General features: G+C 40.5%; 1 protein-coding gene across 2 annotated transcripts; it reads left to right on the top strand.

The window, feature by feature from the left end:
* Positions 1–91,916: 91,916 nt before the first annotated feature.
* St8sia6 (ST8 alpha-N-acetyl-neuraminide alpha-2,8-sialyltransferase 6) lies at positions 91,917–235,633 on the top strand. 2 transcript variants are annotated; one of them, NM_145838.1, is made up of 8 exons: positions 93,131–93,307; positions 93,799–93,897; positions 163,119–163,208; positions 189,737–189,823; positions 214,024–214,168; positions 217,754–217,866; positions 221,139–221,231; positions 229,361–231,717. In NM_145838.1, exons 1-8 carry the CDS (start codon positions 93,207–93,209, stop codon positions 229,827–229,829), a joined length of 1,197 nt encoding a protein of 398 aa, NP_665837.1. In that variant the 5' UTR covers positions 93,131–93,206; the 3' UTR covers positions 229,830–231,717. The 2 variants fall into 2 exon arrangements, with proteins under 2 accessions (XP_006497540.1, NP_665837.1); XM_006497477.2 differs by lacking the exon at positions 163,119–163,208 and having other exon boundaries at positions 91,917–93,307; positions 229,361–235,633.
* The last annotated feature ends 52,725 nt before the right edge of the window (positions 235,634–288,358 follow it).

The following is a 288,358-nucleotide window of genomic DNA, read 5'->3' as shown; positions in this document are numbered from 1 at the left end:
GTGTAAATGTACCACATTTTCTGTATCCATTCCTCTGTTAAGGGACATCTGGGTTCTTTCCAGCTTCTGGCTCTTATAAAGAAGGCTGCTATGAACATAGTAGAGCATGTGTCCTTATTACAAGTTGGAGCATCTTCTGGGTATATGCCCAGGAGAGGTATTTCTGGATCTTCTGGGAGTACTATGTCCAATTTTCTGAGGAACCACCAGACTGATTTCCATGATCTGTCCATTGATGAGCGTGGGGTGTTGAAGTCTCCCACTATTATTGTGTGCAGTGCAGTGTGTGCTTTGAGTTTAACTATAGTTTCTTTAATGAATGTGGCTGCCCTTGCATTTGGAGCATAGATATTCAGAATTGAGAGTTCATTTTGGAAGATTTTACCTTTGATGAGTATGAAGTGCTCCTCCTTGTCTTTTTTGATAACTTTGGGTTGGAAGTTGATTTTATTCGATATTAGAATGGCTACTCCAGCTTGTTTCTTTGGACCATTTGCTTAGAAAATTGTTTTGTAGCCTTTTACTTGGAGGTAGTGTCTTTCTTGTCCCTGAAGCAGATTTCCGGTAAGCAGCAAAATGTTGGGTTCTTTTTATGTAGCCAGTCTGTTAGCCTATGTCTTTTTATTTGGGAATTGAGTCCATTGATATTAAGAGATATTAAGGAAAAGTAATTCTTGCTTCCTCTTCTTTTTGTCGTTAGAGTTGGGATTCTGTTCTTGTGACTGTCTTCTTTTAGGTTTGTTGAAGGATTACTTTCTTTCTTTTTCTAGGGCATAATTTTCCTCCTTGTGTTGGAGTTTTCCCTTTGAAGGGCTAGATTCCTTTGAAGGCCTGGATTCATGGGAAGATACTGTGTGAATTTGGTTTTGTCATGGAATACGTTGATTTCTCCATCTATGGTAATTGAGAGTTTTGCTGGTTATAGTAGCCTGCTGGCGTTTGTGTTCTCTTAGTGTCTGTATAACATCTGTCCAGGATCTTCTGGCTTTCATAGTCTCTGGTTAGAAGTCTGGTGTAATTCTAACAGATCTGCCTTTGTATGTTACTCAAACTTTTTCCCTTGCTGCTTTTAATATTCTATCTTTATTTAGTGCATTTGTTGTTTTGATTATTATGTGTTGGGAGGAATTTCTTTTCTGGTCCAGTCTTTTTGGAGTCTGTAGTCTTCTTGTATGTTCATGGGCATCTCTTTCTTAAGGTTAGGGAAGTTTTCTTCTACAATCTTATTGAAGATATGTTCTGGCCCTTTAAGTTGGAAATCTTCACTCCCTTTTATGCCTATGCCTTAGGTTTGGTCTTTTCATTGCCTCCTCGATTTCCTGGATGTTTTGAGTTAGGATCTTTTTGCATTTTGCATTTCCTTTGATTGTTGTGTCCATGTTTGCTATGGAATCTTCTGCATCTGATATTCTCTCTTCCATCTCTTGTATTCTGTTGCTGATGCTCACATCTATGGTTCCTGATTTCTTTCCTAGGGTTTCTATCTCCAGTTGTCTCCCTTTGGGTTTTCTTTATTGTTTCCACTTCCATTTTTAGGTCTTGGATGGTTTTGTTCAATTCCATCACCTGTTTGGTTGTGTTTTCCTGTAATTCTTTAAGGGATTTTTGCCCTTCCTCTTTAAGGACTTCTGCCTGTTTAGCAGTGTTCTCCTTTATTTCTTTAAGTGAGTTATTAATGCCCATCTCTTTTTTTCTTCTTTTTTTAAAATATTTTTTATTACATATTTTCCTCAATTACATTTCCAATGCTATCCCAAAAGTCCCCCATACCCCCCCCCCACTTCCCTACCCACCCATTCCCATTTTATTGGCCCTGGCGTTCCCCTGTACTGGGGCATATACAGTTTGCGTGTCCAATGGGCCTCTCTTTCCAGTGGTGGCTGACTAGGCCATCTTTTGATACATATGCAGCTAGAGTCAAGAGCTCCGGGGTACTGGTTAGTTCATAATGTTGTTCCACCTATAGGGTTGCAGATCCCTTTAGCTCCTTGGGATTAATGCCCATCTTAAAAACCTCTACCAGCATCATGAGATATGATTTTATATCTTAATATTGCTCTTTGGGTGTTTTGGTCTATCCAGTACCTGCTGTGGTGGGAGTAAAGGGTTCTGATGATGCTGAGTGGTCTTGGTTTCTGTTAGTAAGATTCTTACATTTGCCTTTCAACATCTGGTAATCTCTGGTGTTAGATGCTCTAGGTGTCTCTGGCTGGCACATGTTCATCCTGTGATTCTGTTAGCCTCTGTCAGCACTCTAGGGAATCCAACTCTCTCCTAAGTCCCAGTGGTTAGAGCACTCTCTGCATGCAAGTTCTCCTCTTGCATGGAAGATGCACAGAGGTCTATAGCTCAGATCTGCCTCCTGGCTGAAGATGAAGGTTCGAAGGGATCCTGTCCAAGAAGCTATGTTGCTTTTGCAGACTGCATGCTCTCCTGTGCAGCGTGGTCTCTGAGATTCCCAGGATAGAGGATGGAGATCTCACCTGAGTCCTGGGGTGAGAGCCCTCCCCAGAGACTGACTCTCCTATGGCGGGGAAGGTGCCCAGAGGTCTGGGTCTCAGCTCTGCCTCCTCGCTGAGGATGAAGACCCAAAGGGACCCTGTCTAAGAAGTTCTGTTGCTTCTGTGGCCTGCATGCTCTCCTGCATGGGCTGGTCTCTGAGAGACCCAGGATATAAGATCATAATTCACCATTTTTATTGTTTCTGTGCAAAGTCTGTTGTTGCTCTTTAACTTTATTACTGATATCCTTAACAATTACAAATGGGCTGTCCACAATGTTACTTTCACAATGTGCTAAACTGCACATTATTCATATTTTTCTGTCCTCTTGCTACTAGTTATCACTACAAATGGTAACAAGTAGCAAACAGTAAGTACAAAGCAGTCCGATGTTGTGAAATCTCTACTACCTGATCTGTTACTTCCAAATTCAGTTTCACTTAAGTTTGAGGACACAGACAGAACTCAAGTGAGTGTTTTGCCAGAATATAACATGGATGGCTCCTAGTGTAAACCCTGATGGAGTCCTTGTTCCCCACTAAAATTTCATGAGCACAGCCTTTACTTACCATTTTCTTACAAGCATTTTGGTCTTCCAGAATGGCTTTACAGCATCCCAGGTTTTTCCAGTCCACAGCTTCTAGCTTCAATTCATTTCAGAGGACCTATGAACCAGATGATCAGATTCATTCCACATTCCAGACAAGACCTCAATTCTTGGTCCCCGTTGACTGTTTTATTTTTGTTGTTGTTTTTAATCATCACATCTTTATGACAAGTAATAGCTTAAATGGTGAAATGTTTATTCTGGCTCAGGGTGTGAGGTGATCCAGTCCTCTATTGAATGCAGTTGGAGGCTTGTTGGTGGCCAGATTATATGAGAGTTGATTACTAATAATTTAATAGACCAGGTAGCAGAGATGGGTCAGAAAGTGGGGCCAAGATATAAACATCAAGGTTTTCCCCCATGACAACACATTTCCTCCAGTTAGATACCTATTATCAAGAGTTCTACAACCTCTCTGTGATGGTTTATATATGCTTGGCCCAGGGAGTGGCACTATTAGAAGGTGTGGCCCTGTTGGAATTGTTGTGCCCCTGTTGGAGCAGGCGTGTCATAGTGGGTGTGGGCTTTAAGACCCTCATTCTAGCTGTCTGGAAGCCAGTATTCTGCTAGTAGCCTTCAGATGGAGATGAAGAACTCTCAGTTCTTCCTGTACTATGTCTTGGTGGATCCTACCATGCTTCAACATTGATGATACTGGATTGACCCTCTGAACCTGTAACCCAACTCCAGTTGAATATTGTCCTTTATAAGACTTGCCTTGGTCATTGTGTCTGTTCACAGCAGTACAACCCTAACTAAGACACTCCCAGAACAATAGTGTTAGCTGGAGAACAAGTGATCTAGCACATGAGCCTGTGCAGGGCATTTTTACATACAAGCCAAAGGAGTTTCCTATTCTTGTTTTTTCATGTGGTCTCATGGCCTTACAGTAGCTCAATTCCAAGACAGTAAGTGGGATCCACAAGGCATCTTCGAGTTGTCACTTTGACATTCTGGTGAAGGGCAGGCCTCTCACTACTTTTACTCTCAAAGTAAGGTCTTAGACAGCTCTGAGTTTAGAGAGAATGTGGTAGATTCTTCTGCTTGATGGGAGTAGCTGGGTGCATCTACAGGACAAGGGAAAGCTGATGAAAGTTATAGACTCTAAAAACTTATCACTTTCACTGGTGGTCAACAGTCTGTGTTTCCTATTATTTTAATGGTTCATCTTGCTTTTGCCAGAGGGTTTTCCCTTCATGTTCATGGAATGTTGATCTATCAGTGTTGCTCCTATGCCATAGACTTCTTCAATACAAACTCTCCAGGGCTTTGCAGAATTTGTGGGTACAGAGATGTCCTATATAAAGCATTGATTTTAATAGTACTTTTGTGCTTGACATTCTAATTAATTATTTAAATTATTAGTTGCAGAGATGCCAGGTAATATGTATTAAATCTACTAAATATTTATGTGTGACTGGAAACATAGCTATACATAGTAAAGTATTCTTGTCATCATAATCTACTCCTTGGCATTTAACAAGAACAACATAAGACCTGAAGTTAGAATTAGCTGCTTTCAAATTTTGCTTCATTTTCCTAGAATTTTAGTGGCTGAGAAAACAATTTGCCATTAGGTTTCTGCAGCAGCTGCTTAAAGGGCTTTTTGACTTTCTCCTTGGGGAGACCTGTCAAGCATTTCTGTCCCATTATCTCCAAGAGTTGGTCCCAATGGGAAAGGTCTATGGACTTTAACATTTATTCTCTCTTCCCTAACCCCCCTTTTCTGAGAGAATACATCTTGAATTCAAAATAAGTATAAAAGCCTATCTTTGGAGTGTTTTTCCCTTTTGTTATTTATTGGTTGTATTTAAAATCTCTCCCTAGAGCCAAGACAATTTTTGGATAGTGTTTTAGAAATAAATGTAAAAGTCCTGTTTTTTGTATCTCTAGTATTAAGTGAAAAGAAATTACTTGCTGTTTGCCCTTTCCTCAGCAGCAAAATTGTTATTCAGATGACCAGAAGCTATGTCCCCTGGCTTCAATTTATAGATATTTTTGGAATCTCATCTCCAAAGGACTGGTTCAAGGAGCAAAGGTATTTGCATATTTAATTTGTCATGTTGTGAGTAAGGAATGGAGCCTTCTAAGGAACTGACATTTTCTCTTCTCATCATGTTCATTTCATTTCACATGCTTTACGTAACCACAACAAAATGGGTCTCATCCTTTGGATGTGGAAAGAATTTTCTGTAGCAGCAGAAGTTTGCTCTGTGGGAATGTTGGCAGGCAAGCTCACATGGAAGCATCAAGAGTGTTTCGATGACTTCCCTGCCTTCGAAAGGGAGAAGGTTGGTATGAGTAACTTTTAAAGTCTTACTTGTGGACCCTTAGGAGCATTAAGGTCTGTCACTGCTAACACAGACTTCAGATACCACAAAAGATTTAAGTAGGCACTAACTTGAATCTTGACTATTCTCTCAAAGACCTGAGTGTTGAAGTTTTGCCATTACTGGGATGAGAGATGGACCCTTCGTAGATGGTATCTAGAAGAAGGAAACTGGGCCACTGGGAGAGTGCCCTTGGAGTAAATACCGAGATTCAAGCTTCTTGCTTTCCTGAATACAGCTTGCTGAACAGGCCTCCACTACTACATGGTCTCATCCTGAGGTACTGTGCACCATGATGGATTATACTCTCAAAGTATGAGCGAAAATAAACTTCCTTCCTAAGGCTTTCATCAAAGTACCTCTTTGATGATAGCAATGAAAAAGTACCCAATGCAATGCTCACCGACTTCAGTTCATAGTCATCTGGCTCTGCTGCTTTGGACTTTAGCTTGCGGGTATAGATTATTATCGTGGGAAAGGCAGGGTGATAAGGGATCCTCATGTGGCAGCAGCAGTGGGAGGTGGCTGGCCATAGTGTATTTAAAGTCAGGAAAAAGAAAGCAATGGATGCTGGTGTTAGTCAACTAAACCTCTGCAAATGCCCTCACCGATGTGTGTCTACTGCATGACTTTAAATCAGCCAAATGAACAATGGAAACTGACAAACCCAGATTCACCAACTGAGGGATGTGACTCACACTCAGCGTGGATTGTGCCTTCCACATTGTACCTTAGACAGGCATGAAAAGAAAGTGATGTGTGCCTGCCTGCTTTTGCCTCTGTTCCTCAGCTGTGCATCCTTTGGCCATTCCCCACTGACACCACACTCCGGCCTCTTCAGCTCTCCCAGTGCTGACTCAATAGAAGTAGCTGTGCAGGGAGCTCTGAGCCTTAGGTCGGGCTTGTGACTGTTGAGCATCTAACCCATGGATTGGGCAGCTCCTTGCTTTCTGATGTTGAGATAGCCATTTTTTGAGCCACCCATATCCTGTCTTATAAACCAATCTAATAAACACAATTTTATACCACATATATACTCTACCACTTTTGTTCCTCCTCAGAACCCTACCGCACAGACCTGTGAACCAAATTAACCTTCTCTCCTTTTAAACTGACGATCTCAGGCATTTTGCTAAAGTAATGGGAAACTGACAGTTACGGTCAAACTAAAATAACTCCTGAAGGTTTATGTTTTAAATACTTGCTTTCCAGTTCATGGGCCATTTGGGAGGCAGTGAAACCTTGAAGGAAAAATGGCCCAGGTGGAGAAGTAGGTAATTAGGGTTAGGCCTTTTAGGGCTATAGCCCAGATCCTGTTCAATTCTAGGTCTCCCTATCTCTTGGCCTATTGTCATGTAAACAGCATCACCAGAGAAGCCCTCCAGCATGCCTTTACCTTCCCCATCATTATGCACAGCAACCTTTTGAAACCAGGACCCAAAGTAAATTGTTCCTCTAATAGGGTATTTCTATAGGATGTTTTGCTATAATAATGGAAAAGTAAGTAAAATGTGAACTGACATAGAAGGACATTAAACATTCCCAAGTAGAGGAACAAAAGAACCAGAGCCAGACAGATCTTTGTCAGAGAACTAAGAGTTGGCAGTTTCCAAAATCAAAATGTAGTATTAACCATTTATCAGATGCAAACACAGACATGAGAATGTGTGCTTACTGGTTGATCTTAGACAATGCAAATAAATAACTCCTAAATAGAATGAGACTAGTAAATTCACCCTCCCCCACCATCCCCATGTGAAGTGATGATTTCATAGGTAGGAAATAGCAAGTTTCATTTACCTCTCCCTATGTTTCTTGAATAAACTGTGACCAAGCATGGGAAAACTTATGAAAGGGCTTTGTGATTTTCTGATCCAATGTACCTAGTAATTCAAAGTGTTTCTTTTTAAAAAAAATAATAAATGAATTTCTTTGTTTCTTAAGTATGTCCACCACTAAATTATAGGTTGAGGTTTGTTTGTTTTTTCCAGAAAAATACTAGATACCATAAAAACAACAAAAATTTTCCTCCCAGTATTGGCTTTACAAGTGGAGGCTTGGTGACAGTGATAAAGAATAACCAGGAATGCATTGGATTATAGAGTAGGCTGGAGGGTCAGGTTCAGTTCATACCCCAGCGCCAGTTCTGCTTAACAAAAGTGGCCCACTAGGCACTCAAACTCCATGCCCAGCTTCACACCAGCAAGCCAGGCTTCTTACCCATTTAAAGTTTGAGAATAGGTTGAGATCGTTTTTTTTTTTTTTTGTTTTTTTGTTTTTTTTTGGCCCTGGGTTTCAGTCTCTTGGAGAGCGCCAGCTATCCTGAGGGAAACTTCGGAGGGAACCAGCTACTAGATGGTTTGATTATACCCAGGTCAGATGACCTATTTGCACGTCAGGACCGCTATGGACCTCCACCAGAGTTTCCTCTGGCTTCACCCTGGTCAGGCATAGATGAAGGGAGAGCACAAAACAACCTCTCCAACAACTGTTGGAGATGCCTTGGAAGTTCAAACACATGTAGGCCCCTTTGTTTCCACTCCCTACAGTTGCTGGGCATGGTCTCTCATTTCCTAACTTCTGTCACTCAAGCCACACAAACATTTGTAATTTTGCTTCAAAGGCAGCTGAGAAGGTATGAACCAAATTAACAATACAATCTGATTTTCCCCACTTGCTGAATGTGATAGACCATAACAGAAGGCACTTCACTTCTTCACACTGAACACTTTCTCCCAACATGCAAGTGAGCTTGCCTTCTCTCTAGAATCACACCCTCTTCTTGCCTACCTCTGCCACCTTAAGTGGCACAAGTCTACAAGTTTAGACAGAGCATCTCATACAAACTCCTGTGCCATGACAGATATTTTGAGGAAAATAAACAAAAAGGCCCTAGATTTTGAACATTCATTTTGCTAATTGCCACACTCTCAGCTTCCCACACCCGTTTTATTTACTCCTCACAATAATCTCCTACGTGCCGACCCAACTACAGCTGTTATTTAACACAAAAACTCCTTTGTTCGGCAATTTACTATAACCAAGTCCACTCTGCTCACAACAGTGTGTGAACTTAGACCATAGAAAAGTGGTCTGTGTATGGCACACAAATTATGGCCTCAGCAGCAGTTACTTGAGAGCTCCAGGGCTCAAGTCACCTGGAACTGTCCTTATTCACATCTGTGAAGGGTGATATTGACTGGCATTTTATATCCAGCCACTTTGCTGAAGTTGTTTATCAGCTTTAGGAGTTCTGTAGTGGAATTTTTGGGGTCACTTAAGTATACTATCATATCATCTGCAAATAGTGATATTTTGATTTCTTCTTTTCCAATTTGTATCCCCTTGACCTCCTTTTGTTGTCTAATTGTTCTAGCTAGAACTTCAAGTACTATATTGAATAGATAGGGAGGGAGTAGGCAGCCTTTTCTAGTCCCTGATTTTAGTGGGATTGCTTCAAGTTTCTCTCCATTTAGTTTGATGTTGGCTACTGGTTTGCTGTATATTGTTTTTACTATGTTTAGGTATGGGCCTTGAATTCCTGATCTTTCCAAGACTTTTATCATGAATGGGTGTTGGCTTTTGTCAAGTGCTTTCTCAGCATCAATGTTCATAAGGAAGATTGGTCTGAATTTCTCTTTCTTTGTTGGGTCTTTTTGTGGTTACTTATAAGCATAAATGTGGCTTTATAGAACGAATTGGGTAGTGTTCCTTCTGTTTCTATTTTGTGAAATCATTTGGAGTATTGTTAGTAAGTCTTCTTTAAAGGTCTGATAGAATTCTCCACTAAATCCTGGGCTTTTGAGGTTGGGAGACTATTAATGACTGCTTCTATTTCTTTAGGGGTTATGGGTCTTTTTAGATGGTTTATCTGATCCTGTTTTAATTTTGGCACTTGGTGTGTATCTAGAAAATTGTCCATTTCATCCAGATTTTCCAATTTAGTTGAATATAAACTTTTGTATTAGGATCTGATGATTTTTTGGATTTCCACAGTTCCCATTGTTATGTCTCCCTTTTCATTTCTGCTTTTATTAATTTGGATACTGTCTCTGTATCCTTTGGTAAGTCTGACTAAGGGTTTATCTATCTTGTTGATTTTCTCAAAGAACAAGCCCCTTGTTTTGTTGATTCTTTGAATAGTTCTTTTTGTTTCTAGTTGGTTGATTTCAGCCCTGAGTTTGATTATTTCCTGCCATCTACTTCTCTTGGGTGTATTTGCTTCTTTTTGTTCTAGAGCATTCAGGTGTGCTGTTAAGATGCTAGGGTAACCTCTCTACAGTTTCTTTTTTGAGGCACTAAGAGCTATGACTTTTCCTTTTACCACTGCTTTCATTGTGTCCCATAGCTTGTGGTATGATGTGTCATCATTTTCATTAAATTTTAAAAAGTCTTTAATTTCTTTATTTCTTCCTTGACCAAGTTATCATTGAGTAGAGCATTGTTCAGCTTCCTTGATAATGTGTGTCTTCTGTTGTCTTTGTAGGAATTTAAGACCAGCCTTAGTCCATGGTGATCTGATAGGGTGCATGGGATTATTTCAATCTTGTATCTGTTGAGGCCTGTTTTGTGACCAAATTATATGGTCAATTTTGGAGAAGGTACCATGAGGTGCTGAGAAGAAGTTATATTCTTCTGATTTAGAATGAAATATTCTATAGTTATCTTCTAAGTCCATTTGGTCCAAAACTTCTGTTAGTTTCACTGTGTCTCTGTTTAGTTTCTGTTTCCATGATCTGTCCTTTGCTGAGAGTAGAGTGTTGAAGTCTCCCACTATTATTGTGTCAGGTGTAATGTGTGCTTTGAGCTTTAGGAAAGTTTCTTTTATGAATGTTGGATCCCTTGCATTTGGAGCGTAGATGTTCAGAACTGAGTGTTCATCTTGGTAGATTTTTCCTTTGACCTGTATGAAGTGCACTTCCTTATCCTTTTTGATAACTTTTGGTTGAAAATTGATTTTATTTGATATTAGAATGGCTACTCCAGCTTTTTCTTCAGACCATTTGCTTGGAAAAAAATTGTTTTCCAGCCTTTTACTCTGAGGTAGTGTCTGTCTTTGTTACTGAGGTGCATTTCCTGTATGCAGCAAAATGTTGGGTCCTATTTAAGTATCTAGTCTATTAGTCTATGTATTTTTATTGGGAAATTGAGTCCATTGATATTAAGAGATATTATGGAACAGTGATTGTTGCTTCTTGTGATTTTTGTTGTTAGGGGTGGGATTATGTTTATGTGGCTATCTTCTTTTAGGTTTGTTGAAAGATTACTTTCCTGCTTTTTTCTAGGGTGTAGTTGCCCTCCTTGTGTTGGTGTTTTCCATGTATTATCCTTTGTAGGGCTGATTTGTGGAAAGATATTGTATAAATTTGGTTTTGTCATGGGATACTTTGGTGTCTCTGTCTATGGAAATTGAGAATTTTGCTGGGTATAGTAACCTAGGCTGGTATTTGTGTTATCTTATGGTCTGTATGACATCTGTCCAGAATTTTCTGGCTTTTATAGTCTCTGGTAAGAAATCTAGTGTAATTCTAATAGGACTGCCTTTATATGTTACTTGCCTTTCCCCCTTACTGCTTCTAATATTTTTTCTTTGTTTTGTGCATTTGGTGTTTTGACTACTATGTGACGGGAGGAATTTCTCGTCCAAACTATTTGGAGATCTGTAGGCTTCTTGTATCTTCATGGGCATCTCTTTCTTTAGTATGTTAGGAAAATTTTCTTCTATAATTTTGTTGAAGAGATTTACTGGCCCTTTAAGTTGGGAATCTTCACTCTCTTCTATACCTATTATCCTTAGGTTTGGTCTTCTCATTGTATCCTGGATTTCCTGAATGTTTTGGGTTAGGAGCTTTTTGCATTTTGCATTTTCTCTGACTGTTGTTTCAATGCTTTTCTATGAATCTTTTGCCCCCAAGATTCTCTCTCCTATCTCTTGTATCCTGATGGTAATGCTTGCATTTATGACTCCTGATCTCTTTTCTAGATTTTCCAACTCCAGGGTAGTCTCCGTTTGTGATTTCTTTATTGTTTCTATTTCCATTTCTAGATCTTGGATCATTTTGTTCATTTCCTTCACCTCTTGATTGTGTTTTCCTGTAATTCTTTAAGGGATTTTTGTGTTTCCTCTTTACCTGTTTACCTATGTCCTCCTGTATTTCTTTAAGGGAGTTAATTATTTATGTCCTTCTTAAAGTCCTCTATCATTGTTGTAAGAAGTAATTTTAGATCAGAGTCTTGCTTTTCCTGTGTGATGGTGTACCCAGGACTTGTTATGGTGGGAGAATTGAGTTGTGATAATGCCTTGGTTTCTGTTGCTTATGTTCTTATGCTTGCCTCCTGCCATCTGAATATTCTGGTGTTAACTGCCCTGGCTATCTGACTAGAGCCTGTCCTTCCTGAAATCCTGGTTGTGTCTGAACTCCTCATAATCTAGCTGTCTCTGTGATTCTGGGATTCTTGGATTCTGGGATCCTGGGATCCTGAGATTCTATGTGTGTCAGAGTTCCTGGGAGTCAAATTGCATCTGGAACCCTGAGGTCCTGTTGTGACCAAGCTCCTGGGATCCTGGGATCCAGTGATCCTGGTTGTGTTAGAGCGCCTAGGAGTGGAGCCTCCTCTGGGTGATGTGGAACTGGCTGCAGAGTTTGTGCCCAAGGTAAACTGGCACAGATTGGAAGGGACCTGAGCCACTGGTTAGGTGGGGTTCCTGTGTCCCTGGATCCTGCTGGTCCCAGTTACTCCCCATGTTGGAGATGGGCATATCTTAATTGCTGTATATGTACCCAGGAGGCACACCACAATCACTGGTAGCTGTGGTTTGGACCTGCCCTGCCCCCACAGGCTCATGTTCTGAATGTTTGATCCTATCCTGTGATGCTGTTTTGAAGACTATGGAACTTTTACGAGGCAAGGCATGGGTGGTGGAAGTAGCCACCAAGGGAGAGCCTCTGAATATTATCACTCTCTTGGTCTGGCCCATGTTCTTTATTCCTGGTCTAATAAGATGTAAGGAGCCTCTTATGTGTTCCCATCATAAGAAGGCCTTTTCATCCAACATGCCTTCTTCAGTGTTATAAACTGACATCACAAGCCAAAAGACTTAAAGCTTTTCTGCTGTAAGTTCCTTCTGTACATTGTTCTGTGACAGCGACAAGAACAGTAACGAATAATGCAGTGATACAGTTCTCAGAAGCAGTGGGGCACAATTCTGCTACCCAGTAGAGCTCAGTTCTGTCCTGTGAGTTTGCATCTCCAGGTCCTGACTCGACCAACTGAGCTCTTTGACCCACCTTCAAGATAGCCTTTGTTTTCCACAAACTTGATCCATGTTTGCAAATGAGTTATGCTTCTTTCTGCTCATAGTAGTTGTGGTTCTAGGACAAAAGTTTCCCTTCATGAATTTTTTCTGTCCCTCTTAGGAGAAATTGACATGCTTTTGTCAATATGATTCCCTTACAACTTCATGGACTGGGGTCGGAGAGCTGGTTCAGCAGTTAAAGGCACTTGCTGCTTTTCCTGAGGACTAGAGTTCAGTGACCAGAGTTCAGTTTTCAGCAACCATATCAAGGTTCAGAACCACCTGTTAGTTCAGTTCCAGAGGGATCTGATGCTCTCTTCTGGACTCCATAGGTATACCTCCTACCTTTCTGCAAGCATGCACACACACATACACATTCACACACATATACACTCACACAAACTCACACATACCGACACATATGCATACATACATACACATACACACGTACACACTCACATATACACACTCATACACATACATATATACACACACACATACACACTCACACATATACATATAGATATATATACACACACACAGTCACACACATACACACATGTACACACACTCACATATACATACACATATGTGCACACACATATATATCCATACACATACACATGTAATTATTAAGCTAGAGTTGCACACAGGTGGTTGGTAGCTGTCTGATATGCTTTTAGGAAACAAACGCCGATCCTCTGGAAAAGTAGCAAACACCAAAACACAGAGGCAGCACTCTAGTCCCTGTGAAGTTCTTTTTTTTTTTTTTTTTTTTTTTTTTTTTACATATGTAAGATCCCAGTAGGCATTGCTTTATATCTTTTTTGAGGATGTAACAAATGCTCTTCTAACCCCCATTTCAGATGGGATATCATAGTTACACCATTTCTCTCTGCTTTGGATATATAAGGAATTGGAAGCAGTTTTATTTTGCATCCAGCAGTATCTCTTTTTTATTCCTAAGCTTTTGCTTGCAAATTAAACAGTTTGTATTTTAGCACAACTGCCTACTTATGTGTTTTTATCATAGGCAGCAAGAATGCAGGTGGCTCTTTTAATATTTTACAGGAAAATCTGTTGAAGTAGGTCATCAAATTTCTTAGGAATGCCTTTTAGGTTTTTTGCATTACCACATGTGAACTCTTGGCCCAACTCTCTACTACTAGGTTATAATGGTTTTGATTGTTTGTTATAATCTTCTAATTTCTTACAGCAGTTCCCTGGCTTCTCATTGGTTCCCCACCAAGTACCTCCCCTAGATTTCAGGGATCTATTAGCAGTCTCCTTAAGTCTGGTGGTTCTCAACCTTCCTAATGCTACAATACATTTCCTCATGTTCTGGTGACCCCCAAACATAAAATTATCTTCATTGCCAGTTCATAGCTGTCATTTTGCTACTTTTATGAATAATAATGTAAATATCCAATATGCAGCTCCCAAAGGGGTTGGGACCCACAGGTTGAGAACCCCTGCTTAAGGCCACCTTGCTGAGTGCCAAGCAGAGGCCTTTACACCATTGCCTCAACCTTTAGGTTCTCATTTCATTTTCTCTTTGTTGTGCTGGGGGTTGAACCAATGGCCTTCTGAGTGGGTGATGGCAGAGTTGTTTTTCTTATTGAAGTGACCAATGGACTGAGAACGAGCAATTGAAAGGAGGAACGATTTATTTTGGCTTGTGGTTCAAAGTAGAGACGGCATGACATGGATCAGCTCCTATTCACAATGGGAAGGGGGCTGCTTGCTCGTATCCCAGTGGGTTGGGAAGCAGAGAAAGAGGAACATGGGGCCCTCAGATGGCATGCTCCTTGTCTCTTTCCTCCAGTCCATGCATGAGCCATCCACATTCACTGTAGATACTCTCCTCTCAGTTGATACTCTCTGGAAAGTCCCTCCCAGGCACTGCTGTCATAAGAGCGTTTCAATCCAGTTAAAACTGACCAGCTCACCAGGAAACTACTCTCCAGTAAGCTGCATGTAACCCAGCTCTCTCTTTGCTTTTTCTTTTGAAACACAATCTGATTATGTTTTGGAGATGGGCCTTGAACTGTGATCCTCCTGCTTCAGACTCCTGGACAGCCAGCCTTCCAAGCCTTTTGCCAGCGGAAGGGGAAGGTTTCCAATATCGTATACTCTACTTGTAGATACTAAGAAGTTGCCTTACAATCAACTGAGGCTGGGAAGTATGCTGGCTTAGAGAAAGGATGTCAACAACGGTTATTTTGTATGTTTGAGAAAATGAGGGGAGGGAAAAGACACGAACTGGGGCTCAGGGCAGGGCACATTCAGGAAGTCTTGGTGGCAATTTTATAGGGTTTGAGTGGGATAATGGTTGGAGGTGGGAAAAGTGTTAAAGTCTGACTGGTAAGATGGCTTGTTCTGATGTCTTTGGATGTCAGGATCAGGAACTTGTACTTCATTCTGTAACAGTGGCTGCTATGGTTTCTGAGCAGAAAAACAAAATGATCTCATCTTTGTTTAAGACATAATTATATAGGCAATATGATTATGTAAATTAGGTAAGTAATTCGATCTAATCTGTGTTTAAGACAGATAATTAATTTCAGGAGTCTAGATAGATTACTGTGTGGTAAGGCTGCTGGCAGACTCCTAGTGGACAGTTATTAAGCATGATGCCATTTCACTTCCCATCTAATTTTCCTATTATTTTTCTGGTCTGAGTTTTACCCTTCTAGAAAAGCTCTACGCCAACTGCATTCTCTACCAGCTAGAATTATTTATAAGTTCTTACCATTATTATTTTATAAAGATCCATGTCCAACTTAAAAGCAATATATAATGTGGCCATAGTCTTAAACGTAAAGGTCAAGACCAGAACAAACACGTGTCCACTAGCAATGTAAGACCAGCTACAAGACACTTAAAAGCACACAAAATTAACTCTGATTGGCTTCCTTTCCATCCTAGTATGCTTTCCAGACTAGTTAATTTTAAGAAAGTTGACTCATTCGTGATCATGAGTATTGTATTTTATAACAACAAAATAAACTTCCCTTCTTTTTATTACTGCCACCAAGTCTTGCTTTACCACTTCCCACCCTGATCCTTTTCACTTTAAGGATTGTCTCCTTTAGCCTCAAAGCATGCTGTGATTAATCTTCACCTCCTAGCACTTTGGAGGTTAGACTGAAGAGATAATTGAGTTTAGCCTTAGCTCAGTTACTTAACATTGCCTTTCAGATGATATAATATTTGAGGTTTTTAAAAAAAGTCCCTAAGAGGACTCTTAGGATTCATGAAACTAAGCAGAAGATTGACACTGAGTATCCAGATAGCTAGTACACAAAGGGAAACACAAATTGCTCCAAAAGTTAATGTCTCATGGGACAAGAGACACGAGGAATCAAAGAACTGTGAGTCATGAATCATATATCACATATAAGTCAGAAATTGGCTACCTTGTCCTCCTGAGTGCTAGTGTTAAAGATTTGACCCACAACGCCCTGTACTATCAGTAGTTATGAAACATGTTAGGAGATACTTCAGGGAAGTTTATACATAGTTTCTTTTCTTTTATTTCATTTCATTTCCATTTTATTAGGTATTTACTTCATTTACATTTCAAATGCTATCCTGAAAGTCCCCTATAGGGTTGCAGACCCCTTCAGCTCCTTGGGTACTTTCTCTAGCTCCTCCACTAGAGGCCCTATGTTCTATCCAATAGCTGACTGAGCATTCACTTCTGTGTTTGCCAGGCACTGGCATAGCCTCACTCCAGACAGCTATATCAGGATCCTTTCAGCAAAATCTTGTTGGCTGATTTTGGAATTAGGTCTTCTTTGAAGGTCTGATAGAACTCTGCACTAAACCTATCTGGTCCTGGGCTTTTTTTAATTGGGAGACAATTAATGACTGCTTCTATTTCTTTAGGGGATATGGGACTGTTTAGGTCATTAATATGATCCTGATTTAATTTTGGTACCTGGTATCTGTCTAGAAATTTGTCCATTTCATCCAGATTTTTCAGTTTTGTTGAGTATAGCCTTTTGTAGAAGGATCTGATTGTGCTTTGGATTTCTTCAGGATCTGTTGTTATATCTCTCTTTTCATTTCTGATTTTGTTAATTAGGATGCTGTCCCTGTGCCCTCTAGTGAGTCTGGCTAAGGGTTTGTCTATCTTGTTGATTTTCTCAAAGAACCAGCTCCTGGTTGGTTGATTCGTTGAATGGTTCTTCTTGTTTCCACTTGGTTGATTTAGCCCCTGAGTTTGATTATTTCCTGCCAACTACTACTCTTGGGTGAATTAGCTTCCTTTTGTTCTAGAGCTTTTAGGTGTGCTGTCAAGCTGCTAGTATGTGCTCTCTCTAGTTTCTTTTTGGAGGCACTCAGAGTTATGAGTTTTCCTCTCAGGAATGCTTTCATTATGACCTATAAGTTTGGGTATGTTGTGGCTTCATTTTCTTTCTTTTTATATATTTTTTCATGATTTATTATAGTTTTTTTTCAGACTTGTGTGGAGATCTTTTTTAAAATTTTTTATTAGGAATTTTCCTCATTTACATTTCCAATGCTATCCCAAAAGTCCCCCATACCCCCCCCCCCGACTCCCCTACCCACCCACTCCATTTCTTGGCCCTGGCATTCCCCTGTACTGAGGTATATAAAGTTTGCACTACCAATGGACCTCTCTTTCCACTGATGGCCAACTAGGCCATCCTCTGATATATATGCAGCTAGAGACACGAGCTCCGGGGGGTACTGGTTAGTTCATATTGTTGTTCTACCTATAGGATTGCAGATCCCTTTAGCTCCTTGGGTGCTTTCTCTAGCTCCTCCATTGGGGGCCCTGTGATCCATCCAATAGCTGACTGTGAGCATCCACTTCTGTGTTTGCTAGGCCACGGCATAGTCTCACAAGAGACGCTCTATCAGGGTCCTTTCAGCAAAGTCTTGCTAGTGTATGCAATGGTGTCAGCGTTTGGAGGCTGATTATGGGATGGATCCCTGGATATGGCAGTCTCTAGATGGTCCATCCTTTCGTCTCAGCTCCAAACTTTGTCTCTGTAACTCCTTCCATGGGTGTTTTGTTCCCAATTCTAAGAAGAGGCAGTGTCCACACTTTGGTCTTCGTTCTTCTTGAGTTTTATGTGTTTCACAAATTGTATCTTATATCTTGGGTATTCTAAGTTTCTGGGCTAATATCCACTTATCAGTGAGTACATATCATGTGAGCTCTTTTGTGATTGGGTTACCTCACTCAGGATGATGCCCTCCAGGTCCAACCATTTTTGCCTAGGAATTTCATAAATTCATTCTTTTTAATAGCTGAGTAGTATTCCATTGTGTAAATGTACCACATTTTTTGTATCCATTCCTCTGTTGAGGGGCATCTCGGTTCTTCCCAGCTTCTGGCTATTATAAATAAGGCTGCTATGAACATAGAGGAGCATGTGTCTTTCTTACCAGTTGGAACATCTTCTGGATATATGCCCAGGAGAGGTATTGTGGGATCCTCCGGTAGTACTATGTCCAATTTTCTGAGGAACCACCAGAATGATTTTCAGAGTGGTTGTACAAGCTTGCAATCTCACCAACAATGGAGGCATGTTCCTCTTTCTCCACATCCTTGCCAGCATCTGCTGTCACCTGAATTTATGATCTTAGCCATTCTGACTGGTGTGAGATGAAATCTCAGGGTTGTTTTGATTTGCATTTCCATGATAATTAATGATGTTGAACATTTTTTCACGTGCTTCTCAGCCATTCAGTATTCCTCAGGTGAGACTTCTTTGTTTGGCTCTGAGCCCCATTTTTTAATGGGGTTATTTCATTTTCTGGAGTCCACCTTCTTGAGTTCTTTATATATATTGGATATTAGTTCCCTATCTGATTTAGGAAAGGTAAAGATCCTTTCCCAGTCTGTTGGTGGTCTTTTTGTCTTATTGTGTCTTCCCTTACAGAAGCTTTGCAATTTTATGAGGTCCCATTTGTCAATTCTCGATCTTACAGCACAAGCCATTGCTGTTCTATTCAGGAATTTTCCCCCCGTGCTCATATCTTCCAGGCTTTCCCCCACTTTCTCCTCTATAAGTTTCACTGCCACTGGTTTTATTTGGAGTTCCTTGATCCACTTAGATTTAACTTAGTACAAGGAGATAGGAATGGATCAATTCATATTCTTCTACATGATAAGTGCCATTTGTGCCAGCACCATTTGTTGAAAATGCTGTCTTTTTTCCACTGGATGGTTTTAGCTCCCTTGTCAAAGATCAAATGACCATAGGTGTGTGGGTTCATTTCTGGGTATTCAATTCTATCCCATTGGTCTACTTGTCTGTCACTATACCAGTACCATGCAGTTTTTATCACAATTTCTCTGTAGTACAGCTTTAGGTCAGGCATGCTGATTTCACCAGAGGTTCTTTTATCCTTGAGAAGAGTTTTTGCTATCCTAGGTTTTTTGTTATTCCAGATGAATTTGCAAATTGCTCTTTCTAATTTGTTGAAGAATTGAGTTGGAATTTTGATGGGGATTGCATTGAATCTATAGATTGTTTTTGGCAAGATAGCCATGTTTACTATATTGATCCTGCCAATCCATGAGGATGGAAGATCTTTCCATCTTCTGAGATCTTCTTTAATTTCTTTCTTCAGAGACTTGAAGTTCTTATCATACAGATCTTTTACTTCCTTAGTTAGAGTCACACCAAGGTATTTTATATTATTTGTCACTATTGAGAAGGGTGTTGTTTCCCTAATTTCTTTCTCAGCCTGGTTATTCTTTGTGTAGAGAAAAGCCATTGACTTGTTTGAGTTAATTTTATATCCAGCTACTTCACCGAAGCTGTTTATCAGGTTTAGGAGTTCTCTGGTGGAATATTTAGGGTCACTTATATATACTATCATATCATCTGCAAAGAGTGATATTTTGACTTCTTCATTTCCAATTTGTACCCCCTTGATCTCCTTTTGTTGTCTAATTGCTCTGTCTAGGACTTCAAGTACAATGTTGATTAGGTAGGGAAAAAGTGAGCAGCCTTGTCTAGTCCCTGATTTTAGTGGGATTGCTTCCAGCTTCTCACCATTTACTTTGATGTTAGCTACTGGTTTCCTGTAGATTGCTTTTATCATGTTTAGGTATGGGCCTTCAATTCCTGATCTTTCCAAGACTTTTATCATGAATGGGTATTGGATTTTGTCAAATGCTTTCTCCAAGTTCAATGAGATGATTATTGGTTTTTGTCTTTTAGTTTGTTTATATAATGGATTATGTTGATGGTTTTCCATATATTAAACCATCCCTGCATCCCTGGAATAAGACCTACTTGGTCACGATGGATGATTGTTTTGATGTGTTCTTGGATTCGGTTAGTGAGAATTTTATTGAGTATTTTTGCATTGTTATTCATAAGGGAAATTGGTCTGAAGTTCTCTATCTTTGTTGGATCTTTCTGTGGTTTAGGTATCAGAGTAATTGTGGCTTCATAGAATGAATTGGGTAGAGTGCCTTCTGCTTCTATTTTGTGGAATAGTTTGTGCAGAACTGGAATTAGATCTTCTTTGAAGATCTGATAGAACTCTGTACTAAACCCATCTGGTCCTGGGCTTATTTTTGGTTGGGAGACTATTAATGACTGCTTCTGTTTCTTAGGATATGTTAGGAGCAGGTGTGGCGGCAGTCCTAAAGGCGCCAGGGACTGTAGCTAAGTCGTATGACTTGCACCTGACTTCCTCATATAAGACACAAACATCTTGAGTGCTGCGCAGGTGTACCAGGATTCAGGTGAATCCAATTTGGTGGAGATTTGCCCCTGCTGCCCTGATTAGCTGAAGCCTCGTGACTGGCGAGGGGGTGTGGCCTGCGGTGCGTGGATGAGAGAGAGTATAAAAGGAGTGAGAGGCCCAGGGTTCGGGGGAGATATAAAAACAAGGGAGATATAAACAGGGGAGATATAAACAAGAGAGATATAAACAAGAAGAAACAGGACTGAATAAACGTGTGCAGAAGGATCCTGTTGCAGCATCGTTCTTCCTGACTAGTTGAGCGCGCACAAGAGTTGGTGCTGAAACCCGGGAAAAGAAACATCTTCAGGCATGAGCGAAGACCCCCTGCTACAGGGAGGATTCAGAACTGCATCACTGGGAAGGAGCGGTTAATAAAGTGTTCCCTTAAAACAGACTGTTGAGAAGGATCCGGCGTGGATTCAGAACTCTTCAGCTGGGGAACGGTACTGATGAAGAGAAAGAAGAAAGATGAAGACTGAATAAACTGCTGTTAGAAGGACTGGTGGTCGCGTCGTTCTTGCTGGTCGAGAGCGGGCGCGACAATTGGTGGCCCGTACGGGGAACCGACTCCCCCACCGAGTTCAGAACTTTCAGCAGTCAGTGGTTGCCGGCAGGGTAAGTTCGCAGTGAGTGAAACTTGCGACCCCAGGAGTTTGGGAAGGACCTTGGATAAAATAGAGGTGAGCATAAAGTTGCCAGGAAGTAGGCACAAAGTAACCCAGGAGTTTGGGAAGGACCTCGGATAAAATAGAGGCGAATATAAAGTTGCCAGGAAGCAGGCTTTGGGACAAGTTAAGGTTCCTGGTTTTGGGACAAGTTAAGGTTCCCGGTTTGGGGACAAGTTAAGGAACTATGATAACCTCAGTGTAGTGATCAATAGATCCTCGCTGTGTAGTTATGCTTTTTTCTCCCATTGACCCTTTGTGGGTAGGTCTGATAGTTTTGGTCTTGTTTGTTCTGATATATGGACTCTGTTACTGTTTGAAATTGTGTGTAAAGGTAGTCAAGACAGGTCAGAAAATCCTTATAGAGCAACAAGAAAGTATGTCGGAGGAAGAGAAGGGCTTAAAAAGAAAAAGGAAAAAGAAGACACAGTAAAATCAGGTGAACAGAAAGGACGAAATAAAAGAGCTGAGGCGGAGGAGGAAGGCGAATTAGCTTCTGCGTCCTCTCCCTATGCCTCCTCGTCAGCCGCCTATAGGTGGACCTTCTGTCCAGAGATTTGGCGTATTGACTCCCCAGATGGACACACAGGTGATTGAGGTTATGGTCTCATCACCACGAGGTATTGTGTCCATCTCCCCTGGGATCGACCAGATCAGGTGTTGACGTGGGCGAGAGGGTCTGTTTGTGTGTTTCCACAGGACCAGACAGAACCTCTTTGGGTGCCGGAGAGATTGGTGAGACGCTACAAGAATGAGGCTCCTGATCCAGTTGCCCCTGTGGATGTGGTGGATGATCCCACAAGCACAAAGGATGGAGCCGAGATGGGAGATCCTTTCGGTATTCCAGAAGCCGATACCAGCTCGACATGACATTCAAATTTTTCCACGCTTTTTGGTCCCTGAATTCCCCTTAAAGAGATAGCCCCGCTGGCTATCTATCCCTTGCTTCAGGGAAGATGAGTGGGGATGAGAGCCCTGGGATGTATGCTTGTTATAGTGTGTGTGTGTGTTTTGTGTTTGGCACATGTGTTAGGTGCAGAGTGTGCGGCCCGCACTTTCGCCATGGTAGCATAGGCTTTTGCTGCAGTGGAGGCGGGACAATCTCCTTAGATTTGGTTTGCCACTCTAAAAGAAATTATGCTGCGTTATGCCGTGGGGTGCGAGGCTAAGCACTGCACAGAGGATAGCTTGCTGTTGGCATCCTGTGGAAGGCATGTCTGATTGCATGAAGGTTCAGTGTCCTAGTTCCCTTCCCCCAGGAAAAACGACACGGGAGCTGGCCAAGACCTCTCTGGGTGATGAGCCTAAGGGATGGTTTTGTGTAGGGCCCCTATGCTTGCACACTGGGGATCAGACCTCTACCTTCACCCATGAGGCTTGCTTGCAGCAATTAAGATCTGGCCATAGATTAATCAACATCCTGGCCTTTTGATGCACCTGCCACAAGCAAAACACAATCTCCCCAGGTGTGGCTTGGCATAATAGAGAGGTAGTCAGTGATAAGACTCCCTGGGCATGTCACCAACCTAAGACAGGGATCAAACCAATGCTGTTTGTCACCCAAGGACGGGTAAGGGGCATGGCTGCGGGGGGCTATCTACAGACATTCTCTCTGCCAGAAAAGAAAAAAGGGGGAGATGTTAGGAGCAGGTGTGGCGGCAGTCCTAAAGGCGCCAGGGACTGTAGCTAAGTCGTATGACTTGCACCTGACTTCCTCATATAAGACACAAACATCTTGAGTGCTGCGCAGGTGTACCAGGATTCAGGTGAATCCAATTTGGTGGAGATTTGCCCCTGCTGCCCTGATTAGCTGAAGCCTCGTGACTGGCGAGGGGGTGTGGCCTGCGGTGCGTGGATGAGAGAGAGTATAAAAGGAGTGAGAGGCCCAGGGTTCGGGGGAGATATAAAAACAAGGGAGATATAAACAGGGGAGATATAAACAAGAGAGATATAAACAAGAAGAAACAGGACTGAATAAACGTGTGCAGAAGGATCCTGTTGCAGCATCGTTCTTCCTGACTAGTTGAGCGCGCGCAAGAAGGAGATATGGGACTGTTTAGATCATTAACTTGATCCTGATTTAACTTTGGTACCTGGTATCTGTCTAGGAATTTGTTCACTTAATCCAGGGTTTCCAGGTTTGTTGAGTATAGCCTTTTGTAGAAGGATCTGATGGTATTTTGGATTTCTTCAGGATCTGTTGTTATGTCAATTTCAGAGAAGGTACCACGAGGTGCTGAGAAGAGGGTATATACTTTTGTTTTAGGATAAAATGTTCTGTAGATATCTGTTAAATCCATTTGTTTCGTAACTTATGTAATTTTCCCTATGTCTCTGTTTAGTTTTTGTTTCCAGGATCTGTCCATTGATGAGCGTGAGGTGTTGAAGTCTCCCACTATTATTGTGTGAGGTGCAATGTGTACTTTGAGCTTTACTAAAGTCTCTTTAATGAATGTGGCTGCCCTTGCATTTGGAGCATAGATATTCAGAATTGAGAGTTCATTTTGGAAGATTTTACCTTTGATGTGTATGAAGTGCCCCTCCTTGTCTTTTTTGATAACTTTGGGTTGGAATTTGATTTTATTAGATATTAGAATGGCTACTCCAGCTTCTTTCTTCAGACTGTTTGCCGGGAAAAATGTTTCCCAGTCTTTCACTCTGAGGTAGTATCTGTCTTTTTCCCTGAGATTGGTTTCCTGTAAGCAGCAGAATGTTGGGTCCTGTTTGTGTAGCCAATCTATTAGTCTATGTCATTTTTGGGGGGGAATTGAATCCACTTACATTCAGAGATATTAAGGAGAAGTAATTGTTTCTTCCTGTTATTTTTGTTGTTAGAGTTGGGATTCTGTTCTTGTGGCTGTCTTCTTTTAGGTTTGTTGAAGGATTACTTTCTTGCTTTTTCTAAGGTGTAGTTTCTGTCCTTGTATTGGTGTTTTCCCTTTATTATCCTTTGAAGGGCTGAATTCGTGGAAAGATATTATGTGAATTTGGTTTTATCATGGAATACTCTGGTTTCTCCAAAAGTAATTGGTAATTGAGAGTTTGGCTGGGTATAGTATACTGGGCTGGCATTTGTCTTCTCTTAGTGTCTGTATAACATCTGTCCAGAATCTTCTGGCTTTCATAGTCTCTGGTGAGAAGTCTGGAGCAATTCTAGGAGGCCTGCCTTTATATGTTACTTGACCTTTTTCCCTTAGTGCATTTAATATGCAGTTTTTATTTAGTGCATTATTATGTGTCGGGAGGAATTTCTTTTCTGGTCCAGTCTATTTGGAGTTCTGTAGTCTTCTTGTATGTTCATGGGCATCTCCTTCTTTAGATATGGAAAGTTTTTTTTCTGTAATTTTGTTGAAGATATTTACTGGGCCTTTAAGTTGAAAATCTTCATTCTTCTCTATACCTATTCTCCTTAGGCTTGGTCTTCTCATTATGTCCTGTATTTCCTGGATGTTTTGGGTTAGGATCTTTTTGCATTTTGCATTTTCTTTGACTGTTGTGTCCATGTTCTCTCTGGAATCTTCTGCACCTGAGATTCTCTCTTGTATTCTATTTCTGCTGCTCTCATCTATGGTTCCTGATTTCTTTTCTAGGGTTTCTATCTCGAGAGTTGTCTCCCTTTGGGTTTTCTTCATTGTTTCTACTTCCATTTTTAGATCCTGAGGTCTTGTTCAATTCCATCACCTGTTTTTTAGTGTTTTCCTGTAACTCTCTAAGGGATTTTTGTGTTTCCTCTTTAAAGGCTTCTAGCTGTTTACCTGTGTTTTCCTGTATTTCCTTCTTAATGCCCTCCATCATCATCATGAGAAGTGACTTTAGATCCATGCCTTGCTTTTCTGGTGTGATGGTGTATCCAGGACTTGCTAAGGTGGGAGTGTTTGCTTCTGATGATGCCAAGTAACCTTGGTTTCTGTTGCTTCTGTTCTTATGCTTGCCTCCTGCCATCTGATTACCTCAAGTGCTTTCTGCCCTCAATATATCTGACTGGAGCTTGTCCTTCCTATAATCCCAATTTATTCAGGACTCCTCAGAGTCCAGCTTTCTCTGTGATCCTTTGATTGTGGGCTCCTGTGAACCTGAGATTCTGGTGTGTCAGAGTTTTTGGCAGATCTAGTAGAGAGTCCTCTAGGGACTGTGGGGGTGTCTGCTGACTCTGGGCCCTAGGTGACCGAGTGCTGGGGCTGACCGGAAGGGCTTATACATATTTTATTATGTGCCTATTTAACTTTCACTACTCATGTATTTAACTTATACTAATACTAATAGTAAAAAGCCTCTCAGAAGGAATGAGTCTTTACTTTGGATCACAGTTTCAGGAGTTTCAGCTCTTCGTTGCTTGGACACTGTCATGGTACAGTGTACCATGGTGAGAGTATTGTTTATCCCATGGCAATCAGGAACCAAAGAGAGACAGAGAAGGGGCTATGGTCTCAAGATCCCCTTCAAGGACACAATCCCAGTGACCTTACATCCTTATACTATGGCTCATCTTTTAATGATTATAGCGTCTCTCATGGTCTTTGATCCAAACCATAATGGTGTAAGGTTGTAAAGGACCACCTGGCTTAACTGATTGATTTCTAACAAAGAATCTAATGATGGCGATTTCCAACCTGCAATTTTATCTTTGTAGAATAAATCATTCCAAGGTCCCCAAAGAGTCAGGAAACCAACAAAGCCAAGCATTGTGTTCCTGTCTATTCTGGGAATCTCCTGTCAGTATTGATGTCTGGCATCAATATTCAGTTCTTTTTACTTTTGTCCTTTTTTTTTCAGCAAAGAACTTATTTTTGGTAAAAAAAAAAATTGTTCAAGAAAAATGGTCAGAGATAATTTTCAGGGAAACACACTTAAAGTGCGACCTCTCACAGCCTCGTGCTTGCTAAGCTGTAATGGCGCTGCTGCATGCAGCAGTCTGAATTCCATGATAGACAGGTTTCTCCCATCATAAAAACCACTCAAGCCATCAGCATATAATCCCCCTCCCATATCACTCTCTTTGCTTTTGTAGCAAGAGCAATTTGATGCCTACGTTTATGGCTTGAATTAAGAACTTAGGATTCTGAGATCCGTAATTTGAAGTGTACGGTCTCATTGTTAATAACGTTTTCCCCACCTCCTCTAAGGCTTCAAAGGAATGCATTATTCTTTTTAGCATCTTTTTGGTACACACAGTCCTTTGGGTTTGATATAGAAGAATTCTGTTTGATTTACATTTTCTTAGCTCCTGCCTACCATATGCAGGGAGCTATGCTAAGTACTTAAAGTGAGATGCTACTGGCATAGCTTAGGAAGGGAAATCAGAGCTCAAAGGAGGGCCACAGAGCCATGGGTACAGGCACAAGGCATGGGTTCCAGGCATTTTCCCAACCCAAGGATACAGAGGATTAAGAAAAAGACACTTTGTTGGAGTAGCAGGAGAATTTGGCACATACAAAGAGGAGAAGAATCTTTGGTAAGATTAAAGTGCATTTGCATTTCCTTAATAGAGTTATGGAACATCGTTGAGCATCACCTTCCAGTGGCTGTCAGAAAGGAGGCATCTTATTCCTCCTTCTGTATCACACAGGAACTGTCTGGGAGAGAATTAAGGTGGTGCTATACTCCCGGGTGCATGGCATCTAGAGCCAGCAAGCCTTGTCCTGACATTTTTAGCTAGCAGAGAGGTCAGCTCTAAAATGTTTACATGGAGGAGAGACTGTTGCACTGTGTGCCCGGGGAGCCATCACCCTCCTCTCATTCTCCTAAAGCCATGATAGATTCTTAGTTCTCTTTATTACCTGCAATTCAAGTAAAAAGTAAGCTAGGCATGGCTTTGAGTCTGAATTTTCAGGAGAGGATGAGCTTACAGACTAAGATGGAGTGACTTTTTATTTGAGATATGTTATCCCCATTGAGGCAATTTCTAGCAGAAGCTTTAAGAAACTCTTTGTAGAGAAAGCTTTATTTCAGAAAATCCAAAATAATGGAAGAAAGGCAGGAGAGAGACTTTAGCACACATAAAAATGATTAAAAACACTTACAGGTCTTCATTCAAACAGGTTGACTGGCAGGACATTCATAACCTTGAATCTCTGAAACACAAGGCTTAGCAGCAGAGAAAGTGCTTCTGTGTAAGATCGATCCTTTGGAAGAGTAGGAACAACCCAAAGGGGAGCCTGACATCTCACGGTGCGAGATGAACAAATCTGTACAAGTCCCCAGTAGGGGATGAAGTTCCTTGCCTTTTCAAATGGAAGCTAAAATAGAATACTGTGTGATCATCAAAGGTGGGCTGAATGAGAGGTCAGAGGGATTCTGCGGTCGTGTCAAATGTATCCTGTTTGAGTTTGAGTCTCCTTTTTTTGGTAAATACAAAAGTGATAAAGCCTGTTATAAATCGCCCAAGTCACTCTTAGGGCTTTTTTCTGGAATAAAGTAAGAACGCATACAGGAGATGTTTCGAGAAGGGAAATGCAAAAGCAAATATTAACTGTCACTATTTAGGTAGAGAATGCCAAGCAGACTTTGAGTGTGTAAACACCACTATTTGATGGATTAGGGCACAGAGGTTTAGAGAAGAAAAGAATCTACAAATAATCATGAAAATGGCAAATGGTGAAGCAAGATATTCTGATGCCACTGATACAGAATTATGTGTGTAGAAGGATCTAACAGGTCATCGAATTCAACCTCACCATTCTGTGGTGTGCTTCTCTACTTACTGTCTTTTATTTCTTCCTTATTCTAAACCCAGCTTCTGCACCGTACACTGGCTCTTTTCCTCAACACCACCGAATTTACCTTTGTTCCTAATACTTCTGCCTCCTGCCAACCCTTAAAGATTTCTCCCTCAGGTCCCTCTGTGAAGATTCAATGCTATGCTCACCTCTGTATTCCTAGACTCTGCCTGCATCTGCTCACTTAGGAAGCAAATAAATATTTAGTCAATGAAGGATTGAATGAAGTATACTGGAACCCAGAGAAATGAAAAAAGTGTACCAATACCACCAAGCAAAGGGAACCTCTAGACAGCCAAAGGCACTGGTCTTTCAACCAGTATCACTGGAGTCTAAGTCTAGTTTTTTTTTGTTGTTGTTGTTGTTGTTGTTGTTTAAAATAATGTACTAGAGTTGGAATATTTAAATTAAAAGCCATTAATTAAAATCTCAGTGCATTAAATTAGTCATGTACTAAAAAAATAGATTGATATATTATTTTGGTAATGAAACAAATCAGCTGGATGGAACACTAACATGAGTTAGGATCAATTAATGATACAAGAGTTAGAAGCTGAAAACAACATGCAGATATTAGAGAAAAGACTCATGGCTACTTCATATTAATTTTTGTAGCATTGGAATATGTTGTGTCAGTCTAGTTTGAAGAATACAAAATTATCCTTCCTACATAACTATGCAGAGTTCAATTTTATCTTTATTCTGCCAGAGTACAGTCATGTTATAGAATGTTGGGAAATGAACATATGCAAAAATAATTATTTTTATATATAGGCAAGTTTTAAAAAATAAGCTTAGGTAGTAATAAACAGGCAATGCTGTAATTTAAAAATGAATAAAGATGTTTTCATCTACAGCCATGTTGTAACATATTAGAAGATGAACAAATTCAAGAATAATTGTTACCATGGAAACAAAAGGTTAAAAGATTAAGTTTAGGTAAACTGTAATATATAGGCAACACTGTGATTGTAAAATGAAAAAAATGATACTTCTATTAAGAAATGACATAGTTTCAAAAGTGATGTCACCATGCCCCAATGTTGACAGATAGTTTTTCTCATGTTAGTGAGATAATCAGGTTTCTATTTTGCCCATTTAGTATAAAGTAATCACTATGCCACCTAGCGTTTATTAACATTCATTGACAAATGATATACAACACCGTCAAGGGAAATATGTCACAGTTACAGTATGATTTATCCTGCCAATGTGGGGCTCATTTTCAAATAGCTTGGTAACTCAGGCCATTAATCTAACATGCTCATTATAGGTGAACTGGCTGAGACAAACTATGAATAATAAAATGGGGACATGAGTGTGTGGGCTTAAAACTTTGTACTTAGTTTGCTTTCTGTTGCTGTGATAAACCACTCTGGGAGAAAATGGTTTTATTTGGCTTATACTTTCCAATCACAGTCTTTCATTGAGGCAAGCCAAAGTAGAAACTTAAGACAGGGAACTGGAGATGGGAACTGAAGCAGAGACCGAGATAGAATGTTGCTTCCTGGTTTGCTTCTAGGTTCAAATATTTATCATCATATGCAGCTTATGGCCACCTTCCTAGGGGTGATGCCACCCACAGTAGGCCAGGCTATTTCATCAATCATTGATCAAGATAATGCCCCACAGATATTTCCACAGGCCAATCTGATGGAGTCAGTTCTTCAGTTGATATTCTTGTTCCCAGGTGTCTCTAGTTGGTGTCAAATTGACACAAACCAAAAACCTAATCAGGACAGGCATCCTGATGTAAAAATTCAAGCAAAAATTTGAGCATAGAGGATAGTAAACATTTCATTGCTTGTTTGTAAACTCAAGAGCAAATTTGGCCCATTGCTTGTCTTTTTCAGGGGAGGGGGCAAGAAGGGCAACCTCCATTTGCAATAAATCAAATCTTTTATTTATGTTTTGGTCCAAAAGTGTATTACTATGCATCCTTAAAGCATAAGAACTGTTGCGTCCACCTCGTCTGGCAAGGAAGACACAACACGGTAGGATTCTTCTCAACCGCTTTATTGCAGGAACACCTCGATGCTGCTACGGGGATCCCGGGAACCCAGGGAGGACTGCTTATATACACCCCAGCACTGGGGAGGGCTATGTGTCCTCCTGGGATTGGTCAGCCTGTCGACACTTCATTATCATGCACCCGCTGGAGAGGGGTTGGCGCCAAATGGTGACTAGCGCAGGCGCAGTAAGGTTGTTTATGGCCACAGTGTACCAGAAATCGGCGCCATCTTTTAGGCATCTGCTGTCTACAAAGAACTCCCTGAAATATAACTGGAAAATCATTATTAAACCTAAACACACTAAAAATAATTTAATTTTTGTGTAATGTGTGTGTGTATGTGTGAGTAGTTGCATGTGCAAGCCAGAAGTCAACCTCAGATGTCATTTTTCAAGTTTCACCCACCCTGTCTTTTGAGGCAGTCTCACTGGATCCTGGGCTTTCCCCAGTTAGAGTAAGCAGGCAGGCAGGCTGGTGGGCCCCAAGGATCATCCTATATTTGCCTCCCAGTGCTGGCATTACTAGCACATGCATCATGCTCAGATGTTTATGTGAGCACTAGGGATCAAATCCAGGTCTGCATATTTGTATGACAAGCACTTTACAAACTAAGCTATCTCCTCAGTCTCAATTTCTTAATTTTAGACGCTATTTACATAGTGTTTAAATTTTTCTGGTTCTATTATAATTTTAAATAATTGACTTGCTAGAATTGAGATCCAAATAAGGTCTGTGGGATTTATTGACATTTCTCATATTCTTTTAATCTATTGATATTTCATTTTCCTCATGGCTGGCCTTCAATCACAGCTCTCCTGCCTCTGCCTTGTGAAAGCTCGGATTATAAGTATATCTCAACATGCCCACCTATAAGTTACTTATTAAAGGAACCGGATTTCTTGTTTGTTTAGCTTCCATACCTATAATGTTTTGATTGTATCGCCATAGTGTCTGCTGTAAAATCCTTTCTCTTTTTTGAATTTCCCATGAGCTGGACAGTAAGGAGTAAAGGGTTAATACTGACTTGAGGTTTTGATGGTAATACATTGCAAATGTCTTTGCATCTTGCCACCAGGAGGCGCTCTGTGACATCAGCAGACATTAATGATGATTGCCTGGATCCAGATTTATTTGTTATAGATTTATAAATGGCTACTTAACTAACACATGCTTTTGGTATCAAGGGGGAATAGTGTTGGCCATGTGCTGTACTGAGAACAGAGGTTTCTGTGAAAACAGGACTCAAGTAGCTCCTTTACCCAGGGATTACTTCCTGTCATGGATGATGGTTTTGAAGATTATGGAGCGTTGCTGAGCATTTGTGGTTCTGTGGCCTGTTTCCTACAAACTGTCCAGCTGGCAGTCACATGCTGTGCTGCTTTCTTAGTGTCTTGTTTTATTTATCCAAAGTATGAGAAAAAAAGGAAAAAAAAAGTGTATCCTCAATTAAAAACCAAGACTTGTCACTTACACAGTATTCTGATCTTACAATTTTTTCTTCATATATTAGCTGCATTAAAATTCCAAAATTTTCGTTACAGTCAAAACATGTAAGCCAAGATAAAGATAACACTTTGATTTTATAGTGTCTTCATGAGTTTTCAAAACAACTAGTTGGTGCTCAGCATCTTCTACATCAAGCCAATTCTTGGACCCCATTTTGGTCCTGGTTTGGGCTTTGAGGACAAACCCAAACCAGGCTTGAGTTTCTGTGACCTTGAGGGAGAGCCTAAGCCTGGCTCAAGTTTTGAGGCCTGTCTCAGTCACTTTCATATTGGGGTGACTCAACAAGACCTATTTGGCCTGCCTCTGCCCCATGGTTTCTGATGTAGAGCTTTGCCATTGGCCCTTTCAGTCATTCTACACCCTCCGTCCACCCTTCCCTACCTCCTATATCATTTTATTCCACCAAAAATCCCCTTCCCTATGTTCTGAACTTATATAAGCGAGAGGCTGCTGCCATAAAGTTGAGTCCTGCTTTGACAAGATTCTCTGCTTGATGTGTTTCTTTTGGGCCATCAACACTCACCATCCCTCTTAGTCCCAGAGAGAATCAGTGGGACAGGACCTCTTTCCTCTCGTCTGGACCTGCCCGCAAGGAGCTGGCAGTCAATGACTTTTTTTTTTAGAACGAACATTGACTAATGGCCTAACACGAGTTTGAAGTGTTTCAATTAATTATAGCTGTAATTTCTTTGATGTTTAAATTATCCATCATTGGCCAATTTGAAATTCTTCAACTTGGCTCTTGAAGTCCTTTTGGCATGGTCTCTTAGGTTTATTTTAAGTATCACACTATTTTAGGCTTACCTTGTATATTTCTTGTTCTAGACCCCAAGGAAGCCATATATATGAGCAGCTGTGGTTTCTTTCTTTCTTTTTTGTTGATATTCTTTTTGTTGTTGTTGATTTTCTTATATAGCTTTTATCTACAGTTTTCATTTTTTATAGACTACAATATGACTGTAATCAAGCAGTACGTAATCTTTCAGTATTACATTCTTTCTTTAAAAAATAAAATATAATAAGATAAAACAAAAAAGCCATCATATTAAAGTTGGACAAGCCAAGCAAACACAAAAATAAGTCCCAAGAGAAGGCACAAGAACCAAGAGACCCACTCATTTACACACTTAGAAGTCTCATAAAAGTGTTAAACTGAAAACTATACTATATATACAGAGGACCTGGAGCAGACCCATGTAAGCCCTGTGATTGCTGCTGCAGACTCTGAGTTCATATGAACTTTGCCCAGTTATTTTAAGAGGGACTTCTTATCCTGGTGTCCTCTATTCCTTTGGCCTTCCCCACTCCTTCTGCCTTCATTTTTGAGGGGTGTCCTGAGGTGTGAGAGGAGGGATTTGATGTAGATATCTCATTTAGAGCTATACATCCCTAATGTCTCTCTCTGTTTAATGTCTGGCTGTGGTTGTCCATTTTAGTTTTCATATGCTGAAGGAGGAAGCCTCTTTGACGATGGCTGAAAAGGGCACTGATCTATGAGTATAGCAAAATAAGATTAGAAGTCTTTTTTATTGTTACTTTTTTCTTTGTTTTTGTTTTTAGGCCAGTAGTATTTGGTTTTACCCTAGGTTTCTGGGCTATTTAGTCTCTAGTTCTTAGTCACCCAAGCAGCGCCAGATATGGGTTCCATGGAGTAGACCTTAAGTCAAATCAGATATTGGTTAGTTACTTGCATAGTTTATGCCACCATTGTCCTTACATATTTTGAACGCAGAACAGATTGTAGATCAAAAGTTTTGTGTTGAGTTGGTATTTACATTTCTCTTTTGGCAGTCAACAGAGTTCCTTTCTGTGTCATAGTCACTAGAATATGGAGATGAAGGTTCTATGCAGGCACCAGCTTGACCTCTCCATGATCAGTGAGTTGTGTGGTTGTTGTTTTCAGAAATGCAGAAATGGACCATATGTGGAGAGCAACCCATTGTCTTGGTGACAGCCTGGAGTGTTTTGTTTTTGGTTTTTTTTTTTTTTTTTTTTTTTTTGAGATTTCCATAGAAATCTGTTGGCCAACAACTTAGTTGGGTGAAACAGTCCCAGGGCTGGAAGCTAGGTTTAGTGAAAAGAGATGACCAATGGGGATTTAATCTCCCTCATTATTTGGAGACTTCATTAGGATCACCTTCATATCTTATAGGAACTTTCCACTTTATAAGGTTTCCATACCATCCCTCAAAGGTCCTTCAGTTATAGTCATTTCTACCTTCCTGTTCTCCCTTAATTCCACCCTGCCCCACTTCCCACCTGATTCTCCCATTTTCATCTCCCTTTACAGCTTCAGTCCACCAATAAAGTCTTGTTTATTTCCCTCTTCTAGTGGGGATTCAGGTGCCACCCTCCCAGTGCTTTTCTCTTTGCTAAACTTCTCTAGGTCTATGGATTGCAGTTTGGTTGTCATTTATTTAATGGCCAATATCCTGTTATAAGTAAATATATACTATATTTTTCTTTCTGGATCTGGGTTACCTCACTCAGGATGATTTTTTTTCTAGTTCCATCCATTAGCCTGCAAGTTTCATGATGTCATTTGAAAAAAAAATAGTTCTCCATTGTGTAAATGTACCATACATTCCTTATCCATTCTTCTGTGTTGTCTCCAAGTTCTGCCTATTATGAAAAGAGCAGCAGTGAACATAGTTGAGCAAATGTTCTTGTAGTAGGATGGAGCATCCTCTGTGTATATGCACAATAGTGGTATAACTGGATCTTGAAGTTGCTAAAATATCATCTGTGAGGAACTTTATTGATTTCCATAGTAGCTGTACAAGTTTGCACTCCCACCACCAATGGAGGAGTGTTCCCCTTGCTCCACATCCTCACCACATGAGCTGTCACTTGTGTTATTGATCTTAGATATTCTCTCGGGTGTAAGATGGAATCTCAAGGAAGTTTCAATTTCTATTTCCCTGATGGCTAAGAATGTTGAAATTTCTTTAAATGTTTCTCATCCATTTGTGTTTCCTTATTTTCTGTTTAGATCTGTACCTCCTTTTAAAATTGGTTATGTTTTTGGAAATCAAGTTTCTTGAGTTTTGTACATCTTTTAGTATTAGCCCTCTATTAGATGTGGAGTAGGTAAAATATTTACACATTTTGTAAGCTGCTGTGTTGTCTGATGGAAGGTGTCCTTTGCCATGCAAATACTTCTCCGTTTCCTGAGATCCCATTGATTAATACTGACTGTTCTATCTGACCTCTGTTCAGGAAGTTTTTTCCTGCACCAAGGACTACAAAGCTAGTCCCCAGGTTTCTTTTATCAGACTCAGTGTACCTAGTTTTATGCTGAGGTCTTCAATCCATTTGGTGTTGAGTTTTGTACAGGGTAACAGATATGGATCTATTTTCATTCTCCTACATGCAGTCTTTCAGTTTGACCAGCATCATTCATTGAAGATGTCTTTTTCTTTCTTTTCTTTTCTTTTCTTTTCTTTTCTTTTCTTTTCTTTTCTTTTCTTTTCTTTCTTTCTTTCTTTCCTTCCTTCTTTCTTTCTTTTTTTTGTATTTTTGACTTCTTCATAAGTCTTTCATTTAATTAATCAATGTCTATTCTTATGCCAATACCATGCTGTTTTTATTACTATAGCTTTGTAGTACCTCTTGAGATCAGAAATGGTGAGACTTCCCACAGTTTTTTTTTTAATTAGGTATTTTCTTCATTTACATTTCCAATACTACCCAGAAAGTCCCCCAAGCCCTCCCCCCCTCCCCTCCTTCCCTCACTCCCACTTCTTGACCCTGGCATTCCCCTGTACTGAGGCATATAAAGTTTGCAAGACCAATGGGCCTCTCTTTCCACTGATGGCCGACTAGGCCATCTTCTGATACATATGCAGCTAGAGACACGAGCTCCAGGGGGTACTGGTTAGTTCATATTGTTGTTCCACCTATTGGGTTGCAGACCCCTTTAGCTCCTTGGGTACTTTCTCTAGCTCCTCCATTGGGGGTCCTGTGATCCATCCAATAGCTGACTGTGAGCATCCACTTCTGTGTTTTCTAGGCTCCGGCATAGCCTTGCAAGAGACAGCCCAGATGGCCCTCAACAGAGGAATGGATACAGAAAATGTGGTACATTTACACAATGGAGTACTACTCAGCTATTGAAAAGAATGAATTTATGAAATTCCTAGGCAAATTGATGGACCTGGAGGGCATCATCCTGAGTGAGGTAACCCACTCACAAAAGAACTCACATGATATGTACTCACTGATAAGTGGATATTAGCCCAGAAACTTAGAATACCCAAGATACAAGATACAATTTGCAAAACACATGAAACTCAAGAAAAATGAAGACCAAAGTGTGGACACTTTGCTCCTTCTTAGAATTGGGAACAAAACACCCATGGAAGGAGTTACAGAGACAAAGATTGGAGCTGAGACGAAAGGATGGACCATCTAGAGACTATCATACCCAGGGATCCATCCCATAATCAGCCTCCAAACACTGACATCAATCCCACAGTTTTTTTATTGTTTGAGAAATTCTGGGTTTATTCTTTTTTCCATATGAAGTCGAGAATTTTTCTTTCTAAGTCTATGAAGAACTGTGTTGGAATTTTGACAGAGATAACAATGAATCTGTAGACTGTGTTTGATAGGAAGATCAGTTTTACTATGTTAATCCTACAAATCTCTGGGTATGGGAGATCTTTTCCATCTTCTGCTGTTTTCTTTAATTTCTTTCTTTAAAGACAAAACTCTAAATCTTGTCATTTACTTGCTTGGTTAGAGTTACTCCAATATTTTTTATATTGTTTCAGGTTATTGTGAGAGGTGTTATTTTTCCTATTTCTTTCTCAGTCCAGTTGTCACTTCTATATAGGAGGGCTGATTTTTGTGACTTAACTTTGTATCCAGATACTGGATAAAACTATGTGTTTATTGGCTGTAAGAGTTCCCTGGTGGAATTTTAAGACTCAGTTATTTATATTATCAGACCATCTTCAAATAAAAATCTATTGACATATTTCTTACCAATTTGTGTCTCCTTGATCTCCTTCAGTTGCCTTATCACTCTAGCTAAGAATTGAAGTATTATATTGAATAGGTATGGAGAGGGTGGACAGCCTTGTCCTGTTTCCCAATTTAGTGAAATTGCTTTGAGTTTCTTTCCATTTAATTTGATGTTGGCTATGGGCTTGGTGTAAATTGTCTTTATTTTGTTTGGATATTGTACTGGCTAGTTTTGTGTCAACTTGACACAGCTGGAGTTACCACAGAGAAAGGAGCTTCAGTTGAGGAAATGCCTCCATGAGATCCAGCTGTAAGGCATCTTCTCAATTAGTGATCAAAGGGGAAAGGCCCCTTGTGGGTGGGACCATCTCTGGACTGGCAGTCTTGGGTTCTATAAGAGAGGAAGCTGAGCAAGCCAGGGGAGGCAAACTAGTAAGGAACATCCCTCCATGGCCTCTGCATCAGCTCCTGCTTCCTGACCTGCTTGAGTTCCAGACCTGACTTCCTTTGGTGATGAACAGCAGCATGGAAGTGTAAGCCAAATAAACCCTTTCCTCCCCAACTTGCTTCTTGGTCATGATGTTTGTGCAGGAATAGAGACCCTGACTAAGACAAATTGGTACCAGCAGAGTGGGGTATTCCTGTGACAACCTGACCATGTTTTGGGGAGGACTGTGGAAGGACTTTGGAACTTTGGGCTTGAAGATCCATTCGTTGTTAAGAGCTCTGTCAGATGCTGTGTAGGATCTTGGAAGATAATGTGAGAACAGTGTAGAAGATGGAGGTCTGGTTTGTGAAAATTCAGAGGGAAAATTAAAGACTCTTTTCAGGACCATTGCTGTTTTGATTGTGAAGATTCTGTGGTTCTGGTTAGCTGGGGCTGAAGAATCAGCTGTGATTAACAAGATACCAGAACTACTAAAGCAAAAACTTGGCATTACTGGGACTATTGATGCTGGTTAGTTGGAGCTAAGAAATTAGCGGTGATTAAGAAGAGACCAGCATCATTGAGGTGACATCTTCTGGGAAGAGTCTTCTGAAAGCACAAAGAGGCTGTGTTCCAGAGATAGCCAAGGTTGTACTCCTGCTGCAGCGGGACTTGGTAATATGTAAGGGTCACCCAGGTGGTACTGGTTTTGAAGGCATGAAGGGGTCACGAAGAGCAGCTGAGGCTTGACACTGTGAGAGGCCATGAAAGGCCATTGGTGAAGGTACAGCCACAGTTGCAATTGAAGGCCCAGGACTGAAGGGGTCATGTAGTGTTTTGGAGATGCCAGAACCATGAGATGACCACCAAGAACAGCAGCAGCAGTGGAGTACAGGCATCTGGAGCCTAGAGCACGATGCATGTGCTACAAAGGGCATGGCTGGAGAAGTGAACCAAGCCCTTGGAGGAGCCCAGAAGATTGTGAGTTGGATCCCAGACATTGGAAGGTTGGACATTGATTTTTGCTTTTGATTGTGACTGTGCCCTGATATTTTCCCTCTTGAAGGAAGAAACTATTTTAGTGGAGCCCACAGTTAAGAGAGTTTTAATTGTAAAAAGACTTTGGATTTTAAAAAAGATGGATATTTTAAAGAGATTGAAATTTTAAGAATATGTAAAGACTGTGGGATGTTTAAAGTTATTTAGACCTTGGGGATGAATAAGAATATAAGGGTTGAGGCTTACTAGTGATGTGTTTGTATGTCAAGTTGACAAGGGGTCAATTGTACTGGCTAGTTTTGTGTCAACTTGACACAGCTGGAGTTACCACAGAGAAAGGAGCTTCAGTTGAGGAAATGCCTCCATGAGATCCAGCTGTAAGGCATCTTCTCAATTAGTGATCAAAGGGGAAAGGCCCCTTGTGGGTGGGACCATCTCTGGACTGGCAGTCTTGGGTTCTATAAGAGAGGAGGCTGAGCAAGCCAGGGGAGGCAAACTAGTAAGGAACATCCCTCCATGGCCTCTGCATCAGCTCCTGCTTCCTGACCTGCTTGAGTTCCAGACATGACTTCCTGTGGTGATGAACAGCAGCATGGAAGTGTAAGCCAAATAAACCCTTTCCTCCCCAACTTGCTTCTTGGTCATGATGTTTGTGCAGGAATAGAGACCCTGACTAAGACAGATATGTTCCTTGTAGTTTTAACCTTCCCAGGACTTTCATCAAAGTTCTTTTATGCTTTTAATAAGATAATCATGTGAGTTTTTTCTTTCAGTTTGTTTAAATGGTGGATTACATTTTTAACTTTTTGTGCATTGTATATATTGTATGTGTTCTTGGATTCTGTTTGTAAGTATTTTATTGAGTATATTTGCATCAATGTTCATAAGGATAATTGGTCTGTAATTTTCTTTCCTTGTTGGATCTTTGTGTGATTTGGTATCAGGATAACTGTGGTCTCATTAGAATGAACTGGGAATGGTCGCTTCTGTTTTATGTTTTGTGGAATAATTTGAGGAGTATTGGCATTAACTCTTATTTGAAAGTCTGGTAGAATTCTGCACTAAAACCATCTGCCTCTGGGCATTTTTTTTTTTTTGATTGGTAGACTTCTATTTCACTAGATTGCTTCTATTTCACTAGGGCTTATAGGTCTATTTAAATTGCTTCTCTGATTTTGATTTAATAAGGTCATGCACATGGTATTTATTGAGAAAATTATCCATTTCTTTTTCAATGTTTCAATCTTGTGGAGACAAGTTTTTAAGAAATGTCCTTATAATTTTCTGCATTTCCTCAGTGTCTGTTATGCCCCCTCTTTATTTCTGATTTTGTCCATTTGTATATTCACTCTCTACCTTTTAATTAATTTGGAAAGAGTTTATTAATCCTATTTGTTTTCTCAAAGAACCAACTCTTTGTTTCATTGATTTTTATTGTTCTCTTTGTTTCATTTTATTGATTTCAGTCCCCAGTTTTATTATTCCTTGACATTTACTCATTTTGGATTTTATTTTTTCTTTGTATCCTAGAGCTTTTGGATATGCTATTCAATTTCTAGTATAATATGTGTCCAGTTGTTTTTTAATGTACTCACTGAGCACTATGAAGTTGCCTCTTAGAACTGCTTTCATTGTGTCTTATATGTTTGAGTAGGGTGTATATTTGTTTTCATCTAAGTCTTGAAAGTCTTTCATTTCTTTCTTTATTTCTGTCTTTACCCATTTTTTTTCATTCAGTTGTTTGTAAACTTTCTGTTGTTTCTAATATTAAGCTTTAACCCATGGTCCTCAGATAGAATGTAGGCTGTTACTGCAATTCTCTTGCAATCTGTTGAGACTTGCCTTGTGTTTAAGTTATAGTCAATTTTGGAGAAAGTTCTATGAGGAATGGAGAAAAATGTGTGTTTGCACGCATGCATTGTGTGTGTGTGTTCATGTGTTTGAGTAAAATGTATAAATATTTGTTAGGTACATTTGGTTTTGTACATTGTTAGCCCTAGAATTTCTCTGTTTATTTTTGTCTAGATAACCCATCTGTTGGTGAGACTGGAGAATTAAAGTTCTCTACTAGTGTGCTAGGGTCAGCATGTGATTTAAGCTATAGTAGTGTTTCTTTTACTAATGTGTGTGCTCTTGTGTTTGGGGCATAGATGTTAAGAATTGAAATGTCATCTTGGTAGATTTTTCTTTTGATGAATATGTACTGTCCTCTCCCATTTCTTCTGATTAGTTTTGGTTTGAAGTACTTTGGTTTTTAGATGTTAACATGGCTACAGGACCTTGCTTCTTGGGTGCATTTTCTTAAAATCTTTTTCCATGCTTTTACCCTAAATTAATATATATCTTAAATGTTGAGATGTGTTTCTTGAATCCAAGAAAAGGAAAACAATCCTGTTTTTGCATCCATTCTGTTTGTCTGTGTCTTTTTAATGGGGAATTAAGACCATTGATATTGAGAGATATCAATCACTAACAATGGTTGATTCCTGTTATTTTGTTGGTGGTGGTCATAAAGGTGATAATGGTGATGGTGCCTGTGTGTGCATGTGAAACATTGTGTGTGTGTGTTATCATGTAGAAGAATACGAATTGATCCATTCTTATCTCCTTGAACAAAGTTCAAGTCTAGTCTAAGTGGATCAGAGACCTCCACATAAAACTAGAGACACCGAATTTTATAGAGGAGAAAGTGGGGAAAAACCTTGAAGATATGGGTACAGGGGAAAAATTCCTGAATAGAACAGCAATGGCTTGTGCTGTAAGATCAAGAATCGACAAATGGGACCTCATAAAATTGCAAAGTTTCTGTAAGGCAAAAAATACTGTCAATAAGACAAAAAGGCTACCAAAAGATTGGGAAAGGATTTTTACCAATCCTAAATCTGATAGGGTACTAATATCCAATATATACAAAGAGCTCAAGACGCTGAACTCCAGAAATTCAAATAACCCCATTAAAAAATGAGGTACAGAGCTAAACAAGGAATTCTCAACTGAGGAATACGAAAGGGCTGAGAAGCACTTGAAAAAATGTTTAATATCCTTAATTATCAGGGAAATGTAAATCAAAACAACCCTGAGATTCCACCTTACACCAGTCAGAATGGCTAAGATAAAAAATTCAGGTGACAGCAGATCCTGTTGAGGATGTGGAGAAAGAGGAACACTCCTCCATTGCTGATGGGATTGCAAGCTTGTACAACCACTCTGGAAATCAGTCTGGCAGTTCCTCAGAAAATTGGACATGGTATTACCCGAAGATCCAGCAATTCCTCTCCTGGGCACATACCCAGAAGATGTTCCAACTGGCAATAAGGACACATGCTCCTCTGTGTTTATAGCAGCCTTATTTATAATAGCCAGAAGCTGGAAAGAACCCAGATGTCCCTCAACAGAGGAATGGATACAGAAAATGTGGTATATTTACACAATAGAGTACTACTCAGCTATTAAAAACAATAAATTTATGAAATTCTTGGGCAAATGGATGGATCTGGAGGGCATCATCCTGAGTAAGGTAACCCAATCACAAAAGAACTCACATGATATGTACTCACTGATAAGTGGATATTAGCCCAGAAACTTAGAATACCCAAGATACAATTTGCAAAACACAAGAAAATCACGAAGAAGGAAGACCAATGTGTTGATACTTCATTCCTCCTTAGAATAGGGAACAAAATACCCATGGAAGGAGTTACAGAGACAAAGTTTGGAGCTAAGATGAAGGGATGAACCATCCAGAGACTACCCCACCCAGGGATCTATCCCATAATCAGCCACCAAACTCAGACACTATTGCACATGCCAGCAAGATTTTGCTGAAAGGACCCTGATATAGCTGTCACTTGTGAGGTTATGCCAGTTCCTGGCAAATGCAGAAGTGTATGCTCACAGTCATCTATTGGCCCTCCACAGGGCCCCCAATGGAGAAGCTAGAGAAAGCACCCAAGGAGCTGAAAGTGTCTGCAACCAGATAGGTAGAACAACAATATGAACTAACCAGTACCGCCAGAGCTCGTGTCTCTAGCTGCATATGTAGCAGAAAATGGCCTAGTCGGCCATCATTGGGAAGAGAGACCCCTTGGTCTTGTAAACTTTATATGCCCTAGTACAGGCGAAGGCCAGGGCCAAGAAATGGGAGTGGGTGGGTAGGGAAACAGGGTGGGGGTAGGGTATCGGGGACTGTCGGGATAGCATTTGAAATGTAAATGAAGAAAATATCTAATAAAAAATTGAAAAAAAAAAGGAAAGGGAAAGGTCTATGGGATCCACAAAAGATGGGAACAGAGGACAGGAAAGGCTGCCATAGGTGTTCTGCTGGGTATGAAACTGGAGAATTGAATGTAGGGAACAGAGAATTTTTTTATTAATGCAAAATGCTATTATGCTCTATAACCTGGGCAGTGTGGGTGTTCACTCTTACGTTGGTTAATGAATGCCGTTGGAACTTGTATGTACTCAATGACCTTTTTTTGTTGTATTCATAGTTCATATGTACATTCCCAACAATGTTAGTTTAATAGTTTCAAATTATTTAAAAACTTTAACTTAATTGTATATAACTTTAAACCCAATGTCTGTTTGTCTAGGTACAAAACCTTTGCCTGCATTTTGTAAGTCTCAATATTACCACGTTCCTCAGTTACATTATGGTGAATGTTACTGAGAAATCTTTTCCTATTTTATTTTCTTTTGCTTTAGTTGAAAATTTTTCTTTCATTTTTCTCTTTTCCCTATGTTCAACAAATTTGTTAAAACACTTAATTTTGACTACTCTTGCCTGATTTTCAAAGGCATCTTCTGTGTTCTGGAAACATAGACTCAGATCTTCTGTATACCAGGAATATTTTCAGTTTAGAGTTGCTGTCTCTGCCTTGATTTTCTTCTTTGGAGACTTTTATTGCAGATATATGCTACTATCTTAATCAATTTTGTGCTGGTATAAAACAATACATGGGGTTGGGTAATTTATAGAGAATGAGTGCTTATTTGGCTGGTGGTTTAGAAGGCTCTGGAGTCTGAGAGTGTCCCACTGGTATGTCAAAAGGCTCTTCTTTGTGCTTTGTCATTATGGAAGGGCAAACAAGAGCAAAAAAGTGAACAAAACAGAAAAATGAGTAACATTATCCCTTTGCCAGTCTCCCATTTCCAGGCTAGCTAAACCATTCCTACTATAACGGTCTTCATCCACTGATGAGGGCAGTTTGCTCATGACATTGCCAGTTAAAGGTCCCTCTTAATGTTCAGTTGACTTTCAAACCATAGCTCCAAGTGACCCTTCTTACATTTCCCTTCAGCACTGTTGGTCCTTTTACACATTTTGTTGCCATTTGTCATTTTTTTCTATTCTCCTTTCCATCATTTTCCTTATAATGTGCTCCTGCTCTTCACTGTGTCCTACTTAAGTCTGCATCCTGGGCTTTTCTTTCCCTTGGAATTCTTTCTTAAACGTTCTCAACCCACTTTTCAAACCTTACCCAGGCATCCTGTGTTCTAATTCCAAACCATGATCTGAATAATTTTCTCTTCTCTATCAATCACTCAGCCTCAGTTACTGTCACCTGGTTTCTACTGTTTCCAAACTCTCAAAGCTCACGTAGAAATACAAGATTAAGATTTTCACTGCTGGCTGTTCTTGTCTATATGACGCGATTTCATTGTAGAAATAATGTTTTGTAATTGTAATTTCTTAAGAGAACATGGCACAGGAGTCAACTAGCCACCATTGTTTCTGTGGTGTCCTAAAGAGCACAGAAACACACGATTTCCTAGCTTGGTGCTTTAGAATCCCACTCCTTGTTGCTAGTATGCTTTGTTTATACCTCAGGATAGATCCAACTACTGAGGTCTGGCCCTTCTCTTTTGCCTGGGTGTCCCTATCCTGTTCCATTTCCATACAACATCTAACAGGTTCCTGAAGTATGAAGACTTGCCCTAATTTTCTAAGGTGGCATTGAATGCATAAAAATCCATTATTTCATCTTTATGTAAATTATAGCTTTTAGAATCACAAAGACTTCCTTATCTTTAAATATATATGCTGATCTGAAATTTTGCAGAGGATCTGAAGCCTGCAAAGACACTTCCCAATTTCTTCTTGTGGGCAATGGGCACCATCCATCATGAAGAGGGTAGACTTGGGATTGGGTACTGTTTATGCTGAGGTTGGACCTTTCCCCCTTGAGACTATGTATCATCCATGCTGACAGCAAACACTTTCTTGAGGTCTTAGCATCTTTACTCTCCCTGGCAAGAAGTTTTACAAGTTTTGACAGTAGACTTCTCCCATTCCATTTGACTTATGATGAAGGTGAACTCTGCCTTGGAACTGGATACCAACTATGCTGAAGATAGATTCTATCAGATTAGGATTGGATACCTTCCATGCTGAAGATGGTCCCCTCTCCCTCCCTGGGATTGGCACTATTCATGCAGAAGGTTGAATTTTCTCCCTTGGGGTTGGTCACTATCCATGATGAGGGTGGATACTTCTCCTTAGGGATGATGGTCACCTATTGACACTTCAACTTCTAGTCCACCCATTAGATGTCCTTTTCCTTTCCTCAGCCTTTCTTCTTACTTAAGAGCACAGGCATCTTGTTCTTGGTGATTTAAAGCCTGCTCATGGGCTTATTTTGCTTTTATTGTACATGACATTTATCGATCTTGTTTTTGATTTCTCCTAACAATGGCTCCATCTCTCTTTATTGAAGGGATATAGGGATAATTAAAAGAAGACAGTCATTGGTGGTGGTACAGCGGCCTTCTGCCCATTGGCTAATTTGCAACAACTGTGGTGCGGTGGACATTTCAAAGTATCTAAAACACAAAGATTTTGTTTTTCTTTCAAATAGAATCACCCTTTTCTCTAATATACATAATGCTGTTTGAAAATACAGTGAAAATCATTGGATAGAATCTAGAAAACTTGAAGGATTTCAGGAGAAAGGCCACTGGAATTCATCCTCATATTCCCTTCCACGTAAAGTTGAAGAATTTTGGCAATCAAGAAAGTGCCTTATAGACATGTCCACAAGTAAATCTGATGAAGGCAATTACTCAAGTGAGGTTCTCTCTTCCTAGGTGACTCTAGTTTGCACCATGTTTACAAAAACCAGAAAACTACCAGATGCTATTTCTGGGTGTGTCTGAAGGAGTGCTACAAGGTAGTGAATAAAACAGATGGTCCTTCTCAGTGTGTATAGGCATCATTTGTTTTTCTGTTTATTGCAGGACTGAACATTGAACCCACAGCCTTGCACACAGTAAGCTTGTAACTAGCCAACTGAGCTATATCACAGCACCGCAGGCATTATCAACAGTATTGAAGGCCAGGATAGAATATAAAAATATGGAATGCATCCCCTTTCTCAGATTCAGGCTATAAGATACACCATTAGTTCTGTGGCTGTCAGATTTGTCGACGATTTTGTGGTCTAAATGTGAATCTTCCCATCATCATCTCAATCATTTGAACACTTGGTAGATTCTAAGTTGAAGATTCTGTTTGGGAAGGTGGCAGAACAATTAGGAGATGGATCCCTGTTGGAGGAAGTGGGTCACTGTGTGTGGTATGTATGGAGGTGTGTGGGTGGTGGTGTTGGTGGTGTGTGTGTGTGGTCAGGCTTTATAACTCAGCTCTACTTCCGGTTCACGATTTATTTCTTGAGTATGAATGCATCATAACTCATCCACTTCCTGTTCCTGCCACCATGTCTTCCCCTCCATGATAGACTGTGCCCCTTCAGAACTGTGGGGCAGAACAAACCCTTTCTCTCATTAAGTCGATCTTGTCGGGTATTTTATCACAGCAATTGGAAACATCGAAGACATTAGCTTCTTTGCATTTCTAGATGCAGAAAGCATATCACAGTATTTCCCATCACTATAATCACATGAGCTAATGCTTTATAATAAATCTCTTTTATATACATCATGCCAGCATATTTCCTATTGGTTCTCTTATTTTGATGAAGTATGACAAATACAATATTCGTGTGTGTGTGTGTGTGTGTGTGTGTTTAGATCAGAAACCAAAATCAGGTGTTTTCTCCAGTCAAACCAGACCTTATCTTTTGAGACAGGGTCTGTCACTGAGTCTGCAGCTCACTGATTTGACTGACTGGCCAATGAGCCCTAGTAATTATCCTGCCTCCACCTCCCTAGTACCGAGATTCTAGGTGCATGCTAGTACGTCCACATTTTTTGTGGATGATATCAAATGAACTCAGGTCTTTGTATTCATGTGGCAAGCATGTTGTCAACTATGCTGTCTCCTGAGACCTATTTTCAAGTATCAACATTAATGCAAAAATATCCACAGTAAAGGAAACATCAACAATTTAGATAAAGTTGGAATCAGTCACAGGGCGGTGAGGAGCCAGGTTGAAGCTTGAGGCAAAAGGAAAAACAAATCATTTGCAACGGTTCTGCCTTTGTTTTAAAATTGGATATTTGTTCATGATGGTTGCTCTGCATTCATTTTAATTTATTAAAATGCTGTGTGAAAAGTTTATTTCCTGAATTGCCAAGTGTTTTGAAGCACTCTGAAATTTGCATGACTGAAGAAAGTACTTCACTGACCTTGTTCTTGTCCTGAGTCTGCTGTGGACCTCTAACCAGCCCACCTACCCATCCTCCCCCTGCCTCCCCCTGTCTCAGCATATCTGCTCTCCCCCTGCCTCCCCCTGTCTCAGCATATCTGCTCTCCCCCTGCCTCCCCCTGTCTCAGCATATCTGCTCTCCCCCTGCCTCCCCCGTCTCAGCATATCTGCTCTCCCCCGCCTCCCCCTGTCTCAGCATATCTGCTCTCCCCCTGCCTCCCCCTGTCTCAGCATATCTGCTCTCCCCCTGCCTCCCCCTGTCTTAGCATATCTGCTCCCCCCCCACCTCCCCCTGTCTCAGCATATCTGCTCTCCCCCTGTCTCAGCGTATCTGCTCTCCCCCTGCCTCCCCCTGTCTCAGCATATCTGCTCTCCCCCTGCCTCCCCCTGTCTCAGCATATCTGCCTTCCCCCTGCCTCCTCCTTTCGCAGCATATCTGCTTTCCTGTATTAGTTGCCTTCTTCCTCACTGTGACCAAGTAGCCAAAAAACATAATTTTAAAGAGGAAGGTTTTGCTGTCACTAATGGCTTCAGAGAGGATTAGTTTGCCATCTCAGAGCAGGACCAACTCCTGGGGTACAACTTGATCCCATCAAACAGTCTCAGAAACTTAGAGGCATAGAAGCTCAGAGCACAGAAGCATAGGCCAGAGGCAAATGGGCCTATAATCTATAATCTAGTCCTACCACCCAGCATCTAAGTTCCTTCTGTGAGGTTTCGTTTCCTCAAGCTTCTACCTCCAAACAGAGCAACCATCCAGGGAGCCAGTGTTCAAACACATCAGCCTGCGGGCAAACATTTTACATTCAAACCATGCCTTCCAAAATCAGGAGCAGTATGGCGGCAGGATCTGGCTTTCTTCTGCTCCCTTTGGGCACATGAGACTTGGTTTTGTCTGTGCAGAGTTAACAGTGGCTGAAGCATGCTTACCTCCTGCTTGTAGAACTCCCAAGCACCATGCTCCATTTATAGAATGTATCTCAAAGGCACTTCAGCATCTAAGCCTGGAGGCCAAGGGACAGCTGCACTTCCTATGGCTGCTCATATCTAAAGTCTCCAGAGTGCCACTAACATAGCCCAGGTGTCCAGAGTCAACAGTCACAGAAGGTTTAAAACAATAGAAGAGGAGAGCACATAGACTTCACAACCTGGGCTGAATAATAGATGCCATTGTTTCTCCCCTAGGGAAGTTCTCATGTGCTGTACTCTCTTTCTCCACCTCTACTCCCTATTTGGAATGTAGTGTGACACTCTAGTAAGTAGTCCAAACTTTGAACACTGTCACACAATGCAGTCATCTACAAAGTTCACATTTAAGGACTACTCACCCAAGATACAAAATAATAATAATAATAATAATAATAATAATAATAATCACAAAATTCTGAGTTTTAAAAAAGTTTTTGCTTTTCTCTTAAAACAAAACAAAAGCCACCCCCTTTTTTCATAGCTGTCTTCAGTCATATGCACTTGCATGGACCTTGCGATGGTTTATATATGCTTGGGCCAGGGACTGGCACTATTAGGAGGTGTGGCCTTGTTGGAGTAGGTGTGTCACTGTGGGTGTGGGCTTAAACTCCCTAGTTCTAGGTGCCTGGAAGTGAGTATTCTGCTAGCATCTTTTAGATGAAGATGTAGAACTCTCAGCTCCACCTGAACAATGCCTGCCTGGACTTTGCCATGTTCTCACAATAATGGACTGAACCTCTGAACCTGTAAGCCAGCTCCAATGAAATGTTGTCCTTATAAGAGTTGCCTTGGTCAGGATGTTTCTTCACAGCAGTAAAACCCTAAGACAGACCTGAAGGCTATGGGTTGGATATGTCTATAACTATGCCAGTCTTGCACATGGATTATTTGAACTGAGGAGAAGCATACACAAGAAAAGGTCTGTGCCATCTTGTATTGTACTACGACAGAGATTTCCATCACTGTGACAAAATACTTGAGGCAATCAGCTTACAAGAAAGAAAGGTTTATTTTGACTCATGGTTTCAAAAGTTTCAGTCTGTGGTTGTTTGGTAATGGATATTAGCTAGCAAGAGGAAGGTGTTCACCTCATGGTACCTGAGACAGGGGAGGAAAAGAAGAAAATGAGGAGGAGGAGGGAAGAAGATGAGGAGGAAGAGTGACTAAGGTCATAGTATTCCCTTCAAGTTCACATCCTCAATGATCTCACTTCTTCCCATTGTTGCAGACTGGAAAGCAAGCCTTCAGCACACAAGCATTGGAAGACACTTGAGGTGCCAGTGGTGCCACTCACCTACCAGAGAGGGTGATTTATGACGATCAGAGCAGGAGATGGAGCCAGGGCAGTGGTACCAGTCTTTCAAAAGCACCATGTCTCCATTAACTTTTCTTATGTATTTTCCCTTCCATGGTGTGCTGTGCTGACCCCCAAAGCCCAAAGCCTTTTTTGTCTTTTCACTTCTTTACAAAATTATTGTTCTTTCTTAAGATGCTGCACAAACCCAGAGGCTATCTGTGGGTTACCTGCATTCACTTGGGGCTTCTCGGTGAGGTGGGACATTGGAAGCTTTGACTGTGCTTTCCCCATGCCCGCGGTGGTGGGTGGGTGTCAGGCAATGAGAAGCCATGGGATCCCTCTCCAGGGATGGAGGATGCAGTCTGAGGTCCCCGGAGACTGTCCAAGTGGGATTGGGGGTCCCCAGGCTTGCAGCGAGGCCAGGACCGTCTGGTTCTCAGACTCTTGGGAACTCCAGAAACTGCTGGATGGGGGGCCTGGAGGCTGAATTTAGCCTGGGGCCGAATGGGAAAGAGAGGAGGAGAGCTTCAGATGGGTCCCGCAGGGAGGAGAGAGCCCTTGACTTGTTTGGCTGGAGGCTTTTGCTGGGTGGAGACCGTGGCTGGGAGCACTGAGAGGCTTTCTGCAGGAGACCAGGCGCTGGCTCTTTAGAAGAACGTCTGTTCCATTGCTCCCCATGGTGGATCCCGATGAGAAGAGATGGTTTGAAAGTACTTATTGTCATGCCGAGAAGGTAATGAGTAAAAACCGTACCCCTCTTTCTCAGGGCAGGCCTGAGGCTAAGTACCCTTTTCAGGGAGAAGTGTCTGGGAAGGAGAGCTTAGTTGGCTAAGTCCTTCAGGTCTTTAGGTAACTCATTAAAATGGAGATCTGTCTTGAGGCTATGTGACCTGAGGTCACATTTTCTACCTGTGGAGGGGCTTGGGGCATTGCCCTTATATGACTGATGGCCACAGACCTCCTGTGGCCTTGTGTCAGGTACCTGGTGTCTAGGAGCATGGCAAAACGCCAACAGTCCCTTGCAGGATTACCCCCTGTGGGGTCACTGGGGTTTTAAACTTAGATTAACCAGAAACCAGGCAGCCTTTCACAGTCCCACAGCACACATGTGATGTTATCATCATTGAGGCCTTTGGGGGTACATACAATGTTCAAAATCCATCACATGCTAATTGTAAGAATCTGGTCTTATGATGTACAGAAGATAAAGAAAGCATACTTCTTCCCTTTCTCCTTCCTCCCTCCTCTTACCCCTTCCCCTTCTTGTCCCCCCCCCCCTTGCATTCTATTGTTTATGGTGCTGAGGATAACAGCAGAGAATAAGCCAAGATTCTGTTCTTATGAAGTTTATGCTTTACTAAGAACAAATAAACAGATAAAAATAAACAAGAAAATATGTATGTACGTGGTTAGCATGGAGGTAACGGTAAGTGTTGAAACTACCTGGAGCCACAACAGCTAGATGTGAGAAACAGGATGTGCTGGGGCCCAAGTCTCTCATGTTTACCATTTTCAGGGCTGGAGAGATGGCTCATTGTGGTTAAAAGCAGTGAATGCTCTTCCAGAGGTCGTGAGTTGAATTTCCAGCAACCATATGGTGGCTCACAACAATCTGCAATGGGGTCTGATGCCCTCTTCTGGTGTGTCTGAAGAGAGCAGTGGTGTACTCATATACATAAAATCAATCAATCAATCAATCAATCATTAAAAGTGGGGGCTGGAGAGATGGCTCCTTGGTTAAGAGCACTGTCAGCTCTTCTAGAGGTCCTGAGTTCAATTCCCAGCCACCACATGGTTACTCACAACCATCTATAATGGGATCCAATGCCCTCTTCTAATGTGTCTGAAGACAGTGACAGTGTACTTACATAAAGTAAATGAATATTTAAAACATTTCCAACAATGTAATCTTTCTACCAGCTCCTCTTCTATATCTATTTTTTACCGATGTGAAAGTGTGTTCTTTAGGTCATTCTTTTCTCTGTAAATCATTAAGTAATAAGAGGTGTGTTAATGAGGTCACTCTGATTATAATTGTAAGCTGAATACATAGTCAATCCAGCATAGTTTATTTGTTGTAGTGGGGATTGAATCTGGGGCCTTGGGCTTGTTAGTCAAGAATATTGCTACTGATCAACATCCCCCCAAAACTAGAGTTGAAACCTTTGGGTGATTTTCAAACATCATAATATGGGCTAAATTTTTAAAGTTTTAAAGAGTCAGGTTTGAACACTACCTGTAGTGTCATGTCTATATGCAATTGCCAGTTTCTGTTCTGACATTTCAGAGAGATTTTGACATCCACCCTTTTTGTCAGGTGCTTTTACACCTGAAAATACGACAGGAATTTAGCTTCTGTCCCATCCTAAATCTATAGAAGCAAAGTATATGAAAAATGTACTGTTTTACACACTCAAATTAATCATGCTCCAAACAGATTAAATTTGAGGTCAAAATACCACTAGATCAGTCATTAGTTTTTAAACCTTTTTTATCGTACTGAGATCTCACTAAATAGCCCAACCTGACCTTGAATTCACTATGTCATTCAGACTGACCTTGAACTTGTGATCTTCCAGCCCCACCTCCTTGATTGCCCCCACCCACTTTTAAACTTGAGCCCTGATTTTCCCCACAGTCTCGTGTAGACTTGGTCCATTTATGATGGTGGTAGTGCTTAGAGAGGAGCAAGGAGATGGGGTTAGAAAGGCTTGTTTGGCAAGCTCCCCAAAATACTTTTAAAAATGCTCTGGCCAATTTGGAGAAGTGGGTCATAATTCATGTGTGGCAGACAGGGCCATTCATCCTCTTTGATGTATTTTAGCTACTGCACAGCTGTCAGACCAAGGAAGTTATAAATCTTCCTACATGTTAACATTCACATTTAATTAATACTAATAGGTAAAGCTATCTAGAGGGAGATGATGTGATGGAGAGAATAAGGTCTGGGAAGGAGATAATAAAGGTAGTGTGTGAACATGTTATCTCTAGATCAATCTGGTCTCATAGTTAATAGTATTATCCCCTGTTTATATTTTTCTATAATTTGGTTTTTTTTTTTAGAAGGGCTCTTCTGTGGTTTATATTTATTTTAAAACTATAGACAGCTCTACTCTTTCTTTGGAAAAGGTAGGAAAATCACACTTAGACTCATCAAACTTCTTATGCAATATTTTAGGACTGCTTATCCTGTTCTTGACATCCTTCAGTTTCATCCCTGTCCCAGACAGGTTCTTTGAGGCTTTGGGCTGTGACAGTGCCCAGAGGCTTGATTTCTAAATGGTCCTTGGGCTCAATCAAAGTCAAGTTGACTCAGTAGCATTGAGCAATGCAGACATCCAGAATCCTTTGACTACATTTTGTATCTTTGTGGGCTACAAAGTGACCTGAATGATAACTCTCTCCCAAAGCCCTTGAATCAGTTTCTATAAAGATAATGATCAACCCAGGCCGATTTCAGAAAACACCCACAGCACATCCAGGACAGACTGATTCTGGCTGTGTTCAATATGTAATGAGTTTCTGATGGGTAATGGGAAGGAAAGCTTTCTCAGACTTCTCCACCTCCCGCCTCACTGCTTACCTTAGAAATGAAGGTTAATCCTAGTTAGGTGGCCATCTATGGACTTTCCAAATGTCACTCTTTCTTAGACATGCTCTTAGATGGTTTTGAGTGATTTGCATTTACCTATAAAGTTTGAAATAAGTGGTCTAGCAATGGTTTATCTGGATGATTTTTTTCCCCTCCAGACTACAGTGAGTGCACTTTCATTTCTTTTTTAGGACTAAAAGTTTCACTAACATAAGAGTTGTCCTTTCTGGACATAGTCAGTAGGACAAATAGACAGCCTAATTATTGGGAAAAAAATCTTCACTAACCCCACATCTGGTAGAAGGCTAAAATCCAAAACATATAAAGAAGTATATAAAGAACCCAATTCACAGAATTCACAACAGAGGAATCAGAAATGGTCAAGAAGCACTTAAAGAAATGTTCAAAGTCCTTAGTCACCAGGGAAATGTAAATCAAAACAACCCTGAGATTTCACCTTACACCAATCAGAATGGTTAAGATCAAAAATTCATGTTGGCAAGAATGTGGAGAAAAAGGAACATGCCTCCATTGCTGGTGGGATTGAAAACTTGTACAACCACTTGGGAAATCAATCTAGAGGTTCCTCAGAAAATTGGCAATAAATCTACCTGAAGATCCATTTATACAGCTCTTGGACATATATCCAAAAGATGCCCCCCATATGCCTCAGGGGCCCCTGTTCCACTATGTTCATAGCAGCCTCATTTCTGATAGCCAGAAGCTGGAAACAGCCCAAATGCCCCACAGCAGAAGAATGGATACAGAAAATGTGCTTCATTTACACAATGAAATACTATTCAGCTATTAAGACCGAGGACATCATGAGTTTTGCAGGCAAATGGATGGACCTAGAAAATATCATCCTGAGTGAAGTAACTTAGACCCCAAAGGCCATCCGTGGTATGTAACCACTAATGAATGGATATTAGTCAAGAAAGTACCGAATAGGGAGACATAACAACAGATCCTGAAGAAATCCAAAACACCATCAGATCCTTCTACAAAAGGCTATACTCAACAAAACTGGAGAACCTGGATGAAATGGAGAAGTTTCTAGACAGATACCAGGTACCAAAGTTGAATCAAGATCAGGTTAATGATCTAAACAGCCCGATATCCCCCAAAGAAATAGAAGCAGTCATTAATAGTCTCCCAACCAAAAAAAGCCCAGGACCAGATGGGTTTAGTGCAGAGTTCTATCAGACCTTCAAAGAAGATCTAATTCCAGTTCTTCACAAACTATTCCACAAAATAGAAACAGAAGGTACTCTACCCAACTCATTCTATGAAGCCACAATTACTCTGATACCTAAACCACAAAAAGACCCCACAAAGATAGAGAACTTCAGACCAATATCCCTTATGAATATTGATGCAAAAATCCTCAATAAAGTTCTTGCTAACCGAATCCAAGAACACATCAAAACAATCATCCATCCTGACCAAGTAGGTTTCATCCCAGGGATGCAGGGATGGTTCAATATACGGAAATCCATCAATGTAATCCAGTATATAAACAAACTCAAAGACAAAAACCACATGATCATCTTGTTAGATGCTGAGAAAGCATTTGACAAATCCAACACCCATTCATGATAAAAGTCTTGGAAAGATCAGGAATTCAAGGCCCATACCTAAACATGATAAAAGCAATCTACAGCAAACCAGTAGCCAGCATCAAAGTAAATGGTGAGAAGCTTGAAGCAATCCCACTAAAATCAGGGACTAGACAAGGCTGTCCACTCTCTCCCTACCTATTCAACATTGTACTTGAAGTCCTAGCCAGAGCAATTCGACAACAAAAGAAGATCAAAGGGATACAAATTGGAAAGGAAGAAGTCAAAATATCACTTTTTGCAGATGATATGATAGTATATATAAGTGACCCTAAAAATTCCACCAGAGAACTCCTAAGCCTGATAAACAGCTTAGTGAAGTAGCTGGATATAAAATTAATTCAAACAAGTCAATGGCCTTTCTCTACACAAAGGACAAACAGGCTGAGAAAGAAATTAGGGAAACAACACCCTTCTCAATAGTCACAAATAATATAAAATACCTTGGCGTGACTCTAACTAAGGAAGTGAAAGATCTGTATGATAAGAACTTCAAGTCCCTGAAGAAAGAAATTAAAGAAGATCTCAGAAGATGGAAAGATCTCCCATGCTCATGAATCGGCAGGATCAATATAGTAAAAATGGCTATCTTGCCAAAAGCAATCTACAGATTCAATGCAATCCCCATCAAAATTCCAACTCAATTCTTCAACGAATTAGAAAGGGCAATCGGCAGATTCATCTGGAATAACAAAAAACCTAGGATAGCAAAAACTCTTCTCAAGGATAAAAGAACCTCTGGTGGAATCACCATGCCCGACCTAAAGCTGTAGTACAGAGCAATTGTGATAAAAACTGCATGGTACTGGTATAGCGACAGACAAGTAGACCAATGGAACAGAATTGAAGACCCAGAGATGAACCCACACACCTATGGTCACTTGATCTTTGACAAGGGAGCTAAAACCATCCAGTGGAAAAAAGACAGCATCTTCAACAAATGGTGCTGGCACAACTGGCACTTATCATGTAGAAGATTGCGAATTGATCCATTACTATCTCCTTGTACTAAGGTCAAATCTAAGTGGATTAAGGAACTCCACATAAAACCAGAGACACTGAAACTTATAGGGGAGAAAGTAGGGAAAAGCCTCGAAGATATGGGTACAGGAGAAAAATTCCTGAATAGAACAGCAATGGATTGTGCTGTAAGATCAAGAATCGATAAATGGGACCTCATAAAATTGCAAAGCTTCTGCAAAGCAAAAGACACCGTCAATAAGACAAAAAGACCACCAACAGATTGGGAAAGGATCTTTACCTATCCCAAATAAGACAGGGGACTAATATCCAATATATATAAAGAACTCAAGAATGTAGACTCCATAAAATCAAATAACCCCATTAAAAAATGGGGCTCAGAACTGAACAAAGATTTCTCACCTGAGGAATACCGAATGGCAGAGAAGCACCTGAAAAAATGTGCAACATCCTTAATCACCAGGGAAATGCAAATCAAATCAACCCTGAGATTCCACCTCACACCAGTCAGAATGGCTAAGATGAAAAATTCAGGTGACAGCAGATGGTGGCGAGGATGTGGAGAAAGAGGAACGCTCCTCCATTGTTGGTGGGATTGCAAGCTTGTAAAACCACTCTGGAAATCAGTCTGGCAGTTCCTCAGAAAATTGGACATAGTACTACCGGAAGATATAGCAATACCTCTTCTGGGCTTATATCCAGAAGATGCCCCAACCGGTAAGAAGGACACATGCTCCACTATGTTCATAGCAGCCTTATTTATAATAGCCAGAAGCTGGAAAGAACCCAGATGTCCCTCAACAGAGGAATGGATACAGAAAATGTGGTACACAGCGCCTGCCCCAATCCAATCGCGCGGAACCTGAGACTGTGGTACATAGGGAAGCAGGCTACCCAGGCCTGATCTGGGGCACAAGTCCCTTCTGCTCGACTCGAGCCCCGGGCTACCTTGCCAGCAGAGTCTTGCCCAACACCCGCAAGGGCCCACACGGGACTCCCCACGGGATCCTAAGACCTCTGGTGAGTGGAACACAACGCCTGCCCCAATCCAATCGCGCGGAACCTGAGACTACTGTACATAGGGAAGCAGGCTACCCGGGCTTGATCTGGGGCACAAACCCCTTCCACTCCACTCGAGCCTCGGGCTACCTTGCCAGTGGAGACGCCTGACACCCACAAGGGCCCACACAGGATTCCACAGGAGATCCTAAGACCTCTAGTGAGTGGAACACAACTTCTGCCAGGAGTCTGGTTCGAACACCAGATATCTGGGTACCTGCCCTGCAAGAAGAGAGCTTGCCTGCAGAGAATACTCTGCCCACTGAAACTAAGGAGAGTGCTACCCTCCAGGTCTGCTTATAGAGGCTAACAGAGTCACCTGAAGAACAAGCTCTTAACAGTGACAACTAAAACAGCTAGCTTCAGAGATTACCAGATGGTGAAAGGCAAACGTAAGAATCCTACTAACAGAAATCAAGAATACTCACCATCATCAGAACGCAGCACTCCCACCCCACCTAGTCCTGGGCACCCCAACACAACCGAAAATCTAGACCCAGATTTAAAAACATTTCTCATGATGATGATAGAGGACATCAAGAAGGACTTTCATAAGTCACTTAAAGAATTACAGGAGAGCACTGCTAAAGAGTTACAGGCCCTTAAAAAAAAGCAGGAAAACACAGCCAAACAGGTAGAAATCATTAAAGAAAAACAGGAAAACACATCCAAACAGGTGATGGAAATGAACAAAACCATACTAGAACTAAAAGGGGAAGTAGACACAATAAAGAAAACCCAAAGCGAGGCAACGCTGGAGATAGAAACCCTAGGAAAGAGATCTGGAACCATAGATGCGAGCATCAGCAACAGAATACAAGAAATGGAAGAGAGAATCTCAGGTGCAGAAGATTCCATAGAGAACATCGACACAACAGTCAAAGAAAATACAAAATGCAAAAGGACCCTAACTCAAAATATCCAGGTAATGCAGGACACAATGAGAAGACCAAACCTACGGATAATAGGAATTGATGAGAATGAAGATTTTAAACTTAAAGGGCCAGCTAATATCTTCAACAAAATAATAGAAGAAAACTTCCCAAACATAAAAAAAGAGATGCCCATGATCATACAAGAAGCCTACAGAACTCCAAATAGACTGGACCAGAAAAGAAATTCCTCCCGACACATAATAATCAGAACAACAAATGCACTAAATAAAGATAGAATATTAAAAGCAGTAAGGGAGAAAGGTCAAGTAACATATAAAGGAAGGCCTATCAGAATTACACCAGATTTTTCACCAGAGACTATGAAAGCCAGAAGAGCCTGGACAGATGTTATACAGACACTAAGAGAACACAAATGCTAGCCCAGGCTACTATACCCGGCCAAACTCTCAATTACCATAGATGGAGAAACCAAAGTATTCCATGACAAAAACAAATTCACACAATATCTTTCCACGAATCCAGCCCTTCAAAGGATAATAACTGAAAAGAAGCAATACAAGGACGGAAATCACGCCCTAGAACAACCAAGAAAGTAATCATTCAACAAACCAAAAAGAAGACAGCCACAAGAACAGAATGCCAACTCTAACAACAAAAATAAAAGGAAGCAACAATTACTTTTCCTTAATATCTCTTAATATCAATGGACTCAATTCCCCAATAAAAAGACATAGACTAACAGACTGGCTACACAAACAGGACCCAACATTCTGCTGCTTACAGGAAACCCATCTCAGGGAAAAAGACAGACACTACCTCAGAGTGAAAGGCTGGAAAACAATTTTCCAAGCAAATGGTCTGAAGAAACAAGCTGGAGTAGCCATTTTAATATCGGATAAAATCGACTTCCAACCCAAAGTTATCAAAAATGACAAGGAGGGACACTTCATACTCATCAAAGGTAAAATCCTCCAAGAGGAACTCTCAATTCTGAATATCTACGCACCAAATGCAAGGGCAGCCACATTCATTAGAGACACTTTAGTAAAGATCAAAGCATACATTGCACCTCACACAATAATAGTGGGAGACTTCAACACACCACTTTCTTCAAAAAACAGATCGTGGAAACAGAAACTAAACAGGGACACAGTGAAACTAACAGAAGTTATGAAACAAATGGACCTGACAGATATCTACAGAACATTTTATCCTAAAACAAAAGGATATACCTTCTTCTCAGCACCTCACGGGACCTTCTCCAAAATTGACCATATAATTGGTCACAAAACAGGCCTCAATAGATATAAAAATATTGAAATTGTTCCATGTATCCTATCAGACCACCATGGACAATGACTGATCTTCAATAACAACATAAATATTGGAAAGCCAACATTCACGTGGAAACTGAATAACACTCTTCTCAATGATACCTTGGTCAAGGAAGGAATAAAGAAAGAAATTAAAGACTTTTTAGAGTTTAATGAAAATGAAGCCACAACGTACCCAAACCTATGGGACACAATGAAAGCATTTCTAAGAGGGAAACTCATAGCTCTGAGTGCCTCCAAGAAGAAACGGGAGACAGCACATACTAGCAGCTTGACAACACATCTAAAAGCCCTAGGAAAAAAGGAAGCAAATTCACCCAAGAGGAGTAGACGGCAGGAAATAATCAAACTCAGGGGTGAAATCAACCAAGTGGAAACAAGAAGAACTATTCAAAGAATTAACCAAACGAGGAGTTGGTTCTTTGAGAAAATCAACAAGATAGATAAACCCTTAGCTAGACTCACTAAAGGGCACAGGGACAAAATCCTAATTAACAAAATCAGAAATGAAAAGGGAGACATAACAACAGATCCTGAAGAAATCCAAAACACCATCAGATCCTTCTACAAAAGGCTATACTCAACAAAACTGGAAAACCTGGACAAAATGGACAAATTTCTGGACAGATACCAGGTACCAAAGTTGAATCAGGATCAAGTTGATCATCTAAACAGTCCCATATCACCTAAAGAAATAGAAGCAGTTATTAATAGTCTCCCAACCAAAAAAAGCCCAGGACCAGATGGGTTTAGTGCAGAGTTCTATCAGACCTTCAAAGAAGATCTAATTCCAGTTCTGCACAAACTATTTCACAAAATAGAAGTAGAAGGTACTCTACCCAACTCATTCTATGAAGCCACTATTACTCTGATATCTAAACCACAGAAAGACCCAACAAAGATAGAGAACTTCAGACCAATTTCTCTTATGAATATCGATGCAAAAATCCTCAATAAAATTCTCGCTAACCGAATCCAAGAACACATTAAAGCAATCATCCATCCTGACCAAGTAGGTTTTATTCCAGGGATGCAGGGATGGTTTAATATACGAAAATCCATCAATGTAATCCATTATATAAACAAACTCAAAGACAAAAACCACATGATCATCTCATTAGATGCAGAAAAAGCATTTGACAAGATCCAACACCCATTCATGATAAAAGTTTTGGAAAGATCAGGAATTCAAGGCCCATACCTAAACATGATAAAAGCAATCTACAGCAAACCAGTAGCCAACATCAAAGTAAATGGAGAGAAGCTGGAAGCAATCCCACTAAAATCAGGGACTAGACAAGGCTGCCCACTTTCTCCCTACCTTTTCAACATAGTACTTGAAGTATTAGCCAGAGCAATTGGACAACAAAAGGAGATCAAGGGGATACAAATTGGAAAAGAGGAAGTCAAAATATCACTTTTTGCAGATGATATGATAGTATATATAAGTGACCCTAAAAATTCTACCAGAGAACTCCTAAACCTGATAAACAGCTTCGGTGAAATAGCTGGATATAAAATAAACTCAAACAAGTCAATGGCCTTTCTCTACACAAAGAATAAACAGGCTGAGAAAGAAATTAGGGAAACAACACCCTTCTCAATAGCCACAAATAATATAAAATATCTCGGCGTGACTCTAACGAAGGAAGTGAAAGATCTGTATGATAAAAACTTCAAGTCCCTGAAGAAAGAAATTAAAGAAGATCTCAGAAGATGGAAAGATCTCCCATGCTCATGGATTGGCAGGACCAACATTGTAAAAATGGCTATCTTGCCAAAAGCAATCTACAGATTCAATGCAATCCCCATTAAAATTCCAACTCAATTCTTCAACGAATTAGAAGGAGCAATTTGCAAATTCATCTGGAATAACAAAAAACCGAGGATAGCAAAAACTCTTCTCAAGGATAAAAGAACCTCTGGTGGAATCACCATGCCTGACCTAAAGCTTTACTACAGAGCAATTGTGATAAAAACTGCATGGTACTGGTATAGAGACAGACAAGTGGACCAATGGAATAGAATTGAAGACCCAGAAATGAACCCACACACCTATGGTCACTTGATCTTCGACAAGGGAGCTAAAACCATCCAGTGGAAGAAAGACAGCATTTTCAACAATTGGTGCTGGCACAACTGGTTGTTATCGTGTAGAAGAATGCGAATCGATCCATACGTATCTCCTTGTACTAAGGTCAAATCTAAGTGGATCAAGGAACTTCACATAAAACCAGAGACACTGAAACTTATAGAGGAGAAAGTGGGGAAAAGCCTTGAAGATATGGGCACAGGGGAAAAATTCCTGACCAGAACAGCAATGGCTTGTGCTGTAAGATCGAGAATTGACAAATGGGACCTAATGAAACTCCAAAGTTTCTGCAAGGCAAAAGACACTGTCAATAAGACAAAAAGACCACCAACAGATTGGGAAAGGATCTTTACCTATCCTAAATCAGATAGGGGACTAATATCCAACATATATAAAGAACTCAAGAAGGTGGACTTCAGAAAAGCAAATAACCCCATTAAAAAATGGGGCTCAGAACTGAACAAAGAATTCTCACCTGAGGAATACCGAATGGCAGAGAAGCACCTGAAAAAAATGTTCAACATCCTTAATCATCAGGGAAATGCAAATCAAAACAACCCTGAGATTCCACCTCACACCAGTCAGAATGGCTAAGATCAAAAATTCAGGTGACAGCAGATGCTGGCGTGGATGTGGAGAAAGAGGAACACTCCTCCATTTTTGGTGGGAGTGCAGGCTTGTACAACCACTCTGGAAATCAGTCTGGCGGTTCCTCAGAAAACTGGACATAGTACTACCGGAGGATCCAGCAATACCTCTCCTGGGCATATATCCAGAAGATGCCCCAACTGGTAAGAAGGACACATGCTCCACTATGTTCATAGCAGCCTTATTTATAATAGCCAGATGCTGGAAAGAACCTAGATGCCCCTCAACAGAGGAATGGATACAAAAAATGTGGTACATCTACACAATGGAGTACTACTCAGCTATTAAAAAGAATGAATTTATGAAATTCCTAGCCAAATGGATGGACCTGGAGGGCATCATCCTGAGTGAGGTAACACATTCACAAAGAAACTCACACAATATGTACTCACTGATAAGTGGATATTAGCCCCAAACCTAGGATACCCAAGATATAAGATATAATTTGCTAAACACATGAAACTCAAGAAGAATGAAGACTGAAGTATGGACACTATGCCCCTCCTTAGATTTGGGAACAAAACACCCATGGAAGGAGTTACAGAGACAAAGTTTGGAGCTGAGATGAAAGGATGGACCATGTAGAGACTGCCATATCCAGGGATCCACCCCATAATCAGCATCCAAACGCTGACACCATTGCATACACTAGCAAGATTTTATTGAAAGGACCCAGATGTAGATGTCTCTTGTGAGACTATGCCAGGGCCTAGCAAACACAGAAGTGGATGCTCACAGTCAGCTAATGGATGGATCATAGGGCTCCCAATGGAGGAGCTAGAGAAAGTAGCCAAGGAGCTAAAGGGATCTGCAACCCTATAGGTGGAACAACATTATGAACTAACCAGTACCCCGGAGCTCTTGACTCTAGCTGCATATATATCAAAAGATGGCCTAGTCGGCCATCACTGGAAAGAGAGGCCCATTGGACTTGCAAACTTTATATGCCCCAGTACAGGGGAACACCAGGGCCAAAAAGGGGGAGTGGGTGGGCAGGGGAGTGGGGGTGGGTGGATATGGGGGACTTTTGGTATAGCATTGGAAATGTAAATGAGCTAAATACCTAATAAAAAATGGAAAAAAAAAAGAATGAATTTATGAAATTCCTAGGCAAATGGATGGACCTGGAGGGCATCATCCTGAGTGAGGTAACCCAATCACAAAGGAACTCTCACAACATGTACTCACTGATAAGTGGATATTAGCCCAGAAACTTAGGATACCCAAGATATAAGATACAATTTGCTAAACACATTAAACTCAAGAGAACGAAGACCAAAGTATGGACACTTTGCCCCTTCTTAGAATAGGAAACAAAACACCCATGGAAGGAGTTACAGAGACAAAATTTGGAAGTGTGACGAAAGGATGGACCATCTAGTGATTGCCATATCCAGAGATCCATCCCATGATCAGCTTCCAAACGCTGACACCATTGCATACACTAGCAAGATTTAGCTGAAAGGACCCAGATATAGCTGTCTCTTGTGAGACTATGCCAGGGCCTAGCAAACACAGAAGTGGATGCTCACAGTCAGCTATTGAATGGACCACAGGGCCCCCAATGTAGGAACTAGAGAAAGCACCCAAGGAACTAAAGGGAACTGCAACCCTATAGGTGTTACAACAATATGAACTAAGCAGTACCCCTGAGCTCTTGTCTCTAGCTGCATATGTATCAGGGGATGGCCTAGTTGGCCATCACTGCAAAGAGAGGCCCATTGGACTTGCAAACTTTATATGCCCCAGTACAGGGGAACGCCAGGGCCAAAAAGGGGGAGTGGGTGGGTAGGGGAGTGGGGGTTGGGTATGGGGGACTTTTGATATAGCGTTGGAAATGTAAATGAGCTAAATACCTAATAAAAAATGGGGGAGAAAAAAAAAGAAAGTACCGAATATCTAGGATACAAGCCACAGAACTCAAGAAGGTTAACAAGCCTAAGGAACCAAGTGAGGATGCCTCAATCCCACTTGGGAGAGAGAAAACTATCATGAGTGGGGTAGAGGGAGGAAGGGGCCTGGGTGGGTGAAAGTGGAACATGACCAGGTATTAGGGGGTCAGAAGTGAAGCCCTGAGGGCTAGCATAAAGAATGGAAACAGGCAACCTCAAGAGGAAGGAGGTGGGGGGACCTTCTAGAATGTACCAGAGACCTGGGATGTAAAAGACACTCAGGACTCAAAGGAAGAAACCTTAGAAAAAATGCCCTACAGTGAGGAGAGGGAACTTGCAGAGTCCACCTCCAGTAGAAAGACAGGATATCAAGTGTAGGGATGGGGTTGCCATCTCATAGACAAAAACTCTGACCCAGAATTGTTCCTGTATGAAACAACTGCATGGACAAAAATAGAGAAGAGACTGAGAGAAAGGAGGTTCAGTGACCGGCCCAAATTGTAATTCAGCTCAAGAGGAAAGCCCAAGACCTGACACTATTACTGATGCTATGTTGTGCTTACAGACAGGAACCTAGCATGGCTGTCCTCTGAGAGGCCCAACAAGCAGCTTGCTGAGACAGATACAGATACTTAAACCCAACCAATGGACAGAAGCCAGAAGCCAGGGACCCCAGTGGTTGAATTGGGGAAAGGCTGGAAGAAGCTGAGGAGGAGGGTGACCCCATAGGAAGAGCAGCAGTCTCAACTAACCTGGATCCCTGAGATCTCTCAGACACTGAGTCACCAACCAGGCAGTATACACTAGCTGGTCCAAGATCCCAACACATACAGCAGAAGACTGCCTAGTCTGGACTCAGTGAGAGAAGATGCACCTAACCCTCGAGAGACTTGAAGCTCAGGGAATGGGGAGGTTTGTTGGGGTAGGGTGGGGTGGGGTGGGGTGGGGGCATCCTCTTGGAGATGGGGGAGGAGGAATGGAATGAGGAACTGTCAGAGGGTAGACTGGAAGGGGGATGATGATTGGATTGTAAAAAAGATTAAAGATAATGATTAAAATAAGACTTGCCCTTTCTAATAACTTTAGGGGGTACATTTTAGGATCACTGGTGATAAAGCTTAATATCTAAACTAAGTACAATTAAAGATTAACAATAACAACTACAATAAGATAGGGCAATTGCTATAATAGTGCCACAACAACTTTATGACTGTACTGTTTCTCTTTCTCAAGATATTTTCTTCTACTCTGTTCACTGAGGTCTGGATTCTCATCCTACAGAGAGACCAATGTCCAGAGTATTGAGGAGAAAGAAGGGTTTTAGTCAGTGAATGAAGTGTGGAAAGGAGGAGACTATGCTCGTAAACCAACTTATCAGCTCTAAGAGGCTGAGAAATGACAGAAATGGAGCAGAAATAATGAACGACACTTAGGCTGATAAATGGGAAGAATATTCCTATCTTTTCTGATGAGAATGGGAGATCTTCCAATCATGGTGTCAGATAGGAGTCTTAAGTCTTGATAGGAAAGAAGAGAGACCAGACAAGTCTAGGTCAAGCTAACCATGTACTAAACTCACAGACAAAACTTTTCTTACACTATCAATATGGATGTCTACATACAGACCTGAGTAGTATCTGATCCAAAGGTTAGGGCAGCAGCAAGAAAGGAAAAAGACAAACATATTATGAAGGCTATGATGCTTAACATTCATTGTCAACTTGATGGGATTTAGAATCACCATGGAAACACATGTGTGTGTCTATGAGAATGTTTCCAGAAAAGTTTAACTGAGCAGAAAAAAAAATGTATCCTAAATATAGGCAGTGAAATCCTCTAGGCTGGGGTCCCAGGATGAATAAAAAGGGCAGTGTAAGCTGAGTGATAGTATCATCCCTCACTTCTCGATCGATTGCAGGTGTAATGAGCCGCCTGAAGCTCCCACTACCATGACTTCGGAGCCTTGATACTGTACTCTCAAAGTATGAGCAAGGTACATTTTCTTTCTTAAGTTTCTTTTCCCCTGTGAAAATATATATACATATAATATATATATAAATATATATACATATAATATATACATTATATATATATATATATATATATATATATATATATATACATATATATTTTCACAGCAAGAAGGAAAGTAATCTGTACAAAGGCAAAGACACCAAGCCATCTCAGCATCTTCAGTTATGTGGTAGTGTTTGTTGGTCCAAGGGAAGAGACAGTGATTTAAGAAAGGTGGACCCTGAAAAGTCACATAGGATGTCATTACCATCATGACCCACACATCAGTAGTATTATCTATAGAAAAGCTTTTAGGGAACTACTAATCTGTTGTCTATCCTTGTGGCTTCCAAAATCAATCATTTTTAGAAGCTGACCAGGAGCTAGTAATGCTAAATGGTTCAACGGTTTTCCCTCTATAACATTTCTCCTTGTTTACCACTGCTAGCTGAAAACAGGAACTGCCAAGTGTGGATAAAAGGAGAGTGTTGAACTCCAGCATCCCTACAGAGCTGCTTTAAAACCCCCCTGATTTTGGCTTCATTTTAGGAGAGTGGTTTTGGGTGGATTTGTTGCTTCTCTCCCTAAATGAACCTTGAAGAAATGCAATGAAAGTGTAGATCTGAGAAGCAAGGGTAAAGAGCATAAACCTTGTGGGAGCAGGATGGATATGGAATGAGATGAAAAACAGGTTTGGGAAAGGACAGCCTAAGGAGAACAATGTAGGCATATGGGGTGGAGAACAACACCCAAGCTGTTGTTGCTTCCTACTTTCTTGGTCTTGTGTCAATGGTTACCAGAGACTCTGCTGCAGAAATCAGCTCTTTCTAACCCAGCTCTGTGGAGTGCTAGGATCTTTCAGATAATGTCAGTGAAGAGAAAGATCCTTGCAGGAGTGAGATATTTATGATGGTAGATGATAGGGGACCAGTCACATTCTCTCTTTCTCTTTGTTCCTGGCCTTGTAAATCCACAGAGCAGGCAGATTGTGGCCAAGGATGCTGCTAAATCATGAGACTTATTCTTTCTGGTAGTTTATAGATGAACCGCTAACCACTACAGGCACTCACAAGGTGCCAAGCACAGTGTGTGTGTGTGTGTGTGTGTGTGTGTCTGTGTCTGTGTGTGTGTGTAAACAAAACAAACAGCAAAGAACACCCAGCTACTTGGTCTGTTCCAGCAGTGTTACAAGCTGAAAGCCTGCCTAAGCTATATGGAGACGCTTGCAGCACCAAGACACAGCTAATAATGTCTAAATAGGGAAGGACAGAAGCTGTTGCTGATCCTTGGACATCTCTGCCCCTCCCATGCAGGGTTCTGATGGAAGCATGTGTACCAGACACCAGGACTGCTTGGGAAAATGGTGTTTCTGAAGCTTCCTCTCTGAGCTTCTTGGCCAATGGATAAAATTTCCTGCCAGAACTGGTTATTTTTCAACTGCACTGAGTCCTGTTCTTTTCTGAAAGAACATGCAAATTGGATAACACAAGGTTTTCATTGCATGAAAGATGCCATGAACAACAGTAGAAGTGACAGGTATTAAGAAACTGTTTGACAATGCCCCAAACTGACAAGGGACCGACAACGAGAATACAGAATGTACTAAAGATTTCTGTAAATCAACTAGAAGGGAGAAACTCCAACATAAAATCAGGCCGAGCCTATGAATAGACAATTTACAGAACAGAAAGCCCTAAAGGTTGATACACACGAAAGAGCTGCTTAAATTCATTATTCATCAGCATTTAAGTTACATTACAACGAAAGATTTCACACACAATAGCCTTGAAAAACAATAGGGATGTGGACTCCTGTGATTATGCGTTGCTGACAGGAATATAAACTAGAAAAATCATGCTACCGAACATTCTGAAAGGAAACACACAAATTAACCATATGTGCAGTTCAAGGTTCAGGAGTGCTACTCCTTGTGGCTTCCTGAAGATGTTCAAAGTTCAGGAGTGCTACTCTTTATGGCTTCCTGGAGATGCTCAAGGTTCAGGAGTGCTACTCCTTGTGGCTTCCTGAAGATGCTCAAGGTTCAGGAGTGCTACTCCTTGTGGCTTCCTGAAGATGCTCATGTGTAGTAGTATTCAGAAACATGCTTGGGGGTGGTCATCAAAATGGCTTATTTCTGGGTGCTGGAAGCAATCAAGGTATCTAGTACTGGTTTAGAGAATGGGAATAATGTTCTACATGCTCACTGTGGTAGTTTGATGAGTGGCTACAGCAAGGAACTATATGAATACCGAAAAATGCCAACAAGTTTTAAAGACCGAGTCCTGAATAAGTAGCATAACAAAAAATACAATCTACAGAATTGATACTAATACTACTCATGTAAAACTATAAGAAAGACATACAGAATCAAAATCAATAACTTAGAAGAATAAACACAAGCTGGAGATTATACACTTGATTAATTGAAAAAGTTGACAGTATGGTTGTAGGAAAAGAGAATGGGCAAGGAAAACAATGAGAATAATTAGATAAAAAGGAGAGAGCCAGTCATTCTCAGATCATTGCTCTCAAGCATTTATGTTTTGTTAAGATATTGGAATGGATTGGTTCATCAAAAGTTCCTAGTTTTCAAGATTCGCAGGTACTGATGGATGGGGGATGATATAAGCTCATCAATTTGAGATCAGGAGACCTGCCACACATAAGAATCCCACTGAGAAGATTGCATCATAGTTTTCTCTATATTCAAATATCCCAGCCAGGAGAGAAGTTAATAGTTAAGACTCAGGAAGCAAACAACTCATGTCCCAGGAATTTCCTAAATCTTACAAGATTCATAAGATCCTTTCCCCAAGATTATGTGAATAATAATGGTTTCTTGGAGACTTTCCAATAGGCTGAACTGCTTGCAAACTATGCATGGGACTGCATGGATGCAGCTTTTGTGAGGGGTTACCCACGCTAACATATGATTTTCAGTGATGTATCTGCCTTTGAGTCATCTATGCACCTATAAGTAATCCCTTTCCCATATTACTATACCTAATCCTTGTAAACTCAGTTTCACTAAGATAAGCTTGGCTAGAGTTGTTTCTTTAGGTCCATTATTAATGCTACATGGGGTGAGTAGGTATTTTTTAACTGATTCTCTGGAAAAGTCGTATGAGAAAGAGGTAAACGGAAGGCAGGGTGAATATCACCTTCCTCCTCCTTGTCCTAAGAAAAGGGAATAATGTTTAGATTGAAAAAAGAATCGAAGATCAGGTACAAAACCACACAGGGTCACTTTTCTTTCTTTAAAAGAAAAGATCTGTCACAGAAGCCTGGCGTACAGAAGGCAGTGGGGAAGCTCATCCTACCTCGCCGGGGAGTTTCTGGCTCGACAATTAATTGGCTGCACCTGGACTAATTTCCCCAGGTATAATTTGTCTAACCATGAGCGATCAATCTTTAAAATGATGCAAGGTAGCCAATGCAGCAGGGAAAAGAAGGGCTGAAAGAAAAACACAGTCATCCGATTTTTAAAATTATCCGTGAAATAGCATTAAATGCTACAATACTGGCACAGTGCTTAATTTTCCACAAAAATGCTTCATGTGTCTATACTCTAAAAAGCATTTAAGTCATATTTTAAAAATATTCCCAAACCCCAAAGTGTTATGATTCTAGAAAGATCTTCCCAAAGCTCTGATTTTTGTCTGTGATTTTGCTATTGAAAACAATTTCACATTGAGAGTTATAAACATATGAAATCAAGTAACAGCATAAAAAATTACAGAGCCTGGCTGCAAAAGAGACCAATGGAAGAGCATAGAAACTCTATAGACAATCATTGCATACAGACATCTAAAGATGCCAGGATGTGTATTACTCGATCAGTAAATACTAGCAGTGAAGAAAAATATGCTATGTTGGATTCAGAAAATGGCAAATCTTTTAAGTAAGGATTTAAGGAAAAGTTGGTATTTGAGGTAAAAATTTTTTAAGGTAGTCTGGGTGATGTAAAAATGACATTTAATGCAGAGGGATCTATTTGAAGGAAGGTTCGGAAATCATCAAAGTGAAGGCATGTTGGGGAAATGGTAGAAGGTTGGCCATGATAAAGATCAGTGACAACATGACAAGTACTAAATGCTTAGTACTACTGTTCATAGTTCTAAGAGGAGATTCTCAAGTGGAGAAACTGACAAAGAGTTAGCAGGGGGACACAGATCGTGACAAACACAGAATGTTGAACTCAGGTGTCAGTCTTAATCATTACAGGAATGTGAATGTAGATCACCAGATATGTTCCTAATTGATCATCAGTTGAGAGATGTTGATGTACTGATTTCAAGTCAGCCACAGGACATGGCTTTGCAGGAACTCTAAAGAGACATGTTTGAATAGCTCTGGAGTGGGCCAGACAGGACATAAGTGAAGTCAAAGGCACTGTTTTGGTGTCTTAAGAGGAGGGACAGTGGGGAAAGGCATGAAATGGTGGGAAGAAGAGTGAGAGCCATTAACAAGGACTCTGAAACAACAGTGTCTGACAACAACTGTGGGGTCCTGTGACCTAGGGAGGCTGTCAGGAAGGCACAGGTTGGGGAAGAAGAGCAGGTGAGTTTAGGATCTTAAGGGAGGTAGATACTGGTGGAAAATCAAGGTGAAGATACCCAGGAAATTTCTCAAAACAGGAGTTACTACTCATTCAAGAAGTCAAAAATTGAAATCATCCATCAAACAAAAAGGATGTCCCCTGAGAATCATAGCAGCAGGATGGGTTTGGAGGGCTGGGTTTGGGGAGAAGTGGCGAGGTGTTCTAATATGTTTCTACCTTCCACCTTCTAATTCCAACATACAGCACATGCTGTATGTATATACACTAACAGACCTGTGAAGTGACCAGAGTGTGACTCGAGTGGGTTTAGGACAAGGCATATTTACCAGAGTCCCTGTGAGAGCTGCTCATAGGTACTTACCACCCATCCTTCTTCTCTCCCTTGGAAAGGAACTATTCTTTTTGCTTTCTATGGCTCATTCCTGTGGTGTGGGTGGATGTATATACACAACGAGTCAACCCACCCACCTCTGCTATCTGTGGATTTTCATGAATAAGCTCTTCTTTCATGTTTTCTGAGGCTCCTGTTTCTGACAACACCATTCCTATGTAGGTGTCACCATTTTGCAATTAGAACTTGTCTCTCTTCTCTAGGAAAAGTAATGTTTAAGTCAGGCTTGCCCATAGTCTTAGAAAATAATGTTATATTCTTTGCATCTACCAGGATGGAGGTTCCCACAGGCTTTGACATCACAAATCTTATAATTAGGCTTAAAATCTAAATAATGCATAATTTTTAAGAAATCCTAGCAATCCATGAATATTTCAGAGGATAAAGTCTCACAAAGTAGCTCAGGCTGGCATTAAATTCATCACACCTGCCTCTACCTCCTGAGTGTTGAGTTGTGTGCCCCCATACTCAGAAATAACTCCTATGTTTCAAAGGAGCATTCAGTCAGTGTTTAACAAACAGCCCATCATTTATCCATCCATTCTGCAAACAAGTATTGTTCATGTTAATAACAGTAAGGTCTAATATATACAAAACAATCAACATTCTTCTCATCTCCAGAGACATTCGACTTCCAAAATTTAACCAGTTTTCTTAAGTGAAATGATTTATGAAAAGGGAGAAGGGGGAACATGGTCATCTCAATAGTCAAATACTTTCCTACCACTCAAAAGGCCCTCAGTTACTCCGTTAAAGTATTAAATTACCCCAACACACACACACACACACACACACACACACACACACACACACACACACACAGAGAGAGAGAGAGAGAGAGAGAGAGAGAGAGAGAGAGATGGTAGAGTGGAATATTGGAAATGTTTGTGTCAAAATAAGATATGTTATCCTGATGTTATTATTGAAATTCTATATATTCTGAAATGTAATTTGTTTAAAAAATGAATGGACAAGAAATGAAACACAGAGCACTCTCCTGTTTCTGGTGTGTGTATGGGATCTTACCTATGTGGGGTGACATCCATCCATTCAGATCTTCTCAAGGCTCCCTGATGACTCTATAAAGTAAATTTCTTAAAATGTCAACTCATCATCCCCCTATAATCTAGAATTTCACAATCCTTGGTATTAAAAATTAATTCTCCAGATGTCCTTGCCTTTAATTAAATATCTAAACATTTCTTGGAGGCTCTGGCCTGTTCTGATCTCCTTACCTCTACACTACCAACAAATTACTCCAATTTGTATAAATGTACCTGACCAAAAAAAAAACCCTCTAAGTAAAATTCTTTAATTTTTAGGCATTTTTTTATTGAAAGTATGGACTGCAATAATATACCAACATTATTGTACTTGTGCAAGCTATTTTTAGGAATAAATGTAAAATAATTAGGACATCAGTAATTCTAAGGCAGTATGACTTCTCAGGACCTGGGCAACATGTACTTGTTCCCAGGAAGAAGAAAAAGTATCTTCCTCCAGATCAGTGGACACAAAGGGTAATGTCTGATGGGTACCGGAGGAGACAGCAGAGATGCCTCAGTCTATTCCTGCTAATAACTTACTCTGGGACCTGGAAAAGAAATCATTCCACTTCCTACTGGTTGGGTTTTCACAGCTGGAATAGAAAAGGTAATGAGGCTTTGTTAGGGTGAGGCAGGAAAGAAAATTCTAGCTCTGTTCATTGCTCTGTAGCAATCCAATTCAAAGCATGGTCTGGACTCAAAGTTCTTAACACATCATTCATTCCAGGTACACTTTGCAAGTCTGAGGGAAGGAAAGCAAGGGAAACTCAATTAAAAACTGGGAAAAGCCTGGGTGCTGTGGAGGAGTCAGGGAGCAGTGTGGAGCACTGGCTGAAAGCAGAGCCAAGCTTACGTCCCTCAGAGGAAGCAGAGAGAGCACTCAGGGTTGTCTTTATTCTATCATTTTGGCTATGAAGTAACTTTAATTAAATTTTTATTTTAATTGAATAGTTGTAAGGTGTTAAATGCCATTGAAACATCTTAATCGAGTTAATGAGGTGAGAAAACAGGGCACAGAACTCTAGCTAGGTCAAACTTGTAAGCTCTATTATGAAAACAGAGAAAATGTAATGGTATCCTTTCCATAACCCAGGGAAGCAAGCCGTTAAAGTCAGGTGCCTTTGAACACAGGTAGAAAATGAGGATCATTCGGATATGCAAAACATAATTAAAGGAACATTTTCCAGGGGAAAATTAATTAAACTGAGTAAACATATGGGTTATCGCATAACTTAAGTGTAAAATTACCACTTTGCACATTATGTAGACTCCAAGGGAATAAGAATTTTAGTTTGTAATGTAAGTGTTTTGGAACATTGCAGAGATCAATGTATCGGGCCTGGAGTCATCGATCTTTAGAAAGTCAGTGACAGAGAGAGCATAAGAAAATACCCGAGAAGCACAACAAATCAAAAGTGAGTGTCTTTATCAACTGCACTCTTAAGGTAGTTCTGCGTGTGCCATACATACATACATCACACAAACATACTATATATATAAAATACATCATACGACATCCATACTACATATATAATATATACACACATATACAATACATACATACACGATACATACATATATTAAATATACACATACATAAAAGGTCTGTTTGTGTTCATAACCATATTCATATTTCATTATCAAGGGTTTCTTACCTAGTCATGACCCAGAACTTGGAGGCAGAGACAAGGAGTTTAAGGGCATCCTTGGCAGCATAACAGCTTTTAGACTAGTCCCAGCTACACTGAAATCCTTTCTCAAACTTAAAATAGAAGAGCAAAGGTTTTCTTAACATCAGAATTCGAGTGCCATGCATGTGATTAGACACAAGATGCTTCTAAACTTTCATCTTCATCTTCTACCTCAGTGGGCATGAAAGAAGGAATATCTAATTTCTGTGCTATTTTCCAATCACAATAGGGTTCTTTGTTAATTCCTAAGTGACCGCCTCTGATTTTCCATTTGGGTAGCCAATTTCCCATTTTTAGATCTGGAAAAATTAAGACTCCTTATGGGCATTTGATTTTTCTTTTATTGTGCTTTTCCCCCCCAGGGCTTTCCGGCTTGCTTTTTAAAAACTTTGTTACCGATCCAAGAAACCTATTTTACCTGTGGGAAAAAATGGTGAAATGTACTGTACTTTGAATAATTTACAGTATCTTTTAAAGAAAAAAAGTAAATATTTTATATTTGCTAGCAAATGAAATAGGTACAGTATGTATAAAAACAGTATAAATACTTGATAGGTCTCTGGGCCATTACTTTGGATTCCCTTTTACAGGATGCACCGCCTGCTTACGGGCACATGTCTTTTGTGCTTGCTTCTGTTCATTAGAGCAGTAAAGAAGCCACCATCGTTTTCACATTACACCACGCACCCTGGTCAGTATTTTCTTTTAAGCCTTGCTTTCTTCTGCACATTCATGTACCCCGCCCCTCTGGAAATAGAAACATGGACAAGTAGACAAACATGCTATTGATGTGGAAATGGACTAGAGTGACCTGTGAGGGACACTTGACAAACATTCAGCAGGTGATTGAAATGAGGGACACACTTTCTAATGTGTCGAGACGTAGGCTTGTTCTAGAAGTTCTAGGTCTCAACCATGACTTCTTCTCTCTCTTCCTCTTTCCCTCTCTTCCTCTCTCCTTCCTCCCCTCCTCTCCTTCTTTCCCTCTCTCCCTCCTCCCCTCCTCTCTCTCTTTCCCTCTCTCCCTCCTCTCCTCCCTACCCCTCCTCTCCTTCTTTCCCTCTCTCCCTCCTCCCCTCCTTTCCCTCTTTCCCTTTCTCCCTCCTCCCCTCCCTCCCCTCCTCTCCCTCCTCCGTTCTCTCCCTCTCCCCCTCCCCTCTCTCCCCCTACCCCACTCCCTCCTCTCCCTCTTCCCCTCTTCTCCCTCTCCCTTTCTCTCCCTCCTCTTCCCCTCCCCTCCCCCCCCCCTCTCTCTCTCTCTCTCCATATTTGTGGAGGCCAGAGAACAAACAACCTGAAGTTACTTTGTAGGAGCTACCCAACTTTCCTTTTTGAGACAGAGTGCCTCAGTGGTCTGAAACTCTTTGTTTAGGCTGGTCTGTTTGGACAGTGAATCCCGGGGTTCTGCCTGTCTCTACGTCCTGATCACAGTGTTCTAAAATTTCTTAGTTAGTGTTCTAAGAATGAACCTTTTTCATGCGGGCAAGGACTTCTCTGACTGGGTTGTCTCTCCCGAGCTTTCAATCTTGAGAACTAATAGATCAGATTAGACACAATGTTAAGGAATTCAAAGCATAGGACTTGCTTGTTCAATCTTTAATTTTTATTTTTGGATGAGAGCATCTTTATACTTCAAAAAGCAATATCATTCTAAATTCAAAACGACATAGGGCCACGTTTTGTGGTTTCATTTGGTAAAAATGAGCAGGATTTTTATACACAGACACATGTGTATATCTCAGTGGTTCTTTTCATTTAGAGGGCCCAGGAGGAGAGCGAGAGCCTTTGGCAGGGTGCACTACCCACCCTTTTCCAGTGAGAAAATTCAGAGGAGATAAATCAACGTCCTGTTGAGCAGCACACACCCAGCCTGGGCATGCACTGGACTGCTGAGATAGAGGCCTTGTGTCTTTTAACTTAGACAAGGGTCCTGGGTGTTGGGCTAGGCAGACAGTGGCACAGACCACTAACATCTCACCACTGCATTTTTGCATACCATTTTCCCCTAAGGAAATATAACCATCTGATAATTTTAATGAAAAGAAATATTCTCGTGGGAAAATTACCTAGGAGAACTTTTTATTCTTTGGCCCAAGTGCTTCATTTCTGGTCTTAGATTATAGTTTATTTTGCTCCATCTAATGACAGAAGTTTCTCCTTGTCTTGACTCTTTCATCATAATTCTTACTACATTTAACATCCCTGAAATATCCAGGGGAAAACCAGTGGCAGGGAAAAAACTCACTTATGTATCATAAACACCCAGGAGTTTACATTTGTTCCTTTATTTAGCATGTTTTTATCCTTCAAGTATTCTAAGCACTGGGAGTCTAGAAATAGGACAAAAGTGCTCTGCATCTTTGAGAAATTTCTGTGTAATTGAGGGAGATGGAGAAGAAGAAAATAAATACAAAAGGTACTTGGTAGTGTAAGTGCGGAGGAGACAAAGCAAGAAAAGAGAACGGAAAGCTCGGCCATCTAGGTTTGAAAGGTAATTCTTGCCTTGTTCAGGCAATATCTTATCAGACTAAAGAGAGAAAGAGGAAATTCAAGCAGCTTTCCTGGAAGAGAGTATGGGATAGCCAATGCAAAGAGACTGGCAAATTCATGCGATTTCATTTCATGTGAACCTCATGTACTCTTCCCTTTACAGTGCCAGAAACACAAAGTCAAGAAGAAAGTTATCTAGGATTCCTGACTCATTTCCAAGTGATTCTGGGTACTTTTCCTCAATTTGGAAACATAAGAGCATGAAGTAGAGAAATTTCTGAAAGAAAAATGTCCCCAGTGACAATTAAAGGTTGAATCTCTTGTGTCAAGAGAGCAACAGACTCTCATCTATATCTAAATTCTAGTCAACATTCTGGGGATCAATTGCCAGGCAAATGGGTAGTGATGTGTGTTTATCACTCTGGGTAACTGCCAGACTCTGGGTATACAGTCAGACATTTTCTACATGATATCTCTACATGAGATACTTGTAACATTAATTCTAACTCCAAGGACTAAATATAGACAGAACAATTGATGATCTTTCCATTATACTGATTCTTAGAATATGAATAGCGGTTTTTGAATATTCCAGATGGTCTCACTTAGTTTGAATGATATTAAGAAACTTATTTTTAGAATGTTGAGTTTCCTCATGGCCTATGAAGGATCTATGCAGATCATTTCATTCCACAAGTATACTGAGATATTAATTCCAGATTTAAGGGCATTACTGTGAAAAGAACCGAGCATGAGACATTTATGTATCATGAATCTTCAACATCAGATGTTTATTTATTTTACCACTTTCATTAAACTATGCTATCAAATTCATCTTCCGCTACCAACGATTTGTTTTCAATTCAGGGAAGTCCTTCACCAAAATGGTCACGATTTCACTTCAATCAGGGCAAGAAATTAGATTTTCTCACATTGAACCATCCTTGCATCATGAGGCTTGGAAATCTCATGGATTTATGGCAGCATTAGGAAGTGAGAACGATATTTACTAGATTCATTTTTTAACATAAAGATATTGAAAACTTCCACATCAGGACCATAGAAACTTGGAGAATCTACCTTGTAACTTCTTTCCAAGACTGAAGATTTTGCCTCTTTTCCTAGTGTTTCATTTTGTGTATTTAGTATGTGAATTGTGTTCTGTCTCAGTGGCTCAGGTTTCTGTGCTACTGTGAGACGTGAGGGGTGAGGGAGTCCTGGGACTTTACTGGAGTGAGTTGGGATGAGGCACAGGTGAATATGAAGCAGTCAGACAGGTAAAACCTTTGCATAGTAGGGTCACGGTGGCTCGCAGGAACATGGGCTGGTTGATTTGGGGGAGTTCTTTAGAACCTTTTAAAAATGGAAGGGACATATCATCATCACACTGCTAGCTAAAAGCAAGCTGACTTTGAATATTAGAGGAACCCCAAGGTAGGTTTCAAGAGGAAAGCATCTCTTCCAGCTGTAGCAAATTCTGGTCCAGCATTGTATTTCAAGGGGTAAATAGCTATATAGAGGATTACATCAATAGATAGCATGGACAAATGGCCTGTACAAATATCAAGATTATGATAGAAATGAGTGGGACTTTGAAGACTGTCTTGGGAATGTTTGAGAGGGTTATTCAAGAATCTTGAACCCTCAACGTTCCCTACCAGTGTTGTCTAACCTGTGGTCTATGGACTACATAGGACCAAAGATAAGATGCAGATCAATACAAAATCTTACCCTTGCTTAAAATAATGTGTGTGTGTGTGTGTATGTGTGTGTGTGTGTGTGTGTGTGTGAGAGAGAGAGAGAGAGAGAGAGAGAGAGACAGAGAGAGACAGAGAGAGACAGAGAGAGACAGAGAGAGAGACTGAGAGAGAGAGACAGAGAGAGACAGAGAGAGACAGAGAGAGAGAGACAGAGAGAGAGAGACAGAGAGAGAGAGACAGAGAGAGAGACAGAGAAAGAGACAGAGAGACAGAGAGAGAGACAGAGAGACAGAGAATGCCATGTCCTTAAAGGTAATTATAGATGGTAACATCATGTCTCAATGTTAAAAAAAGCTAGACACAGCTGCACTTTTGACAAGATTGAAAATATTTACATCCTTAAGGGTTGCCAGCTCCTTCCCACTGCTAAGAGAGAGCAGCTTCCCCTTGCCTCATCCACCCTCTAGTCTTCAAAGGTAGGCGTTCACATGATAGCATCTTCTTGTAGACCTGTCCTACCCTTCATCACTGACTTTGGATCTAATATGAGGGTTAAGTCACAGCATGCCCGGAGCAAGACAATGTGCAGTCAGGGAGGTGCTGACCAGTGATAGAGGTACAGCATGCAAGCAGGCCTCCTCTGGGTTTAGATCTCAAAAGTGCAGGGGCAAGAGAGGCAGAGTATAAAACTGAAGATGGGAGACTTTTGTTTGTTGGTTGGTTTGTTTGTTTTGTTTTTTGAGACAGGGTTTCTCTGTGTAGCCCTGGCTGTCCTGGAACTCACTCTGTAGACCAGGCTGGCCTCGAACTCTGATCTAGGGACATGGCACACTGCTACAGGACACCTGTCACTCATTTGTGTGCCATCTGAAAATGCAATATGTAACAAGAGGCAATGGAGAAGTGCCAGGCTTCCCTCTGGCAGGTAATCCTCAGGCAGATGCTAAGAGGCTCATCAGAGAATCCCCAGCCTGGGTCACTCACAAAGTGTCTAGCTTGATGATATATTTTTATACTAGCTTGCTTTCCTTCCTTCAGGTCTTTTATTAAAAATCCTTTCTCCTGGAGATATGTATTTTAAAAAGCTACTGCACAAAAGCACTTGTCTCAGCTCTGCTTTCAGACGTGGGAGAAACATCCGGGGCTGGTGAAGACAGATTACTGTTTAAACAAAAAAGGTTCCGTGAACTGAGCCTTGGCTCATTCTGTGGACTGTCCTTATCGTTTAGTGTGTGCTTAGGGTGCTGTATTTCACATTATCTGAGTTTATTCTGCCATGTTTTATGAATCTGAGTTGCAAGCTTGGCATGTTGGTTTTCAATGTCGAATTTCAATATAAGCATTCAAATGTAATATCTCCCTAGTTTCTCTCAACTTACTATGTTCTTTTTATGACTAGTTGTGTTGAACCATTTCTAAAATTAATTAAGATGATTTCTCTGATCTATGAATTATTGGTAAATAATTTATTTAAGAATGAGGGTAGGTTTATTAATATTTTAAAATTAGCTTATGTGTTTTCTGATTGTGATCTCTATTATCTATCAATCAATCTATCATCTATCAGTCTATCATGTATCATCTATCTATATATATGCATGTATATGATTTGTTGGGCTTGTTTTAGAGTCTAAAACATGGCTAGTTTAAGAAAAATGTGTTCTTTTACATTATACTACAAAATCCTTGTTTTATTTTTACACACACACACACACACACACACACACACACACACACACACAGAGTCTCCTTGAGAAAGAGGAGTGTTGACTCTGTGAAGCCTGTTTTGTGCGGTTTGAATGTTGGGCGGTACACATTCAGCGTTGTTATCTGCACACAGTGAGCTGTGCCTTTCATTGTGGAGAGACCGCTTCATTTCTCACTGTACTTTTCACCTCTGTGTCTGTTTTAGCTTTCTTTTAGGTAGCAAACCCTTTATTTATCATTTTACAGACATTTGCCTTATATCTAATTTTATTTATATTTATCTAGACTCTGAATTTCTCGGTTTTAACTGGTAATCCTAGTTTATTTATATTCACAAAATAGCTGCTGTATTTAGATTTATTTATACCATCTCTTTGTGCTTTTAAAATCCCCCTTCTCTGCCTGCCTTTTCTGTCTTCTATTGAATGGATTGATTTGTCTTTAATTGCATTCTCTCCTATGTTTTTTTAAACATCACTTAAGATTATTTTTGTCAGATGTCTTAACCTTGTAGATGTATGCATTTCAAATATAGAGGTAACTCCTTTTGTAGCTTACATGGTGGGTACTCTGACTGACTCTTCCAAACACACACTCACAATGCTCTCTTCTGCTCTACTTCAGTCCTGTTTATGGTTTCCTTTATTCAGTTAATATTATTTACCACTGCCCTCATTCACCTTTTTTTTTAATCTCCCCTTCTTCTGGGGTCAGCTTCATTTTTCCTGGCATACTCTGTAATAGTTTATTTTTCCATCCAGGGTCATCTCTCTGGCCCTGGTTGCAGTCAACTGCTCTTCAATTATTCCTCTCATCCTTGTTCTCTAGTTTCTTTATTCATTCCAAAATTCCCATCACATAAACATTGGATGGTGGTACGTTAAAGATAGTGGCTGGGGCTGGAGAGATGGCTCTGTGGTTAAGAGCACTGACTGCTCTTCCAGAGTCCCCGAGTTCAATTCCCAACAACCACATGGGGGTTCAGAAGCATCTGTAATGGGATCTGATGCCCTCTTATAGTGTGTCTGAAGACAGCAACAGTGTACTCACATCCAATCAATCAATCAATCAATCAATCAATCAATCAGATAAATAGATAAATAAATAATTTTTAAAAAGATAGCTGCTAGCTTACTTACGTATAACAGAGGTGAGTCTAACCTGGCCAGATGTAGGGACTTATGTAATTAATCAAGCATAAAGTGCTGGTCTTATTGGGGATAGATTCTAAGAAGTTTGTAGCTTCTTCATGGACTTCTCTGAATGTTTTTGTTGGGAATCATGCATGAGCCCCTTTGTAAGAAGTCTGGCTACCCCAGGATGCTTATGCCAACACTAGTTGGCAGTACTTGCTGAGCCTCACCTTTTAGCTATCTGCACATTGAAATTGTACCCAACTCTGCAGATCATGCATAACACCACGTGAAACAGGATCATCTACCTGCGTGCTGTCTGAATTTCTGGCCCACCGTGTATTTATTTCGATATAATAAACTAGTTACTGTTTAAAATCACTAGTGTTTAGTGCAGTGCTATGCCACAGTTGATGTCAATGGCATACAGGTTCTTACTCGTTTTTTCAGGAATGTTGACTTTTCACTCATTGTTTCCATCTCTTGCCCAGTGTGGTGAGCTACCAGGCCAGCAGCCCCAGGGATAGGATCAGAACTGAGCTTCCTTCTCCATACTCAACTTTTAAATGCAGGTTCAAGAGTCTGCAGTTACCTTCTCATGCTCACACACCAACTACTTTAGTCTCCGAGGTATTTCCCCAGGCCGGGGGAAGTTTTAAAATTGGGTATTAAATTTATTCAGAAATCTACTTAAAATTTTAAATGATTTTATTTGTTCTGTGTGTATGAGTGTTATGTCTGCATATATATTATATACATGTATGTATGCATGTATGTATACTATGTGAGTACTTAGTACCCACAGAAGCCAGAAGAGGGCAGCAGTTCCCATGGAACTGGAGTTATAGAGGCACATGGGCATTATGGGTACTTGGAACTGAACCGGGGTTCTCTCCAAGAGCATACAGTCTTCTTATCTGCTGAGCCATTTCTTCAGCATTCTTTTCAGAAGCCATCTTGTTTTACAGCTTAGCCTAGACCGTAACTTATTCTATAGTCCAGATTCTTCTCCAATTCATGATTCTCCTGCCTCAGCTGGAGATTATAGTAGCATACATTATAATTGATAAGTATTAACTTTTGTTTTTTATTTTGTAAAAAATTCCTAGATATATGAGATCCAAATAGAATGCCTACACAGACATTATCTCTTTTAATACTTTCTGGAAAAATAACTATTGCTTCTTTGAGTGATAATCTTTAATGGATTAATCGTATCTATTAACCTGAAAGAGAAAAGAGCAACACATGCTCCTTCATGCTGTCCTTTACTCTCTTACATTCATCCTTTTCGTTATGCATCATCAAGTGGGAGTTTCTTTCTAAGACATTGCATCTACAGATGTTATATCTATGTAGCTGTATTTCAGGGGGATGGGGACAGGGTCTTATATAGTCCAGGATGGCTTCAAACTTGCTACATAGTTGAATACGACTTTAAATTTCTGATCCTTTGTCTCTATCTCCTGTGTGCTGGGATTATAGGCATGAGCCACCAAATCTGGTTTTACGAGGTGCCAGGGATCAAACTGGGCTCATGTCTGTTAGACAAGCACTCTACCAATTGGATTACATCCCTAGCCCTTCTGTAGCTATTTTAAAAGAGATCGTGATGTTTTCATAGTTGAAGTCTTGTTTATTCATAATTCTATCTGAAAATTATCTATCACTTGAATTCTTTACAACGAAGACTTCTTCATTGTAAATTATAGTCACAAATAAGTTAACAGTAGGTTGTATTCTGGGAAAAGCATCATTAGGCAATATTGCTTTTTGTTTTGTTTTTTGTTTGTTTTGTTGTTGTTGTTGTTGTTGTTGTTGTTTTGTTTTGTTTTTTCAAGACAGGGTTTCTCTGTAGCCCTGGCTGTCCTGGAACTCACTTTGTAGACCAGGCTGGCCTCAAACTCTGAAATCTGCCTGCCTCTGCCTCCTAAGTGCTGGGATTAAAAGCCTACACCACCACGTCCAGTGGGCAATATTGTTAGGTGAAAACATAAACTTAAATGATTTATTCAGTGCACCTATGCTTTGCGGTATAGCCTATCTCCCGCACTGAATAAAGTATGTATTTTTAACACAGTGGTGCAAATTTGTGAATTGAACACAGAAAAGGTACAATAGAAAAAGAGATGATAGGGATTTTTAAATTTTACTATAACCCTGTAGGACCATGTTGGTATATCTGGTCCATTGATGGCTGAAACCTTATATCACTGATTGATTTTTGACTTGTGTTTTTCAGTTAGGCTAGGACTCAGGTTGATTTTCCTTTTCTGAGACATGCACATGGGTGTCACCTCCTGAGTATTTGAACACCTAAAATCATTTGAAAGTTTCGTGAGAAACAAAACTGCTTTTACCTAGGAAAATTGTCTTCATTAGTGTAAGATTTCTAAGTAGCCAAGTAGCCTATGTTTTGAAACTCTGTAAATAGCCAAGTATGGTGGAGAAACATAGCTGCAATCTCTGGTTTGAGGGGCTGAGACCGAACGACTTTAAGTTCAAGGTCATTCTGGGATACTAAGTAAGACTCTATTGTCAATGTCAGGCCACACCAACCAAATTAAAGCGGAACAAAGCCAAACAACAAGGAAACAATTTTGCTCCTTTTGTGCCTGCTGTCATCTGAATGAAGGCACAGGCAGAGCAGTTCAACCTTACTTTTTCTGTCTGAATATCTCTAGGATTGAAGTTAGTTGTTCTTTATTAAAATTTTCAGTAACACTGTGAGCTCACATAATAAGTTCAGCACAAGAGAACAGAAAGCATCAAAGATCCCTACATTTTTGGTCTCTAGAAAGTTTTCAATGTTCAATTTTTAGTGCTTAATTTTAAGGAATCATCTAGTACTTATACATTTATATTTAGTTTCTATCTCCAGTGCATCTGCTTTCCCCTTTCATTAACGTGGTTTCTTCTTCTTCTTCTTCTTCTTCTTCTTCTTCTTCTTCTTCTTCTTCTTCTTCTTCTTCTTCTTCTTCTTCTTCTTCTTCTTCTTCTTCTTCTTCTTCTTCTTCTCCTTCTCCTTCTCCTTCTCCTTCTCCTTCTCCTTCTCCTCCTTCTCCTTCTCCTCTTCCTCCTCCTCCTCCTCCTCCTCCTCCTCCTCTTCCTCCTCCTCCTCCTCCTCCCTCTTCTCCTTCTCCTCCTTCTCCTTCTCCTTCTCCTCTTCTTCCTCCTCCTCCTCCTCCTCCTCCTCCTCCTCCTCCTCCTCCTCCTCCTCCTCCTCCTCCTCCTCCTCCTCCTCCTCCTTCTTCTTCTTCTTCTTCTTCTTCTTCTTCTTCTTCTTCTTCTTCTTCTTCTGTGTGGTTTGAATAAGTGATGGTCCCTAGTCTAAAAATCTATGACCGTGGTTCAGGTTTTGCCATAGTCCTTCTTCTGAGATCTCCATGATAATTCTGAGCCATTGTAGAATGGTGGTTTGTTACTGTTGTTACTTCACTTGGTATCATCTTATGTTGCTTTACAAGCTCATATCTCCATTCAAGTTCTTTCTCCAGAGTCTCCTGAATAATGTTCACATCCTGCTATTAATCTGGAATTCATGAATTGGTTGTTGCTTAAGTTATCTTCTGAACTCTCTTGGAATAAATCTTTATCCAACACACTTCATTAATTTACATTTTCTGGTTAAATATTTTTTCTTTTATCATATAATTGGCAGAACTTTTGAATGATGTTTTTCTCTGTTCACTTATCCTTGACAAAAGTCATGTCTGTTTCTTTCTGCTGGTTTCCAGGAATAACATGAAGAACAAATCCTAGACAGAGTTTACGTGCTGAAATTTGATTTTTCTCAAGTTGCTTGCTGTTGAATTTTTTGTTTGTTTTCTTACTGTCTGCTTAGAGCTTAGATTGCAAAGATTGAATAATCTATGCATATTCAATGCATCCACAACCTTTAGCCATTGATAAGTAACCATGTGAACCTTACGAAACCACTATCTAGTCAGAGGCTTTCTAAATAAGAAACCAGCACATACTCTTGTCCTTTTCCATAAGAGCCATTCCGAAGAGCCCGTCAAGCACCTGGAGAGGAAACATGCCTGAGGAAAGGCTGTCTGTCCCAGAGACAGTCGTAGTATAAAGTCTGCTAAGAATGTATAACAGAGTGATGGTCTCTCATACTCATCTCACACCAATGATCACCTGTTCAAAGTGTGCTCTTTTTCATTTTGCAATAAGACTCCCATCTTCTTCACTCTGCTCTGTGTGTCTCCTCTGAATTCTTTCAAGGGAGATGATGAGGCCTGGGAAGTCAAGGGGAGCCATAGTGAGATCTTAGCTGACAGATCAACTTTGCCCAGGAACCACAGTATTCCTTTACAACTTCCCCCACCCCAAGATGCACATTATTTGAGGGTCACAGTTACTCTAGCAGAATCTTCTAATCACTGCAAACAGAAATGGTGGTCACCATCTTTCATCAGCCTACCTGGAGGTAGGACAGCAGTGCTGAATAAGATCTGGAAGATCTCATGATGACTGCAGAATTAGCACAGGAGAGAAACCTGTGACAAAGAGGAAGTCTGGCTTGAGTCGCCAAGACACAGAGCATAGACAAGACACAGAGACACTCTGGAATTCTGAATTCTCATTATTACATTAAAGCTTACACCACTGAGGTGGAGATCAAAGTCTCTAATGACACATGTGATGTATGAAGTTGTGCGTAGGTTTGACCCTTGAAGGCTGAAAGATATGGCATTAAAGCTCCTGTTTTAGTAGAATTGTTATGTGAGCGTCCACATTTTCTCTGACCTGCTCCTCCCTTGGAAGTGTGCATTGTTTTCTAATACCAGCCCTACTCCGGATATGGTTCACTTGTCTCTGTCCTTCCGGTTCCTTGTTTTAGAACACAAGAGCCTAGAAGACATCTGCAGGTGACAATTGATTTTGATATCTGGCAATATCAGCCACTGTATTTTTGAGGATTGCTATGTGTGTGGACTATGCTTGGCCTTTGGTTATCAAATGGAGTATTATAGGGTTTTGTAAACTTTTCTACATCATTCCCAGAGATCTAAAACACAGAGAAGAGGTGCGTCTTGAGCTTGACATTGTTGTTCAATTGGTTCAGCCTTGATAGATAGTCTTAAGAGTTTGTGGGATAGGGGTGTGGCCTTTTTGTAATGCTAATCTTATTGGAAGCTATAGTAGGAGAAGAATTTTTCTAAAAAGAGACACCTGTGACCCCCTGCCTCGTTTTAGCTTTGAAACTGCTTTGCAAAATAAATGATGTTTAGTAAGAATGTAGGAGTTTGCATCTTGAAGCTGAACCTCAAAATAAATTAAGGAAAGTGTTCTATATACTACCTATCCACAAAATGGACTTACAAGCAAAGAACATTACCTAGCCTGGAATGGAGAATTGTATATTTTCCTCTTTTAAAAATGGAGAGAAAAATGGAGAGCCCCAAACTGCTTCCATAACCAAGAGAGGAAGCAACACAGGGTACAGCTTCCTTCTTCCCAGGAAAATACTAATTAGCCTCAGAGCTAAATTTTCATATATTCTTTGTCTCTGAGCTTTCTATAAATTGTACTCTAACCAGAAGCTCACTATGGGAGGGATTAGACATATCTTCCTTCTGTAAATCTGTACTGATTTCTGCTTCTCGGTTTCTTTTAGTTAATTAGTTAATTAATTAATTAATTAATTCCATTCTGACCACAGCAGTTTCCCCTCCTTCCTCTCCTTCAAGTCCATATACCCCCACCCCATCCACTCTTCCTCTATTTTTCCCCAGAAAAGGAGAGACCTGCCATGGGTATCAACCAGTCTTGGCATATCAACTTACAGTAAAACTAAGCACATTTCTTATTGAGGCTAATCATGGCCATACAGTTAGAGGAAAGGGATCCAAAGGCAGTCAACAGAGCCAGAGACAGCCCCAGCTTCTGATGTTAGGAGTCCCACATGAAGATGGAGCTACACATTTGTTAATATGTGCAGAGAGCCTAGGTCAGTCTCATGCATGCTCTCCATGAGCCACTGTGGGCACAGCTTAGTTGATTCTGTAGGTTTTCTTGTGGTGTCCTTGATGCCTCTGGCTCTTGAAATCCTTCTCTCTCCTCTTCAGCAGGTTACTACAAACTCTGCCTAATATTTGACTGTGGTTCTCTGCAAGTGATTCTATCAATTGCTATGTGAAGCCTCTCTCAGGTAGTTATGCTAGGCTCCTGTCTGTAAGTATAGCAGAATATCATTAGCAGTGTCAGGGGTTGGCTCTCTTCCATGGGATGGGTCTTAAGTTGGGCCAGTCATTGGTTGGCCCCTCTCTCAATTTCTGCTCCATCTTTATCCCAGTACATCTTGTAGACAGGACGAATTGCAGCTCGAAGGTTTTGTAGCTGAGTAGATGTTCCAACTCCTCCATTTGAAGTCTTGCCTGGTTACAGGAAATGGCAGGTTCAGGCTACACATCCTCTATTGCTACTGTATTAGCTAGAATCACTCTCAGAGATTCCTGAGAGTTTCCATTGCCCTAGGTTTCTAGCTTGTCCCAGACATCCTTCCTACCACAACGATTCCAGTTGTCTTTCCCAGTACTCTTTGCCTCCATCCTTCCACAAGCTGATCCCTCCTGTTCCTATCCCCATCCAACCTTGCTCCCCACCCGCTGGCCTCATCCACCCATGATGTCTTCTTTTTCCCCTTCTCAGTGAGATCAATCATGCTCCCGTTGGACTTTCTTGTTATTTAGCTTCTTTGGGTGTGTGGGTAGTAGCATGACTATACTTTAAGGCTAATGTTCACTTACATATGACTAGATACCATGTTTGTTTTTCTTTGTCTGGATTACATCAGAATGATCTTTTCTAGCTCTGTTCAGTTTGCCTGCAAATTTTATGACATTATTGTTTTATAGCTAATAATAATCTACTGTGAATTACTCACACAATTCAGAAAGGAAACACATTTTCATTATTCATTCTTTAGTTGAAGAACATCTGGGTTCTTTCCAGTTTCTGGATATCACAAATAAGGCTGCTATGAATATAGTTGAGCGAGTATCCTTGTGGTACTGTGGAGCATCCTTTTGTCTATGCCCAGAAGTGGTATGGCTGGGTTCTGAGGTAGATCTATTCCCAATCTTCTGAGAAACTGCCAAATTAATCTCCAAAGTGGCTATGTAAGTTTTCCCTACATCCTCAGCAGCATAAGCTGTCACTTGAGTTTTTGATCTTAGCCATTCTGACAGGAGTAAGATGGAAACGTAGAGTAATTTTGATTTGCATTTCCCTGATGGCTAAGGATGTTGGACATTTCTCTAAGTGCTTCTTGGCCATTAGAGATTCCTCTGTCATGAATCTTCTGTTTAGATCTGGACCCCATTTTTAAATTAGGTTGTTTGGTTTGTTGCTGTTTAGCTTCTTGACTTCTTTATATATTTTGGATATCAACTCTCTGTTGGATATGGGGTTGGTGAATATCTTTTCCATTCTGTAGGGATTTTTTTTTTTGTTTTGTTCTGTCCTTTTGACGATGTCCTTTGTCTTATAGAAGCTTTTCAGTTTCATGAGTTCCCAATTATTAATTGTTGATCTTAGTGCCTGAGATGCTGGTGTTTTGTTCAGGAAGTTTTCTCCTGTGTGCTAATGGATTGAGGCTATTCCCCACTTTCTCTTCCATCATGTTTAGTGTATCTGGTTTAATGTTGAGGTGTTTAATCTACTTGGACTTGAGTTTTGTGTAGGGTGATAAATATGTATCCACTTGCACTCTTCTTCACGCAGACACCCAATTAGACCAGCACCATTTGTTGAAGATTTGTTTCTTTTTTTCCATTGTATAATTTTGAACCATTTTTTTTATTAAAATAAAACAAAGGTACAATGGGCAATGGGAAAGCACATCAGCCAAACAGTATTTTTAAATAACTGTTTCCATTTCTCTTTGATCTTTTATGATCTCTTAACTGGATTTCAGAGATCAATGTTTTTTAATTTTAATGTTTTTACACTAAAACCATATTTTGTAAAGTAAGTGATGATCCTAATTTTTGTGTGTAATTTCAGTTACTCTTAAAGTTAAACCAGCTTTATTTTTAGAATTCCTTCTATATTTTATATTTGATTAGAAGTGGACAAAGATATGCAATAAGACATATCTGAAGATATGTCCCTCATACAAGGTCATCGATTTCCTGAAATTATTTCTGCTTTTATTTATATTCTATGATTTATTGAAAGTATGCAGCTTTGGTTATACTATTCTTATGAATTTCCTCTCCAAGGAGTAGTTTTAACGTTATGAATGTGGTATTGTCCTGCCATTCTCACAAATCTTTAATATTGCAAAAACCGATCAGGCAGTCTGGAGACATCAGATACTTTCCTTTCTAGACAGAAAGGGGAAAATGTCATGTAAATGAGGGTTCACTGGTGCACCGGTTCTTTATGCCTTACAGCATTCATTTCTTTTTTTATATTGATGATTCTTATATCCATGGAGATCTCTCCATCTATCTGATGTTTAAAGAGATATAGATAGATATATTTTGTATCTATCTATCTATCTATCATATATATATGCACATACACACACATATATATATATGTACATATATATATGTATGTATGTATACCACATGCACACACACAAACATACACACATTGTTTAAACAGTCTGTACTTGGAAACCATCTTCATGAATCCTGAAATCTATGCCTATAGAAACCAAACATATCCCTAGTTTTCTTTGAGCCCTCTTTTTTGTTGTTGTTGAATAACATTTGTTACTATTATATAAAACCATATGCTCCAAATAAAAACACTTTTAACTTTCTGGAAGATTTTCAGTTATTCAAACATATATATATATGCCACAATCTTTCTTTTTAAAGTCATTTTCTTGAAGTAGGAACATTCATGGAAAAATGCATAAAGAATAGTAAAGATTATATAAGCAGCAAATGTTGGGATGTGGCAGAATAGGAAGGCAATAAAAGGGAATCAAAATGAATGCATTAGAGCTGGGACAGTGCCTTGGTGGGGACATGAGTTGCTATGGAAGCCTGGGGAGCCGAGTTCGGCTGTCCAGCACTCAGGTAAAAAGCTGGGTGTGGCCACACCTGTGCCTGTAACCAGCCAGCACTGTGGGGAACTGAGACAGGAGGATCACTAGGGTTTGTTGGTGGGTGAACAATCTAGCTCAAAGTATAGTGACATAAACGGTCTCAAAGAAATATGGCAGAGAGTGATAGAGCAGGGCTTCCACCTTCAAACACATGTGTGCATGCACCACATACATACAACATATACATGCGTGTGTGCACAAACACACATACACATACACGCACATGCAAACGCGCACACACACACATGGCATGTGAAAAGCCAGTGACAGAAGGAAAGACTGGAAACCTACTACTACTATCAAGAGACAGAACATGCATGTTAGGTGTTATGGCTACCCTTGCTTGTGAACTTAACTACATATAGAATTAACTACCCCCCCCCCAAAAGATGGAGGGCACACATTTGAGGGATTTTTGATTAATATGAAGTAGGAAGATCTACTCCTAATCTGTATCTCTGAGGTAGGCAATTGTGACTTTATTGGAGATCTTGAGTTGGGAGGACAAACCTTTATTCTAGACCATTTGAAATGCTGGCAAAACTCACCTCTAATCTGGGCCACAACTTCTGCAAGGACATGGGAAAGGGAAGGTTTTGCTCTTTGCCTGCTTGCGCTCACCTTGCTAGCGAGTCCATGCCTTCACTGGCATTAGAGACTACTTCTTTGGGATTCCAGAATGTAATGAAGACCAGCTGAGCCATCCAGTCTTGTGAGCAACTACTGGATTATTGGATTTTCTAGAGAACCCTGATTAATGCAGTAGGTAAACAAATGCAGGAGAAGGCAGCACTGTGTAAATGACCCATAAAATAGCACTTCTTTTGTAAACTAGAAACACAGAAAACCTGGAAATCTCAGAAGATGCCCTCTGAAACCCACTATCTGCCTAGAACAGGCAGAATTCGGTCTGCTCACACACTAGTGAGCACAGAGGATTGACCTCGGGTCTGAACTCCTAGTCTTACCATATCCCCAATCTTACCTGGCAGAGATCTCTGGGGTCAAACCTGCAAGTAGAAAGTTGATAGCTTCTCTGGTATCAGTTTTCAACTGACAAATAGTATTTGTGACGATGCTTTTGTAAGTTTCTTGTCTTTCAAGGATAAGCAAGTTAATTAATACCTTACCAACCCAAGACTTAAATGATGAGGCTTAAGGTAAAGTTCCCACTGTCAAATTTTAAGGCTCAGCTCTGAATTCCCATTGCAAATTCACAAAATGGGCTTTTGTAAGTCCCCGGACTATAGCCATGGGCATGATAGAAAACAACTCCATTTGCAGCAAGGGTGTTTAGGGGACCCAGCACAAGGGTGACACTTGCAGTTGCCTTGAGCCCAGCTGTGCTGAAATATTAAACTTTAGTAAATCAGGTGAAATTGCAGCTTCCTGGTGGATTCCTAATGTCCTTTCCCTTTTCTGCAGATTGTTGTTAGTATGAATTGTCTGCATGGAAATACAACTCAGGATATTTTCCAAAACCAGGCAACCCTTCTGCTCTCAAGGATAAGTCTGCTGTACCTATTCATTTAAGAGATGGAATAAACTTCTAACTATGTAGAATTGTATCACCACTTCATTTTACTTTAGTTAACCTTTGTTCTTTAATTTGGATTTTTTTGTTATTCTTTGTGTGTGCACACACACATGATGTGTGTGCTTAATTATAGACACATGTGTGCCATTTCCTGTGTATGGAGGTCAGAGGTCAACCATTAGGCATTGGCTCTTTCCTTCCCCAGTAGGTTCAGGGATCCAACTCAGGTTGTTAGGCTTTCAGAGCAAGCACATTATCCCTGATCCATCTTGCTATATCATTTTAGCACTGTTGGAATTAGCCACATTACTCCTATGTGGAATAAGTAACTGAATCCCTAAAAAGGTCCAGTTGTGTAAAAATAGCGCTTTCTTCTTTCTTGATTAGTGACATTTTAACAACAGTGGTGAGCTGTAGAAGAAAATCATATCTATAGTCACATTTATTTTCTGCTTCCCAATCCTTCTCTTTGAGAATAACATTTATTTGAAAGTGGTTTCACTTCATTGGCCATTTACTGATCAACTATGTGCAAACTTCTGATTTGGTTTTAACCAAGTGTTTTTCCAGGAGATACAGATTGGCACCAGGAACTAGAAATCCTTAAATGTGTGTGGCTGGGGGTGGGGGAGCATAGAATGGCAATGGGTATCTTCCGCTATTGCTCTCTATGGTATTTATGAGATAGGGCCTCTCAGTAGTCCTGGTTAGATTGACTGGGCAGAGAGCCCTGGAGTTCTCCCATTCCCACCCCACCTCAGTGTTGTGTAAAATTACAGGCTTGAGCTACCAGACCTAGCTGCCTAGCTATCTATGTGGGTGCTGCAATCTGGGTTTCAGTACTCCATTTTACCCACTGAGCCACTTCTCTGGCTCTTCTAGATATTTTAAATTAAGCTTTCCCCCCAAATGATATAGCATTCAGGTTGCTTTTGGAATAACCTCAGCTGTTCAAAAGTAGAATGAATAATCACAGGAAGTACCTGTGTGACAAATGATGAAGTTTATGCTCTGTTGGTGTACTTCAGGGATCTAGAGTAACAGATAGAGCAGAGAAAGCCTTGCCTAACCTTAGGGGCTAGGGTAGATGATGGACCATGCTTGGACAGCATAGGTTAAGGCTAAAAGAGTTGGGATAGTTTTCTAAAAGAATAATTGGAAAGCCAGATTATATCATCTCATCATTGGCTCATTGTTCTGCATCAGGTGAGGTTCTGATCAATAAACGTGAGTTTACCTAACAAGTGAGATATTCCTCAATATGGTCTGAAGGAAGCATCTTTGTCCTCGTCAGTTACAGCTCTTCATAAATACTCTTGCCTAGGTGGAAGACACAACAACGGATTTTTAAAAATCTGGATGAGTTCAAGGTCAGAGTTACAGCATTGTAAAGTTCATGGTTGGTGGTTGTCCCCTCCCCTCACAAATTAGTGAGAAAGGAAACTCCTGCCCTCTGCGCTCTCTCTCTCTCTCTCTCTCTCTCTCTCTCTCTCTCTCTCTCTCTCTCTCTCTCTCTCTGTGTGTGTGTGTGTGTGTGTGTGTGTGTTGTACATACATGTGTGCGTGCACGTATGTACAGGAACAAAAGCCAGAGGCTGGTATTGAGTGAGGTCTTCTATCACTCTCCACCTTATTGTTTGGCACAGATCCTCCCACTGAACCCTGCCCTAGCTAATTCATCCAACTCAAGTGGGCCATCTCTCCAGCCTCGTGTTGAGGATCAAATCACAGTTGGAGGATAGAGTTTCAACACAGAAACTGGATGTCGACCTATAGCTACGAGAAAAGAAATATTTGAGACAAATAAATGTCAACCATTTACTTGAACAAAGAAGGACTCGTGAATTAGGCAGCACTGGGAAACAGAAGAGGGGATATCTGCCTATCAGTGGGCAGCAAGCTTTTGGTGGGCGGGCACAAAGTCTTAGTAGAGGGATCACCTGATTGGCTACATGTAGGTAACTGACTTTGCGTGGTGTGATGAGTTAGCTGCCTATGATTGGTTGGTGCATTTTTCTCTTATTGGTGAAATTCTCGTGTTCGTTATAATTCCAATTAGGTTCTGGATTAGGCAAGAATTTAAAATCCAGAGATCACCTCCATTGGCAGTAGGCAAATCTGTTTTTCTGAAAAACATTTGGTAAACAATGGTAAACACTTCAGGTTTTGAGAGCTATAGACTCGCAGTCACCACTACTCAATTCTGCCCTTATAAGCAGTCAATCTGTCACACAATCGCATGCTCATCAATAATACAAATTACTGGACACAAAGATGTCCAATAAAACAGTTGTTTTAAAGCAAGCAGAGATGACTCTGGTCAAAGGTGGGTGGACAAATTGCCCTTGAAGATCTCTTGGTAATTTGGTGTCAACTGTCCACGGAACGTCGTGGGAAGGTGCCATGCAATGCCAGTCTACTCAAACGTTACCAAGTTCCTGGCAGCTTTCAGGCACGTGGGAGGATCCAACTGAGCAACCCAGTTTGCAAACTTTTTGAAGTGGGTCCTTTCTGCTCTTCTCTTCAGTCCTCCAGGTTCTAGCTCAGGGCCTCAGCTACATAGCAGAGTCGCAATGTGATTGGGTGGGTCACTTGGGGCCAAGCGCGCACTCGGGCGAAGGTGAGAGCAGCTGAAAAGTTGGAGCCCAATCAGCGCGGAGTTGAGCGCTCATACCCCAACCTTCAGGTGACCCCGCGTGGCGGCGGCGGCAGCAGTAGGCAGAGGCAGCGGCGGCTGCAGCGACCAGAGCCCGCAGCGGCTCCGAGCGCCTCCGGGAGGACAAGCGACGAGCTTGGAGAATCGTCATCCGCTAGCTGTCCGCCAGCTTCGCCAGCTTCGGCGGCCGGGGCTGGCTTGGAAGAAGCGAGCGAGCCCGAACGCGGCTTCTTCGGCTCGGTGCCCAGCAACACTGTTGCAGGCTGGGCTCTGGGCAGCCCCCAGAGTGCGGGCCCGCGCCACCGCCTTTGAACGCTGGGGGTGTGCGTGGCAGCGGCCGCGGTGGCGGCGGCGGCGAAGGCGGTGACCGGAGCGGCGAGTCGGTGCCGCCCGGGCTGCGCTTCGCCCCGGCAGCTTTGGCGGCGAGGACGCCCGTGGCTCAGGATGAGATCGGGGGGCACGCTGTTCGCCCTCATAGGCAGCCTGATGCTGCTGCTCCTCCTGCGTATGCTCTGGTGCCCAGCCGACGCGCCTGCCCGCTCCAGGTAATTCCCCGGCCTCAACTCGCCCCACCTGAAAGGTCCGGTGCGCCCACGCTGTGCTCTGGGTGTTGCTTCCAGGGGACGCCCGGAAAGATCCGGGTGACTGACCACTTTAGACTTTTGACTAAGCAGCTCCTTGAGGGTAGGGTGGAGATCAGGGGTCGCGGAGAGGCGACGCTTGGCCGGATGTCTTGGTTTGAAGTGGAAAGGGACACGTCGGGGTTGGGAGGGCTCCGGATAGTGCCTCTGTGGGCGAGGGAGCTGCAGAGCGGAACCTCCTGAAGAGGTTTCCCGCCAGGCTCCAGGACTCCCCCATTCTACTCCTGGTTTTGTCCTATGGGATTTTTCCTGTCTAACTTCAAGATTAGGGACCCATCCCGGGAGCTGGGGTGCACAAAGATGCTCTGATTACGTCTGGAGTGCAGTGCCCAGTCTGCCAGCCACACTGGCTTCCAACGCGGTGTAATAACTTAGTTTTCTCCCTGGCTGTGCAGGCTGTTGATGGAGGGAAGCAGAGAGGACACCAGTGGTACCTCAGCTGCACTGAAGACACTCTGGAGCCCGACAACCCCGGTACCACGCACCAGGAACAGGTACTAAGGCCACTAGGGACAGATGGACAAGGTCTGGGCAAGACTGCGAGACCCGTGGAACTCACTTGAGCGTTTTGCCTGGATATCTCTGTCTGTCTGTCTCTGTCTGTCTTTGACAGAGAGAGAGAGAGAGAGAGAGAGAGAGAGAGAGAGAGAGAGAGAGAGAGAGAGAGAGAGAGAGAGAGAGACTACGCACATCAACCTTTAAAAACACATCTCTCCATATCGGCTACACTTTCAAAGATGGGTACTGAATTCTGTAGATAAAGGTGTGTGGAAAACCCCAGAGAAGGCACTTGTCTATCTTTACTGAGAGATTTGGTTTGTGGGTTTTGTTTTCTGTTCTTTAAAGTGCATCTGTGTTGAGATCGAAGGAATACAATTCTTCAGTGTGTTTGTCCTGGATGAAAAAGAACTTACATTTCTTCCTTACTGTGGGTGTGTATTAATGTACAGTAATTATTGGATATCTATTATTCTGATTATAGAAATAACACAACTTAATATAGAAAGCCATAGGGGAAATACATAAGAGAATTTAATATTAACTCAGAGCCCAGACCCAGGTATCATTTTCAGGTTAGGACTACTTTATGTCTCTGTAATGTCTATTTCCTATATGTGAAAAGTACATGTGAGATTGTACTTTGTGTTTGTGTGTCATCTTTTTCCCCTAAAGGATCATAGGCCTGAACATGATTTTACCACCTCCCACCAATGTTGCTTGTTACTAGTTATTCACCATCTTAATATTCTGTAGTCTATTTAATAATTTTTTCTTTACTCATTTAAATGCTTTCCTATCTTCATTTCGTTTTGTTTGCTAGGAGACATTCTATTGAGTCTATCTTTGTATGTAAATCTTTATCTTCATTTCAGACTCATTTCCTTAGGAGGACTGATAGGAAGTTGGATTATTAGGTAAAAATGAACGTGCATTTAACGTTCTAAATCACGTTTCTTTCCAATTGCTTCCAAGAAGAGTTGAATCAATTTCTGCTTCCACACGTCCCCGGAGCAGGCTGCATCCTGTTCTGCTTTGTTATAACGATGGCAATTTTGTATACTGCCTCCCCCTCTCTCTTCCTCTTCATCCTTCTGTATATTCTTGGCTCTTGAATCCACCTTAATCTTCTGATTGCATGACTGGACATTGCTTTCCACAAGGCTCTGGGCCTGATCCTCAGAAAGATCTGGAAGTACTTAGAAGAAACTGCACTGAAGAATTATTGCCACAGGTGCCTCATTGGAATTCCCGAGTCTGGTAGGGACACTAGGAAATCCTGGAGTAATAAAACTCTTGATAAAAAGACTGATATGTGCTTGATTTCACCCAACTTTCTTGATTTCATGGAAGGAGTAGCTTTGCTTATGAAATGAGGGTGAGAGGACTTCTGCCCACAAGTCAGTCGTTGAACTATTATTGTTCATTCTGGGGGTTTCCTTTTGAGAAATCCAAAGCACATACTCCTTAGTTCTCTTGTCCCAGGTCTTTCCAGAGGTCACTAATTAATTTTTATTTCTTTGGCATCCTTCCTTTGAAAAATCTACTTGCTATACTTCTTGAACTAATATTGGCAATTTATATTTTTACTGAATATGGTCCATTTTTTAAAAAGATATTCTTTTTGTTTAAACCAGACTGCTGTGTTTGTGACAGAAAAAAAAACCTCTTTGTCCTTTGATCTATTTTATATCTTTCTCATTCATGATTTTTATTATTCATGGAGCAGGGGAGTAAATTGAAATTCACTACTGCTTGGCTATGTAGAGAAACTGGCAGTTTTTTCATGTCTCAGTGGCTGGCCTGCTCTTCCTTGTTACTGATCTTAGCAATATTAAGAGTAGCCATCATCCCTTGAATGCTTCTTGTGTAGCAGACACTGATCCAAGCACTTTATATTTATTAACTCATTTATGCTTTTGAACTGTTAGAAAAAACAGTTCTCCTCATTTTATAGATTGAGAAATTGAAACACACAAGATAATTTCCTGATGTTATAGAGTTGTGCAACCAAGAGTCAAATCCAGGTCACATGGAGCCAAGAGCCTGTTCTCAAACTCCTTTATGTGTACATGCATGTCTGTGGTGTGTGTGTGTGTGTGTGTGTGTGTGTGTGTGTATACTTGTGTGACAGTTTAAGCAACTCTTTCTGATAATATTCATTCTCTCTTAAAGTACACACTCCATGTATCAGATTGCCATTTTTGCCACTTCTTGTTTCTCTAAGATGGCATCTAGATACATAGGTGTAAAGGGGCATGGTATGTCTTAACTCTCCTATCTGCAAAATAACATCCCTTTTCTGCTTGGAGGCCACCCCCTCACCCCCCAGTCACTTTTCTGTTTGATGGCCAGCTTCCTGTCAGTGACCATTGTAAGAACTGCAGCTTCTGACTCTTGTTCTAGATGCTCTTGCTGCAGTCCCAGAGGCCAGAGGGCATCCTGATGCTACCTCTGGGGGATCTGCTGAAGATTTTCTTTCAGCCTGTCCTTGTCTGTCACTAAAATGTTTGCTTTTCTCTGTTGCAGGATATTTGATCATACTGTGAACCCCGAGATTGTATTATTTACTAGAGAAACCTGGTTTTAGTTATGGGTGTTGCTGAGTTCTAGCACGTGTGCTTAATCCAGGAGCCTTTTGGTTACTTTAAACAGGATTAAATGGAATCATAAGTCAAGAGGAGGAGCAAGCCACAGTTGGCAGGGAGTGAGCATAGGCCAAAACCACAGAGAGGAAGAGGAGGACAGGAGGACTAATAGAGAGCCACACAGAAAATAGAAGGAAGGAACATTCTGTTTGAAGGGTTTCTGAGACAGTGTGAAGAAGTTCTCTTTTCTTTTGTGATGTTGTTTGGGGAGGAAGGTCAGCTGGGTGCTTTCTCTGCCTCTTTGAGCCAGCAGGTTGTCACCACAGCATCTGGCTTCCAAGCCTTCACTGGTAAAATCCAATGATTGTTTTTGTTGTTTGTTTGTTTTAAATTGGAGGAGTTAGCAACCCCCTTCTGCCATTGCTACCTCAAACTTAACCCTGTATAGTCCCAACCTTCTCTCAGTAAGTCAGAACCCATGGCTGCCCTTTTCACCCCAATGTAAATACAGCCTTGATTAAAACATAAGCTTTAATGTAAGTTATGGGAAGTAGAGGGAAGGGACTGGGGAAGTGGCTACCCAGTGAGGTGGTTGAATGGGAAAGGAGGCAGGTGTATAAGCGCCCTCTGCAAAGTTCTCTGGTAACTGCAGCAAGATCTGTTGTTTGAAGGGGAAATCTTTTTTTTTTTTTTTTTTTAAGTAAAAACATGCTTTATTTATGAATACCATTTTAATGGTCTTAACTCTAAGGCTAGGCAAATTTCATCACCAAAGATCAGTTCTCCATGTATGATTTTTTTTAATTAGGTATTTTCCTCATTTACATTTCCAATGCTATCCCAAAAGTCCCCCATACCCTCCCTCCCCCCCACTCCCCTACCCACCCACTCCTACTTCTTGGCCCTGGTGTTTTTTTAAGATATTTTCTTCATTTACATTTCAAATGCTATCCCCTTTCCTAGTTTCCTCTCTGAAAGTCTCCTATACGCTCCCCCCTCCCCCTGCTCCCCAACCCACCCACTCCCGCTTCCTGGACCTGGCATTCCCCTATACTGGGGCATATGATCTTCGCAAGACCAAGGGCCTCTTCTCCCATTGATGGCTGACTAGGCCATTTTCTGCTACATATGCAGCTAGAGACATGAGCTCTGGGGGTACTGGCTAGTTCATATTGTTGTTCCACCTTTCAGCTCTTTGAGTGCTTTCTCTAGCTCCTCCATTAGGGGCCTTGTGTTCCATCCAATAGAAGGCTGTGAGCATCCACTTCTGTATTTGCCAGGCACTGGCATAGCCTCGTAAGAGACAGCTATATCAGGATCCTGTCAGCAAAATCTTGTTGGCATATTCGATAGTGTCTGGGTTTGGTGGTTGTTTATGGGGTGGATCCCCGGGTGGGGCAGTCTCTGGATGATCCTTCCTTTGAAGGGAATTCTTATGTCTCCTTTCTCCCTGCTCCCGTCAGTAAAACCTTTGCAGACTGTCCATGTACACCACGTCTGTGTACCCCACACCTGTGTACCCCATGTCCATGTACCCCACTGGGTATTTCTAACTGCCTAGGAGACGGCCATGCATTAAAGACAGAGAAGAAGACACACTAAGAATTAAAATATAACAATAAATTCTTTCTTTTTCACATAAACTTTGTCAAAGTCTGTTCTGGCCTTTTTGGATTTACATTTCCTCAAACGTATTTCTGTGCTCCATTTTATTTGAAGTTTTTAAAAAGTTATTCTTCTTTTCCAATGTCTTGAGCTGCAGGGTTGATTTTTTTTTTTATGTGCTTTTTCCTTTCTCCTTATAATGAAAAAGTTTGGTACTATACATTTTCCTTGGAATGGAGCTTTGGAATTGTGATATTATGGATTGAACTCATAGTCTCATGCATGTTAGACTGTACCACTGAGCCATTTACCTAGCCATAGACACATTTTAAAAGTTTTAAGACATAGTATTCAAACTATATATATATATATATATGTATGTATATGTATATATATACATACATATATATATACACACATACATACATACATATATATATATATATATATATATATATACATACACACACATATATATATAGTGTCTAGGGGCTTAAGGGTTGGCTCAGTGACAGCGATGGCTCAGTGGCTAAGAACATGTACTGCCTTTGCAGAGGACCCAAGTTGGGTTCTCAGCATTCATTTTGAACGTCACCTCTAGCTTCAGCTCTTGGAACTCCTGGCCTCTGTGAGTAGCAACACTCACAAGCACACACCCATATACAGATCCCTGTGCCCCACACCACATAATTAAAAGTAATAAAGCAAATATCAAATATATTATCGGTTGGGGACAGGAACATTTATTTACAATAACATTTAAATCATTTTTGTTTTTATCTCCTAAGCAGTTGAATTTTTCTTGAATATTAGTATTTTCTTAAATGATATCAATTTTATTTTTGAGTATAAGAGAAACATTTTGAGTATAAGAGAAACCTATCAAAATTCTGCTGCAGTATCAATGAGTGAGTTCCTAAGTAGTCAATTATTAGACATGAGGAATTGGATGGTTAGCACAGATATCCTTCATGGGAACTACACAAATGCTCACTGTGGCTTGATACCCATTTGTAGCAGTTTCCTCTGGGGTTTCAACATCAATGATGATGAGCTGGGGTCTTGTGGCTTCCTGGTGCTTTCTGACCATCAGCAGCTATTCTTCGGATGTTCTGGCTAGTTGGTGTCTGTCTTGGCCTACCTGGAGTACCCGAACAGTGAATTTTCCAGAATGTTGGGACCAAATCTTCACTTTTAATTTGTCTGGTGTTCACTTTAATGACCTTTCTCTTTAGGTTATTGAGACCAGTGCTTGGCTTGTGTCAGTTTAAGAACTGGGGGCAGTCAGAGTTCAGATTTCAACTGTAGTACATTCACATGACCCTACAAGTATTTCTGAGAACTCTTATATGTTTTAAATGAATACATAGAAAAGAAAAGTCCCAGGTATTTCAACTCCCAAAAGATAGCTCATATTTTCCCTTCTCTCTCTCTCTCTCTCTCTCTCTCTCTCTCTCTCTCTCTCTCTCTCTCTCTCTCTGTGTGTGTGTGTGTGTGTGTGTGTGTATGCATTTTTGGGGTACAGAATACAGAATGACAACTTTGAACATCATCTGGGCAATTGTAATGACTTTTCTTCTGCAGCATGCTTTTTGAGGCACAGTAGTAAAATGTAGAGATCTTTCCTTAAAGTACATTTTTTGTCTGTGTGCCACATAGGTTATTTATCATCTCTGATTTTGGCTTGTACCCTGAATGTGCTTTGTCCTCTGATTATTTGAATAAATTCTAGAAGCAGAGGTGCTTCATAGTGGAACATTTAAATGCTGATGTGGTTTGTGTAAAAATCTGTCACGATGCCTCTTCTAATTTTAGCAGCATGCAAGAGTGACAGCTGACCTGAACTCCAAGAGGGTTTGTATCCCCCACTGTGACTTTTAAAACTTCATCCTTAAGAAACAAAATTAATACCTTAATCTGGACTTGTTTACCCATTGTGGTAGGTTTTATTGTTAACATTTTGACATTTATATTTTTTCTTTTCTAAATTGACTTTTGATATCTTTCCACTGGTATTTGATTTTCATTTCTGATTTTTGAGAAGTTCATGTATATCACATGTATGAGATTTATGCTCTGTGCATAAAACATTTCCTAGCTTTTATTAATGTCTAATTGTTAGTTATTGCTATTATGTACTTGGTAGAAGTTTTCAGTCTCTCTCTTGCTGTATCCCTCATCTTTACCTTCTCTTCCCAGTTTTATTTTTCTTTTCTTTTCTTTTTTATTAGGTATTTTTCTTTATTTACATTTCAAATGCTATCCCCTTCCTGGTTTCCCTTCCAAAAACCCCCTCCCGCCTCTCCCTTCCCCTGCTAACCAACCCATCCACTCTCACTTCCTGGTCTTGGCATTCCCCTACACTGAGGCATCGAGCCTTCACATGACCAAGAGCCTCTTCTCTCATTGATGTCCCACAAGGTCATCCTCTGCTACGTATGCAGCTGGAGCCATGGGTCCCTCCATGTGTACTCTTTGCTTGGTGGTTTAGTTCCTAGGAGCTCTGGGGTTACTGGTTGGTTCATATTGTTGTTCCTCTTATGGGGCTGCAAACCCCTTCAGCTCCTTGGGTCCTTTCTCTAGCTCCTCCATTCTATGTGTGTATGAATCTTTGACCCTAAAGTAAGTATATATCTGTAGTTTAAAACTACGTAATTTGAGAATACTGAAACTGACCCACTGCAGCTTATTTCAGATACAGCGTAAGAGGTGGTATTCTTACCTGTTGTTATTTTCTTAATAAATGCTTTCTTCTTTGAAAATTCTTTCCTAATATAAACCTAATTATTGCTTAAAAACCTAGAAGCATTGGTTTGATCCCCTTGTAAATGCCTGACATATGCCAACTTAAATTAGGCTGTCCTTATTTCTTCTTCATTTTTATTTCTTCCTTGGTCAGTTGGCATAAACCTTTCATTTTAGCCATGGGGTGTACATGTCAATCTCTATGAAACCCTGGTACTCAGTTCCAGGATAGCAATTCCATTTTCTTTGTTTTTTTCCTTAATACTTTTCGTTGTTGCTATTTTGGAATTTAAGGCTTTGTGAATGCTAGGCAGGAGCTCTGTCACTTCCTCTTTTTAAGACTTAAAATATTTTCCCCTAAGACTTTGCAAACATTGTTCCCTATTTTCTGACATTTCTACCTCAGAATGAGAGACCTTGACAATTTTCTTTTCATAGCTTCTGAAGGAATTGACTTAATTGTTTGTTTTACTTTATACTGACAGCAAATTTTAAAGGCTGGTGAGATAGCTTAGCAGCTCAAGTACATCCTGTGCGACCCTGAGGCCCAGAGTTTGGGTTCCTAGAACCCACATGCATGCTGGATGAGCATGGTGACTGTGTATCTAGTTCTCAAAAGAGACACTGAATTTCCATATCATGCTGGCTAGATTAGTTGTATTGTCAATCTCTTGGATTAATTGAGAAGCCCTTCCTTAACGAATTAGGAGTAGAGTTGTTGAGGAAGGTTCTAGATTTCAACTTCATGCCTTCACGTGCATACATGTGTACTTGGTTTCCTTGCACGCTTGCACATTCAAGCCCTGACTCATATCGCACATGGAATCCCAAGACCTGGGAGGTAAAGACAGGAGGATTATGTGTTGAAGGCCACTTTGGGCTACATGAGACTGTGGCTCAAAACACCAAAAAACAAACAAACAAACAACAAACAAACAAACAAACAAACAAACCAAACCTCAAATACTCCACAATGTTATGTCTACACAATAGTCCCTTTAGATGAATGGTGTCTCTTTAGGCATCAGGCTTAGCTAATTTAAAATTAGAAGACCTTGTGATTTTCTCTGTGTGGTTGTTTCAGGAGTTCCCAGGTCTGCCTGACCTCTGTGATGTGGCTCAGGGTTTTCTGTCTCTAATTTCTGTCAATGTTTTCTGCTCCATGTGGACTCTTGACTTTTCCTTCACTTGTATTCTTCCTTTGCCCTTTTCCCTGCCTCTAGGGATGGGTTTTACATGTGTTCTCAGTGTTACTGAATTATTAACCAATAGCATCTGCTCTCATTTTTGTCCCCTTTAAATTAGTAAATGGGTTACAGATTTTGTTATTTATTACCCTTTCCTCTAGGTTGTACCATAACGTAACAGCTTCTCTCACAGAAAAGTCGTCTTAATTTTCTTAGTTTAAAAAAAAAAACTATTATTTGTGTGTGTGCATTTATTTGTCTGTGTTTGTCTCTACATATGTCTGTGCAAGCATGTGTAAGCCAGAAGTCAATGTGGGTTGTCTTCCTCAATCACACCCCATGTTATTTTCTGAGAAAGAGTCTCTCACCAAATCTCACTGATTCAGCTCGACTGGCTGGCCAGTGAGCTCTGGGAGTCTTCCTGCCTCTGTGTCCTTATCTAAAGGAGTTTTAATCCAGGTACACACCACTATACCCAGCATTCTGTGGGAGTGGTGATGACCAAGCTCCCAGACCGAGTTTCTCCCTTTAGCTTCACTTTGCTTACTCTGTTTACTTGTTGTGGTGGTTTGAAAGAAAATGGCCCCCTGAGGCTCATAGGTGGTGACATTATTAGGAGGTGTGTTCTTGTTGGAGTAGGTGTGGCCTTGCAGAATGAAGTGTGTCACTGGGGATGAACATTGAGGTCTTAGATGCTGAAGCCAGGCCCAGTGTGACAATTCACTCCTGATGCCTGCAGATTCATATATAAAAAACTCTTGGCTACCTCCTCAGCACCATGTCTCCTGCATGCCACCATGCTTCCTGCCATTGCAATAATAGATTAAATCTCTGAACTATAAGCCAGGTTCAATTAAATGTTTTCCTTTACAAGAGTTGCTGTGGTCATGGTGTCTCTTCATAGCAATAGAACCCTAAGAGACTTGTGTATATTAAGAATATGAAACACTTGCTTTCTAAAAGCTTTTTCTATAGCTAATTGTAAACATTTTTAATAGAAATTTATAATTTCTCCTTTAAAAGCAATTGACTGTTCCTACAATGTAGTCTCAGAATTTTGTGACATTTTTTAAGAGTTTGCTGTTTAGTTTAGGTACCACTAAAGGAGGGGATCTTCTACCATCATGATGTCACCAAACTGGAGACATTAGGACCTCTTGTTCTCAACCAAGAGCCTCCTTCTCAGAGCATATATGAAATGCAAGGCTGAGCCATAAAGCTCTCCAACAAATACCTACATTTAAAACTGTGGATCTGAAAAAAAAGTACAATAAAATAGTTTGCTATTTATCAGTTTTTCAATTCTAGAGCCCTACACTGCCTTTTACAGTCATGTTTTGGCCTTAATGCCTGTAACTTGAATGTATTCCCTGCTGTCAGGAATGGTGCATGACAAATGCCACTCAAATCCCCAGAAGAGCGAACTCACCCAGCTCTGTGGCAGATTATAATAATTGATTGATTTCCTTTCTAATTCTTCCCACGACGTTATTTTACAATTATGTAAACTGTGTAACATAATATATAATAACATAAACACAATTAACATATAACATAATATATTATAGTTGAGACCTGTTCTTGAGGGGAGAGAGAGAGAGAGAGAGAGAGAGAGAGAGAGAGAGAGAGAGAGAGAGAGAGAGAGAGAGAGAGAGAGAGAGAGCCCAGACAGCGCTCTTCCTGCCTCAGGAAGCAGGTTCCTTCTTGTGTGGGAGAAGAGACCTGACTTTCTGGTCTGAGTGGAAAGAGGGGCAGACTGTGGGTGGGAAGCCAATGTCAGCTTCTCTACTATTTTTCTCTGGTCTCGCTCTGTTTCACAGATGAAATCTACACCTCCTGCGGGCACTTCCCGCACATTCTCTATCTCCACAGCTCATGAGTAGAATAGCATTTCTTCTCCAAAGGGAATGAGCTTCTAAAGTGGACAGTACGTGCCACCTACCCTTGGGATTGTCATTTTGGGTAGACTTTGTGTGTCCTTTGGAGGATGTAAACAGTTCAGGAGAAGGAAAATCACGGAACATCTACTCTCTATGGTTGAATCCTGAAAATTGTAATAATTGGAGTTGGGTGGGTTTTTTTTTTGGCATTTTGTTGTATATGATCAAACTGGCATCATGACTGCAGGCTGTAGAACACTCAAGAGCAGGGTGCATTAGAAGCCTGTGAACTAAGCACCTCCCCACTCTAGCCCCAGACAGAGGAAGGCTGCTGAATTCTCCTCCCAAGAGTAAAGCATCATCACTTCTGAACAGGTCTTTGCTTCTTTGCTATGAGAAGTAAGGAGACTAATGTGCTCTGATGTTTAAGTCCATACATGTCCTTGAGTCTGTTGTTTACTTTAAAAGGAGGTTTGGGGTCTTGTATTCTACCTCCTTATCTTAATTTAACTCCCCAAGAATCTCTTGGTTATTCTGGTTTGCTTCCTCTGTGGATCTGTTCTTTGACTTCTGTGTCTCTACATAAGCTGTCCTATTTTGGAAAAGATTCAGAGCATGTGTCCCAAGAAGCTTGTCCCAGTAGAGGCTTCTGAGTACAGACTGCTCTTCCTCCTGGAGGCTTCCGAGTGTGGGCTGCCGTTCCTCCTGACTTCTCTGGGTTTGTTCCCCCATGGTAGGAGTGCCAGGGGAGCTTGAAGGGCAGGAAGAATGTTCTATTGTTTTCTCCCTCTTCAGGGTGTGGGAGTAGAGCAAGGAGTTCATGAAGAAATGGTGTCTCTGTGACCATCTGTCCCCAGAGGCTGTTGGAGTCAAAAATAAGAATTTTATTTTCTATCATGTTTATGGGAATTCACTATCATTATCCCTTGATGTTCAAGGGAAATGGGTTCCCCAAAATCCAGTTGAATATCACAATCCAAGTGTTCAAGTTTCTAATACAAAACTGTAGTGTTTATTCACAATCTATGACTATCTTTTGCATACCTAAATCACCTTGCTATGACTTAAGAGTGTGTAATGAAATGCAGATGCTATGTGCAGTTGTTACACAATATTGCCCAGAGAATAATGACAAGAAAAAATCCTGTGCATATTTAATACAGGTCCATATCCTCCTCACCCATCATCTCTCTCTCTCTCTCTCTCTCTCTCTCTCTCTCTCTCTCTCTCTCTCTCTCTCTCTCTCTCTGTGTGTGTGTGTGTGTGTGTGTGTGGTGCACAGAGACTGTTACTGTGTGAGTGCAGGTACACCTGACGAATCATACATGCAGAAGGCAGATGACAGTCTGAGTCAGTCTTCACTCTTCATCTTACCTGAAGAGTGTCACTGTTTTTCAGCTGCCTAGGCAAGACTGGCCTGCAGCTGCTGGGGATCCCCGTCTCCAACTCCTGTCTTTCCACAGGTGTGCTGGGATTCCAGAGGCTCACGCTATGTGTCTGAATTTTATGTGAGTTCTAGGGTTTTAGACTTGGGTCCTCTTGTATAGCAAGTGCCTTTACTCAATGAGTCATATCCCCGCCTTCCCATTCATATTTTCTGTCTCTGTTTGGTGAGGTTCACAGACAGGAAGGGTTGACTGCACTGAGTATATTTCTTTCAAAAAAGGGACTGGGATGATTTCCCAAGACTAGAAAACGTTCATCAGACAACTATTGACCTGAATGGCAGAGGCAAGGCTACTGACATCTCCATTGTTAATCCCAATTGCCTTTTGTTCAGTGGCCCACACTTCTTTTTCCACTATTCTATTAACAGTCATTTCCTTGAACTAACAGGGATTAGGATGAATTTGAAATACTAAAATCCCTGGTTACATTGGAGGGATGAGCTCTCTTGGACAGATGGGATGTTGGAGAATTACTGGTTGACAGCAGAAGTATTGGGCAGAGGCCTGGGCCCCAGAGAAAGAACCTCAAGAAATGAAAGAAGTGCATACCAGGTGCAGTGATTGGTTTTAGTCAGTCTTTAGGGGCTTCATGGCTTAAGGTTTTACCACCTCATTTGGGGCAGGAAGAGAAACACCCTCCAGAGGCCCTGAGGCTTGGGAAATAAACTGCAGAAAGGGAGTCTTATTCCCGATGCCTTGTTTTGTGGATTCTGCTATCCTTATGATGGTGTGCTAGCCTTCTGTAGCTGACAAAAGAGCTGAGGAGAAACAAGTTAAAGGAGAAAAGACATTTCAGTCTACAGTTCGGAGGGCTCGGTCCATGACCACCTTGCCCCTGATGCTTTAGGCCTGAGGTGTGCTATATAGCCTGGTGGTGATGTGGTGAGGTACAGCTGCTCAGGTCATGGCAGTCAGGAAGAACAGAGCCTCTGGGGGAACATGGATGCTCCAACGGATTGCCTACCAGAGACCTGCCTCCTCCAGGCAGGCCTATCTTCTTTTTAATTTTTATTTTTTATTAAACTTATAAAATTTATTTTAAAATATACAACTCAGTATTGACTTTTTTTTCCCAGACAGGGTTTCTCTGTATATAGCTCTGGCTATCCTGGAACTCACTTTGTAGACCAGGCTGGCCTTGAACTCAGAAATCCGCCTGCCTCTGCCTCCTGAGTGCTGGGATTAAAGTCATGTGCCACCACGTCCAGCAGTATTGACATTTTTAAGTCATAAAAATAATTTATAATGGTTAAATGCCTCTTAAATATATATGATACCTTCTGAAGCTAAAAGTAATAAGCATTCGACCATTTTTAAAAATCTATTTGGAACATTAAACATGATTGAAGTTGGAAAAAAAGCTCTTATGGCATCCTCTATGAAAGGAAATTATGAAAAGATCCTGATTAGACAGAAACTGTTCCATCTCCAAGGGAGAAAACTGTGTAACTGTGCCTTCATAGAATGAATTGGGTAGTGTTCCATCCGATTATGTTTTGTGGAATAGTTGGAAGAGTATTGGTATTAGGTCTTCTTTGAAGGTCTGATAGAATTCTGGTACTGGGCTTTTGGGGGGGGCTTTTAATGACTGCTTCTATTTCTTTAGGGGTTCTGGGACTGTTTAGATGGTTTATCTGACCCTGATTTAACTTTGGTATTTAGTGTCTGTCTAGAAAATTGTCTATTTCATCCAGATTTTCTAGTTGCGTTGAGTATAGGCTTTTGTAGTAGGATCTGATGATATTCTGAATTTCCTCAGTTTCTGTTGTTATGTCTCCTTTTTCATTTCTGATTTTGTTAATTTGGATACTGTCTCTGTGATCTCTGGTTAGTCTGGCTAAGGGTTTATTTATCTTGTTGATTTTCTCAAAGAACCAGCTCTTGGTTTTGTTGATTCTTTGTATACTTCTTTTTGTTTCTACTTGGTTGATTTCATCCTCAAATTTGATTATCTCCTGCTGTCCACTCTTTTTGGGTGTGTTTGTTTCTTTTTGTTCTAGATCTTTTAGGTGTGCTCTTAAGCTGCTAGTGAATGCTCTCTCCAGTTTTTTTTTTTTGTCTTGTTTTGTTTTGTTTTTGAGGCACTCAGAGCTGAGTTTTCCTCTTAGCATTCCTTCCATTGTATCCCATAAGTTTGTGTAGATTGTGCCTTCATTTTCATTAAATTCTAAAAAGTTTTTAATTTCTTTATTTCATCCTTGGCCAAGTTATCATTGAGTAGGGTGTTATTCAGCTTCCATGTGTATGTAGGCTTTCTGTTGTTTTTGATGGTATTGAAGACCAGCATTAGTCCATGGTGATCTGATAGGATGCAAGAGATTATTTCAATCCTCTTGTATCTGTTGAGGCCTGTTTTGTGACCAATTATATAGTCAATTTTGGAGAAGGTAACATGAGGTTATAAGAAGAAGGTATATTCTTTTGTTTTAGTATGAAATGTTTTATAGATATTTGTTAAATCCATTTGTTTCATAACTTCTGTTAGTTTCAATGTGACTCTGTTTAGTTTGTGTTTCCAAGATCCATTGATGAGAGTGGGGTCTTCTACTATTATCGTGTGAAGTACAATGTGTGCTCTGAGCTTTAGTCAAGTTTCTTTTATGAATGTGGGCGCCCTTGCATTTGGAGCATAGATATTCAGAATTGAGTTCTTCTTGGTAGATTTTTTTTTTTTTGATGAGTATGAAGTGCCCTTCCTTATCCTTTTTGATAACTTTTGGTTGAAAGGTGCTTTGATTCGATATTAGAATGGCTACTCCAGCTTGTTTCTTGGAACCATTTGCTTGGAACATTGTTTTTTCAGCCCTTTACACTGAAGTGCATTTCCTGTATGCAGCAAAATGCTGTGTCCTGTTTACATATCCAGTCTGTTATTCTAGATTGTTTGATTGGGGAATTGAGTCCATTGATGTTAAGAGATATAGTGTTTGTTGCTTCCTGTTATTTATGATGGTATGTTTATGTTTGTGTGGCTATCTTCTTTTGAGCTTGTTGAAAGAATATTAATTTCTTGCTTTTTCTAGGGTGTAGTTTTTCTCCTTGTGTTTGTGTTTTCCATCTATTATCCTCTGCAGGGCTGGATTTGTGGAAAGATATTGTGTAAATTTGGTTTTGTCATGGAATACCTTGGTTTTTCCATCTATGGTAATTGAGAGTTCTGCTGGGTATAGTAGGCTGGCATTTGTGTTCTCTTAGGGTCTGTATAACATCTAACCAGGATCTTTTAGCTTTCATAGTCTCTGGTGAGAAATTTGGTGTAATTCTGATAGGTCTGCCATTACTTGACCTTTTTCCCTTACTGTTTTTAATATTCTTTCTTTGTTTTCTGCATTTGGTGTTTTGACTATTATATGACAGGAGGAATTTCTTTTCTGATACAATCTATTTGGAGTTTTGTAGGCCTCTTGTACATTTATGGGCATCTCTTTCTGTAGGTTAAGGAAATCTTTTTTCTATTATTTTGTTGAAGATATTTACTGGCCCTTTAAGTTGGGAATTTTCACTCTCTTCTATACCTATTATCCTTAGCTTTGGTCTTCTTTTTATCCTGGATTTCCTGGATGTTTTGGATTAGGAGCTTTTTGTATTTTGCGTTTTCTTTGACTGTTGTGTTCATGTTTTCTATGGTATCTTCTGCCCCTGAGATTTTCTCTTCTATCTCTTGTACTCTGTTGGTGATGCTTGCATCTATGACTCCTGATCTCTTTCATAAGTTTTTCTGTCTCCAGGGTTGTCTCCCTTTGTGATTTCTTTATTGTTTCTATTTCTATTTTTAGTTCCTGGACATTTTTGTTCAATTTCTTCACCTGTTTGGTTGTGTTTTCCTGCAATTATTTAAGAGATTTTTGTGTTTCCTCTTTAAAGGCTTCAAGCTGTTTACCTGTGTTCTCTTGCATTTCTCTAAGAGAGTTAGTTATTTCTTTCTTAAAGTCCTGTATAATCATCATGAGATATGATTTTAAATGAGAGTCTTGCTTTTCTGATGTGTTGGTGTATCCAGGGTTCACTGTGGTAAGAAAACTGGGTTCTGATGATGCAAATTAGTCTTGGTTTCTGTTACTTATGTTCTTCCTCTTGCCTCTCTCCATCTGCTTTTCTCTGGTGTTAGCTGGTCTTCCTGTCTCTGACTGTGGCTTGTCTCTCCTTGCAAGCTTTTGTGTCAGAATTCCTAGAAGACTGTTCTGTCTGTGTGGAATTTGGGTATGTACAGCTGTGGCACAGGATAAGCCCAGGGTGCAGATGGAAACTGGATGGATCCTGTTTCAGGCTGCTCCGTGGTTCCTGTGACCTGGGGGCTCCCGGCAGGTCCCTCTGAGAAGAAGTGGTGGTCTTCCCTGTGCTCACAGGCTTGTCATCACTCCTCAGAGACCCGCTCTCTCCATGCGGTATTTGTATAAGGAGTGCACAGGATCAGCTCCAGGAACCGTAGCACAGGATCCACAACTTTGTTCAGCAAGGTCTACTGACTGGTGCAGGCAGAAACCCGAAGCCTTTTTCCAGTGGTTTTTCTAGAGAGCATCCAATCAGTTTCCAGTCATTCAAGACTTCTTCAACTTTTGAAATAAACCTTTCCCCACTCCAAGGCTGGGGTGAAATCTCTAATTTCAAACACTCTGGACTTGGGCTCACTGTCTGCTGCCATCTTGTGGAACAGTGTCAGCCAGGCCTATCTTCTATCAGTCCATTTTATGCTGAATTAATACCCTCATGATTCAGTCATCTCTCTAAAACCCAGCTAGCAACCAAGCCCTAGATATCTCAGCCTTCAAGGATTCTTTTAGATTCAAACCAAAACAGTAGACTCTTCTGACATGTACTTATTGGCCCTATTCAGAGTGCTAGCCTGCCAGGACAGTTTAGCCTTCCATGGCTATAATTTTACATTTCTTTAAAAAATGTTTTTCATCAAGCATGGTAAGTGGTTTATACAGGCTCCAGATAATCTGTCGGTAATTCTTGGGAACATTCCTATCCATGACTATAATTATTTTTGAAGATACTTTTAAAGGGCACAACCTCTTATTTTGCAGTGGTTGTAAAATAATTGTGTTATCTTACCTTGCTAGTTAGTTGTTATTGTAAAGTACACTATAATTCTTCAACATATAATTTTTTTGATCTGCAGCCTTTGATGAAATTGAGGTCAGATCATTAATTCTGCAATTGATTAAAGTCTTTCATTGGTTTCTGGAGCCTTAATTGAGGCACAGGTGACACCTTCCCATTCTAACATTTGGAAGATGTAATATTTTGTATATTTCTTTTAGTGGTTTTGTCTCATTTTCTATTATTTTATGCAATAGAATACATAATTCTGAGCTTGTTATCATGGTATTTTTCCCCTTTTTTGATGTGTGTGGGGGGGGGGGTGTATGCATACATGTGTGTGTGTACATGAACATCTGTAAAGGCATTCATGCATGAATGTGCATATGAAGGCCAGAAAATGACATTATGCATCTTTCTCAACTGCTCCCTACCTTGGTGTTTGAGATAGGGTGTCTCACTGAACCCAGAACTCGCTGATTTAACTAGTCTGACTGGTCAGGGAACCCGCGATATTCTTCTGTTTCCAACTTCTCAGCACTGCAATTAAACACGTGCACTGCCAGGCCTGGCTTTTATATATACAGAGCTGCTGGGGACTCAAGACCACAACTTTGTTCAGCAAGGTCTACTGACTAAGTCACCTCTGTCTCCGCAGCCCTGATAATGTCTTTTGTACTTTCTTTGATCAAGAGAGTGCAGTATGTTCCTCCTTATAAGCAGAGACTTACTATTTGCACATTAATCTTCTGGACATATTTTTGTGGTTTTGACTAAAGAATCCCCTTAATACTCATGATTATTTTGGAGGTGACAAAGAGTTATATTGCTCATGTCTGAGAAATGCTCTTCACGCAGCAGACAGTGGTACTGTGTAGTCTGTACCTGGCTCACCTCTCTCATCAGTGTATTTTCTCTGAGCTATAACAGAAGCATGCTGGGACTTGTGGCCTTGCCTACACAATGAACTTAAATCTTTACCATCTCTCAATGATGAGAGATGAGACAGGTGTGATGAAATCTTCATGGCAAAGCATGCGAGACAACTAAACCAGAGTTTCTAGTTTGCATGTGAATACATAGACCGACTTAATGGTTGGAAAATGATGGATTAATTCTGCAAAGTTAAAAACTCCTGTCTAGAGGACTGGGGTGATGCTTCTATGGGTAAAGCAATGCCATGACTGCAGTTTGCATCCCCAGAAACTATGTGCACTCCAGGCAAAGGGGACAGATGCCTGTAACCCATTATTCAGGAGGCAGAAACAGAGGATCTTTGGGATAAGCAGCCTAGGTAGACAAGCTGTGACCTGACATCAGAAAGTTCCAGGTTCAGTTAGAGACCACATCTCTATAATTAAAGTAGAGAATGATGGGGGAAGGTACTCAAGGTCCTCTTCAAGCCTCTGCACACATGCACACATATATGTAAACACATCCACATCGGGATCCACACACTCAAGAAAACACCTTATTATCTGTAGTCATTTCTTATGAGGAAACATATGCGGTAATGTAGATAGGAAAATTCTTTAAAAACTTTTAATTAAGATGTGATGACATCACTTTATCCTTTCCATTTACCCGTTTTTGCCCCTCCCACATCCCCCACTTTCAAATAGGTGGTGCCACATATGTGCTTATACACAACCTGTTGGGCCTGTTGAGTGCTATTATCTGTCTAACTTCAGGGCTGACCGTCACCTTGTGCTGTGTAATCAATTTGTAGGATCCCCTCCAGGAAAGGTTAATTATCCCTCTCTTGACAGCCCTTAGTTGCCTGTAGTTCTTTGTCTAGGGACTGGAACTTCATGAAATTTCCCCGTTTCCAGTTTGCATGCTTATTGCTGTTGTCATCCTTCAGGCCTTGTTTAGACAGGCATGTTACTGAACTATCATGAAAGCAACTTCCCTGTCTTTTCTAGAGACACAGCATCACAGGAGATGTCTGGTCCTCTGGCTCTTACAGGCTCTTCTGTCTCATCTTTTGAAATTGTCCCTGAGATTTAGATGCAGGAGTTGCATTGCAACTGTCCATGTTGGGGGCTGTGTCCTTCATGGTCAGCTGATGTCTGAATTATGACCACTTGTGGTTTTTCTGTAATGGTCTCTGTTTGCTGAAAAGAAGAGCTTTTTTAATGCAGGGTGAAAGCTACACTTTTCTGTGGGTATAAGTTATAGACTGCAGTTAAGAATTATGTTGGACTAGTAAAATAGTATTGGTAGGTTTTCCTCTATGATCCATGACCTTACTGACTACAGGTAGTCTTGGCATATGGGTCATGGGTGTGGCCACAGCTGTCACCACTGGGTAGAACCATTGATTGCTCCCCTCCCTTGGTAGCTTGCACATCACCTTCTGGTATTATACACACTGAGTGAAGGAAGAAGGATTTCAGGTTTATCTGAAGTGTGTGGTGTCTTCAGCAAGAGGGCTTACCTTCAGCCTCTGGGAGGAAAACAAGGTCAATGGTGAGAGCTCATTTTGGGTAAGAAGTCTATTAGTCAACCCCAGCCAACAACTCCAATGGAGAATTCTCATGCTTGGATCTTGGGGGTTTGTTAGATTGTCTACATCTCTTGAGGGAGTACTGTCAGCCCAAGTGGCATAATTTTGTTTAAGGTGTCTAATACTTGAATGTATTATGTACCTTTGGTAAATATAAAATAATTTGATTCCTGGAGACTTTATCAAGCAACCGTGGTTTTATGTGTCTCCCTTTTCACCCTCTCCTTCTATATTGCCCAGTTTCCTTTCTCCCCAACGAAATATTCCTCTCCATGCTTTTCCCATTTCCTCTAAGTCCCAAAACAAAGATGTAGAGACTAGCAATCGGAGTTAACCTTCCTTGCTTCTGTTAAGTTTTGAAAACTCAGAAACTCCATAGATTACTAGAAGCATTTGGTTGAAATGTAACTTTAGATAAATAATCATAAAGAATGCATCTTCAGAGCCAAGCATCAGTGTTGCTCAGATTTATGCTGGGCTGCCAGTAAAATGCTATTCCAAACAAAAATGACATATTTTAAGTTAAGAGGTATCCACATAAACATTCCAATTTTATATTATATCACTACTGCATGCACACTACTCTTATATATTTTAACCTTAGACTATTAGAAAAAGCTGAATCCTGAAAAAAAATGTTGATTATATAACATTTTTAACTATTACATAAGGCTTTCTCCATTTTTCTGTTTTATTCTTAGTCTCTCCTGGAGGGCTGGTTTGTTTTAAAATTTTAAATGATTTTAATTAATATTTATCTTATGCCCATTGGTGTTTTACCTGTGTGTATGTCTATGTGAAAGTGTGGCATCCCTTGTAACTGGAGTTACAGACAGCTTGCTATAAGCTGCCATGTGAGTGCTGGGAACTGAACCTGGGTCCTCTGGAAAAGCAGCCATTGCTCTTAACCACTGAGCTCTCTCCAACCCTGAAAATAAGTACTGTTGATGACTCCATCATGGTGTGATCCTGATGTGGTGTGGCCCAATGTGGAGTAAATGTCCATTTTTATAAGTACTTATGGATGACTGTGGAGTGTTACATCATATTAAAATTTTATATGATCCTTGCTATTGCTATAGAAACAATTGAAATCAGAACACAGCTGCTGTTTAGAGATCATCTTAAAAGTGGAACTTTCAGATAAGATTTTTATATAAAAATGTTTTATTGGGTAAGACAGAGTCTTTCAAGTGAAATTAATTAAATGAATTAACATATTTGGAAGTGAGATTTCCAGATGGTGGAGAGAGGATAGTCTCTTTAACAAATAATTGTGGCACATTTGGCTTACTTCATGCAACTAGATAAATGTCTACCAATTTCTTCTCTTTGCACTAGAATAGCACAGTCTAGGTCATTTATAAAGAACAGACACTTCACTAGGCTGGGAAGTCTAAGGACTTCCTTCTGTGTTATGTCATGGAGGAAAGAAGAAAGGCAAGCAAGCATGTGTGGAAATAAAAGGATGAGGGGTGGGCTTGCTTTGTCACTTTCATTCTCATGATAACTAACCTTCTCCCTCGATGTAAACAGAGATCTGTTCATGAGGACCCTGCCCTCTTGACCCAGTCACCTCTTAGTATGCCCCATTTCTGATGCATGAATGTGGACAAAACATTCAACCAAAGCAGTAAATTTAGATATTTACACACATGCACACACACACACACACACACACACACACACACTCACACTTGTGTGTGGGTATGTATGTATGTATGTATGTATGTATGTATGTATGTATGTGTCAAATTGAGTAATGGTTCAATAGGTAAAGCATTTACTGTACGTGTGTGACAGCCTCAGTTCAGATTTCCAGAACCCATACAAAGATGGATGCTCCTAGCCACACCTCCTGTGGTGAGACAGGAAAGAAGACATAAGTCCTAGAGGTTCCTGGGATATCCTGGTGGATATAGCATTGAACAACTATAAACTCATGCTTAAGTTTATAGTTTGTGTACTTTTTAAAATATGCATAATATTTTAAAATATTGTGTGTTCATGTGTGAATACAGACATACACATGCCACAATGTTGATGTATAGAAATCAGGGAAGAAGCTTAGGCATCAATGCTTGCTTTCCACCTTGTTTGAGACAGAGTCTCTTTGTTGTTCAATGCTATAATATTGAATAAACTAGAATTTTTACATACAACACTAAAAGTATAAGAGAACAGGACAATGACTTTTAGTTTACCAAAATTAAATAGTCTATGGCTCAACATATACCAGTAAAAGAAAGCCATGTATTGGTAAAAAGATATTCTAGTAAATTGTTAATCTGAGAACTGATACATGAACGCAACAACTCAGGTTAAAAATGGGCAGAAGACACAGGTACAGTGGCACATACCTATAAATCCTAGCACTAGGGAGAAGGAGACAGGAAGAGTAGGTCCGCTTGAATTATAGAGTGAGACCCTGCCTCAAAAACATGCTAGGGATATATCTCAGTGGGATTGTACTTAAGGCCTGGCTTTCAGTTCTGACACTGAAAAGAAAAGGGGACAGACAGTTTAAATGATATTTTACCAAGGAATACACACACACACACACACATGCACATACATGTGCACAAATGCATGAACACACACATTTACACACATGTGCATGTACACACATGCACCCACATGCAAACATGCATGAACACACACACACATAAATGCACATATACACACATATGCACATACACTGTGTCTAATGCAGTTGTGTAAAAATATTTAACAACACTCGTCACCAGGGAAATGCCAATGAAAGCTGTAATGAGATCTGATTTCCTAGAGTGGTGTTTAGCATCCCTCTATAACTTGAAGTTCCTTCCCCAGCTGAGGTTTTGACACTGAACCTCAGGGATGTAACACTAGGATCATAGAAAGGTTTATTACTCAGGCAGGAAGGGCAGACCTGGAAACGGAAAGGGTATGATGGCCAAGTTCTGGACAGACAGTGAAAGGAGTAAGAGCCCTGTGGTTTTGTGTCTTCTTTGGGAGTCCACAGGGCACCACCTGGAAGCAAGGTTTTATATTTGAGAAATTATTACAGAAGTGACTAAAAATCAATCCTCTTTTGTGGAATGTTTTCTTATGTCTTATTATTTGAAAACCATGGGTGTTGTCTCCAAATCCTATAGTAATCCCTATCTGGATGTCCACTGTGGAGTGGAATCAGAAATAGAATCCTATTTAAAAGTGTTGGCAGTGGGAAGGCTCAGTTCTGGAAAGGTTTAAGTCCATTTTACATGGCTGAAGATGTCTACACCTGGGTCCTCACACAGGAAAGCTGCCCCAGTATTTCCCTTGGAAGAATGAGTCTCAGCACAACACAAAGGGACATCTCTTCCACAAGCCATTCCATCTGTGTTGACATACTGAAGGCTTGAGGAGGTCTTGTTAAGAGGTTGTAAGGATGACAGGCATAGGTTGAACATAAGCTTAGAGGTTGCATGCCTGAAATCAAACACCAGAGAAGGTCCAAATGCAGCTAATTTGGCAAAGGTTGGAAATATTTTTGAAAAGTTAAATTTTCATATGACTCAGCCTTAGGTATGTTGAAGATAAATAAAAATATATGCTAATATATGACAGACTTACTTGTGAGCACAGATAGAGATATTATTTCTAACATTCAAATATTGGAAGCAATGCACATTGGAGGCTAGATAAACAAATGTGGTATATCTATTCATGGCATATTAGCAATGAAAAGGAACAGCAGATGGGTACATGCCACAATAGTACAAACAGATTGACTTTATATATCTCATTCTAGAGTAAGGATCACCTTAGAAAATATCATCCAAGACAAAAACCAAATTGTCTCGTGCTTTGTGTTCTAGGGTAGAGTTGGTGTTGAGTGCAGATAAGTTTAAGGCATCTATTTGAGGAGATGGGACTATTATAAAAACCAGGCAATGCTGCTACTTTCATTATAAAAGTCACTGAATATTATTAACTATGTAATTATACTTACTATACACTGGAAAACTTATAGTAAAATATAACATCTATATTGAGATACTTGTGAGCATAGGAGCATCATGTTATTTTACGTGCCTATGTGGCTGAGTTTAAACAGCAACTGAAACATATAAGCAAGTGTTTTGTTGCTGGGCTATGCAGAAGATTTAAGTACTTGTAAAGAGATCTAAATTAAAAGCAAAGATTCCACAAGTAATGCACAGAGGCTTATGGAGTGAGATACAGATGATCCATCTTCTCTACTGTCTTAGGTAGGGTTTCTGTCGCCACAGTGAAACACCATGACCAAAAAGCAAGTTGGGAAGGAAAGGAGTTATTGGACTTATGCCTTCTCTATCATAGTCTACAACTGAAGGAATCCAGAGCAGGAACTCAAGCAGGGCAGGAACAGGGAGGAAGGAGCAATGCAGACACCTTGGAGAGATGCTGCTTACTGGCTTAATCAGCCTGCTTCCTTATAGAACCCAGGACCATCATCACCCCAGGGATGGTACCACTTGCAATGAACTGGGCCCTACTCACTGGTCACTAATTAAGAAAATGCTCTGCAGGCTTGCCTACCTCCTGATCTTATGGAGGCATATTTTCAAACTGAGGATGGCTATAGTTTGTGTCAAGTGGTCATAAATCTAGCCAGCACACCTACCATTCTTTCTTATATTTCCTCCCAAGGTTTTTAGGCCATTTGTGTCAGGATTAAATTGCTGCTTATAGGATAGACACTAGTCATTCAGATGTGATATCCCAGGATGCCCAGTGCATTGAATAAAGCTCAATGGAATTGGGGAGTGCTAGCAATTACTGAGGTCTTATTACTATGCACTGGGCTTCTGTAGCTTTATGTACATGGGATCATGCTCTCTTTCAGCAGTGAGATTATGTAAGACTACTGAAACACTCACTTTACAGTAAGGAAAATGAAGACGCAGATACATTGTAGTAACCTGGCCCTGGCCACACAGCTGAACAAGGTACTACTAATGCCAGAGGCTATACTCCTGTTTTTAAGCTTCAGGTTGGAGAAACAACAGTTGAATTGTTTGTCCCGTGGACGTGCAGGGTGATTTCCCAAGGCATCTCTGGCGTCTCGAGGTGATTAGTGATCACAAATGACAGGTTTGCAGGTACAGAGGATTTGGGGAGATACAGGGGAGAGGACACTTGGTCTGGGTGCCATACCATTATTCTGTTGCTGGCTGATCAGCCTGTAGATCTTTGAATTCTTTCTGTCTGTGAAGTCAGACTTAATGAATCAGATGAGGAATTGCAACAAAGAATACAGAACAGCCCACGGGGAGAGGGGAGAGGGACATTTCAGGGGCTTGTCTGCATATCCTTCATGCAACCTGGGGAAGCCTAAAATGGAATAATACACGTGGGGGCTCAGCAGAGGAGTCCTTGCTGAACCTGGGAGGTTAGAAATACCTTGTCAGACTTGTGGTTGTCTCAGAAAAGCTTTACAAGCCAATCAAGGTCAGGGGTGTGTCTCAGTGGCCACTTCAGGTAGCCTTCCTCTGCTATGAAAGAATCATCAAGTGTACTGATTATGTTTCTCAGAGACTCCATTGTTTCCCTAAGGACCAGCTTTGTGTGTGACTGCTTTGTCCTTTTAGCCAGACGGAAGGAAGAGGCGAGCACACCCTTTTCCTTGTGATTTTCATCAAAAGCCAGTCCCCTAAGGAAAGAATGATTTGTGAGCAAACACTTCTATTCAGACTCAAAGGGGTGATTTTTCCCTTTTCTTTTGGAAATGTTCTTCCCAGCAGAGCACTGACTCTAGCACACAGTCAAAGGTTATTAATGACTTCATTCACCCCTTCAGCAGATATTTATTCTTCTGGAGACCCGGACTGTTATCTTAGAGGCTGGACTGCAGGAGAGTGGCTATGCAGGTGGGACCTAATTCGATTTGGGGAACAACATCCCTCTTGCCTTAGGGAGGTGATTGCCAGGTTCACTCCAGTGCATCCTCAGCAGAGCGCGTCAATCACTTAATCTCTAGGGATCTTTTGAGGCTGTGACGCAACCAGCTAGGGTGGCAGGGACCATGACCTACCTCTGAAGGAGTGGCCCACCCTGTTCAGGAATGGCCCCCATCATCCGTGTGGGGAACAAAATGCATCATGTGCTGTGAGCACCCAGAGCAAGTACTATCCTGGGAACAAGTCCAAGCACAGAAAGTCTCAGAACTGTAAAATTCCACAGAGACCACAGGAAACTCAAGGCTCATGCATAAAGGCTGGGCATAAAGGGCAAGATACACTGGAGAATGAAGCCCTTTCAGGGTGCTTGATGGTATGGCTTGAATCAAAAGTGTTCCCCATGGGGGCTGGTGAGATGGCTCAGTGGGTAAGAGCACCCGACTGCTCTTCCGAAGGTCCGGAGTTCAAATCCCAGCAACCACATGGTGGCTCACAACCATTCATAATGTGATATGACTCCCTCTTCTGGAGTGTCTGAAGACAGCTACAGTGTACTTACATATAATAAATAAATATTAAAAAAAAAAGTGTTCCCCATAGGCTCCTAGTTTGAATGTTGGTGTCCCAGTGGTGGTGTTCCCCAGGGAACCTGTAGGAGGTGGGGGGGGGAGCTACAGAAGCAGATCACTAGAGATTTACCTTGAAGGTTATATTTCTGCCCTTGGTTCATGTCTTGCTCGTCTGTTTCCTGGCCAGATGGGATGTGAACAGCCTCATCCATGGGTTCCCACTGCCACTGACTGGCCCATTCTGCCACACCATCCATATCATGATGGATTAAAACCCTCAGAAGTTACAAGCCAAACAAGCCTTTCCTCCCCTGATTAGCATCTATCAGGTATTTGGTCAAGGCCGCACAAGAGTAACAGATACAGATTGAGTCTAGGATGCCCGCTGAGGATGGATGGATGGACCTGAGATGGAGAAGCAGATGATGATTAGCAAGCAAAGTGGTGGTCCTTGTGAAGTAACCCAAGCATTCTGTCACCGACTATGCAAACCCATTCGAGGGTTTTCGAAAGGTGCGGTGAGATAAGGTCTAATTTGGAGGGGTGATTTATCTTGAGTGAAGCAGAGCTGCTGCCCACTGTGATAGTCACCTCAGTTTTTAAATCTTTCGAGAAACACAGGCCCGAGTCCAGGTGTGTACCAGACTCCCATCCTGGGAAGTGGGTACTTTGTTGAGCAGATGCCTGGCACTGCATCTGTGTGGGATCAGTTGGGTTATCTCATGGACATCCTCCTAATTAGAAATTAGACCAAAAAAGGGAAGGAACCAAAGGTTGAGAAAACACTTAGGACACTGTCATAGCCAGAAATTAGGGCAGGGCTAAGTTATCACCCATGATCTGAGGTTGGGGTATGGCTTTAAGGAGACACACAAAGGGGTTTCAGTTTTCATGTGTTGGCAATGGGACAGAATTTGGATGTAAAAGGAGCACAGTCAAGTTTGGGAATATGCAACTGTCAACTAGATTTCTTTGGCAGCTATAACAAAGCATCTCAGACTGCTGAATTGGAAACTCCTTCTTCCTGTTCTGGGGGGCTGGAAACCTAAGCTTAAGGTCTACTGCAGCCTTTCTCTGTGGGTTGTGAGTGGCTGTCTGCTCCCTGTATCCTCACATCGTCATCCCTCTGTGTTTGTTCCTACATCTCCCTTCCTCTGGTGACTCCAGTGATGTTAGTATAGGGTTGTCCTAATGATCTTATTTTAATACAAGTTTTTCCTTAAGGCTTCTGCTCTGACCATGGTTATATGCTGAGGCAACAGGTACAGAACATCAGCACATGTACTTTTAGCCCACAACACATACATTAAACAGTATTGAGTGAGCTTTTAGAAGTAGCCTGTTCTAAGGAGCAAGATGCTGGGCTTGCCTCTACTTCCCATGAGTGAAATTGATCTGTTATTTATATGGTGGTAAAAGACAAATTTTAGGCAAGAATTTCTTTTTCTCTTCAGATAGGTTCTTACAATTACAGTTATCTACATTTGGCTTTGAACTCACTGTATAGCTCAGAGCAGCCTTGAACTTGTGGTGATCCTTCAGGGTCAGCTTTCTGAGTGCTGAGATTTGCAGGCATGGGCTACCATGCCTGGCAAAGTGAATTTTATATTGCTATTCTGGAGGGGTGTTGGAGTTGATTCAGGACCTGAAACATGCTAGACAAGGGCTCTGGTACTGCGCTGGACTGGTTACATGGGAATTTCAGAGAGAGAGCCAGAGTCCCTTGACCTGAGTAAGTCATGTCCTGAACATGGCCAGGGTATTCAGATTATGCACGAGGCGAGCTGTGTGAGGAGAGAAGCCTAATGTGTGGGGACTTAAGTGCAGTGTATCCAGAGAGGCCAAAGCCAAAGGCTTAGAATTCTGGATAGTATGTAGAGATGTCTCTGCATCTAAGTGTATATGTGACAGGGAGTGGGGAGAGGGGAGGGTCTTTTGAGGCAGAAGAAATAAGCATGCTTAGGACAAGATGTTTTAGTATGAACCTAGATTTTTCTCTCTATTTTCAGCTTCCATAGCCACAACTGGGGCGGCTTACACAATAGAAATACATTTTAGTTCTGGAGCCTCATGCCCAAGATCAAGGTGTCAGTATGGTTCATTCTTGGTGAGAAGAAAGAGAGAAGGAGGGAAGGAGGGAGGGAAAAAAGAAAGAGATTGATAACTGACTGATTGATTGATTGGATGTCTTTTCTTGTCAGAACACTAGTCTCAATTGCTCAGGACCCCACCTTTATAACTCCATCTAATACCAAACCCTTCCAAAAGTTCCTGCCATATTGGGATGAGGGTATTAGAGCTTTAGCCTGTGAATTTTGAGGGACACAGGACAATCTCATGTCGCTGGCCTCTGGAAATATCTTTGCTCCCTTAGTCTATTGAGCTATAACACAGGCCTTTGGATAATTAGAATTGGCGGAACTTTGTTTCTCATTTTCCTAGAAGCTGCTCAGGCCAAGATCAAGGTCTAGTGAGCATCTTTTCCCATGGGAGATACCTTCTTGCTTTACCCCTTCATGACAGGAGGGCTAAACAACCTGCTTCTAGTCTCCTTTGTAAAAGCTCTGTATCAGTTTTGCTTTTCTGTGGCCTATTACCTGACAGAAACAAGTTACAGAAGAAAGCTTTCTGTTGGCATATGGTTTCAGTGGGTCTCAGTTCAACATGTTGGGTCAGGTGACTATGTTGGCTTTCTGTTGGCATATGGTTTCAGTGGGTCTCAGTTCATCATGTTGGGTCAGGTGACTATGTTGGCTTTCTGTTGGCATACAGTTTCAGTGGGTCTTGGTTCATCATGGTGGGTCAGGTGACAATGCTGGCAGAGGAACTTGCAGGAGAGGCTTCTCACATCATGTTAGATTAGGGAATAGATTGGACCTGGAACAAAGATAGGACCAAACTGTTGACTCTCCATTGTTATCAACTCTGCTGGCTCAGTTCTCTTCTGAGAGCACCACTGCTGGCTAGGAAATATGCATTTAGACCATGAGACTGTGGGCTAGATTTCAGCTTCAAAGTTGAGTAATCATTAATCTCATCCTGAGAGTTCAGGTCACTTCCTGAAGGCGGACTAAACCTTCCTTCTGTTGCACTGGTGATCAGCTTTGAATTATGAATTTAGTGTGAGGACACAGTCATACCATACCACCTCCATAATTATGGGGCCTTATGAAACTGACCTGCACTTTCATGGTCACTGTGCCTCCATCTCTTGTAGAAGGCAGGAGACCCCCCAGAGCCTGGCATAGAGAAGAGTTCCCATCAGCGAAAGTATCTGCTTGTTCCTCAAATCAAATATTGCCTCCCTCTATCCAGCCTCTGAGCGTGGGTGTCTGGAGTAAAAATTATCCCCTATGGGCTGGTAAGGTGAGATCAGTAGGTAAAGGCATTTGCCACAAAACCTAACGAAGTTATCTGAGCTCAATTCTTGGAACTAACAGACATGATGAATGGAAAGAACCAACTCTCAGGACTTGTCCTCAGACTTCCATATTCTCATTCTTACACACACACACACACACACACACACACACACACACACACACATGCATGTACACACACACTAAATATTTTCAAAAATCATCCTTCATAATACTGAGTACGGTGTCACAAGCTTACAATCCCTTCACTTGGGAGAATCAAAAGTCAAAGACTAGCTCCAGATACATAACAGATTCAGTACTAGCCTTGCCTATAACAGCTCCTATGTAAAACTAAGCTAAACAAATTCAACTAGACTAGACTAGATCCAATTACAGTTTATATTTATAATATTTAAAATTTAAGGTAAAATTTAGGGTATATAGAAGATTTAAATTTTAAATATTTAATTACATGGTTTAAGTAACTTTACCTTAGGTTCACATTCAGGTGCTTTGTTTTGCTGAGTAGACCATTAAATTGTTAGAAAGTAAAAAAAGAGGATATTTTTTGTCTAGAAAACACCATATGTTTATGACATGGACTAATCTTTATTGGTTGGGGTGGAGTCAGGTTTTCTCTGCATTGTCACCATGAAAGGACAGTCAGCCACACATGCACTCATAGACACATATTTTGATTCTCCCACTTTGGAACTTTGTCCAGCGAATTTCCAATTAATTCTGTATTCAGCTGCATCGCTTGGAGTGTAAACATTGTACTGTGCAGCTGAACCATGCACTGCCTGTACCGTCTTTGCTCCCTTTTTCTCCAGCCTAATTCTTGTTTGCCTAGTTTTATGAATAGATGACATAGATATTATTCTACAGTTTCCAAAAGAGCTGTAAAATTCCCATCTAGCACAGTCATTCACCCAGATAACCTATGAGTTCAATCGCTTTCTTTTTTTTTTCTAGAAAACACCCCCTTCTAGAACCCACATGCCGCCCTGCCTGGATCAGGACAGCCTGTACTCGATTCAGTTTCCACGTGGTGGTTGGAATTACATTTCAGAGTCATCTGAAATCCCCTTAGACTTTCCTGTAAATCAAGATCTCGGATACCTGGACTTTGACCTTTCCTTCCCTTCTCCCTTCCCTTCCCTATTTCCTTTCCTTTCCTTTCCTTCCCTTTTTCCTTTCCTTCCTCCTTTCCTTTCCTTTCCTTTCCTTTCCTTTCCTTTCCTTTCCTTTCCTTTCCTTTCCTTTCCTTTCCTTTCCTTTCCTTTCCTCTCCTCTCCTCTCCTCTCCTCCCCTCCCCCCTCCCCTCCCCTCCCCTCCCCTTTCTTTTTCTTTTTTGTATATTACCTATTTCTGGTGGAAACTCCTCTAAGGTAGTTCTCAGAAAAATATATAATGGAAATAAACTCTTCAAGCCTTTGTACATCTAAAAGCTTCATCCCAGCTTTCCTTTCCATGAGAGCCTAGTCTGAAATCTGCAATGGGGAGTCACACTCACTTATTGCAGAAACTGATCAGCTGTCCTCTGACTTCTTGTGCAACTCTTGAGTCTTCAGAACCATTCAGACTGCTCATTACTTCACAATCTCATTCATTTATTTACCCAACAGCTATCCATACCTGTGGTTCTCACCTTTTCTGTGTAGCCACACCCCTCTCAGGGTATAAGAAACAACCGAATAAATAGATTTGTCTGGCTTCACAGCATTCAGCTAATCATGTGATCTATTCATACTCTCCCACTCTTCTCTCCATATGACTTCCAGCCCTTTCTTGGGGTCTGAGCCTATTGGCATTCTGGGCTCAGTGGAAGGAGTGTTTGGAGAATTTACCATCTATACATAGATTAAAAAAAAAAAAAAACATGGTTACCCCAAACCCTCCTCCATGTTTCCCTGTTAATTTAACACCTGAGGTCAAAATGACTTTTCTATTAGATGATATCAATTCTAATCTTCCATTGTTACAGAATATGTCTAAGATGGTACTTGATGCTCTGCTTAGGAACTGTCTTCTTAGTCTCGTACATGCTATTTAAAGCAAAGGAGTGTGACTATAAAGGACCATCATGGGATTTTGAAATAAAAACCAACCATGGAAATGGACTAAGGTATTCATTCATTCTCTTCTTCCAGGGTTCCTACCCTGTGCCATGAGTCAGCTTTTACTCTGAGACTTAGATCAGAGAAGGAAGTGTTGGAGAAAGTACTGATGCAGGTGGATTTCTATCACCTCCGGCAAGAGGCTGGACTCTGAGGGTGGAACTTATCGATCCACATCCAGCAGTAGCATCACAGTAGTGAATTCTCAGAAGATTCTTTGAGAACCCTGGATCTGGAGGATCCCAAAATATTCCTAGCTAGTCTTTGACTTCCAAATTTTGTCTTGATATCAGTAAAGAAGCCAGGTAATGGTGGACAAATATGACTGAAATATATTATGCACATGTATGAAAATATCACAGTGAAGCCCATTTTGTATAATTAATATGTACTAACAAAAATAGTACAGCAAAAAAACCAAAAAACAAAAAAACAAAAAGCCAGAGGAATTGAGGTGTGACCTGCCCCCAGCCACCCACCCGCATCCATTGACTTGAGTCATACAGCAGGCTCCAAAAATGACCCTGAAGTGTGCTTATGCCATCTACAAGTTCATGATAGGGAACTATAGTTGTTGACTCTATTTTCCCTAATTGCATATTTGTAGCAAAACCTCTGACAATGGAACTGCATCATGACTGTGTGTGGTACCATGACACTTAGGCTCATAGATATAACGTCATATAAAACCAGTGGACCATAGTAAACTCATAAGCACTTGCCTTCCCAATGGTTGTCCTGGCCTCAGAACCCACGCCCTTCCAGTGTTTATTCTGAACATAATCAAAAGTCTTTTAAAATATAAACTTCAGTCCATCACTATCCTTTAGCCATTTCTTGACACACTCACAGCAAAAGCCAATGCCCATTTTATAGTACAAGTCACTACAAAATCTGGTCTAGCTGCCTCTCTGACCTCATTCCTTTGGTTCTCCTATGTGCTCTCATGGTTTAGCCATAAAGAACCTAAGGCTATTTCTAGACTGCTGTGTGTCTTGTCTCCGACCATGTTCTCTGCCTAGACTACTGCTTCATACCCTTCACCCCAAATACTCATCTAGCTTGCACCCTGCTTCAAGTCTAGGCTTTGGAGGCTGCCCCTAACCTCCTCTCCACTCCAGCAGGCACTGTGCTCACTCTCCCCTGCTTTGTTTTCAGCATCTCACTGTTCACCTTGAAACATGAAATAGACTTCATATCAGTTGTTATCTGTCTCCACCCACTAGCAGGATGTTCTACATGGGCATGGCTTGTTGCCTGTTTCCTTTACAGCTATGACTCAAATAATACCTGAGACACAGAAGAAACAAGTCAACATTTGTATGCCAGTGACCTTTCATGGAGAAAGAAAGTGAGACATGGATAAATTGGTCACACAGGAGGCAGGTGTGAAACTTAGGACTTGAACCCAGGACACCTTCCATGGCCATTTTTAAGACAGCAGTAAGATCAACTCTGGCTTTCTACATTCTTTACTTGTTTGTACAACAGGTTCCTCATTGATTTTTTTTCAAGTTAATCCTTTATTCACTATAGTCTTTGCAGCCTATATAGTTCACAGTCCAAATAAATCTCTATTGTAGTCACACCAATCCCCCCACCCCTTAAAATGAAACTTCTATTATTTGCTAAAATGACTGCTTTCAAAACAGTTTATCACTATTCTGGTCACATGCTGAAGTGACGTGCTTAAAATCCCTTCAAAATAACACTGTGAAGAAATCCTTTTTATACAAAGAAAACAAATGTGGTTGAAAACCCGTGCCCTGCCTCTTGTCTATCTGCCTTCTACCTACACCTGACCACTCAGATTCTTTCTAATGTTGTTACTCTGACAATAACATTCATAGCTGGAGTTAACCCAGGATGCCATCCAGCCTTGTGATATTAAGAGCCTTAAAGCAGGGTGGCAGGTGAAGGAAGGGCCTTCAGGCTTCTCATTTTGGTTTATTTAGAGAAGCACAGGGTATATCAACTTGGTGCAGGTTGATCACGACTCTATGAAATCTTATTAGTCGAAATGAAATGTCCCAGGCCAAGGGTGTTGCTCAATGGTAGAACACTTGCCTCAGGTTTAATCCCCAACAAGGTGTTGGGGAAAAACCATCAAATTGTGGAGAATGCCACAGAGAAATATTTGCTAACCATTTGCTTAGTCATTTTACAGCTGAGGCTCAGAGAAACTCATTTAACAGTTCTCTGCATGGTCCAGTCCAGACTTTCTTTAATAGCTCATGGTTTTATGGCCTTTGCAGGGTTTTAAACACAGCAAGCACATGCATTTATTACCTGGAGTGTCCATGGAAATTCAGAATGTTTAGACCTTCCTAACCATTGTAGCATTGGTGTGCATGGCACCATGGACCCCGAGTTGCTGATTTTAAACAAGGCGCATCACTCAGCCTGCATGCTCTCCCTTATCATCAAAGTGCCAAGCCCCCACCTTTCCTACACTGTCCACTCTTTGTCCTTCCCCTACTCCTCTGCTGTTTCCCTCTAGTAGTCATTATATGCACTTGGTGAGGATCAACTTTTATTGGTGCAAAGTTGCTGTTTTATACGTTCCTGTCCTGGAAGGTTCCTAGACTCTTTGGGACTTTATGTTGAAGAAACCAAATGGTCCAGAAATCTATCCTAGCAGTCTGTGAGGTGGTCCTGTAGGGTGTCTTCTGGCAGGAATGGTGCTGGAAGCAGGATTGCAATCAGGAGCAGTTTACTTGCTATGAACCTAGAGTTGCTTAGCCATGGCCACAGGATGACAGCTCGAGGTCTCACCAGTCTCAGGAACCTCATAGCAGCAAGCACCAACCTTCTTCTTCTTGTGATACTCTCAAGAGCAATGTAATCCATGATTTCTTTTTCCGTTTTAACAATGGGTGGCAGAAGACATAACAGATGATATTTAATGGATCTCTTTCAGCAAGTAGTTCTGAGCTAGCCTAGGCTAGCCTAGCAGCTGCAGTGTTAGTATCCCGTGTTCCTTGGTCTCCACTGTACTGTGCTCAGTAGAGCTTCTCATCTTTCCACCAGCCAGGTGTGTCTGCCATCTGTATAGTCTATATTACAGCATGGAAGAAAAGGGAGAGGTGGGGGAGGGCATTTTCCTAATAAGCCTGTGATAGTTAACCTTGGTCATCAGTCTGTTGATGAGGGACTTAGAGTCACCCAGAATACACCTCCAGGCATGTATATGAGAACATTTCAAGAGAGGTTGAATTGAGGTGAGAAACCCCACTTTGAATGTGGACTGCACTATGCCATGACTGGTTGAGACCCTGGACTGGTTGAATATGAGAATGTGAGCTGAGCATTCACCTCTCTGCTTCCTGACATGGTATCAGCTGCCTTGGTCCTTCTTGCTACCTTACCATCTACCGTGATGAACCATACCTTCAAACCACTAGCCGAACAAAGCCTTCAGGAATCCAAAGATAAAGCACTAATTTAGGCTGTCCCTCTATTCATGAGCAAGCAGATTTCCATGAAGCCACCACTGAGACCCAGGGATGTTCCTACTGCAAAAAGAAAAGTAACTAATAATGAGGATTTGCTTTATATCTGCAAAGAAATTCTAACCCCCAGATTTCTGCCTAAATTTATTTGTCCTCTATCCAATCTCGTTGCAGAACAGCCTAGACAGAGAAATGATCTAGCTTTTGGAACTTGAATTCTAGAGGAGGACAAAGGAAAGTTGGGGGCATGGATGAATTCTGAGTTCTAGATCCCTGCTCACACCGAGTTAGTATATCCTTAGGGTTACCTAATATAGGGTCACCTAATAGTCCAACTCCACTTAAATAATAGAGATACATGAAAGTGGGGGAGTAACTACAGCACCATGTACACGATGCTAAATAAATCCCTAATCCCTAAAATGTGAGGATGAGATAGAATGTTAAAAGCACAGGGATGGACATAGGTAAACTATTGGTGTGGTGGGCAGTGCGTTGTGTTCTTAAAATGAAAAACTGGCGGGGTCAGTTTAAGGACAATAGATGGACTCTAAGCTATGGGCTATGGGCAAGCAGAGCTGAGTGGCACATGCTAGATCTAAGGCAAAAGACGTGAGCCTGTGTGATCTCTAGTCACTCCTCTGTTCACAACATAAATATACCATCTCAACAGGAAATGGGATGGTGGTGCAGTCTAGGCCACAACAACCACAGAGTCTGTTTATGTTCAACCGAATTTCATGCCTCAAGTTATCACAAGCTGACTTCCGTTCTCAACCACGGCCTGGCCCATCTTTGCAGAGGTTTTAGCAACACAGTCAATCGATGCTTGTTAACTCCTGTATCACTTGCTTCCTTGAATTTAGCATCCTTTCTTCCAGAACTAGTTGCTTCCTCGGGTTCCCACTACGCCAGGTTGGGCAGCCTCTTATTTGGCCTGTCTTTTATTGGTATCGTTCTGACTTCCTCTCTACTGATGTGGACAGAGTCTTCTCTTGGCCTCTGGACCTTTTCTCTGTGTTTCTTGTTCATTTTGCATGGCCACATTCTCCTCTGTCCCAGTGATTCTGTAGCTCTAGCTTAGTTTTCTTACTTCTAACTCTGTCCCTTTATGTTTCTCTGTAGAGCTCATTACCACATGCTATAACTAGAATCTAATGTGTTCCCCACAGACTTATGCCTTGAATTCTTTGTCTCCAGCATGTGGCCTTATTTTGCACACTTGGCACCTTTAAGAGGTAGAGTCTGATTGATGTAAGACAGCAACTAGGGACAGAGCTTTGAGGATAATATTACTTGTGATTCTGGCTGTAGCCTCTGCTTCCTGCTCCATCAAGGTGTATGGATGCTGCTCATGGCCCCCATGAGTTCTACCATGACTTCCCCCACCATGATAACTTGAAATCCCTCTGAAAACACGAGCTAAAATAATCCCTTCTCCTTTCAGTTGTTGCTTTCAGGTATTTTGTAGCAGTGTTGAGAAATGTAAGGAATACATCACAATAAAAGAAACAGAATCTTCATTTCCCTACCCTTGAGCATCCTGAGTGTTAGGCATCAGCAGGGGCTGCGTACCAGTTTTATGGCTCCAGCATTTACTGAGTGTCATCTAATGAATAAAAGTCAATGTTTGTGAAATCAGTGCATGGATGGAGGTGTTAGGATTTATAATGCATGTAATTCTATAGGAGATACAACCAACACAGGACTAAGGAAGAGGACAGGGTCCAGGGTGGGCAGGACCAAGAAGGCTGCAGTGAGACAAACTCAGATAGACATTTATTACATATAATTTCATTATCCCAGCAGCTCATAAGATACATGCTATAGTATTGATGTCATGATATTAAAAGAAATGGACATGGAAAGAAATTTAGCCACTCAGCTAGTAAGTGAGATGTGCTAATAGAGATAATACTAAAAGTTAATAGGGCTTCAAATGAAGCCAAAACATTGTTTTGAAACACTGACGATCAGCAAAATAATCTCGCTCCATTTTTTCCACACAAGTGAGAGGGCTCTTGCATGCCCTTTTTAATTTGAACTCAGAAGCAAAGAGACAGAGCACTACTCAGTTACTCTTTTTGAGCAACTGGTCTCCCATGAAATTTACATACTGGGCCATTTTCAACAGACTCCTGCATCTGTCCTTTTAGGAGTAAAGGTTGAGAGTACAAGCTATGCACTGAGCCACCAAAAAGAGCCTGCTTTCTGGGAATAAGGAAAATTCTGACTCCGGTTCCCCTTTAGAAGCTCCTGTTACTGTGTTTCTGGAGAACAGCCATGTTCACGAGGATCTTGGTTGAAATCACTGACTATCATCTTTGAGTATAATTATGTGTTACCTAGCAACAAGGAACTATCCTGACAGATTCGTTCTCAGGCAGTTTTGTCACTGTGTTGACAACACAGAGAATATTTACACAGTTTATGGGTTCTAAGTTTGTCACCTGACCTGGCCTTAACATGCAGTCAAGTAACATGGTAAACACAGATGTCTGGAGGCTCTCATCATACAACACGGCACAGTGTTTCACCATGACACTGGAGAAGTTAAACATTCTACAGTACTCTAAAGGGTAGCATAGTGTACTCTCAGGAGACAGCTCAAAGGGTAAAGTGCTTGCTATGGAGACAAGAGGGCCTGAGTTCAGATCTGTGGCACCCAAAGTGAAATCCAGGTGTAGTAGTGGCACATCTGTAACGCCGTTGCTAAGAGTGGTGACAAGCAGATCTCTGGAATTCACTGGCCAGTCAGATTAGCTGAAATAGCTATTCCAGGTTCAGCAAGAGAGAAAAATAATAAGGTAGAAATCCATAGAGAGGAGACACTTGACATTGACTGCTGGCCTCCACACATGCATACATGATTGAACATGATTGAGCACACAACTGCAATTAAGACCACACACACACACACAGCTTAATAAGTGATTACAGTAGTTTTATCCAGCCTGACATAAATTAGAGTTCCCTGGGAAGATGGAGCCTCCACTGAAGAATTGCCTCCATCAGATTGGCTTGTGAACATGTGGGTGGGTCGTTTTCTTCTTTAATGATTCATAAGGGAGGTCCTATCCACTGTGGGCAGTGCCCCTTGTGAGCAGGTACTCCTGGGTTATATAATAAATCAATTGAAGCAGGTCATGGAAAGCAAGCCACTAAGTGACATTCCTCTTAGGTCTCTACTTCAGTTCCTGCCTTGAGTTCCTGTTGTAGCTTCCCTCAATGATGGACTATAACGTGTAAGCCAAGTACACTCTTTCTTCCTAAGTTGCTTTTGGTCAGCATTTTATCATAGTAACAGAAAGCAAGTGAGGACAGTAGTAGTAATATAGTCTTTTACTCTCAAAGATTGCTCCTGGAACGTAATTGTGTGTATAGTACTCTTGTATGATCATGAGTAGGGTCGGTTGTTTAAACAAGCAGCATTATACTGTTCAACTACAGGGGCAACATCTTCATTTGGCAATAGCAAGTTTCAGCTCCATTATAGTCTCATGAGCTCACCACTGTCTATGTGGTCTGCCATTAACTATATCACTGACCTTGATGTGTGAAAAGACAGTCTCATTTAATAGAAGATAGTGCAGACAAAGATGTCAAGCTTTCTGCTATGGCTTTCCCTCTTGCTTTGATGGCCTGTCCCCCATGGAAGAAACCTATTGTGGTATCATTCTGACCATCAAATCGCTATGACTCAGCATGGTGTGCCTTGGAAGATTTCCCATTGCAGAGTCTTAGCCTGGGACCAGGTGGCCTCAGGGCTGGTAGCATCAGTGTCAACTCTCAGACTTCCCAGAGCCCTAAATTGAGACTCATGTGCTCTAAAGGATTTGGTACAAGTCGTCTCAGATTCATCTCCCTGATGAATACTAGCTGTGAGAGGTAGATTGATGTTATGCTTCGTTCCAACATTGGCACAAAATACACACACACACACACACACACATATACATACATACACATATATATGTATATATTAATATATATATAATATATTCTTTATCCTTTTTTACATACAGAACTTTATTTAACTAAGGAATAAGATCTCTATTATGGATTAATGAATTTTATGAGAAAAGATTGTGGGGGCAAAAAGAGTTTGGGCTTAATGGACTACCACTCTCTCACATGGTGGCAGCTAGGGTTCTGCCTGTATCCCATCATGCCTTAATGTAGCTATAATGCTGCAGACAAACTTCCCCCTGACAGCCTCAGAATCTCTGTACTTGAGGGCTGAGTTGTGGGAAAAAGAATGGATACAGTCCTCAATTTGTGACTGACACAAGAGCTGGCTTTAAAAAACGAAACAAAACAAAACAAAACAAAAAAACCACCCTAGCTTATCTACTCCTCAGATATCTGAGATAGGTTCTGACTTCTGCCAGAATTCTCTGGAGGGCTTTGCTACAGTTACTCAGCAAGCCATCACAGTGATTTATGGGACAGTACATATCTTATTCCCTGCCTCTCCTTCCAGATCTGTAGTAGTTGCTTCCTGTTTATCCCATTGATGAGAAAGGGAATCCCACCTCAGTATTTCAAAGACATCAATGCAATAATCAACCTTCAATACCGGTGATCGATGCTAATGAGCCACATATTCACAGCTCATGGGAGAAAAACACTTCAGATCACACACCGTCATTTTGAGACTGTGCTTAAGGTCAGAGTGAGCTCAGGGAATGGGAGGCAGGCTTTGTAATGTCCAGGAGTGAGTTTATGATTTCCCCAGTGTGTTAAGGACCATGTGATTGTTCTGACTGAATCAGTTTGTAACCTTGTAGGAAACTGAAGATTGTTTCTTGGGTTCTGCAGGAAAATGGACCTTGTTCTTGTAATAGGAAGGGGGCATTGAATAGGGAAGACTCCTTAATGGAACAAGGGAGGATAAGGGATGTTGGTTAGGGAGCTCTCGCCTTTGGAGCAGAGGAAAGACAGGGGCTTGTAGTAAGGTCACCAAACTCTTTAGCTTGCTCTGGGTATCAAGAGATGCATAATACTGGGCCTCTATGTTAGGCTTTATGCTAGTTATCTCCCTACCCTCTTTCCATATCCCCTCCTCCCACCTTAATCTTTACCACACGTTGTTTTCAAATTAAGATGACTCTAGGTGTGATCACTATTCTTGAATGTAAACTTAACTACATCTGGAAGGAACTAAAGTCCAAAAATGGACTGCATACCAGGGAGGGATTTTTATTTCATCTGAAATAAGAAGATCTACTTTCTAACTCGGATCTTTCTCGAGTCAGGAAGATACGTATCTTTAATCTGGGTCTTGAGGTGGGAAGACCCATCTCTAATCTGGGCCACATTTTCTGCTAAAATGCTATACAAGGACTTGGAAGAAGGAAGGTTTGCTCTTTGCCTGCTTGCTCTTGCCTTGCTAGCATTTAGCATTAAGGCCTGCTTTTTTGGGGGGGATTTCAGCTTCTATTGAAAACCAGCAGAGATATCTGGCCTTTTGTACTGAGCAACTATTGGGTTCTTGGACTTTTTATGTAAAGCCAGCTACTGTTGGATTATCTGAACTGCAGCCTGTAAGCCATTCCAAGAAATTCAATATACATACACATGTATATGTATGTTGGATTTATTATATACAGAAATAATATATGTAATAAATCCCATGTATTACTCTAGAGATTTCTGACCAATATAGTAGGTATTCATGGAAGCATATTCTATTACCAGAGATGTGCACATGTGTGCATGTGTGTGTGCACATGCATGTGCACGCACTCATACACACACACACACACACGCACACACACACACACACACACTCACATTTACTTGTACTTTTTGAAAGCTATTTTATTTTAGGGAGTATTCCTAGGGATCTGGGTGTTGGGTACATGCTTGTAATCCCATCACTTGGTAATCAGACTGGAGCATTTCAAGCTGAAGTCCAGCCTAGGCTCTAATGCATGACTCCATCTCAAAAATAAAATTTAAAAAGCAAACAAACTACAGCATATATTTAGATGATTAGTTCAGATTTGGGTTCCAAACAACTAGTAGCAAGGTGAGAAGGAAAGGAGGTAGGGGTTAGGTGAGGAGGAGGTGGGGTGAGGTTAAACAGAGGTGGGGTGACATGGAGATGAGAGTGAGATAGAATGAAGGTAAGGTAGACACAAAGTAGTTATGAGGTAGAAATAGGGTGGAAGGTTGGTGAGGTGAGGTAAGGTAGAGGTGAGGTGGAGGTGAGGTGGAGATGAGATGGAGTTGAGGTGAGGTAGGGTAGAGATGAGGTGAGATGGAGGTGAGGTAAGGTGAAGGTGAGGTCAGGAAGAAGGAGAGGTGAGGTGAGGCAGAGGTCAGATCTGGAAGAGGTGGAAGTGAAGTGGAGGTGAGGCAGAGGTAATGTGAGGTGGAGGTGAGGTGAGGTAGGGTGGAGGTGAGGTGGAGGTGAGGTGAGGTAGGGTGGAGGTGAGGTGAGGTAGGGTAGAGGTGAGGTGAGGTAGGGTGGAGGTGAGGTGAGGTAGGGTGGAGGTGAAGTGAGATGGAAGTGAGCACTGATAGACAGCAATGCTGACGATAGCCTATGCTATTTCTCTATAAGAGAATAAAGGAGAACAATTAGCAGTTCACAAACATAAGCTGCCAGGAAACATTAATAAGGGAGATAATGGAGTATGAGTAGCCAGACTGAGAGGAAAATTTACGTTAAACCTGTCAGCATCCATTATAATGTGAATCTGGATTTTCTTGTATGGTTGACATGAAGGGAAAAAATGTTTCAATGAATACATTAATAGATGGCAGGGGCTGACCCCAGCACCGCATAGGATACACTCAGGATTGAACTATGACATCAGCTATAGTGACATTCGTGTCCACCAAGGCTCTGTGAGGGCAGGGGGGCTGACTAAGCTTGTAGTAAAGCGCCTCCCTTGCAAGCTTGAGGATCCAAGCCCAGTCCTCAGAATCCACAAAAATGCTTCAAGTGGTGGTGTGCTCTTGTGATCTCAGTGCTGGGGATGCAAACACAGTCCGGTGCTCACTTACCAGTCAGCCCAGTTTGACTGCTGGCTTTCATACCAGAACCTGAAAGGATGCTACAGAGGGTCCTTTACCTCGTTAATATATATATATGTGTGTGTGTGTGTGTGTGTGTGTGTATACATGTACATAACATCACACACACACACATATACATGTACATATACACACATATATACATGTACACACACACATACACACTCACACACATATATATAAAAACATGTAGCTGAACAGAAGAACTCAGTGGAAATTTATATTTCTGATGTGGAGTGACTGGGTGTTTCAGCACCACATTACTTCCCTATTCAGGGAGTTGTAGAATTTGCATAGTATTCTTCTTGTGAGGGAGAGAGAGAGAGAGAGAGAGAGAGAGAGAGAGAGAGAGAGAGAGAGAGAGAAATCCCCTAAACATCATTACTTATGTACTTCAGGACCCAATGAGGATATCAGAATGCATCCAAACAAGTGTGCATTTGGTGTGCATAAACACGGGATGGGAGGAACTGCCCCCTTTTCTGAAAGTGTCAGAGTATTCTAGCAATGCTGTCAGCTACTGTGCTCCCATCAGAATGGTTGCAGAAAAGAAAGTTAAGAGTGTCTAGAGACAATTCAAGTCACAACCAAAAAAACTGAAAGATGAAGGCTGACATGTCAGCATTCACTGGGAAACATCAGAGCCAAGAAGGGATTCAGGGCGTGCTAGGTAACAAAAACAATATGTGTTTCCTGCATTATTCATTCATAATGTGTGATCATTCCCTCACTTAAAAAGTATATAACCATGCCTTACAGTATACCAGGCATCCAGGAACTCAAACAGATGTGGGCTCCTTGGCCTTGTAGGCCTGACTCTCTCTGTGTCTTGTCAGAACAGCAAAATATTAATTAGTAAATGTGAAATTACATGAAGGGAAAGAAAATCAAACACCGTGAGAACATATACTGGGGGAGTAGTTCTGGGGATTGGAAATTCCCCTAAGGAAGCTGTTCCAACTGGGAAAACAGGAAGGAACACTCATGCACAGAGACTGTCCCAAGCATTTCCACTTATTTCATGGGGTTGGAATTTGTGGGGTGGCTGCTGGCTCTGGTGCAGTGTCAATATTTCTGTGTAATTACTTGCTAATTTGGCTGCATAAAATATCAGGCACATATTTTTTTCTGTTGTTACCCAGCAGTGGTTGAATATCTCCTTGGTTCTAGTACCTACCCAGTGAATGTTACAGTATTCAATTTAGAAAACACTCAGATGCATATTTATTTTCTGCCACAATGAAATGGGCTTTCATCATTTTCTCTTTGGCTGTATTCAAAGTGAAATTACCACTGTCCATCACCCTGTCAAACACATGTTGTTAAACCAGTTCTGTATTTTTTTTCATTGTTCTCTCCGGTTACTTAATATTGTTCAGGTTTTCCTGTTTAATTGTTGAAAAATCTTAGCAAAAACTCAGTTGACTTTAAGTGGCATTAAATCAATGAAACTAGGCATTTTAGACAATGTCTAAGTACCACTGACTGTAAAGGCAGAGACACGGCCTCGTCATTAAAGTGGAGTAAGATAAATCGTTGCCCCTAAAAGTCAGTAAAATAGTTATTTTACAGTCCATTTCACTAAGTGTTTAGAATGTGTATTACCTGATTAATCAATGTGTCACGAACCATGACAAAGTCAGTGGATTTTCAGTACTCAGTGCAGGGATAGTAAGAAGGAGTAGAATTATTCAAGGGTCCGTTTGCTGTGGTGTGGTACGTTGTCAAGTTCATGTTTAAAGTAGCTACTGGTCACCTTTGGAGGAAGGAAGATTGCTAATTATGGGAGGATAGACAGAAATAGGAAAAGATTGCCTTTTGGATTCATAGTAATTGGAACTGATGGTCTAAATCTTATCCCAGAAACCCACTCTTAATTACTTATTGGGGTGCTTAAGGCAAAATGCTAATCCAGAGAATAAATTCATTAGTCAGCAAAACAGAAATGGGATCTCATGAAGGTTTAGTAGTAGTAACTGTGTCAAGTGTAAGCTTTCTCCTAAAGGTAGTTTTATGTTCCTTTTTAAATATCAAGATTTTTCCTTAAAATCTCATTGTCTTTCCCCCTCCCTCCCTCCCTCCCTCCCTCCCTCCCTCCCTCCCTCCCTTCTTCGCTCCACTGTGTGTGTGTGTGTGTGTGTGTGCGTGTGTGTGTGTGTGTGTGTTCTTCCTAAGAGGCAATAAGAGGGCACAGAATCACCTGAGAATCATAGTTACAGGTGGTTGAAAGCCACACAACATGGACTCTGAGAATCAAACCCTGGTCCTCCACAATAACAGCAAATGCTCTTAAGCACTGAGCCATCTCACTAGCCTCACGATTTTTCTTTTGCCTATAAATTAATATTGATTCTATTGTCTTAAAGGTTTTAGTGATTTTGTTTAAAACTAGAAGAAGGGACTTAGTATCACTGTTAGGTATACTCCTTTAAGTAAGTAAATTATCAACTGAATACAAAGTATAAAATATATTATATCCTGTAACATATCTGAAAAGGACTGAATAAGGCAGATTGTCACAGAGCCTTTGCATTTCTGTTTGCCTCCTTTGTACTTGGAGGGCTGTGTGTGTATGGAAAATGTTTGTCCTAAAAGGCAATAAAATTAAGACTTGTTCTCAGTTCCTGCTTACTCTGGGCTAGCTAATTGAACAACTGATAAGCATGGTTTTGTATGGCAAGTCAATAGAGCCTTCAGTACACCCAGTACACTGTGTGTCCGTCGAGGTGTCCGTCAGGGTGTCAGGCTGTGAGTTGGGCTCCCTCAGAAACAGACTCTGGTTTGGGGAGGAAGTTGATTAGAAAGTGCCTTTAGGAACAGTACCTGTGAAAGAAGCAGAGGTGGGTACTGGGAGATGATGAACTGTCAATTGGTGTAATAGTTCCAGTTCTAGGGGTATCACTGGGCTCCTTCACAGCCAGTAACTTAGGAGATGAGAGCGGGTAGGGAGGTAATCAGTTTTATTCTATGGCCAGCATCCTGAGAAAAGAGAAGGAGGCCTCTTTCATCAACAGCATCTTAGTAACTGAGGCATGCAGAGGGGCTTTTATAGAGAGGGAGAGAAGTTCACAGAACAGTGGAGCTGTTCTCGCTGTCCAGAATTGGTGTTTCTACCTTCCCACCATTGCCAGAACTTGACATTGACTTGACTTCCTTCTACTACTGTCTGTAACTCTTAATACAAACATTCCTTTTCTGAATGTTTAACCCTACAGCCATAGGCATGGTTTATAGACTGAGAAGGAGTTGGGGGCCACATTCTGATGTTATCGCATGGTCACCAAATGTTTCGAGTGTTTTAATTTTAAGCTACTTAGTAGTTGGAATATTATTAGTAATAGTATTTTTTTAGGCACAGCCTTTTGGTAGAATTTAAAATGCCAGAAGGAAAACATGGGTAGATTACAGTCTACAAAGGCACATCATTTGTTTCACCAGGATTTTGCAAACTGGACCAGCACTTTTATGTTGTGCCAAGTTGGGGGGTTGAAGCCATGAGCTGGCTGTGGCTGCCTTCCAGGGGGGGAGACCTTGGAGGGAACAGCTCTTTTTTTCTATGGCCCATGGGGATAAAGCCAGTGTGAGCCATTATCAGACAGATAACTCAGCAGCTAGAATAATAAAGGAGAGGTATAGCTGGCACACAGCATTCTGCATTGACCCTGTGTGGCATCTCAGTTGGCTGCGTGAGGTACTCATGGGCATCTTTATGAGTGTTTCTCACTGAACGTCTGGAGATGTTAACAAGAAATACAGGTATCTTGATGAAAGATACCCACAAATCTTTCATCAGAGTAGAAAAGCATGCAATTTCTTTTAGAATACTTTTCATAAGCTTTAATCTTCTAGGTTATAATTTTAAGAAATTAACCTATAGGTTACTGTATTAGTCAGGGTTCTCTAGAGCCACAGAACTTATATAATGTCTCTGTATATTAAGGGAACTTATTGTAATAACTAACCCAAAAATGGTCAGCTGTGAATGGGAAGTCCAAGAATCTGGTAGTTGCTCAGTCCCTCAAGGAGTTGTTGCAGCTGGTCTAGTGTAGATGTAGGTCCCAACAGATGCTCTGGCAAGAAAGTGCAAACAGTCAAAGAATGAATCTTCTTTCTTCTAATGTTCTTATGTAAGCCTCCAGCAGAAGGTGTGGCCCAGATTAAAGGTGTGTGCTACCCTGCCTGTATCTGGAACTTGCTTTGTCCGAGGCTGACCTTGAACTCAGAGATCTCTTTGCCTCAGTCTCCTATTAAAGGTGTGTGCTACCTTGACCTAGCCTAAGCTTTTCATGGCCACTGTGCCTCAAGATCTCCATGTCAAGATCCAAGTCAGGAGCCTGTGTCTTCCAGCCTCAAGATCTAGAAGACAGGTGTACAATCTGGATTGTAGTTCATTCTAGATGTAGTCAAGTTGACAATAGCCACCACAGTTATCATCTTTTTACTTCATTCTTGTTTTAAAAACATGTGTATCTAAGACTTTCAGGAAGAAACAAACAACAAAAATCCTCCTCAAAATTTATTTCCAGCAACACAAAAGTAAATGTCAGTAAAATAATGTGTATTTTATCTTAGAACGATTGAGGTAAAGGAGAGAGAATAGAAATCCAAGACAGCGAAGGAGAACTTAGGTTCCCTCCATTGTAAGTCATTTCAGTCCTTCAGATGGAGGCAGATTCAGATGACACTGGATAGTCACTGCTGGTGAGCTGTCAGGAATCACAGAGAAGAGGATACAGGAAACTAAATGCGTGGCTGTGTTTGTAGGGTGTCCACCAAACATGCGTGATGCTCTGAGTTTGATCCCTACCACTCAATAAACTGTGCGCATGGTGGTAAATGCCTTTGGTCCTGGCATTCAGGAGGCAGTAGGAAGGGGATGAAAAGGACATTCTCAGCTACACAGAATGTTCAAGGCCACAAGATCATAGTTAAAATAAAGGACAAAAACTCAAACCCCCAATTCAAACCCAAGTGAAACAGTTAACTGAAAGGAAACAAATGTTATGCTGATAAAGATTTTAAAGAAGACATTTGGGAACCAGAAACCAATGATCTTGAACTACTGTGGAAAAGCAGAAAGGGAAATAGCAGTGATAAGAGGCATATATCCAAATTCTCATATCTGTGGTTTTTGGGGGTAAAGCGAGGAGAGGATAATATAAACAAGGCCCCTGAGGTGTCAGCCTCACCTTTGACTCCTGTCTTCCCTACTTACTGGATAACTGCTCAAGTCACCTTCCAGAAATTCAGTCTGTTCATTTTGGCCACACAGTTGAGCTCTAGGAAGCAGAACTCTGTATGAAAACTGACCATACAAATAGGAATTCTATTGTCTTTTTAAACTCAAACACATAAAAAGTAATTCAACTTATAATCTTCAATGATACTGTTTTTCTTTTAAGTCCAATTTCCTTTTTAATTTTCCCTACCCACAAGTCAGAGATTCAAGTTTGAGATGTATAACAATGATTCAATTGTTTCTACCTGGACCCTGCATATCTACTTCTCTTCCCATTGCTCTTTTCCTTCTGCCCATCCCTCACCCACTCCCTGCCTGTTTATCACTTTCCACTGATGATCACTTTCTCCAAGTGTGTCTCCTCCTGAGCCTTTCACGACTCTTCTATTAATTCTGTCAACTCTTTACCTTTGATATATGAAAAGTCCAGCAGGAGTGCTCTTGATGAGCCAGTTTTCCTTGGGAGATAAACTTGGGTGGGTAGTCCAATGGGGAGTTGGGGAAGGACAGTTATGGGTTTCTTTTGGCAGTCTGGTGGAGGAAAAGAGCCTGGATCGATTTCATCCTTTCAACGAGCGTCCTATACCAGGGCTGAGCTTGATGCTGGAGTAGTAGCAAGGAGAAGGGTAGGCAAAACCATGCTAGCCTAACTGTAATAATGATTAATATAGCAAGCAGTGGGAAGATGCTCATGTGTGTGCAGATATTAGCCTTAGACAAGATGGAAGAAAAGTTGCTTGAAGGGGCTGATGATCTGGGACAAGACCTAATGGATGACAAGGACTGTTCAAGGTGGAAGGGAAAATGAATGCACCAGTCGTGAAGCTCTGCTGTGTGGAAAGTAGAGAGAATGGGGTGCAGGGGAAAAGGGGGGCATAGTAAAAGCAGTTCTTAAGCCTAGGTATGTGATGGGGTGCAAACCTTGGTGAGGATTTTGCATTTTATTCCAGTAATAATTCAGAGCAAGTTTTAAAGACAACCATGAACATTGCAGAGAGAATGGATAGCTACTGGAGGCCATGGAAGCTGAAAGACTAGTTAGGAGACAGTCTAGACAAGGCCTGATAAGACAGATGAAGAGAAAAAGTAATGTGGGCAGATGGGAGACAGACTAGCCCTGAGCCTGGATGCACAGGAGAAGTAAAGGAATTAAGGATTATATATATATATTGCTTAAGATGTCTATTGTCATCATGGAGACATGGATGACTAGAAAGGGGAGAAGGGAGTCAGAGGTTGGGCTTGGATCAGTGCTACATTTGACAAGTCTGCTGGACACTAAGTGGAAATGCCAGTGAGGCTGGGGACTGTCCAGATGAATCTGGAGCTCAAGGAGCTCAGCAGAGGGGTCAGAGCTACACAGATAAATTAAGGTGCCATCACCCGGCAGAGAATAATAGATGGATTCCTTTAGCACCAGGGATGGCTGCAGAAGAGAAAGGGATTGGGGAGTAAGTTCTAGAGCTTTCCAAGATTTAGAGATTTAGGAAGTAAAGCAGGAGTTGGCGAGAGGAGGAGGAGGATGAGGAAAAGGAAGAGGAGGAGGAGGAAGAGGAACAGGAGGAGGAAGGGGAGGAACAGGAGGAGATCAGTCAGTGCAGTGGATGGAGAAACTGGGTGAGCATAATTTCATGCCTCCTGCAGGAGCATTTTCAGGAAAGGGATGTTCCTCTGGTCAGCTCTAATTTAAGATGGGGAAGTAGAACATGGGGCTGTTGAGTCTGGGATAGGGAGTTTTCTGTAGATTTGAGTGTTCTGATTAATCACATGAGTTGTTGAGGAAGGGAAGGCAGTGACTTTAAATAATTCCTTGAGGGAATTTCAAAGGGAAGGGAGAAAAAGATGAAAGAGGGAGAGTTCGTGAAGTTAAAGGAGGACCATGGTTGTATCTGGTGAAAATGAAACAGGGAAAGATTCCGGTTGTACAGAGAGGAGAAGATGAGTTACTATAATGCTTAAGAAAGCTTGTAATCCCAGAATGTGGGAGCTGGAGGGGAGATCCTCGAGAGTTCAAGGTCATCCTCTGCTATACATTGTGAAATTGAGGCTGGCCTGAACTACACGAGATTTACTTCAGAACACTAAGAAACAAAAAGACCGGAAGAGGATCCAAGACCAGAAAACACTGGGATGATTGGCTTTGTTTATGAGAGCAGAGACAACTCTTTTGTTGTAATGTGTTAGGGTAAGACAAAGGATATAGTTAGCACGGTGGTTATAGATGGATCATATACCCCAGTCCCAAACCATATTGAAACTATAATTTTCAATGTGATTATATTTAGAAATTGAGCATCTGTCTGTCTGTCTGTCTGTCTGTCTGTCTATCTATCTATCTATCCACCCATCCTATATATTGATATTGAACGTTCAGCCTCTAGAGCTATGAAAAAAATGTGTTAATTAGGGTTATTATTTTTGTGATGAAACACCATGACCAAAAGGAACCTGCAAAGGAAAGGGTATATTTGGTTTACATATTCTGAACCACAGCCCATAGAGCGAGGCCAAGGTGGCACCTCAAAGTGAGTAGGACCCTGTAGGCAGGAGCTGACTGCTTACTGGCTTGCTCCTCAAGGTTTGCTTTCTTACAGAAGCCAGGACCACTAGCCCAAGGTAGTAGCACCTACAATGGACTGGGCTCTTACAAATCACTGATTAAGAAAACGTCCTATAGACTTGACTACAGCCCAATCTTATGGAGGAATTTTTCTCATTTGAGGTTCCCTCCTCTTAGATGACTACAGCTTGTCAGGTTGATATATAACTAGCCAGCAAAGACAACAAATTTCAATTGCTTAACCTACCTGTTGTGTGCTATTTATTTAAAGCTGTTTGAGCCCACCTCAATAGGAACTGGGAGTTTAGACAAAGTGGAAGGATCATGTTCCTGCTGCACTCTGCAGGCTTCTGTTTTTTCAATAAAGTGTGATGTAAGGCTACCTGCTGAGAGTATGGCCTATGGGATGTTGAAGGAGGGAGAAGAAAACCAAATCAGCATGAGAAGTATGTGGTTTATTTAGGAAGTGTTGTAGGATTCATAGGTAGTGGTACTGTGTGAAGGTTATGGGGCTAAAGTTAAATTGAAATCATTCCAGAGAGTCGTATGATTTTTTTTTCTCCAGATGAAGTTGTCTGCTTAGTGTTAGGCCTAGATATAGGGTTTGATATATCCAGGTATCTAAATTTGCTAGTCAAGGCAACAGAAGTAGAAACTAGGGAGTCACATGTCAGGAGTATTTGAATGGTGCAAGTTGGAGATTAATGAAGACAGGAGATCTGGATTAGATTGAGGCAGTTCTCAGTGAGGTCAAAGAATCATTGCAGAGAGAATAAAAGAATAAGAGAGCTGGATCTAAGAGACGTGTTACCACTGACAGTAACGAGTGTCATTCTTTATATGGAACAAATGACAAAATGATCTCTAGACAGGGCTGTTTCAAAAATCAAATGAGAATACTTGGTAACTATCAAGGTGAGTTACCAGTTTGGTGAAATAGATACTTTGGTAGATATGACTTGATCCTTTTATGTTCTACTATAGTTACCATACAGACAAAGTCGTAATATGTAAACCATGGCACTTTAGATGGATGTATGACTAGTTGAATAAGTGTGTCAAAAATTGTTAAAGTGTTTATTCTGGACAGGCAAAGCCCCTCACACCTGTGACCCTAGTACTTGAAGGTTGCGACAGGAGGCTTACTGTCACAGCCAGCCTTGGCTACCTGGCTACTTGCTCTGCCTACACTAGTCTAAGACCCTGTTCTGTGCCCTCTCCCTACCCCAGTTTTTAAACAACTGTTGATTCTACTACTATTTTAGCTATAGGCCATTGTTTGGTCAACTGCCCTGATCAGTGACTTTTAAGTGAGACATTTCACAGTGGGACACTATATAAGGAAGACATTGATGTCCTATAGATGTCAGAAGTAATTATATGGAAGGTCCATCAAAGATCTGGCATCTCAATTTCAGGAACTGTGAGGAAAGAGTTACAGGAACTATGAAAAAAAATGGGCAGTCAGTAGTTCATGTATCAACTATTTCTCTGGCAGAAGGAGGACGTGATAAAACTGATAAATTCTAAATTATCTTCAATTGTATCTAATAAAGATGTTTAAGAAGTAGAGCAAATATATATTATTACTGGGAAAGAAACAGAATTAAGACCCCAAAAGGACAGTAAGCAGATGAAGTAGGTGGAAACATTCAATGCAGAAAGAAAAATCCAGAACTGTAATAACAATTATTATCCTGAGTATTTTATTACCTGAATTTAAAGAAAAAAGTATTCTGTCTTGACAGTTGTGGGGGGATTATTTTAGATAAAATGCTAGCACTTGTCAGCATTTATGTCAAATTCTCTTTTTATATACATTTACTTTGATTACGGGTCCATTTATGTTTTTACATTATTTATTTAAGAACCCTATATGTCAGGAGAGTAGAGATTTGGCTCAAGTTGAGCACAATGATGTAATTATTCTGATATAGCAGTGGTATGTTCCCCAGGCTCAGGAAAACATTAACCCTCAGAGCATCAAAATGGCTCAAGCCAATCCCAGCACATGGCCTATTGATGTGTTACATCATCTTCTGTACCAATGACCACATACCCAGGGCAGAAATCTTGTGGCTCCGGGAGCTACTCTTTGCCCCAAAGTTTAGGATCAGATTCCTACTTAGAACATCCACTTGAGGGCTTCTCATCAGATCCATTCATTTCTTTGAGTCTTGGGAAAGGACTTGGGGCTGGCCTGGACAGCTGGACAGTAGACGTGATGGAGTGAGACAGTGTGAGGGCATGATCCATGCATGTCGGGGCCTGAGAAATAGTGTCTTCCAGAGCAACTAGAACCAAGCTGTGGGTGGTGTGAGGGTGCTTACAATAGCCGCTAAAGATCACCAAAAGGTCTTCATCTGAGCACAGTGGCACACACCTGTGATCTCAGTGCACAGAAGGCTGAAGCAGAAGGAGCATGAGTTCTAGGCTAGCTTAGGCTACACAAAGAAACTGTCTCCAAATTAAAACAAAACAACACAACAACAACAACAACAACCCTTCATTACTGAAAGCTGAGAAAGGCTTCCAGCTGAAGGTCTCTAAGTAAAAACTCAGGCAGGCTCCAGGACATATTTGATGAGGTACAGGATACAGATGCCCAAATGGTGGTGTGACTCTGTACAGATCAGTTGGGACTCTTTTGGTATTCTGCTTAAAAGCATCAAGGTTGAGACCAGAAGAAAAACAATTCTTAGAAGTGTGTTTTGGAATGGAAATCTCTTCATCTTGAGGACAGAGACATTAAATTTCATTAGAACTCATTGCTGGGCATGATCCTCGATGCCTTTTGTAGACCAGTAGGAAATAGAAGTAGTAAGCAATTGAATAGAGGTCCTTCTGGTAGGTCCTTCTGCTTTAGAAGCTAACCTTAGAAGGCTTAGAAAGAGGTCTTGATGGCCAATGAAGACAGCTTCTGTGCTCTGCCAACTTAGAAGTGGAGAGGGCAAGGCTGAAAGGAAAACCCAGCCCACTTCCATATCAAGCCATAACAAGACAAAACAATTCTACTTCACCTAGAGTCAGCGTATCCCAGCTTGTAAGAGATGCCACACAAGGACACTGTATTGACTGGGAAATGGGGAATAAGCAGGCAGACGAGAAGGGAAGAAATTAATATACTTGAATGTAGTTACGATTTGTCAAGGAGGGTTATTTCTCCTGAGTTGCCTGAGAGGACACTTGATTGACTGCACTTCTCAGAACCTAATACCACATCTGAGTCACTTCTACTCCAGCTTCTCAAAGATTCTGACTTTGTGCTGTTTCCTGGTTAGACTCCATCTGTAATTTTATTGCTTCAGGATGTGAGTGATAAGCCTCTTGGGACACACTCCTAACCTTTCTTAATTACAGTATACCTAAGCACAATAAATTTGACTACGCACTTCCCTTAGACTTTCATTAAATATTAATAAGAACATTTAAATAACTTCATTTTAAATGTCACAAAATCTTAATGAAATAGAACTTAGAGATTGAGTCCATCGGATTAACTAATTCTTATAATTAGCAAGGAGTTTATCAGAAGACCCTTGTTCTAGAAGCTCTTTTTCTTTTTTCTAGAATGTTCGATTTTTTACTGTGACTGGCTTTAGAATTTTCTTTTCCCTATATGAATTACAATCTTGAGGCTTTCCAACTGTTTGGATATTTATTCACTAATTGGTTTAAATTTATTAGGGAGTTATGAAGGTGATCAGTCACACAAGAGGGAGACAAAGAACTGTCTACTGTGACCCACTGGCAGAGGCCAACACTCTCTTATATGATCCTAGCCAAACACAGAGAAAGATAGGAATTTTAAATTTTGGGGGGTTTCTATCATCATCTTATAAAATATCAGTTTCTGAACACAAATACAAACAGCCACGAGAAGATTTTCACACATGGGACTTCTCTGAAGTCTCTACCTTCCATTAGGCAGCACCATCAGACTGGCTCTTGGATTCCCATCTGCTAACAATGGCTCCATCTTTTCTTATAAAGATCCAAGAATACACCACTCTACTCACAGAAACTTGCAACAGTAACCCAGAGTCAGAATTATAGGAGTGCACCTCTGTAATCTCAGCACCCAGGAGGTTGAGGGAGGACCATTCAAATCTGAGGCTACCCTGGGCTAAATAGCAGATTTGAGACCAGTCTGAGTAAAACAAAAAAGAGGGAGGGTGTGGTGGTGGGGTAGGAGGGTAACCAAGGTGTTTCCTCCTTAATGTTCTTGTCTCAAAGGTTGATTCTCCAAGACTGAATGAAAAACTATTGCTAGCACAGAAATGCAGTCATTGGGTTGGGAAGAACACACTGATTGTCATTGAAGAGACAAGACGGATGTTTCAGCGTGGATATAGCTGACATCTTCTGTGCCTGGATCCCCTGATGACTTCTCAGAGGTGACCTGCATCCTTTAGCTGTCATCAAGGTTTTGCTTAATGGACATTCAAGGGTTGCATTCGTATGCCAGATTTCATGAAGTCTGCCTGGAGGCTCTGCTTTGATGCCGGTTACCCTGTATTCTCGGTAGCAGAGCTACTGGGAGACTGAGCCTTGCCGCTGAGTCAGAGAAGCAATTACGTTAAGTGTTCTCAGTGCACAAGACTCCTCAGACACTATTTCCTTTGTTGTGCCTTTTCATATGGAAAAAAGAATCCCCACTTAGTGGCATGTGATTTAGCTCATTTCGTTCTCAAGCTTTTCAAATTATTTTATTGCTTTTTCTACCAACATTGCTCTTCAGCTGTAAGAGTCCTCTGAATCTCGGTCTGTGAAGTCTCACTGCAAGCTGGGTATTAGCTACCTTTCTGATTGCTGGGATGATACCTGCCCGTATCAACTTAAGGGAGAGAGGTCTGTTGGGGGTCACAGTTCAGGAGGTTTGTGGTTGTGGTGGACAATGTGAAGAAGCTGCTTATGTTGCACTCAACTTCAGGGAGGGGAGTGGAGACTGACAGATCCCGTGTTCGGCTTTCCTTCTTTTTATTTAATTCAGAACCCAGTCCATGCAGTGGTCCCCCTCACTAGACGAGATCTTTCCACATCAATCAACCTTATCTCGATAATCCTTTGCAGACATGCTCAGGCTCAGAACGTTTTCCCACAGTGCTTATAAATCTTATCATGTTGGGCAACCAGTTTTTAACCATCAAGGGCTATTAAGAAAGAGGCCAGCTGGAGAAATGGCTCAGTGGTTAGGGGCACTGACTGCTCTTCCAGAGAGATCCTGAGTTCAATTCCCAGCAATCACACGTTGACTCATCTGTAATGGGATCTGATGCTCTCTTCTGGTGTGTCTGAGGACAGTTACAATGTACTCATATACATAAAATAAATAAATAATTCTTAAAAAAAAAAAGAAAGAAAAAGAAAAAGAAAGAGGCTACGAGGGCAGAACTTGACTCTGAGACTTTTAAGACCTTGTAACTCAAACCACTCCTGTCAGCCCCGCAGAATGGCACTACTTGGGACTCAATTAGAAGTCCAACACATTAGGACCCAACCCCATTTACTAGACCAACATTTGTATTTTAATAAGAGTTTCTAGAGGATCCAAGGGCATGCTGCAGTTGGAGATGTACTGCATCAAGAGTTGGCCAGCACAGTGAGAAACAGTGGAGTGTGCACTGCTCTTCCTGAATGCAGTTTATCACTTGCAGCAGCTACTCATCCCTATTACTGGGCTGAGCTTTTCCCATGCATTATCTCCTACAGACTTTGCATCTCTTCCACGTGATAGTATTATCCCCAGATAGGGAAAGGTTAAATAACTTTCCTAAGGTTAATAGTGCAGTGTGGAGCAGAATAGAGATCAGAATTAATATCTTTTTTTAATGCCACTGTTTATATTCTTGACCAAGGTACTCTGCTTATTCTGTTCAGAAATGATTTCAGCATTCCTATGTGGGGTGGTAAAAGATAGTTTTTATCAGAAGGTAAGCAAACATCTCGAGCTGGGCGTGGTGGCGCACGTCTTTAATCCCAGCACTTGGTAGGCAGAGGCAGGTGGATTTCTGAGTTCGAGGCCAGCCTGGTCTACAAAGTGAGTTCCAGGACAGCCAGGGCTACACAGAGAAACACTGTCTCGAAACATCCCCGCCCCCCCTCCCCCAAAAAAAGAACACATCTCATGCAGGTGTGAGAGTGAACAGTGTATGGTTTCTATGATATGTATCAGCGAGGAAACAAACGTGTGAGATGTTATAGATGTTATAATGGTTTCAAAGGAAAGTTTATACCACAGACACACTTAAAAATTCAGAAGAGAGGTGAGTGTAAGGACCAGGCTAAGTTTTCCTCTGTGTGTATGTATGGAGGGGTTGTCTCTCCACTGGAAATTTGCAAACCTGTAAATGAGAATGCTTTGTGTTGCTATTATTATCAACAATGTATAACAGTGAAACATGGCTCTAGGAAGCAAAATCATCCATACACTTGTTACATTGGTGAGCATTGGTGAGCATTGGTGAGGTGGACTTTATTTAGATACCTATCACCGGAGTGTTACTGTCATGGAGGTTTTGTTTGGTTTGGTTTGTTTTTTGTTTTTTGTTTTTTGTTTTTTGTTTTTTGTTTTTTGTTTTTTGTTTTTTGTTTTTTGTTTTTTTTTGTTTTTTGTTTGTTTGTTTGTTTGTTTGTTTTTTTTTTGTCTTTCGAGACAGGGTTTCTCTGTGTAGCCCTGGCTGCCCTGGAACTCACTCTGTAGACCAGGCTGGCCTTGAACTCAGAAATCCGCCTGCCTCTGCCTCCCAAGTGCTGGGACTAAAGGCGTGTGCCACCACTGCCCAGCCTGTCATGGACTTTTATGGTATGCAAACATGTGTTCACCTCTGAGCAGAGGGGAAAGCAGGAATTTATAACTAAGGGCCATTTATGTATGGCAGTGTCAATGTATGGGGGAAGCGATTAGGGGGAAAGATTTAAGGTAAGGAGAGCTCAAGTGTGGGATTCTGCTGAAGGCAGATCTAAGTGACCAGATCCTCTGGTTGCTTTTCTGCTGCTGTTATAAAAGCACTAACCAAAAGGAATTTAGGGGTGGGGGTGGGGAAAGTTCATTTGACTTACAGTGCCAGACCATCTTCCATCATTGAAGGGAGTCAATTTAGGAATTCAAGGCAAGAATCTGAGCCAGCAATCATGGGAAATGCCTGTTGCTACCTCACTCACAGGCTTATCTTTAATTTCTTGTACAGTCCAGGATGACTAGGGACACTTCTTCCCACACAGGACTGGGCCTTCCTCCAGTAATTAACAATCAAAAAGCCTCCCACAGACATTCTCACAATCCAAACTCACCTAAGAAATACCTCAACTGAGATTCCCTTTTCAGATTACTCCAAGATATGTCAAGTTGAGAGTTAAAGCTAATTGTAGGGCAGTTGACAGTAGTTTGATCAGATACTGAGTATACTCAGCAAGGGGAAGGGGTTCGGGATAACCCCACTGAGCGACGTTATTGGTAGATTGGGCTTTTGAGGGTATACCCAATAATTGGAGCTAGTTGAGCAGATTCAGGGTAAGGTTTAACAGATTTTGATCAAAAAGAAAACCCTGTCACTTCTCATAAACTAAGAAGAGATGATCAGAAAGAGGAGGCATTGATGCTACAGATAGTGAAATAGTGTTCCCTTGAAGGGAACGTGACGGGATCATAGTATGTGGCCTCAAAAACCCACTCTTAACTAGGAGAGAGATTTTTAGAGATGTCTTACTTTCCTCATTTACTGAAATGTAGTGCCCAGTACCTACCTTCTATGATTCTCATGAAGAATTAATAAAATAGACATAAGAAAGGTGTTCAAAGCACTCATTACCTAATGACCATACAGAGTATGTTTCTCTTATGTCCTTCATTCTTAACCACACTAATACATGTAAATTTTTGCATCAAAATTATGTTAATACAGTGGTGGTAAGGAGACAGTTCCATTGGTAAAGTGCTTGTCTTGAAAGCACTAGGAATAAGTTTCATCCTTAGAACTCAGCAGGGTATGGTGGTCCATACTTGTAATCTCACTGGTGGAGAGGCAGAGACAGGAACTCTGGGGTTCACTGTTCACCTCGTTCAGCATACTCTGCAAGCTTCAGGTCAGTGAAAGACCCTGTCTTTAAAAAAAAGGGGGGGGTGATTCTTAAGGAATGACACAAACTTGTACTCTGACCTCCATGTGCACACGTGCACACATGTCCACATGTACCCTCACATACATCTATATCCATATACACACACAAATAATATACATTAACATTAAAATATCCTAAGCATATTAGAGACTTTCTAATTCAAAGTGTCCCAGTGAGAAATAAACAATCCTGATTATAGAGTAAGAAAATACAGTTGTGTCATTAAAAAGACTATTTTATTTTTAAATTGTTCAGGTCTGGAAGGGAAAAAATATTTTCATTGTGAGCAGACTCCTTCCTGATTTAAAGCTTTTATCCTTGCTTCAAGCACCTAGGAATTTCACATTTCAGGAGTAGTTATTTGTGAAGTGAGACATGGATGCCCCAAGGTTTGCCACATATTCCTAACCAGCTCCCATTTTATGTTCTTGTTACCTAAATATGCCCATTACCACTGACTACCCTCTTTGGTTTGTGGTCTAGTTTCTGGGAGCACTGGGTCAAGGAGTGTACAGGGAGGGACCCATGACTCCAGATACATATGCAGCAGAGGTTGGGCTTTCTTGACAGTAATGGGAGGAAAGGTCCTTGGTCCTGTGGCAGTTTGATGCCTCATCACAGGGGGATGCTGGAACCATAGGACAGGAGAGGGTGGGTAGGTGGGGGAGCACCTCCATGGAGGCAAAGGGGAAGGGGGAGAGGGTAGATGTGCAATGGGTTTTATTTTGGAAGGGATAACTGGCAAGTGGGATATCATCTGAGATATAAACGAATGGAATGATTAAAAAAGACCACCCTCTTACTCACCGGGTTAGGAGTTTTCATAAATCTTTATATCAGGCTTGTCCTTTTGTTAACACCCCTCCCTGCCCTCCCCCACCCCATATCAGTCTACTCATCTAAACCAATTTTTCCTGGCTATACCAGAGAGCTCACCACACCTAAGCCAGAGGCATCCATTTCTCTTTGAGGTATGCCCTGGATTGGAGAGGGACTGGAGTTCAGAAGCAAGTCAGTGAAGTATGGTACTGTGAATTCCGTCTTTGGTCTGGTGTAATGGTGTTGCTAAAGATGTGGGGATATCTTTTCTTTTTCTTTTTCTTTTTCTTATTGTCTCCTTTTATTGAAGCAGATTTTTATTTCTGCTCAAATAAAAGATCCTGATTATGGTTCCACTTCTTCTACTTCCTCTCCCAGTTCCTCTCCACCTCCCCTCACATCTATATCCACTCTCTTTCTGTCCCTCATTAGAAAACAACAGGCTTGCAAGGGGTGATAATAAAATAAGATAAAACAAAAGCTAACACATAGGAATAGGCAAATCAAACCAAAAGTACTCAAGAAAAGGTAAAGTAATAGTTATAAAAACAGACCCACTCATTCACACACTCAGGAATCCCATAAAAACATTGCACCGGAAGCCAAAAAAGTATATTCAAAGGCCCTGTAGGTAAAAAGAGGAAAAACATGTATAACTAAAATAAACATTTTAAAAAAAGAAAAGGTTATTGGTTGAGTGCAAATATCTGCATCTGACTCTTTCAGCTGCTTGTTGGGTCTTTCAGAGGGCAGCCATGATAGGTCCCTTTTTGTGAGCACTCCATAGCCTCAGTAATAATGTCAGGCCTTGGGACCTCCCCTTGAGCTGGATCCCTCTTTGGGCCTGTAACTGGACCTTCTTTTCCTCAGGCTCCACTCCATTTCCATCCCTATAATTCTTTCAGACAGAACAATTATGGGCCAGAGATGTGACTGTGGGATGGGAACCCCATCCCTCACTTGATGCCCTGTCTTCTTGCTGGAGGTGGGCCCTATAATTTCCCTCTCCCTATTGTCTGGCATTTCATCTAAGATCCTTCCCTTTGATTCCTGAGAGTCTCTCACCTCCCAGGTCTCTGGTGCATTCTGGAGAGTCTCCCAACCTCCTATTTTCTGAGGTTGCCTGTTTACATTCTTCCTTTTGGCCCTCAGGACTTCAGTCCTTTTCCCTCACCCAATACCAGATCAGGTTCCCCTCCCCTTCTACTCCTCCTCCCCATGTCCACTTTCTCTCCCTCCCTCCCCACTTGTGATTGCTTTCTTCTCTCTCCCAAGTGGGACTGAGGCATCCTCACTTGAGTACTTCAGCTTGTTGTCCTTTTTGAGTTCTGTGGACTGTATCTTGGATATTCTGTACTTTTTTTTTTTTTGGCTAATATCCACTTATTAGTGAGTATATACCATGTGCATCCTTTTGGGTCTGAGTTACCTCACTCAGGATGATATTTTCTAGTTCCATCCATTTGCCTGCAAAACTCAGGATGTCCTCATTCTTAGTAGCTGAGTAGTATTCCATTGTGTAAATGAACCACATTTTCTGTATCCATTCTTCTGTTGTGGGACATCTAGGTTATTTCCATCTTCTGACTATCACAAATAAGGCCACTATGAACAACCAATGGACAGAAGCAGCTGACCCCTGTTGTTGAATTAGTGAAGGTGGAAAGAAGCTGAGGAGAAGGGCAATCCTGTAGAATGACTAGCAGTCTCGATTAATGTGAATGCCCCCTCCCACCCAGCCCAAGATCTCTCAAACACCGAACCACCAAACAGACAGCATACACTAACTGATATGAGGCCCCCCAACACACATACAGTAGAGAACTTCCGGGTCTGTGTTCATTCGGAGTTGATGCACCTAATCATCAATAGAATAGAGGCCCCAGGGAGTTTAGAGGTCAGGTGGGGAGCGGGTGGGGGCATCCACTTGGAGACAGGGTGAGGAGGAGGTGTGAGATGTAGAGCAGTTGGAGTGTGGATGGGGGGCGGGGAATGAAATATGGAGTGTAAAAAATAAATTAATTTTAAAAAAAGATTAAAAAAAAAAAAAGACTTGTCATTCGGAGACAAGAAACCTCCAAAGATACATTGAGTTCATTTTGTGTTGGCTGGCCATCTACTGGTCATGCATTCTGTCTGACCTTGAGATAGTCTGTTTCCCTAGTATGATTTCCTTGGAGAAAAATAGAGTTTCATTTACAAGTGGTTATCAGTTGGCATTAGTGGTTGGGTTGGGGATAGGGGCATGTATCCACTTCTTTCAACTTTAGGACACAACTTTGCAGACCCATGTAGGCCCCGTGCATGCTACCCCAGTCTCTGTGAGTCATGTGTTCATGGACCCTGTTCCTTGACATCCTTCTTCCCCTCTAGCTCTTACACTGTTATTGTCTCCTCTTCATCAGGGTGCCCTGAGCCCGGATAAGACCCATCCCATTTAGGATTGAGTGTTCCAAGGTCACTCTCTGCATGATGTCTGGCTGTGGGTCCCTGTATTTGTTTCCATGATGGCTGAGCAAGGCTCTGATCTATGAGTGTATCACAGTATCATTAGGGGTTATTTTACTGTTACGTGCGTTTAATAGAATCATAGAATTTGGTTTTACTATAGGCTCCTGGCCTATCTAGTCTCAAGTTCTTGGTCACAGAAGCAGTGTCAAGTATTGGTTCCATCTCATAGAGTCAGCCTTAATTAGACATTAGGTTTTTGTTTGTTTGTTTGTTTGTTTATTTGTTTGTTTAATTCTTATAAGCTTTGGACCACCCTTGTCCCAGCATGTTGTGACCTACCATTGTAGATCAAACGTTTTGTGTCTGGGTTGGAATTTGTATTTCTCCTGGTACCATGCACTTTACCTTTCTGTACAAAAGACACTAAAATGTAGGAGTGAAGGCTCTGTGTAAGCACCAGATCTACTTCTCCATGTTAAATGAGTTGTGCAGGTGTTGTCTTCAGCAATGGAACCTTGCCATCAGTTTGTAGAGAACAACCTATAGTTTTGGCAATTGCTATGGGAGTCTTTTGGCCAACAACTCAATTAAATATAACAAGATCTAGGCACTGGAAGCTTCATTTGGTGACAAGAGATGTCCGGTAGGGACTCTGTCTTATCCATTATTTGTGATTTCATTTAGATTGCCTTTATATATGGATATATTTCAGGAGACCTCTACTTAGTTATTAGGTTTTCATACTATCACTCAAATGGCCTTTAATTTTAGCTGTCTCTATTTATATTCCCTCTGTTTTTCATCTCTTCCATCCTTTCCTCACTTGGTTCTCCCATTCCAGTACCCTTCCTTCATCCATCCATAACTATCTATTCTGTTTCCTTTCCTATGGAGACTCCTACACCCCCCAGTTCCTACCTCTATACCTAACCTCTATGTTTCAATGGATTGTAGCTTGGCTATCTTGAACTTAACAGCTAATTTACACAATATAAAAGCTAATATATACCACATTTCCCTCACTCAGGATGATTTTTTTCTAGTTCTATCCATGTACCTGTGAATTTCATGATTTCATTTTTTAAGTGGATGAGTAATGTTCCATTGTGTAAATTTTCTGCATTTTCTTTATTCATTCATATGTTGAGGGGCAATTAGTTTGTTTCCAGTTTCTGACTAGTATGAATAGAGCAGTGGAGAACATAGTTAAGCAAGTGGTAAGATGAAGGGACCTTTGGGTATGTGCCCACAAGTGAGATAGCTGGAACACGAGGTATATCCATTTCCAAGTTCCTGAGGAATAGCCACACTAATTTTTATAGTGGATGTATGAGATTGCACTCCCACCAGTAATGGGTGAGTGTGCCCCTTGCTCCAGATCCTTGCCAGCATGAGTTGTCATTTGTTTGATTGACCTTGGATATTCTGATAGGTATATGATAAAATCTCAAAGTAGTTTCCTTTTGCATTTCCCTTATGACTTATGATGACGAACATTTCTTTAAGTATTCTCAGCCATTTGAGTTTCCTATTTTAAGAATTCTGCTTAGATCTATACTCCAGTGGTTAACTGGGTTATTTGTTTGCTTGATTTTTTTGGTGATCATTTTGGAGTTCATTATATATTTTGCATATTAACCCTCTATCAAATGTGTAGCTGGAAAAATCTTTTCCTATTCTATAGACTGCTGCTTTGTCCAATTGTTGGTGTTGAAGGGACTAGTGCATGCCCTGTTTAGAGCTGGGTGCTCAGTTGTTCCTTATTCTCAGCATCTTAAACAACCATGAGTCTATGCATTTACACAGTCATTGTAGAATGAAGCTTCTAATTAAAACAGAGAGTATCATATGCCTATGACTGCAAACATATATGTTTAGAAGTCAGTTTGATATCATATCACCGTATTTAAACACCGGTACAATCTAACCCCTGCATGATCGCCACACTCATGATTTATCACCAGACATGTAGTTCCAGGCGTGATTTCTTGCATGGATCTTGCCCCAAATCTAAGCAAAATGTGGTTGGTTGCACCTATCACTGCAGTGCCACTATTTCCATTGTGGGCACATCTTGGCTGGCAGATTTCTATTATAGTTCATAGAGTTCACAGCTGGGTAAGCCTGCTTATGTTTGTGTTATTCCTCTTCTAGTGACCATGAAATCTAGCCATCAGGTTTATTAGTAAGGTTGCTGTGTTTAGATCCCACAACTCTGAATTATCTTAGTATGATCCTATGGGAGACATTTGAGAACTCTAAGCCTTAGCTATTATGCAAACTAATTTTTGTCTGTAAATATGCAAATTACCTTACCCCTCCCTACCTGGTTTTCATCACATATTCATCACAATATTATTGATTTATAAATGATTGGTACTGTGGATAGCTTTAACTGGGTCCCTTATGAGCAAAATAAAATCATTAATGTATATCATTTTATATATCTACAACAGCTTTGAATTTACAGTTTTGAAAACTGTCTTTCTATGATAGGAATGTTTAAGAGTGCATCTTGATAACTGACTTAATATTGAGGGGTGGCTGATTAATCTTCATTGATGGTAAATGGAAACAGATAAGAGCCAAGTAAACAGAGATGATCTGCAGAATATTTTGCAATTGAAGTTGTCAGCAGTGTTCATGTTTAAAGAATAAGTCTCTATTAATGCTGTTATTTTAAGAGCAGTTCCCATATTTTGAATTAAATGCACAGATTCATGGTTTCTTGAAATTAATATGATTATAAAAACAGCTAGCTATCATACTGCAAAGTCAAATGATATGTGTGCATATATATGCTTGTCTTCCCCAGCAGATGTCTTGCTCCAAGGATACGACCTTATTCACTGTAGTATCTCAAGTGCCTCCTGTCTCCCAGGCACATGGTGTAGACTCCACACATAACTAATGAATGACCAAACAAAGGAAAAGACCAGGATCTGTCTCTCATCTTTGTAGGCACCAAACTACACTTTTATCTGTGTTTGAGTATGAACATGTCAGAAGCAATGCTTGTCACATCCAAGAATGATCTCCAATCCAGAAGACTACTTTGTTAGGGACTGAGAGCAACCAGCTACATGGTGGGCTAGATGCTTGCTATACACATGTCTCTGAAGGAGCAGAACTGATAGAATGAACAATTATTATAAAAGATTTATCAGGTTGGCTTATACCAAATGGACCAGTTAGTCCATCAATGACTGTCTGTGAGCTGCAGAGTCTGAGAAACTGATAAGCTGCTCAGTTCACATCGCTGGAATTCAGTGGTCTCAGTCTGGTGCTAATATCTGGAGAATTCTTGAAAAGCTCCTGTCTTCAGAAGAATCTGGATTCTAATGTTAGCAAAACATGGCAGCAGCAGTAGCAACAAAAGGGTATATGCACAGACTAGCAAGATGCAAACACTGAGGACGGATGACATATCCCCGTGCAACTCTGTATCTTCTGGAAAGTTCTGCCTACTCTCATGGTGGATCTACTCTATTTAGTTCCCCCTTCCCAAGAGCACCCCTTACAGACTGCCCAGAGACATGTCTCTTGGTTGATTTGATTAATCATCACACTTGCTCTTCTCTTTTCAGAAAGCCCGCATGGGGTGGGGAACACACTATAAACAATTTGCTTGCTGAGCTTAGAATTAGGACTCAGGAGATCACCATGGCCTGAATCCAAGAGGCTGGCCAGCCTGCTAGACCCCTCTCCATAGGGTTTTCTGCTGCTGGTCAGCATGGTTTCTGGTCTTATCACTCTTGGATGAAGAAAGGGATATTAAAAATAATTATTTTTAAAAATCCTTATTTGAGCTTTCTGTGTTTAGAAACTATGCTCTGCTGTTTATTAATGCATCCATTCCTCAGAGAGTAAAATTGATTAGACTTTAAGCTTTATGTTGTGGCACCGATTATGTTACCATAAATAGAACTTAGCTGCACTTGCTGTTCCTGAGATTCTTGCATGCCAATTGTTCCTTGGAATGTTTTACTTGGCCGGGGATCTGATTGCATGATTGCAGGTCACACACAGAAGGTCACATTCAGTCTGTTCTTCAGAGGCCTTGGTGGATACTAAGGACCAAAGGCAGAATTCTGCATATTTGTGTAACATTATTTCTTTGAGACAGAGCCTCTGCAGTACCAGAGTCTTACTGTCTATTACCTGGCAAGAGAGAGTACAGTCTCCCAACTTCTTGCTTTCTAGTGAAATCTTGTCAGGTGGACTTGTAAAGTAATCACTTTCAACTCAAGGATGACCTATCAAAACAGAATTTCAAGAAAGCCCAGCATCCACAGGGATAACAATGATAGGCAAAATGCTTGTTTTTGTATCATCAACCCACAGTCTTATTAAAGAGTGCTTCCTCCTTACATGCTGAAAATATGCCTAATGGCTTGTCTGTTGGCACCAAACAAATTCTATTATTAAGTAACAAAGGTGGTCAGAATTCATGGTATAAGACTTGCAGGAAATGGAGAGAAAAGGAAATTTGTACCATTTAGTGGTTAGCAAACCATCGTTAAACTCATAGTCAAAGGCTAGCCAGATAGGTGGCTGATGTTTTAGATATCCCACCAGGAAGTGGGCTACATGTCCCAAAGGGGGATGATTTGGAGCAGAGAAGTGGCATGCTCAGATCAAGTGTTCCTGAGAGACAGACCACTGGGGGATAATGAGAAAGGATGATAGAAATAGAGGTCTGTGGAAAGGTTTGGGGAGAGAAGGCAGGTTTCAAAGGCAGGAGACCCAGAGGCAATGTACAGAAGACCTGTAGCTAAAGACCAGTCATTACTTTAAAGTCACATCAGAAAATGAATGACAGGAAATACCAATACATGCAGAACAGTCTAGAATAAAAAGCTGCAGAAGGGTTGTGACTAGCAGTCAGAAGCTGGGGAGCAAGGAGGACTGTGGGTGAAACCAGATACCCTGAAAGTTGGGAAGCAAAGGCAAGGCACTGAGATCTCCTTTGACATAGTGATGTTTGCTGAAAGCCAGTCAGTGAATTTATAAATAAAGGAAGTGGGCAGCTGTGGCTTGTAATTAGGATGGGCAATGAAGAGAGAGTGAATAGCAAGGTGACATATTTTGCTTTTTATTTCCAGACAGTAGTGAATTGATCGTGGCAATAGTACACAGCCAGAGAGTAAAGATGCTTTCAGAAAACGTAGTAGAGAGGGACCTGGTCACAGAGGAGACAGAGAAGGCTGGGGTGGCAGATACATTATCATCATGTGAGTGAGGAGGTCTTTCTTTTAGTCAGAAGGTCAGGACTGACAGCTACGGATTAATCGCACCCAGCAGCACCGTATCCTCTGAAACGGGCAGCATGATTGAATGAGATGTTAGCAGGGCAGTGAGTGGTCAAGACACTAGAACCGAACGCCTACAGTGGCCACTGAGAGAACTGAGGCTTGAAATAGAGTTGTTAAGGCACATAGAGGGCCGGACCAACTGGACACCATGAATTTGTCAAGTCACCAGTCCTAAGGCATCAGGACCAGGGATATGTATGGTAGGAGCTTTATTGTTTCAGTTGCTTATTTTGCAACAAGTGAGAGGATGTTGGTGGAGGAAGGCATCTAGGGAGCTGGCAGTATGTGGCAGAGGTGGCAAATGCCTCAGATGCATAGTGAGGCAGGCTTGCTCAGGGACAGCTGAGCAAGGATGGTCACCTTTCAGAGAAACGTGGACAGGAAGGACAGTTGGAGTAATCTCAGCTTGCTTGTCTGAGAAGCATTAAAAGCCAACCTACTCCCCAAATTCTAGCATATCTCCAGAGGGAGGATCACAGTGCTATCTAAGATACATCTCCTTGGTGGCAGAGGCTAGAGGCCCTTGGTGTGGAGTTTGGTGATTATTATATAAGCTCATTATTTTCTCTTTGATATAATTTTGTAAGAGGGTTTCATCCAAAAATTGCAATGACCTGGAATTATACAACAGTAAGTACTTGGAAGGGGACAGAAACAGAAATGGTACTTGGAGCTTGCAGAATCTGTTTGTACAGACAGTGCCTAGGAGCCATCCGAATCCTGTTCTGCTTTCTTTCCCTTCACTAACAGCTCAGGTCCCATTGAGAGTTAGTACCAGATGGGTCTTCTCATTATTCATCTTGTTTAAAATGTGCTCCTTGCAGCAGACTGTGATGTCGTTTGCTTCTGTGCCTTTTTCTGTGGCTTGCAATATCCAGTCTGTTTCACCTGTACCCTGGTCCTTTGGGTTGGATCATTCTAACTAGATCCCTGGGAAGGCTTACACATCAACCCACAGTTGACTCATAGCAGTCTCTTGTTTTACCACATTGTATCTGACTCAGAGTCTTTGGCATTCCTGTTTTCCTCATGACTGCCCCTTTCTCCATTCCCGTTAACTTAGCAGAAACTTGCCTCCCAATTGGATGTTAAAGAAGGCTTGCCATTGCATCCCCTCAAGGTTGCATGCTCACCTTCAAGATGGATCTGCTTGCTGGTCATGAGTTTTCCCACCTCAGAGCTACAGACGTTTCTTGTTTTCTTACACCAGAGAAAGGTAGAGGTCAGGAAAGAAACTGAAGATTTCAAGTGAAAAAAAGGGTTGGAGAGACACAGAAGGCAAAGGAAACTAAAAGACTCCTTGCCTGTTCTCTTGGGATTGAGTGACTCCCTGCAGGTAGAGATGTAGGCAGCCTCTATAAGAACAGAATAATTGGCCTAGAGGAATTACTGACTGACATGAAGTCAAGTTCAACAATGAGTTTAGAGCAAGAACTCAACAGATATTTATTGGCTTCTATGTGTCAGGTCTTTTCATACATACCCACCCCCACCCCAGCCCCATTTAATCCTGTTAGCTGTGTTATTGGTAAAAATTAAAGAGAAACTCCCCTGCTGAAGGCTAAGGCCAGACTGAAGCCCAAAGGCAAGGTCATCCTCACTGACTCCAAAGACCCCCTTTGCCTCTTCATCTCCACTCTGCATCAGACACTCTTCTCTAATTTGCACACCGCATGCCTGGTTTATGGCTGGGCAAAGCTATTTTGTTTTTATTAAGAAAGATACTTTCCAGTTTAAGGGAAGGTGTATATGACAGTTCTATTGGTCTCTGGTTGTCACCGGCCCACAATTGAGCATTACAAAGGCATCATAATTCAAAGCACTGCTGGCTGGGTAATTCACTTCATTAACAGTGCTGCCTGGATAAAACACACAACAAATTAGAAATAAACAAATGCTTGGGAGCACGATAATACATTAGACTAGCACAAGAAGTGCTTCTAGAGAGAGGATGAGAGGTGGGAAGGAAGAAGTAGGGAAAGAAATTATATTGGGACTCAGAGTTTGTTTTATCAAATGTATTATTACTGTTATTATTTGGTGAGTGTACATGAGATAGATAAATAGATAGATAGATAGATAGATAGATAGATAGATAGATAGATAGATAGATAGATGGATGGATGGATGGATGGATGGATGGATGGATGGATGGATAGATAGATAGATAGATAGATAGATAGATAGATAGATAGATAGATAGATAGATGATAGATTGTGTGTGTGTGTGTGTGTGTGTGTGTGTGTGTGTGTGTGTGTGTGTGTGATGCTTACATACTGTGAAGGTCAGACAACTTGTGTGAATGTGTTCTTTCAACTGTGTGTTACAAGAACTGAAATCAGGTCACCAAACTCGGAGTCATAGTGCTGGCCGTCGGTGAGATTTTGTGAGCCCATAGGTAACACACACCCAGTACTTTTAGGAAGCCCCTCTGAAAAATATTGTCGACTTATCCATGAACCTATCTTGCTTATCTCTTTACCTTCATGCCCCCTCCTTCTCTATCACCCCTCATGCCCAGTGTATCAAGAAGTCCTGACTCCAGAGAAGATCTCAGATCTGTTTGCTTGTCTTTCCTGGTGGATCCAGGCACAGTGTGTTTACACTATGTCCATGACCCTCACTGTGTCCAGGAGTTAGTTACTTGACATGTCTGTGTCCAAGAGATTTGTTATATCAGAGAGTCAGATAATAACATGAGTGTGCCCATGGAGCTCATTAGTGCAAGACGCCATTGCCTTTGTCCTAATGCTGATTTTTGGTTTGCTTGTATTCCACCTCTGATTTTCTGAGTTCATAGAAACCAACATGTGGGGCTAACATATCAGAAGTATTACAACAATCAGAAAGCAGATACACCTGTGTTCTTTATGGAGAAAACATTAATTTCCTGTGTCTCTAGGCTTCTTACCCAAGACAGCTCTTCTTTTTTTTTAAAGGCTATTTACACGCAATGATTAAAATCAGTTATTTATTATAAATACTAACCTGAAAATACAAAAATGCAAAAATGGAAATAAAAAGCCTTCTGCATGGATTTTTTTTTTTTAGTTTAACTTCATTTTTAAATTTTAGATCTATCAGAGGTAACAATATCAATTTCGTTTCCCAGGGAGAAATTCAATAAAGGAATAAAATCCAAGCTTCATTTGGATACAACCCCTTATCAATTAAATCTGATTTATATTAATAATATCTTACATACTTTGATATTAAATCATTTTTTCCAATCTTTTTCCTGAAACAGCACATATCTGGATGAGAAGACAACCCAAATAACAGAGAAATGCAAAGATCTGCAATATAGCTTGAACTCTTTATCTAACAAAACGAGACGGTAAGTTGCACTCTTCCCAAAGCATATTTGAAATGATTTGGAAAATCAGGCTGGGCTCACTTCAGGCTGGATTTGGCTCTGAGAATGCCCCTCCAGTTGAGGAGGAAGGAGCAGGGACACAGTGCAGATCAAGGTCATGCTCTGGCCGAAGGACTCAGCTTCACTGTCCTAGATCCACATTTATTATGCTCTATGTGTTCTGGCTAAAACTTAAAGCCTGCACACCCTTCTGAAATTTTGATATGTGTTTGAGGCATTATCCTAGGAAAATGTTCCCTTTCACAAAATTTTGCTTACAATTTCAGGTTAATGGTTTACCCCTGGCCCCAGCTGTGGCTCACCCATCACTCACTGACTGGAGTTTATAATCTCATACTTTTCAATGATCCCCTACATCCTCTTCTTCAAACTAGGGAGAAGGCAAACCAACATGTCTAATCTCTATGCAAGGAAGAGGTGTTGGTGGCCCAAGGTTCTGATATCTGGGGTGCTGCTTGGATTGTAGCTGAGAAAATCTAGTAAGACTCTGCCTGTGGAGTGTGGAGTAGTGCTGTGTTTGTTAGCTCCTTAAAGGAGCCTGGGCACATATCTCAAGATGTAGGGGCCTGTTTAACACATACAGGGCCCAAGGTTCAATTCCAGGACTGACAAAAAAAAAGTGTGTAAAGGGGGTGTGTGGAGTGGGAAGGGCAAGAGAATCTTCTGAAAAGAAGTTTCTATATTTCATTTGCTGAGTGCTTGGCTGAGAAATGGAGAAGCTGGCAACAGGCAGGAGACAGAGTTAATTTCCTTGTAGGCGGCTGTGTAAGCGAGACTGACCCAGGGTCCTTCTTCTCTGTGCTTTTCTTTCATGCTTTATGCTAATACCCCTCTCTTACTTTTCAACTGTGAAAATGGTGTGGACAGAGAAGGAAGGGATTGAGCAGGTAATCCATTTTCTCTTTCCGTGTGTGTAGGAGGCTGACCTGAGAAGAGAAGCCAGGGTGTAGGTGAACTGGTCCAGCCTGCTTTGCAACTGTACGCTGGGACAAGCCAGTGTAGGACTTCTACTAAATGCTTTGAGCTCCCTAGTAGTAGCTTCCAGACTATGATAGAGCTAAGTGCTCCCCAGCGTGCAGGAGGCAGGTCCCCTTTGAGAATGTTCAGCACTTTCTTTATACAATAGGGAGCTGTTTCACAATGGAGCCTGCTGTGTGAAGAATCTGATGCAGCTCACATAGAAATCTCATGGACTGTTCTAGACTAAATCCTCCTTGGGAAGGCCAGACCAACATGGCAACCCTTGATGTCCCATGCCTCTCTCTGTTTTGACTCAGCCTTCTGACCGCCCAGATTCTTGAAACCACTGGAAAACATAGACAGCCCAGATTCTTGAAACCACTGGAAAACATAACAATGCTATGTGGGCTCTGATTTGAGTCAGTTCAGTTGGACAGCCTAATCCTGCACAACAGATGGACTATTAGGACCATTAGGACTATTAGGACTTATCACCTTCTCTTTAGATCCAGATGATTAGTGATAAGCTTCCTAGAGAAAGCACCTGTACTGTGTGGCCTCCATTGCCACCCCAGATGCTCTGTTCCCACTTCTAGTCCTTTGTAGATCTCCAAGTTTTGGCTGTTTTTCTTCAGAGAGGTGAGCCTACACAGTCTTCCTTTGCAGACTGTAGGCTCTTTTACTATTTTACTATTTATTTGTTGGATTTGAGCACCTTGGAACATACATAAAGGATCAAAAAGAGTGAGGGAGAAAAAGAAATGTTCTCCATACAAGGCCATTCCAGGTTTCCAGGTTAACTGCAATACATCATTGCCAAAAAGATGAATATGACTTTATGACTGACGATCTGTCTATCTATCTATCTATCTATCTATCTATCTACCTCTTTTTCTCTCTTTGTTCTTTTCTCCCTTCTGTCTTCCTTCCCTCTCTTCCTCCCTCTCCATCGCTCTCTTTCCCTCTTTTGGTTCAGTGATATATTGTTAATAGTACCTATAATCTGACCATACACTCTTGAGAACAGACCTGTAGATGGATTGGACAGATATTCCAACGCTTCTCACCTGCACAGTTCACTCACTGGACTCAGAATGGCTCGAGCATTGTACGTGGCACTTCACATCTGCTTTGATCCTGGCAGAACTGTCTTGTTTGTAGGCCGGTGGCTGTTACAATGCTTTGCTCTAGCTCTCCATTCTAAACCTCTTGCATGTATCATATCAGATATGTACCCTTCACATATCAGACACGTGACACCAAGAAACATGAAAGCTGAAACTGCTTTAGCATGCCCTGCAGTACTCTTGTCTACTCCTTCTCCCGAACACATGTCAGCATGTGGCCTAACCTCTGGCTGACTTTTTCACTCATGCTGTCCATGTTTTCTCCATAAAGTCTTCACCAGGAGGATGATCAGCTTTTGCTCATCCTGGGGAAGTACTGAGTCAGCACGGGAAAGCTGTCTAATGCTCTGACCTGAGGTGAGGCGTCTGACGATGCTTGGTGAGCAGGGACAGACGGTTAACTGCAGCATGCTAATGAAAATGCCCAGGCTCATGCTCTCCTGGGTATTTTCTCAGCCTTGTCCTGTTGTTTGGGGTTTGATGGTGAGACCTTTCCTCAGCTGTTCTTCTAGGGCTTGCCTTCCTATTATACAAACAGTGTTTGATTAGCTCATATAATTAGCCTGTGCTAGTATTCTGTGCAGGGAAGGTCTAGAGAGAGCAGGCACGAATGGCCCACTGCTAGGAAAGTATTATTCTGGCACATGGGAGACTAATTTTTTCAGTTGTATTGTCTATTGTCAAGAATTCTGAGTTCTAAAACCAGGGGACAATTAAGAAACTTGCAGGGGACAATTGGGAAAGCCATTCAGTGCATGGTGATAAAAAAAGGCAATTTCATTTTCTTAGAAATAATTATTTAGCCCTATTTTTGTCATGGTCTGTTAAAGAGTTAGAATTTTCTCTTTCATTGGGTTATTTGTCCCTTTCAGGTTGCTAAAATAGGATTTAGGAGACAGAGTTACAGTGGGAAGGAAATAGCACTCTTTTTTTATTTCTGCCTAGTGTTGACTACATTTTTGAATAAAAGGACAATTAAGCAGTAGAATTAGGACAATCAGTAGAATGAGTCTTATGTGTGGCAATTTTCTTTCTCTGTCTCTGTCTCTCTCTCTTGTGTGTATGTGTGTGTGTGTGTGTGTATCTGTCTGTCTGTCTGTATCTCTCTCTGTGTGTGTCTATCTGCCTCTCTATATCTTGATGACATGTCTCTGTCTCTGTGTGTATGTCTATGTGTTTCTCTCCATTTCTGTCTGTCTGTGTCTCTGTCTCTCTCTATGTGTCTGTCTGTCTCTCTGTCTGTGTGTGTGTCTGTCTCTCTATGTGTCTCTGTCTGTGTGTCTGTCTATTTATCTCTCTGTGTGTCTATCTCTGTGTGTCTGCCTGTCTGTCTGTCAGTGTCTTTCTCTCTGTATGTATATTTATATATGTCTGTGTGTGTGTGCATGTATGTTGTATATGCTTATTAATGATGTTGGGTGGACATATGTGTACATGCAGGTGCTTGTCCACGAAGACCAGAGGTTCATGTTGAATGTCTGTAAATCCCTTTCCATTTTCAGTCCTAGACAAAGTCTTTCACTGAGCCTGAAGCTCATCAAAGTTGCTAGCCAATTTGGTCACCGTGCTTCAAGGATGTCTGTTTCCTCCTCTCCTTGCAACTGGGTCCAAATATCCAACACCCCTCTTGCCTTTTAGGGGATTCTGGGGACCAACCACATTGTGGTCTTCATGCTTATACAATGGACACTTTACCTTCATCCCCCAACTCCAAGATTCTTTATTCTCAGTTTAAAACCTTGATCTCCAAGGTGAGAAGTGTCTTATTTTTAGTTCTGTTTCTGGTGTCTGTACATGAATTAGACCCTCTTAATTCCATAAATATTTATGGAATGAGAAAGTGAAGTCATTTATTTCTTAAGTTTGTAAAATGCTTTCTATTCCATAAAATCTATAAGTATTAAAAATCGTCATCAGTCAGTCCCTAAGTTTTAACTCTTTTGATGCCAGTATTTCTTTATGTGACTCCTTCTGTTGTTTTGGGCTTATGCTTTCTCTGGGGTAGATTTTCTAACTGATTTTTTGTCCCTGACTGCCTTCCCAGGTGTCTTCACTATAATCCTTTTCACTAGGATTTCCCTCCCTACTCAACAGCAATATTAAACTGTATTAAAAATACAAGCTTATCATTGTTAGTCTGCACATTTCTCATTATGGCACACTTACTATTTACAGTTTTTGCTTGTATGTTTAGAAAAATAGTTGTATGGGTATCCGAGTTGTCTGGTGTGATCTTCACTGCTTCAGACAAATGATGTCACTTACCTCAGAGCAGCTGCTTCAAAGGCGCTGGTGGGGCGGAGTCTTACTTGTCCCTTCCTTTCGTTTCTCTGCCTCTTGTGGTTAGTCAGGTTTTATTTGCTAAAACCAATACCAAAGACGAATCAGCTTATGAAGAAAAAGGTACTTTCTGGGGCTAGAATCTTAGATGCTTTTGTATATGATCAGACAGATAGGAAGCTCTTAGGTCTCTGGTGGGAAGGCAGCACCCACATGGCTAGAATGCAAACCCAAGATAATCCCACAATCCTCTTCAAAGGTTCACCTCCAGCAACTGAAACCTTCTTGCCAGGCCTTACCTCAGAGTTTCCACCATCTCTCAACGGGGCAAATGGGAGCAAGCCCTTTACATATGACTTCTGAGGGACATTTTTAACACCCAAATGCTAGCAATTTTTGAACAATCTCCTCTTTTTGGCTTCAGGACTTCATTCCCAAATTAGAGTTGTGATATTTAGTCTCCACTGTTCAGTCAGGATGATGAACTGCCCTAGTGAAATCTCTTAGAACTCAAGGCCTTGAATCAAGACTTGTCCTGCATACATCCTCCTTCCTCATGGGATAATTCCCTCAGGCATATTCCATTCTGAGTATTGACTCAGTGGTTCTGAGAGTCATCTCTAACAGTTAATGCCCTGGAAAGACAAAGTGAAAGCCTGTATTTTACACACTATACAGAGACTTCAGCCATACTCATACTCTGCTGACTACTTTGAGGCAGTAGACTGTGACTGCTGCTGCTGTGGCCTCAGTGTTTGGGATATGGTGTCTGTATGGGCAGCTGTTTTCAGTCAAAACTTGAGGCTATGGAAAGAGAATACTGTCAGTTGAGGTCAGCTAAGCATCTTTACTCCATATATATTTAATAACTTTACCATTTTGATCATCCTATTAATTATAGGCCTTGTCTTAGTTAGGTTTCTATTGCTGCAATGACACACCATGACCACAAACAAGTTGGGGACAAAAGAGTTTATTTGGTTTATACTTCCAAGTCACTGTTCATTTTTTGAAGGAAGTCAGGACAGAAACTCAAATAGGAAAGGAACCTGGAGGCAGAAGCTGATGCAGAAGCCATGGAAGGGTGCTTCTTACTGACTTGCTCTCCATGGCTTGCTCAGTCTGCTTTCTTATAGAACCCAGGATGACAAATTGAGAGATGGCACCATCTACAATGAGCTGGACCCTCTCTTTTCAATCACTAGCTAAGAAAATGCTTGCCTCTGGAGCTTGTGTCTCTAGCTGCGTATGAATCTAGTTGGCCATCAGTGGAAAGAGGGGCCCATTGGTTGTGCAAACTTTATATGCCTCAGTACAGGGGAACGCCAGGGCCAAGAAGTGGGAGTGGGAGGATGGGGGAGTGGGTGGGGGAGCGTGTGGGGGACTTTTGGGATAGCATTGGAAATGTAAATGAAATAAATACCCAATAAAAAACTTAAAAAAAAAAAAAGAAAATGCTTGCCTGCAGCCCGATATTATGGAGGCATTTTCTTTTCTTTTTTTTTTAAAAAAATATATTTTTATTAGATATTTTCTTCATTTACATTTCAAATGCTATCCCCAAAGCCCCCTATACCCTCCCCCAGCCCTGCTCCCCAACCCACCCACTCCTGCTTCCTGGCCCTGGCATTCCCCTGTACTGGGGCATATGATCTTCGCAAGACCAAGGGCCTCTCCTCCCATTGATGGCCAACTAGGCCATCATCTGCTACATATGCAGCTAGAGACATGAGTTCTGGAGCGGTTCATATTGTCGTTCCTCCTATAGGATTGCAGACCACTTCAGCACCTTGGGTACTTTCTCTAGCTCCTTCATTAGGGGCCCTGTGTTCCATCCAATAGATGACTGTGAGCGTCCATTTCTGTATTTGCCAGGCCTTAGCATAGCCATATCTATCTATCTATCTATCTATCTATCTATCTATCTATCTATCCATATATATACATATATATATATATGATATATAGCTATATCAGGGTCCTGTCAGCAAAATCTTGCTGGCATATGCAATAGTGTCTGCGTTTGGTGGTTGTATGTGGGGTGGATCCCCAGGTGGGGCAGTCTCTGGATGGTCCTTCCTTCCGTCTCAGCTCTGAACTTGGTCTCTGTAATTCCTTCCATGGGTATTTTGTACCCTCTTCAAAGAAGGAGCATAATATCCACACTTCGGTCTTCCTTCTTCATGAGTTTCATGTGCTTTGCAAATTGTGTCTTGGGTATTCTAAGTTTCTGGGCTAATATCCACTTATAAGTGAGTACATATCATGTGTGTTCTTTTGTGATTGTGTTACCTCACTCAGGATGATATCCTCCAGATGCATCCATTTGTCTAAGAATTTCATGAATTCATTGTTTTTAATAGCTGAGTAGTACTCCATTGTGTAAATGTACCACATTTTCTGTACCCATTCCTCTGTTGAGGGCCATCTGGGTTCTTTCCAGCTTCTGGCTATTATAAATAAGGCTACTATGAACATAGTGGAGCATGTGTCCTTATTACAAGTTGGGACATCTTCTGGATATATGTCCAGGAGAGGTATTGTGGGATCCTCTGGTAGTACTATGTCCAATTTTCTGAGGAACTGCCAGACTGATTTCCAGGTGGTTGAACCAGCTTGCAATCCCACCAACAATGGAGGAGTGTTCCTCTTTCTCCACATCCTCACCAGCATCTGCTGTCATCTGAATTTTTGATGTTAGCCATTCTGACTGGTGTGAGATAGAATCTCAAGGTTGTTTTGATTTGCATTTCCCTGATGATTAAGGATGTTGAACATTTTTCCAGGTGCTTCTCAGCCATTCGGTATTCCTCAGTTGAGAATTCTTTGTTTAGCTCTGTACCCCATTTTTAATGGGGTTATTTGATTTTTCTTGAGTCCAGGTTCTTGAGTTCTTTGTATATATTGGATATTAGTCCACTACCTTATTTAGGATTGGCAAAGATCCTTTCCCAATCTGTTGGTGGCCTTTTTGTCTTATTGACGGTGTCTTTGCCTTACAAAAGCCTTGCAATTTTATGAGGTCCCATTTGTCGATTCTTGATCTTACAGCACAAGCCATTGCTGTTCTGTTCAGGAATTTTTCCCCTGTGCCCATATCTTTGAAGTCCCCCCCCCCCACACCCCTGCACTTTCTCCTCTATATGTTTCAGTGTCTCTGGTTTTATGTGGAGTTCCTTGATCCACTTAGACTTGAGCTTTGTGCAAGGAGATAAGAATGGATCAATTCACATTCTTCTACATGATAACCACCAGTTGTGCCAGCACCATTTGTTGAACAAGCTGTCTTTTTTCCACTGGATGGTTTTAGCATGGAGGAATTTTCTAAACTGAGGTTCCCTTCTCTTAGATGACTAGCTTGTGTCAAGCTGACAAAACTCGCCAACACAGGCTCCTTAAATCATCTCTCAAATGAAAAATGCAGTTCTTCTACATAAAAGTTGAGGGAGCTCATTGATAGAGTGCTTTCTTAGCATGTCCAGGAAGCTCTGGATTTGATACCATTAGTACATAAAATTGGGAGTGGTGTTTGTAATCCCAGCACTTGGAAGGCAGAATGGAGAGAATGAAAAGTTCTAAATTCTTTTTATCTCCACAGGAAGTTTGAGGCCTGGATAGAGACCTTGTCTCAAAACCAAACAAGCTAACTAGCAAACAAAAACAAAGCCAAAACAACAACAAACAAAAAACAAACAAAGAAACCTAAACCAACCAAACAAACAAACAAGTAAACACACACACAACTAAGCTGGAGAGATGGACAAGTGGTTAAGAGCACTGTCTGCTCTTCCAGCAAGCCCTGGTTCAAACCCAAGCAAACACATGGTGACACACAACTATTTGTAATTCAGTCCCAGAGGATTTGATTCAATACCCTCATCTGTCTTCCAAGGGTACATAAAGGAACACAGACATACATGCAGGAAAAATACCTACATTCATAAAGTTATAAAATAAAGTAAAATTTTAAAGCAAAGAATAAGTGTAACAGCAATCTTGAGCATCTTTCGAATCTTTGAGCCTTTTATAAAGTATCTCTAGTAAGAGGATCAGAGATCTTCTTCTTCAGAAGTAAGTGTATCCCCTGCCTTGTAACTTTCTGCAAAATCATTAAAGCATGAACGGCCCACTTTGTATTCAGACAGTTTTCCTGGGTAAGGTGCAATGCTCAGAATTATGATTCGGAACTTCTGTCTGGCACTGTTGGTCTGTGGCTGTTCCATAAGCTACTTAGTCAGTATATCTGTTACTTTTGCATGCCACTCGGTTTTCAACTACAACAGAATTCCCTGAAAGATGTCTTCTTCATGGGGCAGCATAAAGGAGCTCTTTACCAGGAGCTGCATTGCAGGTGACATGGAAAGTGGATTGAAGACGGGCCCTAAAACGTTGTCATGCTTCATTACCCTGGAGAGAACAACATGACCTGAATTACTGTGTGAAAAGAGATGGTGTAAATTACAACAGATCAGCCAGAGTGTGAGCATTTCACTTGACAGCCTGTTAACAAAGCAAGGGTTTCTAAATCTTAGGTCGCCTTGTAGAAGGAATGATTTTTAGTCATTTGCAAGATCTTTTGGGTATGTGTCCCTTCAACTTTAAAGTTGCTTTTGAAGGTGACATGCACCCTTTTGGTTCTCTGTTCTTCTCTGACCTTTTAAGCTGGTCCTTTCTGGTCCGAGTTTAAGGACCTGGAATTCTAGCAAGTCTTCTGGTCATTGGTGAAAAGAACTGGATCAGAAAACAGCAAGAAAGACCAAGAAGCTTATCAGTGACCAGAATATAAAATTCATACCTTACGAGCCTGGAGAGACGGCTCCCTGGCTAAGAGTACTTGCTGCTCCTTACAATGGCCTGTCCCTCCAGCTCCAAAAGGATCGAATGCCCTCCTTTTACTTATGCAGGCACCCCCCACACATGTGCAGGTACTATCAAAACAGTATCCATACTTCACATATCTCCCAGGAGTCAAAGCAAGAGATGCTTCTCCTGACATCCAATTTTATGTTGGGAGGCATGTGGATTGGTCTTGGCATTTGTGACATTTTTCTGCACTTGCAACAAAACAGGTTTCACCAACCCTATTCACAGGGTGCTTAATGATATGCTGCATCTTCATGAGGACAATAACACGAACAATCACAACTCAAGAGCTTGAAGCAATTGTTCCTTAAGTTCTTCTAACCCATATGCAGTGTTTAGTTGTAGTACATATGCTTATCATTTGATAAAATCTGATTTCCTAAGATTAAAAAGAAAGGGAAAATGGGATTGTGACTTATTCCAAATCAGCCGACCTAATCAGGAAGGGTAAAAATAAGATTTTCCCCTCCATGGCCTCTGTGTGCGTGTGTTTCTGATTTTGAAAGATAACCACCACACTGTCAAGTCCCTTAATCAATACTCCGTCATAGTTGCTTGCTGTCATTTCCACAATGCAAACTGTATAGTTTTAAATATTTGTTTTAAAAGAAGATGGAAAACTTGACTTTCTAGTGAAGGTTGATTGTGTGCTCACATCAGTCACTTGATAAACGCCTTTAGTGGGAAGACTATGACAATAGAAATAATTACATGTAAAGTCATCGAGAGCAAATTAGAACTAAAATAGCTACAAAAGAAACAAATGTTACTTTTCAAAATCTTTCACTGTATCACTTATGTACCACTTGTGATAGTCAGACCTCTAAGATAGTCACAAAGGTCATCTTAGCGCCACCTGCCCTGTTCTCAGTACCTGCTGACCTATAGAACCAACAGGATGGTTGACTTTCCAGGTTGGGATGTCTGCCTTGCTGCCCTGTTGACTGTTTAACATGATAGAAGTTAGCTGCCATGCCATGAAGACTTGGGATGATGGTCCTCTTGCAAGGACCTGCCGCCCACTATCAAGGGATAACATCATCTTATCAGCAATGTGAGACAGATGCTTAGCAGTGGATTCTTCAGCTCGAAACAACACCTCAAGGCTGCAACCCATTGAAAAGTAATTCATGGCCACTCTGCTAAACTGCTCACAAATTTCTGACCTGAGCAACCATAGATGCGTATTCTCTCTCTCTCTCTCTCTCTCTCTCTCTCTCTCTCTCTCCCCCTCCCCCTCCCCCTCCCCCCCCCTCTCTCTCTCATTTTTTTCAAGACAGGGTTTCTTTGTGTAACCTTAGCTATCCTAGGACTACTACTAGCTCTAGCTCTATAGATCAGGATGACCTTGAATTGACAGAGCCCTGCCTACCTCTACTTCCCAAGTGCTGAGACTAGAGGCATGTGCAACCACCACTTGACTTTATTATTTTAAATGACGACTAAGCTTTGTATTAATTGACCACATATTCATAGACAACCAATTAATTTCTCAATTCATAATGGTTTGTTTCATGTTTTCATCATAATAATAGTTATTATGACTATGGTCAACAGCAGTGATAACCACAACTTCCTATTTATTGGCTCCATTACCTACCAGCTATTTTAAATGCTTGAGGTCATTCTCCAGAGTAGATTTTATTATTGCAAACCTACAAATGTGACCAGTGAGCTCCAAGCGTTCCTTTGCCTAATATACCATCAGCTAGTTACCGTGGCTAAGCCAGGATTTGTTTGTGTAGGTTTTGTTCTTAACATCTCTATGGTACCACTCTTAGTGAGCACAGATTTTAACTGAGAAAGGCATTTGATTTTATAATGCAAAGATACTCAGAAGCCATGGATCTCAAAATTCTTTTCTCTTGGTTAGAACATGGTTGTTTGTCAATTATCGTCATAGTTCAGAATTAATATTTTGAACTATGTTTTTGTCATCTATTACATTTTAATATCAGAGACACATAGCAAAGAGCATGTTTCTGGTTCTATTGCAGGCATGTGGAGAGATGTTTTCACTCTCTATCCTGTCAGTATGCCTTCTAGTCACTTGGGGGCTTTCTCCAAGTAGATGTGGTTAAGAGCTCTTGAGTAAGGACCAGTAATAGGTGTTGAACCCAGAGTCTTAGACTGGTGATCTATCACTCAGCCACATTCTTCTCAGTGCAGAGTGTATTAAGATAGTTAACTTGTTAAACATATTTGCAGTACATTGGTTTTCCTTCTTACGTTTGCAGATTTCTCTTCTCATTTGTCTTCACTTTGGACACTCAGTGTGTCCTGGGATGGGTGTGGTGAATTATATCTTTTAAACCAGCATGCAGGAAGCAAAGACAGGCAAATCTATGAGTTGGAGTCCAGCTTTGCCTATATAAAAACTTTAGGCAAGTCAGGAATGTATAGTAAGATCCTATCTCAAATTCAAACCAAATCAAACAAACAAACAATCAAAAACTACCATTATCAAAATCACCAAAACCAACCAACTAAAACCAAAACAGAACCAAACAAAACCAAAGCCAGAACAAACCCAGCATGTTCTCCACTGACCTGGACTTCCAGCATGCTGCAGTCATCCCTGCCTTCAGTCTTATTTCTAACTCCTCTGTCCTGGCACAGTCTCAGGTTTATAAACTTGGCATTATTTCTGGATCTTCTCTTCTTATAAAAGCACACTTGTCTTGCCATTCAGCTTTCGTGGCCACCACTACATCACATCCAGAAAACGGGGAATTCTTATCACCACACCCACTTCATCTCTCCTTTAATTATTCTGTCTTTCAGTTCTTGCACCCTTAGGGATTCTTAACAAATACAGCAGAGAAACCTTATTCCTTTTAAGCAAGATTAGATATATTTGCTTCTAATACCTTTAATTTCACTCAAAATAAAAGTCAATCTTTTATATAGGCTACAAGAACCTTTTCTTTATAAAACTCATATATATATGTATATATATATATGAGTATATATACACTTTTACATGTACATATATATTACATACATATTGTGCACCAGTAATAGCAGAACAAAGCCATAGTGTGCTAAGAAAATGATTGTGCATAATCATAATTAACACAATATGTGGTTAGAGTTTAACATTAATAGTTTTGTTTAGTAATAAGTCACAAAATTGGAAGTAGATCTATATAGGAATAATGTTTCTACCCATTGTGAAACACATAATATAAATATGAAGCTGATTTTAGTGTTGAAATGGTAAAATGATTAAGGTCATTAGGATTCATCATTAGATTAAACAATTTCCCCCAAGGCAAGAAAGCTGTAAAGGAATAATGCACAGACAGCAACCTAAAAAGTCATAAAACACACAGCAAACATGTAAAATAGCAGCCTCAAATATAACCATGTAATTCCACTCCATTTAAATGGAGCAGAGATCTTCTAGCTGGGATTAAAAGACACCACACAATGTTCTATTGTCTACAAGAGACATATGTGAAACAGACTGAAAGCAACAGATGATGTCATCCTAACAGTTTCAGTGGTATCAGACAAACATCACCTTTTTTGGAGAGCGGATGTCCTAATGTAGCTCCAAATAGGCACAAAGTAGTAATCCTCCTGCCCCAGCTATCTGACCATTGTGTCCAGAACCACATTAAATGCAAAACAGTCTTTTCAAACAAAATAAGTTAATGAATGAAGACAAGGATATCATAACAACCAAAAGACCGATCTCTCATGATTATATAATAATTACAAATATTCATCTCATCGCAGAGCATTAAAGTATATGGCACAAACGCTTGCCTAGGAATGAGCGTCTATGTTGATGCTTAGCATCAATGACACAGACAGAAGAGAAAGGCTATTCAACCATAGTAATTGGAGCTGGACATTGTGGCTCATGTATGTAATAAAGTGACTCAGCACTTTCAAGGCTGAGGCAGGAGAGTTTCTGTGAGTTTGAAGCCAGCCTGGGTTGGATAGTGAATTCTAGGACACTGACTACAGTGTCCCTGTCTCAGAACTGCACCTTTCTCTCCTGCCAATAGAAAGACTCTGATGCTTTCCTTTCACTGGTAGATGGATAAGTCAAAGAGAACTGCATGCTCAAAGAACACTATAAACCAGTGAAGTTGATCAGATGCCTGTGAATCCCCAACCATAACGAAATGAACCTCCTCAACCTCATGGGGAAAGTGCCGATAAAGATCTCTATAAACGATCGGCATATTTAAAACAGAAACAATACCGAGTGCACTAGCTAATCCCAATGGGGTGAGGTTCAAAATCAACCGCAGAAAAAAATGATTTTTTGAAATTCACAAATATGTGAAAATTAAACAATGCTTTTTTAAAAATACCCAATGCACCCAAGAAGAAATTGATAAAGAAACAATCCATATTTGGCATGAATGAAAATGAAGACAATAACCCAAATTTATGAAAAATAAGAAATGGCAGGCAAAGGAGCAAAGATTTCTCTTGCAGGATGATATAAGCACTGTACACTTATAACACTGTTGAATATATATGTGAATATAATAAAAATCTTGACTGGTACACTTGCATGGCTGAATCACATATGCACATTATACCAGGGTTTGGTTTTAACACAGCTTCTAGTTGTAAAACCTGAAGTTCTGAACTTCCAAGAAATCTGTGCTGTGTCATGGAAGATTGCTAGTCTTTAAGTGAGGTCCATGATACCAGTTCTTCTTTCTGACCTCTTCTATTGACATTTTTGGTAAATGTCACCTTGACTGTCTTGGTCCTTGGCTGTACCTGTTCAGCCCTCTTCTCTTTGTCCAGAATGTCCTCTTCATATCCACACCCCGGATATGAACCCTTTGCCTTTCACATTCCCTCTTCACAACACTTTGCCTTTCACATTGCTTCAAATCTCCCCTCAACCCTTACCTCCTCAAGAGCTTTCCCGGGCGGCTCTGCAAAAATTCCCACCCTGTTCTACTTTCTTTGCCTATCATCTTTCTCGTTTTTCTTCAGATTACTTAGTGCATACAAAACCTTACCATGATACTAATCCCCATCTTTACAGGACTTACTTCAGTCATCTCCTATTACAATACAAACATCATGAGAGCATAGATCTTTTTATGCTTAGTTTCCTGTATTAAGGATGCTTGGAACAGTGACTAATCCACAGCAAGTGCCCAGCAAATATTTACCCTATAAATATTTGAAAATAAAATGATAAGAACTGTGGGTGTATATATACATATATGTGGTGAACAAATGATGTAATAGATACAGAAGGGAAGGGAAGGTTCACCTCTGCTCCTGTGACTCAGATGAATGTGAAAGGCAAAGGATTGCTAGTCACTCACACGAGGCTGAAAAATCTTATCTGATACTCCAGCCACTCTGGCTTCTTGACTGTTGTAGCTCACACTTCCTCCACTATGGTGCTCAAAGGATAGGAAATGCTATGTCTTATTGATTCTCTTAGACAATATCCATTTGACATCATAAGATCGCTAGCCTGCTGGTTTCAGCTCTGGATATCCACTTAAATATCTGTAAATTCCTTTCTACAAGCTTGAAAAGTAGGGCATCATTTTTTTCATCTTCCAAAATCTGATAGTAGTCCTATTTTTAAGAGTAAATATGAAAGTATTAAATAGGCTGCTTATTCTTTGCTTGCTTCCTTTTTCTTCATATCCTGGTGAGGTATTTGCATGTTGCAGATATCTCTGCAGAGAGAACTCTTCCCAGAGACTGAAGATTACACTTCACTCTACTCTGTGAGGTTCTGAGTTATTTTTACATTGTATCAAAAAATTTCCACTGAAGCAAAATTCCGCTGTTCCTAAGTAATACTGAGAAATACCCCTGTGAGCTTGGATTCCTCTTCTGGAATCTTTGCTGTCCATCCGTCCAGAGTTAGTCTCTATTATTCTACCTTTTATATTGCTCCTGGAGGCTGGCTTCATTGCACTGACTACATTAGATGGTATTCTAGTTAGGGTCAGCCAAGGAATAAATAGCAAGAAGCAGAGAAAGTAGGAGGATTTGGCACAATGTCAGGTCATCTGGAAAAAAACAACTCCATCAAATTGATCTATAGGCAACTGTGGGCCATTTTCGTGATGAGTGATTGATGTGACTAGTGTGTGAAGACCCAGTCCATTGTGGACAGTGACCCCTGGGCAGGTTGTCCTAGGCGCTTTAAGAAAACAGGCTCAGCAAGATCCTGGGAGTAAGCCAGCCGCCAATGTTTCCCCATGACTTTTGCTTCAATTCCTGCCGTCAGGTTGCTGCCCCAGTTCCTGCCCTGAGTTTGTGCAATGATGAACTACAAAAGTGTGAGCTGAAAAAAACCCTTTACTCCCCGAAATGCTTTGATCATGGTGTTTATCACAAACCAAGACAAGCCATCTTCAGAAAGAGCCACTGTCTGTAACTCTTTCTGGGGACATATGGGTGTGAAATGTTAACAGCTTTCTTGGTCTACCTCTGTCCTAGCCCTACTGTGCATCGCCAATTAGTGTAGCATTATTACACCCTCCCCACAAGAAGGAACATTCCCTTCAGTTTGCCAGTCCCAGATTTTAGCATTACCTCCCATGTATCTACATAGTAAGTAAAGAAACCCCTAAAATTTTCTAGGATAGAGAAAACATTCTTTCCTGATTTAAAAAAAAAAATCATTATCAGACATTTTCAAATGCAGTGATAGAGTGCCTTGGACACTTTACCAGGGCTGGAAACAAGTACTTTTAGAGTCAAGCTCTGAAGCTTGCCTGTATTATTTGCTTAATTTGTCAGAGAAACGTTAAGAGGTAAGGCGAGAATACAAGTTCGGATACTTCCCTTCCATGTCGGTTGGTACTATGCACAGCCTTCTAAGGATGCTGGCATCCTACAGAGTGGAAAAGCCATGTAAATTGAAGTCTTTCTTTGTGGATAAAGGTGTATGAAATCACAGTGCACTTGCATGGTTCCACTCATACATTGGTGCATGTTTCTCATTTAGCTTCCATGCACTCATAAATAATGCTTTTAAAAACTATCTTTCAGTACAAATGATTAGATGAGTGGACTAAAAATCTTACAACAGTGTATTAATTTGGAGTTATTTCTGTATGTATTTATATGTATGTGTACATGTTTTTATGCATGTATCAGGAAGTGTTCATACAGAGGCTAGAAGTCAACATTCTATGACCTCCTCCATCACCCTCTATCTTATTATTTTGAGACAGAGTCTCTCATGGATCCTGGAGCTCACTGATTAGACAGGGATCCTCCTATTTCTACCTCCCCGGCACTGGGATTGCAGTGTGTGCTGCCATCCCTAGCTTTTATATGGGCTCTGCAGATCAAACATAGGTCCTTGTGCTTGGGTACCAAACAATTTACATACTAGTCATGTTTCTAGACCTACAGGTGTTATTTCATGCAGACTGAGCTCTGGTAATGACTGTGAATTATTTTGAGTCAAATAGCATCATGCAGAAACTGACATGATAGTACTGAGCTGTCCCTACCCATTTCAATGGGCAGAATAGGTTAACCTCATGATAGTACTGAGCTGTCCCTACAGTGGGCAAGGTAGGTTAGCCTGATACATGAAAAGACACTATAAGAAATTAAATGAGACTCATAGATGACTGAACAGCACTAATAAATGAATATCCCCAGGATAACTTCAAGGCACCTAGTAAGTGCCCAATAAATATTTAATGCTTCAATTAATTACCCATAAATTAAAGCATTTTAAAGGCCCAATTTTATCTTAATTGACATAAAACTAGTCACAGCATGTGGATATTCGTCCTCAAAGAGACATTTCTTGAAAAAATACTGAGACATTTAATATGATATTTATTTAATATCAATTTACTCTTATTTAGAATGTGTCTCATTTTGAGTGTTATTAATGATGACTTAAGTAGATAGTATTTATTCTATTGAAATAACTTGCTACATTATTTAGTGTGATTTACTGTGCGTCTTGGGACCAGAAAATGTTTCTGGTGAGATTAATTTTCAGTTTCATTATAAAGTAGATGAGATATGGCATGATATATTAGAAAGAGAGATGGGATGTAAACCCAGAGTCATGAGCTTAATTCTTAGCTCACCCACTTACAGTGAAATACTGGACAAGCTGTTTACCTCCGCAGACATCTGAGCTTTGTAAAAATGGAAACCACGGAGCTGCTTCTCAGGACTTTAGTGTAGCATTTCTACTGTCTAAACTGAAAACCCATATAAGTCATAGACGGTTCCATGCAGCTACTTTTTCTGCAAAATGAGATACACGATGATTGGCATCTTTCAATATTGAGTTAAATTTGAGCCAGCTCCAATTTAACAAAAGGTTTGCATCACAAAGTGCAAAATGTTTTGAATACTGTCTTAGTTGGAATGTTTTGAATACTGTCTTAGTTGGGGCTTTATTGTTATGAAGAGATGCCATGACCACAGCAACTGTTATAAAGGAAAACATTTAATTAGGATAGCTTACAGTTTGGAGGTTTAGCCCATTGTCATCATGGCAGGAAACATGATGGCATGCATGCAGACATGGTGCTGGAGAGGAGCTGTGAGTTTTACATCTGGATCCTCGGGCAGCAGAAGGACGGAGTGACACTGATTCTAGCCTGGGCATTTGAAATCTCAAAGCCCACTGCAATGACACACTTCCTTCAGATACACAGGTTTCTGTCATACCTTTATTTTAGCAATAAATGGCAACTTGATATGGAGGCAGGAAGGTTTTAAAAATGCTTCACAGATTGCTTTTTTTAATAAACCCAAGTAAAATGTAATTAACTCAAGAGAATTTACACCACATCTTAGTAGACACAAAATCACCTTTAATATCCCAGGGTTATGATTACCATTTGGATCTTTTTTTAGGGTAGTTTTGCTTAATGGAGTCTTTGGACACCTCTAAATCAGTTTGCTTGATGAAGTAGGTATAGCTACGCCTGGCTTCCTTGGCCTGGCTCTCTAAGGCTCAAACTACAAAGAGAGTGAATGATTGTTAGTTAGGCTAACATTACACAATTGGGAGGAAGTATAAAAAATATAGCAAACTTGGCCACACACAGGAGAGACACGCCCCCTTTTTTCACATTTGCCAATTCCTGTAATGTAAATGCTCCCACACTAGTCCATTTCCAGCCACCAGTTGTTTACCAGCCTGTTCATTCTAAAACTAAAATCATATGATCTAGCTCCAGTTAGTGAGAGATTACGGAGTCAGGGAAAAGAGACTGTCCATAGTCACCCTACATCAACAGTGAGCCTCAAGAAATATTACTTACCAGCAATTCCAAATGACAGACCAGCTGATATAGATGTCATGAGCTGAATGGGGAATGTCCCCAACTGGCTTGCATATTTAAACACTTGGTCCCTGGATGGTGTCACTGTGGGAAGTTTTGGAGCCTTTGGGACATTTTGGCTTTCTTACTATGTCTTCTTTGCTTCCGGGTTCATTGAGAGATGCACAAGCTGTTCTACCAAATGTTTTTGCTGTCATGAATGCTTTGATGTTCTTTGTGGCATAATGGACTAGTTCTCTCTGAAACCATAAGCACACATAAATGCTATCTCCTGTAAGTTGTTCTGGCCAGGTATTTTGCCACATGGAAAAAGAATTTCCTGTATTCTCCAGTTGCTAGAGGTTAGATCCCTACTGCATAGCAGCAGAAATGACTCCTCCATTTGCTGTGTGAAGAGTTGAGCACATTCTATAATGGTTGTTTGGAATTCCAAAAGGAAGCTACATTCAGTCAACGCACGAGAGACTTATGGATCGGACAAGTCAGTGAAAGTCAGTACTAGGGACATTATTAAGTAGAAATCATAAAGTGTGAGACCAGGAAATATTGCTTTGAGCTTCTTCAGAGTAGTTGATTGCCTTGTGTCCCTAAGACATACTGATGGCTGGGCATGGTGGTGCATGCCTTTAATCCCAGCACTCGGGAGGCAGAGGCAGGTGGATTTCTGAGTTCGAGGCCAGCCTGGTCTACAGAGTGAGTTCCAGGACAGCCAGGGCTACACAGAGAAACCCTGTCTTGAAAAACCAAAAAAAAAAAAAAAAAAAAAAAAAGACATACTGATGTTCTCATTGCCTTAGGAAGCAAGTGTTTAAATACAAGTGTTAAAAAAACAATGTGAGAGGGCCATTGAGAAACATTGGTCAAGGTCATCCAACAACTCATGAGAGCCATCACTAGTTGTCCATGAAACATTAAAAATTTTATCATTTAAAATATATTCCAAGTTCATGAAAAAAAAAAAAAACTCTTATCTTGTAGATATTTGATCCAGAACAAGGTCTGATAGAGCACTGTATATTGTTCTCTATTGTCACAGGAAAAAAACAATTCTTAACATTTTTACTTTATTACTGCGCATATGATATTTGTGGACATGTACAGATACACAAGTTATGGCATGCATGTGGAATCAGGGGACAACTTCATGGAACCATTTCCTCCCACCTTACATGTATTCTATGGAACAAACTCAGGCCACCAGGCTTGTAAAACAAGTGACTTCACCTAATGAGCCATCTCTACAAGTACCTCAAGCTATAACTGTAGATCAATTATGAACACCATAAAGATTTTAAAGGAGTAAGTAATGTTATGAATACCCCAACCTAAGTGTACATTTTGAAGGATCTTTGTATACACATGCATCTTGACTGTAATGAAGGCTCTGAACCTGAGAATAACCTGCAGTTTTCTGGGCCATTTTTAATCCATCCCTCTCTTCTCTGGCTTCTCCACCTCTTCATACCAACCCCATCCCCAGGTGACTGCTGAATTACTTTGTTGTCTTGGTCAAGCTTGCATGTTTCCAGAGTAATCCGTGCCAAGACTCTTTTTGTATCTGTTTTCTTTCCTTTGTTATAATCATTCTGAGGTCTGATGACTGTCTATAGTCTACCACAATAATAGTTCATTCCTTTGTACTGCTGAACAAAAGCAACATTCTCCATTAAGATGTAGATAAAACAATTCCCTGTTGCCCTTTCAGATTACATTGGGTTATTTTCAATTTTTTTTGGTCTGATACAAATAAAGTTGATTTTATCAATTATGTTTTGGTGTTTGTTGTGGATATGTGTTTGTGTCTCTTGAATATTAAAATATTCTAGGAAAATTATGACAGAGTTTTCATGGTATGTATATGTTTAACTTTTGAAGGAACTGCAAAACAGTTTACTAACATAGTCATCTATCTATTTTACATTCCCACAAGAAGCATGAGAGTTCTAGTTGCTCTGTTCTCACCAAACTTTTTATGTCCATATTTTCAATCATAGGCATTTTGTTGATGTGCTGTGGTCTATCATTGTGATTTTAATTTGGATTTCGTAGTAGCTAAAATTCTTTTCATATTTTGTTTCATCGCTGTCTATTATCTTTGGCAAAGTGTCAATTCAAACCTTTGGCACAATTTGATACGTTTATTTGTCTCATCATGCGTTCTGAGGGTTCACTGTACATCCTGGTTCCTGTGTGTGCTGTGTACATAGTTCCCTCAATTTATGCCTTTTAAATTTTTCTTTGTAATGTTTCCTAAACGTAGTATTTTATTTGATGTTTAATTTATAGATTTCTTCTTTAGTGTACATACTATGTGTAAAACCCACTAACCTGGGTCTGGGGAGATAACTCAGTGGATAAAACATTTGCTCTGTGAATCCAGATCTCAAAACACACACTAAACAGGCAAGAAAGGCAACCCAAGCCTGTTATTCCTGTGCTAGGGATGAGAACAGGATGATGCAGGGCCTTGCTGCTCAGCCAGTCTAGCAGAAAGAATAAGCCCCAAGTTCAGTGAGTCTCTGTCCCAAAAATGAATGAATGAATAAATAAATAAGGTGGAAAGTGACTTTGAAAACACCTGAAGTAGATTTATGGCTTCTGCACATATACTCATAGACAAGCATACCTACCCACAAGCATGTACATGTATACCACATACAGAACAAATGCACACACACACACACACACACACACACACAAAATACACACAGAGTATATGCACACACACTCATATTACATACACACATGAACCACATACACACACAGACATGCACATACAGAAGTAATACAAAGGTTTTTTTTTTTCTCACACAGCTCTTATATTTAGATTAACAAACCATTTAGAGTTAATATTTGTATTTTGGGCAAAATGAGAGTTGATGGTTGTTGTTGGTATAACCATCCAGTTGTTGAAGCAATCATTGTTGAAAAGATTCTTTTTCCATTTGCACTATGCACTGCCTTGTTCAACATCCTTATTTCTAGATTTTCTATTCTTTTGATAATTGATTTTTCTGTCCAGACTAAAATAAGACACCCCTGATTATGGAGCAATCCACTACATCCTGAATTTGGGCAGGACCACTCAGCTTTGCTATTAGTTTTCTGATTCTGCAGGCTAGGTTTAATCTCTCAGTTTCCATAGAAACTTTAGACCCACCTTTTTAAATTTTGTCAACAGGATCGTACTATATACCCCTGACTATCCTCAAACATGCCACATAATCCAGAATGGCCTTAGACTTGGGGGTCTTCTGCCTCTTCTCTCTAGCATACTATAACTAGTTCTAATTTATTTTAAGAAATAACATAACACTGATATATTTTTTACTTAATGTCACCAAATTTCTAAGTAAAGTTGAAATTTGACCGTCCTGAGTTTTCTGACTAAAGGACATGAGATATGGCTCCATTTGCTCCTTTAATTTCTCTTTACAATGTCTTGTACTTTTCTATGCATATTCCATGGTTTTTAATGTTCATACACAGGAATATTGCTAGTCCTAGTTCTGATTATTTCAGGCTGTTGTACCATGAAAGTAAATGTTATTAATTTTTACTTCCAGTCATCACTTCTAATGTAACTGATTAAGTGTGCTGGGTTTGTATCTTTCAGATTTGCTGTTATTCATTTTAACAGCTTTTCTGTAGATCCAGTAGATGACCGTGTCATCTCTGGGTGGAGACAATTCTACTTCCTTCTTTCCAGGCAGGGTGCCCTTGCTTCTCTCTCTTGTCTTATTGCACTGGTTGCACCTCCGATGCAGTGGACGACAGCTGGAGAGACTGTAATCCTTCCATGCTCTTCACCTTGGAACTTTGGCCATGAAGTATGATCTGAGCCATAGACTCTTTTTGTGAGCTCTTATCATTGGACTGTGAAAATTCTGATTTTTTTTTAAACTGTTGAAAATTTTGTGAGGTTGAATGTTAGGCAGGGCTGAGTGCTGATTTAATTCTCATGTGTTAAAATGATGACTGGTTCTTCTTAGCTATTACATTAATCTAGTGAGTTGCACTGGTCACTAATCTCACCTCCAACCTTGTATTCCCAATACATAGCCCCACCTGTTCATGGAATCTTCTTTTTTGTGTAGCACTGGATTTAATTCTTGAACAATTTTGTATGTATAAAGCAATATTTTTACTTGGACTTTGGGATCAGGGAAACACTGTTCTTATAGAGTAAGTTGGGAGCTAACCAGCCCTTCGGGTTTCTTGGAGTTTGTATTAGCAGTCCTAAAATGTTGGCTAAAATCAACAAAGCTGTTTGTGTACAGTTTTAAAATAGCAGTGACATATTCATGAACTGCTTTTCCTTGAGTGGGTTTTGGTGGTTTTACCTTTTTGCAAGTACATCCATTGCATTTAAGACAGCCAAATGGTTGCTGATCCATTATCACATCATTAGGGCAGTCACTATCCAGGCTCTCATTCTCCACAGCCCCCAGTTGTATCTTCTGTCACTCTTCCTTGGCCAGGGTAGCAACAGGTTCATGTTTTATTTCTGATCTTACACTAATTTCACAATAGTCCTTGCTCATTAATATTGATTTTATATGGTGATTTTTTTTCTGGTTTGAATTCTACTGTGACTATAGTCAGTCAAACTTTGTTTTCATTATCTCTCCTGTGATCATCATTCTACTGTTTCTTTTACACACTTCCTTGTTTGGATGATGTTGGTTTCTAAAGACTTTGGTCCATCATTCTCTGCCTTCTCATGGGCATATCTATGTCATTATATTTAATGTTATAGTTCATTTAGTTGTGTTTACTCCACCTCTTACTATTTGCTTTTGATTTGCCTGTTCTTTGCTTTTTTTCCCCTTCCTCCTCTTGCTTTGAGTATTTTTATGATTACATATGTGTGGCTTTCCTTGTTTCTCACTAGTTACTTTAGATAGAGCAAACATCTCTTTTCTTACTGCAATCTGCCTTCAAATGCTTTATAAATCTTAGGTTCTAGCTTCTACCACACAACGTTTCAAGTTTCAAATTGTTACATAATTTGTTTCATAATTGCGATTATATTTATTTTACAAATGCTGTAACCATTTCTATTTCTATCTTTACTTTAAACTGTCAATCTTTTCTTTGCTTTTTTTATTTAAAAAACGTGTGTTGGTGAATTATGGGGGTAGGGGTAGGGGGTGTGCATATGCCAGAGGACAGAGGTCAGTGTTGGATATCATCCTGAGGAAGATTGTCCGCCTCCTTTGAGATGGGTTCTCTCATGAATTTGGTCTCACCTGAAAGACTGGATTGTCTGGTCAGCAAACCCCAAGGCCTCTCCTGTCTTCACATTCCTGCCAGAATTACAAACATATGTGCCATCTTGTCATTTTTACCAGGGTTCTGGGAATCAAACTCAGGTCCGCATGCTTGCCAGGCAAACTCTGTACTGACTGAGCTAGCTTCTAAGCCCAGGGCCTTTTAAAGAAATGTAGGAAAGAAAGGACCCGGTTCCTGTGTGTTGGTGTGTATTTCTATATTCTGTTTCTGGAGCTGTTCATTATATTCTGTCAACCCAGACACCATTTGCTTTCATTGCTGTTCTGCCTGGACACTCCCTCTGACATTGCTGCTGACAATGTCATTATTTTTTACTTCATTTTTTGAAGGATTTTCCTAGTATAGAATTCTGGAATGATCTTTCCCCCAGCCCCATTCTGCAGTTTATGTCATTAATCCCCTGCCTTTCAGCTCTAACAAGAAGCACATTGCAGGCTATTGCTTCTTTGTGCATAGTTGTGTTTTATTTCATTACACTTAAGGTTTTGCTGTTTGCTGCCACTAAGAATTCATTTAGGTGTTGTCATTTTTTTCATGTTGCTTGTGCTTTGTGTTTGTTGGCCTTCTCAGGTCTTCGACTTACAGTTTTCATTAGCTTTGGTGATAGATCCCATCAGACTTCAAAGATGCTTTTCCTCTCTCTTATGAGGACTGTAATTCTACACATATCAAACCACTTGATGTTGTCTGCTGCTAATTTTCCTCTTCTTTTAAAAGTTCATATTTACTTGACAATAAGTTAAATCAATACAGTGTCTTGCTGTGAAGTCTGGGTCAGTTTTACCTCTTTGTCCTTGTGCCTTAGCCCCCTGCATACTGAAATCACAGGTTTGCCATACAAGGCTCTGCTTGTTCATATTTCAGTAAGCTCTTCCCATTTGTTTTTAATTTTCAATAGTTTTTATTGCTTAATATTCAAGTTGGCTAATCTGAGCCATGCATCATAAAAAACTTTCATTTTTTTCTTATCTTATAAATAGCATGCCAATAAAATTTAAACTCTGATACATCTATTCTGACTGACAATAACTTCCTATTTCTTTCATCTTCCAGTTATGCTTTATATTGACTTCAAATGCAACTGCAATTCTCATTGACTTAATTAGATAAGTGCTTGGCCCTCCTTTCTCTCACACTTTCTATTTGGTGAAGTTTAGTGAACAAAAGCTGTTTGCTTACCTTGGTTTGTGGGCTCTTGTTTGTACACTGATCTGGTTGTCTTAATAATACTCTGACAAAATTTAAAGCCATGTCTTGGTAATTAGTTACACTTCTCTAGACAGGCAATATCATATCAGTGCCTCTTTCTTAAGGATCCAGACTTGAGAATGCTTTAGGTAAGTTGTTGGATGGGTATGTTGTTGTTGTTTTCAATTTTAGTTTAAGTCATTTGCAAAAGGTCTTTCGTTGTCTTCAATCCTGTAGAGGCAGGCACTGTACTTCAGCCAGGAAATGTCTGATCTAGACAGTTTGGGGTCACAGCATGGAGTTCTAGTGACTTAGTGTACTAAGATGAGTACAAGACTCATAGAGAAATCTGCCTGAGTCTGCTGTGCTTGGGAACTGTGTGCTCACATCTATTTTGAATCCTTCTGGTGGAAATTCTTTGCTTTGCTTTTAGTATTTACTGTGTTCTTGGGAAATTTTTCTGAGTTCATCTGCAGAGTCAGTGGGAAACAAGTTGATTCCAGAGCTAGCATTGTTGGAGGGAGAGAAACCCAAGAGGAAAGAAATCTCACCTACAAAGGAGTTCTGTGGTTGACCACACCCACCTGTCAGAAATGCTTTGTTACAGATCACCTTACAGAATCTTCTTTGCATTCCTATGGGTAAAGGGCCCATTCTCCCAGGCAAGGGTGTGCACTTACCTTTTTCTTCTTTACACATTGGCCAACACATCCCCACCCTCTGTGTGTGTATGTTTCACAGCTTTGATCTTTAATGGCTGCCAACTGATGGCTGAGAGCCTAAAGGAAACTCAAGGTGGGTTTTTTCCCAATTCAGAGGGATATTTGCATTTCAAATGAACACCCTTAAAGATGAAACAGCATTCTCTGCTTTAGGAATTAATACTTAATGGTGGAATTTCAGATTGAGAAGGAGCTAAGGGAGCTGGGATTTTTGTTCCATACCCATCCTATCAGACTGCATCACTCTCTATAGCTTTTTCTGCCTGTATGCAGCTTTCTCATTATAGCGCAATCTAGGTTTCTTATGTATTGCAGAAAATTAAAACCAGATGAATATGTGTGTGTGTGTATGTGTGTGTCCTTACTACATATTCCAATTTTAAGCTATTAATTTAGAATCTGAAAAAAACCTGTATGTTCATGCTAACCATTTAGAAAGTCTTTATCTGTTGAGTTAAAGTTAATATAAATTTGCTTTTGTGTGCACAAGAGAAAGAAAGAGAGAGACAGACGGAGAATAGAGACAGAAAAGTAGACACGCAGAGAAAACATGTTCACAGTTTATAATGATGAAAAGCACATATTCATAACCCAGCATAATAACAATAACAACAATAACAATAGTAATAATAATTTTAAGCTACATGTTCCTAGATATTCAAGAGCAAGTCTGATATTTATTGATTTCTGCTTGATTTCAGGGCTAAAGTGAGGATCTTCTAGAAGTGAGACTTTCTTGACTAATCATGTTAATATTCAACTCCTAGGTACTCTGAGGATGACTACCTCCAGACCATCACAAACATACAGAGATGCCCATGGAACCGGCAAGCAGAAGAATATGACAATTTTAGGTAAAACACCGAATTTTCATAAATAATATGTGAAAACATGCTTAATTCCTTTAATTTTTAGGGGAGAAAGGCAGCAAGTTGTTAAAAAGAAAGTGGAAGGGGCTCACTGTCAATCAGTAATAACAGCTAAAAGCTACAAGTTTGTGAAACTACAGTATTCTATGCCAATGTCTGATAGAGACATTCATAATTTTGCTATGGAATCAACTCCAAAGAAATCCAAGTCCAAAAGAAAGCTTTTATTATATTGTTTACTGTGAGTTAGATTGATGTCAGCTCTTTGTGTCATTTCCAGTTGCTCAATATTTATCTCATAAATAAAATGCTGTAGCATCAGGGACATTTGAGAAAGCACAGAAGGAAAGAAGATAATCTCCCATGATGCCTCACTTTAGAACAACTTGACTGAGTCAGGGCTTCAAGTGCTTGTTGTGTAAACATAAGGAGCTTGTCCATTGCCTAGGGCCCATATCCTAAGGTGGGTGTGGTTCTGTGCACTTACCCCAGCGCTGTGGGAAGTGGAGACAAGAGGGTCATTTAACTTCCTGTTGGATAGACATGCACATGTAATGGTTTCCTATAGGACATCCTCCCATATTGGCCTTTTTTTCTGTCATTTCAGAGTGAGAGGCTCTGTTGTGGTTTCAGTAAGAAGTGTTCTCTACAAATGTACACATTGAGTGCTAGGTTCTCAATGCTCTTGCTGCTTGGTGGGAGAAAGGAGATACTAAGAACTTCAGGAGAAGGACCCAGTTGGGAGAAGTAGGTCACAGGTAGTGGTCCTGTCTCTTTTGCTCTGCTTTCTGTCAGCCATGAGGTGAAGAAATGCTTCTACCAGTCACCATGATGCACCATCCAGAGCATGGGGAGGAGGAGTCCTTGACCAAATCATCTGAGACTGAGAGAGAGAGAGACAGAGACAGAGACAGACAGAGAGAGAGAGACAGAGAGAGACAGAGAGAGGGAGAGAAGGAGAAAGGGAGGAAGGGAGGATTGGAGGGAGGGAGGGAGAGAGAGAGAGAGAGAGAGAGAGAGAGAGAGAGAGAGAGAGAGAGAGAAGAGAGAGAGAAATTCTTGACTTTAATGGGCCTTGTTGGGTATTTTATTCACCGGATGTACGGAATATAGATTCAGATGGGGTCCTTGTTTAACTGTTTGAGCTCTAAGATATTTTTGTATTTACATCATCCAGTTCAAGACTAGATTTGACACCTGATAGAAAGTTGTACAATCATGAGCCAAGTCTGAGTGAGAAAAGTTAGATTTCGAGAGACCTGTTTATATAGGAAGGATGGGCAAGAGAAGATACTGGGTATTGAGCTATTAAAGATCAATCTAAGCTACTTTGCTAAAGGACAGGTAAAGTGACATCGGCAATCAGGATAGTACTGTGAGCTTTTCTGCTTCTGCCCATTGATTCAGAGCAAGCCTCCTGAGAGTGAGGGAAGAAAAGCAAGGGGCAAGGTCGCCTGTGTGCCCTTGCTGAAAGCCAAGGAGACAGGGAGGCAGGGGGCCTAAGAGCCTAAGAGGAAGGAACCCAGCATCTGAGACTGCTCTTTCTCACAAGATGCTTGCTGAATGTCAAAAGGTTGAGAGCAGAAAAGTTATGCAGGGCTTCCAGAATCCATTGCAAAGGACAGCTCTCAAAAGGAATAGAGCCTGAAGTAGAATTATTTCCATCCTCAGCTGGATTTAAGAGATCTGCCCTTAGCCTAGATAACTAATAGAAGCAGAAAGTAAATCCTCTCTGGAAGAAAGGAGCGTTATTCAGAGACTTAAATTGGCTTTGCAAATTCTCACACACAATCGAACACAATTAAAATAATATTTTCTTTTTAAAAATATCCCTTTTATCCTCTTCCTTTTAAAGATTAAAGTCTGTAGGTTCCAGGCTGGCCTTAAACTGGCTATGTACTCAAGAACGACCTTGGACTTCTGATCTTCCTGCCTCTACCTCACAAATGCTGGGATTACAGGTGTGTACCACCACTACTTTGTGTTTATGTGGTATAGGATTTTGAACCCAAGGTTTCATGCATACTAACCAAGGGAATTCTACCAAGTGAGTTGCATCCCCGACCATCCTTACTTTACACAAGAATCAGCAGTCTCTTTAAACCTAAAGCTGATGATGAGCATCCCTGCTGTACATTATGATGGGTGAGAGCTATATGATAGATGGTACCATTTTGCCTCAGTACCATTCCCACATAAAGAGTGCATCAGTAACCATGGTGATTACCCTGCAGCCTATCCATCCCTTCAGGGCCAATTGAAGCAAACATCTGTGGCTATACATTTATTGTTTGTTGCAATTCAACAGAATAGTCACAGTGACATTTATTCATTTGCTTGAATATGTATTATATTATAACGCTTATTTTATGGGCATATTTGTTAGCTAAATGATGTAAACACTCAACAGAAGTTTGTGCAATTAAATCATAATAACCAGATCTGGGAGCCTCTGCCTATTTATAAATCTGGCATTGTAGAAACACCCCCCTGTTATTATAGATGTCAAGTAGCTAAACAGTTTTCCATCTGATTTATTTATAGCATTTTATGTCAAACTGAAGGATAAAATGTATAGTTTAAAAAAGGCAATAACATTCTTTTAGCAGCCATTACAAAAGTGACATTAAATTCTCAAGAATATGAGCAAGTGAATATATAATAAAATCTATCTGAAACCCATTTGTTGAAACTTTCTCTGGTTGACTCCTGGGGACTATTTAAAAATTATAGGATTTCTGTGGTCAAATGAGCTAAAAATAAGAGAGCTTAAAAGTCTTTTTGTTCCCCTCTTAAATAAGCAGGCTACTTGCTAAGAGAAGGGGTATAATTTATTCACCCACAAATATTTGTTTAGGACTTATTATGCCAAAGTACAGTAGCTTCCTTCATTACCTGGTATAGTGCTATGCACAAGGAGGGCCTTAATAAATAGCTCAGTGATAAGATACATGAAATAAGCAAGAAAAATATACTTTCCTTATTGGCATCAAAGAATCTTAGGTTCCTACAGACAATAAATAAATAAATAAATAAATAAATAAATAAATAAATAAATAAAATATAAATTTATTCATGACTTAATTTCAGAATGATTATTTTAGACAAATGCTGTTATATGTCAGTGTAAGATCACTCACTGTAAGTATAATTTCTTGATATGTGCTGTGGAAGGAAATATCTTGAGCATTAACCCTGAGGGTGGATAGACAGGGAGCTAGGGACCAATGTGGGAATGACGAAGCCAGACCTTAATTTCAAGTCTGTCTGGGTGGGAGCTGTAACACGACCTTGGTATAAGAGACTGCTTGGAGGCAGAGTTGGGAAGGTCATATGATGAGGAGCAGTGGTCAGTAGAGACAGGTTCATGGGCATTCTGTGGAAACTAAGGACCAATAGAGGTGTTCCTAGCAGAGGAGTTACACAGTCCATTTATTACCTAAGTATTCAGTTAGCATACTATTCTATGAGCTGGAGCATTGGGTGAGCGTGCAGAGTCAGAGCAGTTAAGGGATTGGTTGGAGAAAAGTGACCAGAGAAGACTGTGGGGCTCAAATACCAGAGGTATCTATGACATGTAAAGGGGAACACTTGACTTTGAGCTCTTCTGGACATGGCCTGTCTTATCCATGTCTCACAGTCTATCATTTATATCTGTGTGATTAAAAATCACAGGTCCTTTGTTTTGATTTAGTTGGATTTCAGGTCTGTAATTAAAGGAGAAAAAAGTTAAATATAAAAACTTGAGATCTGAGTGATTTGGATAATCATGATGCTACTGACCAAAACATAGCTTTCAAAAGAAAGTGGGTGTTTTGTTTTGTTTTGTTTTGTTTTGTTTTGTTTTTCAGACGATAAGCTGGGTTTGGGAAGGCTGTGTTTGAAGTCCTGGGACACCTAGCTATAGAAAACCTTTTCTTATTCTGGAAATGTATCAATGCTAAGAGAAAATGTGCTCACCAAGCAAGAAAAATAAGTACAGAAAAATCTGTTTTCTCAGCAGGCTTTGTTTCTTCTTTTATAGGTGTCCAGCCTTCTACTCACTCAGCATATCATTATGGGCTTGAGAAATTTGAAGCCTGGGTTGACATCTCTTTCTTTTTTTTTTTTGAATTCACCTGGAAGTGAGAAGTGTTAAGAGGAAAATTTCTTTATGCAATGTCCATGTTACTGGTTTCCCAAAGCTGTTCATCCCAGCTCTGGGGTAGCAGAGGCAGGCTCCAGGCCAACCTGGTCTACACAGCAAATGTCAGTCCAGCCTATCTTAAAAGCAAAGATGCATGATTATCAAATTGTCATCAGATAATTAAGCTTCTTTCCTAGTGGGCTGAGCCATTCCTAAGCAGCCGTCTGCATCAGACATTCTTCTTGATGTGGGGTTTGATTGCCTATTCCCCCTTCTGCATAGACATGTTTATTATAGGACACAAGCATTTACTCCTTCCTCTCCTCTAGATAGTCAGTGTCATAGCCGTGGATCATATTTATGAGGTCTTAACAGAACCTAGTTAAAGAAATATTTAAGCAAAAATTGAAGGTGCTCTGTGTCCCTTTTCTCTTGACCTCTGATTCCAACCATATTGAGAATCCTACCATTCCTACTTTTGAAACTATTTGTTGATTAAGAGTCTTTCCAGTACTCCAAGGCAATGCACTGAATCCACCCATATTTAAACTTAAGGCATTGCCAGTCTTCACATCTTTCCCCCTCTCTTTGGTAAACCAATCTCTATTCAACTTGTTAAACGATACTGTGGTATTGGAGCAGGACACCAAAATGTTTGAGCAGGACACTGAGCTGTTTCATCGAAATTAAACATGTTTGCCCTCACATGTTCAAGCTCACCCACTAAAAATCCTCTGTGAAGCTCTAGAAACTTGAAGCAGGTTTCATCCCCACATATCTTTGAGTTCCCACCATTAGTCTTAAGATTTGCTATGTTACTTGCATGATAATTACCACATTAGCTTTCCCACATTAAAAGAACTTGATTGTTTGTGTCATCAGTTACAGAAATTACTGAGCACAGCAACCATGCTTAATTCTCATGTTACTGTCACCTTTCCTCTCACAGAAATCCATATACTGATTTCAGATTTGGGGGAAGCTCTTTAGCATCAATTGATTTATTAAAACATACTCATGTTTCTGAGACATAAGGTGAAAACCTAATGTTGGAAAACAGTGCTATTTTGGAATGTTGGCGTTTAAGACTGATGTAAATGAAATGTCTTTCCAGTGATTTGTAAAATAGATATTTTGTGCCTATTATTTTGTTACCAACAAGAATTATGGTAACAATTGTATTAATTACATGGTACAAATTTATTAAAGCTTGAACTAACTCCCAGCTTTGCTTATGTTGGACGTTCTTAAAAGCCATTCCTATACTTGGGCTGAATATATAAGAAAATGTCCTAGGGCTGGTGACAGCAAGATGGGCCAGCTGGTAAAGGCACTCTAAGCCTTATGACCCGAGTTCAATTCCCAAGACCCTTGAGGTGGAAGCAGAGAACAGACTCCTGTGAGTTGTCCCCCAACCTCCACATGTGTGGCAGAGTACATACACATAAACACAGAATCCACAATAAATAAATACACTTTAAATTTTTTTAAAGATTCTAAAGTCATTTAGTAGTTTCATTGACAGGTCCCCAAAAGTACAGTGTTAAACAAAATAAACTTATATAAAGTGTTACATATACTAATTTTAGAACTACCTATTCACATTGTTAAGGCAGTTTCATTAAATTTAACTTGATGTAAATAAATAAAGTCTGCAAATAAACAGACAAAAAGTCACTTGGTATCTGGAGAGAAATCCTTGAGCTGGAAAACCAGACTGAGTTTTGAAACCAAGTTTTCAGTTATCTTTATTCAAAAGCAACAGTAGCATTTCTTCTCATTACCACCTTGTGAGTTTATTCTTCGTGGTACTTCCAGTATTTCATATCCTGTTCCAGGCAGTTTGTTCTGAAGCAGAGATTTCGTGGTCAGAAGCAACCATCATCTCCATTATATGCTTCTGATTATACAAGGCCGTGTTCATTCTTCTGAGCCACTGTTTTTTTCCTTCCCATTGCCTTAAATGTTTGTTATTTATGATTTGTGCATGATTTCTGTGATGACAGCTAAAAGCAGTGCATATTTTATTCCTGTTCAAATTTAAGCAAAAGCATGCACTTTATGCTAGGTGTTCTGGATCAGTTGTCAGACCAAGGAAGCCCCTTTCCATTTCCTCAGCATCAGGACCATTTTTCACTATTAATACCCTGTCATATCATTTTCTCTCTGCCACACTATTCAGCATGCCTGTGCATTTAGAAAAGCAACAGACCCCACACCATGTCATTACCACTGCAGCACTTAATAATAGGAACCAGGTCTTGTACATGGGAGATAGTTCCTCTTCTTAGCTTTTAGAATATGAAGTTTTCCATAAAAATGCATCATATGTGAGATTCACTGGCCTCTAAATTCTGTTTTAAAATTCTCTGCCAGATCACACTCAGTTATAGCCACATTGCTTCACTTACTGATATCAGCTAGGCCTCCCTGTAGGCTGCCCCACCAGTCAATCCTCTTGTCTTTATAGCATTGCCTACAGTAACTTCAGCACTGCATAGCCTGTTTAAGCATGGCTACTGCATCCCTGCAGATTTGGCTAGTCAGTGTTTTGACAATGTCCCTTTACAACAGGACTCTCAGCGCAATAAATTTTTCCTCCTTTGCTTGAATAATCACACTCTCTCATGTTTTATTTTGCCTTGAGTCCATTACCCAAACAGATGAGCTCATCTTTCTTAAACTTAAAGATACCAGTGCATATACAAGCCATGAAGGGAAACCTCCGTTATCTCTTGCTTATCACTTTGCTCTTTATACATCCTCTCGTCATATACTGAGCCTTGAAATAATTCTATTGAAGTTTGGCTCACATTAAAAAAAAAAAACCAATGTGTGTGTGTGTGTGTGTGTGTGTGCGTGCGCACACACGTGTGCACACGCCTGTGGAGGCCAGAAAATGGTATAAGGTCTCCCAGGACTGGGGTTATGGTTAGTTGTAAACTGCCTGAACTAAGTGCTCGGGCTCTTAGTCTGCCTGGGTCATGGTGTGTGGGGGGCTGTATATGTCAGAACACCAGGATGGGATTGGAGAAAACCTTTGTGGTGTCTGTTGTCCATTTCCACCTTTATGTAGGCTTCAGGTCTGATCAGAGTTATGCAAAAAGTGCTTTACCCATTGAGCCATGTCGCTAGTATGGCTTTGGACTGTGGCTGATGGGTTGTGAAGAACTTTGAGTGGATTGAGTTTTTATGAGGTTGAACACTCAGCAAAACTATAAACCATATTGTACTTTATATTTTATTGGTGTCCATAGCAGTAGTGAGCATTTGCTGCTCTCTGTCTGGTTCTTGAGTTCCATTTCTCAATCCTGCTTCTGTAATCAGTCATAAGTTGTTTCAGGTCCTTCTGTTTTGCTTATCAATGTAGTGCCCCAGTTGGAAGGCAAGGCCACCACACCATGTTAAGTTTTCATGCTCCAAATACTATTTTTCTCATTTTAAAAATTCCAATTACTCTGTGGAGAACTCACTGGACTCTGATACACCAATTCTTGTCACCTATAAGGGATTGGTGGCCTTCTCTGAAAAGGAGATGGGGGAAATACAGACACACTGACCACCTGGTCCACATATGCCAAGTGTACAGGCATTTATGATTTTAAAGGCATGTTTTTAACTTGTTTTAAAAAGTTTAAAAATAATTGAATATAACTCAGTGTCTTTAGCATATTTGCATATCTATACAACAACAAATTCCAGAATATTTTCATTATTTCTAAATACCTATCCCCATCAACAATAACTTCCTATTTTTCCCTTCTCTATGACTTCGGCAGCTGAGGATCTACTTTCTGGCTATATATGTTTGCCTCCTCTGGGAATTTAATATATATGGAATTATACAACATGGTCAGCATGCTTTCCTTTACCTACTGGCTTTTAAGAACTTTTAAGATCTACCCATTGTAACATGTTTAAGTATTTACCTCTGTTAAGTTGCCATGCAATGTCCTATTATGTAGATATGCTATTGTGTTTGCTAATGTGTTTCAGTTACTTTAGTTATTGCTGTGATAAAATAGTTCATCTAAGACTTCTTAAGGGCAAAGGGTTTGTATTGACTCATTGGTTACAATTGGCTGTGGTGGAGTAGTTACATCAGCAGTAGCTTGAGGCAGTTAGTGATATATCACTCACAGTCATGAAGTAGAGACCTGTGCATGCTTGTGCTCCACTCACTTTCTCATGTTTAAACAGTTGAGAATCCCAGCCAAGGGAATGGGACCACCCACAGTGGGTGTGTCCTTCCAACTCCATTAATCCAGTCAAGATCATCACCTCCAACAGACTTGCCCCAAGGGGTGTCAGTGCCCCTTGGATTTGCCTAAGACCTTTTTTCCTGGGTGATTCTAGGTCTTATTCAGTTACTGATTGAGACTGCCATCTGTTCATTACATGAGAAGCATTTGTTTTTGTTTGTAAATATGTTTTCATTTCTTTTAGTATACAGTTAGGAATAAAAATATTGATAACATGGTAACTCTGTGTTTAGTATTTTGAGGGTCTAAATCTCTTTTCCAAAGTGTCTACTGCATTGTACAGCCCTAACACCATGTTAAGGTCGAAATTTCTCTTTCTCCCCAATAATATCTCTGTGTTGTGGTTTTGATTTGCATTTCCCTAGTCATTCATGAGATCAGATATCTTTGATGTGCTCAGTAGCCTTTTTATGTCTACAGTAGAACAATGTCTAATTCAGTCTTTAACTCACTTTAAACTTGAGCTTTCATCTTACTTTTGAGTTGCTGCTATAATTTATAGATTTTTGGTGGCAAATTTCTGATCTTATAAATGATCTGGGAGGATTTTCACTCATTCTGTAGGCTGCATTTTCCTCTTTCTTGACTGTCCTATGAAGACATTTAAATTCTGATGCAATCTGATTTATCCTTCTTTGGTCACTGATATTTTTGGTTTCAGAGAAAATATTCCCTGACGGAATCTTTATGACTATGCTCTGGCTTGAATATGAAATAGCTTCCTCATGGGCTCATGATTTGAAAGATCAGTCCCAACATGATGTTATTTGAGGAATTATAGAAGCATTAGAAGGTCTGTACTAGCTGGAGGAGGTGAACTCCTTAGGTGCAGCTCCTCGAGAGAATATTGATTGTCCCTAACAACTTCCAGTTTCACTCTCTGTGTCCTGGAATACCATGTTGTGCTCTGAATTGCTCTACCGCATCTTCCCTGCCATGATGGACTGAAGCCCTCTAAAGCTCTTCCTCCCTTTAGCTGTCAGTGTTATGATACAGTGATGGAAATGTGTCTAATACAGGAAATTGATACCAGAGAAATGTGCTCATGCCTATGGCTAACCAGTATCATGTAGCTCCTGTATCTTTCCACTGATTTTTAGGGAGGAATTTGGTGATGTTTGGAGATAGATATAGGCTAGAAACACTCTAGACTGGAACTAGAGCTGAATCAATAATGCTGGCAAGACTCAAGACCACGATTCTGACAAAAATGTAGAAAGTGTGAAGATTTTTTGTGATATTTCTGACGGGAAAAGGGACTCTACTGAGTACTGGACTAGGGCTATTAGTATTATATGCTGGCAGATAATTTTGTTCATATCCTAAAATCCGGGGGAAAGCTGACTTCAAAGATGACAAAACAATTAGGTTCACGGAAGACATTCCAAAACGACACAGCATTCAGGCTGTGGCATGATTATTGCTGGCTGATTTTAGGTAGGTTTAAAGTTAAACTTCGAGTCAAAAAGCAGAGTGAATAGATTTGAAAACCTAAAGTCTAGTCAAAAAAAAAAAAAAAAGTTGTAAGTACTGGGCAAGGGAGTCCTTGTTGTTAAAGAGATTAGGGCCAGTGAAGAGAAGCTGTGCATTTTGCATTGCAACAACAGGAATTTGCCAGCCCTCACAGAAGGCTCATTTTAAAGGCTTTCCCTTGAGAAGAAAGCTGATAGAGCCCTCTCTTCATACAGAGCAGCCTAAGGAAATGGTTTTCTGAGACACTGAGCCACCCATGTAATCACTGTGCTCGGTAGCTGTTGTCTAAGGGTATCCACCTACTTCTCAAGATGGCAAACAGATCTTCGAATTATCCGTGTAATGCTAGTTTTGCAGCCTGGGAGAATGCAGGGGTTAGTGTCTTGGAGGCTTCCACCAAGGTTCCAGCAAAGAGCCCGAGATGTCTGAGATGTCTGGCAGCAATTGACAAGGTCAGACTCCCTGCATGGAGACCCTGAGAAAGATGCATGAAACATGTCAGTGGAGACCCCAGGATGTTGGACTTCTAGCAATAAAGAACAACTGAGGAGGGTAGCAGGGGAAAAGTGGAAACAGCTTAAGCTAAAGACCTGATAGGAATACTATGGCCATAGGAATGGTGCTACCCAAGTTCCTGCTAAGTAGCATCACAATACCATGTACCTCTGATGTTGCTCATGGAACTTCAGTGCTGAATAGTCTTACTTTATTAAGTTTTCATCTTAATGTGAGCCTATTCCTTTCTATGTTACTTTTCCCCTTCGGGATTGGAAATGTTGGAAGTATGTAACTTTTTCACTTCAGAGAGGCTCACAGCTAAGAGTTTGCCTTGGGTTTCAGAAGACCTTGAAACTTGGAACAATTTGGAAATGAATAGATGGTACTGGTTAATTTTTTTGTAATTTTTAATATTTTTTATTACATATTTTCCTCAATTACATTTCCAATGCTATCCCAAAAGTCCCCCATACCCTCCCCCCCCACTTCCCTTCCCACCCATTCCCATTTTTTGGCCTTGGCATTCCCCTGTACTGGGGCATATACAGTTTGCGTGTCCAATGGGCCTCTCTTTCCAGTGATGGCCGACTAGGCCATCTTTTGATACATATGCAGCTAGAGTCAAGAGCTCCGGGGTACTGGTTAGTTCATAATGTTGTTCCACCTATAGGGATGCAGATCCCTTTAGCTCCTTGGGTACTTTCTCTAGCTCCTCCATTGGGAGTCCTGTGATCCATCCACTAGCTGACTGTGAGCATCCACTTCTGTGTTTGCTAGGCCCCGGTCTCACAAGAGACAGCTATATCTGGGTCCTTTTAGCAAAATCTTGCTAGTGTATGCAATGGTGTCAGCATTTGGAAGATGATTATGGGGTGGATCCCTGGATATGGCAGTCTCTAGATGGTCCATCCTTTCGTCACAGCTCCTAACTTTGTCTCTGTAACTCCTTCCATGGGTGTTTTGTAATAGCCAGAAGCTGGAAAGAACCCAGATGTCCCTCAACAGAGGAATGGATACAGAAAAGGTGGTACATTTACACAATGGAGTACTACTCAGCTATTAAAAAGAATGAATTTATGAAATTCCTAGCCAAATGGATGGACCTGGAGGGCATCATCCTGAGTGAGGTAATACAATAACAAAGGAACTCACACAATATGTACTCACTGATAAGTGGATATTAGCCCCAAACTTAGGATACCCAAGATATAAGATACAATTTGCTAAACGCATGAAACTCAAGAAGAATGAAGACCAAAGTGTGGACACTGTGCCCCTTCTTAGACGTGGGTGCTGGTTAATTTTGTTACCTTAAACCAAACCTGTCAAACAGGTAAGAAAGAACCCCAGTTAAGAAGATGTCTCCATCACGTTGCCTACACGCAAGTCTGTGGAGCATTTTCTTTATTGATTGATTTAGGGGTGCTCAGCTCACTCTGGGGGTGTTGCCCTTGACAAGATGGTCCTGGCTTGTTTAAGAAAGCAAGCTGACCAAGCCATAAGAGACAATCTGTAAGCCACACTCTTCCTTGGGTTTCTACTCCAGTTTCCCTCAGAAATGGGCTGTGACCTGGAAGCTCAAGGCGAAACACTTTCTTCCTTCCACTAAGTTGCTTTTAGTCATGATGTTTATCAGGATAGCAAGAAAAGTAAGACACTGGAAAAATTAAAGGTATTTACATTATGAGGTGGCCTTGAATATTTGGATGACAGGGGTTGAATGTTATGGTTTGAATATGTAAATTTCATCAGAGAATCATGATTTGATGGCTGGGCCCAGGGTGGTAATTCTGCTTTAGGGAATGTGAAAACTTTCCAGTGACTGGCAGCTGCTCTTGGGCCCTTCCTGGCCACTCCCTGTCTCTCGGCCTCCTGAGCTCCTATGATATAAACTGAACGATTCTAGCATGCCTCTGTGCTCACCGTTATCACTAGCTTCGATAAAGAAACTTTACTGTGAATGAAATCAGTCTTTCTCTCAGTAACTTGTCTGTGCCAGGTAATTTGGTCACAGTGAAGGGAAAGAAAGTAAAACAGTCTATGGTTTCTTCAAAGAGTTTCAGTTTAAGCCTTTACATTTGATTCCATATGATCTATTTTGAATTAATTATTTGTGGCATAAAATAGGTCTCCAGTTTCATATCCATTAACCTGATTACCATTTGTTGTTGACAACTATTATCACTGCATTGTCTTGAAAGCCTTTTGGAAAATCATTTTGTGGGCCAGTGAGATCGCTCGGTACCTCATAGCCAGTAGAAGTACAGGCTTTGAACTTGTTCCTTTTGTTGTTGTGGGTTTTTTTTTCCTTTGCTTTGTTTTTTGCTTCTTTGTTTTGTTAAAACATGGTCTTGCCATATAGCTCTGGCTGGCATGGGATTTTCTATGTAGACTACTGTGCCCATCTTCCACTAAAATATTGCAAAGGCACATTTTTCTATTTGACTCTTGGCTGTTCGTGTCGTCGTCATCATCACCATCACCATCATCATCACTGTCATCACTAGGCAAGCCTACTTCTCACCCTAGTCTCTTTGTTTTGTAAAATGGAGATGATACTTACCTTTATTAAAAATATTTTCCTTATAATAAAATGCTTAATAGGAGGTTGGTGATTGCTTAGCCTACATGACAGCTGCTGTTATTTCCAGTTTAAAATATTTTTTAGCTTACCATTAACATTTCACTAAGAATATGTAACACTCTCGATATCTGTAACTGATAAAACATGTCTATGATGTAGAAGAAAAAGCAATAATTAAATAACTTCAGATCCAATCCTCTTCCTATGAAGAAGTATAAACACACATAGGCTGCAGTTTTTCTTCTGTGATCATTTCACATAGATTTTTCCATACCTGCTGTAAGGACCAGCACTTCTTATTCAGTTTGTTCCATTAAAACTTTCTTTGAACCTTTCATGATGGAAAATAGGTCACACTGAACACCAAGTACAAAGCCCCAGCTCTCTAAGCAACAATCATATTGAATATTATTTTCCTTTTCTGCAGCAAAGGACATACCTCTGTAGGAACCACTAGCTGTTTGTCCCTCCTCTTCGATATGGATCATTAAATCCCATGCTCTAAGGCCTAAACAGCAGTGTCGATGAAGTGCCTGAAATTTAATCAGCATAATTATGGGAAGATCCTAGAATTTTGTGAGCACAAACTAATTACCCCACAAGTGGGAATAGAAACAAGACAGAAAAACACAAAATGGGGATTGGCCATTCATGTTTGAAATGCTGTTGGGCAGAGCCTGAGGGCAGATTTGAAAAGTCAGGATCTATACAGAAGCTGCAAGCTCAAAGGAGGAACATGTGTATATATCCCAGGCCAGGCAGAAACAGAAGCTGTGTTTGGGACTAAAGCCAGAAGAACAGACGATCAATTCCTCGGGGAATCTTGGAAAATTGCCGTCGGAGTTGAGTACTGGCTTTCTAGGAGCAGTTAGAGGAGAGTTGTGGATGTGAGCCAGCTTTCATAAAGGACTGTGAGTATAGTCTGGCTACCTCATCCTCCACCTGTGAAAGATGTGGTCTTCCAGTATCTTTTGGATGCTTTTTACAGGTACATGCAATCCAGACTTGGTCTAGTCTGTGCAAGTTCATAAAATAATGAGAGCTTTTGAAAAAGGAAATAGCATCAGCACAAGATAAACCAAACTATTTATCCTAAGAATGCTTCCTAGGACCAGGGAATTGGCTCAGTGGACAAAATACACTTGCTGAGCAAACCTGTTGAGCAAACTTGTTGAGTTCTAAGTTCAAATCCCTAGAAACCTACTTTCCTTTTTATGACCTTTGCTTAATTGTTTTACAACCTCTTGGAATGTGCTCTGAGTAGGAGAAAGTCTGGTTACCATCTAAGAGCAATTAACTGGTGACACTTGAGAGACTGGCAGAGTTCTCATTGCAGCTTTGACTATCAGAAAAGAAGCTAATAGCAGTCCCATTAATAAAAGAGCTTAATAATCACATATATAATTTTAGGAATTCTTATAGGATCATCATTAAGAATTAAGTCATCTATTTGTCAATATAGCATCACTCCAAGATAGTACATCTTTGTGGATCTGCAGAGATCTGCTCCAGACAGGTGTGCTCCTACCTAGTGATTGTTATATATGTTTAATAATAACAGAAAAAGCATATTAATAGCAGGAATCTTTCCTAAAATTAGTCCCTCACAGCCATGCTTAGTGAGGGCTCACCTGTCACAGATTATATAATAATCCGAGGCAGGCCACTTCAGGATGATCACCTGCTAGTTATTAGCTTGCCCCATTATGGCTCCTGACACTTCTGACTAGTATTGGTTTGAAGACTCTTTTGTCAGATATTAAATTGGCTGTAACAGCTTGCTTCTTAGGTCCATTTGGCTGGAATATCTTTTTCCATCCTCTTATCCTGCAGCTATGTCTCTCCTTGATGTTAAGGTGTGCTTCTTGGATGCAACAGAAGGATGGGCCCTATTTTCACACTCATTCTGTTAGTCTTTGTCTTTTTATTGAGGGATTGAGACAGTTGGCGTTGAGGGATTAATGACCAATAATTGTTGATTCCGGTTATTTTGTTGTTGATCATGATGGTGGTGTGTTTGTATATGTGCTTTTGTTCTTTTTTTTTTTTTAACTTTGTTGGTCTGGGATTATTTATTACCTGTGTTTTCTTGAATGTAGTTAACCTCTTTAAGTTGGAGTTTTCCTTCGACACTTTCTATAGTGCTAGATTTTTAATAGATATTGCTTAAATTTAGTTTTATCTTGGAAAGTCTTTTTCCATCTATCATGATTGAAAGTTTTGCTAGGTATAATACTCTGGGCTGACATCTGTAATTGCTTACAATCTATAGATCTTCTGTCCAGGCCCTTCTGACTCAGGTATGATTCTAATAGGTTTGCCTTTATGTCAGGAGCCATCAAGGAGAAGCTAAAAACTAGCAGGTAATCTCCCCTGAGTTGGATCTGCCTTGGATTAAAACCTCAGGCAAGTCACATGACCTGAGGCAAATCATGTCTCCTCCAACTCAACCGCTGTACCTGGAAACTGGGAAGAACAGTTTTTGTTTTGTTTTGTTTTGTTTTGTTTTGTTTTGTTTTGTTTCCTTCTGGGGCTGTTTTGAGAATTAAACAAGTTAACATGGTAAATGCTTGGAGGGATTATATGTTGAATTAGCTATTAATATTTATTTACATATGGGAGCCAGAGACTTATGTCCCTGCTTTCGCTGTTCCTGTGTATCTGTGTGTCTGTCTGTTTGTTTGTGGGTGGCTTTGCCTCTATAGAACAGTAGTGCTGTGCATGTTTTCATTTCTCTCTGTTTTATGTGTCTTCTTTTATCTGCTGCTTTTCTATTACTGGTTTTCTTTGTACTTTTCCTCTAACTCTTGCCATGTCTCTCCTTTTTTCCTTCTCTGTCACATCCTGTGCCAATCCATCGTCTTTGTCCCATCTTGGCTTCTCTACAGGTTTCGTTTGCTTTACCCGTCTTCTGCCCTTAGCAGAACTGAACCTTTAACTACCCAAATAAAATCCTCCTGAATTCATTAAAGTCCTTTTTATTACCTTTTCAAAAATGTATTGTGTTTATGAATACACTATTCTCTATGAATCTGGGGGCAGAATCAATTTGCTCTTTGCTTACACTGACATCTATTGATTTTGTTCGCTGTGGTTCTGTGACCCTATGGAGGAAATAAATGATTGCTCATTTGGGTATACTTTCCAGCTAACATGAGTAACAAACTATTCATTACCTCCATTTCTCTGCTCTGGGGCTTTCCCAGTTTTTCTTTTCATCCAAATTGTGCTGTGACGGTTGCCAGATTGAGACAGAGATGAGCTTGACATGTTCACTGGCCAGAGCAGCCCATGCACGGGAGATGCTCTTGATAAATATCTGTGAAATATGAGTGGATTCCACCTGTCTTTGGAGAGAGTCTAAAAGAACACTTTTCACTTAGCATTTGACTTGTCCACTAACAGCCTTTATCTTTGTTTTCTGAACTCAGTAAATGTATCTTGAATCTGTCCCTTCTCCCCTTTGTACCCTATACCACTTTCTTGGTGTCAGCTTACTCTGTAAAAGATGTGTTTTATGTGTATGAGTGTTTTGCTCATGGGCATGTCTGTGTACCATGCGCATGTTTGGTTCCCACGGAACAAAAGCATGGTGCCCACAGAGGTCAGAAAGGGTGTCTGAGCCCATGGAACTGGACTTATGAATGGCTGTAGGTACTGGGAATCAAACTCTGGTTCTCTGGAAGAAGAGTCAGTGCTCTTGACTACTGAGCCATTTTTCCAACCCCACATCTGGAAATGTTTTATTAGAATATGTCATTGTGTGAAGTGATGTGCTTCATAAGGGTATTTTTATTTGCCTCTATATGACCTCTGTTTTCAACCCTGTTCATTTTCCTGTTGTCACTATAGCTAGTCCTCTTACTTTTCTCTCATCTATTTCCATGTCATATATATGGATGCATGTCTACCATATATATCATATGCACATATGTACACACACACAGTTCAGGTTCCACATATGAAAAGAAACATGATTTGTTTCTTCTGGGTCTGGCTATCTTGCTTACTAAAACAATATTCAGTGCTATCCATGTTTCTATGAATGGTACAATTTCTTTCTTCTTCATGAATAAAATGCCACTGTGTTTGTATACCACATTTTCTGCACCCATTCACCAGTTGGTGGACATCTAGGTTGGTTCCATCTTGTTTATTGTTAGTGGTGCAGCAATAAGCATAGATATGCTAGTATCTCCATGGCAGGCTGACCTAGACTCCTTTGGGTATATTTCCAGGAGTTGCTTAGTTTGATTACATCACTGCTAATGGAAATGTAAACTCATCCAGCATGCAAGTTCCAAGAGGAAAACAAACAAAAATAAACGTGAAATCACCTAAATGTTTGATTAGAAAGTTTTCTCCTTGTAGTCAGCCAGCTACTTCCTTTCTCTCGTCACCTGCTGCTTTCTGTCCTCTGACAAAACAAACTGTCATTCCCAAGCACAAGTTGTTAGTTCAACAAACATTTGCAGGGCCTCTGATCTATTGGGTGGTCCCCATGCTATGCCTTTATAGGTTCTTTTGTAAGCCCCACTAACCTGGAGTTTTCCCCATGTACCTAGGGTAAGGCCTTCTCACACCAATCTATACTATGTTAGAGTATACCAACAAATGAATTACAACTCCCTTAGGTAAACAAGTTCCCAGAAGGCAGGCTGTGTTTTGTCCATGTTTGTATTTAATAATTTGTAAGTTCTAATTTCAGTGATTTTGGGCTCTGCACATTACCTGCTGGCTGCCCGTTAAAATGTGTGTTGAATTGCTGCCTTGTAATGGCTCTTGTTTTAGCTGTAACAAAATGTCACAATCTGGGTTGTTTAAACAGCATAGTTCTAGAAGCTGGTTGTCCAAGATTGGGGTTCCAGGATAGCTCTGTAAGGGTCAGATTAGATCCTTTCTCTGGGAACCAACTTCATATGCTGATGGCTCTATCCTCACGACCTTATCTATCCATAGTCATCTTCCAACGACTCCTTCTCCTAACACCATCTTATTGGGGGCTACACATTTTGGGGGATTCAGACACTCACATCCCTCTGTACCTTGAAGCTTCGTGGGTTCACTAATTCTTCCCCCTTATAGTTATTGTGTCTGATTCAGTTGTCTTGGGTTTTACCCTGTTCTCTCCAGACAGGCCTTAGGTAATATGCCTTTGAAAGAAAAGCTTCCACATAGACACTACACAGCAACAATGGTTCATCACAATACAACACATATTTCCCTCTCCTCTTAGCCAATCTTCCTTTAATTATGTAATTTAAGACCACATTCAAATGTGACAGTGGTCTACAATGCTGATTTACAGCGAGATAACTAAAATTTGTCAGGCTTTAGCATTCCAAAACTGGCCTTGGAGATCACTTAGTGTCAGCTTCCAGGGCTAAATAATTCCTTCCTCCTACCTCCCCTGTATCTCAGCTCTCACCACTGCACATACAGGCCCTCATACAGACACATGGTCCCCCAATCCTGAGTCATGAGGCTTGTGTGTAGAGGCTGAGTGGATCTTTAATGTGTGATGCATATGGCTTGAACTTATATTCAAAGTCCTTTGAACTCATGTGGTTTTCTTTATTGTTAGGAAATGCTTCCAAACATGAACTTGAGGATTCTAGACTAATCTATTGAGACAACGATTTAGACCAGAAAAAAAAAAAAGTGCACTCATGTGAATTTGCACAAATACTTTGCGGGGAAGGATCGCACACTGTGGTTTCAGATAGGCAGTGGGCTGAAGAATATAGCTTTGAGTTTGGAATTTTAATTTTGGCCTTGTCATTTACTACCTTACAATTAACTTGTCCTTGTATTTCTCCTTAATAGCCCCTGAACACTAGAAATATTGAGACAGTGATGTTTTATTCACAAGTATATAGACTACCTTTCACGGTACTAAAGAATTAATATGTTCTAAATACATGTGAATGACTGAAAGAATGATCACTCAATATGTAAGATTGAATGAGCATGATTTGTGACATCTTTAACTTTGGGAATTTGAATTGTCTTCATCTGTAGAAACAATATTAACTGTATGCAGTTTGTAGGATCTCTGTTGGACTTAAATAGCACATAAACCATTAGGCACATGGTAAGACTGAAGTAAACATTGGCATTTCTATTGGTGAGTATTATTGCCTTGCCATGGAATTGTACATTGTAGTCTGTGGCAGGATGGGGGAGGCAACAAGAAATAGGTGTCAAATTGATGTCTTCTCATTATAAATTTAAATAAATGAAAAGATGGACTGGAGAGACTGCTCAGTGGCTGAGAAGTCTTGCTGCTCTTGCAGAGGATCTAAGTAAGTGTGGTTTCCCACTCCCACATGGCAGCTGGCAACCTTCTGTAACTCCAGTTCCAGGAAATCAATGCCCTTTTCTAGCCTCTGTAGGGACATACAGCATATACACAAAGAGACATCCATAGATTGAAAAACTAAAAGATAAATATTTTTTAGTGAGAATAAACAAGAAAGTGGCAAGTAGAGGACTGCTTGCCCTGGGTGAAGGCAAAACAGAGTTGGATAATTAGTTAGCAATCGTTGGAATGATAAATAATAAGTCCCCTGCACTTGTGAGGATCCTTCTATTTTAAAATACCTTTCCTAAAGAGTCTCATTAGAATTATAGAGAACAAAGGAATCCTGGAAATGTAGCTCCTTTTTCAGACCTAGAAGGAAGGAAGGCAGGAAGGCAGGAAGGCAGGAAGGCAGGAAGGCAGGAAGGCAGGAAGGCAGGAAGGCAGGAAGGCAGGAAGGCAGGAAGGCAGGAAGGCAGGAAGGCAGGAAGGCAGGAAGGCAGGAAGGCAGGAAGGCAGGAAGGCAGGAAGGCAGGAAGGCAGGCAGGCAGGCAGGCAGGCAGGCAGGCAGGCAGGCAGGCAGGCAGGCAGGAAGGAAGGAAGGAAGGAAGGAAGGAAGGAAGGAAGGAAGGAAGGAAGGAAGGAAGGAAGGAAGGAAGGACCCTAATAAAATAAACTTAAAAAGAAGGAAATTGTTCCTATTGTGGAAAAGAAAAAAAGATTTAAACCACCTTGAAGACACACTCTTTTCTCAAAAGTGTATTTATGAGGCTATCTGAAAAGCAAAGATGAGTTTGCACATTTTCAGACTAATTTTTAGAAATCAAGACTAAACATGTTAGGCTTGATTCTTCCAGGACCAGCCTGAGCCTTGGAAATTAAACTCTGCTGAGAAGAAGCTCCTGACTTGTAGACACGCACAGGTGTGGGACAGCACACTCTCTTTTCTTTTAATTTTGTATGGAGGAAGTAGCTGTAGGTGGGACCCATCAAGAGTGTAGGGCACACTGACAGGGTCACTTGACAATGCTGATTCGGTACAAGCCTTTGTATCTTCTCAATGTGAAAGAACTTGACAGCTGCAGTTACATACAGAGTTTGAGCCTTATAATATGCGTAAGCTGTACAACGGCCAGTAAGGTGTGCCTGAACAGGCATGCATGCATGCACAATGAGCATAGGCTCTGCAGTGGTAGCCTTTAAGGTATGCCTGGCTATGCAGGCATTTGGAATGAAGGAGCATATGATGTGACCTGTAAGGTGTTTTGCTTCATTATGTTTTTCTTTGTTTGCTTCCTGGTTTCCTTGGTGGTTACAAGCAGCTTAGTTTTGTGTTACTTCTGGATGCTTCTCTATGCATAGACAAGCTGGGCTGAAACGGAGCATGCTCAGATATCACCCTTGCAAGGTCTGTCAGCTTGCATTTAAAGCAGGCACTGGAAATGTTGTTCTGTTCTGTTCTTTGGAGATCATTTTGCACCATTAGATGTTTATATTGGGCTTTTTTTTAAGTGGGTTTTATTTTTGTTTGGAGACAAGGCTTCACTGTGGAACCCAGGCTGGCTATTCTCCATTCTCATGCTTCTGTCTCTTAAGTGCTTGGGTTATAGGAATATACAACTGGGCTACCATGTACCATGCATCTAATGATAATCTTTTTTTATTGTGATTTCCTGAAGAACATAAGGCCAGTGGCTAAACAGACTTGGTATATAGAGAATACCTCTCAATGAAGGAAAGAAACACACACACTGCGGAATGGGAAAAGCACACAAAGTTTGTATTCTAGTGGCAAAGCCAGGGTCTGAAGTGAATGCCAATAAATGTAGCAATCAGGACTTGAAAGCAGGAGTGTTTGTCACCGGATGGAGGGTGTTGTTGAAAGTAGAGTTCCCTACAGTTCAGATTGATGCAAACGCCTACAGCCATGTAAATGGATGACAGATGTACTTAGTAAACAGTTGCAGAATCTAGCTGGTGGTTACTGAAGGGCCCATTGTCCCACTTTTAACCTTCCTGTAAGCTTAAAAGTGTTATTATAACACACTTAAATAGTATAATTCCAGAAATGCCTATTAATACAAGAAAGCACTAATAGAGGATCCTGGTTGATGTTTGTTCTTTATGGTTTTGTAGTATTCTCGTAAGTACTGAATATCTTTATTAAGTTACTTATTGAAAGTAGGTAAGAATTTATTATATTATTATATTGCCCTTTCTTAGAATACAGTATTAATGATACATTTAAACTGAGAAGCACACATGGTTATGAGCTTGCAGAGTGATAAAAGGATTGTTAGTTAAGTTTATAATTACAAACTACTGGGTATTTTATTTACATTATTACTTATTATTATTAGGTTTGTTTATCTCTATGAACTGCCTTTTAGAAATGGTAGATACTAAGGGACAGAAAGATGGAAAGGAATAAGCAGCTAACAGAAATCAACTAAGAAGAGTGTAGTAGTTTTTTTTTGTTGTTGTTGTTGTTTTTTAATGAACAAGTTTCCTGATGAGTAGAAAGTTTGACCTTGTATGATTGACTTTCATTTTCTGTAACCTGAGAATTACTGGAATTTTGAAGGATAGAATTTTAAATGATCAAAACAAATTAGTGCACTGTGTTACTTCAAAAGCACAGAACTCAGTAGGAATGTGTCTGAAAGGACGCCTTCAAAACTAAGACCCAACATAAAAGCATGGGGCTGGAAAAGAGCAGTGTGAGTACTCTTCCCACAGCCAGGTCCCACACAGAGACAGTGCCTTTTCTGTAGTGGGTGGTTCCAAGTGCATACGTATTTCATAAGTAATATAAAAGGGACAAGCTCACAGAGTACCAGGATGATGGAAATCGTGGTAACTGGGCTCTACTCAGAAAACACCGAGGAAGGGGATTCTGCAAGGTCCTGCCAGGTGGAAAGGTGAATCTGATGGTTGGTTACTGAGTTCAGTTGCTTTCAGAGTTGCTAAGAAAATGAATAGAGAAAACAGATCTCAGCAAGGAGATAGCTTAGTTGTGTAAATAGAAGTCTCTCTTGACTTATAAGGTGATTAAACCCTGGAGTAATTTAATTATTAAAAGGTGCTTTGGCATCACCATCCATGAGGAGTTACACAAACAAAATGGATAAGTCATGAAATTTTGACATTGGCCTGTTTTATAGTAATTTTCCACTTTAAAAATCATCATATCGATTGACTATTCTCAAATAAGTGGCTATACATTATTGCTTAGGTGGCTATACTGCTACTCAACTTAGTTTTTTGTATTGTTATAATTATTACAAAACAATTGTTAAATTCTACTTTCATATCTTGAATTGTCTTCATTATTCCATTCAATTGTGTTTTCTCAAGCTTCCTTAAGGCATTATCATATCCTTTTTAATGTCCTTGAACATACTCATAATTGCTTCAGCTAACTTGCTTTTCTTTAGCCTGTTACAATACACCTCTTGGTCCCCCAGGTTCTTCATGCAGCCCCTGTGAGCCATCCACTCTCACCCATGTCCATCTCTTTGTGACTCCCTGTTAATCAGCAGAATGGCTTTCTATCCACAGTTGCTACATTTAGCTGATATGTTTGTGGGGAGACATGTTGTCTTGGCTGTTCATCTTTGTAGTTTTGCCCTGGGATCAAAGTATCTGGTGTATCTATATGTAGCTCTCTGGTTTCACCTTGGTGGATGGGTGTTCTGTTCTCAGTCCCAGCCAAGAGTAGGATGCTGTGGGACCTTCATAGAGAGCGATTCTGCAGGTTGGCAGGGAGTGACAAAGGAATTGAGGAGAGCTAGAAGGAATGTTGACAAGGTCTGTGAGAAAGAGCTAGGAGAACCCCGAACCCCGAACCCCAAGTCCTCACCACAAGGCCAAGTCTCAAGGGGACAGAGATGAGGAGGAGCCTATTACAAAACAACTGTATAATATTTTCCTTCATCATCCTTGCTTGAAAAATCCATTACATAACCTCCCCCCTACCCATGGCTGTCTGAAACCCCAGACAGTGTTGGGCCTCGTGTGTGTGTGTGTGTGTGTGTGTGTGTGTGTGTGTGTGTGTGAATGATGTATATGTATTTTATGTATGTGCACATATAATATATGTATAGTAGATATATAATATGTATATGGTATATATCCATAGTACTTATTAAATAGACATAGTATACATAGTATATAGGTGAATATAGATACATTGTTAATGTATACCACATATATACATACATAGAATATTATACATGTACATGTTTAGCTGATAAATCCTACACAGTAAGAGATTAACAATACTTACTCATGATAAAATATAGTTAAAACTGGGGCTAAAGAGATGGCCCAGTGGTTAAGAGCACTGGGGTGCTCTACCTGAGGACTCAGGTTGGATGCTAACACCCACATGGCGATTCACAACTATCTCAACCTCAGTTCCGGGGGAGCTGATGCCCTCTGGTGGTCTCTGCAAGTACTGCACACAGATGGTGCCGAAGCATAGGAGGAAATCAAACCCCCACAACACATTAAAAAATAATAATAATTAAAAATACAACCATAACAATGTGCTATATTAAAGTTATGTGAAGTGGGTTTGTACTGAAATTTTCTTGGATCAGAATTTCCTCTGGGTGATTGAAACGTCCCAAGCTTATGATGGCTTACTGTGATGGATTCTCTCGTTTCTCTGTCTGTCCTGGCCGTCTGATTGCGTGGAGGTTTTTAACCTTTGCCACGGCTGTGTTCAGGACTGTTACCTGCTGTGAAGTGGGCTACTGCCTAAGGGTGTGTATGTTTTCTCACCACCCCCCACCCAGGGCTGCAGAGGAACTCTTGCCTGCCTGACTTGACTTCTTTTTGAAACTCGGCAGCGCAGCTCCTCTCGCTGTATCTGTTAAGTCCGAGTTTGTCTCTTCGTTGTCGTCTTCTGCTTACTTTCATTCTCATCCGTTATAGAGCAAAACTGGCTTCCTGTTGCGATGCCATTCAAGACTTCGTGGTTTCCCAGAACAACACTCCAGTGGGGACTAACATGAGCTACGAGGTGGAAAGCAAGAAACACATCCCCATTCGAGAGAACATTTTCCACATGTTTCCAGTGGTGAGTGAGGATTGTGTGACGTCATAACACCCAGTAATGAGAGTATAATTTTAAAGCTATCATGTGAATGTTATATATGGGACATGTAGAGTGGTGGCCTGTCAGAGAACGAAGGAATTTTATCTTTTTCCTGCTTGGGGCTGAACCCAGGACCTTGCCCAAACTTGATCAGGCAGGACTCTACCACTCCATCCCCAGCTGGGCCCTAATGAAAACAATTTTGGCTGCAGTGTGGCCCCCTCTGAAGAGGGTTTATACAGTAAATGATAAGTGCTTTCAGCCCTCCACCTGACTTTTCAGTGAATGTCCTGAAACACTTGGAGTTTCAGAGCTGTAGTGACCGAGCGTAGGGAGGTGACCACCGTGCTTTGCCTAGAATCACACTGTTCCAATTGCCATTTTAGATGACTTACACCCATTCTTGTGGCTTAGCATTGTTACATGACTATGTGAGTGTCTCGGTCAAGTCACATAACGTCCTCAAGACGAGGCTTATTGTCTACTGTGTTCACTGCTATATTCCAAGTGCCTAGAACATTCCCTAGTGCATATGTACACTCACTACACGTCTGTAAATAAACATGAGTAAACGATACATACTCTGATGCTAGGGGCAGTGAGAAAAAAACTTTTTATGGATTACAAATACAAAATTGAAGAAATTTTTATCATAAAAAAATCTCTCACTTATATTCATGCATTCATAGGTGTGTTTTATCAAAAAAAAAGCAATGAGGCCAAATTGATATGACAAGCATGGGATCAATATATTTATGCAGCATACTACCAATAGTTATAGTTTTGTGCTTAACTCCCTCTTTGTTCATTATTTGACTTCTCGAAACATAAGTTATTTCAACCTTTTTTGTATTGCACTTCAGAGGAAGAATAATTTGTTGAGAATAACTGAGAAATACCTAGAAAATGATAAAGTACTGGAAATATTCTAGAAGAAAAGGACAGAAAAGGTACTCATTAAACAGATAAAATCTTTTTTAAAGTAAACAAATTTGGTGTTTTTAAGTGATAAAAAAAGAGCACAGCTTATTGTAAATAAGCGTACTTCAAGAAGGTTTAAGGGGAAAAAAATCTTAGTGGAACCTATAGCTTATGTATGTAATCCTTCCACTGGGAAGGTAGAGTCAAGATGGTCCTGGTTTTTGTTTTTTGTCTGGTTTTGTTGTTGTTTAGTGGGGTGGTAGCTTTGTTTTTGTTTTTGTTTTTGTTTGTTTGTTTGTTTGTTGCCAACCTGGACTACATAATGAGACTGTCCCACATACCAAGAGCTGGAACTTTGTATGGCTTAGTGACAGAATTCTTGCATAATAGGCACAAGATCTTGGGCTCCATCCCCTTACTACAAAAACATACAAAAGGCATACAAAGCAAAGCCAAGACCCTCATAAAACATCCTATTGTGTCCCGAAACTACCAGTAGTGAAACCATGCTAATAACCAAGTATTTCTTTGTACATGGGAGGCCTAGGATAGTCTTGTAAGCAGTGCCTCTTCATCTAGGCTGCAGATGTTCACATGCATGCCTTCTGCTGCTCAGCTCAGAGAGGCCGCAGTGCATCTGCCTTTCGTGCAGCATCTTGAAAAGAACTGTCAAGAGTTGGTAATTTTGTATGATAATGACTGCATGCGTTTCCTGTTATCCTGAATTGTTTGATTTTAGTTGGAAAACAAGAAATGCTGCAGTGACCTGGGTAAAATGATGTCACCTTGTGCTGCTTCCATTTACCTTCCAAGGCTGGGATTCAGGATGCAAGCAGCCCCTACCCAAGGCCCACACGCCCCTCTGCTCCTCTGAGCCCATAGCTCCCTAGGACCTCCAGAGCAGCTTGCCATGAAACCTTTCCATCAAAACTATGAAGTACCTGCCTCCAAAAAACTGCTTTATTTTTAGGGAATATTGAGGTTTGTAATTTATTTCTGCTCCTAGTGAATTCTGGTTCCCCAAACATATGGCTGTTTCTTCCCAACTGATCAAGAAACCAGAGAAAACAGTCATTATTTTGAGGGCTTTATTTGAGCTATGTTTCCCTTAGTAATCTTTGCTATTGTGCCATAAAGAGCATATTTGCATTATTGCATCCCACCCAGTCTATAAAATTCAGAATTTATTGAGACACCACTGAGTAAAGACTCTGTAGCCATCCTGAGTTTGAATTTCAGAGTCAAGAAATAGCTTTTGCTATCTGGAAAGCATTCACGCCGGCCTTCTGGATAGAGAGAAATGAAGTGTATCATGGACAAGTTAATGTACTGACTAGTAACAAACAGGGCTGGGGAATGGCTTGGAGCAGCCTGGATGGGTCCTAGCCCAGACCTGTCTGTCTAGAGCCTCTGCTTCAGTATGCCCCTCTACTTTCCCATCTGTGAAATGCTCACACAGTGGTGTGTGAGTTAAATATGTTAGAAAGTTATACCTATGGAACAGTGCCTCTCATACAATAAACATAATATGACAATTAAAATTTAAAGGCAAGCCTACAGAAACCTCTGTGTGCTTGTGAAACATCTCGCTGATGCAGTCAGTCTCAGGAGCTGGTGGTTGTGGCTGTGGCTCAGGGATGTGTGGATACCTTGAGCATCTTAGAACCACAGCCATCCTAAGACCAGTGGGGCCAGAGACTTAGCTTTGAGGACAGGGAGCCTTGGTGTTGTAACCCCCCCCCCCATGCTCTGTGGTTTAGATACTAACATCATGGCCAATTTTATGTTACTGGTGATTTAACTGCCAGCTCACAGAATTGCTGAGTGCTGCCCAGTCGGCTCTTGCAATGTCAAATGAGCCAGTTCTAACACACAGCTGGGAATGCACGGTGGGGGAAACACCGAGCCAGCAAGTGCTTATGAAAAGCTCACTATGAGCACTGAATTGTTCTAGCCATGGGATGAGAGATTCGGGAAAATGACAAATAAAGAAACACGTTCTCTGCCTGTGAGGATGCACACTATAACATAACAAACCAATGGACTCCATAACTGAAGGGTGCGGAGTCCAGGGCTCAAGGACACATTTTTACTTCAGTGACTATAGAACAGTAAGAGAAATGCATACTGTGAAGGCACACATATATGTAGAAGCCATCCCGGTGTCTCCCTGGACTGCTCTCTACCTTATGTCTTCAGACTCCCACGACCCTCCCGTGGAACCTGGAGCTTATTGCTTAGGTTAGACCGGATGACCAGAAACTGGAGCTCCCAGGATTCCCCTGCCTCTTCATGCCCTGGGCTAGATTGCAGACCTGTCTATGGTTTTTCATGGGAGCTGGTAATTTGAACTCAGTTATCTTTTCACAGCAAATGCTCTTACTAAAGGAGTCATCTCTGTAGCCCCTTTGGTGCTTTTCTGTTTTTTACCCCCTCTAAAGTCTGCTTCTGTTTCTTTTTCTTACTCTTTTTCCTTCTCCTAAACACACAGGAAAAGCCAAGCTTCTGGAACCCAGCTAATGGCATTTGTGGCTTCTTTTCTGTAAGGGTCCTGGGAATTGGAGATCTTCTACTGAGCCACATTGTAGCCTTGCTTCTAGTTGTTAAGCAAACCTGTGTTGATTGGTTTCCCCTCTCTCCCACCAGTCGCAGCCTTTTGTGGACTATCCCTATAACCAGTGTGCAGTGGTTGGTAATGGGGGAATTCTCAACAAGTCTCTCTGCGGAGCAGAAATTGATAAATCTGACTTCGTCTTCAGGTGAGTATTGCTAAGATGGTTTCTTGGGAACCCAGGAGCTATTGACTGCTTTAAAGGGTACCAGGAGCACATCCTGTGTCAATTTTGCCTTTGTCTTTGTGATTGCATTGCTAGCATCTACAGGTTGCCCAGGTTGCCTTCTTGAAGGTCATGGGACTCATGAGTTCCTGAGCAGGTTCACATCAGTAAGGACACGCAAGGAGAGACTGAAATCACAGTAGGGTTTGGGGCTCTGGAGCGTATGTATCAGAGCCTTCAGCCTATAGAGGGTGTCAGGGTTCCCTTGGAAAAGGAGGAACATTTCTCTGGCCTTGAAGATCTTTGTTCTCACAGACCATTGCAAGGGATTTTGCTCTTCAGTAACACTGGGAAAGATGCTGACCTATTCGTTTTGTGCACACACACACACACCACCACCACCACCACCACCACCACCACCACCATTTTCCAGCTTGAAAAAAAAATAATGTATATAACACATATATGCTCAATTCTGGCCCTGTAAAGTATTTTTGCCTGATGTGAAGGTAATTTATGAAAACAGACATAAAGTTGGCTTGTGTGTGCTCCATGCTAATATTTGGTATAAAACATCCTACTTTAGCATATGACAGAGGTGACTTCCCTGTAATATGACTTAGAAGAGGGAGCAGAAGAAGTCTACATCTTCCTGTTCTGAGAACATCAATTTTGTTGAGATACTTTGGTCCCTGTGGATTTAATGCTACTGTTCTACAGATTAACATCAGCCACAAAACAGCGTTCAAAAAAATAGTTCCTCCCTCACTTACCTTGTGTTTGTAATTTATATTGGCAATAACTACACAATAGTTGATCTGATGGTCTAGAAATCATTGAACACTCATTGAATTCTTTACAGAACAATGTTTGTACTCTTCAGGTTTCTCACTGACAAGATCACTATCAGAATGCATTATTTATTCTTCAAATCCTCAGTGTTTGTGTGTGGTGGTGGTGGTGGTGGTGGTGGTCACAATGAAGATAAATAATGGTTCATGTGATAGGCCCTTTATAGACTTAAAATCCCCCAAACATCTGTGGAGAGTATTATGCAAAAGCATTAATTTTACTTTATAGCAGCCATAGAAAGAACAATTTAGGCTTACAGTCTAGGAAAACGTCTCAGCAGAGAGTTGATTTATAACTTGAAGACAAGCCCTGGCTTTCCAGGTTCTGCTTTAGTTGACAATAGGATTTTTCTGAACATGCTCTTTCTTCTGAAGTTGACCATTCAACCTAGAAGCAAAATTAGGGCTACATATGGTGGATGTCATTAAAATGCAGTTAGTGTTTAGGCCTGTACGTATTTTGCCTGTGCTTGCTCATCACACAGAGAAGTTGCCCATTTGTTTTTATTCCAAACATTGGGAGCTACATATTAAGTGTTTAAGGAACACATATGGCTGTAACTACATTATATAGTATGCTATAGCTATAATGTTACATCTGTGTGTGTGTTTTACACAAATATCTTACATCTATTATACACACATGCATATAAAAGGATGCACACACACGTTTTCCACGATGTCTCTAGTTATATTAGAAACCACTTTTAAGCTTGGCATGGTGGCTCATGCATGTAATCTCAACAGTTGAGAGACAGAGGCAGAAGGATCTTTGAGAGTCTAAGGCCAACCTAGCGTTCAGAGTAAGCTCCAGTCGGCCTGGGCTACAAAGGAAGAGCCTGTCTCAAACCACAATGAACCACTTTGGATACTTCAAAAGAATATGTGTCTGTGATTTGTTACACGAGGCCACTGATAAGGTCCTTTCTGTGACCCCTGTCTATAATGAATACATTTTTTTCTGATGTATATTTTATGTCAAAGTGAGAGGGATATATTTCATTTATTCCGTGTTTCATCAGGTGTGGAGCAGAGCCCTGCAGCTGCATCCACATTGCAGATGGCGTGAGCTGTACACAGCTTTCCTGGGGACACTCAGTATTTACTTTCCATGCTCCTCCTTTTAAAAATGCTCTAATGGGAATTTAAAGAATACCCTCATTTTAATGTGATTGGAGTATACTCAAATTAGCATTGTTCATGTCTTCCCAATGAAAAATATTTAGGATAGCAGGAAGAAAATTGCTACAAAACACTAGAGTTTCCTTCATAAATAACCTAATTTGGTTATCCATATGGAGATCAGGAGATACTAGTGTTCCTATGTAGGTTTTATTCTGGGAGACTTTATTATTACATTTTCAGTACCTTGGCTTCTTTAACTCTGTACGGATCATTCCATTGCATGAATGGAATCAGCATTCATCTATACAGTTGGTCTAAGTCACAACTTCAATTAAAAAAAAAACTTGAAAATCCTTCAGAAGCATGGTGGGAAAGATTCAAAATCTCTGCTCTTAGTACTTACAAATGCCAATGAAAATATTAAAATCACTTATCAAATTGATGTATGTTGTGCAATGTTGAAACAAGTACATCTTGTACTTGGTTATTTTCAAGTGGCAAGCAGGTGGGCTCTGAGGTTCTTGTCACAGCACTGGTTTCCTCTGAGATTATAACAGTTATCAAGTGTGTGTGTGTGCGTGTGTGTGTGTGTGTGTGTGTGTGTGTGCGCACATGTGTGTATGTGTGAATGGGTGTGTATGTGTGTTTATGTGTGTGTATGAGTGTTTGTGTGTTATATGTGTGTATGAGTATATGTGTAAGAGTGTGGATGTGTTATTATATGTGTGTATGTATGTGTGTATATGTGTGTATGTATATATGAGTGGGTATGTTTGTGTATTATGTATGTGTGTGCATGTGTGTACGTGTGTGTATGTGTGGGTATGTATGTCTGTATGTGTGTGTATGAGTGTGTATGTCTGTGTATGTGTGTATGTCTGTGTATGTGTGTATGGTGTATATATGTGTGTATGTATATATGAGTGGGTATGTTTGTTTATGTGTATATGTGTGTGTATATGTATATATTTGTGTGTATATGTGTCTGTATATGTGTGAGTATATGTTTGTATGTCTGTACATGTGTGAATGTGTGTGTCTGTATGTGTGTATGTGTGTGTATGTGAGTATGTGTGTACATGTGTGTATCTGTATGTGTGTATATTTGTGTATGTGTGTGCATGTATGTGTGTGTATATTTGTGTATGAGTGTACATGTATGTGTGAGTATATGTGTGTATGTGTGTGTATATGTGTGTGTATATGTATGTATATGTGTGTGTAAGCATCTGCATTTTGCAGATTGTATTTTGAACATATTTTTCTTCTTTATTCCAGGTGTAACCTCCCCCCAATCACAGGGAGCGCTAGTAAAGATGTTGGAAGCAAAACAAATCTTGTGACTGTCAATCCCAGCATTATAACCCTGAAGTGAGTGACTGCAAGTTCCACCACTCCTCAGAACACTTTCTGATCACTTCACACAACCCTCCCACTGCTGAGGCTGACACACCACATGGTGTGACACACGGCTGAGCTGGATTCTGGGGAAAACACAAAAGAATACATCCACAGTTTGACACCTCATGCAGCATGCGTTCTATCAGAAGAGTGACTCAGTTGTGCCTTTAGTGTCATGAGCTACGTGTTTCTAATCAAAGGAGAATTTATCTCTTCAACTTAAAAGTAGAGAAGTCGGTTTCTTCCATTTGCTTTCAGCCTTCCGATTATTTACGCCCTTTCCTTGGTGGTCAGTGCTTTCATGACAAAACTGTCTTTTAAGAAGTTTTGGGGGAAGCCCCCACATAGCCTGACAAGGCACTGCTTGCTTTCATTTTGGATAGTTTGTTATTTAGAATAATTTTTCATGGCCCTCTTCTGCAATGTAGCTATTATAGGATATCCATTCATTCATTCATACAAGTTACACATACACTTTCTGTCAAAAAGAGACTACTAATCATTTGTAATTTATTTTTTTTTTAATTTTTTTTTCCATTTTTTATTAGGTATTTAGCTCCTTTACATTTCCAATGCTATACCAAAAGTCCCCCTTACCCACCCACCCCCACTCCCCTACCCACCCACTCCCCCCCTTTGGCCCTGGCGTTCCCCTGTACCGGGGCACACAAAGTCTGCGTGTCCAATGGGCCTCTCTTTCCAGTGATGGCCGACTAGGCCATCTTTTGATACATATGCAGCTAGAGTCAAGAGCTCAGGGGTACTGGTTAGTTCATAATGTTGTTCCACCTATAGGGTTGAAGATCCCTTTAGCTCCTTGGGTACTTTCTCTAGCTCCTCCATTGGGAGCCCTGTGATCCATCCATTAGCTGACTGTGAGCATCCACTTCTGTGTTTGCTAGGCCCCGGCATAGTCTCACAAGAGACAGCTACATCTGGGTCCTTTCGATAAAATCTTGCTAGTATATGCAATGGTGTCAGCGTTTGGATGCTGATTATGGGGTGGATCCCTGGATATGGCAGTCTCTACATGGTCCATCCTTTCATCTCAGCTCCAAACTTTGTTTCTGTAACTCCTTCCATGGGTGTTTTGTTCCCACTTCTAAGGAGGGGCATAGTGTCCACACTTCAGTCTTCATTTTTCTTGAGTTTCATGTGTTTAGGAAATTGTATCTTATATCGTGGGTATCCTAGGTTTTGGGCTAGTATCCACTTATCAGTGAGTACATATTGTGTGAGTTCCTTTGTGATTGTGTTACCTCACTCAGGATGATGCTCTCCAGGTCCATCCATTTGGCTAGGAATTTCATAAATTCATTCTTTTTAATAGCTGAGTAGTACTCCATTGTGTAGATGTACCACATTTTCTGTATCCATTCCTCTGTTGAGGGGCATCTGGGTTCTTTCCAGTTTCTGGCTATTATAAATAAGGCTGCTATGAACATAGTGGAGCATGTGTCCTTCTTACCAGTTGGGGCTTCTTCTGGATATATGCCCAGGAGAGGTATTGCTGGATCCTCCGGTAGTACTATGTCCAATTTTCTGAGGAACCGCCAGACTGATTTCCAGAGTGGTTGTACAAGCCTGCAATCCCACCAACAATGGAGGAGTGTTCCTCTTTCTCCACATCCTCGCCAGCATCTGCTGTCACCTGAATTTTTGATCTTAGCCATTCTCACTGGTGTGAGGTGGAATCTCAGGGTTGTTTTGATTTGCATTTCCCTGATGATTAAGGATGTTGAACATTTTTTCAGGTGCTTCTCTGCCATTCGGTATTCCTCAGGTGAGAATTCTTTGTTCAGTTCTGAGCCCCATTTTTTAAGGGGGTTATTTGATTTTCTGAGGTCCACCTTCTTGAGTTCTTTATATATGTTGGATATTAGTCCCCTATCTGATTTAGGATAGGTAAAGATCCTTTCCCAGTCTGTTGGTGGTCTTTTTGTCTTATAGACAGTGTCTTTTGCCTTGCAGAAACTTTGGAGTTTCATTAGGTCCCATTTGTCAATTCTCGATCTTACAGCACAAGCCATTGCTGTTCTGTTCAGGAATTTTTCCCCTGTGCCCATATCTTCAAGGCTTTTCCCCACTTTCTCCTCTATAAGTTTCAGTGTCTCTGGTTTTATGTGAAGTTCCTTGATCCACTTAGATTTGACCTTAGTACAAGGAGATAAGTATGGATCAATTCGCATTCTTCTACATGATAACAACCAGTTGTGCCAGCACCAATTGTTGAAAATGCTGTCTTTCTTCCACTGGATGGTTTTGGCTCCCTTGTCGAAGATCAAGTGACCATAGGTGTGTGGGTTCATTTCTGGATCTTCAATTCTATTCCATTGGTCCACTTGTCTGTCTCTATACCAGTACCATGCAGTTTTTATCACAATTGCTCTGTAGTAAAGCTTTAGGTCAGGCATGGTGATTCCACCAGAGGTTCTTTTATCCTTGAGAAGAGTTTTTGCTATCCTCGGTTTTTTGTTATTCCAGATGAATTTGCAAATTGCTCCTTCTAATTCGTTGAAGAATTGAGTTGGAATTTTAATGGGGATTGCATTGAATCTGTAGATTGCTTTTGGCAAGATAGCCATTTTTACAATGTTGGTCCTGCCAATCCATGAGCATGGGAGATCTTTCCATCTTCTGAGATCTTCTTTAATTTCTTTCTTCAGGGACTTGAAGTTTTTATCATACAGATCTTTCACTTCCTTCGTTAGAGTCACGCCGAGATATTTTATATTATTTGTGGCTATTGAGAAGGGTGTTGTTTCCCTAATTTCTTTCTCAGCCTGTTTATTCTTTGTGTAGAGAAAGGCCATTGACTTGTTTGAGTTAATTTTATATCCAGCTACTTCACCGAAGCTGTTTATCAGGTTTAGGAGTTCTCTGTTGGAATTTTTAGGGTCACTTATATATACTATCATATCATCTGCAAAAAGTGATATTTTGACTTCCTCTTTTCCAATTTGTATCCCCTTGATCTCCTTTTGTTGTCGAATTGCTCTGGCTAATACTTCAAGTACTATGTTGAAAAGGTAGGGAGAAAGTGGGCAGCCTTGTCTAGTCCCTGATTTTAGTGGGATTGCTTCCAGCTTCTCTCCATTTACTTTGATGTTGGCTACTGGTTTGCTGTAGATTGCTTTTATCATGTTTAGGTATTGGCCTTGAATTCCTGATCTTTCCAGAACTTTTATCATGAATGGGTGTTGGATCTTGTCAAATGCTTTTTCTGCATCTAACGAGATGATCATGTGGTTTTTGTCTTTGAGTTTGTTTATATAATGGATTACATTGATGGATTTTCGTATATTAAACCATCCCTGCATCCCTGGAATAAAACCTACTTGGTCAGGATGGATGATCGCTTTAATGTGTTCTTGGATTCGGTTAGCGAGAATTTTATTAAGGATTTTTGCATCGATGTTCATAAGAGAAATTGGTCTGAAGTTCTCTATCTTTGTTGGATCTTTCTGTGGTTTAGGTATCAGAGTAATAGTGGCTTCATAAAATGAGTTGGGTAGAATACCTTCTACTTCTATCTTGTGAAAAAGTTTGTGCAGAACTGGAGTTAGATCTTCTTTGAAGGTCTGATAGAACTCTGCACTAAACCCGTCTGGTCCTGGGCTTTTTTTGGCTGGGAGACTATTAATAACTGCTTCTATTTCTTTAGGGGATATGGGACTGTTTAGAAGGTCAACTTGATCCTGATTCAACTTTGGTACCTGGTATCTGTCCAGAAATTTGTCCATTTTGTCCAGGTTTTCCAGTTTTGTTGAGTATAGCCTTTTGTAGAAGGATCTGATGGTGTTTTGGATTTCTTCAGGATCTGTTGTTATGTCTCCCTTTTCATTTCTGATTTTGTTAATTAGGATTTTGTCCCTGTGCCCTTTAGTGAGTCTAGCTAAGGGTTTATCTATCTTGTTGATTTTCTCAAAGAACCAACTCCTCGTTTGGTTAATTCTTTGAATAGTTCTTCTTGTTTCCACTTGGTTGATTTCACCCCTGAGTTTGATTATTTCCTGCCGTCTACTCCTCTTGGGTGAATTTGCTTCCTTTTTTTCTAGAGCTTTTAGATGTGTTGTCAAGCTGCTAGTATGTGCTCTCTCCCGTTTTTTCTTGAAGGCACTCATAGCTATGAGTTTCCCTCTTAGAAATGCTTTCATTGTGTCCCAAAGGTTTGGGTACGTTGTGGCTTCATTTTCATTAAACTCTAAAAAGTCTTTAATTTCTTTCTTTATTCCTTCCTTGACCAAGGTATCATTGAGAAGAGTGTTGTTCAGTTTCCATGTGAATGTTGGCTTTCTGTTATTTATTTTGTTATTGAAGATCAGCCTTAGTGCATGGTGATCTGATAGGATACATGGGACAATTTCAATATTTTTGAATCTGTTGAGGCCTGATTTGTGACCTATTATGTGGTCAATTTTGGAGAAGGTACCATGAGGTGCTGAGAAGAAGGTATATCCTTTTGTTTTAGGGTAAAATGTTCTGTAGATATCTGTCAGATCCATTTGTTTCATCACTTCTGTTAGTTTCAGTGTGTCCCTGTTTAGTTTCTGTTTCCATGATCTGTCCATTGGTGAAAGTGGTGTGTTGAAGTCTCCCACTATTATTGTGTGAGGCGCAATGTGTGCTTTGAGCTTTACTAAAGTTTCTTTAGTGAATGTGGCTGCTCTTGTATTTGGAGCATAGATATTCAGAATTGAGAGTTCCTCTTGGAGGATTTTACCTTTGATGAGAATGAAGTGTCCCTCCTTGTCTTTTTTGATGACTTTGGGTTGGAAGTCAATCTTATCAGATATTAGGATGGCTACTCCTGCTTGTTTCTTCATACCATTTGCTTGGAAAATTGTTTTCCAGCCTTTCATTCTGAGGTAGTGTCTATCTTTTTCTCTGAGATGAGTTTCCTGTAAGCAGCAAAATGTTGGGTCTTGTTTGTGTAGCCAGTTTGTTAGTCTATGTCTTTTTATTGGCGAGTTGAGACCATTGATGTTAAGAGATATTAAGGAAAAGTAATTGTTGCTTCCTGTTATTTTAGTTGTTAAAGGTGGCATTCTGTTCTTGTGGCTGTCTTCTTTTAGGTTTGTTGAGGGATTACCTTCTTGTTTTTTCTAGGGCGTTGTTCCCATTCTTGTGTTGGTTTTTTTCTGTTATTATCCTTTGAAGGGCTGGATTCGTGGAGAGATAATGCGTGAATTTGGTTTTGTCGTGGAATACTTTGGTTTCTCCCTCTATGATAATTGAGAGTTTGGCTGGGTATAGTAGCCTGGGCTGCAGTTTGTGTTCTCTTAGTGTCTGTATAACATCTGTCCAGGCTCTTCTGGCTTTCATAGTCTCTGGTGAAAAATCTGGTGTAATTCTGATAGGCTTGCCTTTATATGTTACTTGACCTTTTTCCCTTACTGCTTTTAGTATTCTATCTTTATTTAGTGCATTTGATGTTCTGATTATTATGTGTCGGGAGGAATTTCTTTTCTGGTCCAGTCTATTTGGAGTTCTGTAGGCTTCTTGTATGTTCATATGCATCTCATTCTTTAGATTTGGGAAGTTTTCTTCAATAATTTTGTTGAAGATGTTTGCTGGACCTTTGAGTTGAAAATCTTCATTCTCATCCACTCCTATTATCCGTACGTTTGGTCTTCTTATTGTGTCCTGGATTTCCTGGATATTTTGAGTTAGGATCTTTTTGCATTTTCCATTTTCTTTGATTGTTGTGCCGATGTTCTCTATGGAATCTTCTGCACCTGAGATTCTCTCTTCCATCTCTTGTATTCTGTTGCTGATGCTCAAATCTATGGTTCCAGATTTCTTTCCTAGGGTTTCTATCTCTAGTGTTGCCTCGCTTTGAGTTTTCTTTATTGTGTCTACTTCCCTTTTTAGGTCTAGTATGGTTTTGTTCATTTCCATCACCTGTTTGTATGTTTTTTCCTCTTTTTCTGTAAGGACTTCTACCTGTTTGATTGTGTTTTCCTGTTTTTCTTTAAGGACTTGTAACTCTTTAGCAGTGTTCTCCTGTATTTCTTTAAGTGATTTATTAAAGTCCTTCTTGATGTCCTCTACCATCATCATGAGATATGCTTTTAAATCTAGGTCTAGGTTCTCAGGTGTGTTGGGGTTCCCTGGACTGGGCGAAGTGGGTGTGCTGGGTTCTGGTGATGGTGAGTGGTCTTGGTTCCTGTTAGTAAGATTCCTCCGTTTACCTTTCGCCATCTGGTAATCTCTGGAGTTAGTAGTTATAGTTGACTCTGTTTAGAGATTGTTCTTCTGGTGATTCTGTTACCGTCTATCAGCAGACCTGGGAGACAGATTCTCTCCTCTGAGTTTCAGTGCTCAGAGCACTCTCTGCTGGCAAGCTCTCTTACAGGGAAGGTGCGCAGATATCTTGTATTTGGACCTCCTCCTGGCCGAAGAAGAAGGCCCAAAACAGGACCTTTCTCAGACACTGTGTTGCTTTGGCAGTTCCCAGGTGGTACAGACTCTCACCTAAGCAGACTAAATTCCTAAGTTCCTTGGAGTCCCGGGACCAAGATGGCGACCGCTGCTGCTGTGGCTTAGGTCGCCTCCCCAGCCGGGCGGGCACCTGTCCTCTGGTCCGGAAGGTGGCCGGCTGTCCCCGGCCCACGCAGGGTGCTGCCTCAGCGCCTCTGTGCTTCCGCCTGTTCCAGAAGCTGTCAGGTTCTCTGGCGCACCCTCTCACCTGTTCAGACTAATTTCCTAAGTTCGGCGGGTCTCGGACCAAGATGGCGACCGCTGCTGCTGTGGCTTAGGCCGCCTCCCCAGCCGGGCGGGCACCTGTCCTCCGGTCCGGACGGTGGCTGGCTGTCCCCGGCCCACAAAGGGTGCTGCCTCAGCGCCTCTGTGCTTCCGCCTGTTCCAGAAGCTGTCAGGTTCTCTGGCGCACCCTCTCACCTGTTCAGACTAATTTCCTAAGTTCGGCGGGTCCCGGACCAAGATGGCGACCGCTGCTGCTGTGGCTTAGGTCGCCTCCCCAGCCGGGCGGGCACCTGTCCTCCGGTCCGGAAGGTGGCCGGCTGTCCCCGGCCCACACAGGGTGCTGCCTCAGCCCCTCTGTGCTTCTGCCTGTTCCAGAGGCTGTCAGGTTCTCTGGCGCACCCTCTCACCTGTTCAGACTAATTTCCTAAGTTCGGCAGGTCCCGGACCAAGATGGCGACCGCTGCTGCTGTGGCTTAGGTCGCCTCCCCAGCCGGGCGGGCACCTGTCCTCCGGTCCGGAAGGTGGCCGGCTGTCCCCGGCCCACACAGGGTGCTGCCTCAGCGCCTCTGTGCTTCTGCCTGTTCCAGAAGCTGTCAGGTTCTCTGGCGCACCCTCTCACCTGTTCAGACTAATTTCCTAAGTTCGGCGGGTCCCGGACCAAGATCCATTTGTAATTTAATAGACTCCTTAAATTGTTCTAGAATCTCAGAGTGAAAAAAACAGCGTAGCTGTCTCCACAAGCTAACTGTGAAATGTTACATAAAAGAGTTCTTCCTAAGGTGTGTGAAGGATAAGAAAATGATAGCCTAAAGCCAGTACACACATACACACACACACACACACACACACACACACACACACACACACATTATTTCAGGCATGCATAGGCTTTTTAAACAAAACTTCTATTTGTTGAGTAAATATGTATAAAATGTATAAACTATAACTTTTAAATAATAGATACATATAGGCTATGGTATTTGGTTAGGTGTAAGTTTAACGGTATTAGGTAACATTGCTGTGTGGTAATATGAAATAATAGAAGAAATGTCTGTCTAGCAATAAGTCTTTGTGGCTCAAGAAAGAAGAATGAAGGCAGGCCTTTGATACTTACTTGATACTTGATCAATGTTTTTAACTCAGTGGTTTGACTTTTTAATATAATGGATATAAGCAGTTGCAATTTGACTAGATGTATATTCAATACCATATAACCAAAATTATTACTATTATTATTATCATCATTATCATTACTATTATTACTATTATTTTTGTTATTTCTGTACTGTGAGTGGCCTTTATTATAGTATTATTTATTATTATTATTATTATTATTATTATTATTATTATTACTTCTGTACTGTGACCGGCCTTTCCTTTTAATTCGGCAGGTACCAGAATTTGAAGGAGAAGAAAGCACAGTTTTTGGAGGACATCTCCACCTATGGAGATGCATTCCTCCTCCTGCCAGCATTTTCCTATCGGGCCAACACAGGCATCTCTTTTAAAGTCTACCAAACACTCAAAGAGTCAAAAATGAGGCAAAAGGTTCTCTTCTTCCATCCCAGGTACCTGAGACACCTCGCTCTTTTCTGGAGAACTAAAGGGGTGACTGCATACCGCTTGTCCACAGGCTTGATGATTGCAAGTGTCGCTGTGGAACTGTGTGAAAACGTGAAGCTCTACGGATTCTGGCCTTTCTCTAAGACTATCGAAGACACCCCACTCAGTCACCACTACTATGATAACATGTTACCTAAGCATGGTTTCCACCAGATGCCTAAAGAATACAGCCAAATGCTCCAGCTCCATATGAGAGGAATCCTCAAACTGCAATTCAGCAAATGTGAAACGGCTTAACGTTTCTTAGAAGGAGAATAATTTCAGGAGGTGGAGTGGATGTGTCACAGCATCTCCAAAAAGCCAATAGAAGAAGGCACAGAGAAAGCATGAATTACAAAGGCGCTCTCCCACTTGTCTAGACCAAAGCCACCCGCCCCCACTCACTTTGCAGCCTCCACGAGTCACTCATTCTCACCTTCAACGTTCTTTCTCTGAGAATAGAGACCAAAACATCAGACTTGGATAAGTAAAATGAGATAATTTTTCAAATCATCATAGAATTTGATTTGAGCCAGGGTCTCTCAGAATGCTTCCTTGTTCCTATCCATGATAGCCATTCCCACCTTTATCAGAGTGGTAATGAAACTGTGCAATTGTGCCAAAGACCCTTTCTGAAGAGAATGTCTGAATCATGCGCCGAGTTTTTACACACAGCTCTTCCTTTATAAATAAATCCTTCCCATTCTCCCTCCTAGTAGAGTACAGAAACAAAATACCCTTGATGATTCAGGAAGAAAAGTCTTTTTTACTTAGCAATGTGCCTGCTTCTGATTCAGTTCGCTTGTGACATTAAGCTGGGTTGGGGTTTTGGTTGGATTTGGGGCGTTTCTTCACTTCTTTTGTCTATATTTTCCTTACCTTTATCAGTTTGTATTCGAGCTTCCTGCTTTGGGATTCTGCAATTCTCTCTCCCACTGACAGGATCAACTCAATGACATAAAGTAGTTCAAACATCCATTGCTTCTCACATGTTTTATCCATAAAGTTACTCATCTGATTTTATTTAAAATAGTGAACATCTACTTGATATCAGACCCGAGGACCATCCTCCATTGGAGAATATGAAGATATTGTCACTGGCAGAAAAGCAGGTGTGTGCCATTAATTGATAAGATACCACAAGCATCATCATGCCAGTTATGAACACAGTGCTGAAAGGATCATAGACAGGGGTGGTTAAATCTGATCCCAGTAGAATAAACTTCAGTGTACCTATTTCAGGGAAGAGTTAATTTCACAATTAAAACTAGTAAATGAACCAATTCTTAGGCACATTAAGTGGATTCTGAGTAAAAGAAAGGGAACAGCAGGAGAAAGCTGTTCGCTTGGTTCTGATTACCCAAATGAGCATGCTGGAAGGAGGTTGTGAGGCTACGCTAAAACCTCTGCGTAGGGAGAGAGTACAGTGCATGAGTGTGGCGGCTTTTGTCCACACTCGTGAAGGGTGAGTAATTCAGAGCCAATCACATCACAAGGATGGACACACCTAACTCATCACTTCAGGGGGAGATGAATGCTTTCATGAGAAATTACACTCATAAGCTAAGCATCAGTTTTGAGTAAAATTTGAGTAGATGTTAAATATGAACATTTTATACCTCTTACTAATGTCCCACCGACACCTTTTAATGTAAGCACATTTATTTATTAAGTTACTTGACATTAAATGCTTATGTCTGTATATTCTGTTCATCCATCGATTTTCCCAAAAAGTAAGAGCATAGGAGATGAGGCCTACATGCCAAGAAAACTATAAATTTTACTCTTTAATTCTTACTTGAGCCAGCTTGTTGTTTATCAAGTGCTTTTTTGAAGAGACAGCACCCTGTGAATTCTTCATTCTGATACAGTGTCACCTTGTATTTAACATTTGTAATGTTGTTTCAAGTTTACATCTCTTTCATTCTTTTATAGCAAATCAAACGTATTAGCTTCAGAAATTTATCAGAAGTTCATATATAAATATTTTGCAAAGGGTAAAAGGCTTTTTTGTTAAATAAAATAAAATTTATTATTTTCTTCTGATGAATAGAGGCTCTTTTATGCTGCTGCTAATGAACCTAATTAGCTTTAAATTATCTCCTAGCAACATTGGTCACGTTTCAATCATGCTATTAGCAAAAAAGAAAAAAAAAAGAAAAAAAACTTTTTAAAAGTACACCAGAATACTATTATTTTTGTAGTTAACAAAAATGTTTCTCAAAGTATTTTGTGCTAAGTAGAAACAAAGTCTTTTTGATGGTGTTGGCAAAATATGACTGAAAAATGAAGGTAGGAGACTACAGTGACATAAATTATTAAATAGTCTATGTGGAGATGTTACAAATTATTCTAGGAAATATTATATCTTGTCAGGAAGTTTCGAGCTTACTTAGTGTTTTCCTATATAAGATGCTATTTTAACTCCAGAGACTTTTTTCTCTAGAATATCAAGACAGACAGACAGACAACTCCAGTGTCACATACATGGGTTTCAGAAATTCTCAAAATAATGTGAGGTTAATGTCACGATGACATCCCTGTTTCAACATAAATCAGTAGAAAAAGGAATTCTTGAAATTTCTAGAAAAGCACAGACTTCCCCACATATGCATATCATCAATTTATTTCTTGTTTCATGCTTGTGCTGCCAAACCTGAGCACATCTGAAATTTTACAACTCTACCTGGATTAACATAGACAGTAGTCAGAAGACGCCCTGAGATTTCCTGTGTGCTGTGGTCAGATCTCATGTTGCCTAGTCTATAGAGCTAAAAGTGGAATTTGGAGATGATGGTGATGATGGTGGTGGTGGTGATGCTGATGCTGATGATGATGCTGATGATTTGGTCCTTTGATTATAGTGTGACACTTCCAGCAAATCACTGCCATGGCACAAAAAGTACTGTGACTGATGGTTCACAGTTCCCAAAGCTGACATGCTGTTTGTAAAAACTGTTGCTTGGTGCTGTGAACTGGATGCGTTGTATACCATCTGCATGTCTCCAACATGTTCCTCCTTTGATTTTCCTTCCCAGATGGGTCTGTAGTTGTGATTTAACATAATTTGAGACTTCTGGCTGTTACTCAAGCTCTCTTTAGAGGAATCCACATCTAACAGAAGTGGGTGGCTTATTCACATCAAGATGCTTCCTACCTGAGCAAGCATGGCTTTCTCTTTGTCCCCCAGAGATTTGCCATAATGCCCTTACCTACCCCCGCCACCAAAACCAAAACCCAACATGACTAAACATGTTCTAAAATGTGCTAGCATATGAATTAGGATAATTCAGTATGTCAGTATATTTAGCTACATAAATTGTAAAGCGAAGCTCAGTTCTTTTTGTTTCGTAATGGTGGATAATAATATCTCAACCTTCCATCAAGATCCAAGCACAAAAGTAACCATCAACTCCTTGTAGACTTGTAGATTAACCACATGGAATCTGAAAGCAGTGTCGAAGACTCTCTGTGTGGCGAGCATTGTGTAACTGCTGGTAGAAGGGATGAATCTTATATTATGCTATTAAATTCCAGTTCATTGATAGCCATTAAAGAGAGGTAGTCTGAATACTGGTGCTAGGTAGTGGTAGACTTTCAGTTAGGAGTTTTAGGATGCCACATGCTTCTAGGCTCTAAGAGAGATACCAGCTTGCCTGATTTTATTTTCTGTATTTTTTGTTTGTTTGTTTGACATCACTGGACAATGTAACAGAACAATAAAACTCAGAAATAGTTTCTTTCCAAATCTGAAGGAAAATACATATCCAAGTTCATCATCCACAGTGCTCCATGCAAAAGAGGAGGACTCTGTAGACAAAAGTAGAGCTGCTTGTTTTTTAAACTCCCAGCCAAAAGAGAAGGCAGAGCATGAGTTTCAAGACAGATTTTACTGTACATGTACATTTAAACCTAGTAAATGTGTGGACTTTCAACAGATACCCAAGACCGTTGTTCCCTGAGAACTTTCTTTGCATGGAATACTGAATTGGGCCATAAATCAGACTCATTTCTGCTTGAACATTTTTACTTGCTTCCAAAAAAAAAATCTTGCTAATAAATGCTGTATCTTGTCTTATATTCTTAATCATTCCAGGAAATTCAGAAAACTTTGGGAAAATTGAGAAAAATGCATATAACATGCTATGATCTTATGACTATTGCAGAAGTATAGTTTTGATGTGACATATTCAATATTTTATTTATGTAGTATTATATAAAAGCATTATTTTGCTATTAAACATTGAAGACATTGTGAAAATCTGTTATATCTCATAGACCTAATAAGAGTCCTTCTCTATACTTAACCCCCAAATCCAGGTGTGTTCAGTATTTCCTGTTTATGTGTGGTTCTGAAGGGCGGATAAAATACCTCTTGACCTTTTATTACTCTGTGTCATTACTCTTCTAGGGTAATGTTTGGCTTTATAAAAATACTCCAGTGGCATATGATAAAGATGTCACTGCTTGTGTGGTGGAAATAGTCAAACTTTTTAACAGAGAGTGTTGGAACTAAGATCATTACATGGGAAGAAATACGTGCCTGCACAGCACCATGTCAGATGAGAAGCAGACTCCAGAGAGACTCAAGGACTACAAAGTCACAGCATAAATTCCAAGGGGGGTAAACACATTGTTACAGGTTGTACTTCTGCACATAACAAAGATAATTATTTTAAGTAACTAAGCTGAGAAATGGCAGGTGTGACATATTAAAATGAAGTATTTCTTCTCAGGAAATGTCATCTCAATACTCATAGGCTCAGGACAGACATTTCAAGGGACTGCCCATCAAAATGTAAAATTTTTTAAATGAGAAAATATCAATACAGATGTTGTTTACAAAGGAAAAGCCTGGGTAGCTAATAACAAGAATTGCTCAAATTTATTAGTAAACTGAGAAGTGAAAATTGGAGTAAATGCTACATCCATTGTCTTGGTAATAGTAATATGATTAATTCCCAGCATTAGGAATTCAACACTTTGGAAGTGCTGAGTGAAATTTGTCTCACAGTTCTCCTTTGGCCCAGTCGTCTTACTTCAGGATTTCTGAGTGAGAGAACTTCCAGGAGACAAATATTAAGGCAGACGATTAGACAAGGATCTTTTCACCTTGGGAAGTTAATGAGTTAAGTTTGCCAGATACATAATGTAGAAACTAACACAGCAATTAGGAGCAACTTGCTATAGAGAGATAGAATAATAATAGTCTTAACATTTTAGCATAAAGGAGAAATAAGCTAAAACAGTGCCATTCTGTCACCTTAAAGTATATACATTCCTCCACACATATCACAATCACGCATCAAATTCACGAAGAGTATCCACTTAGAAGAGGGAAATGGGATGGGCTTAGTGATAAAACATACATCAGTAGCTTTACTGCAGCCAGGGACGCATCCATTCTTATCTCCCACAAAGTATTTTACTAACATTGAACTAGAATCTGAGACACAAAACTGTAATTTACGTAAGGTTGCATTATAGGAGCAGAGGTAGCATTCAAACTCTCATGTCTGACTATCAAGCCATTTCCCCAGTGTGTAAACACAAAGAGGGAAGAGAACGAAACTCAGTCTCGATGACTGACGTACGCCAAGGGCGTTCCAAGTGTACACTGGCAAAGTTCTGACCTGAGCATGATCAGGAAGCCATCGCCACTGCCAACACGTGTCAAATTTCTCCCAAAATATTCCCCGTACTAATTTGTAATCATTTAATCCTTCTAACTGCTTGATGTTTTTACCCTACTTCCTCAGAATTCCCGATCTGCTTTTTCTATAGACTAGCTTACATTTTTACAATATAGACTGTTTACATTTTTTTAGGATTTTATATAAATGAAATCATGTTTATGTATATCCATGTGCTGTCTTGCTCTTTTTCTCGAAATGAAACATTAAGATCAATTTGTGTTTCTGTCTCAATAATCATTTTTAAATTTTATCTGGCTATAATGTAAGTGTACCAAAGTCTGTTTACACACTCACCTGTTTATACACAACTTTGTCATCTATAGTTGTGGATGCTACTAATAAAGTTATCACCAACAGTCATGGACACATCGTTGTGAGTGTGCATTGTTATTTCTTGGGAACAAGATCTATGGAAATGGCTAGATCATGTGGTCAATGCGTATCTAACATCTTTCACAACTAGTGAATAATGAAAGTTTTACAATTTACTGAATTCTAGTTTATTGAATTTTTATACTTTCTGTGGAAAATTACAAACACTTTACCAAATCCAGGATCACTAAGATTTCCTGTTTTTGTGTAGGAGATTTACAACTCAGTGCTTCTATCTAGGTCTGTGAGCCATTTTTAAATAATTATGTTTTGTATATATTTAAAGTGTGAGGTAAAGTTCAAAGTTAGTATATTGAACCTATCAAAAGTACTTTACATATATCTATCTAAAATTTTGTAAGAAACTTGCTGAAAAGATATTCAGACTTATTTACTTGTGAATTTTATCTACCTCCATGGATATATCTGTTTTTATGCCAATATTCATTTTTACCATTGTAGAATGTCATAAATCTTGAATAAGAAAGTACAAATACTCTGGGCTCTCTCTCTCTCTCTCTCTCTCTCTCTCTCTCTCTCTCTCTCTCTGTCTCTGTGTGTGTGTGTGTGTGTGTGTGTGTGTGTGTGTGTGTGTTGCTATTACAAAAGATGGTCTAAGTTTGCTATTTTACCCTTGTATGTTTGATAAAATTTACCAGCAAAACCAGCTGAAGTGTAATTTTTCATGAGGAAATATTTAATATCAAGCAGTTTGAATCTTGAATAAACGGGATATTTCAGCTTTTGGGTTTTTTTTTTCCTTCTAGAGCATGATTGTAATTTGTGTTCTTCAAAGAATGTGCCCTCTTATTGTAAATGATGAAACTGAATGTCACAAATTGTTTATAACCTTTCTTTTCCAGTAATGTTGTATTGTCTGCTGTGATTCCCCCATTCTTTATTATTATTATTATTATTATTATTATTATTATTATTATTATTATCATCATCATTACTATTTACAATTTTTGTCTAGTCTTTTCCCTGATCCACCGTCTCAGAGAACCAGCTTTTGGATCTCTGAATTGATCTTTGATATTTATTTTTTCTTTCTGTTTCATTTTCATTTATTTTTATAGACTTTTTAACGTGGGAATCACATGTATGTTTTTCTCTAGATACTGTTCTCCATTTTTTTTTTTTTGGTGCTGGAGCTTAACCTTGGGGTTAGACAAATGCTCTTCCACTGAGCTGCAACCCCAGTCCATACAAGTTTAGTGTGTTCTGGTGTCCTTTTCATGTGCTTCAGGACACCTTCTGACTTTCAGTGTCTTCCCTCTACCACAGATGATGGAGAAATCTCTAGTTTTCAAATATTTCTGAACTTTCCCCCAGATCTGTTACTATACATCTTTTAAAATAATATCAGTGACTAGTGATTATACATTGCATGATTCGAATCCATTTCAAATTTTCATTTCTATTTCTCTTTTACTTCTATTTCAAGACTTTTTTATCGCAGTCTTCTTGAACAAGTGAATTATATGGACAGGACTGTAAATTCTTCAGCTAGTGTCATGGCTCTCTTCATTCTCCTAGCGCTATTAGTTCCCGATTCATGCATGTGAAGCACTGTTAGCCGCACACATGCAGATCCTCTTCATCCACAGCCCAGTTATCACCCCAAAGTCATTGTCTCTGCCCTAGTAATATTCCTTTACTCTAAATTCTGTTTATCTGGTATTTTCTGTGTCTGTTCCAACTTCTGAGTTTTACTTGTGTCTCTTTATATTTTAAAGGTATTTTATTAGAGAAAATATGTACCTAGGTTTTGTATTATATTCTCAAAGTTTCCTTTTCATTTGTATATTCACTTCAGGTGTATCTAATTGCACACATCTTGTTTCCACATGTATTAGATAACACAATACATTGTTACTTGTTTTTTTTCTCCTTAATCTGTCATATATATATGTATGCAAACATGTGTATATACATATTTAGGACATATGTATATATAAAATATATTTGTTTACTTATGTATTTATTTATTATTAATTTTAGGTTAGTATACAAGACATGTATCATGGCATTTTCATACATATGTATCATTATTCTCCCCTCTCATTCACTCCCCACTTCACTATCCTACTCCATGCCCTCGGCTGGCTGGTTCTCTGCCATCCTCGATCCACCACTAAGTTTTCATGTCACATACATTCTACAACCCTCAACTTTACAGTCTCCTCATCACCATTGATTCCCTTTCTCTGTCCACAACCTACACTTACACACATATGTAAACACATTTATATATACACCTCTCTATAAATTTAAGTATAAATTCTGCATATGAGAGAAAACATGGTATTTGCCTTTCTGAGCCAGGCTTATCTGTTTAAAATCGTGATTTCGAGCTTCACACTTTTTTTTTCTGCAAAACTCCATTCCTTTGTGTTGGCTTATGGCTTCCTAAGATTCCTTTATGTGTATGTATTACTTTCTCTTTATCCATTCATTGCTGATGGACGCTAAGCTTGCTCTGTATTCTGCTTGTTGTGACCAGAGTAGCAGTTAGCATGGAAGAGTGTGCAGCCCTGGAGTTTGCTGCTGACCTTGCGATTCATATTCAAAGGTGGGACAGCTGGCTCCTGTCGTGGTCTGCTTGGCAAAGACACCAATCTCAGCCTTTACTGCCTCATTTAAAACTAAAGTCTTTGGGCTTTTTCTTATGCCATTCTGACATGCTCTTTAGGATGCTTTTAAAGGTACATCTATACTTATACTCTCTTGGTTTTAAGGCAGGGTTTTACATAGCTCATTCTGGCCCTGAATTCCTGATCTCTTCCCTCACCTTCCCCAGTGGCATGTGCCACCACACCTGGCCTTATTATTTCCATTGTACAAATGAGAAAATTGAGGCTAAGAAATTTACCTAAGAACATATAATATTCAAATGTCAGAGCCAAGATTCAAGTACAGAATGTATGCCCAAAGGCTGTGAGCTCAGGCAGCATTTGATCCTGTGTAGTTCTGCTGCCATTGGTAACGCTTGTTTGAAAAAATATTTCTACAGTGTTTAAAATTTTAGACTTTTGGCATCTGCAATAGTGTTTGGTTTTGGGGATTGTTTATGGGATGGATCCCTGGGTGGGACAGTCTCTGGATGGTTCTTCCTTCTGTCTCAGCTCCAAACTTTGTCTCTGTAACTCCTTCCATGGGTATTGCTGACAGGACTCTGATATAGCTCTCTTTTGTGAGGCTATGTCAGTGCCTGGCAAATACAGAAGTGGTTGCTCACAATCATCTATTGGATGGAACACAGGGCCCCCAATGGAGGAGCTAGAGAAAGTACCCAAGGAGCTGAAGGGGTCTGCAACCCTATAGGAGGAACAACAATATGAACTAACCAGTATCCCTAAGAGCTTGTATCTCTAGTTGCCTATGTACCAGAGGATGGCCTAGTCCACCATCAATGGGAGGAGAGACCCTTGGTCTTTCGAAGATTATATGCCCCAGTACAGAGGAATGTCAGGGCCAGGAAGCAGGAGTGGGTGGGTTAAGGAGCAGGGCAGGGGGAGGGTATAGGGGGGTTTGGGGATAGCATTTGAAATGTAAATGAAGAAAATATCTAACAGAAAAATTTGAAAAAAGAAAAAGAAAAAATATAATGCAGAACTGAAAAAAAATTTAGACTTTTACCATCATTGTATTGAAGTTGTACTTTTACCATCAAATTCTTTATCAAAGTTTCCAAATTCTAATTTTCTAGCCTGAGAAATCATTTAAGGATAACACACTGTGTGTGTGTGATATGTGTGTGTGTGTGCGTGTGTGTGTGTGTGTATATATAATATATGTAAACATTAAAGAATACATATTTAATATAAACACATTTGTATAATATAACTATTTATATATATGTGTGTGTATATATATATACATATATATATATATATATATATATATATATATATATATATATTCCTGAATTGATATATATGTATCATATGTGTGTGATACTTAGTAAAGTATCACTGAACAATATGTATCTGTTGTTTATTATATTATTTGTCTTATATGTCAAAACACTATAACATCTTTAGCTCAGCTACTACTGTGTTCTTTGGTGGTTAATACTGCTGGTTTCATCTGATATGTAAATATAAACAATCAAAAATCAAAGCTGGCTGTAAACGAAACTAATCACAAGTTTGCAGGATACAGACAACCAGTTTCAAACTTTGTTATCATGCACTAAAGATGTGTGCTGTGCCAAGCTCTTCTATATAATGCTTTTCATGTATTACTGTGAATTTTCTCAAGGTTTCAAAGTAGCTATCTGATTTCACAGATGAGAAACCATAAAAGACTCAACTCCTTTCCACTGAAAATATCAAAAGCCCCACTAATGTGGGCTGAGCTCTTTGGCATTCTTTGTCCACTGACCTAGAAGTCCAAAAACAGAACAGCTAATCCTCTGGTCCTGGCCTCATTTTCCCATGAGTGTCTCAGCCCAGCTTAGCTCTGTGTATTGATCTTAATCTAAGTCTAGAGCTGTCAGAGAAGTGCCATCCCTTCAGGAGTTAAATTATACATTGATGCCAATGTCCATGAACGTGAAAACTGGACAGGGTCACCTTTGGACCAGTTCAGAGAAGGAAAGAAAATCAACATTCTTCAAAAACTCCAGCAAACCCTTCCTTATTTCTAATTGATTCAAACTGTTCATGAGCCCATAGTTACATGTGTATATGTGTATTTGTGTGTGTGTTGGAGATGGGGGGGAGAGAAAGCGATAGGAGGAGAGGGAGGGAGGGAGAGAGGGAGAGGAAGGGAGGGAGGGAGAGGGGGAGGGGGAGGGAGAGGGAGAGGGAGAGGGAGAGAGAGAGAGAGATCTAGTAAAGCATCACTGAACTATTACCGTATCCTCTGTCTTTTGGTGATCTCAATAAACTTTAACACCGACATTTGTGTGTGTCATTGACAAAAGGAATTTATATACGACTTTGACAGTCGTATTCCTGTGCATAGGTGTCCAAGGAGGGCAGGTGTGCACGGATAACAGGTTTATGCTGGAAAAGGAGAAGCAATAGAACAGATGCTAGGTGGGCTTTGACTGTGTCAATATCTACCACTAAAAGTTTAAACTGGAACCTGGACCCCAGCACCATTGGCTTGTCTGTGGAAGATGGTCTTGATGTCTTTAGTTGATGTGTCTCCACATCACAGCCTGAAAGTTGGCAGTACCATTCCAAGGGCTTGGGCCCTGGGTTGTGTAAGAGTAGAGCAGGATGAGCAGTATCCATCTATACATTTATTTCTCTCTGCTCTTGGCCATTGATGGGATATGACGAACTGATTCTAGATCCTTCTCTGGCTTCCACACAATGATGAAATGAAACCTGGAAACACAAGTTGAAAGGGACCCATCTCGCCTGAGTTGCTTCTTGGTAGTGTAGGTAAATACAGCAACAGAAATGGAATAAGAACAGGAGTATTGGCTTGTTGTGGCAATTGGGGAGGTTTTTCAGTGTAGTTTGTCTACACGAGGTGGGGGGGAGTGGATTTGGGGCTTTGACTGTGCCAGAGTTGGCTCAGTGCTTTACACACTTCTCTAAATCATGATTCCTTTGGGGAAGGTGAATTTTTTTTTAATATCACTTATTTTTCTTTTCCTTTGTGCCAAAAAGTATGCTCCATGGATTACCATCATACGTTAAATGTTTTCAGTGTTTTAAAGGCAAGAGCACCTGCCATCCAACAAAGTATTTGTTTAACCTTTGCCATTCTCAAAATGATTCAAGGTGAAATTGAGGTTAGATGTTAACGCTGCTAGAGAAATTATACAACTTTCATAAGCACCAGAACAGGAAAAGAGAAAGAAAAAAAAGAAAAATATCAGTGTGAGAAACAGTACTGAATTACAGCGTCCTCAAGTCAAGCTTCTCCAAGCTTGTTTTTTATTATTATTAAGCATTTATTCCTTTACATCTCAAATGATATTCCCCCTTCCTTGTTACCCCTCCACAAACCCTACATCCCATGCCACTCTCCCTCTCCCCTTTGCCTCTCTGAGGGTGCTCCTCTACCCACCCACCCACTCCCACCTCCTTGCCCTGGAATTCCCCAACACTGGGATATAGAGCCTTCACAGGACCAAGGGCCTCTCCTCCCATTGATGCCCGACTAGGCCATCCTCTGCTATATATACGGCTTGAGCCATGGGTCCTTCCATGTGTACTCTTTGGTTGTTGGTTTAGTCCCTGGGAGCTCTGGGAGGAGGGATCCGGTTGGTTGATATTATTTTTCCTATGGGGTTGCAGTCCCCTTCAGCTCCTTCAGTCCTTCCCCTAGCCCAATGCCTATTTTTTATATTGATAAAATGTTTCTTACATAATGCTGATGGAAAGTAAAAGTTTCACTGCACATGTTGAAAATAATTACTAGCATTTGGGCTGCATCTAGGAAAACAAAGAAATGGCTTTCTCTGCTATGTGGGGTTTCTCTTTCTTTCTTTCTTTCTTTCTTTCTTTCTTTCTTTCTCCCTTCCTTCCTTCCTTCCTTCCTTCCTTCCTTCCTTCCTTCCTTTCTTTCTGTCTTTCTGTCTTTCTTTTGATCTGTCACTCTTGATTTTTGAGAAGCTACTAAAAAAATCCAACTTCTTTTTTAAATGCAATAAAAATATTTAATGAAAACACATTATTTTAACGCACATTGATGGATTAAAAAAATACAAATAAAGTTCTGTCAATTTGATATTCAGGTTATAACTGGCTCTGCACATAGCCTTGGTTTATTTCCTAAAATCATACTGTAGTTATCTTTTGAAAAATTAAATGCCTTCATTAGTTATATTAATAGAGTAAATATTTAAACAGTATACACTCCCTGGGTCTCTTTATAAAAAATCTCAAAAGTCTTAGTTCCTTCCTGTTGAGCTGGAGGTGTGTGCCTGGCACTAGTCAGCTCCTGTACCCACTGTGGCCTGCTCTTCACCAGTTCACAGAACTTCGCAGCTGTGAGAAGGTTTAGATTGCTGGGCCTGTTTGCATCTTTAGGCCTCTTAACTGTTAGGAGCTGCCAGGTGTGTTCTGGCAGCTAATTTCCCTAGCCTGAAGAAATTTACGCTATCTGCACTATGTACTTACTGGGGGGGTGGGGATGGGGAATCATCCTAAGACATGATGTCATTGTCATTTGGCATTCCTGTAGTTTCCAAACTGAAAGATGTTTTATTGTTTACTAATTTGTGTTGCTGGGATTAAACCCAGAGCCCTGTACATACCATTTAGCTATATCTCTAGCCCCCAAACTATCATATTCTTGAAGTTTCTAGTGTTTCAACTAAACATCAGACCCACTTGATTAATGAAGCTAGATTATTTTCCTTGCTGGAGAAGGAGATGGTACTTGACAAGCAGCCAGTTCTTAGCAACACCTACTTGTGCAAGTTTGCCTATCTAGCCTCTAAATTTCTCTCCTCTACTCCCCAAACCAAGAAGCCCATGGGCAATACTTTGCTTGTGATAGAGACAAGGAAAACAGTCCACTTTAGAAGCAGGTAGCTCTTGGAAGAATTTCAGATACAGCTAATTACTTCTGTCAGAAAAATAATTTATTTTGCCATGAAAATATTCTACAGTAATTGACTACAACTTTAAATAAATATGTTTGTCTTTAACATTAAATAATCTGAGAAGTCCAATTAGTCCAGGCTGGAGGAAATGAACAGCAAGGATTGCCATAAGAGAGCACAGGTTTTTTTACTGTTAAATTCTTCTTAATGTTGGCTATGTGGTATTGTTTGTTGCCAAAATATTCGATGTAACTTCAACGCCTAGGATTTCATGATGAGGTTAAGATAGAAAGTGACTATTTGGAGTTAATTCATGGTTTACTCCATTTCTTTTCAGCTTTCCTATAAATTTTTGTTATTTTGTGTGTATGGGTGTTTTGCCCGTAAGTTATAACTGCACGCCACATGTGTATAGTTCCTGCAGAGGCCAGAAGAGGATGTCCAGTCCTGTGGAGCTGGAGTGATAGATGGTTTTGAGCAGTCTTGTATGTGATGGGAAATGCAGCAACGGTTCTTTTGAGACATCTCTCCAGACTCCTATCCTCCATCCCCACCCCCTTTTTAAGAGAAGGTCACATATGTCTCAGGCTGGTCTGGAATGCATTGTGTAGTCAAGGATGATCGTGAACTCTTGGTCATCCTGCCTCTATGTCCTGAGGGATAATATTATGCATGTTTCCCACCATGCCCAGTTTGTGCAGCGTTGGGGTTTGAACTCAAGGCTTGATGTATGCTGGGCAAGCACTCTGTCAATTGACCAACATTCCCAACCTCTTGGCTTAACTTCTTAAGTAAGTTGTGGTTTTTGAATATCCACTTTAAAAATCTATCATGTTCTATGGCATGAAAACAAATGCTCTCTTTGTTAATTCTTCAAATGTTAATAAAATGTCTACTCTGTGCTAGTGACTAGATATACCAATGCAATCCAATGCATGCTCAAGAAACTCTGCTGAAGTTAAAGTTCAATAATACAGTGTTCACAGCAAGTTCAAGGCCCTGGGTTCAGTAGCTGCACCAAGATATAAAATAACCTTAGATTCTAGAATCAAGGCTAATATGTTTTAACTGTAAGAGAATTTACAACATAGTATTAATAAATGGGAGAAACACCATGGACAGTTTCCTAAAATAAATATAAATTACAAAATACAGTACAATTCAGTAATCTCAAAAGAGAGCTAGGCCTTGAGGATCATGGGAATTTAAAAGGGATGCCCCTCACCATGTCTGATTATTGGCCGGTAAATGAGGGATTTTCAACATCTGTTTAAAGGCAGATACCCAGGAGTAGTCAGAGATTATATGTTGGACTCACCAAACTTAATTTTTTTACTTTCATTCTTATTAACAACGTTTTTCTTAATTTGTTGGTGTTTATCCTGCCTCCTCACTGCAGAGTCTTTGGCACAAACTTTACTTAAATCTTTATTTTTGTCCTTCTTATGCTCTGACCCTCTGTTGTGAGAAGGGCAGTAACTTGTGCCACCACAGACAGCTGTGGAGACTGTATACTGTACAGGTCTAGGAAGTTCCACTGAGGTCAACCATTGTGCATGAATGGTACCTCCAAAAACTGGGCAGCTATTATGGACCATGTTTATCTATAGAGCTGTTTGGGGATGTTAAGTCTGCCCCTAAGACCTCAAGATGTGTGTGTGTGTGTGTGTGTGTGTGTGTGTGTGTGTGTGTGTGTGTATAGTAGCGAATGCCCCTGGAAGAAAATCCTAAATGCTGATGATGAGCAAATGCAGTTTCTAGGGAGATAAATTCCATTATTAATATGAATTATACCAACTTTGAAAATCTGAGGAACCAAACCATAGTCTAAAAGAAAAGAAATTAAGCTGAGCCTATTACAAATTGTCCCAAGCCCTTTGCCTCTGAGGCAGATGAGATTTCAGTAGCTGTCCTGCTTTTAACTGCCATGATACTGTTCTAGTGCAATGTTGCCTTCGATAGCTTTCAGGAGTTTATATTCCAAGAAATATTTTACCCTCAAAATAAATTAGTGGCAACTGGTTACAAAGAAATAGTAAATTTGAAAATGTTAACATTTGAGAGAGGTAAAATTAATGCATTGGTGTTGCCTTTAAAGTAAAAGTTAAATATTATTAATGTGCCTTTTGGTAACTATGCCTTGGGCTTAAAGATGTATGTGGCTTCTAGTCATTTCCTCAGAGCTCTATGGTTGTTACTGGTCTTCCCTTGTTTATGTTGTATAATATTTAACATGGGCTGGGTGCATTACTATGCAAACACATGCAAACGTTAAAGTAGGCTGTTTGTCCACTGACTTTCCCCAGATATTTCACTTCATGGACTGGGACTCGGTGGCCACACACTCTTTGTCGTTTTGATTTGAGGAGATTCTTGAAACGGAGCACAGCCATTTTCTCCGAAGATAAAAAGGCAAACACCTAGAAAATGATAGCAAAAAGTCGAAAGCATTGATAAACATTAAATGTACACCTTAGAATAAAGCCAGGAAGTGTCACCAATAGCTCTCAATATCTGCAACGATTCCAATCGTGATTATTTCCATCTCAGGAATGTTAAGGCTAGGCATCTGTGATTGGCTGGCAGATCATCCCCTAAGCGTCAGCCCTGGGCCTTTGTCTCTTCCCATCTGAGGACATGTCTGCCGTCAGGACAGGCTTTCTAAATTGCCCCATCCATACTCACCCCATGGAAAGAGAACAGACATGGACAAATAGGAGTTTGAGAGGTTTCATGTTATTATTTTGTTTTTTAAAATAAAAATGTATAAAGAATAATACTTCTACCTCTACATGTTGACAGAGCTGCCTGCCCTTGACTAATCACAAAACTAGCAAGTAGGTAGGAAAAGAACGGCCAGGTTCCACTGATCATCCAGCGGTCTCTAAAGATCAGATATTTACATTTTGTTTGCTGCTGTCACATTCAGAAATTCAGTTTCTTTCTCTTTCCTTCCCCTCTCCCATCCAGTCCTGTCCCTCTTTTCAAATAAAGGAGACCAAGTCTCCCTTTGTCTTGAGATTGTCACTCCATGACTCTAAGGCTTGTGAGTCTGATCACTGCTTAGCCGTAGTGTAGCCTGTGAGGATTCATGAATGTAACTGGTAGTTTCCAGCTTATTTGGTTAATAATTGCATAAATGGAATAAGCATCGAATTAAATCTATTATAGTTTTCATTAGATGATAATGTCCTCATAATTGCAAACAGAATTCAATAAGAAATGAAAATATCTTTTCGTTTGTAAGTCATGCACCTAATTTACATCTGCATATTATGATGTGTGTATGCACACGCAAACACTTTTATGCAGAGCCCTGTGATCCATCAGCTGTGCCCCTAAAGAGACGTTATAGAAATTTCAGACCTGAATTTCTAGAAAAGTATGCTAGCATGGATAAATAATCATATTTTTCTACCAATTCACTGCCTTTAACATTTTAACGTAATTCAAAATCTCTCTCCAACATTGGATTTTATTGAGTATAATCCCAAGTTACTCACAGAAAAAGCATAATGTTAATAATTACCATTTATTGAAGATACTTACTAAGGATTTATATCTTACCTAACTTTTACAATTCCCTCTGTATCTACATCCTATTATCTTTTGAGTGTGTGTAAGCATTTTATTTTCTGTTAACAGTAAATTCACTTCAAAATACCTCACACCAAAAAAGGGAATTTGCTAGAGCTTAAAGTCCTATTCCAGAGCTGTTGGGCTTCATGTATGTGGTGATTCACCACCTTAGCCATGCTCCCTCTTTCTGGGACTACAGTGACATTACTGTGCACCTAGTTTCTTATGTCATTTCTGTGTACTGCCTCACTTCTCTGCTTTCCTTTAAACATGCTCTACCCCATCATATCCTGATTCCAGCCATAAACAAAGATATTGGCTGATAGTCTCTTTTTCTTTGTTCCCTCATGTGACTTTTAATGGCGAAACATGTATAACGAATAGCACTTCTTCCTCCACAAATTGATGTAGCTACCTGCCTGTTTGTGTGTATTTGTGGGCGCTCACATTCAGTGCATGTGTACACACCTTTGCACATGCAAAGGAAAGGGTATTTGGGGTGCCCTGATCTAGTACTCTCCACCTTACTCCTATGAGAGAGGTCCTCTGCCTGAGCCTGCAGCTGAGCATGTTGCCAGAACATCTCAGGGATCTTCCCTTCTCTTTCAAAGTGTTAGGTTTCCAGGCCCATGCAGCCATGCCTGGCTTTTTTTTTTCCATTTTTTATTAGGTATTTAACTCATTTACATTTCCAATGCTATACCAAAAGTCCCCCATATCCACCCACCCCCACTCCCCTGCCCACCCACTCCCCCTTTTTGGCCCTGGTGTTCCCCTGTACTGGGGCATATAAAGTTTGCAAGTCCAATGGGCCTCTCTTTCCAGTGATGGCCGACTAGGCCATCTTTTGATATATATGCAGCTAGAGTCAAGAGCTCCGGAGTACTGGTTAGTTCATAATGTTGTTCCACCTATAGGGTTGCAGATCCCTTTAGCTCCTTGGCTACTTTCTCTAGCTCCTCCATTGGGAGCCCTATGATCCATCCATTAGCTGACTGTGAGCATCCACTTCTGTGTTTGCTAGGCCCCGGCATAGTCTCACAAGAGACAGCTACATCTGGGTCCTTTCAATAAAATCTTGCTAGTGTATGCAATGGTGTCAGCGTTTGGATGCTGATTATGGGGTGGATCCCTGGATATGGCAGTCTCTACATGGTCCATCCTTTCATCTCAGCTCCAAACTTTGTCTCTGTAACTCCTCCCATGGGTGTTTTGTTCCCACTTCTAAGGAGGGGCATAGTGTCCACACTTCAGTCTTCATTCTTCTTGAGTTTCATGTGTTTAGCAAATTATATCTTATATCTTGGGTATCCTAGGTTTGGGGCTAATATCCACTTATCAGTGAATACATATTGTGTGAGTTTCTTTGTGAATGTGTTACCTCACTCAGGATGATGCCCTCCAGGTCCATCCATTTGGCTAGGAATTTCATAAATTCATTCTTTTTAATACATGCCTGGCTTTTTATGTGGATTTAAATTCAAGTCTTTAGACTTGTATAGCAAGAGTTCCTACCTATTGAACCGTCTCTCTTTCCCCTAATATTTCTCAATTCTAATCTCTTAGAGAAGAAATTTGAGGCCCACTTTAGGTCAAGTATCCACTGTAGGTGGTAGTCACACAGTATGAAACATGGCTGCCAAAATACTCACCAAAGTCAGAATATAAAAACAACCTGAGAGTCCACAGACAGATAAAAGGATTAGATAGATAGATAGATAGATAGATAGATAGATAGATAGATATAGAGATAGAGATAGATATATACACAGTACATATGTATATACACACAATTGAAAATATGATTCAGCCTTCAAAAATAGAAATCTTGCCATCTATGACAACATAGATAAACCTGGAAAGCACCATGTAAAAAGAGAGACAGACAGAGAGGAACAAAAAACAGTGTGCTAGGTGTACCTGTCATTCCAGTATTTCAGGAGTCTGAGGCAGGAGGATCAGGACTGGGCTATTATCTAGCAAGATCCAGGCCTTTCTGGGCTACCTCCTTTTGTTTCGTTGGGTATTTTTACTTTGCAGGTTTTGTTTGTTTGTTTGTTTGTTTTGATTTTCCTGGAGTTTTGTTTTGAGAAAGAGAGAGAAAAAAACATGAACTTGAGTAGACAGGGAGATGGGAAGAATCAATAAGGAGTTGGAGGAGGAAGATGAAGAAAACCAAACAACACTATATGAAAATAATTTAATCTCAATAAATAAAAACAACCAGGAAGTACACAGTCCTAGAGAAACGATGAGTTATCTCTCTCTCTCTCTCTCTCTCTCTCTCTCTCTCTCTCTCTCTCTCTCACACACACACACACACACACACACACACACACACACACACACACACACACAAAGGAGAAAACAGTCTAACTCACACTTGTGGATGCTGGGATGGTAGTTGCAGGGGCAGAGGTGAAACACACACTGATCAAAGAATGCAAACTAATTTGGAGAAATTAAGATATGGGCTGAGTGTGTGGCTCAGTTAGTAGAGTGTTTGCCCAGTGTACACAAGACCCTAGGTTTGATCACCACATAAACCATGCATAGTGGCTCATGCCTGAAATCACAGCACTTCAGCTGCACAGGACCCCAACTGAAGGTCATCTTCAGCTGTGGGGTGAATTCAAGGCCAGCCCCAGATATAGGAGATTTTTTAATAAATAAATAAATTAATTATCAGCATTTATTTAAAATATCAAAATACCTAATGTGTGATATAGTAGATTCTAGTTAACAATGTCATTGCTTATTTGGTGATTGCCAAGATAATTTATTCAAGTATTCTCAGCAATGTTCATATACATAAAATGGTTACCATATAGATGAGATTTTATACATGTGTGGGTATGTATTGACTAGCTTGATTATAGTAAATATCTCACAATGGATATAAATACAAAACCATCATGCTGTATACTTTAAATCTGCATATTTGTTAATTGATTAAATTTTATTTGCCTCAATATGCAGAAATAAAAACATAGCTTTCAACACTATATTGATGACAGCATGAGACAAGGAGACTACTGAGAGGAAAAACACTGAGTGAAGCATAAAGAGAGATATTGCAGCTTCCACTTTAAGCATCTGGAGGCTGGGGGTGTAGCTCAGTGGTTGAGTGATTGCTTGAGATCCCTCCCAAGTGTGAGGTTAATACTGTCAACCTGACAGGATCTGCAATTATGGAGGAGACAGATTGCTAGACATGTTGGAAAGGGAGCTTGTAGGTTGGATTCATTTAGGTGGGTAGACCCACCTTAAAAGTAGCTGACACAGTTCTACATGATCCTGGACAGAATAGAAAGAAAGGGGTCTAAGCAACAGCATTCATCACTATCTGCTTCCTAACTGTGGATACAATGTGACCAGCCATCTCAAGGTCCTGCCATCATGGTTCCCTGCCTTGATGCACTGTGTCCTCAATACCTGAGCCAAAATGAACCCATATTTCTTTAGGTTGGCTTTGTCACAGCACTGAGAAAAGTAACATGCATGCCCAGCATCACAAAATGGACTTAGGGAAAGAGATGGGAGGGACAGAGGGAGGGGACAGAGAGACAGAGAGACAGATGGAGCGAAAAATAGAGGGAGGGAGGAGAGGGGAAGGGGAAGGGAGAGGGAGACAAAGAGATAGAGACTGAGACAGAGAGAGAGAGAGAGAGAGAGAGAGAGAGAGAGAGAGAGAGAGAGAGAGAGAGAGAACAATTCAGGTGATGCTGCTAAATCTAGACACCAGACCCCAGCAGAATGTTCGGATTCATATGAATCCAAAGGCTAAGTTGTTTGACTTGGCTGGTCAACATCATGTTTGGTATTAATTGATAGTTCTTGGAATCAGCATCTTGTGCCTTTGCTGTCTGGTGTCAGATGGTTATGAATCTCAAATAAATAGAAAACTCATTACTGTCATAATCCTCAGTTAATTCAGAGGTTTTAATAAATTTTCAGTTAGCTCTGACTTTCATAGGATTTCCTCAACACTAAACACACATTCAAGAAACAAGATTTTAAAGCCTTACATGAATTTATTGTCCCACTGAATCCAATGGATAGCACAGAAATTATATATATATATATATATGGGGAGAGAGAGAGAGATAGAGAGAGAGAGAATGATCTCATGCCTCCTCTTCTCATGCCTTCTTCAGTAAAATGTTGGAAGCTATGGGTTTTTTCTGCATATTGAGCCAAATAAAATTTTATTGATTGACAAGTAAGCATGTAAATTTGAGGTGTACAATGTGCTGTTTTTGTATTCATAAGCATTATGACCTATTTACCACAATCAAGATTGACAGGATCTCTCTCTCTCTCTCTCTCTCTCTCTCTCTCTCTCTCTCTCTCTCTCTCTCTCTCTCTGTGTGTGTGTGTGTGTGTGTGTGTGTGTGTTATACATATGTAAAACCTTTAACGCCATGGAGAAGTCGAAATGTGCAGTCCCTCAGGAAGATGCTGTGAAGTATTGCTCCTTGGGATGAGGGTTCCTTGACAGTGGAAACCAGAGAAGTTCCCACTTCTCTGCTAAGACAGAAACAGGGAAGCCACTGGGACCCAGCCTGTTTTCTGGCTCTGGCACTTCTGGTTTGCGAGTCAAAGGGAAAGCTACAGACAGTGAAATGTTTGCTGTCAAAAGGAACAGAGGCTTTATGATACTGGGAAAGCTCTAGGTAATGAGGGCAATCCTAGATGAGGGATTCCACTCGGGAAAGCATAAGCTTGTAACCTCTCAAGGAGTGAAGTGATCCCACTCTGTGGAGCTTGAACCTATCTAAGTGGAAACAGGCTGTCCCATAAAATCAGCACAAATACAACATACAATGGCTTTTTTGATGTGGATTTACTATCCTGTAGGGCCCTCTAGGGACTGAACTGCAATCATAGAAACACATTTCAATCAGGTCCTAGAACCTGAGGTGAAACCCAAATGTTCAGACCATGCAGGCTCTGGCTCATTCTTGCCATCAACAGCTCTTCCTCAATGTGTTCTTTGACTTCATCCTCTGGGTGCCAGGCTAATATCTGTGGGATAAAGGAAGGAGGAACCATCATATTTTCTTAAAGGATTATTACTCTTTTAGTCAAGAGCAGCTATCATGGGACAGAAGTCTTGCAATCACTATCATCTCATGACAGCTCAAACTGCAGTGAAATCAGCTTTGGTCCTCTGCTGAAATGAAGGATTAGTGGAATTGCAGGCACTGAAATGGCAGTTTGATGTAAGCTTCTATTTTCTGCAGTTTGATAGAGCTGAGAATGGTTGGAACTGAATGACCCCAGAGATGCCCAGTGGAATGCTTAATACAGCCACATGGAACAGCATTCACTCTAATAGACAGCTCTTCTTTCTTATATGTGGAATGCTATAAACAAATTATAAATGCTGCAAAATTAAGAGATTATAGATCACAAGCCCAGGTCATTTATGAATGAAGCTGATTGGTGGCCAGAGCTGGTAGTAATATTCACCCACACCTAATCTTTAAGAGCTTTTAAGTAGGAACAATATTTCACCCTAAAAATGTGCAATAGAGAAGTTTCTCCAATTCATTGGCTCAGCACTAGCCTAAGCTTCCAGCACTCGTGAATCTCAGCCCACATAAGCACTAGGGAAGATAATTCTAAGCTCTCTTATCTGTATCTTGTTTATAGTGAGTCTTCTAAATTATAAATAATCTGGGGGAACTGATTGATTCATAATTTCATCTATGTGGTCTGAGTGACTCGGAAAAATAAAGAATGGTGTTTCTTTTTAGATAAGCTTGGTCACATTCAGGGAGGTTTGCCCACAGAGAACTGTTTCTTTTTAAACTAAAATAACACTCAGTGATGAAAAGAATGTCTGTCTCTTTCTGTCTCTGTCTCTATCTCTCTGTCCCTCATTGCCTCCCACCCTTCTTCCCTGCCCCCTCCCTTCTCTCTCCCTTTCTTGGACATGCCCATGCTATGGTGCACATGCAGAGGCCATTTCAGAAGTTGTTTCTCACCTCGCAGCTTGTCCTAAGGCCGAATCCCATTGTTTCCGCTGTCTCCCAGATCACTCCTTTGGGAATGCTAGAATTACAGATGTGTGCTACCACATCTACCTTTTGATGTGAGTTCCAAGAATCCAAATTCAGATTGTCAGGGTTGTGAATCAAGCACTTATCCACTAAGCCATTTCCCCAAACTTGCTCTCCTTTCTCAGGTACACAGTAATCCTCCGATGCTTCCAGCATCCTGAGATACGGTAGTTCAAAGGGAATGTCTCTATTTGTAGATACACATGCATGTTTGAATACCTATGAACTTACATTCTGATTGTAATGAATTCTGGATTGCTATACAGGTACCACCAGCCAAAATGAGCATTTGACCTTTTACTGTAAAACTCATATTTATATTTATGACCCCTGAGCATATAAGGTTTTTTTTAATGAGGTCTTCAGCAGTAATTCCAACAAGCAACTTTTATATTTTCATTGAAAAACAGAAAGCTAAGTACACACCCTAACAAAACTCATTCAATATTACACAAAGGGATTATTAGAGATTTATCTGGTGTTGTCCAAATTAATTATTTATTGTCTATGTCATTTGTTCAAGCTGCTACTATTTATCAGGCACCTCCCATAGCCAATATCAGCTAAACTTGTAAGCTGAACCCTTACATCGCACATGGTAAACTTTGTAAGACATAGAAAATCATATTCAATATGCATCATATGGATGCTAGAGCTGGGGAATGTGGCATAGAGAAAGCTCTACAGCTGAGTGGCTTAGATCAACTCCATAGTACTGTCAGGAAATCAAAGTATGGAGGGATAAGTCAGTAGAGGGATGTGGGGACGGCATGGGCATGGTGTCACACTCAAAAGGGGTTGAGAGCAATGGCAGTAGCAGAGAATCAGCTTCACATCACAAGGCATCATGAATTATGGGGACACTTATTACTGAAAAATATCAACTTCTGATTATTTGTTTACTGCTACAAGAGTTGTGGTGTCTCCAAGTATATGGCCACTTGGCATGTATCCAAAGATAAACCATGGTTCCTGTGCTCGAGAATATGACAAACCAGGCAGTCAGGAGAGATGTAGAATAAAGAATGCTGATAAACGTGAAAGTGAAACCTGGCATGTGAAAAGTGTGACTGCCATTGGATGTGCCACAGCTCTCCTTATGTCTCTGTCCCTCACTGAGCACACACAGAGTGCCTTTAGTAAGGAGTTCAGGATGCCCTGTTGAGATTTCACCCAGGCCCTGCCCGTCTTAGTCTGCTGCCGGCTAATGAGGCTAGGGTAGCCGAAAGCAATCCTTTCTACTAGCAGAAGACTCTAAGGTACTCTGGGCATTCTTATGGTCCTGATGAGACTTCCTTGAAGTTTGAAGGCACCTTACTCTGCTTCCCTCTGCTCTCCTTTCTCCTGTTGCAGATGCCATTCTCTGAGCGTGGTCTGAAGAATCCTCACTCAGGTTTCAAATTCCCCTTTGCTTCTCATTGCTAAACCTTCTAAATCTCTTGCATACTTAATCTAATCGTGATATCTCTCCTAGAGCACTGGAGCCAATATTTAAAGATACAGCAGCTTGGAGATTCAGAGGCGTGATCAGGCTATTTATTTATATGTCACACTGAAAGGAACATCTGAGCTGTGTACATCCTAAAAACAAGTAAAATTAAAATGAAGTCATCAGCACACTTATAACCAAGTCTGAACTGACTTATGACGATGAGTGTCAGTGCCATTTTTCAAGGCTGCTCAGAGATGCGCCATTCACTCCAATACCAATTAGAGTAAAGTTCATAATTGTGATTCTGGGGTCCTCTTTTCCACTGTAAACAAGCAGATCATTTCAGTCCTTTTTTCTCTCCCCCTCCCCATGTTCCGCAGAGGCAAAAACTGAAAAGCTGTAAAGTTGCATAAATCACTGAGGGCAGCCCAATGACAGAATGAGGAAAAGATGTTCTCCTAATGATCTCAGCCTTGAGATATTCCACTGCCAGGGAGGATTTATGACTTCAGGAAGACAGCCATTAGTGTCTAGCATCTCTTTTCTGTATTAATTTACCACAAACATTTACTCTTTTAAAATTCATCAGTAGCTTTTACTCCCTAGGAAGACATGGGGAACACAAGAGTTCAAAAGTGTCCCCATCACCACCACCAAAAGAAGGGAGTGAGGAAGACTCTGAAGAAATAAGATCTAGAAACATTTGTACTAAATCCTACACTGGTAGAACTTACTGTGGCTATTAGCATATGAAGAGCCAAAGTAAAAGTACTCACATTCATTTATTTCAAACTTATAATCCAGTTCACTGAACAAATATCTCATAGAACCAGCTTTATTTGAGAAAATCTGATCCACGGAAGGCAAATATTACTATTTTCCTTGTATTAACAAAGTATGGAAAGTTTTTTAAAAATCCATATTCTGGAAGAATTGGGGGAAGGATTGAGGGCCCCAAAGGGAATAGGAACCCCACAGGAAGACCAACAAAGTTAAATAACATGGTCCCTTGTGGGCTCTCAGAAACTGAACAAACAACCAAAGAGCATACACAGGCTGGACTGAGAACCCCAGCACATGGGTAGCTCAGTCTTCATGTGGCTCCCCTAACAACTGAAATGGAGGCTGCTCCTAAAGCTGTTGCCTGTCTATGGAATTTGTTCGCCTAGCTGGGCTGCCTTGTTTGGCTTCGGTGGGAGAGGATTTGCCTAAACCTTCAGCGACTTAATGTGCCAGGGTAGGGGGATACCCAGGGGGACACCCCCATAGAGGAGATGGGGTGATGGGGTAAGGTACTATGCAAATAAATTAATGATAATATCTATATCCTAGTATCGTATAACTCTAAACCATTTAAGTTTGGGGACTTGCCTTTTAGACATGTAAAGACATGCAAACATATAAACATATACATGCAAACATATAAAATGACATGTAAATATTAGAACATTATTCAGTCAGTCTTGGGCTGTCCTTAGTGTCCTTGTTTTCTTTGCTTCATTCCTCCTCCTTTGCCCCCCCCCTTTCTTCCCTTTCCTCTTTTCTTCCTTCTCAAATATTGGCAATGCTACCATATTTTTCCCTTGACACTTGTGTCCCTATGTAACAAACAGTTGTGTGTCCCTCTGGCCTGTGCTTCAGACTCCATTATGTCACTTGGCCAGGAAAGTCTAAGCTCGGCATACAGATCTACCTGCTGATCCCGAATGTTGTCTTCAGGTTTGGCCCTTCGTTGGCTGCTGGGAAATGAACTCTGAACTGTTGGAATATTCTGACTGGTGTTAGGTTTTTTTTTTTTTTTTTACATACTGGGTTCTTGAGTCATATGGTAGTAGTTTAAAGAGATAATTATGCTAGCAGCAGGATTTCTGGGGAAACCTGCTTTTATTCTGCATGGTTGAAGGCATTCTCTTAAACACTAAATTTTCCTTACAGACAGACTCTCATTAAAGACCTGGTGCTCAAAGGCTCAGGTGCACTCCTCTACTACTAACACCTCAGAGCAGTGTTTCCCATCATTTCTGAGAGAATTAAGCGCTCCCATGTGACTCCACTGGGCGCAAACATCTGCAGTTTGCACCTGGTTTCTCATGGACTCTGCCCCACGGGCCTCCTGCCTTTCTGATTTAATACAAACCCTGTCCTTGCAATAAATGACAGCTCTGAGGACAATAACTTTTCTGAGTGTGGCCTTGAGCTTCCTGTACTCAGGCTCCAAGGTTCCCATCTTTCACCCAGTGCAGTTTTCACCATGGTCACCGATTCTACAGTGCAGGCCCTTCCTCCTTTTGCGTTCCCTACAGATCTTGCTTTTCTTTTGACGTGCTTTCTCCTGAGAAGTGTCTGGAGTAGGTCTCCTTCCTCCAGATGAAGGGGGAGCATTCTGTGCTTATTCAATTTTATCAGACAGCAATCAGAGAATGATTTCTTAACATTTTTCATTTTTTGAAAATGTGCTGGTTTTCTTTGTCTGTGGACAAATACTTTCATAATCTAATACTATATTCCCTTTATCATTATATGAAACCACCATAGCAATGCCTACATACTTAAGACATTAATTCTCTGCTGCTTCCCACAAGGTAGCAGAAATAAAACAAATTCAAAATTGTTTTATTTTTCTTTGATTTCTTCTAATCTTCACCAGTCCCAGATTTGACTTGATTTGATTTTATATTTATTCATATCTTGTGTGTGTGTGTGTGTGTGTGTGTGTGTGTACACATGCACATACCCATGTGTGCACACTCATGTTTTGCCCACATATATTCATGTATACCACATGTATTCCTAATGCCCACGAAGGATCAGGTCCTATGGAACTGCACTTACAGACAGCTGTGAACTGCTTATAGAGGCTGTAAATGAAGCTCAGATCCTCTGCAAGAACAAGTGCTCTGGCCACTGAGGCATTGGGCCAGCCCCACCCAGATTTGGCTTTTCTGCTGGCCTTTCCCTCAGGGTGTGTAGAAGAAGGCAATTATGTACAGTACACACATAGCTCAGGTTTTTGAGAGGCAGGTTGAGTGATTTATAAAGTTAGGGAAAAGCAGTGGGTGGTGAGAGGTTTGGGGGGGGGGGTGACTTAAACAACTGTAAAACTGAAGAGCAAAGGAGGTGTGGTAGACGCTGTCACAAGGTCAGACAATCCCAGCCTGAGCAGGTCATTTGTCTCATGGAGAATGAGTTCATTTACAGCTGACATGAAGAAAGTCAGCTTCCTGTAACAAATGTTGTAAAGTGTTATAGTTAAGCCACTGTATTATAAGCCTGGTTGTCAAATACATATTTCTCAGCAAGTCTTGTTTTGTTCCTTGTTTTCCTTATAATTACCTCATTTAGGAACAGCTAATTTAGCTTGCAGTTTAACCTTGAAGACTGGATGCTTCTAGCAAGTATTCAAATGTTGTTTGCTTGTTTGCTATTTAACAAGCTCTAGGGTCAACAGGGTAAAGACATTCTTCACCTTCCTCTTACTTATCTTTGTAGGAGAGACAGCATCTGTGCATAGGGGTTCAGGGTTCTAAGATTCATTTTCTCCTGGGGTTTAATATCAAGTGATGTTAGATATCTGTAAAATAAATGGAATAAATCTCAGACTTCTAATATCCAGAGTCTACCATTCTTTAATTAAATTCAATACCATTTAAATTTCAAGATCCATTACTAGTTTAGAGCTACTTGTAGCTAAAACCCCTGATAAAAATTATTTAAAGTTAAGATCAGTTTTGGCTGAGGGTTTCAGCCTGTCATGGCAGGAGGCATGGCTGAGTGGCTTAGCGTATTCAGCAAAAGCCTGGCAGAGACAGTAATTATTATTATTATTATTATTATTATTATTATTATTATTATTATTATATTTTCTTCATTTACATTTCAAATGCTATTCCGAAAGTCCCCTATACCCTCCCCTCACCTGATCCCCAACCCACACATTCCCACTTCCTGGCCCTGGCATTCCCTTGTACTGGGGCATATAATCTTTGCAAGACCAAGGGGCTCTCCTCCCAATGATGGCTGACTAGGCCATCTGGCAGAGACTGTTCTTAGGGACAGGGATTGGTCACCACCATCGAAAGCAGGGAATACTTGTGCATCTCTTTCCCCAGCTGGGCCCTCACTTTTCTACAGTAGCACCATCAAATGAGGAACAAGCATCCAAAACATGAGAGTCCTTGTGTCTTAGCTAGGGTTACTGTTGCTGATGAAACACCACTACCAAAGGCAATTTGGGGAAGGAAAGGGGTTTATATCATTCACAGTTCCATATAACAGCTCATCATTCAAAAACATGAGGGCAAGAATCTGGAGGCAGGAGCTGATGCAGAAGCCACCGAGGGCTGCTGCTTACTGGTTTGCTCTTCATGGCTTGCTCAGCCTGCTTCCTTATAGAACCCAGGACCACCATCTCAGGGATAGTACCACACACAATGGGATGGACCCTCCCCTTTCAGTCACTAATTAAGAGAAAGCCCTATAGCATTACTTTATGTATTTTCTAAAGCTATGACCCTTTACAGTTCCTCATGTCGTGTGACTCCAACTATAAAATTATTTTTGTTGCTACTTCATAACTGTAATTTTGCTACTTTTATAAATTGTAATGCAAATATCTGTGTTTTCCAATGGTCTCAGATGACCCCCGTGACCCACGGGTTAAGAAACACTGCCCTACAGGCTTGTGTCTTACAGAGCCATTTTCTTTTCTTTTCTTTTTTTTTTTTTTTCTTTGTCAGACTTGGCAAGAGGTGCTTTCATTCACTAAGCCATCCCTCCTGCTCACACCAGAGTTCTTAACCGCTTACACTTTCAGAGGTGCAGTCAATTATCATCATGGCAGAGAGCATGGCACAGAGTTGTAGGTGAGAGCTATATCTTTTTTTTAATATTTTTTATTACATATTTTCCTCAATTACATTTCCAATGCTATCCCAAAAGTCCCCCATACCCTCCTCCCCACTTCCCTACCCACCCATTCCCATTTTTTTTTTTTTTTGGCTCTGGCTTTCCCCTGTACTGGGGCATATACAGTTTGCGTGTCCAATGGGTCTCTCTTTCCAGTGATGGCAGAGCCATTTTCTTAATTGAGATTTTCTTCACTCAAACAACTTTAGCTTGTGTCAAATTGAAAGAAAAGTATCCAGCACACCTCCTGTGGAACTTTCCCTTTCAAATCATAACAGCCACAAATCTGTTTTCTCTTTGCTGTTCCTTAGTTTCTGAAGCTCACTTAATATATTTGTTGTTTGGACCACACATATCTAGAAGTATCTTTATTTTTGTTGGTTGGTACATGGATACATTTGGACGACCATAGTCTTCCATCATACATTATACTACTTAATACCAGTGTGATTTGTCTGTAAGTTAAATTTTCTGTTGAGAATATTTTAGTGAATAAAAGTCCTCCCCCTGTATGTCTGACAATTTGAGAAACCAACTTCCAAAAGTTATCTTCTGACCTTATGTGCACACTGATTTTTGTTATATATACACAAGGATGTGTGCATGTGTGTGTTAAGAGATTTGGCTGTTGAATCATAGATTCAGTTGCTATAGCAAGCAAAACAATGAACTCCTATAAATGTTCTCATTTTTAGAAAGGTAAATATGTTATATGATAAAACACAAGAGTCAGTAAAGTGGTGAGTGGAATTAAAGCTGTAATCACATGATTCTGAGATGGGAAGATTATCCTGGACTATGTGGGTGGATCTGATAACTATATGGATTCTCCAAATGGAATTAAGAAGCCCAGAAATTCAGAGACATGTATGTATGTGTGTGTGTGTGTGTGTACTTTATTTTTATTTATATGTATATCTGAGTATCTGTGTATGTGCACACATACACACATGTGTGTAAGTGCCAGCACAAGCCAGAAGAGATCACTGGATCCCTTAAACCTGGAGTTACAGGCAGTTGTGAACTCTACCTATGTGGTACTGGGAATGCAACTTCACTCCTTTGCAAGAACAGCACACTGTCTTCACAGCATATCTCCAGTCCTTCCAAAAATATTTAAAAATATTATTAAGCCAGCTTTAAAGATGGAGAGCAGGATCCAAGCCCAACGAATGAAGACAGCCTCTGCAATCTGGAATAATTAAGGAACTGGGTTTTTCACTCCAGAAGCAACTCATCCATGTGACACTAATTTTTAGCCACTGAGACCCAGTTTGGGCATCTGAACACCAGGACTGAAAAAAGACAGGTTATTTGTGTCACTAAATTGATGAATATTTGCAGTGACAGTAATAGGAAATTATTATAGTTGATAAAAGAATAAAAAGGATCTTGCATGTATCTTAGCCTTGACTTGGTCTGAGAGTTTATACATATTTCTCACATCTGCATGACTATAGTCTCCAAGCTGGGAATAAAGTGATGTAAACTGAAGTCAGAAGAAGAATACAATGGCTGGAGATGTGTCTCTGTCTCTAAAGTGCTTAATGTGCAAGCATGAGGACCTGTGTTCAGTCCCCAGACTCACATAAGAAATATCTGGTCATGATAGTGCATGCTTCTAATGCCAGAGCTGGGAGTGTAGAGACAAAGATCCCTGAGGCTCACTGGTCAGCCAGCCTAATTAGTGAGCTCTGAGGCCCAGTGATAGACTCTATCTCAAAAATAAAGGTAAACAGTTCCTAAAGAATAGAATGTGAAATTGATCCATAACCTACACACACACATACATTCACATACACACACAATCACATGCACATATACATGCACACATATAAACACATACATGAACTATACATGTATACATATGCACATACACATACCTTAAACTTGCACATACAAACATTACGTACCCATATACACATACACACTCACACATACAACATACACACATATACACATACAGTATGCATACACATACAAACCATATATACATACACATATACACATACATATACTTACACATACCTGCATACATATACACATAAATATGCAAACACATGCAGAAACATGCACACATATACATGTACACACATGTATGCACACACATGTGAAAATGTACACATTTTCTAGATGACAAAAGTTAAAAGAAGAGGTCATCATGGAGGACAGCGCCAGCTCCAGGCCACCTAGGGCACGAACTCAGTGGACGAGGGTTCCCACGGTTCCCAGAATACTCTCCACACCCCAGACACCCTAGCATGCCCAGGATCTTAGGATCACTGGTAAGTGGAACACATCTGTTCCAACAAAACTGGGAGTGCCTGGGGCCAGCAGGAGCAGAGACACAGGAGCCCTGCCTGACCAACAGCTCAGGTTCCTTCTGGTCAGTGCTGGTCAACCTTGGTTTCAAACACAGTGCACAGCTCCACAGTCCCCAGAGGAGGTACCATTTCCAGGCGCTCTAACACGCCCAGGATCTTAGAATTGCAGGGTCCCAGGATCCCATGAACTTGGTCACACCAGGACTTCAGGGTCTCAGAGGAAGCTTGACTGCCAAGAACTCTGACACACCCAGAATCTCAGGTTCACAGGATCCCTGAATCACAGAATTACAGAGAAAGCTGGACTCTGAGGAGTTCTGACTCAACCAGGATTACAGGAAGGACAGGCTCCAATCAGATATATTGAAAGCAGTGAGCACTTGAGATAATCAGATAGCAGGATGCAAGCATAAGAACAGAAGCAAAGAAACCATGTATGGCATCATCAGAATCAAACTCTTCCACCATAGCAAGTCCTGGATACACCATCACACCAGAAAAGCAAGATATGTATCTAAAGTCACTTCTCATGATGATGATGGAGGACTATAAGAAAGAAAAAAATCCTTAAAGAAATGCAGGAGAACACATCCAAACAGGTGAAAGAATTGAACAAAAACATCCAGGATCTAAAAATTGGAATTAGGAAACAATAAGGAAATTACAAAGGGAGATCACTCTGGAAATAGAAAACCTAGGAAAGAAGTCAAGAGCCACTGATGCAAGGATAACAAACAGAATACAAGAGATAGAAGAGAGAATATCAGGTACAGAAGATACCATAGAAAACATTGACACAATAATAAAAGAAAATGCGAAATACAAAAAGATCCTAACCCCAAACATCCAGGAAATTGAGGACACAATGAGAAGACCAAACCTAAGGAGAATAGGTATAGACTAGAAGAAAGATTTCCAACTTAAAGGGCCAGTAAATATCTTTAACAAAATTATAGAAGAAAACTTCCCTAACCTAAAGAAAGAGATGCTCATGAACATACAAGAAGCCAACACTACTCCAAATAGTTTGGACCAGAAAAGGAATTCCTCCCATCACATAATAATCAAAACACAAAATGCACAAAATTATGAAAGAATATTAAAAACATTAAGGGAAAATGTCAAGTACCATATACAGGCAAACCTATCAGAATTACACCTGACTTCTCCCCAGAAGCTATGAAAGCCAGAAGATCCTGGGCAGGTGTCATACAGACCCTAAGAGACCACACATGCCAGCCCAGGCTACTATACCCAACAAAACTCTCAATTACCATAGATGGAGAAACCAAGGTATTTCATGACAAAACCAAATTCACACAATATCTTTCAACAAATCCAGCCCTTCAAAGGATAATAAAGAGAAAACTCCAACACAAAGAGGGAAACTAAGCTCAAGAAAAAAGCAAGAAAGTAATCTTTCAACAAACCTAAAGAAGATAGCCACATAAACAGAATTAAAATTCTAACAAGCGGTGGGGGTGGGTATGGGGGACTTTTGGTATAGCATTGGAAATGTAAATGAGCTAAATACCTAATAAAAAATGGGAAAAAAAAGAAATGTGGGAAGGAACTGGAAAGAGTATAAGGAGGAGAAACCATAATTAGAATGTATAAAGTGAGAAAAAATGTATTTTAAATAAAATGAAAAAAAAAAAAGCCTTCTCAAAAAAAAATAACAGGAAGCAACAATGACTTTTCCTTACTATCTCTTAATATCAATGGACTCAATTCCCCCCAAAACAGACATAGAGTAACAGACTAGTTACATACACAGGACCCAACTTTTTGCTGCATACAGGAAACCCATCTCAGAGACAAGACACACAATACCTTAGAGTAAAAGGCTGGAAAACAATTTTGCAAGCAAATGGTCCCAAGAAACAAGCTGGAGTACCCATTCTAATATCAAATAAAATTGACTTTAAACCTAAACTTATCAAAAAAGACAAGGAGGGACACTTCTTACTCATCAAAGATAAAATTTACCAAGATAAACTCTCAATTCTGAACATCTATGCTCCAAATACAAGGGCATCAACATTCATTAAGGAAACTTTGCTAAAAACTCAAAGCATGTATTACTCCTTGTCTTAGTCAGGGTTTCTATTCCTGGACAAAACATCATGACCAAGAAGCAAGTTGGGGAGGACAGAGTTTATTCAGCTTACACTTCCATACTGCTCTTCATCATTAAGGATGTCAGGACTGAAACTCAAGCATGTCAGAAAGCAGGAGCTGATGCAGAGGCCATGGAGGGATGTTCTTTACTGGCTTGCTTTCCCCTAGCTTGCTCAGCCTGCTCTCTTATAGAACCAAGACTACCAGCCCAGAGATGGCACCACCCACAAGGGGACCTCCCGCCTTGATCACTAATTGAGAAGATGCCTTACAACTGGATCTTGTGGAGGCAGTTCCCCAACTGAAGCTCCTTTCTCTGTGATAACTCCAGCCTGTGTCAAGTTGACACAAAACTAGCCGGTACATACCTCATACAATAATAATGGGAGAATTCAACACCCCACTCTCATCAATGGACAGATCCTGGAAACAGAAACTAAACAGAGACACAGTAAAACTAACAGAAGTTATGAAAGAAATGGTTTTAACAGATATCTATAGAATATTTCATCCTAAAACAAAAGGTTACACCTTCTCAGCACCTCGTGGTACCTTCTCCAAAACTGACCAACAAACAGGCCTCAGCAGATACAAAAATATTGAAATAATCCCATGCAACCTATCAGATCACTATGAAGTAAGGCTGATCTTCAATAACAACATAAATAATAGAAAGCCCACATGCCCATGGAAGCTGAACAACACTCAACTCAATGATAAATTGATCAAGGGAGAAATAAAGAAAGAAATTAAAGGAGGAAAATCATAGCTCTGAGTGCCTCCAAAAAGAATCTGGAGTGAGCATACACTAGCAGATTGACAACACACCTAAAAGCTCTGGAACAAAAGGAAGCAAATTCACCCAAGAGGAGTTGAAGGCAGTAAATAATCAAACTCAGGGCTGAAATCAACCAAGTGGAAACAAAAAGAATTATACAAAGAATCAAGCAAATGAGGAGCTGGTTCTTTGAGAAAATCAACAAGATAAATAAACCCTTAGCCAGACTAACTAGATGGCACAGGGACAGTAGTCTAATTAACAAACTCAGAAATTAAAAGGGAGACATAATAAACAGAATCTGAGGAAATTAAAAAAAAATCAGATCCTATTACTTTAAAAGCATATACTCAGCAAAATAGCAAAACCTGGATGAAATGGACAATTCTCTAGACAGATACCAGGTACCAAAGTTAACTCAGGATCACATAAATGATCTAAACAGTCCCATTTCCCCTAAAGAAATAGGAGCAGTCAGCAATAGTCTTCCAACCAAAAAAAGCCCAGGACCACATGGGCTTAGTGCAGAGTTCTATCAGACCTTCAAAGAAAACCTAAATCCAATTCTTCTCAAACTATTCCACAAAATAGAAACAGAAGGTACACTAACCAGTTCCTTCTATGAAGCCACAATTACTCTGATACCTAAACCACACAAAGACACAGCAAAGAAAGAGACCTTCAGATCAATTTCCCTTATGAATATCGATGCAAAAATACTCAATAAAATTCTTGCAAACCGAATCCAAGAACACATCAAAATGATCATCCATCATGATCAAGTAGGATTCATCCCAGGGATGCAAGGATGGTTCAATATACTGAAATGCATCAATGTAATCCACAATATAAACAAACACAAAGACAAAAACCACATGATCATTTCATTAGATGCTGAGAAAGCACACGACAAAGTCCAATATCCCTTCATGATAAAAGTATTGGAAAGATCAGGAATTCAAGGCCCATACCTAAACATAATAAAAGCAATATACAGCAAACTGGTAGCCAACATCAAACTAAATGATGAGAAACTTGAAGCAATCCCACTAAAATCAGGGACTAGACAAGGCTGCCCACTGTCTCTCTCCCCATTCAATATAGTACTTGAAGCCCTAGCCAGAACAATTAGGCAACAAAAGGAGATCAAAGGAATACAAATTGGAAAACAAGAAGTCAAAATATCACTATTTGCAGATGATATGATAGGATATATAAGTGACTCCAAAAATTCCACCAGAGAACTCCTAAACCTGATAAAATACTTCAGCCCAGTAGCTGGATATAAAATTAACTCCAACAAATCAGTGGCCTTTCGATACACAAAGGATAAACAAGCTGAGAAAGAAATTAGAGAAACAACACCCATCACAATAGTCACAAATTATATAAAATACCTTGGTGTGAGTCTAGCTAAGGAAGTGAAAGATCTGTATAATAAGAAATTCAAGTCTTTGAAGAAAGAAATTGAAGATCTCAGAAGGTGGAAAGATCTCCCATGCTCATGGATTTGCAGGATCAATATAGTCAAAATGGCTATCTTGCCAAAAGCAATCTACAGATTCAATACAATCCAACTCAATTCTTCACAGAGTTAGAAAGGGCAATTTGCAAATTCATCTGGAATAACAAAAAACCTAGGATAGCAAAAACTCTTCTCAATGATAAAAGAACCTCTGGTGGAATCACCATGCCTGACCTCAAGCTGTACTATAGACCAACTGTAATAAAAACTGCATGATACTGGTACAGCGACAGAAAGTTAGATCAGTGGATAGAATTGAAGACCCAGAAATGAACCCACACACCTATGGTCCCTTGATCTTTGACAAAGGAGCTAAAACCATCCAGTGGGGAAAAAAGACAGCATTTTCAACAAACAGTGCTGGCTCAACTGGTGGTTATCACATAGAAGAATGCGAATTGATCCATTCTTATCTCCTTGTACAAAGCTCAAGTCTAGGTGGATCAAGGAACTCTACATAAAACCAGAGACACTGAAACTTTTATGAGAAAGTGGGGAAAGCCCTTGCACATATGGGCACTGGGGGAAAATTCCTGAACAGAACAGCAATGGCTTGTGTTGTAAGAGCAAAAATTGATAAATGGGACCTCATAAAATTGCAAAGCTTCTGTAGGGCAAAGGACACTATCAATAAGACAAAAAGGCAACCAATAGATTGGGAAAAGATCTTTACCAATCCTAAATCTGATAGGTGACTAATATCCAATATATATAAAGAACTCAAGAAGATGGACTCGAGAAAATCAACTAACCCTATTAAGAAAGTGGACACAGAGCTAAACAAAGAATTCTCAACTGAGGAATACTGAATGACTGGGAAAAATGTTCAACATCCTTAATCATCAGGGAAATGCAATTCAAAACAACCCTGAGATTCCACCTTACACCAGTCAGAATGGCTAAGGTCAAAAACTCAGGTGACAGCAAATGTTGGTGAGGATGTGGAGAAAGAAGAACACTTCTCCATTGCTGGTGGGATTGCAAGCTCATACAACCACTCTGGAAATCAGTCTGGCAGTTCCACAGAAAATTAGACATAGTACTACCAGGAGATCCAGCAATATCACTCCTGGGAATATAACCAGAAAATGCTCCAACTTGTAATAAGGACACTTGCTCCACTATGTTCATAGCAGTCTTATTTATAATAACAAGAAGATGGAAAGAACCCAGATGTCCCTCAACAGAAGAATGGATACAGAAAATGTGGTACATTTATACAATGGTGTACTACACAGCTATTAAAAACAATGAATTTATGAAATTCTTAGACAAATGGATGGATCTGGAGAATATCACCTTGAGTGAGGTAACCCAGTCACAAAAGAACACACATGATATGCACTTGCCGATCAGTGGGTATTAGCTAAGAAGCTCAGATTACCCAAGGTACAATTTGCAAAACACATGAAACTCAAGAAGGAAGACCAAAGTGTGGATCCTTCGATCCTTCTTTGAAGGGGGAACAAAATACCCATGGAAGGAGTTACAGAGACAAAGTTTGGAGCAGAGATGGAAGGAAGGACCATCCAGAGACTGCCCCACCCGGGCTTCCATCCCATAAACAACCACTAATCCCAGACACTATTGCAGATGCCAACAAGATTTTGCTGACAGGAGCCTGATATAGCTGTCTTCTGAGAGGCTCTGACACCACCTGACACATACAGAAGTGGATGCTCACAACCATCCATTAGACGGAGCACAGGGTCCTCAATGAAGGAGCTCGAGAAAGGACCCAGGGTGCTGAAGGGGTTTTCAGCCCTATAGGTGGAACAACAATATGAACTAACTAGTAACCCCAGGGCTCCCTGGGACTAAACCACCAATCAAAGAAAACACATGGAGAGACTCATGGCTCTAGCTGTATATGTAGCTGAGGATGGCCTAGTTGGCCATCAATGGGAGGAGAGGCTTTTGGTCCTGTGAAGGTTATATGCCCTAGTATAGGGGAATGCCAGGGCCAAGAAGGGGAGTGGGTGGGTTGGGCAGCAGGGGGAGGGAGGATAGGAGATTTTCGGGGAGGAAAATAGGAAAGGGGATAACATTTGAAATGTAAATAAAGAAAATATCTAATAAAAAAAGAGTAATTAAAATTGAAAAAAAAAAAGACACTTGCCACCAAACCTGAATGTCATCCTCAGGAACCATGGAGGGATGGAGAGGATGAGCCCTGGGGCCATCTCTGATCCCCACTCCTACAGTGACATGGAGGATCTGTGGAGGGATGGGAAGGATTAACCCTGGGGCTGTCCTCTGATCTCCACTCCTACAGTGACACGAATTGCCCCCACCCAAATAAGTAAGTACAGTGTAATTAAGAAAAGACAGACAGGGCTGGAGAGATGGCACAGCAGTTAAGAGCACTGACTGCTCTTCCAAAGGTTCTAAGTTTAAATCCCAGCAACCACATGGTGGCCATCAACCATCTGTAATGAGATTTAACACCCTCTTCTGGTGTGTCTGAAGACAGTTACAGTGTAGTTACATATAATAAATAAATAAATCTTTTTTTTTAAAGAAAAGACAGAGGAAGCCCAGTTCTGGTATTGATTTTGTTGTCTGGGAGGTAACACTGGATGTTTGTGTTGGAGAGAGTTTGACATTCCCTGACCTGAGTGTGTTAAGATGGTCTTGGGCAGAATGGGTGTGAATAAATAACATGCCTCAGAGTGCAACCAAGATTGGGATAGAGAAACAATCTGACTTCATGGGATAAAGCCATGCTTAAGACGTCCAGCATGGAACTGGAAAGCAACAAATCAAATTAAGGAGCCTGGCGTATAATGTAGAATTCAGAGTTTGATTGTTAATTAGAAGTCTTGCTTTATTTAGCAATAATTACTGCTGACTCGAAAATGCACATTCACAGCAAAACTTCTTAATGAAGGAGACGTGCTTCAAACACACTTCTTAAAAGATGTATTGGAGACTCGAGCCCCGGGCTACCTTGCCTGCAGAGTCTTGCCCAACACCCGCAAGGGCCCACACGGGACTCCCCACGGGACCCTAAGACCTCTGGTGAGTGGACCACAGTGCCTGCCCCAATCCAATCGCGCGGAACTTGAGACTGCGGTACATAGGGAAGCAGGCTACCCGGGCCTGATCTGGGGCACAAGTCCCTTCCGCTCGACTCGAGACTCGAGCCCCGGGCTACCTTGACAGCAGAGTCTTGCCCAACACCCGCAAGGGTCCACACGGGACTCCCCACGGGACCCTAAGACCTCTGGTGAGTGGATCACAGTGCCTGCCCCAATCCAATCGCGCGGAACTCGAGACTGCGGTACATAGGGAAGCAGGCTACCCGGGCCTGATCTGGGGCACAAGTCCCTTCCGCTCGACTCGAGACTCGAGCCCCGGGCTACCTTGACAGCAGAGTCTTGCCCAACACCCGCAAGGGTCCACACGGGACTCCCCACGGGACCCTAAGACCTCTGGTGAGTGGATCACAGTGCCTGCCCCAATCCAATCACGCGGAACTTGAGACTGCGGTACATAGGGAAGCAGGCTACCCGGGCCTGATCTGGGGCACAAGTCCCTTCCGCTCGACTCGAGACTCGAGCCCCGGGCTACCTTGACAGCAGAGTCTTGCCCAACACCCGCAAGGGCCCACACAGGATTCCACACGTGATCCTAAGACCTCTAGTGAGTGGAACACAACTTCTGCCAGGAGTCTGGTTCGAACACCAGATATCTGGGTACCTGCCTTGCAAGAAGAGAGCTTGCCTGCAGAGAATACTCTGCCCACTGAAACTAAGGAGAGTGCTACCCTCCAGGTCTGCTCATAGAGGCTAACAGAGTCACCTGAAGAACAAGCTCTTAACAGTGACAACTAAAACAGCTAGCTTCAGAGATTACCAGATGGCGAAAGGCAAACGTAAGAATCCTACTAACAGAAATCAAGACCACTCACCATCATCAGAACGCAGCACTCCCACCCCACCTAGTCCTGGGCACCCCAACACAACCGAAAATCTAGACCCAGATTTAAAAACATTTCTCATGATGATGATAGAGGACATCAAGAAGGACTTTCATAAGTCACTTAAAGATTTACAGGAGAGCACTGCTAAAGAGTTACAGGCTCTTAAAGAAAAGCAGGAAAACACAGCCAAACAGGTGATGGAAATGAACAAAACCATACTAGAACTAAAAGGGGAAGTAGACACAATAAAGAAAACCCAAAGCGAGGCAACGCTGGAGATAGAAACCCTAGGAAAGAGATCTGGAACCATAGATGCGAGCATCAGCAACAGAATACAAGAAATGGAAGAGAGAATCTCAGGTGCAGAAGATTCCATAGAGAACATCGACACAACAGTCAAAGAAAATACAAAATGCAAAAGGATCCTAACTCAAAACATCCAGGTAATCCAGGACAAAATGAGAAGACCAAACCTACGGATAATAGGAATTGATGAGAATGAAGATTTTCAACTTAAAGGGCCAGCTAATATCTTCAACAAAATAATAGAAGAAAACTTCCCAAACATAAAAAAAGAGATGCCCATGATCATACAAGAAGCATACAGAACTCCAAATAGACTGGACCAGAAAAGAAATTCCTCCCGACACATAATAATCAGAACAACAAATGCACTAAATAAAGATAGAATATTAAAAGCAGTAAGGGAGAAAGGTCAAGTAACATATAAAGGAAGGCCTATCAGAATTACACCAGACTTTTCACCAGAGACTATGAAAGCCAGAAGAGCCTGGACAGATGTTATACAGACACTAAGAGAACACAAATGCCAGCCCAGGCTACTATACCCGGCCAAACTCTCAATTACCATAGATGGAGAAACCAAAGTATTCCACGACAAAACCAAGTTCACACAATATCTTTCCACGAATCCAGCCCTTCAAAGGATAATAACAGAAAAGAAGCAATACAAGGACGGAAATCACGCCCTAGAACAACCAAGAAAGTAATCATTCAACAAACCAAAAAGAAGACAGCCACAAGAACAGAATGCCAACTCTAACAACAAAAATAAAAGGGAGCAACAATTACTTTTCCTTAATATCTCTTAATATCAATGGACTCAATTCCCCAATAAAAAGACATAGACTAACAGACTGGCTACACAAACAGGACCCAACATTCTGCTGCTTACAGGAAACCCATCTCAGGGAAAAAGACAGACACTACCTCAGAGTGAAAGGCTGGAAAACAATTTTCCAAGCAAATGGACTGAAGAAACAAGCTGGAGTAGCCATTTTAATATCGGATAAAATCGACTTCCAACCCAAAGTTATCAAAAAAGACAAGGAGGGACACTTCATACTCATCAAAGGTAAAATCCTCCAAGAGGAACTCTCAATTCTGAATATCTACGCACCAAATGCAAGGGCAGCCACATTCATTAGAGACACTTTAGTAAAGCTCAAAGCATACATTGCACTTCACACAATAATAGTGGGAGACTTCAACACACCACTTTCTTCAAAGGACAGATTGTGGAAACAGAAACTAAACAGGGACACAGTGAAACTAACAGAAGTTATGAAACAAATGGACCTGACAGATATCTACAGAACATTTTATCCTAAAACAAAAGGATATACCTTCTTCTCAGCACCTCACGGGACCTTCTCCAAAATTGACCATATAATTGGTCACAAAACAGGCCTCAATAGATACAAAAATATTGAAATTGTCCCATGTATCCTATCAGACCACCATGGCCTAAGACTGATCTTCAATAACAACATAAATAATGGAAAGCCAACATTCACGTGGAAACTGAATAACACTCTTCTCAATGATACCTTGGTCAAGGAAGGAATAAAGAAAGAAATTAAAGACTTTTTAGAGTTTAATGAAAATGAAGCCACAACGTACCCAAACCTATGGGACACAATGAAAGCATTTCTAAGAGGGAAACTCATAGCGCTGAGTGCCTCCAAGAAGAAACGGGAGACAGCACATACTAGCAACTTGACAACACATCTAAAAGCCCTAGAAAAAAAGGAAGCAAATTCACCCAAGAGGAGTAGACGGCAGGAAATAATCAAACTCAGGGGTGAAATCAACCAAGTGGAAACAAGAAGAACTATTCAAAGAATTAACCAAACGAGGAGTTGGTTCTTTGAGAAAATCAACAAGATAGATAAACCCTTAGCTAGACTCACTAAAGGGCACAGGGACAAAATCCTAATTAACAAAATCAGAAATGAAAAGGGAGACATAACAACAGATCCTGAAGAAATCCAAAACACCATCAGATCCTTCTACAAAAGGCTATACTCAACAAAACTGGAAAACCTGGATGAAATGGACAAATTTCTGGACAGATACCAGGTACCAAAGTTGAATCAGGATCAAGTTGACCATCTAAACAGTCCCATATCACCTAAAGATATAGAAGCAGTTATTAATAGTCTCCCAACCAAAAAAAGCCCAGGACCAGATGGGTTTAGTGCAGAGTTCTATCAGACCTTCAAAGAAGATCTAATTCCAATTCTGCACAAACTATTTCACAAAATAGAAGTAGAAGGTACTCTACCCAACTCATTTTATGAAGCCACTATTACTCTGATACCTAAACCACAGAAAGATCCAACAAAGATAGAGAACTTCAGACCAATTTCTCTTATGAATGTCCATGCAAAAATCCTCAATAAAATTCTCGCTAACCGAATCCAAGAACACATTAAAGCAATCATCCATCCTGACCAAGTAGGTTTTATTCCAGGGATGCAGGGATGGTTTAATATACGAAAATCCATCAATGTAATCCATTATATAAACAAACTCAAAGACAAAAACCACATGATCATCTCGTTAGATGCAGAAAAAGCATTTGACAAGATCCAACACCCATTCATGATAAAAGTTTTGGAAAGATCAGGAATTCAAGGCCCATACCTAAACATGATAAAAGCAATCTACAGCAAACCAGTAGCCAACATCAAAGTAAATGGAGAGAAGCTGGAAGCAATCCCACTAAAATCAGGGACTAGACAAGGCTGCCCACTTTCTCCCTACCTTTTCAACATAGTACTTGAAGTATTAGCCAGAGCAATTCGACAACAAAAGGAGATCAAGGGGATACAAATTGGAAAAGAGGAAGTCAAAATATCACTTTTTGCAGATGATATGATAGTATATATAAGTGACCCTAAAAATTCTACCAGAGAACTCCTAAACCTGATAAACAGCTTCGGTGAAGTAGCTGGATATAAAATAAACTCAAACAAGTCAATGGCCTTTCTCTATACAAAGAATAAACAGGCTGAGAAAGAAATTAGGGAAACAACACCCTTCTCAATAGTCACAAATAATATAAAATATCTTGGCGTGACTCTAACTAAGGAGGTGAAAGATCTGTATGATAAAAACTTCAAATCTCTGAAGAAAGAAATTAAAGAAGATCTCAGAAGATGGAAAGATCTCCCATGCTCATGGATTGGCAGGATCAACATTGTAAAAATGGCTATCTTGCCAAAAGCAATCTACAGATTCAATGCAATCCCCATCAAAATTCCAACTCAATTCTTCAACGAATTGGAAGGAGCAATTTGCAAATGTGTCTGGAATAACAAAAAACCTAGGATAGCAAAAAGTCTTCTCAAGGATAAAAGAACTTCTGGCGGAATCACCATGCCAGACCTAAAGCTTTACTACAGAGCAATTGTGATAAAAAACTGCATGGTACTGGTATAGAGACAGACAAGTAGACCAATGGAATAGAATTGAAGATCCAGAAATGAACCCACACACCTATGGTCACTTGATCTTCGACAAGGGAGCTAAAACCATCCAGTGGAAGAAAGACAGCATTTTCAACAATGGCACAACTGGTTGTTATCGTGTAGAAGAATGCGAATCGATCCATACTTATCTCCTTGTACTAAGGTCAAATCTAAGTGGATCAAGGAACTTCACATAAAACCAGAGACACTGAAACTTATAGAGGAGAAAGTGGGGAAAAGCCTTGAAGATATGGGCACAGGGGAAAAATTCCTGAACAGAACAGCAATGGCTTGTGCTGTAAGATCGAGAATCGACAAATGGGACCTAATGAAACTCCAAAGTTTCTGCAAGGCAAAAGACACCGTCAATAAGACAAAAAGACCACCAACAGATTGGGAAAGGATCTTTACCTATCCTAAATCAGATAGGGGACTAATATCCAACATATATAAAGAACTCAAGAAGGTGGACTTCAGAAAATCAAATAACCCCATTAAAAAATGGGGCTCAGAACTGAACAAAGAATTCTCACCTGAGGAATACCGAATGGCAGAGAAGCACTTGAAAAAATGTTCAACATCCTTAATCATCAGGGAAATGCAAATCAAAACAACCCTGAGATTCCACCTCACACCAGTCAGAATGGCTAAGATCAAAAATTCAGGTGACAGCAGATGCTGGTGAGGATGTGGAGAAAGAGGAACACTCCTCCATTGTTGGTGGGAGTGCAGGCTTGTACAACCACTCTGGAAATCAGTCTGGCGGTTCCTCAGAAAACTGGACATAGTACTACCGGAGGATCCAGCAATACCTCTCCTGGGCATATATCCAGAAGATGCCCCAACAGGTAAGAAGGACACATGCTCCACTATGTTCATAGCAGCCTTATTTATAATAGCCAGAAGCTGGAAAGAACCTAGATGCCCCTCAACAGAGGAATGGATACAGAAAATGTGGTACATCTACACAATGGAGTACTACTCAGCTATTAAAAAGAATGAATTTATGAAATTCCTAGCCAAATGGATGGACCTGGAGGGCATCATCCTGAGTGAGGTAACACATTCACAAAGAAACTCACACAATATGTATTCACTGATAAGTGGATATTAGCCCCAAACCTAGGATACCCAAGATATAAGATATAATTTGCTAAACACATGAAACTCAAGGAGAATGAAGACTGAAGTGTGGACACTATGCCCCTCCTTAGATTTGGGAACAAAACACCCATGGAAGGAGTTACAGAGACGGAGTTTGGAGCTGAGATGAAAGGATGGACCATGTAGAGACTGCCATAGCCAGGGATCCACCCCATAATCAGCATCCAAATGCTGACACCATTGCATACACTAGCAAGATTTTATTGAAAGGATGCAGATGTAGCTGTCTCTTGTGAGACTATGCCGGGGCCCAGCAAACACAGAAGTGGATGCTCACAGTCAGCTAATGGATGGATCATAGGGCTCCCAATGGAGGAGCTAGAGAAAGTAGCCAAGGAGCTAAAGGGATCTGCAACCCTATAGGTGGAACAACATTATGAGCTAACCAGTACCCCGGAGCTCTTGACTCTAGCTGCATATATATCAAAAGATGGCCTAGTCGGCCATCACTGGAAAGAGAGGCCCATTGGACTTGCAAACTTTATATGCCCCAGTACAGGGGAATACCAGGGCCAAAAAGGGGGAGTGGGTGGGCAGGGGAGTGGGGGTGGGTGGATATGGGGGACTTTTGGTATAGCATTGGAAATGTAAATGAGTTAAATACCTAATAAAAAATGGAAAAAAAAAAAAAAAGATGTATTACCACAGGCAGGAATAAGTAGAAGGCTTAGGGTTATGCTTTAGGTTGCCAGCCTGAAAGAAAAAAGCATTTAAGGAATGAAGTAAAATGTCATCACATGTCCAGGAAAGAACATACTATTGTGTAAGGGAAAGGCCTATGAGCGAAGCCCAGATATGGCTGAGTCAGTGGAGATGAGACTGCCAAGAGTTCATTAGACCAGGCCCTCTTAAGATTTTCCACGGGACACCCTGCATTACCCGAGAAACTGTATGTGACCCCAGGTATATAGGTATCTAACATAAGATACAAACCAACACTTACTGATAGTAACTCAGGGTAATTCATGTAAAAATAATTCCTTGATACATATATAGTTCACCATTTATTAAAGACAAAGCTACATTTGAATAATCATGAGATATTATAGAGATCTGGGCTGAATATTTAATGAACAGATTATCTTTAACATTTTTCAGAGATCAACAATGTTTTTGGCTTTAGAGTCATTAATACTGAGAATGCCACTTCATATATATACATGACACACAAATGTATGTGTGTGTATGCATACATATATGCATATATTCTTGTATATACCTCACAAAATGGAATAATGATAACGTATGCCTGGAACCATTTCAGAAAAATTTGAAACAACAAATGAATCTCAAGTCAACTTCATTTGATTTTTTTAAATAAAAGCAAAAACCAGTCATTTGAATAGCAAAATTTAAATCCAAACATTTGAACACAACACAAGCTAATCTAATACTTGAATGTTGAGAAGTGGTAATTGGGAACAACTGGTAGTTTTTGATACCTACAATTAAGCCATAATTAAACCACCATTTCTATCAGAGCAGAAAACTTTGTACATACCATAAAAGACACAGTTGTATGAGGCAGTCAGATGGCTCATCAAGTGACAGTGCCTGCCTCCACAGCCAAGGACTGCAGTTTGATCCCTAGAAACTAGTTCCTGCAAGTTGTCTCTGACCCTCAGATATTCTTCAGCACTCACAACCACATACACACATTCACATGCACACACACTCACTTACTCACACATAAACATACACATACACACACTCACACATACACACTCTCAAATATACAAACTCACATAGACACACACATGCATGCTCATACACATATACCCATTTACACACTCACACATACATACACATACACCCATTCACACATATACAGTTATACCCACACATATACACTCACAAATATGCAAACTCATATAGGCATACTCACACATACATACACATACACACACACATACACACACTCACACATACATACAAACACTCAAACTCACACATACACACACACTCAACACATACACACATATGAACACATGAACACATTCACACATACATACAGACACTCATACAGACACACATACTCATACTCACACACTCACACATACATACACACAAACACACACACATACACATAAACACTCATACATACACACATACTCACGCATACATCCACATTCACACATCCACACACACAAACATACATTAACACATACACACACACGAATACACACACATACACACACACAAGTGTAATTTTGAAATAATTCTAGCACTGTAGACTATAACAGCTGAGCCAAGATGTTTCCAGCAGTACTTTCTGGTGTTAAGATGAAAACCTGTGGAGATCACCGAACAACCGTGTGCTGGGTGATCAGAACCTAGTGGGAAAGGATGCACCTAACCCTGCAGAGACTTGATGTGCCAGGGTGGGGGAATACTCAAAGGGGATGTCACCCTCTCAGAGGAGAAGGGGACGGGGAGGGACTCTAGAAGGGGAGGACTTGGATCTGGGACAGTGTTTGGGATGTAAATGAATGAATTAATTTTTTAAAAGAGCCTAAGCTGCAGTGAAGTCACAGACACAACATGGGGCACTGACACAAACACCTTGGGTTTGTTACATGTTTGATGTTGAATTAATTTTTGGCTGTGGTATACTCAGAAATCTATTTCTATTGCCAATTCTTTCATTACCCCACCGCTTCTTACACAGCCCAATACAGTGTCATGGCCCACAGTTTCAGAAATCATGAGTTAGTGCAGAGACAGAACAGTGAAAAGACTAACATCATACTGGTTGCCAGAAGAGCATACATGTGGGGCACGGGCTCATACCATAACCCTGGTGCTTGGAAAGCCAAGAGAAGATGAGTGTGAGGCCAGCCAGTTTGTACAGCACGGGCTGCACAGTCAGACCCTAATATAAGTAAATAAAAAGGACATCTGTATGTTCTTCCAAGCTGGACATAAGAAGGTGTGAAAGACAGGTGCCAGACCACAGAGAGAAAGTGTGAAGAAAGTGATTATATGGCCTGTTGTCTCTTTACTTTCAACTGGACAAGGGCGAGTTATGCTTTACACCAAAACAGAGTTCTTATTTTCAAAGTATATTCTCACATATGATAAAGGGACTTGAGCTGTCAGATGTGAACCTTGGCTTGTTTTAAATCCAAATATAGGTATAAATTCCAAATTCCTTAAGTCTAGGATTCCTAAAAACATCTTTCATATCTCGTCTGTGACACACTGCAAGTGATCTGATATGTAACAAATGGCCATTTGGTCAGTCCTTGCAAGTGTTTATATATAGCAGGAATCTCACTCTTAGAAGAAAGTGGTAGTAGTACTTCATTCAGTAAGATCTGAGAAATCGTTGGTGTATACAGCCATTATCTTGTTTCAAATTGTCATATTATGGTCACAGACTCAAAAAGAAAATTTTAAGTGTATGTGTCTGTTTCTGTATGCATGTGTGAATATGTATGTGTTTGTGTGTATTTGTGCATATAAGTACTTGTATATTGTGTATTTGTGTGTATGTATTTGTATATGTGTGTGGATGTTTGTGGATGTGTGTGTTTGTATGTGTATGTATTTGTTGATATGTGTGTTTATGTGTGTATGTATGTGTGTGTGTGTCTGAATGTGTGTGTGAGTATCTGTGTGTATGTATGTGTGTGTGTTTGTATATGTATATATTGTGTATGTGTGTATTTGTATATATGTATTATATGTATTTGTATATGTGTGTATATGTATTTGTATGTGTGTGTGAGTGTATGTTTGTGTGTTTGTGTATATTTGTGTGAGTTGGTATTTGTGTATATGTGTATTTGTGTATATGTATTTGGATATATATGTGTGTGTGTGTGTGTGTGTGTGTGAGTGTGTGTATGTGTATATTTGTGTGCATAGCATTTGTGCATATGTGTATTTGTGTGTATGTATTTGAATATATGTGTTTGTGTGTATGTATGTGAGTGTGTGTTTGTGTGTATGTGTGAGAGTGTGTGTACGTATGTGTGAGTGTGTATGTGTTTGTTTATATGCCCACAAACATGTGCAAACACACATGAATATGTAGCATGCTTTTGGTAATTTGCTGTTTACTGTGTAAACCTCTGAAAGACTGGGTTTTGGGGGGTTTGTTTGTTTGTTTGTTTGTTTGTTTGTTTGTTTTTAAAGAAATGCTTGTTTTGATTATTTTGTTTTGTGAGGCTAAAGATGGAATCCAGGGCCTTGTACACTCTAGAGAGGTACTCTATCATGGAAGTGAATTCACAGCCTAGAACAGGGGCTTTGATTTGTTCAGTTGAATTCTTGGTGCCTTCAATAAAACCACCTAGGACACAGAGTCGTCTGAATAAGTGAGGTACTTTACTTTTGGGAGTCTGTCCTCTTCTTGATAGAGCTTTAAGTAGTTGAGCCAACTATTTTACTTTTCTAACATATTTCTGTCACTGAGGAGGACTCTCCACCAGATGTTAGTGTACAAATGCAGTTTTAGCTACTAATAAAATAAGAACAGAGTGGTAAATTATAGGTGCACATACTTGATTTCTCGATAAACTTTCATTTCCTTCTCTGACTTTATTACATCTCATCTAATAACATCTTTTGTCATCTTGCAATGTCAGTTGAAAGATGTTGTTTCCAGTGTTTGTAGTTTCAGGGTTTGGGTAGCTGATATTCACTTAAGAGAAACAAACAGAAAAACTAAATGAGGACTTCTTAATATACAGCAAGGATATGATGTAACATTGGGGAAAATCTAAATTTTGTTCTCATGTCTCAAAAACATCTTCACTATTTCTCATGGTTCTGTCTTTACCAAAAAGTAAGTGTATTTAAGTGATAGTTACACTAAAGTAGTGTTTTAGGGCTGCTATGATTCTATCTCTTTGGTAAAAGAAATAGTACACCTTTCCATACCATTAAAGTCATTTCAAAGGGTTTAAAGTAAGTATAAGATTGAAAATGAGCTGTACAACTCTGATCTACTGCAAGCCACAGGTATTTTAGGCTCTGCAGAAGGAATGCTATACATCAAAAAGCATCATTTGATCCTGTGATGTCCTTGACAGACTCATGTTTTGAATCCTTGCTCCCCAGCCAGCCATGACTATGGAGCCATTAGTGGGTGGTCCTTAGTAGGTCTTTAGGAGCAGACGTTGGGGTTCTACTTGGCCTTTAGCTCCTAGTCTGCAATGATGTGATCATCCTTCTTCACATAGACCTGGTCTCATGAGCTACCTGCCATGCCTTACCTACCACTGTGGAACTGAGGGTGTGCAGTTATAAACACTTCATCCTCTAAGTTGTGGTCACAAAGAGGTGACAAATATAATGACCCAGCAGGCAAAAGGCAACCTTTTTGTCTTGCAACCTTATAAAGGATTAACGTATCTTCAAATCTCCAGTCACCCATTATCCTGACATTTCCTAGTTACTGCTTAGGAAGCTGGAAGGAGCAAGAATTCACCAATGAGTAGAGATAAGCACTGAATGGCCCTGTCTTACTTAGTCTTAGGTCATCAAGTGGGTAAAAGTTTAGATTAGAAAATAACCAAAACTAAGACTGTTTTCTTGTGAGATTAAATTAGAGATCATGGAATTTAAAAAATAATGATTTAGCCAAGGCTCTCATTTCCTTCAAATAAAACACCATAAAATGCTAATATTTCTAAACCACAGCTTATTCTGTTGCTTTCCTTTGATTTCTGTGACCGTTTTTTGGCTCAGTCCTTTGTGGAGAATCAAAAGAAAGAGGGAACGGCTCTGCTTTGAGAGGCTGGGGTTTTCTCTCTGAAAATTTAAACTCTGAAATGTGAAGAGTTGGGGGGAAAATATCCTAAAGTTCATCTCCCTCAAACTTTGAAGATTTTTCAGATAAACTTCTAATAAAAATCACTCTCAGTTGACTGGAGCTCAAGGTTAAGAAAGCAATTAGAGTATTTAAGAGAGAGGCAGGAAATGGCGATTTTTGACAGGGCCAATTTCCTCCTGAAGAGTGCTATAAATTAGATTTAATCTCTTGGCAACATGGTCCATTGTCCAGTTGCTTTCAGGCTTTCTCAAAATATTGAATAATTTTTTTATAGTTCCTCCTCTGCTAACCATAGATTATGTCATATTACCCTGATTTTACTCCTTGGACTAAAGTGAAACTCTATTCTTGAAGAAAGACAAACTCTTCATACTGACCCTTCTTTATTACTGCCTCAAATTCTATACTACTTTGCATATTAAATACATACTTTCTCCATGTTTAATATGAGTCCTGCATTTGTTCTGTTCTGTTTTGCGATGTGCATGCTTGGCAAGTGCTCTAAAACTGAGCTGCAGCCCCAATTCCTTGTTGGTGGTGGTGTCACAAAGAATCCCCTTCATTTATCCAGCAGTAGAGCAGCATTGTGCTCTGGTTGGAAGTGCTGGCCAGATTTTCTCTGTGTATTTAATAGGAAATAGTTTCTCGTTTTACATTACCTCAGTACAGTGGATTTTCTCTCTTTTCCTGGATCCTTTATGTAATACAGCCTCACAGGCTCAAAAGGGGCCTAAGAGCCTGCTGTGCTGGGGAATCCTTAATTATTTAAAGCACTCCTGTTCATCACTTTCCTTGCATATTTCTCTTCTGTGAATTGTAAATCAGACCCCATTCTTCTCGATATATTAAACATCAATAATAATGAACCACTGATGAATGGGTAGAAGTTTGTAAGAATTTCCAGGGCTCTGACATATATCATTCATTGCACCTGTGGCCCATTCTGTTGTACTTGTGGCTCTTCTTTCTACAGAAGGCGGAGGTGCAAGTTTCTTCTCTGAAGCCATGCCATGTTTTCTTACCTATGAATGTCCAGTGTATGTGTCCACTAGAAAGAGTTCTCCTTGCTCTTCTTCTGGGACCATGTCTCACAGAATCACATAATAGCAACTTGGAATCTGACTACACCCCAGACTTCACAGAGAAAAATGAAGAACACAGATGAGAAAGGAGAATTCATTCAACATCCATATTCTCCATGATCATACAAAACCAAATAGAAAGTCTGTGAAGTAGTCATCTATAGGATGAAACACAGGGCCCCCAATATAGGAGCTAGAGAAAGCACCCAAGAAGCTAAAGGGATCTGCAATCCTATAGGTGGAACAACAATATGAACTAACCAGTACCCCCCAGAGCTTGTGTCTCTAGCTGCATATGTATCAGAAGATGGCCTAGTCAGCCATCATTGGGAAGAGAGGCCCCTTGGTCTTGCAAACTTTATATGCCCCAGTACAGGGGAATTCCAGGGCCAAGAAGTGGGATTGAGTGTGTAGGGGAGCAGGGTGGTGGGGGAGGGTTTAGGGGACTTTTGGGATAGCATTTGAAATGTAAATGAAGAAAATATCTAATTAAAAAATGTGGGGGAAAAAGAAAGTCTGTGAGGCCTGGCATCTGTAAAGTTGATCATGAGGTAATTGGATATTTATATTATTTAGACGGCTAAAGAAAAGCAGGAAGGATGGAAAGGAAGCCAATGAGAAGCTATCCTGTAGTTTGCCAGATAGAAAACATTTATACATAACAATAATAGTTACGACTATTGTCATTTTCCTCTCCTGAACCCTTGAGCAGAATCTTTTCACAGTGATCATTATCATCTGACAAAAGTCTATTTGGGAAAGGACGGTATCAGATACAGAAAATCTGTAAAAACCAGAGATAGCTTACATTACATTAAGAGGACATTAATAAAAGCTTTCTGCCCATTTGGAAAAAAAAAAAAAAGGAAATCAAATCAAGACCTATTCAGTACTTGTGCCTGCTAGATGTTTTATTTATTTATTTATTTATTTATTTATTTATTTATTTATTTATTTTATTAGATATTTTCTTTATATACATTTCAAATGCTATCCCAAAAGTTCCCTATACCCTCCCTCTGCCCTGCTCCCCTACCCACCCACTCCCGCTTCTTGGCCCTAGCATTCCCCTGTACTGAGGCATATAAAGTTTGCAATACCAAGGGGCCTCTCTTCCCAGTGATGGCCGATTAGGCCATCTTCTGCTACATATGCAGCTAGAGATAAGAGCTAGATGTTTTTGAAGTGTGCTTGCTTTTAGAACAGAGAAGGAAATTTCAAGAGGCCTTAGACTCACCAAACGAGTGAGTGCCAAACGACTGACAAGTTTATAGCTTGTCTCTAGTACAAGGTAAAGGAGATTTCCGAAACTAGAGAGAACAATCATTCATTTTCTTCCCTCTCAGAAATACAATTTCTATTTAGACAACTAATGATCCTTAAAATGTCTCATCAAGGAAGCTGCAGAACCTTTTTTTTAAAAAAATGTATAGTTGTTTTTCTTTTTTTCCAGGTAATAAACACTTGACATTTAGGAAATGCTGTTTTAAGTTTACAAAGCAAATAGCAGTTTTCAGCTAGGCAGTATTGTGGGGTATTATTGATAGAAATAAATTTATTGAGCTTGCTTTTATAATGTGCTGGCACCTTTTTAAAAAAGGAGATAGCTATTTGCCTGACTCAACAGAGAAGGAAATGATATTCAAATTAAAATTTTTTTAAGGAGGATAATTGCCTTTTAACTCCTTACTCTCAGGCTCTCACTGCCTTGTGCACCTCAAGCAATAATGAACACAATATTGACAGTAGCAGCAGGGAGGAAGAAGTGCAAAGGAGCTGATAATCTTTAGTTTGGATTGGTTTGGTTTGGTTTGGTTTGGTTTGGTTTGGTTTGGTTTGGTTAGTCAAGGGCTTCCCAACATCCACAGCCTTCAATGCTAACTTGCAGATAAGTTACCTCAATGTTAGGGACATTGAAGGAGAGTTTGGACTCATGCTGATGCTTTCAGTACCTCCTTTTCTAAACATTTATTCTCTCTCTCTCTCTCTCTCTCTCTCTCTCTCTCTCTCTCTCTCTCTCTCTCTCTCTCTCTCTCTCTCCCCCTACCCCCGCCCTCTGTGTGTGTTTGCGCGCAAGTGTCCGCCGGCCCAGGTATTACAACAGCACGTATGTGGAGGGTGGAAGACAACTTGAAGGATTCAATCCTCTCCTACCACATGGGTGCAGGGGAATATATGTCAGGTCTTCACAAAGTACCTTTGGTAGCAAGTAGGTTTTCTTGCAGAAACATCTTGCTGGTTCCAACCTTGAAAATAATTGATACAAACGATGAGATCATTTCATGCAGTAACAAACTTTTCTAACATTCTCTGTAAGTATTTTTATCTGCTTAGAAGAGCCAACACATTTTTGAATGCATGTTGTTCGGCCTTTAGAAGTTCTTTTCATCCTCTGTAAAACAAATAAATTCTAGAACAGGTAAATGAAGATTTATTTATACATTGAGTGTGATTTTTAAACATATCTGGAGGAATAGTAAAACAACAGAGTTTGAATAAAGGCACTCTGTATAAGTAGAAAGGATGTCCCCAGAAGACAGATGGTTGTTGGAGTGGGCTACCTTTCTGTGAGTTGTTAGCCAACATAGCTCGGAAGCTCCCAAATCCAAAAAGGCTATTGTCATTGCAATTAGCCATATTCCTGAGCTAGGTGGTAAGTTTCTATTCCTAAAGATACTGCAAACTTTGACTAAAAGACATGTAGAAATCAAGGAGGACTAAAATGAAAGCATCGCCCCTGGAGCCTGGATTTCATGGTACTTGAAAGGGACTGTACAGATTGCTAGGAATTGTCACCAACAATCTTGCTTGATTATAGATTCATGTGAGCTGTGCTAGCAACATATTAGGGAAAATGTACCCACTGGCACAATAAATGGCATGGTTGTTATACATGCAACCAACTGCTTTCTGGTTCGATTTAAGGCCAGCCTGGTAGAAAAGAATTCACATCTGGGAATAGAAGCCATGATAAATGTCTGTGACTAAGGAGGTCATACTATGCAGTTGGGGAAGTAACTGCTATTGCTTTGTTAGATAAATGTGATATGCTGCCAAATTGCTAATACTCATCATCCTTGAGGGAGATGTATTTTTGCAATGTAACTGTACTACAGAGATTTGTAACTGGTCAAGCTCTTAAGAACAAATGACTCTAGATGTGATACAGTGGCATGATACCTAGCCATAGTATACCCTCCAATCAAACATCACAGAAGAGGAGGCAGAAAGATGTAAGAACAGGATGAGGGCTGGAGTGGTATATATCTACTTCTCCAAATTAAATCATCTCCTGTAGGGGAGAAAGAAGACTTAAGACTTGGGAATTAAGTGAAACAGACAAAGCCCAGTAAATGTGCAAGGTTCAGATAGAATTTAAAAGTTGTAAGATTTTTCAAGGTTCCTTCCCAACAATTAATTACTGGGGAGAAGAGACTCTTTAACTGTCTCAACTGTCTACATATACTGATTTTGAGAGGTATTACCTAAATTCCTTTGAGGAACATTTTACCTATATTCCTGTTTTCTTCTAATTGCCAGTAAAATTACTGCTGAACTAGAACCAAGGTTAAATCAGATTTTAAGGTCTGTAGGCTGTGTCCCATTGAAGTGAACAGGTGTTTGTTCATGTCTCCCCAACAAATGCCACACAGCACAGAGGTTTGGCCATCACTAGTCATGTCATGACTTCAATCATGTTTTCATCCCACAGTGTAGTGATGTCCTACAGACCCATTGCCATGGGCTGTACTCATATTACCCCACAATTATCCACTCTGCCCTTCCCTCTCTTCTCACAAAGAGTCCTTTGCCTCTTTCCAGAGAGATTCCTTGTGTATTTACATCATAGATCTAGAATCATTGTATAGATTCCATATTTGAGCAAAAGTTTAGCATTTTTCTTGAGAAAGCTAGATTTTTACTTAACATTGTAATCTTCAGCTCCATTAATTTTTTATGAAAAACGACATAATTTTGTTCTTTATGACTGGGAAAGAGCATTTGCCTAGCATTTGCTATTTGTTTGGAAAAAAAAAAACAACAACAACAACAACTCCAGGAAAAGAGGATGTCTGTTTACAATGTAGTGGAATTAGAGATCTCTCTTGCCCTATACAAAAATAAATTTAAGACAGATAAAAAAGACCCTAATATAAAAAGAACTTTGAAACTACTAGAAGAAAATGGGGAAATAATTTCAAGTTATAACAATGGCCAAGGACTTTTTGCAAAATGAATTCAATAACTCAGAAAATAACAGAAAGTATGAAGTGTGATTGCATGAAATTAAAAACCTGCACAACAACGGAAATAGCAGCGCGAATTTTCCCTCATAACTTTGTGTGTTTTCCAGAACAAACAAGCAAACAAAACCAAACCCACTGAGTCCCTAGTGCTGCCTGCATATTTGTGGTTATGTCCATTTCTTGGGGCATAGGAGCTTCTCACTTCCAGAAGAAAATGGTCTATCCCTTTCCCAGCAGCCATAGTTGCCAATAGCTCTTCAGAAAGGCCCTTGACCTTTGCCCTACCCATTCTTGAATTTTTGTCTTACTTGATCTTGAGCATGAAGTTCCAGTTGCCATGAGTTCATGTGTACCACTGCCCTGTCATGCTTGCTATAAATGTCTACTCCCTTGGTTACCTTTTCCATGATGATCCCTAAGCCTTGAGGTGGAGAGGATTGTGATATTGATATCCCATAGTCTCTTATTTTATCCACAGGGAGGAATTGTAAGTCACTATATTAATTACCATCTACTGCAAAAAGAAGCTTCCCTAAGAAGGGTTAAGAGATGCATTAATCTATGGGTACAGGGACATAATAGTATCACAATGTCTATTTACCATAATAACAACACTAGTTAACATTAGCAGACATGAGGTCCATCTTGTGGCATGGGCTTTACATCCACTAAGAAACTTGTTGGTTGTTCCCATACTTTTCTTCTACTATTGCATTAGTTGACTTATCTTTCTAGGCCAGTCATTTTTGTAGCTCTCCGGATTCACAACTTGGTAAGACTGTTATTGTTTTTCTTCACTGCCATGATACCTAGAACTTTCCAGCACCATGAAGGCTATCCCGTTAAGGATGAAGTTTTCAGATTGATAAAATCTTGATTCCTCCATGTCTTATGACTCAAGAATATGATTTTCATCAGCAATGAGGTCTTATCCTCAAGTCCTGGAGAGTAACTAAAAGCAATAGTAGAGACCTGTAGGCACCCATGGCACTACCTTGACCAATCACTTGAAAAGAGATAACCCCAAACCCGTTGATCTCAGTTGTTCTTAAGTGTTGGATTCTGCACTAAACCTAGAGCAGAAGTAGAACATTTAGCTGACACGCTTAATTGCAACACTCCTCTTACAGGGCCTTTCTGACTAGAATCCAACCTTCTCTCATGATAAATCTAATTCATAAATTGATACAGAGAGAGGGGAGGAGAGGTGACTGGAATCCACAGTTGGGGGGTGATGTAGAAACCTAGTAAAGTGTAAACGCCCTGGAATTTGTGTAAGTGACCATTGTGGAGTGCTCTGGTAATGGAGGATGCAGATCCAGAACTGGCCATCTTCCATAACCAGGCAAAGCTCCCAACACTGGGACTGAACATCAAACCAGACAAAAAAAAAAAAACTATAATCTATCCCCCTGGCAAGATGTGCAAAGGTAATGGTGGCTCAGGACTTTTGTGAGTGGCCAACCAGTGACTGGTTCAACATGAGGCTCATGCTACAAGAGAGTTCTCAAGCCTGGCACTGCCTGACTGGACAACCCAGTGAGCCAGGATACAACCAAACATGACTGTCAGGGGAAAAAAAAGAGTCAATGAAATGATTCCTAATGCTGTTATGCTATACTCACAGATCCTAGTGTAATTGTCATCAGAGAGGCAGAGTCATCCAGCAACTGATGGAAACAGATGCAGAGACCCAAAGCACTTGACACTAGGCAGAGCCAGGAACCCCAAAGAAGATGGAGATGAAGAATTGTAAGAGATAGAGGGGTCGAGGACACAATGAAAACATTTCCAACAGAATCAACTAAGCAGGGCTCACAGGAGCTCACAGAGACTGAAGGGACAAACACAGAACCTTGTTTGGTCTGGGCGAGGTCCTCTGCATTTACTTTATGGTTCTGTAGCTTGGTGCTCTTCTGGGGACCTTTAACGGTAGGACTGAGGACTGTTTCTGACTTTTTTCCTGAACTTGGGATCCTTTTCCTCCTACAGGGTTGCCTTGTCCAGCCTTGATAGGACTGTTTGTGCCTGCTCTTATTGTAACCTGTTATGGCATGTTTAGTTGATTTCCTTGGTAGGGCTGCTTTGTTTTGTTTTTATTTGTTTGTTTGTTGTTCTGGTTTTGTTTTGTGGGAAGGAAAACAGAGGAGTGGGTCTGGGGAAGAGAGTAGGTGGGAGAGGGACTGGGAGAAGTGGAGGGAAGAGAAACTGTGGTCTGGATGTAATGTATGAAAAAATACATTTTTTAAAGTAAAAGAAACCAAGAAGAAAAAATGTACAAAAGAATCTGTTAGAAGATATCTTGATTCACCTTTCCACTAGAGGAGGTTGAACCCCATAGATTCGCTGGGCTTAAAATTATCTCAGAAGATCCCCAGCAAAGAGCTGTTGACAGTACGAGCTGGATAACAAGATTCTCTGGTGACTCATGCATGGTTGGAGTTTGAGAAATACCCTTCTAAGTCACAGCGTGGACAGTGAAGACGAAATGG

Source organism: Mus musculus, chromosome 2 (assembly GCF_000001635.26).
Source record: "Mus musculus strain C57BL/6J chromosome 2, GRCm38.p6 C57BL/6J".
Classification (NCBI taxonomy): Eukaryota; Metazoa; Chordata; class Mammalia; order Rodentia; family Muridae; genus Mus; species Mus musculus.
The sequence above is the reverse complement of the archived record's forward strand: the minus strand, read 5'-3'. Positions and strand labels throughout refer to the sequence as shown.

Coding starts and splice junctions, on each gene's coding strand:
- St8sia6 (NM_145838.1), top strand. CDS start 93,207: ATGAGATCGGGGGGCACGCTGTTCGCCCTCATAGGCAGCCTGATGCTG. Junction 93,898..163,118: donor GTACCACGCACCAGGAACAG/GTACTAAGGCCA, acceptor TTCCTGAAACAG/CACATATCTGGATGAGAAGA. Junction 163,209..189,736: donor TTATCTAACAAAACGAGACG/GTAAGTTGCACT, acceptor TTCAACTCCTAG/GTACTCTGAGGATGACTACC.